Here is a 262,801-nt window from a genome sequence, read left to right as displayed (position 1 = left end):
TCCACTGTACGAGAAAGGAAACAGGTAGGATGTAAAAATTGCTGTACCTGTCAACCTTTTTTCTGTAATGTACACAATATTCGCCAAACTTATTACCGATTACACAGAATAAACAATGGATTTTCATCGAGCAAAGAACCAGAATGGCTTTAGAAGTTGATGTAGGTACATTTGTCCTCGAGCGATCAAACGTGTTTGGCACTGGTAATGTGGAAGTTCTTTGGGGCGGCACAACGCGGCTTCAGTGCGAGCTAGACAATGGGATTGACTAAACACCCTGTACTCTTGCTTGGTTAGTGACTTGGCTTCCACGTATTTCAGGAACCACTGTAGCCACTGACATGACACTTTTACAGGACATTAAACTGTATGTTCTGAGTCTGAACTACAATAATTGCATTTCAGCCACTGATTTCGGAAATACAATTTTTTAATTACACGGTTAAAATTTTGTGTCCTTTTCTGTACGTTATCCTAAATAATTTTAATTATGCATAACATTATGTTCTTCTTTCAATTCAGTAGACTCAGGATATGAATGTTCTTACTGAAAATCTGAATACTCTACTCGAAGTGGTTTCTTAGATTTAGGGAAAAACACCAGAAATTGTAAATTTTCAGGAACGGCTTCTAAAGGTTCAAAAGTCTGAAACTCACTTAATATATGCTATTTTTTTTTAAATTTTAGTCACTCAGAAGCACCCTGCACCATACTGTATATCACCCTTTTGATGTTTAACCAAAGTTTTTCTTCTTCTTCTTTCTAGACTCCTTAGTGGCCAACTGCGCTGCGTACTCTGATTTATCAATGAGAACCTAGTCCATCCTTTCAAGTTCTCTGATGCAGTTTGCTCCAGGATTAATTCCCATATTCTGTAGCACTTCCACCCTACCAATGTTGCCATCATTAAAAGCAAAAACAGCCTCACTGACCTCCCACTTTACTGTCTTCATTCCAACAATAACATTTTTTGGTAAGCGAGTACATACAAGATTAGTGAACGACTCACTGGGCTTTTGAGTCTAACCATGTATACACTTCTTCAGTAATTCAGGATTTGCCAGGTATCTGTAAATAGGTTTTATGATATCCATGACTGCTGCTGGGATGGAATTTTTATGGCTGTATGAACTGTTTGTGTACTGGGCATTGCGGTAATTGCACCATGAATCAGGTCCAGGAGGGCAAAGGTGGTGTACTGGTTTTTCATCAGTTGGCAGTGTGTGGAAGAAGGTAGCCCATGCTGCCTGCTTCATTTTCAACAAATCCTCAGTATTATTTCTAATGGCCATCCCACAATACTGCTGTAGTTCATCAAACATTTTGTTTGTCAGCCTGCCTCTTATGGTTTTACCACCAGAAAGTTTCTTGTTTCTCAAACTTTGTTTCAACTTCCTCAACATGGTGCCCATCCTCACGTAAGAAACACGTAATTTAACCTTTATAACTTAGTAATCTACAACGTTCCATACAAAAAATTACCGATTTTATTAGATCTTGAAGTAACGCGCGTAAAAATTTTAAGATTTTCAACCAGTGTAGATTATATTTAAAAAATAAAATAAAATACTTCTCATCTGAGTTTATAAGTAATGTATATATCATTTTATTCGGAAAATTGCAACTTTTATAATGAGATAAAAATCCGGAAGTGTCAAAAAAAATTTCCGTTGTAACTCCCCTTAATATAGTATTCTAGTTATCTGAGTGTGTCGTCTCTAACGGTGACTTTCTACTATTGTAGTATTCCATTTCCTGCAGACAGTTTGCCAGACACTGACAGAATTATAGGATTGGATAATGAGTATTAATTTCCAATCTGAGAGACATTTTGACAAATCCTTCAACAAAATCTATGTTCACCGTGCCTGGGAAACAGCATATTGGTTTGATTTATTTTAGAATACTGAATTAGTGCTACAGATCGTGTTTCCCTTCTTCAGGATATTGGGAAATTCAAAAATAAAGGAAGAGTCCGAAAAGGACATCCATTATTCCCGGGTGCTACTGAATTTGGTAAAATGGAAATGGAACACGTCTTAATGGAGTACACCGATAAGCCAAAATATTATGACGACCTGCTTAATAGCTTGTCTGCCTGTGTTTGGAACTAAAGATATAAGTGATTCGGTCTATTAGTGATCCGGTAGTTTATTGGTAGGTTCGTGAAGGTACGTGGCATTAGGTGTCTATGTAAAGATCATGTAATTCGCGCAAATAACGAGCCGCTGATTTGTGAACGCAGTGATGGCGCCCGATAACGACACAGATGGGTTCCATAGGATTTATATCAGGAGAATTTTGTCGCCGAGACATCAACGTGAGTTCACTATAATGTTCCTCAATCCACTGTAGCACGGTTCTGGCTACGAGACACAGACAATTACACTCCTGAAAGATGACATCGCCGTCGGAGAGGACATCAAGCATGACGGGATCCAGGTGATTCGCAGCTGTCAGCGTGTTTTCGATTACTACAACAGGTCCCATGCAAGCGTAGGCGAATGTCTCCCATAGCGAGATACTGTTCCCACCAGTTCGCGTCCGTGGCGAGCTGCACGTTTCGAGCCGCCGTTTACTTCGATGACGGCGCTTGTGGAGACGACCATCGATGTAGTGCAAGAAAAATGTGATTCACGCGAAGAGCTGACACGTTTCCATTGATCAACGGTCGAATCCTGATGGTCCCGTGTCCACTCAATCGTAATTGACGATATCTCGGGTCAACATCTGAAGACATAGGGGTGGTCTGCTGCAGAGTTCCATGTTCAACAATACACGATGAACAGTGGTGTGCTCCAAAACACTTGTGCATGCACCAGCGTTGTGCTCTTTCGGCAGAGATGCCACAGATTACCATCTATCCTGTTTTACAGAGCAGACAGGCCTCCGAACCTCCCATTCTGTAAAGAGTCGTGGACGTCCAACCATTGAACGCCTAGTAGTATAGTTTCATGGCCCTTCTGCCTCTTCCTGTGTTTTCGAGATACTCGTACACAGGGTCTGCATAATAAGAATCTGACTTTTGCCAAAGTCGCTTACCTCAGTGGATTTCCCTATTTGCAGCCCATATGTAGGCTAGGGTGATCCTCGGCCCGCGTCTCCTCCCCTTACATACTTTTGTTACCGCGTCACTTCCCCGCAGCGCCACCAGGCAGCATCCAACGCCACGGCAGGCAGTGGTTAAAGTGTTTTGACTGAGCAGTGTATATCAGAGCCACCTTAGTTTTGCTGATGACATTGCCATGTTTGTTTGTAGTGTAGATAACCTTCAACAACTACAATGAGACGAAGGAAAGGCATAATCAATAAATTGTAAAGAAATGAAGTCATAGAGGCAGTTAATGAGTTTGTGTATTGGGGGAGCTGATGTCAAGTTCTGGAGAAAAGGAAAAGACATAAATAGGAGAATATAAATCATCTGGAGTGCTTTTGATAAACTACAAAGAGTTCTCAAAAATAATCTTCTAATGTGTCTGTAAAGGGAAACTTTCAATCAGTTTGTGTTTACTGTTTTGACTTACACAGTGAGACAGAGACCTTAAATGTGAAAAACTTTCATAAATCGATGGTTATACAGCGAACAGTGGATAGATGTATGATGGGAATAACTCCGAAGAATACATAATGAGACAAATCGATAATGGAACAGACTGGATTGGAACACATATTTATGACAGTAATGAAATTTAAGTGGAGGTAGATAGGACACGTAGCCAGAGAAATTGATAGTAGGTTGAACAAGGAAGTTCCTTACTGGTTTCAAGATAAAGAAAAAGAGTAAGGCGACAGTGGAAGGTCAGTGGGCGATATCATGCAGGAGCAAAAAGGATTTGTGTATCTGAAGACCATAATGTATGGAGAAATATGGAGGTGGTTTTTATTCAGTAGTGGATGTCAAATGGCTGATTATAATCTATTAGCATCAGCTATTCTTTCTGTTTCTGGGTTCATACTATCATTAATTCCAAGTATCATTGTGTACTAACCGGATGTACACTTACTGCATATGTGTTGATTACAGCCGCGAAACATTTGTGGGCTAGAAACCTTAATTATAGGCAGTACCAGTTGTTTGTGCTCCTACATTTCAAAATCCCTTTTTCGTAAGGAGTGGTCAAGGATCTATACATTTCATGGATTTTCAAAGATCTGTAAGCTCCCAGTTCCTTATCTCACATTTGCAAGGATTGTACCTGAAGGCATTTAAACAATATGAAGCGCAAAATAACAACTAATATTTATTGTAAACGTATCAACACAACGAGAACAATCTGAAGTGGAAGGCAAACTTAATTGTGTATCTTAAACAACAAACATACAGATACCGGTTCTATGTTTAGTTTTCTATTTGTGTAAACACTAGTGATTTTTAAACGCTTATTTGCGTCTGTATCAGTCTCTGCAGCGAGCAAGTATTGCAAGACAGATAATTTAATTGCTTCCACGTTATATATTATGCTATGAGGTCAAGACGCTGCTCTGTTCGATTATATTGTTTATCACAATAGGCCTATTTCGGCGTGATGGACATCTTCAGGTTACATCAGGTGGCCTTGATATGCGTATGACATCGATGTCTCAATTGCTATCACATTACTCTGACATCATACACCTACTAGAGCTCCGACAACATTAAAGGAGCAAACTTATACAGCAGTGTGACAGCAACTGAGACATCGATGTCATATGGATAACCAGACACCCTGATATATCCTGAAGATGGCAATCACGTCGAAATAGGACTGTTGCAATAAACAATATAATACGAGCTTCCACATTAATTACGTACTTTGTGTACTCTTTCAGACCTGTCAATATGTGGAGAGAGAACTGTATTGATATGAATAGTACTGAGAGTGAACTGGTAAATATAGCCGTGCGTACGCGGTATAACCGCCGTCTGCATAGGTGCACATCGATATCCTACGACTTACGTCACCTCAGTATAAGACTATACTCACAATGTGCCTCTTTGTTATATAATTATGGAACATGTTTGTGGTCACGTGCGAAAACTTTTAGGAAGATCGAACAACTCCTAAATAAGAATTATTACAGGTTTTGTGATAGCAAATTGTGTAAAACACAGTGAAGTGGTACAGTGGAAATACACTGGATTCATTTGCGGGAGGAGAGTGGTTGAAACATTTAGGTTTCCCATACTTTCCCTAAATCGCTCAAAGCAAATGCCGGAACTGTTTGAAAAGGAAAAGATCAATATGGATCTGCATCCATACCCAATCTGAGTCTGTATTCAGTCTCTAATGACGTCTCGTTGACGACGAGAAGTTAAACCTTAATCTTCTTCCCTTCTTTTGTATAAAACACAGTTCTCCATTATTGTATCTCAGAAATCTACAGACAGCATAGACAGCATATTGTGGATAGATATCGTATTATTTGACTCCTAGAAAATCTACGATACACTCCCGTATTGTGTCCTGCTAAACCAAGCAAGTAACAGGAATACTGGAGCACTTAAACGATTGTTAAGGAAGCCTGAAGTGCTATTAGGAGATCATTAGAAGCGTACCTCAAGCGCTATTTCTTGCATACTGGCAATGAAGAAACTCTGTCGGAAATTTTCGACCTGCCAGCATTTTTAGTACAAATGAACGTCAAAGAGTGGCAGTTGAGTAACACTGAAATCGCAAGTACGGCACGTAGAGTAATAAGTAAAAAATATATTAAGCAATCTAGATGCCATTGTTGGCAAAGAATCATGTAAATACGACTATTTGAAACACAATTCACGCTGTTTATGCAGGATCCGTCAGTGCTGGAGGTGTGAATCTGATACACGTAGTCTTCGTATTGTTACGAGTCACGTATGTAGCAGTCGTTTAGATAGGTAACGTCTTGTGAAAATCATTTAATGCTTAATGTATGACTAACTAATTTGAGCTTGTGCTGAATATACACAGCTGAAAAAAAAATGGTTTACCCATTTAGAGGTTTCGAATGCACTCAAGATTTATTGTTGCAACATTGCATATGGAGTACATGAAACAGTTATGTTTACAGATCAATAGCACAAGCGGTTCTGAGGTATCAGACATCGCCACATGCTGTAACACCCATGCTAGTAAATGGTGTAGCCTCCATGGGCGCAACCCAGGGGCTGACTCTGGCATCCTGCCGATCGTACAGATGGCAAGTACTGTCCTGGGATAAGTCATGCCACGCCTGCTCCAACTGTTCACGGAGTTCTGTAAGAGTTGTTAGTTGACGAATCACACGAGTAGTTTCTTGCCTCATCATATCCCCACACATGCTCAATGGAGACAAGTCTGGAGATCATGCTGGCCAGGGAAGTTGCTGTACGTCTTGCAGATCACATTGAGACTCAGGGGCAGCACGTGGGTGGGTATTATCTTGTTGGAACAACACATCACCCAGTGGCAGTAGGTGGGTGGGTATTATCTTGTTGGAACAACACATCACCCACCTGTTGCAAGAATGGCTAAAGAAAGGGGTCTAACAACATTCTGCACGTACTGATCGCTAGTCAGCGTCCCCACCAGAAACACCAAAGGTATACGAGAGTTGTAGCTTATTGCAACCCAGAACATAAGCCTGGGTACGGGCAATTGTGTCTTGGACGAATGTAACCTACGAGACAGCGCTCGCCAGGTCTATATTGCACGCACAAACGACCATCACTTGCGTGCAAGCAGAACCTGCTTTCAACATTGAAGACCACGGCGCGCCATTCCAACTTCCAAGTGATCCCCTGACGGCGCCAGTCGAGCTGTGCACATCGATGCTGTGGTGCTAGTGGAAGACGGGCTAGAAGCTTCTGTGCTGCGTGGACGTCCAGAACCTCGTCGAAGGGCGTGAGAATGTTTACCTGACCACTGACACCAGCATTGCTGCACAACTGACTCAGCACGTCAAACTCCTGTGGTAATTCTCCGAAAGGACCACCCGTCACTCAGAAGGTCACACCTGTACCCCTTTCAAAGTCGCTCAGTTGGTTGTAGGAAATACGAGTGCGTCTCCGTGGCGTGGTTGCCTGCTTGCTTCACACGTTTGCATTACACAGAGCCTTCTGGTTGTGAGCATTCGCAATTAAAGGGTAGCCATAGATAGCCACTATGCTATCTGTTGGCGGACGACGCTGAAACCATTGTCAGTACATCTACTATCCACCAGGTGGCACATGGTGTCATCGGACATCGTCTTTCCAGGTGTACTAATTTTTTTTCCGGCAGTGTATAATGTGTCAGCAATGTAGTGTGTCAAGAAATGAATGCAGCAAAATAGCAGACAGGGTTATTTCTCTAAAGGTTATGTACCAAGTCGAAAATATCAAACCTCACATGTTTTTACCTAAGTGCTCGCATTTAGAATCAAACCAGTCAGAATAAAATTTGATGGAAAATAACTAAATAAATCAAATCTTACATTGCAGGTAAGATGAGGGAGAGTACAATAATCTAGTATCTAATTTAAACTGTTAATACTGAGTGAAATAAAATCCACAGAGACTAATTAGTAGAAGGTGTAAATTTTCTGACATACTACTGAGAATTATCCTTCAGTAAAAGACGCTGCAGCTAATCACAAAATCAGACATATAGATACATTTATGCTTGTAATAACAGGGTCAAAGGAAAATTAGAAGTTACTCTGCAGCAAGCCTGACGACGAACAGCCTCTAGGGTAATCTTATAACGACATGTAACACATTTTTTCATTTAGGAAACAATTTCAACTAAGGCAGTATGCATAATTAGTAAATACTACTGTAGAATTTAAAGTTAAATGAAAGTAATATTTGTAATACTAATATAATGGAGGGTCTGGTGGTTTATACTTCGGTTGGTCTTACACAGACTTATGACAAAGCTACAAGAATACTAATGTAGTCTCCATTTGTAGCTGTAGAAATTACTAATAACAGCTCTACACTAGCAGAAGCGCTAACCACATTGTGTTTTGAGCAATCATCAGGCATCAAATATCAATCAACATCTAATAGGATATCATAGACGGAAATATAGAAAAGAAAGAAGTGAAAATGTGAAAATGTGACTGACATGCTTCGATATTTCATAAATGTCTCACGTGTGAGCTTTATATCTCAGGTCACAAGCATCTGAAAGCGGAGATAGTCGGTTTCTCGTGAGTACAAGTTTACATCGTGAGAACTGTATATTCTGGAGAGTATAGAACTTGATCGTTTGGTAAAGGATTATGAGAGATGTTTCGTGTAAAGATCCACTTTTTTTCTAAAATTCTATGTTGGTTTTCTGCATAGATAAGTGAGCCTGTTAGATTCATATGCGAAAGATGCAACGCTACTGAAGTTCATTTCTCAGTCTGCAATTCATTCAAAATTTTTAACATCGCTGACACGTTTTTAACAATACTAGAAAAGATATTTAAAAGATGCATAAAACACGTACAGGGTGTCCCAGGAAGAATGGTCAATATTAAGGAATATGACAGGAACGATTATTCGAAGTAAAAAAGTCTACTAAACATGGCTTCTAAAATGCATACCTTATGAGCTATCAGCACTTCTTTATCCTCTATAGTGTGAAACAAATTTCATCTACTGCAAGCTCTTTGTGTTCCATATTTGGGGAGGAGGTAATGTGAACCAAAACAAGAAAAAATTGCATAGTACGTCTGGAATCTAAAATGCATATCTTAAGGGTTATAAGAACGTGTTTAGTGGAAGAGGTGTGTTTTGCAGTAGCGAGAGTGAAAAAGTGGTCATAGTCCTTAAGGTATGCCTGTGTTTACTAGACGTTTTTGCTTCGAATGATTGTTCCTGTCATGTTCCTTAATATTGCCCATTCCTTCTGGGACACCCTGTATAGAAGACTAAGATGAAATACAAATCTTATGTTAGGGCGTTGATGACCGCGCTATTTAGCACGCTGACGCACAAATCATCAACATCGAATTCTATGGCATGTATGACTGTTTCTTTGCCGTGTCAAAAAATGCATGACTGTATATGTAGGTGAAAGGAGATTAATTACGCGTTGAGTGATGTACAAACAGTCGAAAGGACCGTCTGTAATTAGCGGTTGTTAAATGACAGCGAACCAAGTGCCATGTAAAAGGAAGCGTCAAAATCGCCACGACTAGCCTGCGCACTCGTATCTCATGTTTGTCTTTATTTATTGTACTGAAAATGAGGTTAGTGTACTCAACCGGTACCAGAATCTGCAAGGAATTAGGCAGAACAAGAAGCTGTGGTGGAAGTTATTGACTGTTAAGGATGCTGAAGGACAACAAATTCGGCGTCACCTGTCTCGCAGAAAATACTACATGTTGTATTCATATTTAGTGGAGTTGTATTAAAGGTTTCGAAAGCCTACCAATGAATGCTTGTTTGTTCCCTGCAGTGTTTCATTACATCACTGTGGTCGGTATTACTGAGAGTGAGGACCTAGGCACCTGTACCCATATGAAAATTTTTCTATATTGCAAATGGTTTGTATTCCTACTCGTAGGAACATGCAAGGAGCCCTCCACGAAGAGCACGTGATTATAGTATTCGGCTGTCCCCTAAAGACGATGGTTACACTGGTTAATCCTTTCGCGTCAGAAGCAGCTGTCAGCATGAAAAATGGTTCAAATGGCTCTGAGCACTATGGGACTTAACAACTATGGTCATCAGTCCCCTAGAACTTAGAACTACTTAAACCTAACTAACCTAAGGACATCACACAACACCCAGTCATCACGAGGCAGAGAACATCCCTGACCCCGCCGGGATCAGCATGCCAAGATGAACAAGAAAACGAAAGTTACATTTCAAAGCCGACTGTAACGCTCATTTTCACAAAAATCGAAAGCATATTTGTCCTCGTAGTCTTACGCGGCTTCATGTCTGAATAAAATCTTCTCTGTTTTCAAGTCGCGTCAATTCGAATAAAATTCTCGAGCTCTCGGTGGTTATCTCCGCCATCGAGGTCAGGAGTAAAACTACTGACTGCCAGGGCTGGAACGATTTTCCCCTTATACACCCACGATTACGGCCGCTAGCATCGAACAGTGAGGGCCGAAGCGACGCGTGGGAGGAAGGTGAGTTGGGCAGCTCATAGCAGCTCCGGCCAACCACGGAATCGAGTGACTGCCGCTCTCGCCTCCCTACAAGCGTTGAAGCATCCGTCGTTGCTTCCTTCCGACGTCCAGAGCCCGTCCCCGCGCCCTGCTCAGTGTGTGCCCCTGGCCTCTGTTAAAACTGTTGCTGTTCATTGTGATGTCAGCCGTCTCTTTTATAACGGAATACTAGTACGTTGGCGCATGAGCCAAGACTCTCGTGTTCTCAAACTATACTTTGTGTCCGTTTTCCAGGCAATGGTTAGCTATGGCCGACTTGTCGAGCTCCCTCTGTTTAATGTCTCTTGCGCTCGGTGCAACGGTCTGCAACTGTGCGAATTGTCTGGCCTGTGAAGATGCTGCTGCAGTCGAAAGGGACACCAAACGCAAGGGGCACACGAAGTGCTATGTCGTCTTCAAAAGGGCGCAACATATCTCTTATCTTGGTGGCGGACCGGAACACTGGTCTAACTTGCTGCTCATTGCCCCACAGTATGGCAGGAAAGCGGCGGCTGAGATTAGAATCAACAGCAACCATTTTAACAGATACTGGAGGTACTCACTGAACAGGGCGTTGGGGCAGGCTTTGGATGTTGAAAGGAAGCAACGACGAAAGCTTAACGGTTTTAGGGAAGCGGGAGCGACAGTTTCAAACGTGGCGCCGGCGCCTCGCGCCACCTGACGTCACCCACTGCGGGCCGGCGCTACTATGAGCTGCCCAATTCACGTTCCTCGCACGCGTCGTTCCGCCCCTCTGCCAGCGGCCGTAATCGTGGGTAAATAAACGGAATATCGTGCCAACCCGGCAGTCAGGAGTTTTACTCCTGGCGACAATAGAGGAGACAGCCATCAAAAGCTCGAGAATTTTATATGAACTGACACAGCTGTAACACAGAGAAGATCTTATTCATTCAAAGCATGTCAGCTACAAAAGAAGAACTGCCGCATAATTTGTGCAAAAGCAAAAAATGAGATTACTGTGCATACAGGGAACACGTCATCAACAACGAGAACAAAAGTGACACGTATTAAGCTAATCAAAGTAAGGCCACATTATCAGAGTGGAAGTGATATTTTTGTGGTGCCAACTATTCATGTGAATAAGATCTGCCGTATAGATGGGAATGACGTTGAGACTGTCTCATATGGGGCCGCGGTTACTCTTAACCACCGATTTCGTCCAAATTTATGATATATGCAGGACTTGGCCAGAAATGAAAGAGACACAAGTGGGTGTTCCATATGGTCAAGCGTTTAGCGAAAAATAGCATTTCTGATGCGGGTCGGACGAGGCATGAGCTACGCACGTAAGCATAATTGCTAAACAGCGGTTGGCGCAGCAGTAAGAATAATTAGAATTTCACGAGTTCGAAATGCTTTTTTATTTTCAATTTTTACATTTGTCTTTATTAATATTTGCATAAATGGCATGAAAAGGAAAGCCAAAGGCAAATCTGAGATTGCAAATAAACTTTCAAGACATGATTAAAAGGATTGTACGTACAGCGTCCACGAGGACTTACAAGTAACTTTCCGAGAAGGGCCTGTAATTAAAGCGTTCGTTTCATTTTGACGTTCGAGCAGCCCTCGGTATTGCACGCGAACAACAGGTTCCCGGTGCAGGTAAGATCGACCCATCGGGAGAGAAAAAGAAATAATAGTCCATCAGCTATCCTCGCCAATATTTGGCGAAATGATGCGTAACGCGTAGTTTGCTGTTCTACATCTACATCTACGTGATTACTCTGCTATTCACAATAAAGTGCCTGGCAGAGGGTTCAATGAACCACCTTCAATCTGTCTCTCTACCGTTCCACTCTCGAACGGCACGGGGGAAAAACGAGCACTTAAATTTTTCTGTGCGAGCCCTGATTTCTCTTATATTCTCGTGATGATCTTTTACCCTATGTAGGTGGGTGCCAACAGAATGTTTTCGCAATCGGAGGAGAAAACTGGTGATTTAAATTTCATGAGAAGATCCCGCCGCAACGAAAAACGCCTTTGTTTTAATGATTGCCACTCCAATTCACGTATCATGCCTGTGGCACTATGTCCCCTATTTCGTGATAATACAAAGCGAGTTGCCTTTCTTTGTACTTTTTCGATGTCATCAGTCAGTCCCACCTGATGCGGATCCCACACCGCACAGTAATACTCCAGAATAGGGCGGACAAGCGTGATGTAAGCAGTCTCTTTAGCAGACCTGTTGCACCTTCTAATTGTTCTGCCAATGAATCGCAGTCTTTGGTTTGCTCTACCCACAATATTGTCTATGTGATCGTTCCAATTTAGGTTATTTGTAATTGTAATTCCTAAGTATTTAGTTGAATTTACAGCCTTCAGATTTGTGTGACTTATCACGTAATCGAAATTTAGCTGATTTCTTTTAGTACTCATGTGAATAGCTTCACACTTTTCCTTATTCAGGTCCAATTGTCACTTTTCGCACCATACAGATATCTTATCTAAACCATTTTGCAAGTAAATGACAGTATCATTTGCAAACAATCTAAGACGGCTACTCAGATTGTCTCTTATGTCGTTAATATAGATCAGGAACAATAGAGGGCCTTTAACACTTCTTTGGGGAACGCCGGATATTACTTCTGTTTTACTCGATGAATTTCCGTCTATTACTACGAACTGTGGCCTTTCTGACAGGAAATCATGAATCCAGTCACACAACTGAGACGATATTCCGTAGGCACGCAGTATGGTTGGAAGACGCTTGTGAGGAACGGTGTCGAAAGCCTTCTGGAAATCTAAAAATATTGAATCAATTTGACATCCCCTGTCGATAGCACTCATTACTTCATGATTATAAAGAGCTAGTTGTGTTTCACAAGAACGATATTCTCTGAAACCGTGCTGACTATGTGTCAATAAATCGTTTTCTTCGAGGTACTTCATAATGTTCGGATACAGTATATGTTCCAAAATCCTACTGCAAATCGACGTTAGTGATATAGGCCTGTAATTCAGCTGATTACTCCTACTTGCCTTTTTGGGTATTGGTGTGACTTGAGCAATTTTCCAGGCTTTAAGTACGGATCTTTCTATGAGCGCGTGTTTGTATATAATTGCTAAATATGGAGCTATTTTTTCAGCATACTCTGAGAGGAACCTGACTGGTATACAATCTGGACCGGAGGCCTTGCCTTTATTAAGTGATTTAAGCTGCTTTACTACTTCTATGTTTTTCATCTCGGCAGTTGTTCTAGATTGGAATTTAGGAATATTTACTTCGTCCTCTTTGGTGAAGGAGTTTCGGAAAACCGTGTTTAATAACTCTGCTTTTGTGGCACTGTCATCAGTGACTTCACCGGTGTTATCGCGTCGTGAAGGTATTGATTGAGTCTTGCCACTGGTGTGCTTTATGTATGACCAGAATCTCTTTGGGTTCTCTGCCTTGTGATCGCTAATCCCTGTATTCGTCACAATACTCACTATTTGGCCAGGATTATTTGTTGCTAAAAGGTCAAGTATGCTTTCGCAACCATTTACGCTTCGAGTGGGCTCATGAAGTAATTGTTCAAAATAATTTTCTGAGAAAGCATTCAGTACAATTTTGGATGACATTTATGCCTGCCGTCGGCTTTAAACGTATAATTTTTCCAGCATATCGAAGGTAGATTAAAGTCACCGCAGACTACAATTGTATGAGCGGGGTACTTATTTGAAACGAGACTCAAGTTTTCTTTGAACTGTTCAGTAACTATATCTTCTTAGTCGGGGGGTCGGTAAAACGATCCAATTAATAGTTTAGTCCGATTGTCAGGTATTACCTCTACCCATACTATTTCACACGAACTATCTACTTCAATTTCGCTACAAGGCAAACTACCTCTGACAGCAATAAATACTCCACCATCAACTGTATTTAATCTATCCTTTCTGAACACTCTTAGATCGTTTGAAAAAATTTCGGCTGAACTTATTTCCGGCTTTAGCCAGCTCTCTGTACCTACAACTATTTGAACTTCAGTGCTTTCTATTAGGGCTTGGAGCTCTGGTTCTTTCCCAACACAGCTACGACAATTTACAACTACAATACCAATCGTGATTCTTGAGTTTCTCCCGGGGTATTTGATAATCAAAATATCCACGGGTGTACTGCCGGTCTACAGTGTCCAACGGGCACAATATTTCGGAGATCATACATGTCGCCATCATCAGGTGAACTGACGAACTGAGCTCCTGTGAACGTGCCGGCACGGAGAACCGTACGCTATGGCTACTCAGCGGGAACTGGGTTCGGTCGCGGCGGCGGCCGATTTAAATACCCTCCGCCCGCGGCGCGCTCCTTCCACCGTCCGCGCCCCGCGCCACGGTCGCGCGGTGGAACAGATTGCGACGGCGTCTGAGATGACGTCGGTGTGATGGCTCTGTCCGCCGTGGTCGTCACAACTATACGTTTGCTCGATTTACTCTTGATTAACCCAATCGCTGGTTCCCAAGCCTTGCTAAGATTATAGCCACAATCACGGTTTATGAGGTCGTCATTGGTGCGAATTTCGATGGACTCTCTAACAACGTTGTCCCAGTATCTCCACGCCTGTACCAGAATCCTTGTGCGTTCATAATCCATAGCGTGATTTTCCGACAAACAATGTTCAGCGACCACCGACTTGCTCGGATACATCAGTCGAGTGTGCCTCTGGTGTTCACGGCATCGATCCTCGACGGTACGCATAGTCTGACCAATATACGACTTGCCCCATTGACACGGAATCTGGTACACGCCGGCCTTCCTCAAACCGAGGTCATCTTTGGCGCTCCCCACCAGTGCACGAGTTTTATTCGGAGGACAAAACACAGTACCGACTCGGTGTTTCTTCAAAATGCGGGCGATTTTCCCCGAGAGTGAGCCTGTATACGAAATAAACGCAGTGCCTACCTCTTCCCTCGTGATTTCATCCATCTCCACAGCACAACCGGTTCGCAGGAGAGCTTCTGCAAAGTTTGGAAGGTAGGAGACGAGATACTGGCAGAAGTAAAGCTGTGAGGACGGGGCGTGAGTCGTGCTTGGGTAGCTCAGATGGTAGAGCACTTGCCCGCGAAAGGCAAAGGTACCGAGTTCGAGTCTCGGTCCGGCACACAGTTTTAATCAACAAAAGTTTACTTATGTAGGGGAAAATCCACAGCTCGCCAAAGCGCATTCATAAGAGAACGTTCAACAAAGTATTGTACGTCGTCCACAAAAGTCTACTCGTCTTGCTAGCTGATCGTTAATCATCCAAAAAATGGTTCAAATGGCTCTGAGCACTATGGGACTTAACTTCTAAGGTCATCAGTCCCCTAGAACTTAGAACTAATTAAACCTAACGAAATCACACACATCCATGCCCGAGGCAGGATTCGAACCTGCGACCGTAGCGGTCGCGCGGTTCCGGACTGTAGTGCCTAGAACCGCTCGGCCACTCCGGCCGGCAAATAATCATCTATCACGTGTCTGTTGGCGTGTTTTGCGGCGATGTGACCCAAAATGTCAAATACCCAATTGTTATAACCGCTTAGTAATGCATCGAAAAACAACATGTAGAATATTGTTAATTGCTTTTGGGCGCTGGGACAGAAGATATCAATTTTCTTTCCCTTTTAGTGTTCAGTGATGAGACTACTTGCCATTCAAACCGAAAAGTGAACAGCTAAAAAGTATGAACGTGGGGAACACAGCAGCCACATACCGTATTCTATCACGAGAGGGACACGCTAAAGATTCATGCGTTTTACGTCATTTCCCGGGAAAAGGTTTACGGCCCGTTCTTTAGTGCGCAATTCATGTAGACGTTGGCGATCTGTTTTCTGCCACGCTTGCGAGAGTATTTGGAAAATTTTATTTGCGAAGAGGGCGGAACACTGCCGCACTGTCAGCTGCGTGCAAGGGCATTTTTTAACAACGAGTTTATTGAAGGATAAAGGGCATACGGATCTCGCATCACAGGACTGACCCGGAACGTCAACTGATTTCACGTTTTTTTTTCTTTTTTGTGGAGGCTTGGGACTCACTATACCCCTCCCCCTTCCAACAACTTTGGGTGAACTGTGTCGGCATGCAGGAACAGCAATGAACTCAGTAAATCCAGACATGCTCGCAAACGTATCGGACGAGTCAGAGTACCGTCTAGATGTTTCCAGTGTGTCCAGGTTTCCAGAGGAGAGCACAATGAACTTTTGTGAAAGATAAATGAAAACTTTGATCTTAAGCGTAATTATAAAGTTATTGATGACAAAAACGTCTCTGACAATAAAATATTTGTCTCTCCCTGTTAGGAAATCACGAAATGTCCGAGTGTAAGGATTGTGGACTACGTGACATGCGGAAGTTTGTATCGGTCCTGGATACGTTGTAGGATAGCCGAAGTGGCTATGGCGACTGCTCGGGATAAACCGGAATCCAGGTTCTTCTTCCGGTCCGGCAAAAATGTTCATGTTCCGCAAACAGCCGACGTCAATCCAGATTCGTAAAATGCGAAACCATTTCGTAGTAATTATAAAAAGTGCACCATGGTTATATATGCACGCGTGTATAAGTCACAGGGTGTTTAAAAAAAAGTGTTACATATGCCTACAGGAGGTAGTATTGGTGAAAACTAGAAGAAAGATCTTATAATCGTGTTTGGGGACCAATGTCAGTTGAAATATGGGCCATTTCACTTGTGACGTGAAATGTGTTAGTAAGATGACGTACTGAAAAGTGACGCCCTCGAATTATTTATATGAAAACTGTTAAAGCTTTTTAAATAAAACGAACTTCAATAACATTCCTCATCTTTACTCTTCATCTTTACATACTTATTTCTCAACATAGGCACCCTGACGACGAAACACACTTCCCCCAACGAGAGACTATTTTGTTGATACCGTCAGGGTAGAACATCTGACTTTGTTGAAGGGTCCACAACCTTATCTCTGTTGGCACCGCTTCATCGTTATCAAAGTGAAGTCTGTGATTTTGGAAGAATCGACATTCCATTTGAGGAAACAGTGATTGATTGATTATAAGATTTTGTTTTTACTTTTGACACACACACTTCACTTATGACACAGTCATAAGTGGTTTCGATCTCCTATGGTAATCTTCAGATGCTACAATAGAGAAAAGAAAAGCTTATATTAACATCTGAAACGAATACAAATATTTTTACTACTGCTATATGCTGTTATTAAGATGCACATGGTTCATACTATGGGCGGCGTTTCGCGAACAAATGTTCGTGCGTTATCAACTAAACAGAAAACCGGCTATCAGGGAATTACATACATACAATTAAGTGTACTTTCCTTTCTTATTCTTTGTGGTAAATACGCAAGCCCTCTATAAGACAACAATCAGTCGTAGAAACCATATAATATGAAAAATATTATAATAAAATTGAATCAACGTGTGAAAGAGGAATACAGGTTGTTAAAACAATAAAAACCTTTTTAAAACAGAGTGAGGTCTTTACAATAAAAGAGACAGAGTAGCAATCCTCATGGCACATTTTTTCCGGTGGCTAGTGGCGATACACTTAGGCTGCTATATGTGTAAGCCACTGCACACAATCTTAGGAGAGGCGACATGAAATGGGTGACAAGATTAGTCCACTGTTGTAGTTCGCTGACACTCTTCTTCCGGCTGCAAGGTGTTTACGTTATCTGGACAATATTAGAAAGTGAATCATGAACACCACAATTTAAAAAATAAAAAAAAAACATAAAGAAGAGAAATAATTTACATTTACAGACGGCAGGTCAAGTTCGCCATCATGAAGTACACAAGCAAAACATCGGATAAAGTTTATAACATATTCCTGAGAAACTGAGTTAAAATAGCGTTCAGAAGGCCTGAAAAAAATCACACATCAAAGAAAGTTTTGCATCACCTCGGTTTCGAGTGTTCCGGAACCTGTACAGAAAATTAGAATACAGATCAACATAATTATTATTTCTGCCCTTTTTATTGCTCATGAAAACCACACATTGCATGTTGCACCACCCTACAACAAGACCTTCAGAGGTGGTGGTCTAGACATCTGTACACACCTGTACCTCTAATACCCAGTAGCATGTCCTCATGCATTGATGCATGCCTATATTCATCGTGGCATACTATCCACCAGTTCATCAAGGCACTGTTGGTCCATATTCTCCCACTACTCTATGGTGATTCGGCGTATATACCTCAGAGTGGTTGGTGGATCACGTCGTGATAAACAGCCCTTTTCAATCTATCCCAGGCATGTTCGATAGGGTTCATGTCTGGAGAACATTGTGACCACTCTAGTCAAGCCATGTTGTTATGCTGAAAGAAGCCATTTATAAGATGTGCACGATGAGGGCGCGAATTGTTGTCTATGAAAGCGAATGCCTCGCCAATATGCTGCCGATATGGTTGCACTATCGGTCGGAGGATGGCAATCACGTATCGTACAGACGTTACGGCGCCTTCCATGACCACCAGCGGCGTACGTGGGTCCCACATAATGCTATCCCAAAACATCAGGGAGCCTCCACCTTGCTGCACTCACTGGACAGTGTGTCTAAGGCGTTCAGCCTGACCGGGTTGCCTCCAAACAAGTATCCGATGATTGCCTAGTTGAAGGCATATGCAACACTCATCGGTGAAGAGAACGTGATGCCAATCCCGAGCGGTCCATATGGCATGTTGTTGGGCCCATCTGTTCCGCGCTGCGCTACATGGTGTCGTGGTTGCAAAGATAGACCTCGCCATGGTGGTCGGGAGTGAAGTTGTGCATCATGCAGCCTATTGCGCACAGTTTGAGTCATAACACGACATCCTGTGACTGCACAAAAAGCATATTCAGCATGGTGGCATTGCTGTTAGGGTTCCTCCAAGTCATAATCCGTAGGTGGCGGTAATCCACTGCAGTAGTAGCCCTTGGGCGGCCTGAGTGAGGCATGTCATAGGCAGTTCCTGTCTCTCTGTATCTCCTCCATGTCCGAACAACATCGCTTTGGTTCACTCCGAGATGTATGGATACTTCCCTTGTTGAGAGCCCTTCCTGAAACAAAGTAACAATTCGAACGCGATCGAACCACGGTATTGACCGTCTAGGCATGGTTGAATTACAGACAACACGAGCCGTGTACCTCCTTCCTGGTGGAATGACTGGAACTGATCGGCTGTCGGGCCTCCTCCGTCTAATAGGCGCTGCTCATGCATGGTTATTTACATCTTTGGGAGGTTTTAGTGACATCTCTGAACAGTCAAAGGGACTGTGTCTGTGATACAATATCCACAGTCAACGTCTGTCTTCAGGATTCTGGCAAAACTTTTTTTGATGTGTGTAGAAAAACACGAGATAGTCGTGACTTGCCACATTGGAATAATAAATATGGGAAATCTGGGGTATATGAAATAGCATACCGTGACTGTGATAGAAGCTATACCGGTCAGAGGGGCAGGCTCTTTGACTTGAGATTTAAAGAACACACCTACTCCAGTAATAAAACAGCATTAGGCTTACATACATAAAAGGGGGGACGTAATATTGGTAGCACTGATGAACAACTACAAAATTTACGTGATGCTGAAAAAGGTAAACGGTTAGACATTTTAGAAGAACTGGAGATTTACGTCACGAAACGCAAGGAATCGGATAAACTCCTCAGTGAGTAGAATGATTCTGCAACTTCTGCATATTTTAATATTTACGGCGATTTACTTAGCTCTGGTAGTCCCTATGGTAGTTCCCTACAACAGGGAACTGCCCTGGTCGTCCATTCCGTGTCGTCATTCCTAATGTTGTGTGCAATGGCAGAAACATTTAGCAAAATGGTTCAAATGGCTCTGAACACTATGGGACTTAACATCTGAGGTCATCAGTCCCCTACACTTAGAACTACTCAAACCTAACTAACCTAAGGACATCACACACATCCATGCCCGAGGCAGGATTCGAACCTGCGACCGTAGCAGTCACACGGTTCCGGACTGAAACGCCTAGAACCGCTCCGTCACAACGGCCGGCAACCATCTAGCAGACCGAAGCGCAGCGCCAATAGGCACCGAAAACTGTACCATGAGGACTGCTAGTCTGTCTTTTTTGTTGTAAATCGTTACTGTGTTTGGAATAGGTTCTACTGTCTGAACGACCTGTATTCTATGTTCACATTTTATGAATAACTGATTGAAAATTTATTATAATATTTGCCAAGTTTTATGGTTTTTTACGTCTTAATATTGTCCCGTAGAGGACGTGCACATCTAGCACAAAGAATAGGGAAGAAAAATTACTCTTAATTGTATGTATATAATTCCTTGCTATCCGATTTATGTTTGTATTGTATTGTATTGTATGGAACTAGGGACCTAGAAACGACGGAGAGGCTTCGTCCTCGCCGTAGCCCGCAGTTGTACACAACCCCACAACAGGCCACAGCAGTCCACTCACCCCACCGCCGCCCCTCACCGAACCCAGGGACCCTTCCCGGGAACGTCTCACACCAGACGAGTGTAACCCCAATGCTTGCGTGGTAGAGTGATTATGGTGTACGCGTACGTGACAAAAGTTTTTGCGCAGGAATCGCCGACATAGTGTAACTGAAGCGGAATAAGGGGAACCAACCCGCAATTTTGGTACAGTACATAAATGATGTAGTAAATGTAGGATTGAAACTTCCTGGCAGATTAAAACTGTGTGCCGAACCGAGACTCGTGCTTGGGTAGCTCAGATGTTACAACACTTGCCCGCGAAAGGCAAAGGTCCCCAGTTCGAGTCTCGGTCCGGCACACAGCTTTAATCTGCCAGGAAGTTGCATAATTATTGTTGTCATTTTAGACTCAATAGAATGTTATTCATCATGATCAAAGGCAATAGTTTCCTGTTATTCTTGGAAAGCATGTAAATTGTTTCCGAATAAGGGAAACACGTTTTATATAAGCTCGACGAGGTACTGAGGCGATGTTTGATATGTTTTCTTTTTTGCGTTTTTTAACTTTTACCCTTCTTTTAGGTAATTGTGCTTCCTAGCGCTATATGATCAATCTGTATTGTTTTCTTTTAGTTTTACCACGAAATCCCTCTATTTAACGTTACAAATCAGTGGTTTTCGAATAAAACCAGAATTAAACATTGAAAATTTCAATTTTGCTATTAATACTGTTTATATTTAAGGATAACAGAAGGATAACTATGTAGAATATAAACGTTCCACGGGTTACGCAGCCCTTTATATATCCTCACTCAGTTTCTAGACGGTTTACCCCTTCCGTTTTCTGGGAGAATGTAGTAAGAGACTGGTCGCATATGCACACAGCGCGATGGAAATGAGATACTGCCCGACAGGTATGCAAAAGTCCTAATGTACAGATGAGGCGGTTACGATCTTAACTGACGAAGGCTACCAGGGAAACTGTCATAGTCTACATTTACTTATGACTATCTACTGTATTTTTACAACTCTGCTCAACAGGTATTGGTTTCTGGACCTATCAATATTGGAACTTTTGTTCTAGATTTGGCCAACACTACCTCCTGAACTAATATGTGACACTTTTTGTTAAACATCTTGTGTATCTTTGTGATACTGAATGTTCATTTGAAAACAAAAACTTTGCAAACCTATGGATAAGTTAAAATAAATTTGATGTTTCTATTTTCATTCATGTAGAAGATATAGTCTTGTGGAATCGACTGAATGTTTTGTGAAAGACCCTGTAGTTTTTCATGAAAACTATTCACAATTGCGAATATGGACAATCATCAGCTGTATAATGGAATAACAATGAAAATTTGTGCTGGACCGGGATTCGAACCCGATTTCCCGCCTATTGCGAGCGGTCGCCTTACCATCCTTTTTTTGTTGTAAATTTGTTCGTTATTGTTCTTTGTATTTTGTAGTAGCGGACGTCAAATGACATCCGTTGAAGTTCGTTGTTGATCCTGTCACTCAGTTTTTTTTATTACAGAGACCAGCCAGCTCTCTGACCGTGCACGCTGAGCTACCGTGCAGGCAACTATTAGGCTATCCGACTCACGGCCAAACCCAAACTTCCCTATTTCGTCAACAATGTGTCTACACCCTGTACTCGTACATCGATTATGTATATTCTCGTACAGGCGAGACATTTTGCGTGAAATTCCGTGCCTGGTGTCAGCGGATAAATGCGATATTGGAGTGCCTTTGTTACTCTGAATTACGATGCAATGCTTCTTTGGACACGTATGTGTCCACAGGAAGAGGCACTGCGGCGATTACAGCCGTTACAAAGTATATAAAATGTATTTGCAATTCAGAATATGGACAACCATCAGCTGTATAATGGAATGACGACAATGATAATTTGTTCCGGACCAAGACTCGGATTCGGATTTCCCGCTTTTCACGAGCGGTCGCCTTACCATTAGGCTGTCCGAGCACGACTCACGGCTAGACCCAATCTTCCACATGTCATAAACCATGCGTCAATAGCCTGTACTCGTACATACACGACGTATAGTCTCGTACAGATGAGATATTTTACGTGAAAGTCGCTTGCCCTGTGTGGGCGGATAAATAAAAAAAATGGTTCAAATGGCTCTGAGCACTATGGGACTCAACTTCTGAGGTCATTAGTCCCCTAGAACTTAGAACTAGATAAACCTAACGAACCTAAGGACACCACACACATCCATGCCTGAGGCAGGATTCGAACCTGCGACCGTAGCGGTCTCGCGGTTCCAGACTGCAGCGCCTAGAACCGCACGGCCACTTCGGCCGGCGGCGGATAAATACTATATTGTAGCGACTGTATTATTCCGAATTACGACGCAGTGTTCCTACGCATAGTTTGGGTCTGGCCGTGAGTCGTGCTCGGGTAGCCTAATGGTAAGGCGACCGCCCGCGATAAGCGGGAAATGTGGGTTCGACTCCCGGTCCGCCCCAAAGTTTCATTGTCGTCATTCCATTATACAGCTGACGGTTGTCCACATTCGAAATTGCGAATATATTTGATGTATTTCGTACCGGCTGTAGTCGCCGTAGTGTCTGTTCCTTTGCCGGCCGCGGTGGCCGAGCGGTTCTAGGCGCTTCAGTCCGGAACCGCGCTGCTGCTACGGTTGCACGTTCAAATCCTGCCTCGGGCATGGATGTGTGTGATGTCCTTAGGTTAGATAGGTTTAAGTAGTTCTAAGTCTAGAGGACTGATGATCTCAGATGTTAAGTCCCATAGTACTTAGAGCCATTTGAACCATTTTCTGTTCCTTTGGACATGCATGCATGTCCAAAAGAACATTGCATTGTAATTCGGAATAACACAGGCACTGCAATATCCTACGCCTGTAGTTTATAGATGCATTTGCATCGTCAGTGTATCGTGTCCAGATTCTCGTTTAAGTGTCGAAGAAGCTGTTGCCTCGGATCCAGGTTGTGCAGCAAGAGCCACCTAGATTTCGTACAATAGCGACTCATGCACAGTACAGAAGTTACCAGCTCGTGCGCTGTATACCTAAAAACTAGCGTTGTGTTTGTGTACGTAAATCTAAGGAAGCGAGCAGAAGTGAAGCACTCGGAAATGGTGCAGGAGATTTCTACTTACACGGTGCTATTGAATAGTGGTATAAAAGTAGTCGGATTGGGCAGAGGCAGCGCGCAGGTACGCACCCGCTGCTCGCAGGGCGGCGACTAGGGGCGTGCCGCGCACGGCCCCCAGCAGCCGCTACGAGGCGTTGGCCGACGCGCTCGACTCGCTCGCCGAGCCGGACTCGCTGTCCGAGTCGTCGCGCCGGCGGCTGCGCGTGCGCCGGCGCGCCTCGGCGGGCGTCTGCGGCGGCGGCGCCTGCGGCTGCGGCAGCGCCAGCGGCGGGAACACGTTCTGCTGGAACAGGCCCGACACGTTGCCCACCGGCCGGTAGTGCGCCACCACCAGCACCTTGCCAGAGCGCGACCGCGCCTTGCCCAGCCCCACGTGCGTCGTCGACGCCCACACCAGCTGCGTGAAGTGCCCTGCAACACGTCAATAAATACACCGATAGCAATCAAAATTTTAACACTGGGAAGGATAGCAGATATACTATCTGATTAAAAGTGTCGGGACACCAGTATACACTGAAGAACCAAAGAAACTCGTACAGGCATGCATATTTAAAACAGAGATATGTGAACAGGCAGTATACGGCGTTGCGCTCGGCAACGCCTATATAAGACAACAAGTGCCTGGCGCAGTTGTTAGATCGGTTACTAGTGCTACAATGGCAGGTAATCAAGATTTAAGAAAGTTTGAACGCGGTGTTACAGTCGGCGCACGAGCGATGGGATACAGCATTTCCGAGGCAGCGATTAAGTGGGGATTTTCCCGTACTACCACTCACGAGTATACTGTGACTATCAGGAATCCGGAAAAACATCAAATCTCCGACATCGCTGCGGCCGGAAAAAGATCCTGCAAGAACGGGACCAACGACAACTGAAGAGAATCGTTCAACGTGACAGAAATGCAACCCTTCCGCAAACTGCTCCAGATTTCACTGCTTGGTCATCAACAAGTGTCAGCGTGCGAACCCTTCAACGAAACGTCATCGATATGGGCTTTCGATGTGAAGGCCCACTCCTATACCCTAGATGACTGCACGACGCAAAGCTTTATGCCTCGCCTGGGCCCGACAACATCTACGTTGGACTGTTGATGACTGGAAACATGTTGCCTGGGCGGACGAGTCTCATTTCAAATTGTATCGAGCGGATGAATGTGTACGGGTATGGAGACAACCTCTTGAATCCATGGACCCTCCATGTCAGCAGGGAACTGTTCAAGCTGGTGGAGGGTCTATAATGGTGTAGGGAGTATACAGTTGCAGTGATATAGGACCCCTGATACGTCTAGATACGACTCTGACAGATGACACGTACGTAAGCATCCTGTCTGATCACCTACATCCATTCATTTTAATCATGCATTCCGACGGACCTGTGCAATTCCAGCAGGACAATGCGACGCCCCACACGTCCACAATTGCTACAGAGTGGCTCCAGGAGCACTCTTCTGAGTTTAAACACTTCCGCTGGTTACCAAGTTCCCCAGACATGAACATTATGGGTTGCATCGCAACATGCTATTCAGAAGAGACCTCCACCCGCTCGTGCTGTTACGGATTTGTGGACAGTCCTGCAGGATTAATGAAGTTAATTCCCTCCAGCACTACTTCAGACATTAGTCGAACCCATGGCCGGCCGGTGTGGCCGAGCTGTTCTAGGCGCTACAGTCTGGAACCACGCGAACGCTACGATCGCATGTTCGATTCCTGCCTCGGCCATGGATGTGTGTGATGTCCTTAGGTTAGTTAGGTTTAAAATGGTTCTAAGTTATAGGGTACTGATGACCTCAGAAGTTAAGTCCCATAGTGCTCAGAGCCATTTGAACTATTTTCGAGACCATGTCACGTCGTGTTGCGGCATTTCTGCTCGTTGGGACTCTATACGATATTAGGCAGGTGTACCAGTTTCAGAAATGTGTGTGATTTCCTAAGGGACCAAACTGCTGAGGTCATCGGCCCGTAGACTTACACACTACTTAAATTAACTTATGCTAAGGACAACACACACACCCATGCCCGAGGCAGGACTCGAACCTCCGGCGGGAGGGGTCGTGCAATCCGTGAATGGCGTCTCAAACCACGCGGCCACTCCGCGCGGCGTACCAGTTTCATTGGCCCTTCAGTGCATAGCACAGAGTTAACCACGAGATGTCAGTAGAAAGCAGTAACAGCAGAACACGAGATGTGCGAGAGAAGTAATGAGACTGACAACATTGCGAACGATCTAGCAGCGCGATGTTGTCCGACGTGTGCAGACTGGTGTATTCATCCCTTCCAGATGCCCAGTCCGAGTATCAGCTCTGTACAGCCATCACGTGACTTTTGAGAGCGCCACAAGTGAAGTTATGTTTTTGTTGTCTGTTACGAATGTAGAACAGCGGAATTTAGAGCAATGTTATGCCATCAGATTTTGTGTTAAACTTGGGAATCCGCAAGTGTGACCTTTGAAGAGTTGATACAGGCCTATGGGGAACATCCCTATCAAGAGTAAAATTTTTCCGCTGGCACAAATCATTTTTGGATGGCAGAGAATAAGTTGAAGACGAATCTCGCTCAGAGAGATCTTAAGTTCAGAAACCGACGAGAATGTCAAAAGTGTGCTTGCTCTTGTGAGATTAGTCCGACGTTAAACAATAATGATGGTGCGTTACCTGTCACACTTAAATACTTTCAGCGTACGTCAAATTTTGACCGAAAATTTGCACATGCGAACGGTTTGTGCCAAAATGCTGCTGAAAAACCTCACAAATGAGCAGAAGGAAAATCGAAAAAATGTGTGCATTGGTCTTCTTCAGAGGACTGCCAATGACCACGAATGGTTCAGTCGTGTGGTTACAGGAGACGAATCCGACATTTCTTAGTGCGGTACTGAGACAAAGCGGCAGAGTGGGGAGTGGCACACAGACATTTCCTGGCCCGAAAAAAGCTCGAATGAGCAAATCAACGATCAAAACAAATCTGATTTACTTTTCTGATAATAGGGGTGTCGTGCATAAAAAAATTGTTTATCCAAGACAAACTGTGAACGAAGTGTTTTACGAAGATGTACGTCATTACAACGCACCATGTCACACACCCACTTCAGTCATGGAATTTTTGACCTCAAAAGGCATTCCTGTTGTTCCACAGCCTCCTACTCACCTGATCTGAGTCCTTGTGACGTTTATCTTTACCCGAAATTGGAAAAGTCTTAATTTGGAAATTTGTGGTACGATCTTATCGGACCAAACTGCTGAGATCATCGGTCCCTAAGCTTACACACTACTTAATCTAACTTACACTAACTTACGCGAAGGACAACACACATACCCATGCCCGAGGGAGGACTCGAAACTCCGACACAGGGAGCCCCGCGAATCGTGGAAAGGCACCTAGACCGTGCAGTTACCCCGCGCGGCGAAAAATGTCTTAAATGGACGTTATTTTGGGACTCTGGAGAACATTCAAAAGAACGTGATCGACGTGTTAAAGGTCTTACCAGTTGGAGCCTTTCAGCGTTGCTACCAACACTGGGAAGGGGACATCATTTTCGTTTAAAAAAGAAACCGTGGTGGATAAAAAAATCAATCTCATTAATTTTCTCACACACCGTAGATCGGTCAGGAGAGCTCAGTGACTTCGAATATGGAATAGTCATTGGATTTCAGCTGAGTAACAAATGCATCAGGGACATTTCAACCCCTCTAGAGCTGCCCACGTCTACACTGCTGGTGATGTGACTGTGAAGTCGAAATGCGGAGGAACCATCGAAGCTAAACTAAGACCAGGCAAACCTCATGCATTGAGGGACAAGGACCATCGAACATTGCGCAGGATGGTTGTAAAAAATCGTATGAAATCAGCAGAAGGAATCACACGTGAATTCCGAAGTGTTACCAGCAGTCTAGATGGCACACTGACTGTGAATATCGAGTTAAAACGAATGGGGTACAATGATCGAGTAGTTCACCATAAGCCAAACATAGTCAACGCTAAGCGACGCTTGAGGTGATGTAAAGAGCGACAGCACTGGACAGTGGATGACTGGAAACGATTGATTTGGAGTAATTAATCACGTTTGCAAATACCTGGAGAACGTTACCTGCCGTCATGTGTGGCAGTGAAGTACGGACGTGTTACAGTATAGGTCTTCGCCCCCCCCCCCCCCCGCCCCCGGTAGCTGAGTGGCCAGCGCGATAGAATGTCAATCTTAAAGGCCCGGGTTCGATTACCGGCTGGGTCGGAGATTTTCTCCGCCCAGGGACTGAGTGTTGTGTAGTCCTAATCATCATCATCATTTTATCCCCATCGACGCGCAAATCGCCGAAGTGGCGTCAGATCGAAAGACTTGCACCCGGCGAACGGTCTACCTGACGGGAGGCCCTGGTCACACGACATTCACATTCATTCAGTATAGTTTGTTTTTCGTGGTTGGGACATGGTCCGTCACGGACTGCGCGGCCCCTCCCGCCGGAGGTTCGAGTCCTCCCTCGGGCATGGATGTCTGTGTTGTTCTTAGCATAAGTTAGTTTAAGTATTATGTAAGTCTAGGGGCCGATGACCTAAGCAGTTTGGTCCCTTGGAGTTCACACACATTTGAACATTTTTGAGGACATGGTCCCCTTACTCCGCTTAAGAAAAAACTAAATGCATAAGGATATGAACTCATGCTACAGCATTGTGTTTTGCGTACAGTAGAGAAACGGTTTGGAGACGATGATTGTATCAGCATGACATGCAGCCTCTGAGGCATCTGCGAGACAATGTTTTGTGGTCCATAAAACTCCTCAAATGGACTAGCCTGCCCAGAGTCCCAACCTGCATCAAGTGGAACACCTTTGGGATGAGTTAAAACGTCGACTTTGCTCCAGATCCCAGCGTCCAACATCACTACCTTTTCTGCTTTCGGCTCTTGACGAAGAATGGACTGTCAGTACTGCACAGACATTCAGATACCTCCTTGAAAGTGTGCATAGCAGCGTTCAGGCCGTCATAAAGACGAAGGTTGGACAAATCCTTTATTATTATCTGCTAATAGGTATCCATCCAACGGCCTTGTCGCAGTGGTAACACCGGTTCCCGTCAATCGCCGAAGTTAAGAACTGTCGGGCTGGGCTAGCAGTTGGATGGGTGACCATCCGGTCTGCCGAGCGCTGTTGGCAAGCGGCGTGCACTCAGCCCTTGTGAGGCAAAATGAGGAGCTACTTGATTGAGAAGTAGCATCTGTGGTCTCGGAACTGACATACGGCCGGGAGAGCGATGTGCTGACCACATGCCCCTCGATATCCATATCCAGTGACGCCTATAAGCTGAGAATGACATGGTGGCCGGTCAGTACCGGTGGACCTTCATGGCCTGTTGGGAGGAGTTTAGTTTAGTTTTAATAGGTGTCCAGATACTTATGATCAGATAAGTCTACAGTGCAACCACACTGCTTTGGACTAATTGGTGCGCATCCCAGTCCAAGTTATTGAAAGACCGAATTATATAAATGTTTTATAAAGTAGTTACCTGAAGCTACAATTAGGAATGAAGTATGCAGTATATGTACTGGTTAAAGAAAAACTAGATCAACTGTAGTATTATGCAACGTACTGTTCAGTATATTTAATTTAAAAATAACGAAGATAATCGTTTCCAAACAATGAAAAATAGGAGTAAACAAATTACAATAGATATGCAAATGTTACATTAAACATGTCTGATGTACAGTGTGTTTGGCTATTATTAGTATAAACGAAAGGAACGAACAGAGGACAATTAAACGAGCAGATAATCCTAATAAAAGAAATGACACAGTTACAAGACTTTACCGCCGTCATACAGATATGGTTTTATGCACTTAGACCGAAGCGGTGAGTGACAATTTTCACTCGCCGCTTCAGTCTATATACTGTGTGGTTATAATTAAACTTTCCCTATTTAATACGTTATAACACGGAAACTAATTGCCATACGAGTAACAACCTTGGTAGCAGTAATGTCCAGAGTATGGGGTGCATGATTTCCATGCGACACAGCGCCACCGTCTAGTTCCAACTATGGCCACCAGGTCCCGTGATCGGTCATCGTGATTCATGGTCTCACACATCTGACCAGTCGCAGTGCACTTGTTGCCTTGTCAGCATGAGCTTGGACGCCATTCCCGCTCACGCTGCGGTGAGGTACGCATAGCAGATTGTCGCTGTTGCTACTGGAGATGCCTGGACGCGGAAGTGGACGCAAAGCTGCTGCCTTGGCGGAGTTGCTGCTCACGATAGCAGGGACTTCCGGCAAGAAGAAGAGGAAGACTGCAGCGCAGTGCTTTCGCTGCCAAAAGCTTGGCCACGTCGCCAAGCACTGCAGTGGAGCAGTTGCGTGCTTGAAGTGTGCGCAAGCACACGACACACGTGACTGCAAGAAGCAGAAGGACGTCCCCTGCACCTGCGCCAACTGCGGTGGCGCACACGCGGCCAACGCCCGTTCCTGCGCCTACAGAAGAAATTGGCGCGGACCGGAGAAGAAGACGCAGCAGCAAGTGGCCACCACACACGAAGAGGTGGTCACTTGCACAAAAGACGTCGTCACCAGGCGCCTTAACGACGCCGTACAAGAAGCCATGTCCGATTTCAAATCCGCCATGGCGGAAGAGAGGGCGGCCATGCTGGCGGAACTGGGCGAGGCACGGCGTCAGATTGCTGAGCTGACGCAGGAGCTTCGCTCAGCCAAAGCAGCTTCCGCCACAACAGTCGACACCGCCACCCAGGTGACTCCTCAACGGAAGGATTCCGCGACGGTGGCCACGCAGACAGACGAGCCTGCTGAAGGGGAGACGACACAGCACAAGAAGGACACCGAAGCAGCAGCGCAAGAAGAAGAGTGGGAAGAAGTCCCATTCCTGCCGCTTCCAGACATGTACAGCGCAAGCGCTGTAACGCAGAAGATCGCTGCATCGCTTCGCGATGGCACGTACCCCCACCACGACAACCCTTACCCTTTTCTTCCACCTAACCGTCCTAAACCTCCACCCCCACACCAACCAATTGGGTATCCAGAAGGCCTTGTCGGCCTTTCTAGGGAGGATTACAATCTGATTAATTCCTACCCTATCTTTACAGAGTGGCAAATGCGCTACATCATCTTCGCTCTGGCCAGCGTAGAATACGAAGAAGCAGGGCACACTGTACCCAGTACCCCAACCGAGGAAGAGCCCTCAGTAACAGCCAAGAAGAAGAAGAAAAATCGTCACACCGACAAGTACAGGAAATAGGCCACCGGCACTCCTTGCCAGTCCAGAAATGCCTACCAGTACAGAAAGAAGATTCGTCAAGATTCCCAGGGGAGTAAAAGCCAACAGGCCACAAACTTCCAACCGAACCTCCTCACAGTGAGGATGTCATAAAAGGAGCAGCAGGCAGGCATGAGCTTGGACAAAAGGAGCAGGACATTATTGGTGAAGCCCTATTATCAAAACAACAGTAATGCTGCAGCTGCACTTCGAGAATATCACCAGCTGAAAGGATTATGGAAGGGTCCTCTTTCTCCACCTGCTGTGAGGAGCATGATGTAGTTCGAATCAACTGGAAAACTAGGCGTCGCTCCGGGAAGAGGCAGACGATCGGTTGCGCCACAGGTGGTTGATGAAACCGCTGTTGCTATGGCAGAAAACGCTGCGCGCAATTCCGGATCGTCAGGCAGTGCAGGTGTTGTGTCACGCCAGTTGAAAATCCTGTGGTCTATTGTACGGAAGGTGCTTCGAAACATTCTCAAATGGTATCCGTACAAGATGCATATCGTACAGTAGCTTGCACTGCAGGACGCACAACGACGTATTGACTTGGCTCTCCACTTTCTCGCAAGGATTGAAGTTGACGAGGGACCATCCTATGGACAGAAGAAGCTCATTTTTCTTTGACGAGTGAGGTGAACACACAGAATTGCCGACTGTAGGGATCTTCGCCTCCAGTCACTGTGCATGACGTTCCTCTGTATGGTGAACGTGTCAACGTACGGTGTGGCTTAACGGCTACGTTCATTATTGGCCCATTCTTTTTTGGACAGGTTGGTGCTCAAGGACCAAAGACGTGCAGTGTGGCAGGCCAGCGTTACTGCGATATGCTTCTCCGGCATGTCATACCAGCCCTACATGAGAGAGACGCATTGAAATCAACAGTTTTCATGCAAGATGAGGCCCCACCGCACATCGATCGTTAAGTTCCCTGCTTCTCCGAAACACATTTGCAAACGATCGAATTATCAGCCGATCGATTCCAAATGCTTGGCCGGTGCGATCACCTGATCTCACTCCCTGTGATTTCTGGTTGTGGGGCACCTGAAGGACGGGGTTTACCAGGGGAACATTCACACATGTGCTGATCTTAAGCACAGGTAGGCAGCATCCCTACGGACATGCTTCGTTCTGCTGTGCAGAATGCAATCCTGCACTTTCAGACTCTTAAGGAGACTGATGAGCGCCATATTGTGCCGATTTTGTAGCAGTAATTGTATATGTAATGGTATGATGCACCGTAGCCTCACGTTGAAAGTGTTTCAATTGAACTGGTTCTACATTATTTATCTTCCCCATGTCCTTGATATTAACGCTATCAAGTTTGGTACACCTACTGTAATTAGTTTCCGTGTTATAACGTGTTAAATAGGGAAAGTTTAACTATAACCACCCGGTACATAAAATCCTAATAAACATAGGACTTATCACCAGTGAGTGCATGAACACCTTATAACAGAGATCCAGAGTATCCAAACTGCAGCTACGACAAACACAACACAAAAAGTGTACCACACGCCCACGATTCATGTGAAGGTAGGCATCAGCACGTCTTCTCACCTCATCGAAGCCCGTACACGTTTAAAAGCCCCAGCCGTGATTCGAATGCATTGACAGTCATCGATAAAGCGTTCCCGGAGTTCATCAACACTATCAACAGTGCTGGAAAACACCAAAGCTTTTAAATGTCGCCACGCAAAAGAATCCGACGTGGGAAGGCATAATACTGGCGACCCATGATTGAGACATTTGTTGAAACGCAGTTTACTAGTACTTAGGTATACGTAATGACTATGAAATGAAACAAGGGCAGTTTATCGCTTTGTCATTTACGTCTCACTTGCGGTGTTTCGAAATAAACCTAGCCTCAGACATTTACAGTGATGTAACACTGACACGACTGCACTTGTATGTTTGCCGTATCGGGAAAAAACCATTTGTTTCCAGACCTATGTTTGTTAGGATTATCTGCTTGTATCATTGTCTTCTACTCATCCGTTTCGTTTATACCCATAATAGTGAAATATCCTGTATACACTACTGCACTATATAGTGCTGTATGTAGTCAAAAATGAATGTGCAACGTTTACTGTGGAATGGTACGTACTTCACGATTTATTTACTGCTGTCTTCTCAGTCTACAGTAATATGGTTCACAGCAGTCAAATGAGCAAAACTACCTGATGTTGGTTCCATAACAATATTTTCAACTCCCATATTTGTTTATAATGGCTCAAAGAAGAAACTTACTTTTAGGTCAGACTCTTTTGTACACTGTTCTTTCATTACTTATTGTCGCGTATCTTTTAATGGAATGCAATACTTTTGGCAATCCGGATTGATGTCAATAAAGCTGATTAACCTGTCGAAATTTTCCCTTACCTTCAGTAGTTGTAACTTTGCTCTGTTACCCTACATTCTCTTATATCACTGACGTCAATTTCTTCTCTGGAAACTTCTCGTGCATGTTCTTTTTTACATCCTCAGTCATCAACTGGTTTCTAGAATCTTCTTCATCTTTATACAGGGTGGTCCACTGATCGTGACCTGGCCAAATATCTCACGAAATAACCGTCAAACGAAAAAACTACAAAGAACGAAACTTGTCTAGCTTGAAGGCGGAAACAATATGGCGCTATGGTTGGCCCGCTAGATGGCGCTGCCATAGGTCAAACGGATATCAACTGCGTATTTTTAAATAGGAACCCCCATTTTCTATTACATATTCGTGTAGTACGTAGAGAAATATGAATGTTTTAGTGGGACCACTTATGGCTCACAATTTTAGACGAACAGTTGGTAACAGGTAGGTTTTTTAAATTAAAATACAGAACGTAGGTACGTTTGAACATTTTATTTCGGTTGTTCCAATGTGATACATGTACCTTTATGAACTTATCATTTCTGAGAACGCATGCTCTTACAGCGTGATTACCTGTAAATACCACATTAATGCAATAAATGCTCAAAATGATGTCCGTCAACCTCAATGCATTTGGCAATACGTGTAACGACATTCCTCTCAACAGCGAGTAGTTCGCCTTCCGTAATGTTCGCACATGCATTGACAATGCACTGTCGCATGTTGTCAGGCGTTGTCGGTGGATCACTGATAGCAAATATCCTTCAATTTTCCCCACAGAAAGAAATCCGGGGACGTCAGATCCGGTGAACGCGCGGGCCATGGTATGGTGCTTCGACGACCAATCCACCTGTCATGAAATATGCTATGCAATACCACTTCAACCGCACGCGAGCTATGTGCCGGACATCCATCATGTTGGAAGTACATCGCCATTCTGTCATGCAGTGAAACATCTTGTAGTAACATCGGTAGAACATTACGTAGGAAATCAGCATACTTTGCACCATTTAGATTGCCATCGATAAAATGGGGGCCAATTATCCTTCCTCCCATAATGCCGCACCATACATTAACCAGCCAAGGCCGCTAATATTCCACTTGTCGCAGCCATCGTGGATTTTCCTTTGCCCAATAGTGCATATTATGCCGGTTTACGTTACCGCTGTTGGTGAATGACGCTTCGTCGCTAAATATAATGCGTGCAAAAAGTCTGTCATGGTCCAGTAACTTCTCTTGTGCCCAGTGGCAGAACTGTGCACGACGTTCAAAGTCGTCGTCATGCAATTCCTCGTGCATAGAAATACGGTACGGGTGCAATCGATGTTGATGTAGCATTCTCAACATCGACGTTTTTGAGATTCCCGATTCTCGCGCAGTTTGTATGCTACTGATGTGCGGATTAGCCGCGATAGCAGCTAAAACACCTACTTGGGCATCATCATTTGTTGCAGGTCGTGGTCGACGTTTCACATGTGGCGGAACTCTTCCTATTTCCTTAAATAACGTAACTATCCGACGAACGGTCCGGACACTTGGATGATGTCGTCCAGGATACCGAGCAGCATACGTAGCACGCGCCCGTTGGGCATTTTGATCACAATAGCTATACATCAACATGATACCGACCTTTCCCGCAATTGGTAAACGGTCCATTTTAACACGGGTAATGTATCACGGAACAAATACCGCCCGCACTGGCGGAATGTTACGTGATACCACGTACTTATACGTTTGTGACTATTACAGCGCCAACTATCACAAAGCGAAAAAAATGATCCAACTAAAGCATTCATATTTCTTTACGTACTACACGAATATGTAATAAAAAATGGGGGTTCCTATTTTTAAAAAAACGCAGTTGATATCCGTTTGACCTATGGCAGCGCCATCTAGGTGGCCACCCATAGCGCCATCTGGTTTCCCCTTTCAAGCTAGACGAGTTTTGTTCTTTGTAGTTTTTTCGTTTGATGCTTATTTCGTGAGATATTTGGCCCGGTCACTGTCAGTGGACCACCCTGTATAGTCAGTAAGACGACATTCCACTTCGCTTTAAAAAACCAATCATAATTATCGCTGATTTCCGAAATACTGAAGCCCGAACTAGTTAGGGTTTACTGTAACGAAATTTTGCTTCTTTACGGTACACAGTATGGTATTAAGTATATAAGATTAAATTTTTAGCTGGTTTTGGGTTATACATGACAGCAACAGGGGATAGAACTTGGCTAGGATGAGAAATGAGAGTACTTTATTCCATGCTGCTTCAACTTCTTGCCAAAGTTCATCAATCGTAATGGCTGGCGATTGGAGTAGCGTACTAGTCTTTCGGCAACAGATGGCCAGATGTTTTCAGTGAGTGCGATATCTAGACAATCTGCTGGCCAGGGCAACAGCCGAACACCCTCTGTATATTGGTATGCAGGGACGGGCAACATGTGGTCTTGCATAATCTTGTTCAAAGATAACATCAAGGAGACCTTGAAGTGGGGCACACCAGCCTTTACACGCTAGAAATGTAACGGCTGCTGTCCAAATAGCCGGATATGCGAACCAGAGGCGATAGTGTTGCGTACACCACGGCATCCTATACCATCATGCTAGGTGCTTGGCCCGTATGACGAGGACGAATGAAGTCGGGCAACGTTCGTTCTCCTCGATGCCTCCACATACAGATACGTCCATCGTGATTCTGTACGTAGAACTGGGGCTTGTTTGAGAAGACGACCTGGGTCCAGTGTTGTCGTTGGACGCATTGCTGCCGGCGCACCTTTGTATGCTGCCACGTCAAGAGAATCCGCAACAGTGGTCGCTTTGCTGCCAGTCCGTGACGCTCAGAACGTCGTCGCACTATGTGGATATGTGTCATACTACCAAGAAGCTCATTTCCTGACTCTGGGTAAGTGAGGTGGATCCTGCACTGCACAGCGAACAATATGTCTGTCCTCTCAAGCGATAATCGCATGGGGTGGTTCAGATCTTGATGGTGTTAAGTATGGCCTTACTGAACCGATCGATTCAATATTCATATGACGGGCATAGGATCTCGACAACGCGAGCAGCAATACCGTGGAACGACATCACGCAGTCAGGTTCCTGCCTTTATCGAATTCCGACACTAGATCTTATCACACACAACCAATGTTAAAATAAGATTTCTGAATCAGAAACCCTCTGCGTAGTGTTACCTTATATACAGAAGATAAATGGCGCTACTTTTAGAAACTATCTAAATCAGGATGACCGCACAGGGATTCGAACCGCCGCCGTCCTACCAGGTGCAAGTCCAAAGCCACCTCGTACACCACACCATCACCGTGCATGTCACCTCTGGTAGCGTGAAAGGATTGACTGGTGAGTTGAGTGGTGGTGGTTTTATTCAGTGAAGACTGAATGCCAGTATCCAGTTAATGATCGTGTTCGTGTAGCACTTTTACACGATGTGCGTCATCTTCATAGTACAATTGCCTATGACATAAAGGCCAGAGCCATGGCAACATCTTCTGGATGGGAATATGAATTACTACTTTTGTTTGCCTTTCGTGTTCACAGCAGAACGAGAAAACAGGAGTCCTTAAGCCATTAACCTGCCGTTTTAGATAGGAAAGCGATTTGCTGTTTCGTCACGGTAAGGGCGACAGCTCAAGGCCCTAAATGGTGTACGACATTTGCTCCGAGCAGGAAGATATCCAGATCTCTCCGCCATTAAACACCTGGTGACGGGTATAACTGATTAGTCCACAACCATTGTGGAAGTTACATCAAAATATGCAATATGTTTCTGAAATTTTATTGCAGGTTACAGTCGATACTACGTGATCGTTAGCATGTAAGAATTCAACCTTATGTTCCCGACAGGGAAGAATGCGAGTGCACTGTCTACTGATGAGACTGTTTCAATGCTCCGTATTATGACAATCTGCTTTATTTGCTCTGGCTTTGTCGTTATATAATGCTATCATGATGTATTACCTGTTACTTTAAGCTGCAGTGAATTACAATGATCCTTAAGTTAACTGGAATATCCTTTTGAGATAGTGAATTACTTTCTGAGTAATTTGTGATTATCGAGCGAGATGGTGCAGTTGTAAGGTACTCGAATCGCATTCGGGAGGACGGCAATTTAAATCCTTTCCGGCAATCCAGCTTTAGGAACGAATGTGAGCGTTTAACGCCATGTCGACATCGAGGTCATTAGGGACGGAGCATAAGATCGGATTGTTTCAATGATGGGGAAGGAAATCAGCCGTGCACTTTCAAAGAATCCATCCCGGCATTTTCCTGGAGCTATTTAGGGAAATCACGGAAAACCTAAATCTGGAAGGCTGGACGCGGATTTGAGCCCTAGTCCAACTTTAGTTTTTCCGTGGTTTCCCTAAACCGTTAAGGCAATTTTCGGGTTCGCCCACGTGGCGCTAAACTCTAATTTTCCTTCCTTCTTTTATGCTAGATCCAAACAGATAGGTAGTATTGCTTAACATAAAAAAACCAAGTAACTTATCTGAGTTACATTACGTGTTCTCCCATCCACAACATCCTGCTAACACGCTGTTAATAAGAAACACATTATGGATTGGTGTGTATGGACGTGACATTTACGAAGATGACTATCCAGTTTTTGTAGGCATCATCTCTCATTATAAATTTCAGGCCTATAATTTAAAGGATCAACATGTGGAGTAGCGATAATGTATACGCTAAAAGATGTTCTGAAAGTATTTTGAAACGTGACTCACTGATACGAGACATTTGTCATGTGTAGTGACCCTCCAGTAGTGTCACACGGACCATGACGCCCAAGTGTGGTGATACAGTTGCCACAACGGCTCGATGTACTACAGATCAGTCTGTTGATTATGATTTGTGGTAACGTCTTCATCTGCTGGAAATGGGGTCAGAACCACTGATGCTGCTGCTGATTACGACTAAACATTTAAGGTCATTAATTTACTATTCACCCTCCAGGACGGAAGCAGTACATCCCATTTATCTGCGTCTACAGTAAATTCTATTTGCAAGTGTGAGAAAGTTTTTAAATGTTTGCTTAGCATGTGTCTGAGGCGGGACGTAGTTATCGGCCCGGTATTCACCTAATGGGATATGGGAAACCGCCTAAAAACCATACCTCGTCAGGCTGGCACATTGGCCCTCTTCATTAATCTCCCTAGCGGATTGGAACCGGGTTCAGTGTACTTCACCGTCCCGAATGCAAGCTCTTTAATGTGCACGGCTATCTGGGTGGTTCAGAGCCACTATACCCAAGACCTCTGTAGTCAAGGATTGTGGCAGACACACTAAGTGCATCCACACTGGCTTACCATGTACCCTGTCAGTCCAAAACTTTCGGGACTGGATTAATAAAAAAAAAATAGAGAAACGTTGAGATGGTGGTTTTAATTCTTCAGGTGTTCTACATAGTCTCCCCCCCCCCCCCCTCCCCACACACACACACTTGAGTACAACGCACAAACGTTCGTATAACCATGTGAATCTGTCAGAAAAGTCCTTCTTTGGGATGTTGTGGCGCGTCACGTTGGCTTCGATGTGTTATGTTGTCAAAGCGTTGACCCCTCAAATGGATTTCTGTACTTTGTCGTTTTCTGATAGCTTCATACTAATAACACCAAGTCTCGTTACCATACACGATTTTTTCCAGAAAAGCATTGACCGCCTCTTGTATTTCAATCAAATCGTGGCAAGCGTATACGCATCGGTGTTTTTGTTCGGAAGTAAGGGTGTGCGGGAGAAACTTTGCAACACAGTTCTCTTCTTCACAAATTCTGGAGAATGTCTTGAACATTCGATTTAGAGATTTTTCCTCATTGCGATTTGCGACACAACAACATTGACTGAAACTGTCAGGAAAGCCCTTCTTTGGGATGTTGTCCAACTCGCGCGTCACGTTGGCTTCAATGTATTATGTCATCAAAACGTTGATCCCTCACATGGATTGGTCGAATACACATCTGTTGTTTACAGTTGTTTGTTCGAGCTGTCGCCGTAGTTACTGTGCCGACATCGCTTATACCCCAGGAATAAAATCTGTCTTGGAACTTTTTGGACGGGCAGTGTACACGGTGATCGGCAGTTCCTGTTACAAACTTCTAGGAATTGTGCAGGGGAGTGAATACATAATATTTTGTATAGGAACCAATGTACGGAAACGTGCCGTTTCCGTTCTACGACGATTTCAATTCAGGTGTTTAACTGATCAGCTTCTTCTTGTGGAATTGAATAGGTGTGACGCAGTACAATTATTAGTCAAGATTCGAAAGGAAACATAACGAAACATTTATCCAGAATGAAATTTTCACTCTTCAGCGGAATGTGCGCTGATGTGAAACTTCCTGGCAGATTAACACTGTGTGCCGGACAGACACTCGTTCGCAACTGGTTGTCTAGCGGCTAGCGTTGCTGTCTCTGTATCACAGGGTCGCAGGTTCGATTCCCGCCCGGGTTGGGGATTATCTCTGCACGGGAACTAGGTGTTTGTATTGTCCTCCTCATTACATCATCATAATCATTCGCGACAGAGGCTGGATTAGAGCGAATAAAAAAAACTTGGACTGTGTAACAACTGGGACTTTGTACGGGCGCTGATGGCCGCGCAGTTGTGCGCCCCACAAACCAAACATCATCAGACCGAGACTTGAACTTGGAGTCTTTGCCTTTCGAGGGCAAATGATCTCCCACGTGCCCGCGAAAGGCAAAGGCTTCGAGTTCCAGTCTCGGTCCGGCACACAGTTTTAATCTGCCAAGAAGTTTCATGTAAGCGCATGCTCCGCTGTAGTCTGAAAATTTCGCTCTGAAAACATCCCTCAAGCTGTGCCTAAGCCGTGTCTCCGCAATATCCTTTCTTCCAGAAGTGCTGCCCAAAAATTTCGCTGTGAAGTTCGGAAAGTAAGAGACTAGATACTGGCGGGAGAGCCATGAGGAAGGGTTGTGAGTCGTGGTTGGGTAGCTCAGTTAGTAGAGCACTTGCACGCAAAAGGCAAAAGTCCCGAGTTCGAGTCTCGGTCCGGTACACAGTTTTAATCAGCTAGGAAGTTCCATTCATTTATCACTCATTTGTTTCTATTCACACTTAAACATTACTTGTTTACATTACTCCAAAATAAAAAAGAACCCAGACTACTGTACGTAAAGAACAGCACTGATGCATTATAACAGCGGCTTGATGTGGCGACCAGCAACGTCGTTACAGACATTGTACCTACGGAGCATGTTCGGGTACGCACCCTCCATCCCATCTCGTTTCTCTTCAGTTTCTAGTGCAGCTGGCACAGCTCGTGCCAGAAGATCTTCCTCTGTCTTTACAGGAGCTTCTTAAATTAAAATTTTCAACTGACCCCACAAGAAGTAGTCCACAGGAGTTAAATCCGGCGACTGCAGCGGCCATGCGGTTACACAACCTTGGCCTATCTATCTATCCCTCAGCAGACGTGGACGTGTTACACATCCGAATTGAAACCGCCGTAGAACGGAAATGGTACGTTTCCGGACATGGGGCCCTATTCAAAATATTATGTACTCACTCTCCTCTACAATTCCTAGAAGCTTGTAACGGTAATTTCCGAACACCCAGAATACCGCACAGACGCATGGTGTTCCACAATAGTTTATTCCTCTCAGTATCGATTAGAGCCAATGCTTTCTCGTAGACCTCGAAAGATCTGCACTTACGCATACGAGGGTGGTTGCTTGTTGAACGTGATAATCTAATTGCCTTCGAATGAAATGAAATGAAATGTCGTGTGACGAGGGCCTCCCGTCGGGTAGACCGTTCGCCTGGTGCAAGTCTTTCGATTTGACGCCACTTCGGCGACTTGCGCGTCGATGGGGATGAAATGATGATGATTAGGACAACACAACACCCAGTCCCGGAGCGGAGAAAATCTCCGACCCAGCCGGGAATCGAACCCGGGCCCTTTGGATTGACAGTCTGTCGCGCTGACCACTTTTTTTTTTTTTTTTTTTTTTGGTATCTCATTTTGTTCGCTCTTGTTCATTGCATCTGCTCGGGGCGGACGTCGTAAGACATCCATTTAAGTTCTCTGTTGATCGATTAACTCAGTTTTTTTTATTACAGAGGGCTGTTAACTCTCTGACCGAACACGCTGAGCTACCGTGCCGGCAAATTAAATATTTCACTTATGTACCACTCAGCTACCGGGGGCGGACTGCCTTCGAATATCTTTCGTTGTCTGAGAGCGTGTCCATTACAATTTAGCGATTTACGAGGGAATTTGATAGCTTGCACTGTGACTGGCCAGGTTTTGTCTTACTAATGGCTCACCAACTACAAGCTTCAGTAAATCTCGCTGTCGAGGCATTGCACGTGCTTTACTCGTAAACACGGGCATCGACATCGAATCCTTTAGCTTCGACGCTTGAGCAAAGCCTCAGTTATTGATTAGATGTCCAGTCGGCATGTCTAAGAGAATCGAAGGGAATTTTCCTTGTTCGCGTAGCAGTACCGCGTAGTTGTACTCCGCAGTGTTTATCAGGGTACTTCGAGCGATTCCTGATTGCTTTGACCAGTGTAGATCAGAAATGAAATGTCTTAGTTCGGATAGGTCCCAGGGCCTGTGTTCGGCAGCTGTTCGAAGGGACTAACTATTGCATCACCTCGATCTGTAATATTATTCTAGTGAAGCAGACGCTCTCGTTAAACTTCCAAAGTTTGTATTCCTACTTTACTGCTTGGGATACGTGGTTGTTCTTATGGACTTACTATGCAAGATAACGATAATATGTAATATACTACAGTCCTGTTTTTCTACTCCAGCTCTATGCTCTGCAAAAGTAGTGAACAACTGAAATACACTCCTACGAGAGAATAAATCTGTAGTGTTAAGCTGGGTGCTTACCTGCATTGACGTTGGCATGCAGGATGTCAGGCTCCTTGAGGTAGTTGTACTGGCGTACCGCACTATACCAATAGGTTACTACTTCCTGACCTGCAAACACAAATCATCATAAACATAGATGTCAGCTGATATCTAAAACAGGTATAGAGAAAGATCTTTTTCTGAAGAACAAATTATTTACTCCAGAAATGGATTAGTTCTTTACCGCACTCAGATTATATTTATGATTGAGAGTCAGAGGCCGTAAGCATATGATTCATGCGAAAACGTGGAAAACCAAAAGCGACAAGTAATCACTAGATAGAAACGAAGTCAGGATGGAGTTCGTTGGTCATTCTGTTTCAGTTTTCATCGAATATATGGAATGGGAAGTGATAAATGTGATGGTCTTTGTTGCTTGTAATAAGAAAGACAAAAGGTAGCTATTAAATGGTATCGACAAGATTCTTAGCAAAGATTTTGACTTAAGGAAATAAAAGGAAAAAGAAGAAAGACGAGAATAATGTGACGCGGGGAAAATAAAAGTCCGCCTCCGTAGCTGAATGGTCAGCGTTGCTGACTGCCATACGGAGGACCCGTGTTTGATTCCCGGTACTCCCACGGGTTCTTCCTTTGTGAGAGGACTGGAATGAGGTGCACTTAGCTTCATGACGCGAACTGAGAAGTTATTTGATAGAGTGGTAGGAAAATTGATTATGGTCGTGAGAGCAGTGTGTTGGTCCATGCGGCTCCATACCGCATCCAATGACGCCACTGTCAGAGGATGAGCATTACGAAGATGCTTCTGGAACTCAAATGGGAATCCCTGGAGGGAAGGTGACGTTCTTTTCGAGGAACGCTGTTGAGGAATTTTAGAGAACCGGTATGTGAAGCTGAGAGCAAAACATTTCTACCGCCGCCAACATACATTTCGCGTAAGGATCACGAATATAAGATAAAAGAAATAAGTGCTCATATGGAGGAATGTAGGCAGTCGTTTTGCGCTTGCTCTATTTGCGAGTAGAAGAGGGAAGGAAATGACTACAAGTGGTACAAGGTACCCTCTACCACGCACCGTACGGTGGTTTGCATTGTACGTATTTAGATGTTGATGATAATGCGGTCGGTCGGTACAGATGTGTCCGCCAGGTCTTGTGGAAGTAGTTTATGCTTACGGAGTAAATAAAGTACCGACATAATAGATATCAAACCCAGAGAAAAACGTTAAAACATGTAAGAATTTCGCTGTTTATGAAACAAAATTACACAACGTGGCGGGAACCAGAAAGGGGGAAAGTCTTAAAGGAAAGCAGCACAGATGAGAAAAGGATGCGTAGAAGAAGTGAACCACAACACACAGCATTCTGGGGAAACGGGGGACACACATGCAAGGTGTCTGGGAAAATTTGAAATGTCGTGTTAATAAGCATGTTACAAATCAAGTCGACAGATCAAATACGAAACTTTAAACAGAATACGTGAGCTGAGAACTTGCTGGAAAAATCTTACTGGAAGAAGATAGGATGGTGGAATTTGTCTTCAAATACCCAACGAGAGTTAATTTAATAATAAAATGAACAGCGGTATGTAAATGTTTTAGGAGGAGCCAAAGAGTTGAATATGAAGTACGGTTTACTAATGGCATTCATAGTATTAAATATTCGGAGAAAAAAGAACGGAACAGGATAGGAAGTACGTACTACACCGTTCGAATGTCTGAGGACAGAATAAGAAATTGAACACTTTTCTGGAGCAAGGTAATCAGTACTGCGAGCATCTGCACAGAGCAGCTGTTTAGTTCGTTCTGGTCTACACTCTTCGTCATATTCCGAAAATAAGTCTAATGCGTAACATATACTTTGCTTCTTCTGTGTCAGTTCTTAGTTAATTAAAATACTTATTTATTTTTTATTCCAATTGTTCCCTGAGGACAGTAATATAAGGTAGACACAAATTACGTATTTCTCACTTGAAGGTATTAATTTGGTTATATAGTCAGCTGAGCTGAATGTTCGATTCTGTGTGAAATCTTATGGGACTTAACTGCTAAGGTCACCAGTCCCTACGCTTACACACTACTTAACCTAAATTATCCTAACGACAAACGCACACACCCATGCCTGAGGGTGGACTCGAACCTCCGCCGAGACCAGCCACACAGTCCATGACTGCAGCGCCTCAGACCGCTCGGCTAATCCCGCGCGGCTAGCTGAGCTGAAGTTTGCTGTGTAAATAGCAAATTATCCCAGATGTATTATCTGAGCGTTGATTTCTTAAGGTTACTTGCTGTAACATAGAAAGAGCAACGTAGCTCAGACCATTACATCTTTCATCTAAATCTTAATACACCCACTTACCTTTCCAATCGTCCGTTCTTAGTTGTGTTCCGATTTTTTGCACTTATTCTATTTTGAAACCAATGTTGCAAAGTTTTTTCAGTACAAAAATAGCTGCTTCTCCAATGGTCTGTTTGAGACTCGTCAACTTAACCTATAGTATAAGTCTGCAGACTGAGCGAAATCTTCTGTATTACAAAAGACGTTGCTCATCTTGATTTAAATGTTTGCAGTCTGGGAGTGTCTCTTTCAAGGTTCTCTCCATTATTCTGGCTATGAAGCCAGAGTTATCTTTAAATAATGAGACCTTTGTTTGTTTTTTATGTGCATAAGGCAGTGGTCCGAGGCATATTTCTCTGCCTATTGGCTGTCTTCTAGCTGGAGACATCATCAGAGGCTCTAACAACTCAGAAATCAGTTATAATCTCAAACAAGCTTAGCAAGTCTAATGTCTATACGTATCCACTACAAGCTGCGATATCGATGGCATCTTCACCGAGCCCAGGCATGCGTAATCAAACACAGGGATATGTAAACAGGCAGAATACGGCGCTGTTGTCGGCAACGCCTATATAAGGCAACAAGTGTCTGGCGCAGTTGTTAGATCCGATACTGCTGCTACAATGGCGGGTTATCAAGATTTAAGAGAGTCTGAATGTGGTGTTATAGTCGGTGTACGAGCGATGGGACTCAGCATCTCCGACGTAGCGATGAAGTGGGGATTTTCCCGTGCGACCATTTCACGAGTCTACCGCGAATATCAGGAATCCGGTAAAACATAAGACATTGCTGCAGCAGGAAAAAGATCCTGCAAGAAATGGACCAATGACATCTGAAGAGAATCGTTCAACGTGACAGAAGTGCAACCCTTCCGCAAATTGCTAAGATTTCACTGCTGGACCATCAACAAGTGTCAGCGTGCGAACCATTCAACGGAACATCATCGATAGGGGTTTTCGAAGCCGAAGGCCCACTCGTGTACCCTTGATGACTGCACAACACAAAGCTTTATGCGTCACGTATGCTCGTCAGTACCGACATTAAACTGTTGATGTCTGGAAACATGTTGCCCGGTCTGACGAGTATCGTTTCAAATTGAATCAAGCGGATGGCCGTGCACGGGTTTGGAGACAACCTCATGAACCCCATGGTCCCTGCATGTAAGCATGGGACTGTTCAAGCTGATAGAGGCTCTGTAATAGTGTGGGGCATGTGCAGTGGAGTGATACGGTACCCCTGACACGTCTAGATACGACTCTGACAGGTGACACGTGCGTAAGCATCCTGTCTGATCACCTGCATCCATTAATGTCCATTGTGCATTCCGACGGACTTGGACAATTCCAGCAGGACAGTACAACAAGACACACATCCAGAATTACTACAGAGTGGCTCAAGGGACACTCTTCTGAGTTTAAACACTTCTGCTTGCCACCAAACTCCCCAGACACGAACATTACTGATCACATCTGGGATGCCTTGCAATGTACTGTTCAGCAGAGACCTCCACCCCCTAGTACTCTTACGGTTTTATGGACAGCCCAGCAGGATTCATGGAGAAAGTTCCCTCCAAGCACTACATCAGACATTAGTAGATTCCATGCCACGTCGTGTTGCGGCATTTCTGTGTGGTCGCGGGGGCCCTACACGATATTAGGCAAGTGTACCAGTTTCTTCGGCTCTTCAGTTTAGAATCATACTGGTGAAACGGGGTGATGAGAACTAATGAAATGCGATGGCATGCAACCGAATGTGAAACAGTCAGTCGTGGGGCTTATCGTGAAACTGGCTATCCTTTAAGGCATAGCTTCAGATAGATGATGTTTGGTTTGTGGGGCGCTCAACTGCGTGGTTATCAGCGCCCGTACAATTTCCCAACCTTTGCTCAGTCCAATTTCGCCACTTTCCTGGATGATGATGAAAGGATGAGGACAACACAAACACCCAGTCATCTCGAGGCAGGTGAAAATCCCTGACCCCGCCGGGAATCGAACCCGGGACCCCGTGCTCGGGAAGCGAGAACGCTACCGCGAGACCACGAGCGGCGGACATAGCTTCAGATAGTGCGATAATATGTTTTATAGGCACTGGAAAACAAAATCCAGAGAGCTGAATTTGTCCAGTGCTGCCAGGTAGTTATTTTCAATGTCACACACTTTTCAGGAGCGATAGTTTGCTCCAAAGCAGTATTTTGTTTTATACGCAGACCAGGAATCAAGCAAAAGCAAATTACTTTGACCAACAATTGGCCAAAAGCAGTGCTCATACCACAGTTGTAGTTCTCTTACGCCCATTTTTCCACTCTTGTTTGCTTTGACGTCACGTACGAGAAAGAATCGTAGGGGAAGAGCACCTCCAGCTCCTCGCAGCACAATAAATATCTTTGCGGCCCATTTACCATCCAGATTAGCAGTCGGCATAATTGTATACGGATGCGTAAGGCACTGATGTTATTTGACGATAGCTCTAATTTGCAGGGTTCGTTTCATACGCATTTGCTCTTCAGATCCCGATAGGTCGGAGCTGAAAACAAATTCCTTACTGAACGATGGGACACGTTTGTTTATCTCATATATAAATTTTCGGGCGGATTCTGCAGTTTCGTGTGCATCGTCAAGTTGACGCTATGTTTGAAATTTCGTTGCCTTACATCTTCCAATTTTGTAGTACTATTTGAAGATATGCAACCATCCACTGCTCCCCTTAAATCACTGAAATATATGTCGCGCGCAATTTGATGTGCATAACTTAGTAGGTCACTATCTTGCACATTCTGTAAACTGTATCGAGCATCCTACAAACGCGCGAACACCAGTTTTTGTAACAAGTACGCCTGGTCCTCCTGGAATATCCTTTGTTTCTCTTAGGCACTACACGGTCGTATTGCTGAGGACTTAATCGAAATCTGTTCATTATTGTTTTTTTACCATGCTGCGGATGATCTTCCACGCAGGTAATTATGTTTGGCACCCGATTCTTAGACAACGATTATCCTTTTCTACGTTTCACTGTATACGGGATTTGTAGCTTCCTGTCCGACAAGAGCCATGAACTACATGGCTCGACACCTGTTTCAATATCAGTCTCGCTTGTTAAGCACGTATCGTCATCATTGTGCTCCTCATGTACATTGTCCGCACAGTCGAGCGTATACGACACCACACATTCCACTGAGCCACTCTGCAGTAATGCTGATACTTCACCTGCCACTTTTTTCTCACTCTGCGAAATTCCTTGGGTTTCTTTGTGACGAGATGTCAACTTCCGAATCTGTTGTTGTAGATATAACGCAAAGTTTGCTTCGTTTATGGTTCCCATTGCCATGCTTTGTTTCGACAACATTAGCACTGTATCACTGTTGTGAGGTACTTCTCGATGAAGCAGTTCAACTACGCTCCGTAGCCTCATGCTGTACTCACCACCTCCAGTCTCGCCCCTGTTGCCAATAGCAGCCAATATTGAGGTTGCATGGTAGACAATACGTGGGGCGTCGAATGCCACAAACGTTCTTGGCCTTTAGCTACCTCGCACTCAAGGGGTTCCTTGTCAGAGCGTCATCACAATGCTCTGTGACTTATCTGATTGTATAAACACGAAACTATTTATTTCTATCAAGAACACTATTCACACTGTGTATAACTCGGCACCACAGAAGGACCGCCGGCCGCTATGACCGAGCAGTTCTAGGCACTTCGGTCCGGAACCGCGCTGCTGCTACGGTCACAGGTTCGAATCCTGCCTCGGGCATGGATGTGTATGATCTCCTTAGGTTAGTTAGGTTTAAGTAGTTCTAAGTCTAGGGGACTGATGACCACAGATGTTAAGTCCCATAGTGCTTACAGCCATTTGAACCATTTGAACCACAGAAGGACCCAACAACACTTCAAAGTTAGGTATATCCCAAATATTAAGTGTACACATTGTAAATAAACTTATTAACGTGTTATTTTATGTAGATGTCTTACTGTCTTTATTGGTCACCTAAAACACTAACACGTCGCAGGCTCCAAAACACACGTCGCTACAAGTCCGCCATCTTAAGCAGTAGTCTGACGACGTCACGAACCAGCCGTTGCGTGAATAAAAATTAATAATTTGGCTTGCTGAGCCTGTTTGAGTTTCTAACTTCTTTCTGAGTTATTATAGCATCTGATGATATCTCGAGTATTGGAAGACGAAACGTTAGACAGAGAAATATACCTTGGACCATGCCCTAATTAATATCGATAGAACAAAACTCACCAAGTACGAAGAGTACTGCTAGCCACATTGAAATACAACTGTAGAAACATTTTTCAGTAGCCCGCTGACGAAACGAACAGTTACTACAGTTGCTTCTTAGGTTTATTATCCCTACAGAGGATCATAATCTGATTAACAAGTTATTATTACAGCAAGTTAATATTCTTCATCTCACACAATAACGTTGCTCAGGATTTACTGCTTCTTACGGACAAAATTTCTTTTTACTGCCAATTTCAAAATCATTTATGTGCTAGTTACATCTACCAGCATCAGTTTTACCTAGACCTAAACAGAGTTTACTAATTACGCACAGGGGCACGTATTAAATAAAAAACAAAATTTGCGTCAAATGTGAAGAGAAATTTTTAGGACAGGGGAACTTACGTTTCTATTTTTAGAGGAAAAAAATAAAGTTTTCACTGTTTGCCTGATAAAAGTATGCACTGAGTCGTATACAGTTTGTGGTTTTGTTGTTGATGTTAGAAATGATAGAACTGGCGAATGAAACCCCGTGACGCCAGAGACCTACATCTCTCCAAATGCACCGAGGCAGTGTCCATGCTGAAACTTTCTCCTGGCACACAGTTTACCAGCGTTATCATCCTCATCTTGAAGAAGGGGAAGCAATGAAAGAGAAGCGGACGGTTGATAACTTAGCGTGAACGTACATTACGCACCTGTGACATCTGCCTGGAGGGTCGTAGTAGGCCGGCAAAACAGGTTTTGGCCGATGTCGCGGTCTGTCCGGTAGTAGAATGTGTTCACGTGTGCCAAGTGGTTTGCCCAGGCCTGGGCGTAACTGCAAAGCTGTGGAAAGAAAAACATCGTTATCGCTTGCAACACAAGTTACAAATAAAACTTATAATTTATATGCAGTCTCGAATAACCGCTCTCAGTCTTCCAACAATATTTAATTGACTTCCATAGGTTGCTGTCATAGTATAGCGTAATATGCACGTCAAATCTATGGTTGACTTAAAGGATGATTGGGCTCACGTCAACATTTCCGTATAAGAAAAAAGAAATGGTTCAAATGGCTCTGAGCACTATGGGACTTAACATCTATGGTCATCAGTCCCTAGAACTTAGAACTACTTAAACCTAACTAACCTAAGGACATCACACAACACCCAGTCATCACGAGGGACGTATAAGAAATCAGTCCTGGATGATAGGAAAGACATAATGTCTCTGCAGTTTCTAACTGCACTTAGAATGGTTGATTTGCTTAGAGAACATTGTCCACCTGTATATCTAAGCTCACCGGACAAAATATCAGTTATGCCCCTGAAAAACCACGGTTTGTAGCGCTGTACATGGTGTAGACCTGATATCAGGTCGTTATGTGACCCTGCACCGCTGATGTAATTCATATGAATGAAGCGGTTTGTGTTTGCCACTCGGTTCTATGGAATCAGCGCAGTAAGATGGATCAACGCGGAGACGCGACAGAATGACAGAAAGGAGTTAATCGTATTTGGACGTGCCCATGACAAAGCCACAAGTTGCCCGACCATCTGATGTGCGTATGAGGAACGGTGTATCACTCACAGCAATGTTATACCGCGTAAGAAGATTAGGGCGAGAAACATCCTAACGGACAGGGACTGGAGACGAGAATCACACCTTGCCAAGAAAGTCGGTTTAAAACACGACAGGAATTTCTGCTGTCAGTGAATGCAGTTCCAACTCAACCAATTTCTGGCCGAATATTGTGAAGAGAACAGCATACAATGGACATTTGGAGTGAGATGCCTCACTAAAGGCCATTACTCACAGAAACTTATAAAGCTGGAATGAGATTTTCACTCTGCAGCGGAGTGTGCGCTGTTATGAAACTTCCTGGCAGATTAAAACTGTGTGACGGGCCGAGACTCGAACTCGGGACCTTTGCCTTTCGCGAGCAAGTGCAGGCACACAGTTTTAATCTGCCAGGAAATTTCATAACTGCGCACACTCCGCTACAGAGTGAAAATCTCGTTCTGAATCCCCAGGCAGTGCCTAAGCCTCTCCGCAATATCCTTTCTTCCAGGAGTTCTAGTTCCGCAAGGTTCGCAGGAGAGTTTCTGTAAAGTTTGGAAGGTAGGAGACGAGGTACTGGCAGGAGTAAAGCTGTGAGGACGGGGCGTGAGTCGTGCTTGGGTAGCTCAGTTGGTAGAGCACTTGCCTGCGAAAGACAAAGATCCCGAGTTCGAGTCTCGGCCGGCACACAGTTTTAATTTGCCAGGAAGTTTCAACTTATAAAGCTACACGTCTTCAGTGCACCAAACGACACAGAAACTGGACAGTAACAGACTGGAGGCTTCTAATGTGGTGCGAACAGTTGTAAATTTGACCTCTTTTCAAACACTTGAAGGCGAAAATTGCACCGACGACCCAATGAAGCATTTTACTCGTAAAATGTGTAATTAGTGTGTATTTATGCTGGTCATTCCATGGACTGTAATGTAAATTGTGCCTCATTCTTCATACTTCTGGGATGTCATCATCAAGGAATCAGTAGAAATACGACACTCTGAGAACTAGATTAGTCGAGGCGATTGATTCCATTTGAATACCGCATAGACTGTTGTCATTGGTAAATTTCTTACTATGCGTAACTGCTATCTTACTAAGACATGAAGATGATCGATGTAATATAGATAAGGCAGCTATCTAGACATTAGAAGTGCCTGGTCTGTCGCACATGGAGTGGTGTCTCTTCTGACGGGACACCACTTGCGATGAAGCAGCTGGGACATATGCATGAATAACTGGGGTGTAAGGAATGGAAAGGAAACGGACAGGAAAGAGATAGGAAGGAAATAATGACTTCCAGCCACAGAGGGCGCCATGGGAATGCAAAGGCGGGAGTTGAAACTGTGTCGGACAGGGTTCAAATGGTTCAAATGGCTCTGAGCACTATGGGACTTAACATCTGTGGTCATCAGTCCCCTAGAACTTAGAACTACTTAAACCTAACTAACCTAAGGACATCAAACACATCCATGCCCGAGGCAGGATTCGAACCTCTGACCGTAGTGGTCACGCGGTTCCAGACTGAAGCGCCTAGAACCGCACGGCCACACAGGCCGGCTGTCGGACAGGGACTCGAACCTGGATGCTGTTTCTCTAAAACGGTTGCCTTAACCGCCTCGGCCACCTGGACACGCTTCTCGCTCGCTGCACCGCAACGGTCCTCGGCCATTAATCCCTACACGCAGATTTCTCATTACAGTAGGAATTCCGACGTCAGTTGTGCATCCGCATCAAACTTTTTCATGAAACAGCTGTCGCGCACATAGAATTATGCACATGAGTGGTGTCTGTTCTTTTGGACATGTCTTCGGTCTGGAATCTCATCCACTGGAGTAGAATTGTCTTCAGTGATGAATCCCGCTTCGAACTGAACTCCACTGACCATTGAAGATGTATCTGGAGACGCCCCGGTCAACAGTGGGACATCAACCTGACTTTCGCCCGCTATACGTCCCAACAACTAGGAGTGATGGTGTGAGGTGCAGTGGTTCGTCGACGATATTCTACGCCATGTTTTGTTGCCCTTCGTGGAAAGCCATCCAAGGGTTACATTTCAGCAAAATAATGCCCGCCCGCCTATGCTGAGAATTTCTACTGCATGTCTTTGTGTTTGCCAAATTCTACCGGAGAGGTCGCCGGATCTCTCACCAATTGAGAACGTGCAGAGCATTATGGGCAGGACCTTCCAACCTGCTCGGGATTTTAACAATCTAACTCGCCAGCTGGACAGAATTTGGTCGGATATCTCTCAGGAGGACAATTATAACTCTATCAATCAGTACCAAGCCGAATAACGGCTTGCATAAGGGTCAGACACGGATCAATGCATTACTGCCTTGCTGAATTGTGAAGCTCTTTCTCTTGAATAAATATTCCAATTTTTCTGAAATTGAAATCATTTGTTTGTTTATACATGTACATCACATATGATTTCTGCCCAATTCGGATAATTCTTTCGTGCTGCGCCGCTATTTTTGTCTTAGAGTGTATGTGCCCAAGCTGCTTCATCGCTAGTGGTGTCTGTTCTGTCGGACATGTGCGACAGGAATCTACGTCAAGGAGGTAAATGGGCGAGAACGCTTCGGTGCGGCGAGCGGGAAACTGAGATTTTGGGTCTGACGGAAAGCGTATCCATGTGGCCGAGGCAGTTAAGGCAACCGTTCTAGAAAAATTGAGCACTAGGGTTAGTGTTCTGGTCCGGCACAAATTTTTAACTCTCGCTGTTTCATTCCCGCTATGCTCTGTGCGGCTGGAAATCATAATTTCCTTCCTACCTCTTTCCCCTCCCGTTTCTGTCCCATTCCTTTCAGCCCAGTTGTTCATGTAGAAGGCAGATTGCACCACAAAGCTTTCGTAGCAACGGACACTTACAGCCGAGCCGCATCCACTGAAGTAACTCTTGCACAGTTTAGAAGTACACCATGCAAGCGCCGGCAGGGTACTTTCGCCAGTGTACGTTTGAGGATAGCCAGAAGACTGCTGAAACGCCGTGGCAAAAAGTAGTCGACATCCTGCAATTCTCCCGAAATTCCATAGAACAACTGTCGCTTTGTCCGGCGAGAGCGCCATGCGACAGAGAGAAGACAAGAGGCTGAAAGTGAGGGACTTAAATTGACGTAGGGCCATCTTCGGGCTGGCCACGGCCGAGCGAGGTAGCTCAATGGCAAGACAAGATTCTGGTCTCGTATTGGGGGGGGAGGGGGGAGGGGGGAGGGGGAGGGGGGAGGGGGAGGGGGGAGGGGGGAGGGGGAGGGGGGAGGGGGGCGGAGGCGGACGTCGATTCAGTTCAAATGGCGATTTCTTAAAGTTTTTCGTGATTTTCTCGAACCGCTTAAGGCGAATGCAGAATTGGTTCTTTTGAAAGTGCACGGCATATTTCATTCCCCAATCCAAAATAGCGCTCCATTCCTAACGACCTCGTTGACGATAGGACGTTAAACTCTGATTTGCTTCTTTTTTCTGTTGACTGCTGTGTACAGTGGCGGTCTGATTGTTGATGGGGGCTCTCAATTATTTATATCTGTCCAGACTGCTGGTAAGTCGTTATGTGAGAATTACATTAATTTTTGTATACTTCTTTGACACTGGTCACTTTATTTTCCGGCATTATGAGCTGAGGACGTGTTTCAGATGGGAAGCATCGTTAGGTAAGTGCAAGAAATTTATTGGAGGGCGAAAACGATGTGCAACTATTACATATTTAGACATTACATAATTAGACTATTTGGTGTAATTTGGCATTGTCTATACTTATTGCACACGTATATAATTTTGGATTTAGTAGTAACGCCAAGAAGGTTTAGTTCTCCAAACGTTAGCGTATCGTATAAGATTTTGTGTATGAGACGTCGAGTCACTTGGGTCACGAAATACCTAAGCGCAGATATGGTTCTTTTTGCCACTGTTCAGGCTATTGACAGAACACGTGCCACGTAATTTATTTTAGATATTATAAGGAACAGTCAAATCAACACGAGAAAGACGTAAAAAAGTAAATAAACTGTTTATTATTTCAAAAGTAATCGCCATATCTGTTGATATATTTATCCCACAATGAGACAAACCGATAAATACCTTCATGGCAAAATGTGTGCTGCTGCTTACGGAAACATGATTTTACCCAGGTTTGCACCTTTTCGTCCGAAGCAAATCAACGGCCACGACTGCCTTTCTTTACCGCTCCAAAAATATGGAAATTGCATGGGGAGAAATCGGGACTGTATGGCGGATGTGTATGGGCTTGCCAGCGAAACTTCAGCAGCGTACTCGAAACAACCTTGGCAGCGTGTGGGCCTGCATGTTGCTCATGAGAGTTCCATATTTTTGGAGCCCTGAGGACAGATATTCGTTACCGTCGATTTGCTTCGCACGAAGAGGTGCATGCCTGGATACAATCATGGTTCCGTCGCAAACGGAGAAATTTTTCCCTGAAGGCGTAAATCATTTTGTCTAGCATTAGGGGTAAATGTGATAACAGTTATGATGATTACTTTTGAAATAATAAACAGTTTACTTACTTTTTCCGTCTGTCTCATTTTCAATTGACTGCCTCTCATATGAAGTGCATAAACAGACAATGTTCTAATAGGAAAAACACAAGTTACAATACCGAAAAAGTTTAAACTTTAAACGCTCTCTAAATACGGCATTCCGTTTCCTGTAACATTAGTGCTCATGAATGCATATTACCTCAATTGTTCCAAGCTGCAGCAACTGCATTTCGAAATAAAGCCTCCACACCAGCACGGCCAAAACAACACATCCGCTTCTACCAACGTTTGACAAGGAGGTACTGGCCAGCGCGGACTTCAAGTGGTTCAGATGGGTCTGAGCACTATGGGACTTAACATCTGAGGTCATCAGTCCCCTAGACTTAGAACTACTTAAACCAAACTAACCTAAGGACATCACACACATCCATGTCCGAGGCAGGATTCGAACCTGCGACCGCAGCAGCAGCGCGGTTCCAGACCGAAGCGCCTAGAACCGCTCGGCCACAGCGGCAGGCTCAGCGTGGACTGACTACGCGACAACAATATTAATGTTGGTGAGTGGATCCGTGCCATGAAACGTGAAAAACACCAAAAACACTACAGAACCAAATCCAGGCTGTCCTACAAATTTCACAAACTGCGCGCTAAACGCCTCATTCGACCATCGGTCCTATCGACACCACACATCGTTTGAAAATGGCAAAACCGTGTCTGCGAGTAATACAGTACCGGTGTTCCTTGTAGAAACGTTTGACAGTTCATGATGATACATAAAAAAGAACAGGCGACTTCATTCACCGTAATCCGCAGCTTGTGGTCTCGCGGTCGCGTTCTCGCTTCCCGAGCACGGGGTCCCGGGTTCGATTCCCGGCGAGGTCAGGGATTTTCACCTGCCTCGAGATGACTGGGTGTTTGTGATGTCATCATTTCATCATCATTCATGAAAGTGGCGAGATTGGTCTGAGAAAAGTTTGGGAATTTGTACGGGCGCTGATAACCGTGCAGTTGAGCTCCCCACAAACCAAACAACAACATCATCATCATCAGCATCATCATTCACAGTGTGATCATGGGCACGTCCAGAGTCGGTAGTTCATTTCTGTTACTTGGTCACTTCTCCTCGTGGGCCCATTTTATTATGCTGATTCCATACAAACGATTAGCAGCTACGCACCATTTTATTTCTACGACCGAGAGAAGTGGCGCAGTGGTTAACACACTGGAATTGGATTCGGGAGGATGACGGTTCAAACCTGTGTCCGGCCTTCCTGATTTAGGTTTCCCGTGATTTCCCTAACTCGCTTTGGGCAAATGCCGGGATGGTTCCTTTGAAAGGGCACGGCCGATTTCCTTCCCCTTCCTTCCCTAATCCGAGCTTGTGATACGTCTCTAATGACCTCGATGTCGACGGGACGTTAGTCACTGATCTCCTCCTCCTTCATTTCTATGTCACGTGATCGTCTGGTATCAGTTCTGCACTACCTACAACGTTCTAAATCGGTGAGTGTGCTCTTTTGAGGACGTGACTAATACTTTGTCCCGTGGGATTATTTTTTTAAATAAATTGACAGAGTATATAAGAAGTATTGGTTTACCTTATTGCACATTTAATTTTACAGCCTTGGGCTGTGGTATTATACAGGGTGATTCTTATTAACTTAAAAACCTCCGAAGTGACATAGATGGTACTGAGACAGGTAATTTAATACAAGACACACGAGGCCTCAAATATCGGGAAATACTCCAAAAATGGATGACAAATGTTTAACATGAGACGCCACCACATGACGCATCTCGCCGCACGAACAGCGGTTGAGATTATCGGTCTATCGCGCCCGATCATCCCAACCCAAGTATTGACGTCGCAGTGGCTATGGGCCCACGTGCGCGATTTAAGCACGTGGAACTCAGGGTTCTAGTCTTGCGTCTGGCAGGCAGTATGTTTTTCATTGCGTCAGACAATCATGTGTTTAGATTCAGATAAGATTTATTATTTTATTTACCGGCCTCACAGTCTCCGCTGGTTTATTGCAAAGTAAGGTACAACAAAACGTACCGTATTGTGCCACATGTAAATGAGTATAAGGTTCCGAACTGCGCCATTACCAGTAAATGACCTATGTTTTCTTTACTAAATAGTGTCTGTAAACAAAACCAGAAGGGACGAAAGGAAAGAAACACAAAATAAGAACAGATTTTACTAGGCTACAGCGTGGATGATACTTTCGTGACTTCTGCATTTACAACAGACCAGATTTACAAATGGTGTTTTAAATTTTCACCGTTTGCTCGAATGTAAGTATTGCATCGCTCAAACATCCCTCCAAGCCCAAGCACTGCACATGCGGCGAGGTGCGTCATCTAGTGGCGTCACATGTTCAACATTCCTCACGCATTTTTCGGGTACTTCCCGACATTTGCGACCCCACGTGTCTCATATTAAATTAGTTGTCTCAGCGTCATCTACATCGCTTCGCCGGACGGGGTGGCCAAGCGGCTAAAGGCGCTACAGTCTGGAAACGCGCGACCGCTACGGTCGCAGGTTCGAATCCTGCCTCGGGCATGGATGTATGTGATGTCCTTAGGTTAGTTTGGTTTAAGTAGTTCTAAGTTCTAGGGGACTGATGACCTTAGAAGTTAAGTCCCATAGTGCTCAGAGCCATTTGAACCATTTTACGTCGCTTCCGGGGTTAAACGTTAGTAAGAATCATCTTGTGTGTGCATATTAGCTTACGTTTTCCATTGCTGAAACTAGTTTAATACTGCCCTATGTCCATTAATATTCTTAGCATTTGTCGAGGGTACGCGCCATTATTTTACAGTAGGTTCAATAAGAAAATCGGTCTTAGGTTCCAATTGCTTTATTTTCTCAGTTTTTGTGAAATATCATTATCTCTTCTAAAAGTTCCTTTGGTAAATTACTATTCACGTCTCTTAATTGATTATACAGGGGGTTTCAGGAGGAATGGTCGATATTCAGGGACATGACAGGAACGTTCGTTTGAGGGAAAAAAACTTCATATAGACATATGTCCGATTCCGAATGGCTTCAGAGACAGAACACATTTAATCTACATTTGTTTTTGGGCTAGTGGTGCGCACGCATGTATCTTACCCACTCATTCTAGCTTAACGTACCTTGTTGCTTTCAACCTCTTTGCTCGGGATATACGTCTGCCATTGAACTAGCCCCTTGAACGAGCAGTGGTCCATGGTGTGTTGTGTGTGAAATAGTGCGAGCGATTGAGAGTGTACCAGGGAAAGAAATCTGTTAACTGTGTTTGTACCAGCGCTAACGTAAAATGCCACACATCTACAAGAATGAAGACTATGCATATATGGTGTATGTTTACGTCTTTTGTGATGGCAGTGGCCCTGCTGATGTCGATGAATACCGTGGGCACTTTCCGACAAGTCGAATTCCTTTTTGTAGAGTGTTTACCAGAGTGTCTTAGCACATTTCTTGTCACTTTCTTCCATCAATACTCTTCACTGGCCAAGGCAAGTTTGCACGGAATGAAGTCAACCCAAGTAATAATCATCGATAGTCGCAGGAAAGCTGACACTCTACAGTGGAGATCAATTTCCTTGATAGGTAATTCATTTTAGAAGAGCAAATGACCGGAATACTTGAATTTTCTGGAAATGACCGAGCTCTTCCACATTTTACCAGACGTGTGAGGAAACAATCAATCGCACTTACCCTAATCGCTGGATTCGACGTGGTAGTACAATTAACTGGCCACCAATATCGCCAGAGCTAGTGTTTTGTTTATGGAGTTGGGCGAAATCTGAGGCGTAAAACCGAAAGGTAAATATGCGAGATAATGCGCTTGGTCGCATCACGGACACTGCTGCTCTCATTAGGGAACTCGCAGAGGCACTCAGACAAGCAACACAGCAGGTTCTCCCTAGAGTGCGCAAATACATTGAAGTTGGCCGTGGGCTATCCGAACATTTACTGCGAGCTGCACAACAGTTGCAACGTGACGTGTACGATAATGCTTAAAGGTGAATGTGTTAAAATACGTGTTTTTTAACTGATACTTTGCAAAAATCATAGTGTAATGTTTACTAACAGTTCTACATGTGTACAAGTGTAAACCTAATAAGATGTTAAATAACAGATAAAATAAATAACTATGTACATTAAATGTGTTCTGTCTCGGAAATCATTCAGAGCAGCGGTATATGTTCATACGAATATCTTTGCTTCAGACGATCGTTCGTGCCATATCTTCGAGTATTGACCATTCCTCCTGAGAACCCCTGCATAAATTTTAGAAGTTTGTTCTTCGTTTATGGGAAGAAAATCTGGTAAAATTGTAAGGGAATTCCGTCCAACCCTGGGGATTCACTGTTGCGGTCTGTTCAATCGTGTCTTCCAGTTCTCCTTCGTCGATGCCTGTTATTAAATTCCCTTTTTGGTCTGTTCTGAGTCTCCCTTGTATGTTTCTTGCTATTCCTCGCTTCGAAATTTTCATAACTAGATAAACTGTTCGATATACAACTGATATACAACGGGACTTCAAAAGCTAAGTTACTCATTATTATGGCAGGTCAAGTAGCTTTAATTTCATACTGCACTACACTTCAAGGCGACACAGATACATGACACGATTTGTCAAAACAGCCACCACGTTTCTGAAAACACCGGTCGGTAATCGTTCAATTCCTAGACGACAGAAATCCGCTCATTTGTCAAAAAAATGGCTCTGAGCACTATGGGACTCAACATCTTAGGTCATAAGTCCCCTAGAACTTAGAACTACTTAAACCTAACTAACCTAAGGACATCACACACACCCATGCCCGAGGCAGGATTCGAACCTGCGACCGTAGCAGTTCCGCGGTTCCGGAGTGCAGCGCCAGAACCGCTAGACCACCGCGGCCGGCCGCTCATTTGTCACAGAGCCGTCTGAAAAGCCCTATGTGACTGTCCTCTTCGTTGGAAAATCTTTCCTCGACATGTCCTTTCATGTTGCAGAAAATATGGCATGATGTGGGCTTCCCGATCAACACGACTCACGTCTGTGCAGCCTTGGTCAAATTTTGGCACCATTTCGCTATGCCTGGGCACCTTATTGCATCTGTCCCATATACCACCAGAGTTTCACGGTGAATCTGTATGCAATTTAGACGTTTTGCCCACAAGGATTGTGCTGTCCTGTACACTTCAAATTTGGAGGATGTTTCCAGTTCCCACGTCATTTAAATAGTACACTGTGATGTACCTATTATCCGTACCACAGCAAAACTGTCTCTGCAGGAAACCCAGGACATGTACCCTCTTCTGATAGTGTGCCTCTCTTGTTTTCACAGTCTTAGCGTGGGACTCTGTGGGTACTTACTTTTTGAAAGCCCTACGTAATTACACATTGATCAGCCAAAACATTGTGACCACCTACCTAATAGCCGGTATGTCCACGTTTGTCACGGATAACAGATGCGACGCTTGGTGCTATGGAAGCAATGAGACCTTTGTAGATCGCTGGAGGGAGTTGGCATTACATCTGGACACACAAGTCACCTAATTCCCGTAAACTACGCGGAGAGGAACGATGAGCTCTGAAGCCACGTTCAATCACATCCCAGATGTGTTCGATCTGGTTCATAACTGGCGAGTTGGGGGGCCAACACATCAACTCGAACTCGCCACTGTGTTCCTCGAACCACTCCATCACACTCCTGACCTTGTGACTTGGCGCATTATCTTGTTAAGAATGCCATTGCTGTTGGCAAACATCATCGTCATGAATGGGTGTATGTGGTCTGCAACCTGTGTACGATACCCCTCGGCCGTCACTGGACCCATGGATGCCCACGTGAATGTTCTCCAGTATTCCATCCCGCAGTACAGGCGTCAAGGAGCTGTTCCACAGGAAGACGACGGATTCGCGCTCACCCATCGCCATGACGAAGAAGGTATCGCGAGTCATCAGATGCTGCAACGGTCTCCCACTGCGCCAACGTCCAGTACCAGTCGTCGAATCCACGCAGGATAATGTGACCGATGCGTACTAACCCTTTTTGCATCCAAAGCTCTGCGAGAGTTCATTCGTTTGTTCGAAAGGGGAGGCCGAAAGTGTTTGCTACCTTTCGGCCGGTCGGCATTGACGGAATCGAGGCGCATGGTGTGCAATCTTTCTCAAACAATTTTACAAGAACTATTCGGTAAAAAATTACGTTTGCATATCAGGTTAATGATGATGTGCCTATCATTTCGTTAATGGTCATACACTACTGGCCATTAAAATTGCTACACCACGAAGATGACGTGCTACAGACGCGAAATTTAACCGACAGGAAGAAGATGCTGTGATATGCAAATGATTAGCATTTCAGAGCATTCACACAAGGTTGGCGCCGGTGGTGACACCTACAACGTGCTGACATGAGGAAAGTTTCCAACCGATTTCTCATACACAAACACCAGTTGACCGGCGTTGCCTGGTGAACCGTTGTTGTGATGCCTCGTGTAAGGAGGAGAAATGTGTACCATCAGGTTTCTGACTTTGATAAAGATCGGATTGTAGCCTATCACGATTGCTGTTTATCGTATCGCCACATTGCTGCTCTCGTTGGTCGAGATCCGATGACTGAATCTGTGGGTTCAGGAGGATAATACGGAACGCCGTGCTGGATCCCAACGACCTCTTATCACTAGCAGTCGAGATGCCAGGCATCTAATCCGCATGGCTCTAACGGACCGTGCAGCCACTCCTCGATCCCTGAGTCAGCAGATGGGGACGTTTTGCAAGACAACAAGCATCTGCACGAACAGTTCGACGACGTTTGCGGCAGCATGGGCTATCAGCTCGGAAACCATGGCTGCGGTTACTCTTGTCGCTGCATCACAGACAGGAGCGCCTGCGAAGGTGTACTCAACGACGAACCTGGGTGCACGAATGGCAAAACGTCATTTTTTCGGTTGAATCCAGGTTCTGTTTACAGCATCATGATGGTCGCATCCGTGTTGGCGACATCGCGGTGAACGCACATTGGAAACGTGTATTTGTCATCGCCATACTGGCGTATCACCCGGCGTGATGGTATGGGGTGCCATTGGTTACACGTCTCGGTCACCTCTTGTTCACATTGACGGCACTTTTAACAGTGGGCGTTACATTTCAGATGTGTTACGACCCGTGGCTCTACCCTTCATTCGATTCCTGCGAAACCCTACATTTCAGCAGGATAATGCACGACCGCATGATGCAGGTCCCGTACGGGCCTTTCTGGATACAGAAATTGTTCGACTGCTGCCCTGACCAGCACATTCTCCAGATCTCTCACCAATTGAAAACGGTTGCTCGATGGTGGCCGAGCAACTGGCTCGTCACAATACGCCAGTCACTACTCTTGATGAACTGTGGTATCGTGTTGAAGCTGCATGGGGAGCTGTACCTGTACACACCATCTAAGCTCTGTTTGACTCAATGCCCAGGCGTATCAAGGCCGTTATTACGGCCAGAGGTGGTTATTCCGGGTACTGATTTCTCGGGATATATGCACCCAAATTGCGTAAAAATTTAATCACATGTCAGTTCTAGTATAATATATTTGCCCAATGAATACCTGTTTATCATCTGCATTTCTTCTTGGTGTAGCAAATTTTAATGGCTAGTAGTGTAATTATTGTGATATTTACATGGAAGTAATACACTGCGCGAAATTCGAAAAAGTTTGCAATGAAGAATAGGGGTCGCTATGATTTTGCATTTGGTTTATATCACATAGTATGTCACATAATATGTTGCAGCATATGAAATTTAGCTAATATATCCAATTTTCTTTTTTACACTTGGGTGGAGGTCTCTGGCACCAACCTCGAAAAAACTGATCTGATGCAGCACACGTATTTGCGATCGTGCCGCGCCAGCGATAAAGCCAGAGTGAAAAATCCACAACATTTCTCATATTTCATAAACGGTTTCAAATATAGAAATGAGATTTTGGCAAATGATAGTACGCAAAGAGGAGAATATTTTGCCGTATGGTTATTATCCAAAACTATATTATCTACTGCGCTATACCACTACCTACAGATTTTTTCGATGAAATAATGTAATTTTTAGAGACCATCGATAGCAGGTGAAATGAGAAATGGTATGGGTTCTGGAAGAACGTAAGTGAAGACATTCCACATTTATTCTGTACAGAGGATGTGCTTTTTTTCACAAGCTACTGACCTTACTTTTCCTTACTTCCTCACTTAATAAACTTAAAAAATCACTGTTTCAGTATTCTCTCGCAATTGCGTCTCCACAACATGTTATTGAGTTGACATTGTGTAAACTTCGCTGTCTTTTGGCAAAAGAAGCACATTTTAACTCAGCATCGAGAGAAATGAGTAGGGATTACTCAAAATTCGCCACTCATGACGTTTCTCGGAAAGTTACAAATCATTAACAAGCAAAGCGAAATAAATCCCTGTATTTTCAGAAGACTTCTTTTTAGGTACTAACCAAAGCAAAGGTGACAGGTTGTTCTAAATAATCACCATGCACATGTGGGCGTGGAGGGGTTCCACGTAATATTTACAAAAAATGTGAGTGTAAGCTTCAGTTTAAAACGGCACTTCCCCTCCAGCGCTCGGCATCTCCCCTACACCGCCTGCCTGTAACCACCACCGCATTCGGGAGGACGACGGTTCAATCCCGTCTCCGGCCATACTGATTTAGGTTTTCCGTGATTTCCCTAAATCGCTTCAGGTAAATGCCGGGATGGTTCCTTTGAAAGGGCACGGCCGATTTCCTTCCCCATCCTTCCCTCACCCGAGCTTGCGCTCCGTCTCTAATGACCTCGTTGTCGACGGGACGTTAAACACTAATCTCCTCCTCCTGTAACCACCACCATTACCGCTCTCCCTACACATGCCCTGCTGACTGCGCATCTACGGCCATGGTATTCTGGGCTAGCTCTAGTTGCCGATGACTTGGTGTTTACCTTGGCACATGATTGCATCATCGACTGCAGAGGCCCATCGTTACGAGTGTTCGGTGCACTGTATGTTCAAACACACTTGTACTCTGCCCAGCATTAAAGTCTGATATTAGTTTTGCAGCAGTTCGCCGCCTGTTCTGTTTTAGATGTCTGCCCAGCCTACGCCGTCCGACATGTGTAATGAGGGGTGGACGAACAACCGCAGGACGTCTGGACGTGATTTCACCTTGGTTTCGCCACGTGCTGAAGACACTCACCGCTGTGCTTCTCGAACACCCGCCTAGTCGTGCATTTCCGATCTGCTGGTGCCGTGCCTCTGGGCCATCACAAACTGTCCTTGGTCGAACTTAAGGCAGACCGCGAGCCTTCTCAATTTTACACAAAGACAGCACACTCACTGATACTACATGCTCCGTGTGTGTGTCTGGGTAGCAGTCATTCCTTGCTGGGTAACGCTGCATTATATCGATAGTAGGTCGGTGGTCGTAATGTTCTGGCTGATCGGTGTATATCGCTTCCTTAATTACTTTTTGTTTTGTTATTGTCGTTCCATGGTCTTTTTCAGGCTCTGTTAAAGTTTTTCTGTTTTCTATTTTGATCACACGTATAGTGTGGTTCTCTGATATTGCATTTCCTTGTATTAAATTATGCGTTTGTGCTCTTACGTTGTATCCTTCTAGTTGTTCCCTCATTAGAAAAATTATTTTGGCTCTATCTCTTTTAATTTTCGCATAATTTTCGATTATTTTTATTTCAGGTAGATTAAGCTTCTTCAGGCATCTGAAACGAAATTCTATTGTGAATGCAAAACACGTGACACTTGCATAATATCCTACAATACAGGGTGTAGTGGGTATAAGAGCGGCTATTTGTAGATGTCGTACCTTAATATGTACACATGAAAGTGTGTTGGTTGTTTTTTCTGTACATCGAACAGCCTCCGCACAAACACTTCATATAATTTACTACCTGATGTGTTCTGCATCGTCGTAGCTGCACCACTAAGTAGACTACACCTGCCAGTATAGACTAACAGTTTTACGTCCACATGTCCACACTTCAACATCTGTCCTACTGACCTACTACCCAGGAGAGTAAAATAAGCACTAATGGCTTGCTCTTGCCACATGTATTTGGAGGTACTACTCAACATGAAAATAGATGACTTGTAATAGCTGTAATTATTAGTCTGAAAGTGACGTAAATGCATCTACATCTACATGGATACTCTGAAAATCACATTTAAGTGCCTGGCAGAGGGTTCATCGAAAGACCTTCACAAATCTCTATTATTCCAATCTCGTATAGTGCGCGGAAAGAATGAATACCTATATATTTCCGTACGAGCTCTGATTTCCCTTATTTTATCGTGGTGATCGTTCCTCCCTATGTAGGTCGGTGTCAACAAAATATTTTCGCGTTCGAAGGAGAAAGTTTGTGATTGGAATTTCGTGAGAAGATTCCGTTATGTTGTTCAGTAGTCCGTCCGCAGTCACCAATACCAATTTCTACACTTATACCTTTTACACCCTGATCTTGTATTCAGTTGTGAAACTTTGAATTTCCAAACTACTTTTGCATGCCATGTCTAGTGTAGTTCCATGTTATATGTCCATATGGTGATTTTTACTTCAAATGGTCGTCCGTGCCATAGGGCTGAATATTGATTATTCCTCCTGGTTCAAAATGGTTCAAATGGCTCTGAGCACTATGAGACTTAACTACTGTGGTCATCAGTCCCCTAGAACTTAGAACTACTTAAACCTACCTAACCTAAGGACATCACACCCATCCATGTCCGAGGCAGGATTCGAACCTGCGACCGTAGCAGTCGCGCGGTTCCGGACTGCGCGCCTAGAACCGCTAGACCACCGCGGCCGGTATTCCTCCTGGAATACCATGTATAAACCTAAATTATTGTTCTTCATTTTTGGGGAGAAAATATGGTAAAATTGTAAAGGAATTTCGTCTGATCCTGAGGGTTTACTGTTGTGGTTTGTTCAATCGTGTCTTCCACTTCTTCTTTGTCGACATCTGTTAACAAACTCTCTTCTTAGTCTTGCTTGTAAGTTTCTATTGTGGCTATATTGCTGATGATTTCCAAATAACAGAACTAGGTATGTTGTCAAGCTTTCCGTCTCTTGTGGCTGTTGCTGTTTCAGGAAGGTTAATAAATAGTAATACCTCAATGTTTCGTTGATGACTATAACAATGCCCTTGCTATACGGGCGACTTTCTGTATGTTTTAGGAATACCCCTTATTTGGTGGTTGTTGCGGTTCCCATTTCTGCTCCTCTTCCAGGACTTAACTATGACATTATCTTTTGATTTGGTTTAGTTGCATGTGTGTGTGTGTGTGTGTGTGTGTGTGTGTGTGTGTGTGAATTCCTAAGGGGTCAAACTGTTGACGTCATCGTTCCCTAGACTTACACACTACTTAAACTAACTTATGCTAAGAACAACACACACAACCATGCCCGAGGGAGGACTCGAATCTCCGGCGCGAGGGACCGCTCAATCCGTGACATGACTCCTCAGAACGCTCGGCCACTCCGCGCAGCAAGTTGTACGTCTGTCGCTTCCTGTCGTATGGCAATATTTGTTAGCACCATATAAAAAGTCTTGCAGGATACTTACTTGGTATAATGAACGTATTCTGTTAACGTTGAGTGTTAGTGTGTAATACAGTTGAGGTCCACCTGTTCAGAGTGATTTAATATTCGTCATCGTAGAAGCTGTCCAAAGTATCGGCTCTTCTTAATATTCCATTTTGGGAGGCTGGGAGGCGCTGCCTGCTCTGCTCCTCTTATCTTCTTGGTAGCTTATTGTTGATAACAAAATTTCACGCAATTCACTCATTTGTTTATCTTTCTCCATTCCTTCTGTTTCGTCCGCCTACAATTTCCTGAGAGTGTTTGTTGATTATTTCTTTGTGTCATCACTCTTACTAACATCTCCTTCCCAGTGCGAAGTTGTGCGTCAGTCTGTCGAGAGATTCTCTGTTTGTTGTCCTCCGACTGAGCACACTTTACACAACTTGATTAACCTTTGTTGTTATTTTCCGTTTCAGAATTTTCAGGTGTTCTTGCACTTCGTTAATCCCATTCGGCTTCTCACGCGTAAGATCCACTATATTTTCTGCATATCTTTCGCTTGTTATTTTTCCTTGGAGAACTGCTGTCTCCTACATTTTTAGAACTTTCTTTGTGGCGTTCAGTTTTTTTGTGTAGTTCTGTATGTTGTACATCTGTCGGACTCCTTTTTTGGTGTTATACGTCCTGTTGAGCAGCCATAGCGGCTTCTATGATATTTGTTCGTGTTTCTTGCTGCCCATGCAGTGTTTCTTCTTTTGGTTCACTAATTTCCATATTTAGTTCCTTATATCAAGTTTGGTCATTGTGGATCAGTTCTGGCGATTTGTTCACAACTTTGTCTTCGTTGGCTACAGCAGCGTAGGTTAAGGGTAATATTCGTCTCATCGGCGCTCGTATCTCATCTCCGGTTGGAATGTAAGTCACATGCCTTTATATGCATTGTGCTCGTACGTTGCTAGATGAACCATATGTTGCACAAGTTGACAGCTGACTGTAGTGTATAACGATTGTCCGCATTCATTCACTGATGAGCCAAATCATTATGACCACCTGTTTAACAGCGCATTGATCCACTTTGGAACGCAATACAGCAGCGATTCTATGATTTACAAACTGGACAAGTTTTGGGCAGGTTTCAGGAGGTATATGACACCACATGTTGTCTACGCACAGGTCACGCCTGTGAATTACCAGCCGGTGGTTTGTAGACGTTGAGCTGACGCCCGATAGCGTCCCAGATGTGTTCAACTGGGTTCAGATCAGGTGAATATGGTGGCCAAGACATCAACGTGAGTTCAGTATCATACTCCTCAAACCACTGTAGCACGATTATGGCCTTGTGACTCAGATAGTTACCTTGCTGGAAGATGACATTGCTATCAGGGAAGACATCATTCGTGAAAGAGTGCTAGTGATCCACAACAGTGGTCACGTAGTCTATCACTGTCATGGCGTCTTCGATTAATGCGTGTCCCATAAAACCCAGGCGAATGTCCTCTATAGCCTAAAACTGCTCCCATCGGCCTGCGTCCGTGGCGCGGTGGATGTTTGGAGCAGTCGTTCGCCTGGATGATGGCATGTATGGACATAACCAACGAGCTGGTGTAACATGAAACGTGATTTATCCAAACAGACGACACATTTACATTGATCCACGGCTTACTCTCGATGATCTCGTGACCATTGAAATCGTAATTGACAATTTCGTTTTGTGAATATGGGATCACGTAAGGATCGTCTACATCGGATTTCCATGTTCAACAATATGTGCTGAATGGTGTACTCTGAAACACTTGCACCTCACCATTATTATACTCTGTCGTCAGATCTGCAACAGATCGCCGCATTTCCCACTTTACAATGCCGGCAAGCCTTCGACCTCCACGTTCTGTGAAGAGGTGCGGACGTCCAATATCTTGTTGCGTGCTCGTTGTTTACCGTCTTTCAACCACTTCCCACAGACGCTCACAACAGTAGCAGGCGAACACGCGACCTGCTCCGCCGTTTCCGAGGATCGTGTTCCCTGACACCGCTACATAACAATCCTCCTTTGGCCAAAGTCGCTTATGTCATTTAGGTACGCCGTTGTGGTCCCTGTCGCCTCTAGAACGGTTCCAGTTTCATCACTACTCTGCTTGTATATTTCCCTTACAGAGTCATGAGCCCGCAGCAGCACCGGGCGACATTCAGTCTCGTGACAGACAGTGATCACAATGTTTTGGATCATCTGTGTTAGGGATGGGAAAAACCGACCAGTTAAAACCGATATCGGTATTTTAATTCTGAATAATCGGTATTTTTCTGTATTTGTTTGGTCTCGGTTACAACAGAGTTTTTAATGTTTTACTAATAACCGAGTAAAAAAAAACGCCACATTCATTTCCACAAGAGAAGTGAGAAACATTTGGTTTTTGAATAAATTTTTTTCTTACAACCGAATAATGTTTATTCGTAAAATTCCCATTGCTATCAAATACTTGATTATTCAAGAAAATGACAAAAAGACAAGTGCTATTTTAATAATAATGCCAGCAATGCAGTATTAGCAACAAGCATATGACGTAAGAATCGGTACAGCGTTGCTGTGACAGTAAGGTATGTGATGCCGTGCGGCATGGCATATCAGACGGTATGCATATGCCTACAGTGTGCAAGACTTGTCCCCCACCCTGTCTATATGCAATTTCTCGCTGTCGTATTTCGACATCATATTTGTAACAGAGTGTCACTATCTGTGGTTTATAAGTACAGTATTTTAAGAAGTGAGGAAGCAATTTGCTTTAAAAGATTACGAACTGGAAGAGGCACAACAAACTTAGCACATTGCATAAGAAGAATGCATCCACATTGCCCCTTGGAAGAGAAGGAAAATTTGAGTGATATACCTATAATTATATTGATGTGGAATAAACTCGAGAAAATAAGTGAACCCTTAATTTTGTGGTTGCTTCAGGGTGAAAAACTGATACCATCCGAAAGTGATCATACAGGAAAGTCATCAACTTATGACCTTTCGTTCTTGCCATTGCCGCCTGTCTCTTTCATCTTCACCATCTTTACTGGAGAGAATGAGACCGATTTCTGCCATAGCCTCAACCTTATATCGATCGAGATCTCGTCGTCCTTTACCTTCATTAGAGTTTTTCAAACTTTGTTCGAAGTGCAATTTTATTGCAGAAAAAAGCCGAAAATATGTTATTTGAGAAACCGGTTATTTTGCGCGGTTTTAACGACCAGGTATAACCCAAAACAGATTGTTTCAGCTATAAGTGTCATCTCTAATCTGTGTATGAAAGTTTGACCCTATTTCAGAATTACTAGTAATTATCTTTCCATAGCAGATCGTTTTGATCGATGTTTTGATGGTTGTTCAGATTTTCTGCTTCTTGGGAGGTCGAAGCTAGTGATTAACAGAGACTACACTAACGTTCCCATCATATTCTTTAAATTTAATTGTTCCACCACTGGATTCAACTATTCCTTCGCACAGTTCTGTGTTCCTTGATTTAACATAAACGATCATGGATGTTAGTGATAAATGAATTCCCATTATATCTTCAAACGTTGCCTTAACAGAATATTCTAACCAAGTTTCAGTATTACGATATTTTGATTGTGCAGTATTTCGGTGTATCTGTCCTGTTCCGGAGTTCAGTTGATGGGGCTATTTAATGCTAGCGCCTGGACCTACCTCACTGAGACGTTGACTGCAGCACAGAGCGGAGCTCCGTGCATCCTTACGCCACCGGTGTCGGTGGCACGTGTAATGTCGTCAGTTCTACCAGTACCTTTCTTCTACTTTTGCAAACTTTAGAGAAGCGTAACATTCGGGGCTACCACTCCTCAAAGGAAGGATATAGTAGTGTAATATCAACAGCATAGGAGTTGTTCCCTGAATGATACTTCTGCAGCGAAGTGTGGGCAGTACTGAAACAGCCTGTGAGACAGAAACACTGTGCCAGACTGGGATTCGAGCCGCAAAACTTGTCTTTCGTGGGGCTGTAAGAGTGGGGTGTGAGAAGTGCCGGGACAGATCTGTCAATAACAGCTCTGTCGGCGAGAATCAAGGGTCTGGGATCGAGCGCGACTAGGAACATAGTCACAGTCTGCAAGAAATTTGAAAACAGCGCATACCCTGCTACAGATTGAAACATCCCTTCTGGAATAATCATATTGTCCATTCATAGCAGTTTACCTTCTGCCAATCACTCAGTAAGACAACTACATCGAAGAACCAAAGAAACTGGTACCCCTGTCTAATCTCGTGTAGAGCCCCCACTAGCACGCAGGAGTACCGCAACATGACGTGGCATCGACTCGACTAGTGTCTGAAATAGTGCTGGAGGGAACTGAAACCATCAATCGTGCAGGGTTGTCCATAAATCTAAGAGTACGAGGGCGTGGAGATCTCTTCTGAACAGCACGTTGCAAGGCATTCCAGATATGCCCAATAATGTTCATGTCTGCTGAGTTTGGTGTCCAGCGGAAGTGTTTAAACTCAGAAGAGTGTTCCTGGAGCCCCTCTGTAGCAGTTCTCGGCGTGTGGGATGTCGTATTATCCTGCTGGAATTGTCCAAGTCCGTCGGAATGCACAATGGACATGAATGGGTGCACGTGATCAGGCAGGACCCTTACGTACGTGTTACCTGTCAGAGTCGTATCTGGACGTACCAGGGGTCCCATATCACTCAAACAGTACACACCCTACATCATTCGGGCGCTGATGACAGCGCAGTTGAGCGCCCCACAAACCAAACATCATCATCAGCCTACAACATTGCAGAGCCTCCACCAGCTCGAAGAGTTCCCTGCTGATATGCAGGGTCCATGGATTCATGAAGTTGTCTCCGTAACCGTACACGTACATCCGCTCGATACAATTTGAAACGAGACTCGTCTGACAAGGCAGCATGTTTCCAGTCATCAACAGTCCAATGTCGGTGTTGATGGGCCCAGGCGAGACGTAAAGATTTGTGTCGTGCAGTCATTAAGGGTACACGAGTGGGCCTTCAGCTCCGAAAGCGCTTATCGATGATGTTTCGTTGAATGGTTCGTAAGCTGACACTTGTTGATGGCCCAGTATTGAAATCTGGAGCAATTTGCGGACGGGCTGCACTTCTGTCACGTTGAACGATTCTCTTGAGTCGTCGTTGGTCCCATTCCTGCAGGATCTTTTTGCGGCCGCAGCGATGTCGGAGATTTGATGTTTTACCTGATTTCTGATATTCACGGTACACTCGTGAAACGGTGGTACGGGAAAATCGCCACTTCATCGCTACGTCGGAGATGCTGTGTCTCATCGTTCGCGCGCCGACTGTAACACCACGTTCAAACTCACTTAAATCTTGATAACGTGCCATTGTAGGAACAGTAACTGATGATCTAACAACTGCACCAGGCGCTTGTCTTACATAGGCGTTGCCGACCGCAGCGCCGTATTTTGCCTGTTTAAATATCTCTGTATTTGGATACGCATGTCTATACCAGTTTCTTTGGAGCTTCAGTGTAGTTTCGAGACTGAACCCACCATCCGGTGCAGTTACCTACAGGAATTACATCATTTAGCGAAAGAAATTTAAAGCTGATAAAAAACAACGAAATTTCAAGTAAATCCTGTTTTTACAAACCTGTGTTTCTTTTAACGCATTACATTGTTCAAAAAACCGAAACGCTTCACCTTATAGGTCTCCGGGCGGATAAACCATGTTTGTTCAGTAGTATGTAGACTGTGTGTCTGGAGACAAGTGTTCCAGTGGCTGCGCTAAGGTGCCGAGCAAGGCTACCTGCAGTACTCCGTGGCCGTCTGCGGGCACTGATGGTGAGATATCAGTCTTCTTGTGCTGTTGAACACTATGGATCTGTGGCATACGGACGGCCCGTGCTACGACCTGCTGTGTTTGACCAGCCTCCGGTCGCCCTAGTATTCTACCCCTCATAACGTCATCAATATGTGTTCTTTGGGCCATTTTCAACACACAGTCACCATTAGCACGTCTGAAAACGTCTACACATTTACTCGCTGCACCGTACTCTGACACGCATCAACAAACCCCTGGGTATGTGGACTGCTGCCAGCGCCACCGTGCGACGACCGCAGGTCAAATGCACGGCATGGTCATAGCACGAGGTGATTTAAGCCCACAAACCACTTACCAGAGTGTTTTTTCACCATGTATCAACATTATCCTTAATTTATGAGCATGAGTGCAGTTAGTTATACCACAGATACCGTATTCGTGATCACTAAAGTCTCGCAAACTCAGTTGTTGGGCGATATAGCGGACATACAGCAAGTGCAGTATATGACGATGCCGTAATCATCTGACACTAAGTGGTGAGCGTGACCGGAAATCCTGCGAAAACATGGTAAATGCTTTCTTTGAAATCTATTTAGCACATATTTTTCGGAAATTCACTCATGATGGAATCTGCTCCACCTAATGGCAAAAATTGGTCTGTCTTCTTTGACGATTTCCTTGTTGAAACTGGTATCAGTCACCTCTAGGCAGTTGTAACAAAAATGATTAACAGAGTACGAAGGTGAACTAAAACAAGAAAAAAAATTCACATATTCAGCAAACTACCATAAAGAGGCAGTAATGTCATATCCCAATGTGGAACTTGAAACATTTAGGTCTGAGCAGGTGTATGTGGAGAAATTGTGACTGAAATTTAGAAGAATCGTTGACCAAGCACTGGATGCTTATGGACCTAATAATACAGTTCATTACGGGAAAGACTGTTGACGGTATACAACCTCAGTAAAGAAACTTCTAATAAAAACAGCCACTACTGCACAACACAGGGATAGTCAAAACTATCGATACACCCTGAGAAGTGGACGCTTGAACATAAATGTAGATTCTAGCCCGGTCTGCAGGCTGTGCTGTTGTATTTGACCACAAACGGCATCTTTGCAATGTCCTCAATACACTGAAAGTGTCAGACGTGATCAAAACAGTATTCTGTCTAGTTGTGTATACATTATGTCGGTGCTAAGCGAATTGGAACGTGGGCAAATTGTTGGTGCCCGTATGGTGGGTGCTTCCGTAACCAAGGGAGCCGAGCCCATAACAGGGTAACGTGGTGCCGAAAACATAAAATCTGGACTGTGGAGCAACGAAAGAAAGTCATTTGGTCGGATAAGTTTTGTTTCACACTGTTCGCAACTTCTGGCCGAATTTACGTCCCAAGAGTGAAACATGGCTGGGATATAGTGATTATTTGGGTAGTCGTATTGGGGTATTCCATGGGCTCCAAAGGTCCTCTCCCAGGTCCATTACTGCCAGGAATCATGTGACCATTTTCGCTGATCAGGTCCATCCCATGGTGCAATGTTTGCTCCCCAACGCGACAGAGCCCCTGTTCACACAGCTCGCATTGCTCAGGACTGGTTTCGTGACCATGAATCTGAATTTTCGCATCTACCATGGCAACAACAGTCACCAGATCCCAGAAATGGTTTCATGACGATGAAGCTGAATTGTCGCATGTACTCTGACCACCACATTCACCAGATCTGAATATTATTGAGCCTTTGTGGTCTACGTTGGAGGGAAGGGTGCACGATCTCTATCCTCCTCTGTCATCATTACCCGAACTTCCCACTAATTTTCAGGAAGAATTGTATAAGGTCCCCTTTAAAACCATACGGAACCTGTATTTATCCATTCCGAGACGACTGAAAGCTCTTTTGCATGCCAACGGTTTTCTTAGATACCTATGTGATCGAAAGTATCCGGACACACCTAAAAACATACGTTTTTGATATTAGGTGCATTGTGCTGCCACCTACTGGCAGGTACTCCACATCAGCAACATCAATAGTCATTAGGTGTCGTGAGCGAGTAGAATGGGGCGCTCCGCAGAACTCACGGACTTCGAACGTGGTCAGGTGATTGGGTGTGACTTGCGTCATACACTGTCCTTTACGCGAGATTTCCACACTCCTAAACATCCCTTGTTCCACTGTTTCCGATGAGATAATGAAGTGGAAACGTGAAGGGACACGTACAGCACAAAAGCGTACAGGCCGAGCTCGTCTGTTGACTGACAAGAGACCGCCGACAGTTGAAGAGTGTCGTAATGTGTAATAGGCAGACATCTATCCAGAACATCACACAGGAATTCCAGACTGCATCAGGATCCACTGCAAGTACTATGGCAGTTAGGCGGAAGGTCAGAAAACTTAGATTTCATAGTCTAGCGGCTGCTCATAAGCCACAATCACGCCGGTAAGTGCCAAACGACGCCTCTCTTGCTGTAAGGAGCGTAAACATTGAACGATTGAACAGTGGAAAAACGCCGTGTGCAATGACGAATCACGGTACACAATGCGGCGATCCGATGGCAGGGTGTGGGTATGGCGAATGCCCGTTGAACGTCATCTACCAGCGTGTGTAGTGCCAACAGTAAAATTTGAAGGTGGTGGTGTTATGGTGTGTCGTTTTTTTTTATGGAGGGGGCTTGCATCCCTCGTTGTTTAGCGTGGCACTATCACAGCGCAGGCCTATATTGATGTTTTAAGCACCTTCTTGCTTCCCACTGTTGAAGATCAATTCGGGGATGGCGACTGCATCTTTCAGCATGATCGAGCACCTGTTCATAATGCACTGCCTGTGGTGGCGTGGTTAGACGACAATAAAAATAAATGTCGCGTGACTAGGGCCTCCCGTCGGGTAGACCGTTCGCCGGGTGCAAGTCTTTCGATTTGACGCCACTTCGGCGAGTAGCTCGTCGATGGGGATGAAACGATGATGATTAGGGCAACACAACACCCAGTCCCAGAGCGGAGAAAATCTCCGACCCAGCCCGTAATCGAGCCCGGGCCCTTGGGATGGACATTCTGTCGCTCTGACCACTCAACTACCGGGGGCGGACCCGCTCCTTTGTTTACTAAACTTAGCTCGAATATGCGAAATGTATGGCAATTTTGTGACTGGATTGATGACGTCCCAGAAAAGAGGATACAGCAAGTCGTTAGCAACAGAGGGAAATCGTCGTCAGCTGTGAAAGTAGTTTCAGGTGTACCGCAGTGGAGTGTTAAGTGACTGTAACTGTTCAGTACGTACCCTGACGAGTCAAAACATTACATAGACAGTCTACCGCTAGACTGAATGCCGGCTAGTGGTGTTGTGGAAATGTGGCGTGCTATGGAATGCGTATAAGCAGAGCAGAGAATCAAGGGGAATCATTCAAGCGACGACATGGGGCGCGAATTGGAAAATCCACTCACATGAGCGACTTTGACAAAGGACAGATTGTTATGGCCTAGCGCCTGGGAACATACTGGAAACGGCGAAACTGATAGACTGTTCGAATGATACTGCCACGAGCATCTATCGAAAGTGCTTGCAGGTATGCGATAATGTCCAAACCTCATCACAGAATGTGAATGTCGGAGACCTTCCTGCCTGTAAATCAGGCAATGGAGATCTGTGGCATATATGCCGAAAGTGTACAATCCTTGTGCAGGTACAAGCGTTTCGGAGCACACAGTTCAGCACGCATTGTTTAATATTGGCTCCGCAGCAGAAAACCCCTATCTTTTGCCATGTTGACTCAACGACGTCATCATTTACGACTGTAATTGACACGGGATCATCGAAATTTGACGGTGGATCAGTGGAAAAATGCCACCAGGTCGAACGAATAACGTTTCTTGTTACATCAGGTCTTGACCGGGTACGCCGTCATCTAGGCGAACAGCTGCTCGAAGCGTAACCTACGCCACGGATTTAGGCTCGTGGGAGCAGTATTATGATATGGAGAACATTCACATGTGCTTCTGTACGAGCTATGGTAGTAATAGAAGGCACCACGACAATTGTGGATTACATGAGCATTATTGAGTATCTCTAGTATCTTTTCATGCTTGATCTGTTCCCTAACGGTGATGGAATCTTCCAGCAGGACAACTGTCAGTACCAGAAGGGTAGAATCGTGATATAGTGGTCTGAGAAGTATGACAGTAAACGCACGTTGGTATCTTAGCCACCACATCCGCCTGGTCTAAACTCAATGAAACACATCTGGGACGCTACTGGGCGCCAGCCCCGAGCTCACAAACCATCGGGTCGTAATGTTCGGGAATTGCGTGACTGTGCGTAGACATCTACTTCACGATACCTCGGAAAACCTACCAAGAAGTTGCTAAACCCATGCCAAGGAGAATCACTGCTGTCGCATATGTAAACCGTTGCACCAAGAACACTTTGACCGAACGTTATGAAAGCAAATTTCCAGTATTTCCACGCCTGTGGGAAAATTTCATCCTTTTGCGAGTTTATTTTCATTACAAAAAATTCAGCTCCTACAGATGAAGAATGGTACGAGCACACGATGGCGATTAGGTTTGTCTAACGTTACTGGAAATTCACGAAATGTATTCGCAGCTGCGAATACGGAAACCATCAGCTGTATAATGGAATGACGAAAATGAAAATGACGGCCAGACGCAAAATTCCCTATGTCGTCAACCATGTGTCTACAACCCGCACTCGTACGTCAATTATGTATATTCCAGTACAGGGTAGACCTTTTAACTGAAGTCGCTTGCTTGGTGTCGGCGGATAAATACGATATTGCAGTATCTGCGTTGTTGACAAGTATGATATAATGTTCATTCAGGCATGCATGCAATATTGTATTTATCCGCCACCCCGGCCAATCGACTTTCAGTTAAGCATACATGTCCGAAGGAACATTGTATCGTACTTCTGAACAACACAGGCACTGCAGTATCGTATTACCGGAAATTTTCAGTAGGAGATAGCAATACAGCATACTAAGTTTACGTGCACGTGTAGCTTATGGTCATCTATTGTGAAAGTGTTTGCTGATTCTAACTACGTAAAGGGAACTGTAAGTCCAATATACGAGGGTTGCCCAGAAAGTAATGCACTGCATTTTTTTTCTCAGCTGAAAACAATGCTACGAATGCGGAACGTTACATATGTATTATCTGAAGTCTCTTGAGTGAGCGTGCCAAGTTTCCGTCACTTCAGACGGATTGCGTAGCTGCAGGACAGTTTCAAAACAGCGTCTGTAGGTGATGTACGTTACAAGCAACGTGCCGTCATTGAATTTCCCACTGCACGGAAAGAAACTGGGGGTCATATTCACAAACGCTTGTGCAAAGTCTATGGAGCATCTGCTGTCGACAGAAGTACTGTTAGTCACTGGGCACGGAGGGTGAGGTCATCAGAAGGCGGTTCGGCGGAGCTCAACGATTTGCAATGCTCGGGGAGACCATTCACGGCTGTCACACCCGACACACCTGATCTAGCCCCCTCGGACTTCCACTTGTTTGGGCCATTTAAGGATGCTATTCGTGGAAGACATTTTGAGGACGATGAAGAGGTGATTCACACAGTGAAGCACTGGCTCCGCCACCGGGACAAAGATTGGTACCAACAGGCCATACACGCCCTTGTTTCGCTCTGGAGGAGATTAAGTTGAAAAAATCGGGTGTGTAGATAAAACAGCATTCTTTCTTGTGTGTAATTCTCATTATGTTTAATAAAGAACTGTTGAAGAAAATAATGAGGTGCATTACCTTCTGGGCAACCAATGTACATTAGATTATTTAATATTTCACATAAGCACAATGACAGCAGTACGGATTCTACAAGTTATTTACATGTCAACTGGACATGTGAACATCAGTCAACACCTTCAAGTAACGTAAGAAACGGACATGATACATTGGTGGTTGGGCCGCAAGGAAAACTACATTACTGTTTGTAAAAAGTGAAACACTCAGAAACAATGGTCTGCAACACGCAACGATAAGAGGAAGAGTAGAGCAGCGGAACCATAATAAGTGATTTACATGACAGAGAGGTGACGTACATGTAGGTCCAACAGCGCCCTCCTTTATGAGACCAGACACGTCAGTGTAATCCAACGCTCAGTCGGGCCGGAGCCGTCATACGAAGTGGAAACATGTAACTAAGTGCCACTATGCCTCCTCGACATCGCAGGATGGAATATCAGCGTGTTAGAGCTTTCGAACGTGGAAGAACGATCGGTCTTCAGGACGCGGGTCTGTCGTTGCGTGACAATACGGCTCGTACAGGGCACGCTGCTTCAACAGTGGGTCGTCTGTGGAACCATTGGCGAGAAGAGGGCCGTACACGGCACTGACAGGGTATTGGACGACACAATGTGACCACAGCGCGAGACGGCCGCCATCTTGACCGTTTCGCCGTAACGGACAGAACAGCTTCGTCCACAGTGTTGGTGCAACGTTGGAGTGCTGCAACGGATGTGAACATGTCTGCGTCGACGGTTCGATGCCGTCTTCTGTGGGCTGGACTGGTGGCACACATGTTATTGCGTCGCCTTCCAATCACCAGAACCCACCAACGCCGCAGACTGCAATGGGCACGTGAACGCCGACCCTGGCGTGCTGAGTGGTCAAATGCGATTTCGGACGAGTCCCACTTCAGTTTGTTCTACAGTGATGGTCGTATACGCTTTTGACGCCGCCGTGGTGAACGCATACAGATAGACTGTATTATTGAGAGGCATAGCGGACAAACATCAGGTTTGGGAAGCCATTGCCTATAACACGCGCTTTCGCCACCTATGTCTCGAGGGAGATCTGAACAGCTACGGCTACATCAGAACGGTTTTACAGCACGATGCACTGCCTCTCCTGCAGGCCGTCTGTCATACCACATTTCAGCAGGACAATGTTCGGCCACATGTGACGCGGATTGTGCAAGCCTTCTTCGAAGAACGACGGGAACCACTAGTTTCCTGGCATGCCCGTACGCCTGATATATCACCCATCGGACATGTTTGGGATACGTTCGGTCGGCAACTTGTTAGTTCATGTCCTGCTGCAGTCATGGTTGAAGCTTTGTGGACTCGCCTACAAACCGCGTGGCGGGGTATTCCCCAGCAGCGCATTCAGGCTTCTTTTGACATCTCTGCTAAACGGCCTCAGGGGGTGGCATAAAGGGTGTCAATGAAAACACGCCGGCCGTGGTGGCCGAGCAGTTTTAGGCACTTCAATCCGGAACCACGCGACCGCTACGGTCGCAGGTTCGAATCCTGCCTCGGGCACGGATGTGTGTGATGTCCTTAGGTTGGTTAGGTTTAAGTAGTTCTAAGTTCTAGGGGACTGATGACCTCAGAAGTTAAGTCCCATAGTACTCAGAGCCATTTGAACCATTTGAATGAAACCACCCCTTTCCCTGCAGCGTTGATTCCCAATTATTTTGCGAAGAATAACGACAAGTCGCAGTGTGATGAGCAACATGAAGTTGCTCTTGACGTGCTTTGACACTCCTGAGACCCTCGGACATTTCAACCTTGCTGTAATGATCTTGTTGTGCTGCATCCCCATTAAACGTGATCACATCCCTTTCGAATCCAGCGCGACCTCAGTTTTTGCTCTCGTGTACAGACTGGAGCCACTACGAACCTTTGAAAACTATTAGAAGAAATTTGAACGTAATCCGAAGCGGTAAAGGGCAACTATGCGTGTTTTCCGCTTCCTGTGGCTTGATCACGTGGGACTACAACATTAACAGGTTAACACGTGCGTCAATACAACGGCAAAGGGTCGCTTTCAGACCCCTCCCAGTTGAGCAACACTCTCGGTGCCACCGACGCAACTTTATTGAGCACGTTACAAATATACCTGTCAGAAACTTCTACACCAATTCAGCCTAGCGGCTGCTCTAACACCTGAGGGTTAAGCAACCCCTTCGACGCCCTTGGGTTGCGATTTGCCAACCTTCAGACGCTTGAGCAGCCGCCAGGTTAAATTAATGTCGAAGTTTCTGACAGGCATACTTGTAACGCGCACAATAAGGTTGAGTGCATGGCACCGAGGCTGTTGTCGAACTGGGTTGGGGGTCTTTGAAGGATCCTTTGCAGTTTAATTCACGCAGATGTTAATGTTGCACTCTCACGTGTTTCGCCGAGCCCGAGGGTGACGTCGCATGGTGTCGCGTCTCTGCGCCATTACAGAGGAAGATTGTCGGCACCTTTGAGCCAAATTTCAGACTTATACGTCGTAACGGTAGGCAATTACAGGGTTTCGAAAACGTGATGCTTTAATTTTGTTGCTCAGGATAGTTTGTGAGCACCGGAAAGCTACCGCCAGCAACGCCTCACAACACAGCTGTTGCATACGGAGGCGTCGCTGGAGCCTGGTCGGCGCCAGAGTGACATTCTGAGGAATGGCAAGGGAATAATAGCTTAAGGCAGAAAAGAAGAGCCTCATTTCCTATTGCTCCGGTTAGCGCTTAACCAAGCAAGCACATCAAACTGGCTGTATTACGAAAACAACTCGTATGTTTGTAACTGACTTGTTCCCAGGCAGACAAAACGGGAAGGCGTGTCTCGCCGTAGCATCTCGTGCCAGTGAGACGCCTCTTCGCCACACATGCCACGAAAGTCGCAGCAATTCTAAAGGGTCAACCCCTTCAGCCTTGGAATCCTAACCATACTTTTGTGAAGAGGTGACAAAATGAAGTCCACGACTGTTTTCGGCTGGACTGAAAAGAAGGAAAGCATTCTCCGCCGTCGGGACGTACTCATACCAAATTTTAACAAGAGAGCAAAAAATATTTACCTTACGAGTGATTACAATTTCTCAACCATTGTTTCACAAAGTGGTATTTAAACTGCACAGAAACTGGTGTGTTGTGAGGCGTTACTCATCGATATTGTGCAATTCCTTATCTCATTTCTGATGACTATTCTCATCCTTTGACTACGCAAGAAAAATAATATGAAACCAGTTGGTCAGCTAATTGACAGACTCTAATTGACTGACTCGTTTCAACCGGACTCTGAGAAACGTCAAATTATTAGAATGAGTAACACGGGCACAGCACACCGACAGAGCCTGCAGACAGTTGCTTGTTGTGCAGAGGACTGAAAACGAGAGGCGACGAGATGGATTCAGGACAACAGTGTGCCAAGAAGTGTAGGCGTGGAATCACGGTGTGGCGAGGTACTGAATATGGCAACACGACTGATTTGGTAATTGTTGAATGGAGGCTAAATAACCACCAATATGTGGCGAGAAAGATAAATCCTAGTTGTCATATTCTTCAGGACCAGAGTAGTAGATGGCCTATTCTGACAGGATAATGCAAGATCTCGCATTTGAGTTGGATGTTAGGCAGGCATGTCTGGTCTCCTAATTTGTCACCCAAAGAGCATGCCTTGGTTAGAATTGGAAGACGTATGTTTTCATACCAGTCTCCAGCCTGCAAGATTCAAGGGCTGACACAACATGTGTTACAGACATGGCAAAAAATTCCTCAAGATCACATTCAGACGCTGTTTGCTTACACACCACAGCGAATACAAGAGTGTTTCCGTACCAATGGATCTCACATGTCATGATGATACTGATGACAGACATCTGTTCCGAATGTAACAAACGTTTGATCGTCGTGTGATGAACATCTCCACAAAATTTGATAAATATCGAAATGGTGCTTAATGATGTCATGATGTCATACTTACTATTTCCGTCAGTGTCAAACACACACACACACACACACACACACACACACACACACACACACACACACACACAGAAGACAATGTCGAATGTGATAGTAACGTGGTACACACGATCGACAAGTATATAAGTGACTAGAGTTGCAATTCTCTATGACTTGTTTAGTGCATTAGCGTTGTTTCGCGTCTAGTTTTGTTATCAAGCTTGGTAGGATATCGAGTCATCACTGTGAAAGACATGGAGATGCGATGTATTCATGTGATAAATTCTTATCAGCAGCTTGCTAATTTTTAAAGAGGCCTCATTGTGGGCTTTCATTTGGTCGAATCATGCAATATCGAGATTTGGGGGGCACTCAGATATTACAGTGCCCAGATGTTTATCTACAGGGGAATGTGACAGCTGCTGCGCTAGTATTAGTCTTAGTCGCAGAGAAGGGAAATGTTGTTAAAATTAAGTAAAGGCGTGGTTGGGCGATGAAGTCTGGGGCCGCTGGCAGTGTGTAGTAATAGTCGGCAGCCAGTAGGCCAGGGAGAGTAAACATGGCGCGGAGCTGCGACAGCGTTATTGCACGCACGATTTGTTTTGAGTGGTGCAACAACAAGGCAGGAAACCGCATTGCGATGTATGAGGCGGGGGCACTAGGCCAAAGCCGGGAGAGCGATGTGTAAATGGCTGATGTAAGGGAATTTACCCCTGCCATAGTTTCTGCCTCTCTCTGACACTATGTCAGAAGTGAGGGGAAAAGCAATATAAATAGATGGGAAATTTTAGTTCTGTAGCAGGTCGCACCTGTGCTCGTCTACGCTTATAGGGGCCAGTCTGGCAGCGATGTTGTAAATATTCTGTGTAACCTGTTCTTTATTTCTATATAATTGTTCAGGCTGTATTTCCCCTCCGGGGACACAACACCGGGGCGGGACGGAACGGCAGCCGGTACTTGGAGATTGCACGGTCTGCCTGAAGGAGGGCAGTGACAGCAGTCAGCAGTGGGTCCAGGATGGGCCACGTTCGCTTCCCACCTGGCGTACCGGGGTCTGGGCGAGGCGTGGGCTACAGGAGGCGCGGCAGCGCCAAAGTCGACGGCGGCTGTTGCCATCCGGCAAGCACCACTAGTGGCAACTTGCGGAACCTCATCCAGGAGGACACGGATTCGAGTCCGGTCCTGTGCTGGGAGCAGCAGCGGCCCGAGGGCCACAGGTGACCAGTACAACCATCTTCGTCCCATGGTCGGACAAAGGAGGCCAAATGGGGCGGAGGGCAGTGGGGACCAGGGACTGTAACAGTCTCCTGAATTGCAGGCAGCTACGCGACGCAAGACGCGACGCAACGGTGGCGGCGACCGAGGCGAGTGTGGATGACTTCCAGCTGAGCGGCCTTGTTGACAACAGCAGCAGCATCGGCATACCAGGAGTTGCTGAGCTGGCTGGACTCGTGGGGCAACGCTGCGGGCGGCACGCCGACACTACACTGCACCCAGCAAAGTACTGTAAACGGTGTGAATAAAGCAACGCTTCCGAATACCGCTGTATAGCTCTGCACTGTCCCTTGACGCTATTGAACTTGCTTGGCCTCCTGACGAAAAGCGGCGTGGTGGGTCCCGGCTTCAGCTCGTCCATCTGGAGTCCCCGGTTCGACCATCGTCGCCTCGCATCACAGCAGACACACTCGTCGTCGAGGTTCCGGCCTACCATGTCTTACCACCACTAACGTCAGCGCCTGCCATTCGAGAACAAGTTCAAATGGCTCTGAGCACTATGGGACTTAACTGCTGAGGTCATCAGTCCCCTAGAACTTAGAACTACTTAAACCTAACTAACCTAAGGACATCACACACACCCATGCCCGAGGCAGGATTCGAACCTGCGACCGTAGCGGTCGCACGGTTCCAGACTGTAGCGCCTAGAACCGCTCGGCCACTGCGACCGGCCGAGAGCAAGTAATGGACTCTATGCAAGATACTGGGCCATCCCACATCATTTGTTGGAGACTAGCAGCAGATGTACTAGCGAAATACACTGTAGAAATAACACCACTGGTCAGAATGACGTCAAATTGCAACGGAATATTGCCCCCAGGAGCTCGGCATTCATTTGCCAGGTACGGACTTGATGACCGCGGGGTTCCTGAGCTGGGGACTGCTAAGCACCGCCAGTCTCCTGTCACTGTAAGCCCTGGGCGTGCTTGAGCGACAACCAAGCGGCGCGGCGGTGGGACATTGTGTGTCTGAGGGAATGGGGATCTCGGCTTGACCGCCCGGATCACGAGAATGAAATAAACCTCTATAAAAAAAACTTCAATCTCAAAGTGTGCTGCGCGCTGATGAGATGCGTGGCTGTTGAGGTGGAAGAGTCGATAGCGGGCAACCTCTAGGGAACCTGCCGCACCTCAGTTGTATAAGGGCTTACCTAGGCACACGGGGCTTTGTCTAGGTGAACTTCTAGTTCCCCAGCTGCTCGTGGGACCGAGATGGATCCTCTGAAATCTTCTTTGCCTCCTCCCAGCGGAAAGGGTGGGCGGCTGATAGGTTCCAACACCCAATCCAACAAGAGGGCACGTGTAGCCAGTCCTCCAGACTCAGGAGCGGAATCTGAGTGTATCATGACTAGTAACAGAACACATGCTGGCGGTCAGAATGTGTTTTTAATCGTTAAAAGGAAAGTTTCGAGAAAGTTTGACCTTTCTACATTCAAAAAGGGCTCGAGGACATTGCTGGCACTTTGAAATCTGTTAAGTGATCGCGTAATGGGGCACTGTTGGTGGAAACCGCTAGTTCCCAGCAAGATAAGAATCTCCAGAATGCACACTTCCTTGGGGTTCAAATGGCTCTGAGCACTATGCGACTCAACATCTTAGGTCATAAGTCCCCTAGGACTTAGAACTACTTAAACCTAACTAACCTAAGAACATCACACACTCCCATGCCCGAGGCAGGATTCGAACCTGCGACCGTAGCAGTCCTGCGGTTCCGGACTGCAGCGCCAGAACCGCTAGACCACCGCGGCCGGCCTTCCTTGGGGAATACGCCATCGAAACTGAGCTGCATACCACCTTGAATTACATCAAAGACGTTGTGACATGCAGGGATCCGGTGGACATTCCCAAGGAGGAACTGAATGATGAATGGACTCCAGCAGGAATAGCTGACGTGCAAAATATCATGAAGAGGGTGGATGGGGTTCTTGTTAAGTCCGACTCCTTTATCCTGACGTGTAATAGCATGAAACTCCCTGAGCATGTTAAGGCAAGTTTCCTTCGCTTAAGTGTGCGGCCTTATGTACGCAACCCAATGCGGTGTTTCAAATGCCAGCGCTTTGGGCATACTACTCTTGGGTGTCATGGAGAAGCTACTTCTAGCAAGTGTGGTCAGGCCGCTCATGAAGGAGTCCATTGTTTGTCTCCATTGAAGTGTGTGAATTGCTCAGGTCCTCACCCCATCTGGAGTCGGGACTTCAGCGTGTATCTGGAAGAACGGAAGATACAGTAGTTTAAAACTATTAAGCACATCCCCTATACTGAGGCAAAAAAGCTCTATAAAGTCATGCTGCCCCGGTTTTTGGTACCTCCTTCACTTCAGTTGTTAAACAGCCCACACGGAAAGTAGACACTGCTACTCTAACGGAGGCTGCTAGTGTCGGCACTAATACCTGCCATGTGTCCATGCACTTGTGCTACTGGCGTGCGTCCATGCACTTGTGTTGCTGCAGTCGTTTCTATGCCTGTCCCTCCCCAGAGACCTTCAGAGAAAGCTGTGGTTGCTGACATCGTAGAGCTCCCTGCCCCGCCAAAGGTCCCGTCTGATACACTGTCTAAAGTTGCCACATCTGCAACCACGATTGTGGATGACAAGTCTGCCCAGGGAAAAAATCCAGGGCGAAACGTCAACCACCGGTGGAATTGAGCAGAAAACAACCTGACGATGTCAACATCGACCTCTCTGACGTCTCTCGTCTCTGTCGTTTCTCCTTTGGAGGCTATGGAGCTTGATGTCGGATTGGGGCAACCATCTCGCTCCAAAACTGAGCTTCCACCCATTGTGGGATCCCCTCCCCATCAGAAAGTGAGGATGGAAGTACTATCCCCCTGACAGATGGCTCCCATTATACATGAATAGATTCAGAACGCACATGGAGGAACTGAAACTCCTAGTGCAGCAACGCTCTCTGTGCTTGTGTTTGCAGGAAACACATTTCAAAGCATCTGATGCCCCTACACTACGGGGCTATACCCTGTATCGTAAGGATGACCTGACTGGGGAAAGAGCCAAAGGAGAAGTTGCTGTGTTTGTCAATAATGGGCACCACTCCTCTGCTCTTCCCCTGGATACCTACCAGCAAGCAGTTGCAGTTGAAACTTCTGAACGTCAGAGGTTTACAGTTTGTTCTCTTTATTTACCTCCACTTTCTCAATGCAGGATCGCGCTCTGCTTGTGAAGCTGTATTACAAGAATGATGAGTGTGCATAGGTCGCTCAGCAGAAGTTCCGGAAACTGAAGTATTTGAAAAAAGGCGTTGGTCCGATGACTGCAGTGGGTCTGGAGAAAATGATTCGGAAATTCGAGAAGGCGGATTCTTTTGGTGTGCAGCCTGGTACAGGGAGGAAACGAATTGATTCGACGTCATTGGAAGCAGTGGCCACAGGAATACAGGAGGAGACGAGAGGTGGTGTGCAAAGGTGTAGTGCACGGAGAATTGCCCGAACAGTGGACACACCCGTGAGCACGTGCATAAAATCCTACGAAACATCCTTCTTTGCTATCCATTCAAAACTACCCATGTGTTCGAGTTGCTTCCTGTTGACCTGTCAAAAAAAAAGTTCAAATGTGTGTGAAATCTTATGGGACTTAACTGATAAGGTCATCAGTCCCTAAGCTTACACACTACTTAACCTAAATTATCCTAAGGACAAACACACACACCCATGCCCGATGGAGGACACGAACATCCGCCGGGATCAGCCTTACAGTCGATGACTGTAGCGCCTCAGACCGCTCGGCTAATCCCGCGCTTGACCTGTCAGCAAGAGAGACCTTTGCTCTAGAATTTCTTTCTCGCAAGGAAGTAGACAATGATTGGTCATGGAAGATTTTGTGGACAGGCGAAACCCACTTCCATCTGACAGGATATATCAATACACAGAATTGTCGAATATGTCCTACGGAAAATGTACATGTAAATCAACCAGTACCTCTTCATCCTGAAAAGGTCACTGTGTGGTGCGTGTTTACGGCATCATTTATCATAGGGCCATATTTTTTTGAAGAGACAGGTGCTTCCGGTCCTGTTACCTGTATCGTCACTGGTAAGCTCTATGAGTGTCTTTTGCGCAACCACGTCATTCCAGCTCTCCAACAACGTGGATGTGTGGATAGGGATGTTGATAGCGCACCTCTGCACATTGTAAATCCAGTTAAGCAACTGCTGAGGAATTTCAGAAATGCCACAATTATCAGCCGCCATTTCCCTACAGCCTGGCCGTCCCGATCGTCTGATCTCAATCCGTGGGACCTCTGGCTGTGGGGCTATCTGAAAGATGTTGTGTTCGGTGTTCCGACTGCAAACTTAGCTGCATTGAAGGCACTCATTGCGCGACACATTCTGAACGTGAACCCGGAAACACTTAGATCAGTTGTGTAACACGCTGTTTCTCGATTTCGACTTGTTCAGAAAACGGTGGACAGCATATTGAACATGATTTGCGCCAGTCATACGGAAATTAATACTCCAATTTGATTTTGGTTGATGCTTTTTATGCGGTTTTTGGCCTCAAGACAATTAAAAGCAGATATGATTGATGCTTTTTATGCGGTTTTTGGCCTCAGGAAATTAAAAACCGATGTGAGTGACGCTTTTTATGCGATTTTTAGTCTCATGGCAATTAAAAACCGATTTTTCCCATCGGATGTGATACGACCTTGCCGTGGTGGATGGACTTACGTAACTAACAGTATCACACCTTTACACCTTTGCACACTGAATAGTACAGTTTGTTTAATGACAAACGTACGCCTCAGTCATTGTTCTATGATTCATTTGTCATTTGTAGTCGACCACTATTAAACTATCATGCTTACAGCGCCACCTATTGCTACATTTTGTAACTATTTATTTTTCTTCTGCCATACGTCTTTCCCCTTCTCCGATTAATATTCCGTTGCAATTTGACCAGTGGTGTTATTTCTACAGCGGTTTGAAAGTTTAACTTTAATTATAATCACCTCATACTGTGGCATGTATAGATTGGAGTGGTGGCGTGACTGGGAAGCATGGCCTGCTGATGAATGCATCACATTGTGTTCAGCGATGAATCACTGTTCGACACTTAACAGATGACCAGAACACTGAGAGCACAACGATACGTCATGGACATCCTGCTGCCTCATGTGTTATATCTAATGTGACAGTATTTTGGTGTCATTTTTACACAGGACAATGGTCTCCCCCACTGGACGTATGTCCCTACGAACTGTCTGCGTGATGTTGAGGTATTCCTGTGGCCAGAAAACCGCAGATCTATCCTCAATAGAACATGCGTGGACCAGCTTGGATGTGAACTGCCTCCCAGTGCCAGTATCCAGTATATGAAGGACCAGCTACAACAGTTGTGAACCATCTTGCCTCAGGAGAGGATACAACTACCCCACGACGCCCTTCCCAACTGAATCAGTGATTGCATCCAAACCAAATGGCGTACAACGACATACTGATAAGTGTGCTCTTACTGCCAAGTGCTTCGTGCAATTTAACTCAAGTCTGTAACCACTGAATTTACATCACATACCATCTCAATTCTTAAAGTTTCGATTCGTTTTCTGCTCTCCTTCTGGGTGCTACACTTTTTTCGTTATGCAGTGGATAACGTCGGAGGCTGTAACACAGGCCCGGCCAAACAGCATTCCGCAAAGTGCTCCTACCTGCTGCTGCCTAGCGCTCCAAGTGTACCGGCGAGTGGGGCTGAGGAATGAGGTGGGAGAGGACAATGACGGCGGCAGCTGATCGCTGCCAGAGCTGGACAGTCGCCTTCTCAGGCACCAAGCAGTTTGCCGACAGTCTTATTTGCATCAGATTAGATTTACGTTCTGTATGAGTAGTACTACGGCATCTACGCAGTTGTCAAAAACAGAAAAAATTGCAGAAGGCACTCATTGAGTGCCGAATGGAACTGCCCTACTTTTCGTATCGTTTAATGGCCAAGCAAGCGGTTTAATATGCCATTTCAGTATTATGAGCTGGAAAAATATTTATTGGAACGTCATTGCAGCAAACACCACGAATGACGATGAATGCTGGCTAAACTGATGGCGGCTATTAGGGAATAAGATGAAGTTAAGTGGAAGTATAGTGATGACGATATCTTTTATTGTTGTTATCACAAATTATATCAATTATTTAAATGTCCTAATGCAAGGGAGAATCATTTGGTAACGGATGGGGCAGACAAGGTTGATGCTGTCAAACAAAAATTAGTCCTGTGGAAAAATCAGCTTTAAGTTCATGACATGAAACACGAAACTTTTCTATAGGTCAAATCAGTCATTTCTGGACCACACGTGACTGAATATGTTTCAGTAATTGAAACATTTCGTCATGAGTTGTCAAAGAAATTGCAACACATTGCCCAACTGAAGATGGATTTCGATTTATGTGTAAGACCATTTTCGCTTTTCGCTTTTCATTACTTCTGATTTGAGGTGATACATGTGCAGTGGAGCACCCAGCTCAACGACCTGCTCGTGCAGTCCAGGAATTTACAAGACCTTTATAAAATTTTATCCCAAGTGCAACACCCCTGACTGCACAGACAAGCCGTAAATATTATTTCAAAGCATGGTTCAACAATGTGTATCAATGTTTTTTCTTCTCTTATGAAACTGACGAGGTGCTGCCAACATTCAGGTTTAACCGATTATTATCTACATAACTCCATGTGTTTGACTTATCACGAACCATAGTTCCAGAATTATTACAGATTCTAAAATCGAAGTATGTATAAGTTTATAAACATCACAAATTAATTTGAAACGCCTGTATGTAATGATTTTTGTAGGTCTGCTCACCGTGTTAGTATTATATAATGTATTTATTTAATCGAGTAATAAAAACAATAGCTTTGGCAGAAAAATAAAATATTGGGAACAGACAACTTCCTTTTCTTTCCTTTATTGAGTTTCGATTTCCCCTGAAGGGGGTGGGCTGGCAGCGGCTTAGTACGCCGCTCTTCAGCCTACAGAATTTTTAAAACATAAGAAGAAGATAATAAACAATAAAAGCATGTGATAAAAACGGTGACGTAAATTGTTAAATGGTGGAAAATTGTGGAAGTTAAAACATAAAACAAAGGGTTGGCGATGCTAATAAAATACACGGGAAGCATACAGGTAAAATAGTAGACAGATAATTAAAAAAAAAACACGGCGTTAATCTGGTTTCTGTTCGCAAGAGATATAAAAATCACACCCAACGACAGTATGATTTCCGTTCGCAACACTGCGGAAAAGACGCAAACACTTAACACTCACTTGAAACACTGCACTAAAAAGTTGGCACGAAGATGACACACTACAGCCAAGGGCAGATGGAGGGGACCTGGACAGATGAGGGGAAAAAAAGGGGAGGAGGAGAGGAAAAACGAAGTGTGGGTGGGGGGAGAGGGGAACCGACGGAGGGAGAGGACTAATAAGGATGGGAGGGGGGGTGGGGTTGCAGGGCAGACGCAAGAGGGAATGGGGAAAGGCTACAGACAACGTGATAAACACCAACTTATAGAAGTATCTGCAGTGTTTATCTCTTAGAAGTAGCTGCATGTGTTGTAGCCGGCCGCTGTGGCCGAGCGGTTCTAGGTGCTTCAGTCCAGAACCGCGCTGCTGCTAGGGTCGCAGGTTCGAATCCTGCCTCGGGCATGGATGTGTGTGATGACCTTAGGTTAGTTAGGTTTAAGTAGTTCTAGGGGACTGATGACCTCAGATGTCCCATAGTGCTCAGAGCCATGTGAACCATTTTATCATACTTTTAGATTCTTAGGAATTGCACAGGGGACGTAAAAGGACGCAACTCCTAACGCGTGCAAACGGAACTTCTGTAAGAATAACAGGAACAGCAGATAATCGTATATATCTCGTACCAGAAAGAACGTTCGAGAAAAGATATTTCAGGACAAGGAATGTAACTGCAGGAAGGAATGTAATGCAAAAATTGAGGCAAGTAAGAGGAATGAAATATTGGAAAGTTTTTGAAAATTAGCGGACTACTCCAGACATAATGTTTATAGCTGGGGACTTGTTCAGTCAAACTCAGTACAAAGGAAACGCTTGAAGGATGGATCTCGCTCTCCAAAAGCAGTCACATGCAAATACTTTCTCAGGATAGGAAATAATAGTATACAGGTGTTCAAAAGATACTCCTTAGGAACACTGCAAATAAATTAAGGGAGGTTATGCACGTATGTAGGAAAGGAGGAGGTGTTAGCTGTGACTGATTCACAAGGAAGGAAAACACTTGGAAATAAAATAGACGACAGTGGTGTTCAAGAACATATCAAGTTGTTTCTGTCTTAGCAGAGGCATTATACCAGAAAGGATAATCCCAATCGACGATATCTCAGCCAAGATCTCACAGCGAGGAAAATGTATGAACTCTATAGTCAACGGTCTAGAACACTGGCAAAGAACTGGTGAAAGCAAAATATTACTATCATGTTTTCAGTTCAAAATTTGATCTACACCTCAAGCCTCCATCCAAAGATACTTGTAAAACGTGCAATGAGCTCAGTTGGAGATTGCAGCTGAGGACGATGTACAAAAGGGACGTATGCTGCAAAACGAGAAGGACGAACAGCTAGCACAGGCTGAAGAAGCAAGAGAGTCGATGAAACAAGATAGAAACGCGGTGTCTAGTGACCACTACGTGTTTACATTTGATTTACAGAAGGCACTGTCCTTTCCAAAACTGCAGACTTCTGTTGTCTACTGTAAGAGAAATTTATATATGTATAAACTGGGATGCCAGTCTTTTAATGAGGGAAACGGATACATGTACATGTGGGATGAAACAAAAGGAGGTCGAGGTTCCCAACATGTTGTTTTCCGTGTTGTGAAACATCTTAAGGAATACACAAAGACGTACAAAGTAATAATGACATATTCTGATTCATGTACAGGGCAGAACCGTAATTGCAATGTGTGTGTTTCATTGATGAAATTAGTGCAAGACCCAGAAATGAAAGTGGAAGTAATAAACCTCAAATTTATGATGCTTGGCAATAGCTAAGTGCCTAATGATGCAAACTTTGGTCTGATTGAATTGATCAGTCGCAAAAAAACAATATATTTACTCAGCTGGCAATTGGATAAATATTATCCAAGGGTGAAAAAGGAAAAGCCTTTCATTGTTCGCATAATGAAGAACGCCGACTTTTTGTCAACGAAGGAGCTACTAGACTGCATAATGATCAGGAAAAGGGCTGCTGATGGGGATCCGTTAAATTGGCTGCAAATCAGATGGATGCAATTTGGACGGGTAGTGCCATTTTCCATGAGGTTTAAATCAAGTTTCCGTCGAGGTGAAAAATTTCATGAGGTGGATTTTTATAAGCACACGTTAGGCAGACCTCTTCAGAGCCTTGCAACAGTGACACAAAGGAGACGTTACAAGACCAGGCGGACTACTGACAAGAAGAAGGATATGCTTGGTCTTCTAAAATTTATTCCTCCTGTGTACCATGCCTACTTCAAGTAATTGCCTACGAAGGCGTGACCTCAGATGTTAAGTACCATAGTTCTCAGAGCCATTTGAACCATTTTTGAACACTTCTTAATGAATGCTCCTCTTACTCAAAACTACCGTAGTTGGAGTTATGTCACTTGTGATCTGAAGGCCTCAATTGTAGTTGGTGTCACGTCGAGTTTAGGCCTGTTCTGCACACTCACGCCACGCATACTCCGACAGCCAATGAGCGTTCAATAGTGTTCTGAGCGCTCTGCTCTGAATGACGCAGCTAATGCGAGCACTAAATGTGATAGCAGCGAGTTGTTTAGTGAATTTCTATTTCATTTGTCGCGAGTTGTCATCGCTGATGGTGGTGGTAAGTGATAAATTCTCCATAAACAAGCGAGAAACATAATTAGCAGGATATACGCTTCCTGCTAGCCGGTGTGGCCGAGCGGTTCTAAGCGCTTCAGTCCACGGTAGGGTAAATCAGCGTGTTCGGTCAGAGGGCTGCTCGCCCTCTGTAATTAAAAAAAAACTGAGTACAGGAATCAGCGGTCAATTTGAACGGATGTCTTATGACGTCCGCCTAGACCAAACGCAACGAACAATACCGAACAAAATGAAAAAAAGAAAAAAAAAGTCAGGAACTGCGGGACCGCAACGGTCGCAGGTTCGAATCCTGCCTCGGGCATGGATGTGTGTGTTGTCCTTAGGTTCGTTAGGTTTAAGTAGTTCTAGGTTCTAGGGGACTGATGACCTCAGGTGTTAAGTCCCATAGTGCTCAGAGCCATTTGACCATTTTTTATACGCTTCCTTCAAGCGGAAAGCACGCGCATGCGCGTACTGCAACTGCAGACATTGAAGTTGTATACTGGTGAATCGCAATGCAGAGAAAATCGTTGCGAATAGTAGAAAGATCTGCAGAGAATCGACGTGTAATATAGCGACTGACAGTTGGTCTTCTCTATGAAGAAAGGTAATGTATTGATCAATCATTGGAAGAAGCAACAACTGTAAAATATCTGGAATTATATGTCCAGATTGACTGTATGTCGGATTACTGCATAAAACTAGATATAGGAAATTTAGATACCAGACTGAGACTGACTGAAAGAATTCAGAGAAAGTGAAATTCCCCAACAGAGGAAGTAGCTTGCATAACCGCTTTCGACCGATCCTTGAGTACCCTTTCTCAGTCTGAAATGCTTACCAGGAAGGATTATTAGAAGAGATAGAGAAATCAGAAGAATCACAGCTTGTTTCGTCGTGGGTCTGTACAATAGACGTGTGATATTTACAAAAATACTCTTCAAAACCCAGTTGCAGATGCCTGAAGACAGACGCTGTACTTCACGGAGATGTTTAGTCATAACATTCGAAGAGCATCTGTTGCAAGATGGGCCAGCAAAAATTTCTTCCTCTGATGTACATCTCGCGAAGTAGCCACGACAGTTTAATAAAGGAAGTTGGAGCTCACACGGATACTTAGTGACAATTGTTCTTCTCTCGCACTCCTCGCAAACGGTAACAGAAATGGGAGAAATAATAGTGGCACACGAGATATAGTATTCTTAAGAAGAATAGATGGAGATGTAGAGTAGGGTGCGTCAACTTCCTTGGCTGGCTCCATCCACAGGCGTCTCACCTACAGCATGCGCTGGATATAACAGAACGGTGTCTGGCCCAGTTTCCAACTACAACGACAAACCTTCTGTACTGTGATGTAGAGCCTTCTAGAAATATTCATACAGTATACAAAATGAAGCAAATGAAAATTCATTTGTTCCGAGATTTAGCTTAAAACTAATTCCTTTTTATTTACCCCCAGTCAGGTTAATGTTGAAATATATGGAGGACAAAAGTAGTCTGATATTACGGCGAGAGCAGAGTAGGGGATGCCGAATAAAGCAAAACTTTACAAATAACCATAGGTCGGAAATGCATCGTTGTCTAGTTACTCATGTAAATACACAGCCAGTCAGTGGTGTACTCGCGGAAGTTGTTCGGTACCGAACATGTTTTAGTTTGTCTAGAAGTGCTGTGTTGTCTGAATCAGCTGCTGCTGTGTTATACTATGGTTACTGTGCTCTGCTGCACTGACTGATATCGTGTTAGAATAAAAATTCATTCATACTTTCTGTACATTAGCAAAAACTAAAACATGTTGTCTTTAGATTTCATTATTAACAAAATTACAGCTAACAGTACCACACGTTGACTATTTGACAGCAGTGGTGTTTCGATGGCACAGCTTATAATCTTGACAAGTTTATGGCATTACGGTACTTATAGTGTAACTGATTTAATACTGAAGCTTTAAACAGCAAACATCACAGAAAATTCGCGTCTAATATAACCAGCCTGTGATAGGAATTTAAAGAAAGCCTAGCTTCAACTGTCCTGCTGAAACTATTAGGGAAATGTCGAATATCATCAGACAAATAAGCTACTTCAAAATTATTGTTTTTTCTGGAGGCTGTATTGGAACATTCTTTACTCTAAATAATACTATGACAAGTTACTTGAAAGAATTATAAAATTCAGTGTCATAAGAAAATACGTTCGTTGATTCTTTTATATTTTTCCACCCCTTACATTTCGTACTGTTAACCTTTTCGAAAGTTAAACTGACATGAAATTTGCATGTGTAAGAAGTAATTTTTCGTTCAAAAGCGTTTTAATTGGAACTTAAAGTGTTATAAACATGAAACTGAAATAAATACAAGTTAAACATCTTAGTAATAAGTTTCGGCGTTGGGAATATATTGACTCAACTAAATAAATGTACACAATAAAGTCATTAAGTTAAAGCCGCGAACAGAATAGCCGTAATAGAAAATCGTGACTAAACTGTCTCAGAAAAAAACTTGTTATTTCTCAAAATAAGTTTCATGGTCAGATTTTTGTTATCCTGTAAATCTCCAAGTCTATCATTTAATGTATTTCATGGAAATAAATAATTTTCACCCCTTTCCTTGACTGTCATTTCAAGAAGACTGACTTTTTCTAATACTTTCTCCTAGTTATTATCATCCTATTCATGTGGTGAATTCTCCATTTTTATTTATTAAAGACAAAAAACAGCAAAATTTAAATTTTTATGTCATCTGTTTTCGACTAACCATGAAGGAATTATCCGAATAGGGCGGAAATCGGTAGATGTTTTGAACATGTACAGATAAAGAAATGAGAACAATTTAACAAAAACTGGGTGATTTATTCAAGAGACAGAGCTTCCAGAGCTTCACAAACTGAGCAAGTCAACAACGCAGTGGTCCAACTCTGGTCCTCATGCAAGCAGTTATTCGGCTCGGCATTGCTTGATAGACTTGTTGGATGTCCTCCTGAGGAATTTCGTGCCAACTTCTGTTCAATTGGCGCGTCAGATCGTCGAAATTCCGAGCTGATTGGAGAGCCCTGCCCATAATGCTCCGAACGTTTTCAATTGGGGAGAAATCCTATGACCTTGCTAGCCAAGGTAAAGCAGTAAAAAGTCTCGCCGTATGCGGGCAGGCATTATCTTGCTGGAATGTAAGTCCAGGATGACTTGCCATGTAGGGCAATGACACGTGGCGTATAATATCGTCGATGATCCTCTGTGATGTAAGGGTGCCGCGGATGACAACCAAAGGAGTCCTGCTATGAAATGAAGTGGCAACCTATATCATCAGTCCTGTCGGGCCGTATGGTGAGTGACGCTCACGTTTGTATCCCACCACTGTCTGGGCCTAAATCTGTCGGCCTTAGTCTTATTGCGCTTGGGAGTGAGGGAGCTTCTGTCGGCTTATCGTGAGTTTTAATCGGACCATTTCATGCGGACACTTTGAAATCATTCATAATGGAATGCGTTTCCCTTAGTCACCATTGTACTTGTTTACTGTAATGTCACCGCGTGTTTATTTTTTAATTAATTTATTTTTACAATTTATTGGCTTTCTTCACTTGTCCATTCAGTCATCTCAATAGTGAAATGTCAATTATGAGGATAGGAACGTAAGGACAACACAACACCCTGTCCCCGAGCCACGAAAATCCCCGTTCCGGTCGGAAATCAACGAGGGTTTACGATAATGGTCTCGGGAGGCCAAGTGCAATAGTGTCGTGGTCGATTAATATTTTAAGCGAAGTATGTTCGTGCACACTGTTTGTGAACACACATGTGAACAGTGTACACGAATAATGATTTCGTGCGATACACGTTAAAGATGATATCAACGTTAAAATACGTTGATACAACGGTGAAGTGTATATATGTCAGAAGATTTTTGGATTCTGACATGCACTGAAGCACCGTTACGCCACTTGTTGACTGTACGACCGAAACTGCAATATTGCAGATAAATACACACATCAAAATGGTTCAAATGGCTCTGAGCACTATGGGACTTAACTTCTAAGGTCATCAGGCCCCTTGAACTTAGAAATAATTAAACCTAACTAACCTAAGGACATCACACACATCCATGCCCGAGGCAGGATTCGAACCTGCGACCGTGGCGGTTCCAGACTGTAGCGCCTAGAACAGCTCGGCCACCCCGGCCGGCAATACACACATCAAAAAAAGTTTTGCATCACCTCGGTTCCGAGAGTTCCGGAACCTGTACAGAAAATAGGAATAGAGATCACCATAAACATCATTTCCGCCCTTTTTATTGCTCATGAAAACCTCACACTGCATGTTGTACCACCATACAGCGAGATCTTCAGAGGTAGTGGTCCAGATTGCTGTACACACCGTTACCTCTATTACCCAGTAGCACGTCCTCTTGCATTGATGCTTGCCTGTATTCGTCGTGGCATACTATCCACAAGTTCATCAAGGCACAGTTGGTCCAGATTGTCCCACTCCTCAACGGCAATTCGGCGTAGATCCCTCAAAGTGCTTGGTGGGTCACGAGGTCAATAATCAGCCCTTTTCAATCTATTCCAGGAATGATCGATATGGTTCATATATGGAGAACATGGTGGTCACTCTAGTCGAGACATTCATTATGCTGAAAGAAGTCATTCACAAGATGTGCACGATGGGGGCGCGATTTGATGTCCATGAAGACGAATGACTCGCCAATATGCTGCCGACATGGTTGCACTATCGGTCGGAGGATGGCATTCACCTATCTTACAGCCGTTACGGAACCTTCCATGACCACCAGCGGCGGACGTCAGCCCCACATAATGCTACCCCAAAACATCAGTGAACCTCCACACTGCTGCACTAGCTGGAAGAGTGTCTAAGGCGTTCAGCCTGAGCGGGTTGCCTCCAAACACGTCTCCGACGATTGTCTGGTTGAAGGCGTATGCGACACTCACCGGTGAACAGAATGTGATGCCAATCCTGCCCGGTCCGTTCGGCATGTTGTTGGGCCCATCTGTACCGCGCTGCGTGGTGTCGTGGTTGCAAAGATTGACCTCGCCATGGACGTCAGGACTGAAGTTGCGCATCATGCAGCCTATTGCGCGCAGTTTGAGTCGTAACACCACGTCCTGCGGCTGTACGAAAAGCATTATTGAGCGTGGTGGTATTGCTGTCAGAGTTCCTCCGAGCCATAATCCGTAGGTAGCGGTCATCCACTGCAGTAGTAGCCCTTGGGCGGCCTGTGCGAGGCATGTCATCGACAGTTCCTGTCTTTCTGTATCTCCTGCATGTCCGAACAACATCGCCTTGGTTCCCTCCGAGACGCTTGGACTCTTCCCTTGTTGAGAGCCCTTCCTGGCACAAAGTAACAATGTGGACGTGGTCGAACCGCAGTACTGACCGTCTAGGCACAGTTGAACTACAGACAACACGAGCCGTGCACCTCCTTCCTGGTGGAGTGACTGGAACTGATCGGCTGTCGGACCTCCTCCGTCTAATAGGCGCTACTAATGCGTGGTTGTTTACATCTTTGGTCGGGTTTAGTGACATCTCTGAACAGTCAAAGGGACTGTGTCTGTGATACAGTATCCACAGTCAACGTCTTTCTTCAGGAGTTCTGGGAACCGGGGTCATGCGAAACTTTTTTTTGAGGTGTGTAGCTTATACACTCAAGAGCCACTATGATGGCTTTTACTATACTTGTGAACCCGAAATACGAGAAATTAAGCTATGATTGTTTGAAAAATTTTGTTCCATTAGATGTTCCCTACGCCGTTCTGGCCATATTGTCAGTTTGTTTTTCTCCACCGTGTATCTGGCTAGCAGATATTATTCACAGGAGCGGTTACGTACTTGCCAGAACTGTAGGAAATTTACGACTGCACGAACTGTCTGAGCTAAGTTAAAGGCGACCAACAAAGGAAATGGTGGTGTGGTTCGATTGCGGCTGCGGCGATGCGGGCAGCGGGCAGCGGGCAGTGGGCGCAGGCGTAGTAGGCCGGCTCACCTGCGGGCAGAGCGCGAGTGGCCGAGCACTGTGGCGCTGGCGGTACACGTTGTGCCACAGCAAGCACTCGTTGATAAATTCGCTGTGCCGCCAGTCCGTCTCCAGCTGCCCATTGTTCTCGTCGTTCACGATGCTCAGCGGCCGGTTGCTCAGGATCTGCAATCACAGTTCCAACATTTCGTTACAATAAGAAATAACATAGTTATCAGTGTCGAACAAATTACACATGCCAACAAAAAAATAGTTTGGAATTACTTTTTGTTAGGTAGTTATACAAACTGGACACCTAATTCGACATAACACTTTCATAAAAGATCTTTAAAGGAAAAATCCAAGGAAAAAATTAAGAGGCAGGCTGAGAACATCCGTATTTATCGTTGAAGTAAAAAAAAAAAAACCTACGGTTCTGTAGTTCTGGCACAATACATAACTGCCTTAGTAAATGGTAGGATTACCGGTGGTATTGGTAGCAATAGCACGGAAAGAAACGTAAGTGAATATGTGGGAGAGAAACTGGGAGCCGACGACTTCTCTTTGTTTTTTGCTTGTTTGATTTGTATAGCACATAAATAAAACCGCGAGTCGTTCAGTGTCAGATTACTCAGTATCTCAATTCTTACAAAACATAAACTGCATTTTATGAGTACTAAGAATTACTTGATCGAGTAACTTCAGCGCTTTTATGTAACCAAAGCAATTTATTTTGATGCAAGTATAACTTACATGCACAAACATAAATGAATCCACATAATTATCATTGCTATTTTGTACTCAACAGAACGTTCTTCACCATGATCAAAGGTAAGAGTTTCCTGTTATTGCTGATAAGTGCGAAAGTTGTTTAGCAATAACAGAAACATGTTTTATATAAACTCGACGAAGTACTGAAGCGATGTTTGATATGCTCTTGTTTTGCGGTTTTTTTTATTTTACATTTTTTAGGAGAAAATACGTTTTATGGCGCTATAACATAAATCTGCATTGCTGCTTCTTCTATTTTCACTGCAACATTCCTCTGTTTCGTGCTACAGATCAACAAATATCGAATAAAATCTGAATTAAAAATTGTTAGTTTCGATTTTACTATAAATGCTGTTTATTTTTAAGTAACAGACAGGAAGACAGCTATGTGGAACAAAAATGTTCCATAGGCTATGTGACCCTTTATATATCCTCACTCAGTTTCTAGACGGTTCACCGCTGCCGTTTCCTAGGCGAACTTAGTAAGAGACTAATCACATACGCAAACAAAGCTAACGAAATGAGGTAACGCTCGATAGGCATGCAACACACTTAACGTACAGGTAATGCTATTACGATCTTAAATGACCAAAAATACGAGAAAATTATCGTAGTCTAAGCTTTTTTATGATAGTCTGCTGTAGCCCACGGTAGTTTTACAACTCTATTCGTATTACAAAGTGTTACCAGTGCAATTAACTACAGAAACTACAACCGTATAATAGAGATGGCGAGGGATGGAGAAAGATGGCAACATCAACACGGCGTTGCCTTTAGTATATGATGGTTATGAGGTACTAGCCTAATCTCATTACTTTTTGTCCACTGAATTTATACACTGTCCATCTAAAAATTTCCGAAACTGATTTGGTTCCTAGTGAATAAGCGATGTCAGCGCAGTAATTACGGCAGCAGCTTGAACCAACAAACCGAGCGAGGTGGCGCAGTGGTTAGACACTGGACTCGCATTCGGGAGGACGACGATTCAATCCCGCGTCCGGCCATCCTGATTTAGGTTTTCCGTGATTTCCCTAAATCACTCCAGGCAAATGCCGGGATGGTTCCTCTGAAAGGGCACGGCCGACTTCCTTCCCCATCCTTCCTTAATCCGACGAGACCGATGACCACGCTGTCTGGTCTCCTTCCCCAAACAACCAACAATTGAACCAACAACTGTAAACAACAGATTTGCTTTTGACCAGTCACTTGTGTGTGTTAAGTTTTCCACGTGGTGTACGACTTAAGCTAATGTATACTCTGCACTGTCAAAACAAGCTGTAGCATACATTCGCAGTGTTGAGATGACATTATGGGCAAGTTCTAAAAGCCAATAAATTAAAAAATAGTACTGGGCGCTCGGCTGTAGTGTGTCAACGTTGTTGTGTCACGAATCGTAGTAGAGCAACATCTCTAAATAATTTGTTCACGACATCCTCCAGAACCTTTTGAAGAAGAGACACTGAGTGTAAAGTTTGACCTGCACTCTCTGATTCCCGAACAAAAACAACGAAGCGTGGACGACTGTTGCGACTTGACTGAACTGCAAAATGCGGGCAGTTCTTTTCTGAAAAAAAAAAGCATCTCGGCCGACGAGACTTGGTGCTATAAATACTAACCTACCATCAAATGACAAAGTGAAGAACGAAGCTCTGATGGTTCGCCAAGACCGAAAAAGGTGAAAATGTCACGTGAAAGTTGAACAACATTTCAAAGAGGGACTTATCCGACATTTTCACATCGTTATATGAACGTCCTGTATCTTGTATTCAAGTGGTGAGGGACTTTGTAGAACACCTAAAAAATAAAACCAATATCTTAACTTTTCTTATGTTTTATTTATCCAGTCTCAAAAGTTTTGGGATTGGAACAGATGTCTCCGCAGAACTATTTAAAAATTCTGAAGCTAAGGCGAAGAACAACTGCACAAATTTATGTAAGTGAGCTATGAAGATGAAAACTAACAACTGTATTGATAAAAAGTAAAAGAATTGCTACACGTAAGAAAATGAAAGACAGTGATTATTCAAATTTTAAAAGTTTGGCATTGCTAAGTCAAGCTTCAAGAATTCTGCTCGGCTTTGTTAAAGAAAGATTAAGAACTAAGATTAACCAACATCAACTTGGATTTACGAACAGAAATAGGGTGGGGGTGGTTCTAACGCTACTACACATTATTTTAGAAAGAAGAATTGAGATGAGTAGAAAAACGTACGCAGCACTCATTGACATAGAGAAGGCTTTTGAGACGGCAGACTCGAAGATTCTGTTTAGAGAACTGTATAAAACCAGAATAGACTCGAGAGATAAAAGATAGATTCCAGATCTATACAAACATCAGAGTACACAAATAGGTGTCAATGATATTAACAAACAGGCTAGATAAGGGGTGTCCGATGAGGCTGATGTCTCTCTCTCTCTCTCTCTCTCTCTCTCTCTCTCTCTGTCTCTGTCTCTCTCTCTCCCCCTCATTCCCTATTTTCTTAATTTATCCACAGACCGCTACGGTCGCAGGTTCGAATCCTGCCTCGGGCATGGATGTGTGTGATGCCCTTAGGTTAGTTAGGTTTAACTAGTTACAAGTTCTAGGGGACTATTGACCTAAGCAGTTGAGTCCCATAGTGCTCAGAGCCATTTGAACCATTTTTGAACTACTAATGTAAATAAATGATTTTCCTACTTCGCAAATAAAATAACAGATAGCAACAGAAGTATAATGCATTTTCAAAGAAGAATTGGAACAACGAAACATATCTTTAGTAATAATAGTAGTTATTAACAAACAACCGCCTTAGTATACACTGAAGCGCCAAAGAAACTGGTATAGGAATGCGTGTTCAAAAAATGGTTCAAATGGCTCTGAGCACTATGGGATTTAACATCTTAGGTCATCAGTCCCCTAGAACTTAGAACTGCTTAAACCTAACTAACCTAAGGACATCACACAACACCCAGCCATCACGAGGCAGAGAAAATCCCTGACCCCGCCGGGAATCGAACCCGGGAACCCGGGCGTGGGAAGCGAGAACGTGCGTGTTCAGATACAGAGATATGTAAACAGGCAGAATTCGGCGCTACGGTCGGCAACGCCTAGGTAAGAAAACAAGTGTCTGGCACAGTTGTTAGATCGGTTAATGCTGCTGCAATGACAGGTTATCAAGATTTAAATGAGTCTGAACGTGGTGTTATAGTTTGGCGCTCGAGCAATGGGACACATCATCGCCGAGGCAGCGATGAAGTGGGGATTTCCCTTTACGACTATTTCACGAGCGTAACGTGAATATTAGGAATCCGGTAAAACATCAAATCTCCGATATCTCTGCGGCCGGGAAAAGATTCTGCAAGAACGGGACTAACAGGACTGAAGAGAATCGTTCAACGTGACAGAAGTGCAACCCTTCAGAAATTGCTGCATATTTCAATGCTGGGTCACCAACAAGTGTCACTATGCGAACCATTCAACAAAACACCATCGATATGGGCTTGGTGACTGCATGACACAAAGCTTTACGTCTCACGTATGCCCGTCAACACCGACATTGGACTGTTGATGACTGGAAGCATGTTGACTGGTAGGACGAGTCTCGTTTCTAATCGTATCGAGAGGATGGAAGTGTACGAGTACTGAAAAAACTCATGAACCCACGGACCCTGCATGTCAGCAGGGGACTGTGATATGGGCCACCTGATACGTCTACATACGACACTGACAGGTGACACGTACGTAAGCGTCCTGCCTGATCACCTGCATCCATTCATGTCCATTGTGCATTCCGACGGACTTGGACAATTCCAGCAGGATAATACGACATCCCACACGCCGAGAACTGCTACAGAGGGGCTCCAGGAACACTCTTCTGAGTTTAAACACTTCCGCTGGACACCAAACTCAGCAGACATGAACATTATTGGGCATATCTGGAATGCCTTGCAACGTGCTGTTCAGAAGAGATCTCCACGCCCTCGTACTCTTACGGATTTATGGACAGCCTTGCATTATTCATGGTGTCAATTCCATCCAGCACTATTTCAGACATTAGTCGAATCCATGCCACGTCGTGTTGCCACACTTCTACGTGCTAGCGGGGCCCACACGATATTAGGCAGGTGTACCAGTTTCTTTGGCTCTTTAGTGTGGTCCAAGAAGGAATTTCACAAGACGTTTAAATGGAGTAATTTAAGCTATGGTTATAAAGGATGGACTCGGGGGAAACATGAAATGATGAAATTGAAAGCAACAGAGATGGGGATATGGGAAAGATCCACAGAAATCTCTGAGACTGGAAGAACATCCAGTGGAAAAAAAAAAAAAAAAAAAAAAAAAAAAAAAAAAAAAAAAAAAAAAAAAAAACATCGATTATCATTACACAGAGAAGAAAAACTAAATTAATGGTACATTTAATTCAGCATAGCAGCTCCATAAAAACATCTACATCTACATTTATACTCCGCAAGCCACCCAACGGTGTGTGGCGGAGGGCACTTTACGTGCCACTGTCATTACCTCCCTTTCTTGTTCCAGTCGCGTATGGTTCGCGGGAAGAACGACTGACTGCCGGAAAGCCTCCGCGCTCGAATCTCTCTAATTTTACATTCGTGATGTCCTCGGGAGGTATAAGTATGGGGAAGCAATATATTCGATACCTAATCCAGAAACGCACCCTCTCGAAACCTGGACAGCAAGCTACACCGCGATGCAGAGCGCCTCTCTTGCAGAGTCTGCCACTTGTGTTTGCTAAACATCTCCATAACGCTATCACGTTTACCAAATAACCCTGTGACGAAACGTGCCGCTATTCTTTGGATATTATCTATCTCCTCTGTCAACCCGACCTGGTACGGATCCCACACTGATGAGCAATACTCAAGTATAGGTCGAACGAGTGTTTTGTAAGCCACCTCCTTTGTTGATGGACTACATTTTCTAAGGACTCTCCCAATGAATCTGAACCTGGCACTCGCCTTACCAAAAATTAATTTTATATGATCATTCCACTTCAAATCGTTCCGCACGCATATTCCCACATATTTTACAGGAGTAATTGCTACCAGTGTTTGTTCCGCTATCATATAATCATACAATAAAGGATCTTAGAAAGAAAAATGTTGGGAAGTTATCAAGAGGCAGCATCCATATTACAAAGTACTATCAGTGCGATGAACTAGAGGAACTAAAACCAAATGATGGATATGGCCTCAGACGTTGCCTCTTGTATTGAGGATGAAGCAGTTTTGGTGGAATGTACCTTAGTTATAAGTTGGATGAACAGCAGAAGAAAATATCTTCTCTGGGAATAAATTTATGAAAAAATAGAGAGAAACAACGCCGTAATATTCAAAGCAGACAAACGGAATATGGTAGTAGTCACGTGCAAGATCTACTACATGAAAAACCTTGGAATCTATCAAGAAAAAGTACTACCTTCTCGTCGAAAAAGACACAGACAATTGATGCCAAGCTCTTATCAAAAAACTGCTAAGTAAAATTGAATCGGAACCTAAATTGCCAACCGAAAGTTCATGAAGAAAGCAATCCTGTCTGGTAGTATAAAATTTTTTATTTACAAAACGAATCGTATACTGTATGAGTAGCCCACATACTGTGTATATAAAAAATTGCGTATTATTTTTACTTTAAACTACATATACGAGATGCCACGTGAGGTATGGCCAATATTCAGGGATATGACAGGAAGTACCATTCAAAGCAAAAGAGTCTAGTAACATGGGCTCAAAAATGCATACCTTAAGAACTAGGAGCATTTGTTCAGTGGAAGAGATGTGTGTTACATTAGCGAAGACAAAAAAGTGCACAAAGTTCTTGAGGTATGCGCTCTAGAGCCTATGTTTACTACACATTTTTTTTTCATTTTGTTCAATACTACCTCTTCCAAAAATATAGAAACCAAAGCGCTTGCAGTAGAAGAAATTTGTTTCACAGTATCGAAGATGAAGAAGTGCTCATAGTTCTTACGGTATCCATTTTCGAACTCGTATTTACTAGACAGCTTTTCTTCGAATGATCATTCCTGTCATATCCTTGAATATTGACCGTTCCTCCCTACTGGGAGACCCTGTATAGTAGTGCATATACGCTTAAGAATACAAGTAACCTGATACAACAAATTAATGATGTCAACAACGCAGATATCGCAAAAGTTATTTCCTTAGAAGTAACCAATATATATACTAATATACCAGTTTGTGTGTGTGTATGTGTGTGTGTGTGTGTGTGTGTGTGTGTGTGTGTGTGTGTGTGTAGGTATAACAAGAGTGGAAATGGAAAATGTTATAAGTAGTATTTTTTCAGAAAACTTCTTTTCCGTGTTATTGTGTTCTCGGGACTTAATTGCAAACAGATGGAACTTGGTCTTTGTGGCCGGGTGTGTGACCGAGCGGTTCTAGGCGCTTCAGTCTGGAACCGCACGACCGCTACGGTCGCAGGTTCGAATCCTGCCTCGGGCATGGATGTGTGTGGTGTCCCTAGGTTAGTTAGGTTTAAGTAGTTTTACGTTATAGGGGACTGAGGACCTCAGATGTTAAGTCCACTAGTGCTCAGAGCCATTTGAACCATTTGGTCTTTGTGTCAAGCCTAGCTTCACTCTGGAGTTCCAAATTTTAAAATATATGATTTTTGTTGAGTAGATCTACAAGTTAAAACCCTAATGGCATATTTCTGTATTTCTACAAATTAAATGTAGTACCTTAGTATTAATGGTACTTGGAACAAAAAACTTTCTTCCCGCTTTTTTGTCGAAAACTGATATTTTTCAAGTTGTTCCTTACAAATAAGTAAACAGCAATGAGCCACGGTTATAACGCTATTTATTTACAGCAATTTTCGCCATTACCAGTTTCGAAGCAACAGGTTCAACTTCAGATAGCTTTACACGTTTATTCTCTGCCTCGTGATGACTGGGTGTTGTGTGATGTCCTTAGGGTAGTAAGGTTTAAGTAGTTCTAAGTTCTACGGGACTGATGACCATAGATGTTAGTCCCATAGTGCTCAGAGCCATTTTACACGTTTATATTACATTTGTTGTTGCTTACAGTAATTGTTCGCTTTTCTCAGCAACGAATGTAGAGAACAACAAATGTGATATGAACGTGAACAGACGTCTGAAGACGAATCTGTCGGTTCGAAACCAATGTAATTATGCTTCATGAATAGATCATTTCCCCCTGAGTTAAATAAATACCACCACGCCAGCTTTTCCTGAATTACTTCACGATTATTAAATATCACATAACTCATTCATTCTGTGGCCATCAGACAGCACATGTCCAGTTGTAAGCTAGCTCACTGTAACTGTGTTTACTGAACACTTCTTCCCCTGTGTTAAATGAATGCCAGCGTGTCAGCATTTTCTGTATTGTTTTGTGGTTACTGAATCTTACGCAGCTGATTGGTTTTATGGGAGTCAGCCTTGTGTGCAGTTGAGAGTAGCTATGCTTTTGAAATCCTGATCGAGCGGCATATCGAGCTCGTTCACACAAGTACGATGGTCACATACATTTCCGCAAACCTTTTGCCAAACAATGAATTTTACATTTTCGTGACTTTGTATATGGTAGTGATTAATTCGCGCGCTAAATCAAAGCGCACCTCCTGGCATTTTTTTATTAATTTATTTTAGTCGTTTATGCCATTTGCATTACTTAAATGCAATCGACTGTCATACAAGAGTAGTCAAGATCAAGCGTTAGAGCGAAACCTGAAGCAGAGCAAAGGAGGTCTGAATAAAAATCAAGAACCAATAAGGTTAATTTACACCTGACAATCGAGCTCAAACCACACGAGTCAGAGCCCTTACCGGTTACGGCGCAATTTGTGTAAATAAAAAAAAATTGTGTAAATTAACAGTAGCTGGTTGCTGCTTTTCTTCTTTGCAAGAATTGACTTGTAAAAACTTTCTTATTGCCGCTTAGAACCGGTCAGTTTCCTAGCATTGCATTTAGAACGATCTCAGCAAAGTATTTATATTTTGACTCATTACTTCTGCAGTGAGCATCATAATTCTGGCGATATCAGTAGACCATCTCAATTTTTGGATACGTATCAATTATGTACAAAGTGGGATACATTTTTCCATTTTTCTAAACAAATGCCAGACTTGGCACTTAGAATGGCGAATGTTTTCCCACTTTTCATATAACCGACGGCTAGTTGTCAGCAGACGGCAGCCTGCGGCGACAGCCCAACGTTATCCCGCACGCAAGTTCATCACATACCCGTAGCTGCCCGCAGCCGATCGAATTTTACATGCTGACATACATTACAGCGTCGATTCTGTGCTGCACAAGAAGAAATTGTTCCTGATGGTACTGACAAAATTCGAATTTGTCACGTCAAACATAGAATCCATCTTTTAATGCGTACTTTACTTTACGAAATTCGACGCGCAGGATGCCGAAGTGGCGTCAGATCGAAAGACTTGCACCCGGCGAACGGTCTACCCGACGGGAGGCCCTAGTCACACGACATACACGTGTATATACTTTACAAAATCAAAGAACTTTGCCACTGCAACTGCGAAAGGCTTCCGTGATCATAATCGTTTGTCGGGGGTGGGACCAGAAGTTTCCACAGAATTTATAAGTCAGACGTTGAAACAACGCAAACAAAATGGTATCGTTTCGACAGAAGTCAGAAAACGTAGAAGATTTACTGCCAGTTCTTGAAAAATGGGAATGGCTCTACAAAATAATTAAGTTTCTCAAATAAATTAAGGAGTTTCCACATGAAAATACTTAACATCATTAAAATGGCGTTAGGTGACATACATACATACAGCAAATCACTGATTTTTTTTCACGTCAAGTTGAACGAGGGCAAATGGGAATGGCTCTTGAATAGCCTATCAGCATACATTACAGTGTCGCTACTGCCTTACGCAATGGTGAAATCAACTACTCTTGATAACTTGAAAGGGATGGAATACATGTTGTTATTTGGTCTTCAGAAAGGGCATAATAGCCTACTAGCGATACAGATATTTGGTTTTGTACAGCAATGCGATGATACTTCGCACAGTAAGTTTTACATTTCTACTATATCTTCGAACTCCCAGAGCAGATGTATTTCTGACAGACAGTAGCACTATCCATCGAATTATCACGTTAATTTATTCTACACACGCGAAACCGCCACAACTTGGAAGCTGAACGTTCCATTCACATTTCTGACGAGCAGTGCAGTTTTTGAATCGGCAGAAATGCTTCGTCTTTCTTGAGAATCAGGCGGATGCACACATGACACGACAATGCTGCTGGCAATTTAACGCCTTGCAGCAGTCCTTAAACGTACATCCAGCTAGAAAGTTCCACACACTACTGTCACAAACTTTAAGGTGTGTTAAATTACTGCCTTGGACTGCCTTGGACACCAAATACAGCATTGATTCTGTCTGACACAACCTATTTGTAGGTTTCCTGACGGTGAATAACAGGAACTATTTACAAAATTTATATCCGATTACAGTCTGGAAATTGTGATATGTTCACATCATCCCCTATAAAATGATCGTCACCGATGGTAAACGTATGTGACGAAACAACGACGTCTTACGAGAGTACTAGTTGTTCATTTCATATCCATCACATTCCAACACGAGTAACGCTCACCAGTGCTAGACTAAATTGCATTCCAACACGAAACAGAGTCACTAGACCACAGCACACCATGTATTTAACACCAACCAGAAGTCAGGAACGCTAACTTTGTATTCCAACAAATACTTGTCAACATAATCCGAAGAGTAGTTTTAAGATATGTCCACTATAGACTGAGTCTCTGCATAGCGATCCATATTGCAGACTACAAGTCCCACAGGTTCACCGCAATTGAACGCTTAAAATTACTTGGCAGAAGCACATATTCGTTCTGCAATTTCTACATACGCAAATGAAATAGCAAAAGGGGTTGCTCAGCTGCGAGAATCCAAGACTTTGAATGCAGGCAACGGCACTGGCTCTATGATGCACAATCCAGCTCAGATCTGTCAGGCTATTTATAGATAGTCTGCCCGTAGCAGTCCATGTTGCAGAACACAAGTTCCATAGGTTCACCACTACTGAACACTTAGAGTTACCTGTCAAGGGCACATATTCGTTCTCCTATTGTTCTATACACAAGTGGAACTGAAAAAGAGACCGAATAGCAGTGATACAAGATATTCTCAACAAAGTGTTGTACGCAGGTTTACTATCCACCAAGAGAGTACTGGAGCAAGACAGCAGCAAAGTCTTCAGCACCACACACAACACTTATCAGAAAAGCGCATCACACCTCTCATTTCTGATGAGTTGCAATGGTGTTTGCACAGGAAAATGTGCCGTTACAGTTCATAGAGATGTGTGGGTCGCTTTGGCTCAGATGGTATGGTACGATACTAGCATGTGTAGTAGTGCATTCAATACATTCAGACAGTAGACCACATGTCGAATTCAGACTGCAGTGGGATCCCAAGAAACTGTAGGATTCTCAGGCAGCTGCACCACAACGACCTACGCACTCTTTTGATGGGTGGCAGTATGACTTTTTAACTAACACCAATTTTTTCTGTAGACGTGCCTTGGTGTGATGGAAAGTTGATATCGATGCAGATGGAAAGTTTACTCCAACCATCCATCCTATACACAGAATCTGATCTAATGTCTGGGCTGGCAACGCATTTTTAAGAGATTCTTCACATAAATTATAAGTGTTTTACTTTTTACATAGCACATCTAGGACTTTCAGCAGATTTCTGTCCACTAATCGCCTGTAGTGTCCAGATTTACTGCCCATCAAGAAAGAAGTCTCTACTACGACTTTGTAACATGTTATTCTCATCTGAAATTCCAATAGTAAACCACTGAACAGGGTAACGATATTTTTATATAACCTGCATGGTTCTAAGGTTAGAATCCACGACGTCTTTGATGACATCGGAATCCAAGTTAGCTGACCTGGGGATATGAATGCAGTTCAAAATACACTCCTGGAAATGGAAAAAAGAACACATTGACACCGGTGTGTCAGACCCACCATACTTGCTCCGGACACTGCGAGAGGGCTGTACAAGCAATGATCACACGCACGGCACAGCGGACACACCAGGAACCGCAGTGTTGGCCGTCGAATGACGCTAGCTGCGCAGCATTTGTGCACCGCCGCCGTCAGTGTCAGCCAGTTTGCCGTGGCATACGGAGCTCCATCGCAGTCTTTAACACTGGTAGCATGCCGCGACAGCGTGGACGTGAACCGTATGTGCAGTTGACGGACTTTGAGCGAGGGCGTATAGTGGGCATACGGGAGGCCGGGTGGACGTACCGCCGAATTGCTCAACACGTGGGGCGTGAGGTCTCCACAGTACATCGATGTTGTCGCCAGTGGTCGGCGGAAGGTGCACGTGCCCGTCGACCTGGGTCCGGACCGCAGCGACGCACGGATGCACGTCAAGACCGTAGGATCCTACGCAGTGCCGTAGGGGACCGCACCGCCACTTCCCAGCAAATTAGGGACACTGTTGCTCCTGGGGTATCGGCGAGGACCATTCGCAACCGTCTCCATGAAGCTGGGCTACGGTCCCGCACACCGTTAGGCAGTCTTCCGCTCACGCCCCAACACCGTGCAGCCCGCCTCCAGTGGTGTCGCGACAGGCGTGAATGGAGGGACGAATGGATACGTGTCGTCTTCAGCGATGAGAGTCGCTTCTGCCTTGGTGCCAATGATGGTCGTATGCGTGTTTGGCGCCGTGCAGGTGAGCGCCACAATCAGGACTGCATACGACCGAGGCACACAGGGCCAACACCCGGCATCATGGTATGGGGAGCGATCTCCTACACTGGCCGTACACCACTGGTGATCGTCGAGGGGACACTGAATAGTGCACGGTACATCCAAACCGTCATCGAACCCATCGTTCTACCATTCCTAGACCGGCAAGGGAACTTGCTGTTCCAACAGGACAATGCACGTCCGCATGCATCCCGTGCCACCCAACGTGCTCTAGAAGGTGTAAGTCAACTACCCTGGCCAGCAAGATCTCCGGATCTGTCCCCCATTGAGCATGTTTGGGACTGGATGAAGCGTCGTCTCACGCGGTCTGCACGTCCAGCACGAACGCTGGTCCAACTGAAGCGCCAGGTGGAAATGGCATGGCAAGCCGTTCCACAGGACTACATCCAGCATCTCTACGATCGTTTCCATGTGAGAATAGCAGCCTGCATTGCTGCGAAAGGTGGATATACACTGTACTAGTGCCGACATTGTGCATGCTCTGTTGCCTGTGTCTATGTGCCTGTGGTTCTGTCAGTGTGATCATGTGATGTATCTGACCCCAGGAATGTGTCAATAAAGTTTCCACTTCCTGGGACAATGAATTCACGGTGTTCTTATTTCAATTTCCGGGAGTGTAGTTGTTCCAGTTCCCATTGCACTGCAATCGTCTATCCCCCCAACCATTCACCCTCAGTGCAAGCTTACTTACCATCAAGCAAACCCACCACTTGTTCTCTGTACTCCTTAGTGAAAGGTTGATCATCATCATCATCATCATCATCATCATCATCATCATCATCATCGTCATCATGCGTCAACAAAGATCTACCACTTCCAGGTAGAAGCAACCGACTCGCTCACTTGCTTGTCAATATTAAACCATTCATTTCTCTCAATGTTTATTATTCGCTATGCTTATGTGTACGTGCATGTATGCGTTTTTCACGGTTTTCTCTTATTTCTTCCTCAGTTTAACAGCTCCATTGTGTAGGTAATGCACTGCCTGATTCATTTGAGCAGCAGTGGCAGATACAACCCAGCACGTAGATACATTCCCTGTTGCAGCTCCCAACCTGCTGGAGTGGGACTCAAGTCAGCGTGGAGAACTGTTTCTGGATTTCGAGTTTCCACTACATCTATCACTGCTACCACTAACTCAGCATGCAGACAGGTTCCATGATGCAACGCCTAATGTATCAGAACGGGACACGGAATAGTTTCCAGTCTTCGACTTTCCGCTATATCCAACAGCTACATCCAACAGCTATATCCTCAGCTAAGTCGCTACAGAGTGCTGTTGTTGAGCACTACTTATCAACTGACTCCCAATGGATCAAAGCATGTTAATGTTGGTTTAGCATCTGACATAAACTTCAAAGTTATAATGGAAATAAAAAACGTCCAGCGGTGTACAAAGGTGCAGTTCAGAGATATGGAGCGGGATCAGCCGTGTAGCAGGCTGAAATACATCGAGGACTGCATGACAACTGAGAATAATCCATTCCCTCGACACATCGATATCTTCGGCAGCAACATTGTATCCATTGTCAATATGTCTGGCGGTGATATGATGAAACTAACATCTACAGACTCGTTGCACTGTGTATATTCAAAGCATCCAAGTGTCAAAGTTCAAGTTTCCATCGATATGAACTTCTAAAAATTTGAAGCATTCTGCCCTATTTACTGACTCCTATTCATGAGTTACATCAATTGTTGGTATGGCTCTATTTGATCTACAGAAATGAATATAGTGCGTTTTCCCAAAATTAAGAGAGAGCCGATTTTCAAACAGCCACTTTGCAGTTCTTTGAAGAACATCATTAACAATCTCTTTTGTGGCTTTCTCTCTAATGGGATTTATTATAACGCTAGTATAGGCTGCGAGAAGTATCAATCCTGCTTCTTGAATGTTAAATGGAAGGTCATTCACATGTATAAGGAATAGGTGTGGACTCAAAATTGAACCCTGTGGGACTGTATTTATGATTTCTCCCCAGTCACTAAAGTTTTCTACCCTTCCATCATTGCTTGAATGATTCAGCACAACATTTTCAACACTGTTTGTTAAGTATGATTCAAACCAGCTGTATGTAAAGCCATCGATTCCACAAAACTTGAGTTTTCCTAAGAGTGTAACATGATCTCCACAATCAAAGGCATTGGAAAGGCCACAAAAAAAATCAGCTTTATATGCTATATTACTTAACGCTTGTAATATTCCTACTCGACCAACTCTTTTGGAATCCTATTGTGGTACGTTAAGTAAATTGTTTCCACTTAAATGTGAGAGTAACCTCACGTATATTATTTTTTTGAATATTCGGGAAAAATATGTCTGTAAGGAAATTGGACGGTAATTATTTAAGTCTTTATTGTCACCTTCCTTGTGAAGAGGTTTAGCAAGTGCTGTTGACGTGCGGTTTCCACAGTATGGACTGGTAGTCAGGGACTCATGTTTTTATTCAATCAACAGACTGCAATAATACACAGAAAATGTATTTTTGGGCAAACATACATTTTTTTTTAATTTAACAATTCCTAGTGACATTAACAAACTAAAAGTAGGGTAAACTGGAGTGTCAGTGGTGTTTGTTGCAGGATTCTAGTGCGAGTCGTTTACTAGCTATCGTATTTTGAAAAGCTTCCACATCGACACTTGCACATTCGTGTGGCAGCACACACTAAAAAACAACGCAAGTGCAGACTCTAGTTATGTTGATTCCGACTAGTAACGAGACAACTGAGCATCACAGGCTGAGTTCCAAATGACCGCCGGCAGCGGCAATACACGTTTCCACTCTGATGTGGAACAACTGCTGCACGCGTGCTAGCATTTCAGCGGAGATGTGGAAGTAGGTTGCAGAAATAAGTCATTGCATATCATCGGGTGTAGTTGCTATGTCCGTATAGACAGCGTCGTTCATCGTTTCCCATAGAAAAAAGTCTACAGGCGCTAACTCCGGGTAAAGGGCCAGCCAAGGTACAGGCCCTATACGACCAGTACAGCGATTTGGAAACAATTCGTGAAGACATGCTGTAATACTTCGTTCACTATGGGCTGGACAGCAATAATGTTGGTACCACAGGTTCCTCCTAGTCTGCAGAGAACGTATTTTAGCATCCGTGGAAGACAGTCTGTTAGCATGCTGCGTAACAATGGAACCTATGACGATGGAGAATGTGTAGGACACTTGCCTGACTCATGCCACTTCCTCTTGGGATTACGCAGGAGCTATCGTGTGAATCAACTGCAACAGAGGCAAGAACATTAATTTCCCCCTCTTCTGTCGTCATTTGTTCCCTTCTGTTACACTGCTACACTACCACTTTCATATAACTGGTTGAAGAGGTTGATAAATAAGTACAAAAGTGGTTGACGTCTATCGGGATATCTTGCCGTATACCCAATACAAGAACGAACTATCCTACACTCTTCATAAGCCATGAGCATGTCGCCTTTTTCTACATTGGTAAATCCCATCGTACACTCACGATCTACTGCATGGACTGTCACAACTAACTGACTACTAAGTCGCAATGCACTCAAGTAACATGCAAATACACTGTACGCAAACATAAAAACATCGTACATGACAAGTACGCGGGTTGGATGTCACAAACAAGTGTCGATGTGGAAACTTTTCAAAATATGACATTTATAAAACGATTCGCACTATAATCCAGCACGAAACGCCACTGGTATCCTAATTTGCCCTACTTTTACTTTGCTAATGTCAGTATAAATTTTCCGACTTACAAAACTATATGTTTTCACAAAGAATATATTTTCTACGTATTATTACAATCTGCTGAGTGGCTAACAATACGAGTCCAGAAATACCAATCTGTTCTGTGAAGCTTGCACTTTCCATTTCCGCGATATTTGCGGTGAAAGTTTTAGGTGATTCACACTGTGTATTCTCTTGCTTCTTCAGCTGAACCATTTAATCCTAATTTTGCTGCTAAATTTAGAAAGTGACTGTTAAAAGTACTCGCAGCTTGTGGATTATAACTCGCAATATTGTTCTTTAGTTTAATTTTTACGGTATCTTGCACGCTGACTGACTGTCGTGTCTCCTCCCACAGACTTTTAACCACATCATTTGAATTATTACTTGGATCAGGATATACATACTTCTTGATATTTTAACGACTTTACTTTATGAACCACGGAACTTGCCGTTGGTGGGGAGGCTTGCGTGTCTCAGCGATGCAGATAGCCGTACCGCAGGTGCAACCACAAAGGAGGGGTATCTGTTGAGAGGCCAGACAAACGTGTGGTTCCTGAAGAGGGGCAACAGCCTTTTCAATAGTTGTAGGACTAACAGTCTAGACGACTGACTGATCTGGCCTTGTAACATCAACAAAAACGGCCTTGCTGTGCTGGTACAGTTAACGGCTGAAAGCGAGAGGAAAGTACAGCCGTAATTTTTCCCGAGGGCATGAAGTTTTACTGTGAAATTCAATGATGATGGCATCCTCTTGGGTAAAATATTCCGGAGGTAAACTAGACCCCATTCGGATCTCTGGGCGGTGACTACTCAGGAGGACGCCGTTACCAGGAGAAACAAAACTGTCGTTTACGGATCGGAGATCCCTTAATCGGGCAGGTAGGTTAGAAAATTTAAAAAGGGAAATGGACACGTTAAAGTTAGATTTAGCGGGAATTATTGAAGTTCGGTGGCAGGAGGAACAAGACTTCTGGTCAGGTGAATACAGTCCTCTAAATATAAAATCAAATATGGGTAAAGGAGTAGTAGGTTTAATAATGAATAAAAAACTAAGAACATGGATAAGCTGCTAAGAGCAGCATAGTGAACGAATGTTGTAGCCAAGACAGACACGAAGCCCACGCCCACCACAGTAGTACAAGTTTATATGCCAACTAGCACCGCAGATGATGAAGAGATTCATGAAATGTATGATGCGATAAAAGAAACTATTTAGATAGTTAAGGTAGACGAAAATTTAATAGTCATGGGGAACTGGAATTCGATAGTAGGAAAATGAAGAGAAGTGAAAGTAGTAGGTGAATATGGACTCGGGTAAGGAATGAAAGAGGAAGCTGCAGGGTAGAATTTTGCACATAGCATAACTTAATCATCGTTAACACTTGATTTAACAATCATGAAAGAAGGTTGTATATGTGTAAGAATCCTGGAGACACTGGAAAGCTTCAGACAGATTATATAATGGTAAGACAGATATTTAAGAACCAGGTTTTAAATTTTAAGACATTTCCAGGGGCAGATGTGGACACTGACCACAATCTATTGATTGTGAACTGTAGATTAAAACTGAAGAAACTGCAAAAAGGTAGGAATTTAAGGAGATGGAAGCTGGATAAACTGAAAGAACCGGGGGTTGTAGAGAGTTTCAGAGGGAGCATAGGGGAACGATTGAGAAGAATAGGGGAAAGACATACAGTAGAAGAAGAATGGGTAGCTTTGAGAGATGAAATAGTGAAGGCAGCTGTGGATCAAGCAGGTAAAAAGTCGAGAGGTAGTGGAAATCCTTGGGTAACACAAGAGATATTGAACTTAATTGATGAAAGGAGAAAATATAAAAATGCAATAAATGAAGTAGGCAAAAAGGAATACAAACGTCTCATAAATGAGATCGACAGGAAGTGCAAAATGGCTAAGCAGGAATGGCAGGAGGACAAATGTAAGGTTCAAATGGCTCTGAGCACTATGGGACTTAACAGCTATGGTCATCAGTCCCCGAGAACTTAGAACTACTTAAACCTAACTAACCTAAGGACATCACACAACACCCAGTCATCACGAGGCAGAGAAAATGTAAGTATGTAGAGGCATATATCACTAGGGGTAAGATAGATACTGCCTACAGGAAAATTCAAGAGACCTTTGGAGAAAAGAGAACCGCTTGTATGAATATCAAGATGTCAGACGGAAAGCTAATTCTAAGCAAAGAATGGAAAGCGGAAAGGTGGAAGAAGTTTATAGAGTGTTTATACAAGGGTGATGTACTTGAGGGCAATATTATGGAAATGGAAGAGAACATAGATGAAGAAGAAACTCAAGATATGATACTGCGTGAAGAATTGACAGAGCACTGAAAGTCCTAATCCGAAACAAGACCCCAGGAGTAGACAACATTCCATTAGAACTATTGATAGCCTTGGGAGAGCCAGCCATGACAAAACTATTCCATCTGGTGAGCAAGATATATGAGACAGGTGAAATACCCTCAGACTTCAAGAAGAATATAATAATTACAATTCCAAAGAAAGCAGGTGTTGACAGGTGTGAAAATTGCCAAACTATCATTTTAAAAAGTCGCGGTTGCAAAATACTTACACGAATTCTTTACAGACGCACGGAAAAACTGGCAGAAGCGAACATGAATTCACACCATCAACAGAACAGGCTGTGCCAGCGGTACACTACGCCTTCCACATCGATGGCAACGGGTTCTACAAAACGCTGGTGACTACTTTGAAGGACAGTAACAGGTGAAAACATGTAACACTTTTGTATAGGTTGTGAGTAAATAGTTGCCACTATTTAAGTTCCAACCCTCGTACTAGGGCAAGGAGATAATTTTTCGACCTGACGCAACGATGGCGTTGATTTCAACGACATTTCATATTTTTTGTATTGGAACACGTTGTACTCAACGTAAGTCGGGTGGCTGCTTGGTTTACGGAGTAGCTTTGTATTCACAACTTTCTAAACGAGTGTTTCGTTGAAATATATAAAATGGAGTACTAGCCTCTCACAAAATTGTTTTGGACGGTTTATCGCCTACGAACGTTCATTCAATGTTTTTGAATGGAATAATGACTTTCCATCTTTTGTTTTAACGATTAAGAAACAGACAGCAAAAGCTAAGTGTACTGTACTTCTCTTGACGATGCTCCACGTGAAATGCGCATACGGACAAAAATGTTGAGGAAGCGCATACACAATGTGGTAACGGGAGATTACTGCATGCTGCATTTTACACGAATAATTATCACAAATATCTTTCAACATTCATACTGCAATTGTTGGACGCTGATTAGTAAAAAGAATAAGTTGGAAATGTTTGAAACGTTTTATAAAGAACAAAACAACTTTGGTGTGCAGATTTGTTACTCTCAATGAGACGTGGTTCCCCAAATAACTACAGGAAATAAGTGGCCGTCACACAAAAAAAGCGATTTTGATTTCAACTGCCGGAAATGTTATGGTCAGTTCAAAAATGGTTCAAATGGCTCTGAGGACTATGGGACTTAACATCTGAGGTCATCAGTCCCCTAGAATTTAGAGCTGCTTAAACCTAACTAACCTAAGGACATCACACACATCCATGCCCGAGGCAGGATTCGAACCTGCGACCGTAGCGGTCTCGCGGTTCCAGACTGAAGCGCTTAGAACCGCTCGGCCACACCGGCTGGCGTTATGGTCATTCTTATTTACTGACTTGAAAAGAATAAAAAAAATCTGGAGAATACTGCGAAAACCCTCCACACGAACCAGGTGAAAAAACTCTAAAGGAAACCTGGATTGCAAAGTAAGGAGAAAAACACATTTCATCAGCATCTGCCCACAAAATTACTTTTTAATGGAAAAAGTGAAGAATTTGAAGTGCAAATCAAAAAATCATCATCATTCACCAGACTCATCAAACAACGTTAGGGACAGCCGTTCAGAAAGATTCTCTAGCTTGAAGTCTTTGCCCTCTCGTTTAGGTGATCGAGTAGTGCGGACGTCCGCCTGTCGCAGCCATCTCTAGTGGCAGAGTCCCGCAACTTCTAAAACCAGTCCGTGGGATTCCTGTTTTCATCACTCCCTGAGGAGACTTTACAAGACGTGCTGTTTTTCTTAGAACTTTCTCGATGTACTCCATTAATCCTATCTGGTAAGGATCCTACACCGCGCAGCAGTATTCCAATAGAGGATGGACTAACGCAGAGTAGACAGCCTCTTTAGTAGATCTGTTACATTTTCCAATAAAACGCATCTTTGGTATGCCTTCCTCACAGCATTTTCTATGTGCTATTTCCAATTGAAGTTATTCGTAATTGTAATTCCAAGGTATTTAGTTGAATTTATGGCCTTTAGATTATACTTATTTATCGTGTAAACGAAGTTTAACGGATTCCTTTTAGCACTCATGTGGATGACCTACACTTTTCATTATTTAGGGTCAACTGACAATTTTCGCTCCATGCACATATCTTTTCTAACTCGTTATGTAATTCGTTTTGACCTTCTGATGACTTTATTAGACGATAAACCACAGCATCATCTGTAAACAACCAAAGACGGCTGCTCACATTGTCTCCTAAATCGTTTATATAAATGAGGAACAGCAAAGGACCTATAGCACTACCCTGGGGAACGCCAGAAATCACTTCTGCATTACTCGATGATCTTCCATCCATTACTACAAACCTCTCTGACAGGAAATCACGAGTCCAGTCACGTAACTGCGACGATATTCTACAAGTGCACAATTTCACTACAAGTGTGGTACAGTGTCAAAAGCCTTCTGAAAATCTAGAGGTACGGAATCAATTTGAAATCCCTTATCAATAGCACTCAACACTTCGCGTGAGTAAGGAGCTAGTTGTGTTTCACAAGAACGATGTTTTCCAAATCTGTGTTGACTGTGTGTCAGTAGACCGTTCTCTTCGAGGTAATTTAGAATGTTCGAACACAAAATCCTGCCTATCGACGTTAATGATGTGGGCCTGTAGTTTACTGGATTACTCCTACTATCTTTCCTGAATATTGGTTGGTTTGTAGGCTGGTTTGGGGTAGGGGACCAAACAGCGAGGTCATCGATCATATCAGGTTAGGGAAGGAATGGGAAGGAAATCGGCCGTGCCCTTTCAAAGGAACCATTACGGTATTTACCTGAAGAGATTTAAGTAAATTACGGAAAACCTAAATCAGGGGCTCCGGACGCGGATTTGAACCGGGGTCCTGCCGGATGCGTGTTCAGTGTGCTAACCACTGCGCCACCTCGCTCGGTTTGAATATTGGTGTGACCTGTGCAACTTTCCAGTCATTAGGACGCGTCTAAGTGAGTACGAGCGCACACGCTCGCTCGCCGCCTGAGAAGTGTGTGTTCGCGATATAATGTGGCCGTCAGACGTTATTATGCAGAGCAGTGAACGTGCAAACTATGCGGTATCCTCAGAGGAATGAAAATAAAGTGAAGATCAGACACATGAGCATCAATTTATAACATTTCAATGCCGGATGCCTAGATACAATTAGTGCTTAAGCCGGCTATTGTGGAAGGGCAGTTCTAGGCGCTTCAGTGCGGAACCGCGCTGCTGCTACGGTCGCAGGTTCGAATCCTGCCTTGGGCATGGATGTGTGTGCTGTCCTGTGGTTAGTTAGATTTAAGTAGTTCTAAGTGTAGGGGACTGTGACCTCAGATGTTAAGTCCCATAGTGCTCAGAACCATTTGAACCAATTAGTGCTTAGAAACGTGCAGTGTGACAGACAATTTAGCGATAAGTTTCACAATAATGTTAGTCTTGTAGATTAATATAAAGACTTTCTTCAACATAATTTTCCAAAACGTCACAAGTTTGCAGCTACAATTATGTCGATGTCTTGGCCTACATATTTGTGCGAGAAACTTTTTTCTGTAATGAAGAGAATGAGATCCACGATAGAAGCTCAGTGACGGACTTCAAGTTGAAAGCTTGTCTTCGAATTAGCAGTGCTTAGAAAATGTAACCAGACGCTGATGCTTTTGTGGAAAGCAAAATAAGTGGTAGTATTCATTGACATATAGTGTTTCTATGCTTAACGTCAGAATACAACAGACACGAAATACATATTGATGTCAGTTTAAACTTTGTCCGAAAACGACATACACCAAAAGTCTGCATTAGTCCTAACAAATATTTTTCTTACTTAGCTGCCGCATGTTAAGTTTCATTTCATTGTCATTTCTCAGTTTTAGGACATAAATTTGGTACGAAATGCGTTAGCTATCCACCATGAAACGATACATCCCCGTAGAACTATTAGCCACCGTAGAATAGAGTTGTTGAAAACTGTTTTTCATGCCAAGTTACCTTGTTCCGATTCCTCCTCCTCCTCTTCCTCTTTCCTTTCCATTACTCGCCGTGAGCCAGCCGCTTGCTCACTGGTGAGGGGTGCGCGCGAGGCAGCTCGCACGAGCAGATCGGTGAACAGGTCTGGTCTACATACCCATCAACCTTCTACCATGACGCTCGAGCTTCACAATCAGTCCCTGCACGTCAAATTCGAATTGATATAGTTAAATCGATAGCTACTGCATAGGGATGCCAGCTTCCACTCAAAGACAGGCTGTAAAAGTCGAAAAAAAATAAGTAACAGGTAAAATAAATCAACAAACAAGCTGACACCCAGACAAAGCGTTTTCCGTAGTTTTAAGGCACCTCAAAAGAGGTTTCCAAAGTAGGTTCACCGGATAAAACTTCACTCGCCCCCTTGAAAGAGCGTAATGTTCGCTCTGGAGCGCTGTAGATAGTGTAGAGCTGGTACCAGGTAGGTCGTGTCACCCCCCACCGCTAACGTACGTCGTGGCAATGAAGTGCAATGTATGTGCCCGTCAGTTATGTGGAACATGGCAGAAAGTTGGATCGCCATGGAGACGTGGCTCGATGGCAGAAAAGAGTTATCTTGTTTGAACGTGCCCGAGACATTCTGTTTATAGGAAGCCTACTCACACTAACTTGTATCTGCGAGTTGATAGTTGTCACCATCCAGCTCAGCGTGAAGGAGTACTTCGTACCTTGGTTCACAGGGCCCACCTTATCTCAGACCCTGAAGGTTTGGCAGCTGAGCTATTACATCTCGAAGTCACCTTTCGTCAGAATGGTTATAGTGAGAGACAGATCAAACGTACGTTACGCTATCAACCTTCTGTGCAACGGGTGAGTGACGATAGCAACGAAGTGGCACCTAAGCCTACGGCCTTTTTGCCTTACACAGGAAGCATTTCCAACAGGATTGGCCGTATTTTGCGGAAATATGATGTGAAATGTGTTTTTCGACCACCTTCCAAGATTAAGGGCTTGTTGGCGTCCGTAAAAGATGATCTTGGTTTGCGTAAGGCTGGTTTCTATCGTATTCCTTGCAGTTGTGGCACGTCATATATTGGTCAGACAATCAGGACTGTGGAAGACCGGTGTATCGAACATAAGCGTCACACACGCTTACAACAGCCGAGAAAATCCGCTGTTGCAGAACATTGCCTTGGCACCGGTCATCCTATGGAATACAACAACACGGAGATTCTGGCTTGGACGTCCGGCTATTGGGATAGTGTTATTAAGGAAGCTGTTGAAATCAAACTATCAAGCAACCTTATAAACAGAGATGGTGGATTTTGTTTAAATGCTGCTTGGAATCCGGCTCTTTCTCTCATCAAAAAACAGAGGGACAGAATTAGTGCTACCTCACCTGTTGATTAATAGTCACTATCGATATTCCTGATGCTAGTTATCTTTGTTTGTGTTGACACTTGTTCTTTGTGTGGTATCTTTCTTGTTTCTCCTCTGTGAACCGATATATTAAATTCCCTTGCTCATTGTTTCCTCTTTGCATTTGTGCCTTGAGAATCGCAGGGTGTGCTACTGTCGAAACATCGGCGGTGGTCGACGACGTCACCCGTCAGCAAACCCGTAAGTTATTTAAATATTCTCAGACTAATTGATTTTACTTATTATAATTTTCTTTCTTATATCTTTTAATTCTTGTACCCAATATGGGGAAACATGTTTACAAAATGATAGCAGTTGTGTGTACTTGATTGTTGAAACCATTTACTAGAGTGGTTTTCTCTTGAATAACTTTCACTAATCTTTATATCTAAGATTCTTCATGGGGATCACGTTTCACAGTTTTCTCCCAATAACAGATGACCAAGAGAGAGGGAAATTTATTCAGGAGCATGTTAATTTCGGAGTTGATGTCACTGACATTATACATTTCACTGCGACTGTTAACATTGGCCTGGCGTGAAATAATAAAAATTCTGTTTTCAATCTGATCGTGATCAAAAAGACAGTTTCTAGTAGCTGTTAACTTCCTTGGTTACGTATTCTCATACAATATTGTTATCCATTGATGCCCCTTCACTATGAAAAATTCTCGAGGTATAATTTAAAACTTCGTTATTAGAGGAAGAGACCCGTGTCCGGTAACGTCATGCAATCATGCAACAGAGCGTCGAAGTTATAGGCACCGGTACTTGTCATTGGACCACCCTTTGGCAGTAAACGTGTCTTTGTGTGCTGACAGACCGTAGGCGGAAAGTCTCGCAGTGTTGTTTGTTATTCAGTATCGCGAATGATTACCCCGATCGCCAGTGGAGAAGATGGAGCTAGCTGGTGTATAGAAAGACCTTGTATCCTACGAATGCGATGCTCTGTTACCTTGGTGGATGGTTTCAGAGACGAGTTGCCATTCGCAGTTTATTTTTCTCCTGAACCGTAGATAATATCCTATGTTTTTCGGTATACAGGAGAAAAATAAACTGCAGATGGAAAACCGTGTCCGAAACCGTCATCAATCAAGGCAACAGAGCATCACGTTCGTAGGATACAAAGCCTGTCTACGCAGCAGCTAGCTCTATCTTCTCCATTGGTGATCGAGGCAATCATTCGCGATCGCTGAATGACAAACACCATTGCGAGACGTTCCGCCTACGGTCTGCGAGCATACAGTCACGTTTGCTGCCGAAGGGGTGGCATAGAGGCAGGCGCCGGCGCCTGTTAACTTCGACGTTCTGTAGCGTCGTTGGATGAAGTTGCCAGACACAGGTTCTTATATTCGGATTGTTCCTCAAGACATTCTCCACAACCCCTTGCAGTTTGTGTCACCATTTCTGGGTCACCCTGTGTAAAGAGTACGAAAGCACTACATATCAACTTTCAGCACAGGTCTCCAGCATAAAATAAAACAAATGACGATAGCTATAGGTGGATATAAAGGTATTTCGTATAGTTTATCACAGAACTCGTGACTGTTATGAAATCTTGCCAAGAACCCTTTTTAGGCACATGAGGGCCATGCTGATACAACATGAGCTACTAGCTTTCATTCAGCACCACTGTTACTAAATGGTGATGAAGATTTGCCTCACCTGTGGAGAATGTCTACACTTCTTCTACGGCCCATTCGGCAGTGATTCAGAGTAGTCCAAATTGTCCCAGGCTGGTGAAATCCTGGGGGCTTCTCCTGGATGCAAGGCAGTTTGAGGCATTGTGGAGTACACTTTTTCTTTGGCAACAGCGTTTTTATTCACCGATGACATTAAATTAATTTTCAGTAAGAGTCCTGGCTATGATAAGGGTGGAATGTCTTGACGTTAATCTTGTTCGCTCCACAGGGAATACACAGTTCAATACAGGAAAGTCGGGGTATCAACAACCTTCTGGCATTCACGTAGCAGGGCACTCTTCTGTCTGATATCAGGATAGGTAACCAGTATATGGGAGGAGATAGTATTGATCGGCTAGCAATGCATATGGATTCGTTAAGTTGCAAATTTGCCATTCTGAGATGTGAACTATTAAGCCAGACAGACAAAAATTAAATGAAGCAAAAATAGCGTAAGGAGCGTTATGCGTGAAATGTTCAACGAATACAAAAATAAAATTCTAGCTACCAGGTTGACAGAAAAACCTAAAAAATTCTGGTCTTACACTAAATCAGCAAACGGATCGAAGCCACAATGATGGCACTGAAACACAGGATAAAACAGAAATGGCAGTACTACTAAACATCTTTTTCTAAAACTGTTTAACAGGAGAAGATTAAACTGTATTTCCTCCTGTAATTCGTTGTACGAACGAGAAAATGACATATATCGAAATAAGTGACCAAGGGATAGAAAAGCAACTGAAATCACCCAACAGAGGAAAGACCACTGGGCCTGACGGGATACCAGTTCGAGTCTACATGGAGTATGCGAAAGAGCTTTCTCCTTTTCTTGGAGCAGTGTACCTTGGGTCTCTTGAGGAGCGAAGCTTTCTTGATCATTGGAAAGAAAGGTCGTCGAACGGATGCACAAAACTATAGGCCTACATATATGTCGTCGGTCTGTTGTAGAATTTTGGAACATGTCTTATGCTCACGTATTATGACATTCCTGGAGACCGAAAATCTTCTCTGTAGGAACCAACGTTAGTTAGAAAGACAAGGATCGTATGAAACCCAGCTCTCTTCTATTCGTCCACAAAACACAAAAAGCAGTTGATACAGACACTCAGGTAGATACCGTGTTCCTTGACTTCAGAAAGGCATACAAAACAATTCCGCACACCACCTAATGAACAAAACACGAGCGTATGAAATATCAGGCCATCTGTGTGACTGGATTGAAGAATTTCTAGCAAACGGAACACGACATGTCCTTCTGAAGCCGGCCGCTGTGGCCGAGCGGTTCTAGGCGCTTCAGTCCGGAACCGCGCTGCTACTACGGTCGCAGGTTCGAATCCTGCCTCGAGCATGGATGTGTGTGATGTCCTTAGGTTAGTTAGGTTTAGATAGTTCTAAGTTAAGAGGATTGATGACCTCAGATTTTAAGTCCCGCCGGCCGGTGTGGCCGAGCGGTTCTAGGTGCTACAGTCTGGAACCACGCGACCGCTACGGTCGCAGGTTCGAATCCTGCCTCGGGCATGGATGTGTTTGATGTCCTTAGGTTAGTTAGGTTTAAATGGTTCTAAGTTCTAGGGTACTGATGACCTCAGATGTTAAGTCCCATAGCGCTCAGAGCCATTTGAATCATTTTGTCATTCTGAACGGAGAGGAGTTTAAGACGTAAAAGTAACATCGAGCGTGCCGCAGGGGAGTGTTATACGACTCTTAATTTTCACTGTGTATATAAATGATGTAGGAGGTAACGTCGTAAGTTTCATGAGTATTTTCGCGGATGATGGTGTTGTATTTAGAGAAGTAGCGAAGCTACAAAATTGTAACGAAATCCAGGAAAACCTGCGGAGGATGGACGGTTGGTGCAGGGAGTGGCAATTTACCCTCAGCATAAACAAATGTAACATATCGCGAATTGATACACAGAAAGAGCCTTTACTGTATAATTGCAAAATTGCAGAACAATCACTAGAAGCATTTACATAAAATATTTAGGAGTGTGCGTATGGAGGCATTTGAAGTGGAATAACTAGATGAAATTAATCGCGATGAGGGCAAATGCCTGACTTAGACTAATCGGGAGAATCCTCAGGAAATGTAGTTCATCAACGAAGGACGTTCCACCAATAAATGAATACTGCTCGTCAGTATGGGATTCGTAGCAGATAGGACTGACAGCGGAAATAGAGTAGATTCAAAGAAGAGCAGCACATTTCGTTACAGGTTTATTTAGTGAGCGGGAAAGTTTCAAGGAGATGCTGAGCCAACTCCAGTGGCAGACGCTACAAGAGAGGCGTTATACGTCACGCTATGGTCTACTATTAATGTTAGGAGAGCGTAAATTCCTAGAAGAGTCAAACGATATATTGCTTCCTCATACACGGAGGCTTACCAGAATGGTTCCTCTCGTGAACCAACGAGACTGCAACAGGAAAAGAGAAAGTGACACTGGTACACAAATATGTGGATGTAGACAGACGCACAGTATCATGCTGTTGAGTATACCAATCCAAGTGCCGATACTCGAAGAGTGTCTGCTGACGATCCGCAACTTGTGCCACAGAGCTTATGTAGAATGTTACTTCTGCTTGTGAGATTAGCAGAAATTCGCGTCAAATGTTCCTTAAAGGAAAGTGTCCTGCCTAAAGTGATCCCAATATATTTCGGATGCATGTTATGAAGAAGGTTGTCTTCCTCAACATAGACATCAAGGGTTCTGTGTGTCAATCTACTGAGAAGATGAAAACATGCAACTTATGTTTTATTTGAGTTAAGCTGTAGCCTCCATTTAGGGAAGTATTGGCTTAAGATGTGTAGATGTCTAGATCAGAAATTAGATTTTATTCAGCTGTTTTGAAAGTTTTGTTTTGGGTAGCCACTGCCCAGCCATCCGTCCGTGAGATTCCTTAAGTCACATGTGTCCTCTGCATGGTGCTAAAGAACAGTCACTTCGAGTCAAATATCTAAAGCCTATATGCAGAGGCAGCCAGATAATCTCAAAGATCTCCTGGCTAAAACTAATTTGTAAACGGGAAAATTTTTAGGAAATCATATAGAATCCCACAAATTTTGTTAGAAAAGTCTTCTGCTATTTGGTATGAGAATAGGAATATCAACTGAGTACAAAAGTCTTACAAAACACATTCCTGTAGTTCGATGCACCTCACCGTTCGAATTATTACAGCCAAATTATTTTTCCACCTTGAACCCACCTGTTAACACTGCTTCAGACGGTTTTAATTGTTTTATTGTCGATAGAAACTGTCACAGTGAGTTGTGATCGAACACTGTCGTCCCTTCTAGAAAAGGAAACGAGTGATGATGAGTAATATTAATAGTGTTTATCCAAGTGACAGGCGTGGAATGCAGTACGAGCAGCAATCCAGAATACGTCTTGCAGCGGTTGGGTTTGCAGACCGGCGCCGGACATGGCAACGAGTGGTTTGGCCCGGCCGGTACAGGGAAATCCACGTTCTCGCTACAGCGCCGGAGCTGCAGCCCAGTCGGACATCGATATCCACTTGAGCGGGTGCGGCCCGAGGCTAGCTGTCCTGCCTGGGGCTCTGCCGCCGCCGTCTGTCCTACACAGATCTCCCCCTATCAAAACAACCACCACTGCCTCTGTTTATGGAGCTCACTGCAAGAGAGCTCTTAAAGCTGCTCTCTTATTTTTACGTTTTTTCTTCTCCCTGGCAATTGTACCATAAATAACGCCGCTATATCGTCGTAATTTTAGGAGAGGAGTGACATTTATGACGTATGACTACGAATCGTATGAACTCTGTTTTCGGTGTCTTCTCAGTTAAATGTTTTGTAACGCTCCCGTTCATTATTTTTCCTTAATTGCTTCAAAACTCATGGAGATATATTCCGTCTTTGCAACTAAAATAAAGACAGTTTGTCTTTTGCCATGCGCGTTTCGATTCTTTTATTTGTAAAGTATATTCAGTGACCTGCAATACATGTTCGTTTAATGAATTTAATAACTGAATTATGTAGTTGTTACAAGTATGTTACTATATCAAGTTTTCTTTTGTTGTTCTCTTGTTTCTCAGATTAGAAACAACTTTTTGCAGTACAAGTTTCGTGAAGTTAAATTATCATTTGGTGTTACTTTCGATTTCCGATGCTTTTAATCCGTGTATGTCGTCCTGGAGATGTATTTACTCGGTCAGCTTCCTCCAGATGTCCGATTTTCGGCGTTTTCTCGGCCACATTTATTTGAACATTTCACTTCCACGTTTCACTGTGTATTTAATGTGTCTGTTTCCAGTGTGTAGTGTTGCCAACTGTCGCTCTTTGTTATCCTTCGTCTTTTCTTTGTTGTACACATAGATACGCAACACAACACAAACAAAAGGCGAAGGATAAACACACAGCAACAGTTTTGTAGTGAATATGGTAGACGATTTATTACCCGAGTCCCAGATTCAAGAGTAACTACTTTGCTGAACGAAGCTGCACAAATATTCAGTTGGACCTTGATAAGATTCCAAAGTGGTGCAAAGAATGGTACCTTGCTTTAAATGTTCAGAAGTGTAAAACTGTGTACTTTCTAAAACGTGAAAACGTAGTTCCCTATTGATATAATATCAGTGAATCACAGTTTGAATCAGTAAACTCGTACAAATACCTGGGTGTAACACTTAGTTGGGACATGAAATGGAACGAAACGCTGCCTGGAGAGCTGGACGACAGTGGCACTAAAACAGAATTACTAAACACGGTTTTCCGAAATTCCTGAACCAAAGTAGGCGATGTAAAAATTCTAGAATTCGAATCAAGAACAATTGCTAATATAAATAACTTAGAAGTAGATCTCGTCGGTGTTGCGAATCGCTTATTAAAGACTGGGCCTCCAGCCCAGATTGTATACCAGTCAGGATTTTTTCAGAGTGCGCTGATACGATAGCTCCATACTTAACAGTCATATACAGCCTCTCGCTCGTCGAAAGGCTGGAAAGTTGCACAAGTCACACCGATACCAAAGAAAGGAAATACAAGCAATCCGCTGAATTACAGACCCATATTACTGACGTCCATTTGTTGTAGGATTCTGGAACATAGACTTTGTTCGAACATTATGAATTATCTCGAAGAAAGCAATTTATTGTCAAATAGCCAACATGGATTCAGGAAATATCGTTATTGTGAAACACAACTAGCTCGCCAGCCGATGTGGCAGAGCGGTTCTAGGCGCTACAGTCTGGAACCGCGCGACCGCATCGGTCGCAGGTTCGAATCCTGCCTCGGGCATGGATGTGTGTGATGTCCTTAGGTTAGTTAGGTTTAAGTAGTTCTGAGTTCTAGGGGACTGATGACCTCAGAAGTTAAGTCCCATAGTGCTCAGAACCATTTCAACCATTTTTGAACAACTAGCTCTTTATTCCCAAGGAGTAATGAGATTTCAGATTGATTGCAGATTTTTGGATTTCCAGAAGGCTTTTGATACCGTTCCTCAAAAGCGACTTCTAGTCAAACTGTCAGAAAGATCACAGTTCGTAGTAACTGACGGAAAGTCATCGAGTAAAATAGAAGTAATATCTGGCGTTCCCAAAGGAAATATTACAGGCCTTTAGCTATTCTTATCTGTATAAACAATTTAGGATACAGTCTGAGCAGCCCTCTTAGATTGTTTGCAGATGACACTATCATTTTCCGTCTTGTAAAGTCATCAGATGATCAAAACGAATTGCTAAATGATTTGGACAAGATATGTGTATTGTGCGAAAAGTGCCAGTTGACTTTAAGTAATGAAAACTGTGAAGCCATCCACATGTGTACTAGAAGGAATCCGCTAAATTTCCGTTATACGATAAATCGCACAAATCTAAAGGCTGTAAATTCAGCTAAATACTTAGAGATTACAGTTACAAATAACGTAAACTGGGACGATCACATAGATAATGTTGTGGGGAAAGCAAAACAAAGCCTGCGATTTATTGGCAGAACACTTAGAAAATGCAACAGGTCAACTAAAGAGACGGGCTACACTAGGTTTGTCCGCCCCCTTCAGAAGTGTTGCTGTGCGACGTGGGATTCGCATCAGGATCAGGATTGACGGAGGACATCGAAAAAATTCAAAAAGGACAGCTCGTTTTGTATTATCGCGAAATAGGGGAGGGAGTGCCACGGGTATGATAGGCAAATTGGATTGGCAATCATTAAAACGAAGGTGTTTTTCGTTAGGGCTGGATCTTCTCATGAAATTTCAATCAAAAAATGGCTCTGAGCACTATGGGACTTAACATCTATGGTCATCAGTCCCCTAGAACTTAGAACTACTTAAACCTAACTAACCTAAGGACAGCACACAACACCCAGCCATCACGAGGCAGAGAAAATCCCTGACCCCGCCGGGAATCGAACCCGGGAACCCGGGCGTGGGAAGCGAGAACGCTACCGCACGACCACGAGATGCGGGCAAATTTCAATCACCAACTTTCTCCTCGGATTCCCAAAATATTTAACTGGCGCCCACCTACATAGGGAGAAATGATCATCATAATAAAATGAATTAAGTGTTCGTTTTTACCGCGCTCCGTTCGAGAGTGGAACTGTAGGGAAATAACTTGGTTCAAATGGCTCTAAGCAATATGGGACTTAACAACTGAGGCTGAGCGGGATTAACCGAGCGGTCTCAGGAGCTGCAGTCATGGATTGTGCGGTTGATCCCGGTGGAGGTTCGAGTCCTCCCTCGGGCATGGGTGTGTGTGTTTGTCCTTAGGATAATTTAGGTTAAGTAGTGTGTAAGCTTAGGGACTGATAACCTTAGCAGTTAAGTCCCATGAGATTTCACACACACTTGAACATTTTTGAACTTAACATCTGAGGACATCAGTCCCCTAGACTTAGAACTACTTAAACTTAACTAACCTAAGGACATCACACACATCTATGCCCGAGGCAGGATTCGAACCTGCGACCGTAGCAGCAGCGCGATTCCGGACTAAAGCGCCTGGAACCGCTCGGCCACACGGCCGGCTGAAATAACTTGAAGGTGGTTCAATGAACCCTCTGTCAGGCATTTAATTGTGAACTGCAGAGCAATCATTTAGATATACACTCCTGGAAATTGAAATAAGAACACCGTGAATTCATTGTCCCAGGAAGGGGAAACTTTATTGACACATTCCTGGGGTCAGATACATCACATGATCACACTGACAGAACCACAGGCACATAGACACAGGGAACAGAGCATGCACAATGTCGGCACTAGTACAGTGTATATCCACCTTTCGCAGCAACGCAGGCTGCTATTCTCCCATGGAGACGATCGTAGAGATGCTGGATGTAGTCCTGTGGAACGGCTTGCCATGCCATTTCCACCTGGCGCCTCAGTTGGACCAGCGTTCGTGCTGGACGTGCAGACCGCGTGAGACGACGCTTCATCCAGTCCCAAACATGCTCAATGGGGGACAGATCCGGAGATCTTGCTGGCCAGGGTAGTTGACTTACACCTTCTAGAGCACGTTGGGTGGCACGGGATACATGCGGACGTGCATTGTCCTGTTGGAACAGCAAGTTCCCTTGCCGGTCTAGGAATGGTAGAACGATGGGTTCGATGACGGTTTGGATGTACCGTGCACTATTCAGTGTCCCCTCGACGATCACCAGTGGTGTACGGCCAGTGTAGGAGATCGCTCCCCACACCATGATGCCGGGTGTTGGCCCTGTGTGCCTCGGTCGTATGCAGTCCTGATTGTGGCGCTCACCTGCACGGCGCCAAACACGCATACGACCATCATTGGCACCAAGGCAGAAGCGACTCTCATCGCTGAAGACGACACGTCTCCATTCGTCCCTCCATTCACGCCTGTCGCGACACCACTGGAGGCGGGCTGCACGATGTTGGGGCGTGAGCGGAAGACGGCCTAACGGTGTGCGGGACCGTAGCCCAGCTTCATGGAGACGGTTGCGAATGGTCCTCGCCGATACCCCAGGAGCAACAGTGTCCCTAATTTGCTGGGAAGTGGCGGTGCGGTCCCCTAAGGCACTGCGTAGGATCCTACGGTCTTGGCGTGCATCCGTGCGTCGCTGCGGTCCGGTCCCAGGTCGACGGGCACGTGCACCTTCCGCCGACCACTGGCGACAACATCGATGTACTGTGGAGACCTCACGCCCCACGTGTTGAGCAATTCGGCGGTACGTCCACCCGGCCTCCCGCATGCCCACTATACGCCCTCGCTCATAGTCCGTCAACTGCACATACGGTTCACGTCCACGCTGTCGCGGCATGCTACCAGTGTTAAAGACTGCGATGGAGCTCCGTATGCCACGGCAAACTGGCTGACACTGACGGCGGCGGTGCACAAATGCTGCGCAGCTAGCGCCATTCGACGGCCAACACCGCGGTTCCTGGTGTGTCCGCTGTGCCGTGCGTGTGATCATTGCTTGTACAGCCCTCTCGCAGTGTCCGGAGCAAGTATGGTGGGTCTGACACACCGGTGTCAATGTGTTCTTTTTTCCATTTCCAGGAGTGTAGATCACTAGGCTCATTTGTGGGTAAAGTAGGTAGCAGACTTCGGTTTATTTGTAGAATATTAGGGAAATGGTATCAGTTTACAAGGGAGATTGCTTACAATGCGACCCATCCTTAAATGTTGCTTAAGTTTGTAGGACCCGTACAAGACAGGACTAACAGGAGGTATTGCACACAGAGAAGGGCAGCACGAATGGTCACAGGTCTGTTTGACCCACGGGAGAGTGTTACCGATACGCTGAAAGAACTGAAGTAGCCGGTTCTTGAAGATAGGCAGAAACTATACTGAGAAAGTCTACTAACAAAGTTTCAAGAAGCTACTTTAAATGATGATTCTGGGAATATACTACACCGGCCGGAGAGGCCGAGCGGTTCTAGGTGCTACAGCATGGAACCACGCTACCGCTACGGTCGCAGGTTCGAATCCTACCTCGTGCATGGATGCGTGTTTTGTCCTTAGGTTAGTTAGGTTTACGCAGTTCTAAGTTCTAGGGGACTGATGACCTCAGAAGTTGAGCCCCATAGTGCTCAGAGCCATTTGAACCAATATGCTACAACCCGCTATAGATCATTCCCATAGGGATCGTGAGGACATGATTAGATTAATTACAGCACTCACAGAGGCTTGTAAGTCCGCAGCTCATGGTCTTGTTACTAGCGTTGCTGCCTCTGGATCACGAGGTCGATTTCCGGCCGGGTTGGGGATTTTCTCTGCCCGGGGACTGGCTGTTTGTGTTGTCCTCATCATTTGATCATCATCATTATCACCATTCGTCACTGGCTATACTGGATTGTGTAAAAATTGGACTGTGTCAAAATTGGGACTTCGTATGGACGCTGATGACCGCGCAGTTGAGCACCCTACAAACCAAACACCATCATCATCAGAGGCATGTGAAGAATCATTCTTAACGTGCCCCGTATGCGAATGGAACGGGTAAAAGCCCTAATAACTAGTACAATGGGACGTACAGATTGCTGCGCACTTCACAGTGTATAGATGTAGACGTAAACGTAGCTGTAGGAGAATGCTGAAGGACAAATTCAGAACAATAAATTTGTGTTATAACCTGACTAAATGAATGGGTCGGTTCATACGACACATACTGAGTCGTCTATGCATGATCAGTTTGGTAATGGAGAGATGTTTGCGGGTAAAAACAGAAGTGGGAGACCAAGGTTTCACTGTAGTAATATGAAGAGATGAAAAGTCTTGCAAAAGAAGGAATAGCGTGGAGAGTTGCATCAAACAAGCATTTCAACTGAAGACCGTAACTACACTATAATACAGATTAAATGATATTCTTAAAAAATTTACAGTAAAATATATGTACATTCGCATTTAATATTTTTGAAGGGAAAGGTTAAGATAAACTCTGGTGTTTATGAAACAGACGTTCTACCGCGAAGAAGGCTTTGAAAACGTTCACACTATTGCCTTATAGCTTTTCAGCAATATATATATATATATATATATATATATATATATATATATATATATATATATATATAGGGCGTTTCAAAAATGACCGGTATATTTGAAACGGCAATAACAACTAAACGAGCAGCGATTAGAAATACACCGTTTGTTGCAATATGCTTGGGACAACAGTACATTTTCAGGAGGACAAACTTTCGAAATTACAGTAGTTACAATTGTCAACAACAGATGGCGCTGCAAGTGATGTGAAAGATATAGAAGACAACGCAGTCTGTGGGTGCGCCATTCTGTACGTCGTCTTTCTGCTGTAAGCGTGTGCTGTTCACAACGTGCAAGTGTGCTGTGGACAACATGGTTTATTCCTTAGAACAGAGGATTTTTCTGGTGTTGGAATTCCACCGCCTAGAACACAGTGTTGTTGCAACAAGACGAAGTTTTCAACGGAGGTTTAATGTAACCAAAGGACCGAAAAGCGATACAATAAAGGATCTGTTTGCAAAATTTCAACGGACTGGGAACGTGACGGATGAACGTGCTGGAAAGGTAGGGCGACCGCGTACGGCAACCACAGAGGGCAACGCGCACCTAGTGCAGCAGGTGATCCAACAGCGGCCTCGGGTTTCCGTTCGCCGTGTTGCAGCTGCGGTCCAAATGACGCCAACGTCCACGTATCGTCTCATGCGCCAGAGTTTACACCTCTATCCATACAAAATTCAAACGCGGCAACCCCTCAGCGCCGCTACCATTGCTAACGATATAGTGCACAGGATTGATGACGGCGATATGCATGTGGGCAGCATTTGGTTTACTGACGAAGCTTATTTTTACCTGGACGGTTTCGTCAATAAACAGAACTGGCGCATATGGGGAACCGAAAAGCCCCATGTTGCAGTCCCATCGTCCCTGCATCCTCAAAAAGTACTGGTCTGGGCCGCCATTTCTTCCAAAGGAATCATTGGCCCATTTTTCAGATCCGAAACGATTACTGCATCACGCTATCTGGACATTCTTCGTGAATTTGTGGCGGTACAAACTGCCTTAGACGACACTGCGAACACCTCGTGGTTTATGCAAGATGGTGCCCGGCCACATCGCACGGCCGACGTCTTTAATTTCCTGAATGAATATTTCGATGATCGTGTGATTGCTTTGGGCTATCCGAAACATACAGGAGGCGGCGTGGATTGGCCTCCCTATTCGCCAGACATGAACCCCTGTGACTTCTTTCTGTGGGGACACTTGAAAGACCAGGTGTACCGCCAGAATCCAGAAACAATTGAACAGCTGAAGCAGTACATCTCATCTGCATGTGAAGCCATTCCGCCAGACATGTTGTCAAAGGTTTCGGGTAATTTCATTCAGAGACTACGCCATATTATTGCTACGCATGGTGGTTATGTGGAAAATGTCGTACTATAGAGTTTCCCAGACCGCAGCGCCATCTGTTGTTGACAATTGTAACTACTGTAATTTCGAAAGTTTGTCTGCCTGAAAATGTACTGTTGTCCCAAGCATATTGCAACAAACGGTGTATTTCTATCGCTGCTCGTTTAGTTTGTATTGCCGTTTCAAATATACCGGTCATTTTTGAAACACCCTGTATATATATATATATATATATATATATATATATATATATATATATATATATATATATATAACTCCGCCATTGCCGGTCCCAAGCCCGGATGAGAAAGGAGGAGGGTTAGAGGATGGGCCAACCCCCCATCCTCTGTAAAAAAAGATTCTGGTTAAAGAAAAAGACAAAAGGAAAAACTGGACGGATCAAAATGGTGACGAAACTGGATACGTAAATGGATTTTCTGGATTTAGAATTGGAACATGGAATGTAAGGTCAATCATGACGGGGGGAATGAAACAACTTGGAGGAGAACTGAGTAAATATCAATGCATAGTGGCAGCAATTCAAGAAACAAGACTTCCTCAGGGTGTTATGAAGATTGGAGATACTCACACGCTCTTTAACAGCAATGAGCTAAGCCCAGCCTGGACTTCTGGAGTTGGTTTTGCTGTACACAATAAAATGATATCGGCTGTCAACAAATGGTCTCCTGTAAACGACCGAATCTGTTGGATGATTTTACACGCTAAACCATATAAGATCTGCCTAGTCAACTGTCATGCCCCATCAGAGGATGCCGATGAAGAAACAAAGAATAACTTCTATCTAGAACTAGAGAATGTAGTAGACAAACTCCCAAGACACTCAATTCAGTTGATAATGGGAGACTTCAATGCCCAAGTGGGAAGAGAAGTGCAGTATCGTCCAACGATAGGGCCTGATAGTATCCATGAAACAAGCAACGAGAATGGTATCAAATTAATTAACCTTGCCGATACAAGGAGAATGATCGTTAGAAGCACATACTTCCCCCGCAAAGCAGTGCATAAAGTAACCTGGATATCCCCAGATGGAAGTACGATGAACCAGATCGATCACGTTCTTGTTGACCGAAGACATCATTGTAGTGTCGAGCATGTAAGATCCTTTCGCGGGGCAGATATGAATTCAGACCATTTCTTAGTGGTAGTCAAACTACGTCTGAAACTTTCAACCATGTGGAGAAGAAATTCTGAAATGATGGTCCGCTTCGACAAGAATAAGTTGAAAGATGTAGAAGTGAGACAGCGCTATCAAGAAAAAATTGCAGAACATCTCACAATAACAGAGAACCCTACCAGTGTGGAGAACGCATGGATGCTGCTGAGGAATGCAGTGTTAGAAAGTGCAAATGAAGAACTAGTTTGCGATGCAAAACGAAGAAGTAAACCTTGGTTCGATGAACAATGTCGAGAATCTGTTGAGATTAGATCAGCGAAGAGGATAAAATGGCTACAGCAACTCTCGGAAGAAGCAAGGGTAGCTTACTACGAAGCGAGGCGTAACACGGACCAACTCATGAGAAAGAAGAAACGGGACCACCACAAAAGTCTGTTGATTGCAGTCGAAGAAGCAAAGTCGTCACGCTCGTTTTTCCAGGCCTCAAGATTCGCCAGAGGCGCATACAGACAACGTACATTGGTCCTAACGAATGAGACGGGTGAAGTTGTACCGCCAGAAGAGCAAGCAACCCTATTTAAAAAACATTTTGAAAACCTATTGAATCCCGACAACCCACCAGTAGGGACAACACAGACGGATGCCCGTTTTGACAGAGTTGAAGTCCCTGAACCATCTGAGGAAGAAATCAGTGTTGCCCTAAAAGCACTCAAGAACAACAAGGCTCCAGGAGGTAGTGGTATCACAGCTGAGATGCTTCGCTTGGGAGGGGAAACACTGGTGGGTGCTTTGAAACGATTAATTTCTACCATCTGGGAAGCAGAAGCTATTCCTGAGGAATGGAAGGGAGCAATCATATGTCCCATATTCAAGAAGGGAGATGCTACTCATGTATCCAACTACCGAGGGATTTCGTTACTTGAAATTGGCTACAAAGTTTTTACAACACTGCTACTAAACCGCATGAAACCACTGGCTGAAGGAATTGTAGGGACCTATCAATGTGGGTTCGTTGCTGGACGATCGACAATTGATCACATATTTACTCTGAGGCAGTTGATAGAAAAATTCTACGAATTCAATAAGGATCTACACCTCATCTTCATCGATTTTCGACAAGCTTATGACAGCATTGACCGCGCCACGTTATGGGAAACGTTAGAGGAACTTGGCATCCCATCAAAATACATCCGCTTAATTGCTGCTTGCTACTCTCAGTCTACGGCCCAAGTGCGGTTTGGTAATCAACTATCACCATCATTCAGTATACAAAATGGATTGAGACAAGGAGATCCATTGGCGCCAATATTATTCAATTTGGCCCTGGAAAAAGTAAGCCGTGACACTTGTCGAACCAGAGAGATGGAGATGGTGGGAGCAGACACAATCTTGGCATTTGCTGATGATGTTGTGATCCTTGGCGACACTCTAGAGCAAGTACGCAGGGATACTTCCCGATTCCTCCACAATGCAGAGAAAATTGGGCTGGTGGTGAACGAGGAAAAAACTAAATATCTTGTTGTATCACGCCGCCGAGATCTCCCTCCTTCCATTGATGTCGACAGGCATACCTTCGAACGAGTTGAAGAGTTCAAGTACCTGGGCTCCATACTAACAAATAGAAGTGAAGTAACGAAAGAAGTACAGCAACGTATAACAAATGCTAATCGCATGTTCTTTAGCCTGAACAATCTTTTCAGATCTCGGCTGATATCGCAGAAGAACAAGATCCACCTATACACGACACTGGTGAGACCAGTACTTTTATACGGCTGTGAAACTTGGGCAACATCAGCAACAGCAGAAGAAGCAATATGTGCATTTGAAAGGAAGGTACTTCGGAAGATATATGGACCCATCTACAATGCCATGGAAGGTAAATGGGAACGAAGAAAAAAAGAAGATTTATACCAGCGGTATGGAAAGCCACACATTGGACGAATATTGGCGCAGAAGAGACTCCAATGGTTTGGCCACATCCTACGGGCAGACGGATCCCTTCCAAACAGAGTCCTCCACTCTCAACCCACAGGAAAACGCCCTAGAGGACGCCCAAGAACTCGATGGAAGGATAGGATAACAACGATCCTGAAAGAAGTGGAACCAGCAGCCGTGGAGGAGGACGCCAACGACCGGATGAGATGGACTGCCATCTGCAACAGCTCCCTCCTCTCGTGTAATTGACAGACACTGCGTGTGTGTTTTTTTTTTTTTTTTTGTTTTTTTGTTTCTGTAATGTATCCCTCTTGCCTTTTAAACCTTTGATTGAATGCCCTGTTTTTTTTTTTCTCGTTTCTTCTTTAAGCTGTAATGTACATATGTAACTTTTACTACTGTATAGAGTACTTTTGTAAGTCCTTTTGTCTTTACTTTTCCTTTTGTTCTTCTTGCTGTAGGCCTTAAAGGCCCGATAAGGCAATAAATGATGATATATATATATATATATATATGGTCAATCACCTAAAACGTGACCGCAAATATTGCAGAAATGGAAAGTGCCGTTGATGTATAGTTTTCATAGAATGGATTGGTAGTCAGGGGTTCGTATAGTTAGCCTATCTGCCGGCCGGGGTGGCCGTGCGGTTCTAGGCGCTACAGTCTGGATCCGCGTGATCGCTACGGTCGCAGGTTAGAATCCTGCCTCGGGAATGGATGTGTGTGATGTCCTTAGGTTAGTTAGGTTTAAGTAGTTCTAAGTTCTAAGGGACTGATGACCTAAGAAGTTAAGTCCCATAGTGCTCAGAGCCATTTCTTTGTTAGCCTATCTACAGATTGTAATAATACTTAGAAAGGGTGTTTCTTGTGCAAACATAAACGTTTTAAATGGAACAACGCCTATTCACACTGACATACTAAAAGTAGGGTAAATTAGAATGTCACTGGTGTTTGTTGCAGGATTCTAGAGCCAGCCGTTTACGAGATACCGTATTTTGAAACGTTCTCACACTGACACTTGTACAATACCTGCGGTAGCACACACTAAAGAACAATAGAAGTGAATACACTAGCCATGTGAAATCCGACCAGCAACGAGACATTTGATCATCACAGGTTGTGTTCAAAATGACCTCCGGCAGCGGCAACATACGCTTCCAATCTGGTATGGACTGACTGCTGCACACGTGCTAGCATTTCAGCGGAGATGTGCAAGCAGGCTGCAGTAATACGTCCTTGCATATCATAGAGTACAGTTGGTATGTCCTTATAGACGGCGTCTTTCGGCTTTCCCTACAGAGAAAAGTCTACTGGCGTTAAATTCGTGCAACGGGCCGGACAAGGTACAGATCCTCTGCGTCCAATCCAATGATTCGGAACAATTCGTGAAGACACACTGTAGTACTTCGTGCGCTATGGGCTGGACAGCCATCATGTTGATACCACAGGTTCCTCTCAGTTTTCAGAAGAACGTCTTCTAGCATCCACAGAAAAGACAGTTATCTTGCTGGAACGTGCCATCGCAGTCGAGAAAGACATCAAGCATGAAGGAACGCAGGTTGCCCGCAATACTGTTCACGTAGTCCACGGCTGTCACGTTTCCTTCGATTACTACTACTGGTGTCCGCCCCCGTTAGCTGAGTGCTCAGCGCGGCGGGATGCCACGCCAAGGGGCCCGGTTCGATTCCCGGCTGATGCAGGAGATTTTCTCCGCTCAGGGACTGCGTGCTGTGTTGTCCTCATCGTCATTTCATCCCCATCTCCCACGTGCAAGTCGCCCAATGTGGCGTCGAATGCAATAAGTACTTGCCCTCGGCGCGCCGAATTTCCCCGAATGGGGACTGCCTAAAAAATGGTTCAAATGGCTCTGAGCACTACGGGACTTAACTTCTGAGGTCAACAGTCCCCTAGAACTTAGAACTACTTAAACCTAACTAACCTAAGAACATCACACACATCCATGTCCGAGGCAGGATTCGAAACTGCGACCGTAGCGGTCGCGCGGTTCCAGACTGAAGCGCCTATAACCGCTCGGCCACGAATTGGGGACTCCCAGCCCATAATACCATTCGCTCATTTCACTACTACTGGTCCCATGGAAGCCCAGGCGAATGCTCCCATAGAATAATACTGCGGTGGATTTCTCGAGCAGTCTTTCACCCTCATGACGGCGTATTCGGAAGTGACCATCGACCTCTTGTGACAAGAAACTTGAGTCATTCGATTTGGCGGCACGTTCCCATTGAAACGGGTCCAATCTCAGTGATCACTTGCCGATTGCAACCGTAACTGCAGGGGCGTCCGTTGTGGAGCCCCATTTTCAACAGTGTGTTCTGAACGGTGTGCTCTGAAACATTTATGCCTGCACCAGCGTTGCATGCCATGAGCAGATATGCCATAGATCCTGGGTTACAGAATGGACATACCTCCAATCTCCACGTTTTGTGAAGCAGTGCAGGTGTCCAACACCGTTTCGCCCATTCGTGGTTTCACCGTCGTTGAATACTTTTCATAGAGGATGACAACAACAGCACTCGTACAGCCGACCAGCTTCGCCGTTCGCGAAATGCTCATTTTCAGGCGAAAGGACATAATTATTTGCCTTTGGTAAAAAACATCGTTTATGTCAGCGGATTTCCCAATTTTCGGCCCGTATCTTCGCTAGAATGATTGCCCATTCGTCTCTACTCAACTTATATACTTTCTTTACAGCGTTACGTGCAAGAAACGCAGCAAGGTGGCATTCGCATAGGAGGTTGGCTCATTAGTGTGTAGTGTCTTATGTCTTTCTAGTACAGCTTCAGTAATAGTTCTGTGGCAATTTGTGTCTAACATTAGCAATTACAAAGTCCAGTAACACTGTCCACCTGTCGAAATCTTGAATAATGACCTTTTGCAGCGAGGACGCGCAGGAAGAGAGTTAGTGACGTTCTGGAAGGTACTGACATGGATGTGGAGCCACGCCGACTCCAGTGACGTCGCCAGCTGCTCTAGGTTTCTTGGGTTAGGATCCCTGGCGCTAACAGGCCGATCGAGCTGGTCCCGCAGATTCTCTATTGGGTTAAAAGCCGGGGGTTTGATGTCCAGGGGAGTACGGTAAACTCATCTTGGTCCTCTTCGAAACACGCACGTACACTGCGAACTGTGTGACATTTTGCTTTATCCTGCTGGTAGATGCCGTAGTGTCGAGGAAAAAACAAGCGGCACGTAGGGGATACATGGTCCTAAGTGTAGAAACATAGTTCTACTGATCCATTATACCTTCTCGATGACGATATCACTCAGGAAATGCCACGAAAACATTTTCCAAACCGTAACGCTCCCACCTCTGGCCTGGACCCTTCCATCAATTGTTGCAGGGTCATGCACACCAACGCCCATCTGCCCGATAGAGCATAAAACGTGATTCTTCTGAAATGGCCACGTTTCGCCACTCAGTGGACGTCCAGTTGCGATACTGGCGTCCAGATTCCAGCCTTCGTCTCTAATGAACAACATTCAGCAGGGGTGCATGAACCAGGTGCCTGTGCGGAGGCCGATATACAGCAATGCTCGCTTAACAGTCGTTGTCGTTGACGAGACACTCGGTTCATCTGGGCGGTCAGTTTCTGAACTGTTGCATGCCTATTCACCTGTACACATCTCCGCAGCCGTTGTTCACCCCTTTCATATACGGCGCTTGGTGCACCACGGTGACCTTGGCGCCGGTTTTGGATAGGGCCATTCTGCCATGCACAGTATACTTTAAACAAGGCGCCACGCGGTCAGTTTATAAACTTAGACGTTTCTGAATTTCATCCACCGTTGGCCCGATAACCAATGATCATGCCCTTTTAGCCGTCAGATAAATCGACGCGTTTCCGCATTACGACAACGATTGTACTGGAATGAGATTTTCACTCTGCAGCGGAGTGTGCGCTGATATGAAACTTCCTGGCAGATTAAGACTTTGTGCCGGTCCGAGACTCGAACTCGGGACCTTTGCCTTTCGCGGGTAAGTGCTTTACGAACTGGGCTACCCAAACAGCCCGCAGGCTGTGTCTAAGCCAAGTCTCCGCAATATCATTTCTTTCAGGAGTGCTAGTTCTGCAAGGTGTGCAGGAGAGCTTCTGTGAAGTTTGGAAGGTAGGAGACGAAGTACTGGCAGAAGTAAAGCTGTAGGACGGGGCGTGAGTCGTTCTTGGGTAGCTCAGTTGGTAGAGTACTTGCCCGCGAAAGGCAAAGGTCCCGAGTTCGAGTCTCGGTCCTGCGCATAGTTTTAATCTGCCAGGAAGTTTCAACGACTGTACTGTTTTTACGCGTCCACCCCGACATGATTAGCATCCTCTCCACTGCTAGTGCCGTCTATGAGTGGGTCTTGGGCATTGATGTCAAATAGAGGTGGTGGTCCCATTACTGTGACTGGATAATGTAGAAGCCATGTGATTTTTGTACTGAAATGTGGCACTCTTTAGATTGTCATTTATCCATTCTCAATTTTTCTGTACAGTTACACCATACAGTTGTGAGGCACTAACTATTGAAATACACTTGATACATAACACGAGTGAAGAGCACTCGATTTGGAATTTTTTGCCTAATGTCGTGGGCAAGAAGTTTGTATGTTTGCATTATCTTTAGTTTTCAAAGTCTGGCTTTTTGCACATTGGTGACTTTTGTGGATGTTACATATTTACCTTATGATTGCCTAATAAGCCGAAAACTCGTTCGTAGCAAACAAATGTTAATAAAAAACGGCCGATTGTTTGCTTTCCGTAAATTTAGAATTATAGTATCGTCAGTTTCATTTTTAAAACACTGTTAGTTGCACATTTTTCACATGGTTCTCACATCTTCGGAAATACCGTTTTGACTGTCATGATGATTTGAAAATGGGTCCCAGCCAGAAACTAGTCATCGAGTAAATAAAAAAAGTAAAATTTGCAAGTTTGGACTGGTTTTTAGTTGTACTGATTAACAGAAGTTGCTGACCCACAGCTATTCCAGCCTGCTGAAGTTTGTAAATTAGCTACTTCGACGAGGGAAAATCATACACGTGTTGGCAGAAAACTACATCTTCTTTTATGCAGAAGTGATCCAGTTTTCTATCTCTGGTATATCTGCGGTGGAATAGCGCAATCTTCATTCGGGAGGTCGACGGTTCAACCCCGCGTCCGCCCATCCTGATTTAGGTTTTCCGTGATTTCCCTAAATCGCTCCAGGCAAATGCCGGTATGGTTCCTTTGAAAGGGCACGGCCGACTTCCTTCCCCGTCCTTCCCTAATCCGATGAGACAGATGTTCAAATGGTTCAAATTGCTCTGAGCACTATGGGACTCAACTTCTGAGGTCATCAGTCCCCTAGAACTTAGAACTACTTAAACCTAACTAACCTAAGGACATCACACACATCCATGCCCTAGGCAGGATTCGAACCTGCAACCGTAGCGGTCGCGTGGCTCCAGACCGTAGCGCCTAGAACCGCTCGGCCACTTCGGCCGGCTGAGACCGATGTCCTCGCTGTCTGATCTCCTCCCCCAAACAACCCCAACCCAATAGGTGATACAAACTGAGAGTGTACTGTAATTCAGAAGCAGAGAAGGGGAACCAGCGCAGTATTTTCATAAACGGCTGGGAAAAACCGGCCAAACACCAATCCTAGTCTGCCTAGCGTATCAGAACTACGATAGTAAATTGTCTATACTCTAGTCCTGTTCTTGTAGTGAATAGACTGAATTCGATGCCTACCACTATTACGAGACAGAACCATTGGAACACGCCCCCCCCCCCCCCCCCTCATGATCGAGCAGCGGCCTGTGTTTCATTGGCGTCTGTACGGCCGCAAAGGGGATACAAACGGTCGCTAGTTGTCTGTTCGAACGGCGGGCCCGAGATGCCCCTCTGGGGAAAAGACTCCAGCGTGCACTCAGTGTGTTTTCCAGCTGTAGCTAACCGCAGGGTAGAAGAGGCCATCCTAGAAACAAATAAAACCATGGGTTGCAGTCAGCTGCAGTTGCCGTAAAATACTCAGAAAGATGAGATGTTTATACCCTCGCTTCGATGGAGAATGCAGAGAATCAATAAAAAAATTAACAGCAACTCGTGTGTCTGTGAGAAAGACCGTGTGTCAATCCTACATTTTCTAAATTCAGATCTTGACAAAAGATATTTTAGAAAGTACTGGGAAGCTCTAGTCCTTTGTGAAATAGTGGTATAACTGAATATTCCGATAAATACATTACCAAAAATTTTTTATTCAGGATATTCTATGTTGCAAATTTTACCTCAGAAGTTAAACGTATGTGTGATATGGGTGTCCTGTTCTTGGTTCGGTTAGTGTTAGCTATGGTTAAGAACAAAAATTAAGCACTTTCTTGATTTGTGGAACAATTTGTTTTCACTCATTAACTCTTTTAGGCCATAGTCAGATGACAGCTGACTTCGCAGCTGAGATAAGATAAGTTGAGAGAAAACGAGATGTTAGGTGATACAGAAGATATGACATTTAAAATTACAAAGTTGATGTTAAACATGGATTTCCTGCAAAAGGAATTATTACATTTTAAAACTGATATTTATGTCACGCTACAGGTCTCTGACATATACATAAATTAAAATTAATTTAACAGAGAGGGAAAGGAAGTTGTACTTCATCATTTTTAAAACTCGGCTAGCAAACTGTGTTAGATACATATATATTTCTAATATTTGCAGTAGTACCCACATGCCGGTCATTGTGGCCGAGCGGTTCTAGGCGCTTCAGTCCGGAACCGCGCTGCTGCTACGGTCGCTGGTTCGAATCCTGCCTCGGGCATGGATGTGCGTGATGTCCTTAGGTTAGTTAGGTCTAAGTAGTTCTACGTTCTAGGGGACTGATGACCTCAGACGTTAAGTCCCATAGTGCTCAGAGCCATTTTTATTACCCACATTCTAACTTACTTCTCTGTATAAAGAAAATTACAGTGTATATCGAATCGATGTTCATAAGGGATGTTGCACCATTTTTATTACTGCTGGCTTGTCCTGTTGACTAGCATGTCTCTTTTAAATTGGAATGTTAACAATGATTTCAGAGGTACAGGCATTGACGAAGGCTATGAGTCTGATCGACCATAATTTTGTTTGAAAGATTGAATCGCGTAATGAAACAGATATGAGGCCAAGGACAATGAAGTGGAAAGCTACATATTTGTAACTTTGTGGACTCTGGGAGGTTGTAGAGATTACAGTATGGGTAGCTGTTGTTTTTCTGTGAATTTTGAGAGGGTGTTTGTATGAGAAAATATGTAAATAAAAGTCCTACAGAATTTTAAAAGTGCATTCCTGCTCCATTTTCATTATAGTTGCATGATGTTTAGGATTGATATGTTCAAGGAAAGGATTTAATTGTCAGGTAATACGAGCCCACAAACACAGCTCCTAGGATATGAAACGAAACTAGTTTTGCACTGTGTAGGACTTGTATATCTTTAATTTTATCCATAAGAGCTATTTAAACGTAATTTCGTTGAAAACTTGAGTTTCAAAAGTACACTGACTGAAAGAAATCGCAACACCAAAAAATAATAAATGTAGAGTAATGAAAATTCGGGAATGCATTTGGCTATGTAACATATTTAAGTGATTGTCTTTGCAAGATCACAGGTTAATGTAATCGCAAGATACGCCATTGCAAATGTGAAATTGCTGGTACATTAATAAGCCGTGTACCCGTCAGAATGTTGAATGCAAGCACGTAAACGTGCATGTATTGTGTTGTACAGGTGCCGGATGTCAGTTTGTGGAGTGGAGTTCCACGCCTGTTGCCCTTGGTCGGTCAGTACAGCGACGGTTAATGCTGTTTGTGGATGACGCTGGAGCTGTTGTTCGATGATATCCCATATGTACTCAATTCAGACAGATCTGGTGATCGAACAGGCCAAGGCAACATGTCGACACCTTGCAGAGCGTGATGGGTTACAACAGCGGTATGTGGGCGAGCGTTATCTTGTTGGAAAACACCCTCTAGAATGATGCTCACGAATGGCAACACAAAAGGCCGAATCACCAGACTGACTTACAAATCTGCAGTCAGGACGCGTGAGATAACCGCGAGAATCTCCTGCTGTCGTACGAAATCGCACCCCTGACATAACTCCGGGAGTATGTCCAGTGTGTCTAGCCAACAAGCGGTCATCATTGTCACCGATGCAGAACCAGCTTTCATCAGAAAACACAACAGACCTTCACCCTCCCCTCCAATCAGCTCTCAGTTGACAGCGCTGAAGTCGAAAGTGGCGTTAGTTTGCGGTCAGTGAAATGCACGCTACAGGACCTCAGACTCGGAGTTGTCCTTGAAGTTACGGATTTTTAAGACTTAGTTGTGACTCTGTGGTGCCAAATTCTGCTAAATTGCTGCTGCAGTTGGGATGTGTTGCGCCAGAGCCATACGCCGAACACGATGGTCTTCCCTCTTGGTAGTGCCACGTGGCCGTCCGGAGCCCGGTCTTCTTGCGGCCGTACATTCTCCTGACCACCGCTGCCCTCAGTCATGTACAGTGACTACATTTCTCCCAAGTCATTCTGCAGTATCGCAAAAAGGAACATCCAGCTTCTCGTGGCCCTTAAACTCAGGGAGGTGTTGATAATCGCGTCTTTGTCGCCTTAAAGGCATTCCTGACAAACATCAACTCACCTCGTCCTGTCTCAAGGGTAACTAACGCTCACGACCGTTACAACATGTATTTAAAGCAGACCTTATTTGAATCCTCATAGTGGCACTACTAGAGTCATTCGTATGCGATCGGCGCGGGATTTCAGTACACATAATCTTTCACCTGTAGAAACATGCTTACCAACTTTCGTTTATCTTGCACAACTCCTTCTTGGTGCTGCGATTTTTTCCCTTCAGTGTATATCTATGTCCCATGATCGCTAATTTAAGTATTTCTTATCCGAACCACGAGGAGACAGTCAGCAATGAAGCAATAAATTTTCCTATATGCTACATGTTTCACAACCTAAATTTCATTGATTGTTGCAATATTTTTAGCGTATGGAAAAAATCTGTCGATTTTAGTTACTATTTGTACCATCAGGTCTCCATGTGTATATAACAAGGCAATGAATTGAATACGTATCTGATGCCAATAATGAGTAACAGCCAGGAACACAAAGCAATGACGAAAACATCAAAATGGAACGCCAATACCAGCTGCTCACAAATATTCCAGCTATGCAAACCGAACTTCGAAGCACTACTTGAATATTGGAACAGCAATACCGCTGTGTTTATGTCCACAGTACGAAGGTACCAGTGTGGATGCGCGTCTGAAAGTGTCCATAGTACTCGGGGACTGACGAGGAATCATGAGCTGACACACGTCTACGGCACTTTGGAAAAGGGAACCTGACGTGTCAAGAATAAGTCATGGTGCTGTATGCACAGCACTCAACGTGTTAATTAACTGCAAGTCAGATACAGTGCTGTAATAAGCCTCATTATACATTATGGACCATAAGTGACTGTAGTTAATTCATTTTACCTGTCAGTTAGCCGTGCGGTCTGGCCGCGCGGTTAGAGGCGCCATGTCAGGAATTGCCCGGCCCCTCCCGCAGGAGGTTCGAGCCCTTCTTCGGGCATGGGTGTATATATATATATATATATATATATATATATATATATATATATATATATGTGTGTGTGTGTGTGTGTGTGTGTGTGTGTGTGTGTTTGTGTGTGTGTGTGTTGTTCTTAGCATAAGCTAGTTTAAGTAGTGTGTAAGTCTAGGGACCGATGACTTCAGCAGTTTGGTCCCTTAGGAATTCACACCCATTTGAACACTTGAACCTGTCAGTTAAATAGAATCAAAGACATGACATGTATCCTAATAAGGCAGCAATTAATATCTTTTGATGTTTGAGTGTGATGGAAAAGGTGCATTTATATTACTCTCAAAACACAACACACAACCACAGAATCGAGGCGCTTACACGCTATCGTTCATCACGCAGGGAGCTCAAGTAAGTCAGAAATTTCTGACGCCAAACTATTGACAAAAACAGTTCACCTGCCTCATGTTCACTACTACTTGGTGCTCCAGGAAAAAATTCAACGAAGTAGGGCAGGCAAAAGTTCATATAAGCATGTGGTCAATTGCGAATGTCCTTTTTTTGTGGCTAGTGGCTTAATTCTTTCCCTCCTCTTCTCTTTGATCTGAACGTTCGCACTTTGAATAGCTTTGCTTACATGAACTTCATGCTGTTTAGTTCGTACTTGACTGTTGTTGGTTGCGGCTGTGTGAATGTGAACGACTGAGAGAGCTTCACAATGAAGCAGCAAGTAACTATTTCATTATACAAGTGGTCACTGAAAATTCCGCACGTTTTCACTAATACACAATATGCAATTTTAGTGTATGGTTAAGTTAGAGAGCATGTTTAGTTTGAGCGAGGAATTATGCAAAATAGGCAAGAACAGAAACACAACAATAACATCGTTCAGCGCAGCCCTGTAACGAGGAAGCGATGTCTTTCTGCACCTCTAGAAGGTCCACGAAAACGTGCATGGCGAACATTAAATGCAGAAACATTGTGTATGTCATTTCACCTAAACTCCGTGCAGTATCTTCACAATGGAGACTGTTGCACGATTTGAATTTTGTCACTAGCTACACATCATCAGTGATGCGCTTCCGCTAATACTAATTGCTAATGAAACTACATTTAGAAGGGCTGGAATCAATAACATATAATACCCATCGATGGTTGCGGGACAACGCACATGATACAGTGGGAACAAAGTTCCATGTTCGTTGCTCTGTCGATGTGTTGCGTAGAAAGATCAGTTAGCTATTCTCAGGTCCTGTTATATAGCAGCAGCTAGTATCAGGGAAGAATTACTTGCATCTTTTTGAAAAATAATAACGCGAGGACGGTTTGTTGACCAGACTGAAAGCAAGTATTTTCCTTCCGTCGTTGCAACTATAAGAAAATGCCTGTTTTCCTCAACAGGCGCGTTTCGTTTTATGGAGATAAAGCGTCATCAGTGGTCTATAATTAAATATATTTACAATTTGATTGTGTTTTTAAGACCGAAAAAGTTCGTTAACAATTTTTGGCTTTTTACTTACGATGATTTCTGCTTGGCTTCTCGCCTATTTCAGGAAATGCTGTCTGCTAGCCCGTCTTTGGTGTATTTCTTCATTAGACTTTGATACCTGAAGTCTAATTTTTCGCTGCTCTGCAGAATTATGAATTTCTTGTTGGGCGGCAGAGGGTGAAGAATGGGGCTCTTTTCTTTTTCATGCGATTTTTTCATTTATTTTACACAGTGTCCGGGTTCCAATATTTATTTGGTCATTGAGCGTTTATTTTGTTTGATGGTGTGTTTATACATCAGAGCAGCTCCCAGGTACCTACTAGTAAAACAAATGCATTAACAGCTCACCCAATACTATAAACTTGAAAATGATTGAAAAATAAGAAATACCTCTCAGCTAGTAGAACACATAACAGACATTAAAATTTCTGCCACCAAAACACTGCTCTCCTTTGAAGTAGAAAGTATGTATATCCCTGTTAACAAAACCATAAAACTAATTGAAAAAAAACCTGAAAGCACACAATCAGCTACCTCACGAACAAGTAGATGAAAAAATAAAATTGTTAAAGTTAATAACACAATGAAAAGGATATTAACAGATGAGGAAAGACAAAGAAGACCAGAACTAATGAAAAGATACTGGGCAGTTAAGAAAGAACGAAACATGCGCTTAATGAAGAAGAGGACCAGGGAATGATTGACTAAAGTGGTTCAGTGAGGCCGTAAAAGCAAGTAATTATATATAATAACACAACTAAATTATTTTGAATCCAATCACAATACTATATACACGAAGAAGGTTTACCCGTGGGTTCACCTATTTCAGGAACTTTAGAAAACATTTTCATGAATCATATAGGAAAACTGATATTTGAAGACCTAATGACAAAGGAAAAAACATCACCTGCTGGTATAGGTACATAGATGGCATAATATGCATGGTAGATGAACCTAAAAATAGAATACGGCAACTACACAAGACAGAAGTACTGTATAAAAAAATAAATTTCACAACAGAAGAACAACAAGAGAACACACTCAACTTTCTAAACATAAACATAAGAAAAGACAATCACAAACATAAATTTGACAGATACAGAAAACCTCCAAAAGTGACACTACCTTAAATGGAGTCTCAAACCACCTGCAGAATCACAAACAGGCTGCAATCAGATACATGTTAAACAGACTGAACAGGAGCCCCCTAAAAATGTCTGATTACCAAAAAGAGTTAGCCTTTATAAAACAAGCATCATTAAAAATGGACACAAAGAAACAATGCTACACAAAAAAAAACGGAAAAATAAAGACACAGATAATGAAAAAACCTAAGCAAACGCACACCAACACATACAATATGCAATACAAAAAAAGGCATGCAGTGACCTACCATGACAAACTAACACAGAAAATACGTAAAACATACAAAAAACAATGCATGAAAATTGCTTAAAAAACAAACAATTCAATACAAAATACATTCCAAAACCGAAATCAGAACCAGTCAGACTTCAAGAGTCTGCTTTCTATCAGCTCAGTTCCAGAGATTGTGAAACCACACTATGTGGTCAAAAGTACCCGGACACCTCTAAAAACATACATTTTTCATATTAGGTGCATTGTGCTGTCACTTACTGCCAGGTTGTCCATATCAGCGACCTCAGTCGTCATTATACATCGTGAGAGAGCAGAATGGGGGGTTCCGTGGAACTCACGGACTTTGATCGTGCTCAGGTGATTGGGTGTCACTTGTGTCATACGTCTGTACGCGAGATTCCCACACTCCTAAACATTCCTAGGTCCACTGTTCCCGATGTGATAATGAAGTGGAAACGTGAAGGGACAAGTACAGCACAAAAACGTACAGAACGACCTCGTCTGTTGACTGACAGAGACCGCCGACAGTTGAAGAAGGTCGTAATATGTAATAGGCAGATATCTATCGAGACCATCACACAGGGATTTCAAATTGCATCAGGATCCACTGCAAGTACTACGACAGTTTCGCGGGAGGTGAGAAAACTTGGCTTTCATGGTCGAGCGGCTGCTCATAAGCCACACATTACGCCGGTAAATGCCAAACGACGTCTAGCTTGACGTAAGGAGAGTAAATAAACATTGGACGATTGAACAGTGGGAATATTTTGTATGGAGTGATGAATCACGGTACACAATGTGGCGATCCGATGGCGGGGTGTGGGTATGGCGAATGTCCAGTGAACGTCATCTGCCAGCTTTCGTAGTGCCAACAGTAAAATTCGGAGGCGGTGGTTTTATGGTGTTGTCGTGTTTTTCATGAAGGGGGCTTGCACCACTTGTTGTTTTGCGTGGCGCTATCACAGCACAGGCCTACATTGATGTTTTAAGCACCTTCTCGCTTCGCACTGTTGAAGAGCAATTCGGGGATGGCGATTGCATCTTTCAACACGATCGAGCACCTGTTCATAATGCAGGGCCTGTGGCGGAGTGGTTACACGACAGTAACATCCTTGTAATGGACTGGCCTGCACAGAGTCCTGACCTGAATCCTACACAACTCCTTTGGGATGTTTTGGAACGCCGATTCGTGCCAGGCCTCACCGACTGACATTGACACCTCTCCTCAGTGCAGCACTCCGTGAAGATTGGGCTGTCGTTCCCCAAGAAAGCTTCCAGCACCTGACTGAACGTATCCCTACGAGAGTGGAAGCTGCCATCAAGGCTAAGGGTGGGCCAACACCATATTGAATTCCAGCACTACCGTTGGAGGACGCCACGAACTTTTAAGTCATTTTCAGCCAGGTGTCCGGATACTTTTGATCACATACTGTATGTACAGTGGAATGACAGGCAGGACATTCGACACAAGATACAAAGAACACATCACAGCAGTGAAATACGGTACAGACTATTCAATATTTGCAGATCATCTAAAATAGGAATACCACAGACCAAGAAATATTGAAAAAGATACGAACATCGTAAGAAGCATTACGATACACACTTCCACCCTTTGCAATAAAATTTCCACATACACAAAACAGTAACGCAAAATAAATTGCTGCTCAATGACCAAATAAATATTCGAAACCAGACACTGTGTAAAATAAACGAAAAAAATCACATGAAAAAGAAACGAGCCTATTCCATTCATTCTTCATCCTCTGCCGCCCATCAGAGGCCCCCCCTCCCTCCCAGTTTAATTTCACTGCATGCTCCTCACCTTTTCTTCCAACTCGCTCTCCAACACACTACTATGTTCTCATGTCTACTCATAAAAAAAAACACTCCATCGCTATAACTTCATTACTCCTACATAGTATATAAATACACAGCAATGTAATTTAATAAAATAACACATAACTAATTAAGTAAAAAAACATAGGTCAAAGACAAACTAGTGACAATGTTATGACGGCAACAATAGAAAACACAATACACACTTAGAAGTACAAAAATAAACAATAAACGATGGTGTACGAAACAGTATGCTGTGTAAAACGCAAGAAATTCATAGTTCTGCAGAGCAGCGAAAAATTAGACTACAAGTATCAATGTCTAATGAAGAAATACACCAAAGACGTGCTAGCCGACAGCATTTTCTGATATAGGCGAGAAGCCAAGCAGAAATCATCGTAAGTAAAATGCAACAAATTGTTAAGGAACCGTTTATCGATCTTAAAAACACAATCAAATTGTAAATATCTTTAATTACAGACCACTGATGACGCTTTAGCTCAATAACGCGAAACGCGTCTGGTGAGAAAAACAAGCATTTTCTTATAGTTGTAACGACTGAACGAAAATTCCCCCAGGAATTGTAAGCAACTACGAACAATAGGGCCACACAAATGAAGAACTGAAAATAATGTACTTCCGTCACCGTAGAGCCTTTCCACATTTTACTATTCGTGTGAGGTACCACCTCAAACACATTTTATGGCTCAAATGGCTCTGAGCGACTTAACTTCTGAGGTCATCAGTCGCCTAGAACTTAGAACTAATTAAACCTAACTAACCTAAGGACATCACACACATACATGCCCGAGGCAGGATTCGAACTTGCGACCGTAGCGGTCACGCGGTTCCAGACTGAAGCGCCTTTAACCGCACGGCCACACCGGCCGGCCACATTTTCTGTAATCGGTGGGTTAGTTCTAGTAATATCACTATATACAAATTCCAAGACCTCAAGGCTTTATTATGTTTTTGTTAGTATGCTATACTGAAGACACAATCGTTCAGGGAAAACTGAGTACACGTGTTGAACTGCTATTTCGCTTCGTGGACCCTGCTGCCCTAATAAAGGAACTAGATAGGCTAAGACAAACAAAGGGGAAAATGCTCTCCAAAGAGTACAAAATTGCACTGATGCTGATGGACTTTTTAAATATGTATTGGAATTATTTACAATTTATAATCAACGGTTGTAAATTTATTGTGGACTATGAAATTTGTATTATGAATTCTTATGAAATCATAACTTGATAAATAAATAGTCATAACTAACATATAAATTAAAGAGCAAAATCCATTTGACAGTGGTATTAATATTTTCAAGCGTTTGTTTTTATGAATAATTCGAGAAAATGGCATTCCCCTGGTTTAGGACAGACTACAACCGTAGATGTCTAGAATACTGTGTAGAAAGTTCCAACAGGAATTACCGCCAGACAAAGGCAGAAGATGAGCAGACTGTCGGGATTTTCCCGTAAGTGCCGCCAGAGAGAAAAAGTGAGCAATAACGGACAGGTGTGCGAGATGTTATGAATTCAGTAGCCTCCAGTCGAGCCACTGCAACAGTAGGAAATAATTTTAATTAATTTGAATCACGTATGACTTACAAGTTAAAAGGCTAAAGGCTCTGAGCACTATGGGACTCAACATCTTAGGTCATAAGTCCCCTAGAACTTAGAACTACTTAAACCTAACTAACCTAAGGACATCACACACACCCATGCCCGAGGCAGGATTCGAACCTGCGACCGTAGCAGTCTCGCGGTTCCGGACTGCAGCGCCAGAACCGCTAGACCACCGCGGCCGGCCACTTACAAGTAGTCAGTATGATAATACACCTATTGGGTGGACAAAAGTAGAAAATGAATTTGACTTACTTGTGATTTACATGTAGTCGGTACGAGAAAACAACTATAGGATGGACAGATTAATATGTTTGTGGTACTAAACTTCCGTTAATTTTCTAAGGAAAAAAAAAACACCTTACGATCGTTCAGATCCTTAATTAGTAGGAGAGCGAAATGGGGCCGTGGTCAGAAAGTCCCTACAGTATGAAATAACACATGGCGTAACCAAAGTGTTACATTTCACGTTCATCGACAGAAAGTTATCAGCTAGTAGCAATACTACAAAGGAAAATTTTTTAGAGTATGCTGATAGCCGAAGACGATCTGCTTTTTGCGCCAAGTCTAACAGTAAGCATTAAAGAGCTATGCATCTTTTCGTTGCACTATGCAAACATAATGGCGACCAGTTGTTCAAATGTGCTGGTCTACACCAGGCTATGCACTCGACGGTATACGTTCAAGCGCATGTTCAAGTGTTAACGTCATCATGAACGCTTTCTCTGCCAGAACAAGCCAACGAAGGAAACCGAATGAATTTGACCGAGCTGCGGGGGTACGTGCACACAAATTCAGGCATTACGTTCGAGAGATTTCACATGAGGTATCCTACGTCGTCATCCAACGAACAGATCCCCATCAACAACATCTCATGCTTGCGCACTGTCAGACACTAGGGGTAGGATTGGAAATTAGCACAGACACTGAGGCAAAGCATGGTCGTGAGAAACTTTACGCCATCACTTCTCCTTTAGTCATATGCGAACGTTGCGCCGCGGTCGCCAAAGGTCGCAGTGCAAGATCCTGATCTACAGCTCAAGAATACTCTACAATATCTACTGAACTGCCTGGCAGAAGGTTCATCGAGCCACTTTGGCACAATTTTTCTTCCGTTCCAATTTTTAACAGCGCACAGAAAAAAATTTAAATCTTTCCTTGCGAGCTCTGATTGCTCTTATTTTATTAGAATGTTCATTTGTTCCTATATAGGTAGGTGTCAACACAATACTGCGTCTTTTGATGTCGAAATGGCATACTGGTACGTTTGCTTCATTTTTACTCTTGGTTTGGTGGATCTGCAGGGATTAAGAATCGCATAGTAGCAACTCTTTTAATTACGCAAGAATGGCATTGCTGGGTCTATCATACTCCATCTCCCTACAATTTTAATTCGTTGTCGTTGGGAAACTGTTATGCAAATTCTCCGAGTTAGAATTCAGTCAGATCTTTCTTTATATTTACTGTAAGTATACTCTTTGTTACTATAGTTACATAGTCTGTGTCATTGGAATGAAGCGCTGTAGGTACTTGGAAACCTTGTTACAGGGTGACAATCATAGAACTATATGAAAAAAAACCACGTAAGTTAGTTACAAACTTACGGCGTGCACACACTTTATTTAACATGCAAACATCACTACAAATATTCGGATTTATATTATGACATGCTCGATATGCCTGCCATCATTGGCATGTGGCGCAGGCGAATAGCAAAATTCTGCATGACTCGCTGAAGCGTTGGAACATGGATGCCGTCGATGGCCTCCTGAATGGCTGTTTTCAGCTCATCAATGGTTTTGGGGTTATTGCTGTACACCTTGTCATTAATATAGCCCCCCCCCCCAAAAAAAAGGAGTCGCATGTGTTCAGATCCGGAGAATATGGTGGCCAATCGAGGCTCATGCCAGTGGCCTCTGGGTACCCCAGAGCCAGAATACGGTCCCCACAGTGCTCCTCCAGGACATCAAACACTCTCCTGCTTCGATGGGGTCGAGCGCCATATTATATGAACCACATCTTGTCGAAATCAGGGTCACTTTGGATAACGGGGATAAAAGCATCTTTCGAAACCTTCACATACCATTCAGTAGTCTGCTTGCCATCAAGGAATATCGCACCGATTGTTCCGTGATTGGACATTGCACGCCACACAGTCACCCGTTGAGGGTGAAGAGAGTTCTCGATCGTGAAATGCGGACTCCTAGTCCCCCAAATGCGCCAGTTTTGCTTATTGACGAATCTATCCAAATGAAAGTGGGCTTCGTCACTAAACCAACATACTAATTCCCATCATACCCCGCGGCTAACCGTATAGTTTGAACGTCCTAACGCAAACCGTTCAGACGTTATTACAATTTTATTTCGTATAGTTCAATAATTATCACCCTGTACATTTAATGTAAGTCTCACATATTTTGTTCACGTACAGTAACAGAAAATTAATCCCGTTGTAATATCAGAAAAAGTGTGTGGAACACTGAACATGTCAGTCTAGTTCTCCTTACTATGGCAAGTACGGTACGAGAAAGGAAAGGTTAAGACATATGCTACAGAACTGCAAATTCTTCATTGGGAAAGGATATTAAACGACTAATTGTACCTACACTGAAAGGATAACAATTTCAATGAATTCTATGATAAAATAGAGTACAAGTTAATTTATGGTTAGAAAAAAAAGTGTCTCATTGTGTATCTAAAATGATTAATCTGCAGCTGTGACAGAAAATATCAGAACGCATTGTTCACAGCAGTAATGGAAAGAAACTGAATGGGAAGTGGAAAAAATGCGTTTGGAGCATTAGGTAGCAGTATGTTGATTGTAGAGAACCGATGGCAGCTCCAGATAACGGCGTGGCAATCGGCAGAATCGAAATTCTAGAGTTCGTTTGGCATGTTTTACAGGTAATAATACGAAATTAAGCTGGTGCAAATGGAGGGTATTGTGGCAGTGATTTCAATAAGCTTATTACTCGAAGTACAGTGCTTTTGGTCCTGTATGCAACATGTTCTCTCGTGCAGTAATCCCCACCGTAAAACAGGGCGCTAGTAATCACATGCACAATGATAAACAAAATAAGTTTTGCCGAATTAGTACATGGTGCAAAGCCAGGATGAAAAACAGTTTGCTACTCATTCACGTATAGATAAATTTATTTTCCACTGGGTAGCATCGTAATTCGTTACACCACAAAGTTTAATAATAACGTTGATAAAAATAGAATCAAATTCAGTAAATGTATTGCAACAGGCAATCATGTGATCGGTTGTTCGTATGTGCTCAGTGTGACCTACATGAAAACGAAACGAATGAAAGAAGTGTATTTCGTTCCACGTTGTGCCGTTACCTTGAAGTTTTTAGATCCGTGACGACATTTTATAAATCGAATCTTCGAAACAAAAACCTCTTAAGTTGTTACATAAAATATTTTGGCATTCATAAGTAAACGAATCCGTAACAAATCCTACACGTCCACTTAAGATCTTATCCGTCTCGTCCATGAACCCAGCATTGCATGGGTACCACACTGAAATGGCTCTGAGCACTATGGGACTCAACTGCTGAGGTCATTAGTCCCCTAGAACTTAGAACTAGTTAAACCTAACTAACCTAAGGACATCACAAACATCCATGCCCGAGGCAGGATTCGAACCTGCGACCGTAGCGGTCTTGCGGTTCCAGACTGCAGCGCCTTTAACCGCACGGCCACTTCGGCCGGCCTGGGTACCACACTGATGATAAATAATCAAGAATATAGATGATGAAAGTTCTGAAAGATACTTCCTGCGTGTGTGATTTCCGCTCCTTTAAAACTCTCTAGTGAATGTCAGCGTGACATTAACTTTAGTCCTAAAATAATTCATTAAGATAATGCAGTTAATTTTTTAAATTACTTTTGAGATGAGACTGACTTGTGGTAGCATGTTTATCCACCGACATTACGTTTTCCGATACTTTAGGACAACAAACCATATTATAAATCGTGCGTTTTGATGAGATCTATAATGCGTCGTATCACTTAAACTGCATATTTTTATAATACGCAAGTATAGCTTTGTAATTCATCAAATGTCACGAACACAACACTGTCAAAGGCATTGATGGATTTGCATCAACACAGAGAAAATAATTCGATCTCTGCATCAAAATAAAATTGTTAATCAAAATTCGTAATGATTTCTTCTATACCAGAACAAAACACACAGGGGGTGCTTATTGTAAGGTGCAAGTATACCATAAATAAAGATCTCTGATTACAGACGAAAACTCGATCTTTGCACCCAAATAAAATTTTCTGTATTAGTTATCAAAATATGTAAAGATATCAAACAAAAAAAAACACGTGGTACTACTGTCGCAAAGTAATTGTTCTGTAACATTAAAAAAGGGAAAAATACATATGGCTCACATACTGGCACTGCTGATATAACATGTTAACCTGCACATGTCGATGAGAATAGTTTTATCTTTCGAGTTATGAGAAACCACACTTGTGTCTCTTAGTTACCAAAATACGTACAGCTGTGTTCTAATACATTACAAACCACACATGGCCACCACTGATGATCTAACTTAGGTTAAAATGCACTTGTTGGTGAGAATACTTCGAACTTTTTATTATACTTTGAAGAAAGAATTTTTTTATTTCTCAACATACGTAAAGATTTCTTCTGTAACTAAATGAACGCACTTAGCACTAGTGATCTAACTTATGGATTAAGGTAAATTTGCTGAGGACTGACTGTGCTGTCACATGGTGGAGACTACAAAAATTTCTTCCATAACTGTACAAAACACATGTAGGTTGCATTTACTGTGTATAAAGTAACTTGTAAGCCTGGCTAGTTCTCTCTCCAAGGGCGAGGTGGGAGGAGAATTAAAAAAAAACAAGCTTTGTTTTAAAAATGTTTTTCTTTGATTTATAGTTATATATTTAATCAGATAAAAGAAGTACATTGTCAATTTTTTACCATTTTTGGTACTTTCTGTTTAGTTCGGCAGAACACGCTGTCGTTATATCAGGCTTTTCATGAAACTGCTTGTTTACTTTTGATGTTACAATATATGACACGTGCTCCCTCCTTGATGTTTTATCAGTAACTCTGCATCTTGATGTAATAATTGTCTCTGGAATTCTTTGCGTAAAGACTGGATGTCTTTGCAAAAAGAAATCTATCCAATTTTTATAAGGTTTCCTATCTTTGAATGGAGTATCTGCCTTCAGCTCTGCAACTATTTTGTGGACACCTTCTAGTAACCTTCTTCTACCAATAGGAAATCCATTTTTTTACTCTCCAAATCCACTTACCTAACCAAGCCGCGCATCCTTCACCCAATATACAGGAAGGGACCAACTTTCTTTGAACTGGATATCTGCCAGAATTTTTATACGTCAGAGTTGTTCTGGTAGCTTTGTACAGTATACTACGACTTGCTATGGGCATGCTATTTTTTGCAACTTCCAAAGCTTGAGGCATGTAATTTCCTTTTCGTACTTGAAGATCTTCTCCTTTTCTTTCCACATGTCAAGTGTCAGTTGCAAAACTGAAAAATTTGAACAAAATAATATGCTAAGCATGCAAGTCAGTGATATCTGACACAAACAACTAGGCGTTCAGAATTGAAATAGTAACCAAACACCAGGTTTCAGCTTCTGGTATTACGATATTATTTGAAATACGGTAGCTGACATCCACTGTCAGGTTATGGCACATACACTGTCAGCTTCTAATGATACAATATAATTTTAGCTCTGAATGTCCATTTTTTTCTGTCAAACACCACTGCCTTGGTTGCTTAGCATACTACTTTGTACAAATTTTTCAGTTTTCCAACTGTAACTTTACATGGGGAAGGAAAAGAAGATCCTCAAGTACAAAGAAAGTTAAATGCTTCAAGCTTTGGAAGCGGAATTGGGATGCCCATAGTAAGTGCTAGTAAACGCTACAAAGTTTCCAAAACAACTCTGATGTATAAAAATTCAGGAAAATATTCAGTTCAAAGACAGATGAGCACTTCTTATATTCTGAGTGAAGAGTGTGAAGCTCGTTTAGATAAGCGGATCTTGGAGAGTCAAAAGGATGAGTTCCGTGGTAGTAGAAGTCAACTAACAGAAGATGTCCACAGACTAGTAGCAGAGCTAAAGCTGAATACAACATTCAAAGTTGGGAAAGCTTGCAAGAAGTGGATGCATTTGTTTTTTCAGAGATACCCAGACATTAAACAAAGCTTCCAGAGACGATGACTCCATCACGATGGAGTGTTCCTGATAAATGACCAAGAAGGGAGCATGTGCCATATGTTGTGAAATCAGAAGCTAACAGGGAATTTCATGAAATGCTGAATATAGTAACATTGTGTGTGGCAAAAGTAATCAGAAGATACCAAAAATGTTAAAGAATAGATAATGTTGTTCTTTTATATGTGTAAATGGAAATATATGAATGAAAAAACGATTTTTAAAACAAAGCTTTTTCTTATTCACTGCCCACCTTCCTCTTGGAAAGAGGACAAGTCAGGCTTACAAATTACTGTAAAAACAGTTAATGGAAACCACTTACGTTTTGTACAGTTATAGAAGAAATCTTATAATTTTCACTGTGAGACAGAGGAGAGGTACGATGACATCATCGAAACGGGGCGTCGTTTATTACTTCATGGGTATGGTACGTATACATATACTTATGAAGTTCATATACAACGTGGTCAGAAACAGTCTGAAAAGCCTGTAAGGGTGTTGCAGGTGTAGCTTGTACTAAGAAATAACTGTTAAGGCAAAACTTCGATATGATGCACCGGTTCCGAGTTAATAAGCATTGAAGTTAGCCATCCAGGTCGATTCGTCCACAAATTCAAGTGGCCAGCCAGAAATGTGCTTCGTTTCTTTTCCTAAAACCGAACAATAGAGCGATACAAAAATTTATTATGGGATGGTAGTAAGGATCGAACCCGAGCCAAAGGCTGCGATGTCTCGTGCGCTATCATCCACGCTATGAGAACAACTAACACATCGTATCTGGTGTGCCACTTGAATTTGCACGCAAAATTGCCTGATTGATTCAATCCTAATTAACTCGGAAAAGGTGCAACGAATAGACTTATTTTCTTAACATTTATTTCTCAGCACAACCTACCCTGTAACACCCTTTTATGCATCCAAGATAAAGATATCCGTTCTGCAAATTAAAACATTTCAGTCTTGTTACAAATCTAGTTGGATGTCCCGTATGAAAGTTGTTTCTTCAATAAGAGTTACTGTTATAGAGAGTCCAAAGGTTTTCAAAAGTTTAGAAGCATGAAATCAATATGGCTACCTTCAAATGTTTCTTGAGTTCGACTCTCAGTCACTTCTGCGGCCGGAATTGACGTATTTTTAGCGGTTTTCAGCGCGCGATACGAATTACGCGCTGTACTGCTTCGATGATTAACAAGGAATCGTTCATCGTCGATCCAGGTCCGTTCTCGGCATTGCTACACTTTAATAAAGAAGGAAAGAAAGGAAGATTTGGGCTTAACATCCTGTTGACGACAACAGCATTAGAAACGGAACACAAACTCTGTTTGGGGACGGAATCGACAATGTCTTTTGAGAGGAACCATTCCAACATTCGCCTTAACCCACTGAGCCCCAGTGGTTTCTTGTCTGAAAAAATAATTTTTTAACTTTTTTAAGTACTAGTGCCTTTCGCGTGAAACCGTCGATGCTATTGCAAGACAGAAACTACAAGGGGTACACTGAGGTACTTCTACGAACCTAGTGCAATGCAGCAGTCGCTTACAGCTTTCAAAGCAACAGTCGACGCGGAGTGTTTGCTACGTCATTGTAGGAGGTTTGTGTCTGTAAATTTTTGTTACATAATTTACCTGACGTGCCGTTTTTGCATGATGATCATTTTGAGGAGATCATTGACAGTGAAAGTAAGTATATATAAAGTTACTGTAACGTAAATTTGAATTTTCGCTACAGCTTTTGTGAGTGTCTTAGACAGGAAATTTCTGGGGCAGTACGTAATTTTATAATTAACTTTGCAATTGGATGTAAATTTATTAAATTTTAGGTCATGGTTTTTCTTCTTATTTATGACCGTAATTTGTTTAAGGCATTATGTGTTTGTGGAAGTTTCGAGCCTTCACCCATGATCTAAACGTCCGTCTTGTAGAAGAAGAAATTCCGAGTGTTTTGGAAAATTACCCTGAGGATGCTTCGGCGAATGTTCTCCATCAGGGAACTGGAAATTTGTGGTAAGGTCTTATGGGACCAAACTGCTGAGATCATCGGTCCCTAGGCTTACACACTACTTAAGCTTACTTAAACTATCTTACTCTAAGGACAACTTACTCTAAGGACAACACACAGCCCCATGCCCAACTCCTTTCCCAGATCCTAACTACTCACTGAAAATTCAGTTCATGACAATGTTGAAGATGGCAGTGAAAATGTGAAAAATAAACTCAGAAATAAGATGGTTTCCATCGTACAAAGTAGCATCTGTGTATGACTTCTGTGAAGATGTCGGACCAAATATAAGCCGTGAATCTCCAATGGAAGTTTATCTGAGCTCGTTTTCACAGGAGATGGTTGGAGGTTGACAACTTTATGTCCCAGTAGTCATGAAGTGAAACAGTCTGTTGTTTACTTTTTGACAATTTCTCGTTGTATTCGTTGCTTACTATGAAAATAAAGGTTAATTTTGTGAGAAGTTTTAAAGTTATATTGTTTATGTTGTTGGGACTCAAGTGTTAAACGATTTACGAAAAGCACTGAAACCAAAATTTAGGCGGCAGAGGCATCGCTACAAGAGGGTGCAGTGAGCGCGGACCTACTCGCTTCCGTAGGATCACGTGTTCAAAAATATGTCACAACAGTATTTTATCACAGCTACGATTAGCGATTTCTCCGCGGACGAGCTCTCTGGGCAATTATGGCGACCGCTACTGCCGTTTCTCAATCAGAAGCATTCCTCGAGTCATCCCGGGACCTATCAACCTACGTCAGCCTACATCCGGCGCGAAGAGGAGCAGCCAGCAGTCGTCCTCGAGCTACGGGGAGTCTTGGCCTATAGCGTGGACCTCCTGGGCCTCAGTATTTGTCCTGACGCAGTGTTCCGTATTTAGACATTCAGTTCCTCGTGAACCAGTAAATTGACTCTAGTAATTGTCGTTCAGTTTTGCTATAGGTAGAGCTTGTGCTTATGCCATGCAACCCAAACTACGAGGGCTATTCGGAAAGTGTGGAACGATCGGTAGCGAAATGGAAACCACTGTGAAAATCTGACGAGGCTTTTTACAGACGTTTTGGGCAGCGTCTGTAATATTCCCATCGATCGCATCAAGACCCTCTGTACAGTTGTGAGCGCACTGTGAGCGAGTAAAGGTGCGTAGAACAACGATGTCTCCCGCCAAGTAGGAGGGCCCGCTGAGAGGCTTCGCCTTAATGAATGCAGCCCACCTAACACAACTGCCACGCACTTCCTTCTTGATGGCAATTCTCAGCTGCACTCTGCAGGGGCAGTGAAGACGCTCCTGCAGCCTTTTCGATGGGAAGTCTTGGATCACCCACAACACAGACCTAATTGACTCGTCCTGAGTATCATCTCTGTTCACATGAAACGCTGGATACGAAGACAACACTTGGGCGCAGGCTACGCGCTATAGAGCAGCGTAGAGAATTATCGGAAAGCACAGGCGGCTGCCTTCTATGACGATGGTGTTGGAAATTTGGTATAACGCTCCGACAAATGTCTAACCCGGAGCGGCGACTATCCAGAGAAGTACCTGGAAGATGTAGCTAAATGGGCAAAGAAAACAGTTTTGATTTTCACTGTGGTTTCCATTTCGCGACCGATCGTTCCTTACTTTCCGAACAACCCTCGTACATCCCAGTTACGCAGGCAGCCTGCATCCTTGCAAAGGATATACGGGAGCTGCGCTGCACACTCGACCACAGACGGTGACCAAAGCGCCAGGTGAGGTCGCTTGCCCCAGTGACGTCTTTCTTACGCCAGTCACGCGGCAGGAAACAAGACTGAATGTTTCCTGGCGCCGAAGTCTATATTTAGCGCGGCTCACGGGCCCTGGCAGCGAATTCCCGCCGAGCGAGCTTCCTGGCCCAGGAGCCGAATGCTTATTGCATTTCCACAATCAGAAGCTCACTCCCAGGTCGTCCCTACGCTGCAATCACCTTCCGAGTCAACCTCCTCGTCGTGCATCCTGCAGCGTGGTCTCTCTACAGAAGACACAGCTTCGACAGGACGACCGATTCTTGATTTCGTAATAATTTCTGTGGGTGCCTCGCCAGACATACAGCGTTCTTCTTTGAAACTTAGACTGTAACTGTTCCCTGCCGGATTGTGTTGTCAGATTTATAATTTCCATCGGAATTCGTCGTTATCCAAAATGTGTTGCGAACTATGGACAGACTTAGTTATTTTTCGAAGTGACTCAAGAACTTTACTCCGACAATGTTTATCTGAAGTGCGTTAAGAACTTATGATCAGAGTTGTCTTCCTATCTTTCAGAGCCAAGGCTTAGTACAGCACTTTTTCTCATTACCAGACGGTTGGGTTATTTTTACGTTTTAATCAGAAGACTTCATATGGGTTTTTCGGCTACTAGGATAGTTCAAAACTATAAAACTTTGTTTCTTCATTCGAAGGGTTGAAAGACTTTGTGCTTAACCACAGGAGTTTATTTCGTTTCACGATTCCCAAGATTTGTCACTATTAAGTTGACTTGAGTTTCTCTCTATTCAAAACAAACTTTGTTCGTTTGTTTATACTGGGTCATTTACTTGTGTGCCGCCTACAGCGACCACTTCAAGTTTTCCGTGACGGACAGTCCACCGTAATTATAATTTTTTCTCTCATTTCGAAGACAGAGACTTAATTTGTGCACTATTACTTGTGTTGTGTAATTAGGCTCCGAAGAAGGAGAGGTGAAGTTTTATGTTCATTAAATTAAACTTACTTTCCATCGTCTACCTAGGCTTTAGTTTATCTGCACCGAAAACAGCGAGGGCCACCTCTGCTACAGAGCGTCCACAACCCGCGTCATTCACCCATGAGCGTTGCCAACAGACTCCCAGATTTCACAAGCTCCAGTCAACTTCCAAAATTGTTTAAATCAGCCGATCAGCCGGTGAGGCCTCAAGAGCAGCTGGTTGGCTTTTGGCTCACATATGGCATTCTCATTGATTACCCTCTTCTTCATTAATAGCACGTCTCTGGAATGTGCTTCTTCCTGGTAGGTCTTCTCGCAGTGTTATTTTCTACTTATCTACCCTGGCAGATTACCTCACGTCAAAAGAACAGTCAAAAAATGGTTCAAATGGCTCTGAGCACTATGGGACTTAACAGCTGAGGTCATCAGTCCCCTAGAACTTAGAAATAGTTAAACCTAACTAACCTAAGGACATCACACACATCCATACCCGAGGGAGGATTCAAACCTGCGACCGTAGCGGTCGTGCAATTCCAGACTGACGCGCCTAGAACCGCTCGGCCACTCCAGCCGGCAAAAGAACAGTCAGCTAAAGTCTTGAACCCATAAACAAACCTATTAGGATTAGGCCAGAAAATTCAGCCTGCACTGTACCTCTCCGCCACAGTACACGAAACAAAGCTAAGGGTAAAACATCCTATCAGTTCCCATTAGCTGTCAAATGTGCACTGCTAACATACGGGAGTTGGAAATGTCTCGTACAAGCTCCGCAGTGGTCACTGGACTCGCATTCGAGAGGACGACGGTTCAAAGCTGCCTCCCGGATGGTTCCTTTGAAAGGGCACGGCCTATTTTCTTCTCCGCCCTTCTTTAATTTGAGCATGTGCTTTGTCTCTAATGACCTCGTTTTCGACGAGACGTAAAACCCTAATCACTTCCTCGTACAACCTCCGATTGGTACCAGTTCTTGCTTCGTTGACAGATGGGATCATATCCTAAGGAAATTACAACCGGGTCAAACTCAAACATGTATAAAATTATTGCCCAGTTAAAATCCGAATCGGATAACTGGTCCTCCAAACACTCGCAACTTCAGACGCGGAAGTGGAATATTGACACCTCTGGCGGATGTCCTTTATATACTGCACGCCATTAAAATTTCAGCTCTAGGAAGGAAAGCAAATAACGAAATTTAACTTATTTTGCGTGTACAGTGTAACAGGAAGAAATTAATTACATTTGTAGGTACACACGCTGCGCAATGTGAAACAAAGAGCTGTCATCTCTTGCAAAGACAATGGCTCTATCCCGGCTGGGCATCGAGTCGAGCTCAATTTGGATGACACATCTGAGTACGTCATTCCATGGTATTTCTACTCTATGCCATAGTTCATTTGTCGCAGTAGATGTGTTAGTGATGGTATGCCAATCTCTCGGCAATCCGTTACCAGATGTTTTCGCTGTGTGAGAAATCTGGAGAAATTGCTGGTCAGGGCAACAGTCAAACACACTTTGTGAGGCAGATCAGGACAGCATGGGCAACGTGCATTCTTGCGTTGTCATGTTCAAAGATAGCGTTATTGAGACCTCAGAGATAGTGAACAGTAACCAATATTAACATGTTAGAAATGTAATAGACGCTGTCCGAATTACCGGCTATGTGAATCAGAGGTGATGATCATGTTGTGTCCCCAATGCCACTTCAGGTCTTTCTATAAACGAGGCCATTTCCTGATGTGGCTGTATGACCTTGCACGGTCGAGTGGACAATATGTCATCCAATCGGGCGCTAGTCGCATGGCATCATTGAAATCCTGTACGGCGTTTAATACGGCCCTCCTGACCCATAGGAACGATAAACTACAGTGACATTCATGTTGCTGACGAATTCTGACACATGCTAGTAGGAATTTTTCCTTCACACACGAAAAACGCTCCTCTCACAAAACGACATTCAGTTGCGGTTTCTGAATGAGAAATATAATGCATAATTGTCTTTATGTACAGAATATGACCTTATTCTTGCCTATATATTTCTGCTGCGCTTAAATGCTAATTGCTTGAATCTTCAAGCATGCCAATTGCTGATGCTGCATGCCACCTTCATTTCAATTGCAATGCCCAGCAGTGATTATCACGTGTGGAGGAACATTTGAAAATGAAAAGCGACATTTTGGTTTTAGTTTCATACCTACTTCAATTCCTCTTCGCTCGACACTTATTTCTGTGACTTTGACAGCTTACCGCGTGACCAAAAAATATTTGGGTTTTGTGGAGACGTTGTAATTTCTTCGTTATTTTTTCAATACTTCATGCTTTTTCCTACGGATAGTGTTTCACTTTACAACTGCCCACCTACGAATTTGTTCTTTGCTTTGTGCTTATTCTTAAGAGAATTTCTAATAATGGTCGTTTTACCAAGGGGAATTTCTAATCATAATAATTCTACAAGATGAATAGTTTTAAAGAGGTTGACCAGCTATTCGCCACCGTCCTCTTCATGTGTTAAATGAGTCAGAGTTAAATGATAGCAGTACAGGTCTGAAATAACTTCCTCCTTATGTATTTTGCTAAATATGTAGACTTTTCTGCTTTTATTTGCCATTTGTACTGTTCATTTTTGGTGCAATGTATTGCGATATTTCATATAGTCACTATGTGAATATCATCCAGGCCACCAAGTTTGTTCATTGTCAATAATTTTAATATCTTATTCACCAAATATAAGCTTCTCAATGACAGATCCTCGGTAAATTTCGAGAGAAAATTTTTAGGAAAGTGAAAGTTTTAATTCTCTTGCCACTTGCGAAATTTTAAGTTTTTCACTCTATTGTGAGTTGTTAAAATCCCCTCCAGCAGTTATAACAACAATAACTACCATAAGTACTAGTGACCTGACATTTTCTTTGAAGTTTATGCTATATCTGGAGACGAGCCTGGTTACCGATAGAACGATCCAGCCACATTTTTTTTTCATTATTGGAAATTATTCTTACTCAAACCGTTTTTCCAAAGTTTCTTAAAATTATTTCGGTACTACCACTTTTCGTCTATAGTTAATTGTCCGCACTGAGTGTTTTGTGGGTTGTGTTAGTCTTCGGAAGTGGCACTGGCACTATTGTGAAGTCTTCTGAGGTTCATTGCCAATACCTCAAAAGTGACATCTGTTGGGAATGTTTCCAGGGCTACGATAGTAATTTTAGGAGTCCTCTGTACCTATTTTTATCTTGTGCTCGGTTAATCTAGAAATAAAAAGATAAACAAACGTTATGTGCATTCCAGATAGATAATGTTCCGCTGCTAGCAGCCTCTGATGTGTAATGTCCTGCAGAACTGTCAGAGGGACCCTACAATTTTCAGTCGTATTGGTAGTCACGACCTAGTTTGTCACAGGACTGGAGAGGTCGCTAGTGCAATTTTTCTACTCGGCTCTAAACCAGAAATCTGCTGTACGTTGTAGGAACGATGCTGCAGACTATGAGCTAATTTTAATCACCACGGGTAAGCTAGTTGATTTAATCTTCTCTACAACATTTCGGAAGCGCTAAGTGTGGTTTCGGAATCCAAATGATAACCGTAGTTTGTTCGTAAGTTTGTCACTATCTGCAACCGGTAGCACCCAGTGCCCTCAGTTACTGCCGACCTTTGCAATACGTTGAATGAACACACTTGGCCTATAAACTGAGTGCACATGGCTTTTCTTTCCATTCACTACCTCTGTTTCCTTTATAGATATCACTTGCTGTCATGTGTTCAAATAAATTTCAATTAATAGCTTCGCTCATTCCGCATTTTGTTTAACTTGGTGCGATATGTCGAAGACTCCCGAACGGGAGAAGTGTGTCGCTTTGGCTCAGCTCTACTGTCAGTTTCGGACAGCACGCTGTACTTCTTGGTGAACATCCTATCATCCCCTCGCGCCTTATAGTCTATTTCCTCTGTACGGAGCAGCTCGTCCTGCCACTGACTCGTTACGGACAATGAAATGAACGGACAGTTTCCAACTAAGCATTTTCTGGAGGAGATGTAGTACCTGAGGTACTTGGGTTATCTCAGGCACGTTTGCTTTGATACCTGTAGTTCGCCCAATAGATCTTATTCGTACAACTTCAAGTTGCTCGACAGCATTAAAGCAGGTTTCAAATGTGCACAAATTTCGGCCACATCATTTCGCAACAGGAACAAACATTTGCAATAGAGTTCCATTCTAATTATAATAAATGAAATTATACCTATCACTAAAGTGACAAAGTCGAACAGAAACACTCACAGACGTACTCAAAAGCTGACAACAGGAGCGGATGAAAGCTAGGATTTGTGTCATATATCGTAGTATCACTCAACAGAGCGACGCGCTTTCGTAAAAGTATCTATTGTCACTAAGAAACATCCGTTACCGAGCAAGGTGGCGCGTTGGTTAGCAAACTGGACTCGCATTAGGGAAGACGACGGTTCAAACCAGTGTCCGGCTATCGTGATTTAGGTTTCCCGTGATTTCCCTTAATCGCTTCAGGCAAATGCCGGGATGATTCCTTTAAAAGAGCACGGCCAACTTCCTCCCCCATCCTTCCCTAATCCGATGGGACCGATGACCTCGCTGTTTGGTTCCTTCCCCCGAAGTAACCAGCCAACAAACCAAAACTTCCATTTGACGGAACAGCCAGATTATTAATACCATCGTCGAGAATTCAGTACACTTTAGACTCACAACTGGACGAAGAGTGATAAAATGTGAAACTTTAGCTAATCAGATAAATGAACTTCGCAACTTTGGCGAAAATATTTTATGGTACAGCTGGCAAAAATTTGTAGAATACACAAATGTTAGTTACTAGTGTCGGTTTCGCATGAATTATGTTATGCGTGACACTCGAAAGCTTTTAAACGTTTTCAGTTGTTAGTTGTGACTATCAAAGTACGTGTGATAGTGACATTCTGAAGCACCAGTTTCTTTTTGACTTTACAAGTGTCCTCCAAAATTTCCGCTAACTTTCACTTATCAAGAATGTGCAACAATGATTCAGCTACTAGTGCTTTGAAATACCATCGATACTTCTTTGCTTGTCTTACTCGAGACTTTTCTATATTTTCGAAGCTTTGAGAGAAATTAATATTTTTTCCTATGTTCATTTTTCATTTAAACGAAGAGTGCAACATAATTATTGACATGATTCTGTACAAACCCAGAAGTATCTTTTAAAGACTATATATCTCTGGAGGTTCCACTAAAACTTTCGTGATGAACTCTATACAGGGTGATTCGTACTAACGTTTAAAAATCTCTGAAACGTCTTTCATAAAATTGGGACACTTAACTTAAAGTAAGACAAATGGGGTAACAAATGTCGGGAAAAACCCCAAAAGTGAATGGTGGATGTTTAACATGTGACGCCACCACATGATGTACCTCGCTGTACGTACAGTGGTTGACCCAGTCGGTTTGTTGCACAAGACCATCCCACTCCAAGTCAAATATTCTCGTCCTTGTGGCTCTGGGCCCACGACTTTGGCGCGTGGGACTCAGGGTTCGAGTCTTGCATCCGGTGGGCAGTAATTTTTTTTTTCTTGTTACATCTTTATACGTTTACTTTGTAGTAAGATTTTTCTGTTTTTCGCCATTCCTTAGTTGCTTCAAGATTCATGGAGGTACGCACCGTCTATGCAACTAACTGAAGGCAGTTTGTTATTGCCATACGCGATTCGCTTCTTTTATTTGTGTAGCATCTTCAGTTTCCTGTATTGCATGTTTCTTTTTATACATATAGTAAATGTATTATGTGGTACTTACAGTATGTTACTATGTTCCATTCTGTCATATTTTTCTCTTGTATTTCGGGTTAGAATCTACTTTTGTAGCACAAATTTCGTGATGTGAAATTATCGTTCGATGTTACTTAAGATTTCCAGCACTGTTAGCCTCTTTCTGTGGACCTGGAGATGTGTTCATTAGTCTCCATGCTACAGTTGGCCCATTTCCGGCGTTTTTCCACCCACATCTATTTCAACACATCACTTACATCACTTGCACTTTACATTTTCTGTTCGACGTATCTGTCTTTACTGTGTGTAGTGTTGCCAATTGTCGCTGCGAGTTTATCTTTCGTCTTTTGTGTGTGTGTGTGTGTCGTTCTTTGTGAGAGCATCTTCAGCGAAGATAGAACGGCTATTTTCGTATTTCCAACTTCTTATATGTTCTTCATATATAGTTTCGAAGTTCCTACATGTCACCACCAGATATACTGATTCACATTATTGGCATTCTAACTGGTATAAACCTGCTCCCTGGTATTTTTGTGGTTTTTCTGTTGTTTGTAAATGTGACTGGAGTGTGCTTCTTGTAATGTAAGCATTGTGTAATCGCTGTTTCTTTAATTTATTTGCTATCTTGTGCGTTGTTTTGTGTATGTATGTTGAAGTGTACCATTTTTTTCTCTTAGTCATTTCATGCGTGGTACTGTTTTGTGTTTCTGTGTGGTGTAGTGTCTGTGGGGTTCTTTGGTGTTTATATTCTCTTCTTGTTTTTATTTATATTTAGTTGTGTTTTAATTTTTTTGTAAATTTTTGTACTATGTGGGTGTTGTATACATTGTTTGTGGCGAACAGTTGTATTGTTTGTTATTCTTTTTCATAGATTTCTTTGCTGAGAGGTATATTATTTAGACTGAGTAGCATATGTCGCAGGGCAGCTAATTTTTTATTTTGTCGATGGTTGGATGAAGCTTTAGGCTCTCTTAAGATGTCAAATGTATGTTTATTGTTGTCTCTCTTTATTGATATTTCCAAGAAATGTATTCGCTTTTGTGTTTTTTTCCGTGGTGAATTGAATATTTTTATGTATATTGTTCATGTCTGTATGAAGTTTATCAATTTTCTCTGTTGGTTCACCTACCATACAGATTATGTCATCCACATGCCTGTACCAATAAACAGTTTTGTATCCTTTCTTTGTGATGCTGTATCAACAATTATGTTTTCTACGCGTTTGATGAATATGTTTGCCAATGTTCCTCATATGGCGATCCCATTGAAAGCCCATCTTCATGTAAGTAAAATTCCTTTTGAAATTGGAAGTAATTTTGGGGTATGATTGCTTTGAGCGGCTTAGTTATTTCGTTAATATTGTCTGGAGACAGTTTGTTGTATGTCAGTAAATTCTCTTCAGTTAGTTTTAACGTGTCTGCAGTGGGTACTGAGGTGAACGTGCTGAAAGAAACGAGTGATGCTGTTTGTGGGATGTGGAAATCTTTTATTTGCGTTATGAGTTCATTTGTGTTTTTTTGTTGTTCTGCTGTTCTTCATTTCATAATATTGCATTACGATTTTGTTCTTGTGTTTTGCCACATGGTATGATGGTGTATGCATGAAATTAATAAGAAGTCTCACGGAATAAGGGGTTTCTTGGGTTGGCTTCTGAGTGTTGGTACTTTCGGGTTCTTCTGTGTGATGTGTTGTTTTTGTTTATCTGAGAGTATGTGTCTGATGTCTCTGAGGTTGTTTTTTATGTATATCTGGTCACATGCTGTTGGCTCAAATTTCAGTTTTGTGATATTGTTAGAGGAGATGAAATCTTAAATTTTTTCTATATGTTGTTTTTTTTGATAAGTACTGAGCTGTTCCCTTTATCAGCTCTTTTCACTATGATGTCAGCTCTCGTGACTTTGATGTTGTTAGACAATAGTTTTTCTCTTAATTTCTTAGTGGTGTTGTTTTCCGTTTGAAGAGCCCTGTTTTGCTCCTTCTTTGACATGGTGATTATGTTGTTTATTTCTTTCTTCACTAGTTCTTGTCCTAGTCCATTAATTATAGTGTTATTATCTTGTTTCTCTTCCTCTGTCAGGATGGTTTCTGTTTCTACAATTAGATTTCTATCTAGTGGTATGGTAGATAAACTAAAAGAGAAAATTTATAAACTTCATACAAACATAAACAATATAAACAAAAATATTCAATTCACCATGGAAAAAGAAACACAAAAGCAAATACGTTTCCTGGCTATAACAATAAAGAGAGACAACAATAAACATGCATTTGACATCTTCAGAAATCGGTCAGCCTCAGACACAATTATATGTGCGTCATCCACTCATCCACAAAATCAAAAATTAGCGGCCCTACTACACATGTTACACAGACTAAATAATATCCCTCTCAGCAAAGAAAACGACGAAAAAAACTACAAACAATACAACTCATAGCCACAAACAATGGCTACAACACTAATATAGTGCAAAACTCAACCAAAAAATTAAAACACAACTGAAGGTAAATGAAAACAAGCAGGGGACATGAACATCAAAGAACCCCACAGATACTACACCACTCACGGAAACACAAAACAGTAAAACTCATGATATGACTAACAGAAAAAATGGTACACTTTAACATAGAAACACATAGCAATACACAAGATAGCAAATATGTTAAAGAAACAGGGATTACACATAAAATGGAAATGCCGTGTGGCTAGGGCCTCCCGTCGGGTAGACCGTTCGCCTGGGGCAAGTCTTTCAGGTTGACGCCACTTCGGCGACTTGCATGTCGATGAGGACAACACAACACCCAGTCCCTGAGCGGAGAAAATCTCCGACCCAGCTAGGAATCGAACCCGGACCGGTAGGTATGACATTCCGTCGCGCTGACCACTCAGCTACCAGGGGCGCACGTATCACATATAGCTTACAGTACAAGAAACACACTCCAGTCACATTTACAAACAACAGAAAAACCACATAAATACCAAGGAGCAGGCTTATGCCAGTTAGAATGCCAAGAATGTGAATCAGTATATCTGGGGATGACAGGTAGGAACTTCAAAACTAGACATAAAGAATACATAAGAAGTTGGAAATACGTAAATAGTCTTCTATCTTCGCTGAAGACCTGATAAAATATGGACATGAACCATCCAACATGGAGAAGGAATAACAGGTATTAGAATGAATAATCACAACAAAAAACTCCTAAAATTGCAAGAAAACTTTCCCATACAAAGAGCCCTTGCAGTGAAAAAGCAGGTACCTAATGACCAAATCCATACAAGCAATAACTCTCTGATCATATTAGCCACTAAAACAATAACAAACAGAGGTCTGAGACATAACCAAAATAAATAATTAACGAATCTTCCCCTCCCTCCCTTCTCTCTCTCTCTCTCTCACGCACACACACTTAAGTATATACCCTCACACAAAGAACAACACACACACACACACACACACACACAACACAAACAAAAGACGAAAGATAAATTCACAGCGACAGTTGGCAACACTACACACCGTTAAGACAGATACGTCGAACACAAAATGTAAAGTGCAAGTGATGTAAGCGATGTATTGAAATATATGTGGGTTGAAGAACGCCGGAAATCGGCCACCTGGAGCTGGAGACTAATGAGCACATCTCCAGGACCACACACAGAGGCTAACAGCGCTGGAAATCGTAAATAACACCGAACAATAATTTCGCATCACGAAATTTGTGCTACAAAAGTGGATTCTAACTAGAAATACAAGAGAAAAACATGACGGAATGTGGCAAAGTTTCATATTGTCAGTACCACATAATACATTTATTATAGAGATAAAAAGAATCATTTATTAAAGGGCACTGAAGATATTTCACAAATAAAAGAAGCGAAACGCAAACGGCAATAAACAAACTGCCTTCACTTAGTTGCACAGACGGAGCATACTTCCATGAATTATTTTATTTACCCGCCCCGCGGTCTCCAACGGTTTATTGCAAAGTGCAGTGCAACAAAAACCTACCATATTGCGCCACAAGTGAATGAGTATAAGTTTCAGAAATGCGTCGTCACGAGTAAATGGCCTACATTTTCTTTGCTACATAATGTCTACAACAAAAAAAGAAGGGAGGAACGTAGAGAAATAGAAAGTAAAAACAGATGTTACTTCGTTACTGCGAGGATAATAACTTTGCAACTTCTACGTTTAGAACTGATCATATTTACGAAAGGTGTCCAAAATTTGGACCGTTGGCTCGAGTGCAAGTACTGCATCGCTCAATCATGTCTCCACACCCAAGCACAACTGCTGCTTGTGCGGCGAGATACGTCATCTGGTGACGTCACATGTCCATGTAACACTTATTTTCGACCTATTTTGTATCCATATCGATAAGTGTATGTCAGTTTGTAGTGTTCCTTATATAGAATGTCGTATCTATGTACCTATCATGGCAATTCTTTGACTACGTATACACATTTCAGTTACGTGAACTTTTGAACGATGTTGTTTAAAATGTGCTTGTCAATTTATATAACTACTGAAATGATTGTTATATAATGTGCTGTAAATGACGTGGTACATAGTTAGAGACCGTAGTGTTGAATGGAAAAGATGTGGGGAGGTCCCGCAGCTACTGAAGTAGCCTCGCAGAGTGGAAAAAGGTGTAGTTGGCGCGCAAGTGGCAACTCGTCCTCTGTGACAGGTAAGGAGTCTGGGCTGAGCAGTGCTGTGGCTAACATCTCGTTAGCAGTAGCGGATAATTGTGGCTCATATTCTGGCGTTTTGAGGCCAGAGGACCTTAAGGGCAGTATTTATGGGCCTCGGACGCTGCATTTGGTGATACCATTATCACGGCATGGTTTTTGGTCCTATACAAATATAATTTCGACGCCAAGAAGATACGCAACAGGGCGAGGCCAACAATATTGCTATGTTACATCACCGCCAGGTTAATGGCCACTGTAAATTGCGCCACCAGTCCCACCGGCCTTCGACTACATTGCTGATATCTGGCACTCTGTAAATGGACAAGGTATTCGTGAAATTTTTTCGATTTTAATAATATTCGTGGTGTCGCTAAAAACTCTAGCTTATTTCCGTGACTATCCCAAAATCACAAAAGTGGACAGGAATCCTATCCTAGTGAATTTAATTCCGAGTGTCCTAATTTATTATGAGAAAGTGGTTGAACTTGAATTTAATGTTGAGTTGTCATTTGCACAGCCAGTTATAATTCTGAGTAGGCCAAAAGACTGCTTGTGAAAGCGCATTTGTTATTGAAAGAGTTATAGTTTCTTGTGCTTTACTTAACTGATAGTTAATGATAAGAATACTTGCCATTTCTCATACATACTGGTGAAGTTTTGTTAATGAGCGTGGTTCTTCTAAACATGAAAATTTAAGGGCCTCATGTACAAGGTTAGTTAGTTAATGAAGCCAAGCAAAGGATCCTTCAATGCTAGTGTAGTTAGATCTGCAATTTGTTTAGTTGCTTCAAACCGAGTTTAAGAAAGAACTATTTATTGTGTTATCTATCCTAATGCACGTACGTTAATGCACAGGCATAGAGACCCTGTACTAAGCAATGACATTATAGATATGATCATTAGCACACCTTCTGATTTAAATTCAGAATCATTTCAAGCTTTCCCCTGTGCAGTATTGCTACTAGTTTCATGTGTGTCTGTAATTGGTTTTATAAACTGTTACACCTAGTTCATTTAAGTTACGTGTTGTTGAGAGGCATATGTCACTGTTCACTATTTCATTGGCCATTTGTTTGTTAGTAGCACATTTATTTGCAAGGTCAGGTTACTGTGCTGTAGTATGAACAGATACAAGGAAAGAGTTTAGTACGTGTGTCAAGGAAGGTTAGGTTAGCTTTAGCACTGCCTTCTGCTTCATCATTTTGCTTGACACAAAAATGCCTAATTAGGCTGGCGACCAGTTTTAATATGTAATGTTACAATTTGAACGTCTACTCCTACCCCACCGTTTACTATTGATTATACTCGGCTGGAGTGATTCGGAAACGAATCCCAGTTCGATCGCACTGTTTACATTAGGTTAACTCACTGTCATAAGTCTCAAAAATTTCTCGCAGAGGTATAACGCTAACATCGATGGTGGTTTATGTGGACAGTAAGATCTCCACACCTGTCACCATTACGTTCTTATTGATCAATTTGGATGAAGCCGAAAGTACAAGAGGAGAAGCACATGCTCAAGATGGGCCACTCGATTGCCTCATGGATACTTACACCCTCGTAAGGGAACGTAAAAATGCAGTCTGAAGGGCGGTATTGCGTGCCGTTCTAAGTACGAGGAAAGATCTCGTGCTAGGAAGTTGTAAAAGAAGAGGCGCGAGCCAAGTACCGTACTGCAGGTCATAAAAGACGTCTCTAGCTAGTAAAAATGTTAGACAGTGTAGCATATTGTCCACGTCTGTAGTTGAGTGGCCAGCGCGTGTCACTGCCATGCGGAGGACACGGATTCAATTCCCGGTACTGCCAGGGAATTTTCCTTCGTGGCAGGATTTGGAACGGTGTCCACTCAGCCTCGAAATACCAATTGAGGAGCTACTTAATGAGAAGTAGCCGCTCCAATGTGTGGAAATCACGAAGGTGGGGAGAGCAGTGTGCTGACACCATGCCCCTTCAGGCTGCATGCGGATGACGCAATATGGCAGAGGGTGACTCGGCGGGCGATCGGCATCGCGTGGTCCTTGAATGTAGTTTTTTAGTGTAGCAAATTATATAAAACTTCAAATTGTCTCTTTGTGAAAGCAGTTGACCTTTAGTGTCAAGCCCGCATCTCGTGGTCGTGCGGTAGCGTTCTCGCTTCCCACGCCCGGGTTCCCGGGTTCGATTCCCGGTGGGGTCAGGGATTTTCTCTGCCTCGTGATGGCTGGGTGTTGTGTGCTGTCCTTAGGTTAGTTAGGTTTAAGTAGTTCTAAGTTCTAGGGGACTTATGACCACAGCAGTTGAGTCCCATAGTGCTCAGAGCCATTTGAACCATTTTTAGTGTCAAACGATGAACCCATGATACTGGCGTTGCAAACTCAACTGTTTATCGAGTCGTAAAAATACATAGGGTGACCCAAAACTGTGTTACCATTAGAAAAGTCAATACTTCACAGAACAATGTAGATAGAGATGTAAAAATTGACACACATACTTGAAATGACATGAGGTTTTATTCACACAAGAAAGTGCTCAAAGTGATCAACATATGTCGCTTCATATGATAAAAAAGCAATAATTAGTATAACAATAGACTTTACTAAAAACGATGTTCCTTATAGCAGATGCTCAACATGTCTGCCGTCATTTATCAACAATACCTGTGGTCGGGGAATAACGTTGTGAGCAGCACTGTACAGCATGTCAGTAGGTATAGTGAGAAGTTGCAGTCTGATGTTGTCTTTTAGCGTCCATAATAAGGTCGGACAATCGTTGTAGACTCGCGACTTCAGGCAATCCGACAATCAATACTCACACGGATTGAGGTCTGCGGACCTGGAAGGCCAAGCATGACACGGGCTTGGCGGCTCAGCTCTAGATTCGCACCAAACGATGTGCACAAGAGAACTTTCACACATGTAGCAATATGGGATGGAGCGCCATCCTGCAAAAAGTTGTACTTTTCAGTGGGTGTTTATCAGCCAGGCTAGTGATCTGACTTCCTCTCTCACTACAGCCCATTTTATACACGATTCGCATGCTGCGCAACTGACGTGTTGCTGTCCAGCGTCATCTGCTGGCCAGTTTTTGCATTCCTTTTTGTTAACAACAAAATGCTATGTCGTTTCAGGCGTGTGTATCAATTTTTGCCTCTCTACCTACATTATTCCACGAATTAGAGAATTTTCAAATGTTAACAGATTTTTGGGTCACCCTGTATTACAGTAGTACGTTTGAGGCACTGTTAAAAATATATTGGCGGTTACCAAGAACTGAAGAGTGACATAAACGATGTGTCAGAACATACGCGACAATTTTGCGGGATCCCTAACCCTAAAGTTCGCAAAATGACAGTTTGTGATGCAGCCAGTAACTTCTGACAGCTCATTTTGAAGTTGCGCAACTGGTAAAGCATTAAAGGGAAAGCCAACGGTGCGTGTTCGCGTCTCGTTACCGCACACAGCTTTAATCCATCAGGAAGTTTTATTACAGTGTTCGCCCCGCTGTAGAGTGGAAACTTCCTTCAGGACACAGCGCTTTGAGTGTGGCTAGCCCGCTCTCCGCTATATGCGTTCTTACATGGGTGCTAGGTCGGCAAAGTATGTCAGGAGAAATCTGAAGTTCTGAAAAGTAGGAAACAGATATCAGCAGAAAGAAGATTTAAGGTGTGCTCTTCTACTCCAAATGATAAAGAGTAATCTACGAACGGTCTGGAACTGAGTTCCGAGTTGCCACACAGAATTAAATTGGAGCTTCATTAAAGTGTACAGTCCGCTACACAGGGAAAGATTCTATTTTATTACTTCTCCCATTAAAAAGTGGATAGTTTAATGCGTCAGATTAAAGATACGTTAAAAGTAAACAGATCTAATACGCTTAGAAAGTTTAGTTACATTTGTATTTATAACGCTGAAACATTTTTGTCACTAACACATAATTTCTCATCTACCAAAACTATATTAATTTGAAATCGTAGCCGTTGAAATCATATTTAATAATTTATGGAAGATCATGGTTTGAACACAGCTTCATTGCTACTTCATTAAACAACCAGTTCAGGTCAGAAACGGACCCTCCTCAGGTATAGTGTGACGTAATTAATGAGATGCATGACAATAAATAATTATTAACAAGCATCTTCAGAACATGCCATTATACATCACATTATATCTGAGGAGGGTTCGTTTCTGACCGAAACTGGTTGTTTAATAATGTGATAGTACAGCTGTGTGCAAACCATGATATTACAAAAATTTCTAGAAGCTGTAAATCTGCACCTCTTCAAAACAAGGTGTTTTACAGTTTACATACAGTGTTTATAGGTTTAAAGACTGTCATTTTATATGCGTATGACCTGAAAAATGAAGTTGGGTCTAGCACTTGAGTTTTTGTAAACATTTGAGTCGGGCATGAAGCTGACGCTCCACTTAGCCACGGTTTTTTTGCAACTGACACTCAAATTTTTTTGACTTCTAAGTTGGGTGATTTTTCATCTTTTCAGTTTTGTCGATTACAAATGTATGCATATCCCCTTTCATTATAACGTTATTTTAATATTAATTACAGCTCTGACGACGCAATAGACGAAAAGTAGTAATTGAAAAAAATATATACAGGGCCATTCCTTACGAACTTTTAGGAACGCTGGAGAATGGCAAATGTATCAATTTGAGATAAGTCGAAAGTTATAAGCAAAAATCGCTCTGATTCTTCTGACAAAGGTGCTCTTCTACTGCAATCTCTTTGTTTTCCATATTTTGGGAGCAGGTAGGATGGACCAAAACAAAAAACAAAGTCGAGTAAACGTAGGCTCAAGAAGGCGTACCTTAAGATCTATGAGCACTTGTTCATCTTCGCTACTGTGTAACACATCTCTTCCACTGAAGAAGTGTTCGTAGTTCTTAAGGTATGCATTTTAGAGCCTATGTTTTTCCTGTTTTGGACCATATTTCCTGCTCCAAAAAGATGGAAAGCAAAGAGCTTGCAGTAGAAGAGATGTGTTTCACAGTACAAAGATGAAGAAGTGCTCATAGCTCTAAGAGAGAGGTATGCATTTCAGAGCCCATATTTGCTAGATATTTTTTTCTTGTTCTGGTCCGTACTACCACCTCTGAAAGATGCCTACCCTGCAATATTAGCAACAACAGTACCGGTACATTTCATCCACTGACAGTGATATCAGAAAGTTATTCGTTTATTTTTTTCGACTCGCTCTTTTCCGGAAGAGGGGCCCTTACCTCAGATCGATAGATTTACCTTTCTCCACCATTACTCAAAGTTCTAAACATCATACGGAATCACCCTATATATTAATTGATCAAGAAGACTTTTATCCACAAAAATTTATATTGATCGTAATGTTAAATGGTTCAAATGGCTCTGAGAACTACGGGACTTAACATCTGAGGTCATCAGTCCCTTAGAACTTAGAACTACTTAAAGCTAACTAACCTAAGGACATCACACACATCCATGCCCGAGGCAGGATTCGAACCTGCGACCGTAGCGGTCGCGCGGTTCCAGACTGAAGCGCCTAGAACCGCTCGGCGAGATCGTAATGTCATTTAGGGAATTTATTTTCTTTATTAATCCGTTACACTTCATTTAGTGTCTCACATCACATCAAAGAGAATCTTTTTCCAGGCCTTTATCCCTTGTATTCATGGGGTCGGAATGTTATTTTTTTTTTGGATTTGGGAGTGTTAGTAGTACAGGGTAGCCGGATACCCTTTCTGTCGCCACCACCGAGCGAGGTGGCACAGTGGTTAGCACACTGGTCTCGCATACGGAAAGATGATGGTTCAAATCTACGTCCGGCATTCCTGATTTAGGTTTTCCGTGATTTCCCTAAATCGCTTCAGGCAAATGCCAGGGATGATTTCTTTGAAACGGCACGGCTGATTTCCTTCCCCGTCCTTCCCTATCCGAGCTTGTGCTCCGTCTCTAGTGACCTAGTTCGCGGCTGGACGTTAAACATTAATCTCCTCTCTCCTCCTCCTGTCGCCACCCTATTTTCTGCAGATCATTAGAAAGTATCTCACCGCAATGTCTGACGGGCGATGGATTAGCCGAAGAGGCCCAGTAGAATGGTCTTCTCATTCATAGGACCTGAATCTGTTGGATTTGTGGTTATGGAGACAATTAATGGCATTAGTGTATGACCAAGCATTCAAAATGTGCATCCGTTCAGGAGCATGTGGCCAGGGCTTGTGACGCAATCCTAATGGAGTCATGATGAGTATTTGAAGGAGGCTGAAGGGCTGTGTAACCATTTGCAGCATTATAATGTCTAATTTTACATAAGAAACAGATGGGAATGAGAGGAGAGACTGACTAGTCATTGGTTTCCCGATGTATCATTACAGGATCTTTTCTTCTAGTTTTGACCAATATTGTCTCCAGAAGGAATATGTGACTTCTTTTAAATATCCTATATACACTGCTGGCCATTAAAAATGCTACACCACGAAGATGACGTACTACAGACGCGAAATTTAGCCGACAGGAAGAAGATGCTGTGATATGCAAATGATTAGCTTTTCAGAGCGTTCACACAAGGTTGGCGCCGGTGGCGACACCTACGACGTGCTGACATGAGGAAAGTTTCCAACCGATTTCTCATACACAAACAGCAGTTGACCGACGTTGCCTGGTGAAACGTTGTTGTGATGCCTCGTGTAAGGAGGAGAAATGCGTACCATCACGTTTCCGACTTTGATAAAGGTCGGATTGTAGCCTATCGCGATTTGATAATGGTCGGATTGTAGCCTATCGCGATTTGATAATGGTCGGATTGTAGCCTATCGCGATTGTGGTTTATCGTATCGCGACATTGCTGCCCGCGTTGATCGAGATCCAATGACTGTTAGCAGAATATGGAATCCTTGGGTTCAGTAGGGTAATATGGAACGTCGTGCTGGATACCAACAGCCTCGTATCACTAGCAGTCGAGATGACAGACATCTTATCCGCATGACTGTAACGGATCGTGCAGCCACGTCTCGATCCCTGAGTCAGCAGATGGGGACGTTTGCAAGACAACAACCATCTGCACGAACAGTACGACGACGTTTGCAGCAGCATGGGCTGTCAGCTCGGAGACCATGGCTGCGGTTACCCTTGACGCTGCATCATAAATAGCAGCGCCTACGATGGTGTGCTCACCAACGAACCTGGGTGCACGAATGACAAAACGTCATTTTTTCGGATGAATCCAGGTTCTTTTTACAGCATCATGATGGTCGCATCAGCCGGCCGAAGTGGCCGTGCGGTTAAAGGCGCTGCAGTCTGGAACCGCAAGACCGCTACGGTCGCAGGTTCGAATCCTGCCTCGGGCATGGATGTTTGTGATGTTCTTAGGTTAGTTAGGTTTAACTAGTTCTAAGTTCTAGGGGACTAATGACCTCAGAAGTTGAGTCCCATAGTGCTCAGAGCCATTTGATGGTCGCATCCGTGTTCGGCGACATCGCGGTGAACGCACATTGGAAGCGTGCATTCGTGATCGTCATACTGGCGTATCACGCGGCGTGATGGTATGGGGTGCCATTGGTTAATCGTCTCGGTCACCTCTTGTTCGCATTGACGGCACTTTGAACAGTGGACGTTACATTTCAGATGTGTTACGACCTGTGGCTCTACCCTTCATTCGATCCCTGCGAAACCCTACATTTCAGCAGGATAATGCACGACCGCATGTTGCAGGTCCCGTACGGGCCTTTCTGGCTACAGAAAACGTTCGACTGCTGCCCTGGCCAGCACATTGTCCAGATCTCTCACCAATTGAAAACGTTTGGTCAATGGTGGCCGAGCAACTGGCTCGTCACAATATGCCGGTCACTACTCTTGATGAACTGTGGTATAGTGTTGAAGCTGCATGAGCAGCTGTACCTGTACACGCCATCCAAGCTCTGTTTGATTCAATGCCCAGGCGTATCAAGGCCGTTATTACGGCCAGACGTGGTTGTTTTGGGTACTGATTTCTCAGGATCTATGCACCCAAATTGCGTGAAAATGTATTCACATGTCAGTTCTAGTATAACATATTTGTCCAATGAATATCCGTTTGTCATCTGCATTTCTTCTTGGTGTAGCAATTTTAGTGGCCAGTAGTGTATTTATTGCTGCTGTTTGAACGGTTCACCATACGGATGTGCATGTTTCTCTCAACACAAATATTTGTCGCCGAGGTAAAATATCGTTGACCAGTCTTTATTGCATTTCAATGTGTTTGATTGAAGTTCAGAGGATTCACTCACTACATAGGTCACTTTCATTTTATGATTTACCGAAATTAATTTACAATATATTCTCCATAGAACGGTTATCTTGCTGGCAACGCGTTCATAGTACTCCAGACGACATTATTAATATCTGTCGTTTAACAATCATTGTTATGTGATAAGGAAACTGTGATATTTACCTCTATGAAGGAGATCGAGCAAATTGACCTGACGGTTATCGTTTTCTTACTGTATTCCTACTAGAGTTGCAAGGACATGTGATTCTGCTGCTACTTTATTTCATATACATTTTTTTCTGAGCCAAACTTCTCGTGAAACCTTTCGGCAATGTTGATGGAGGTGGTACGCATAAATTACATGTACCAAGTAACCGGGATACATAAATTTCTGCTACTCTCGGTACAGTTCACTGACATTCTATGCAAGCTAATTTCATGGCAACCAATTCAGCACTTCCTGTGATTGTTGTACAACTAAAAAAATATTTACGAATTACGATTGCAGAACTTCGTATGCCATAAAAAACTTTAATCTGCTCAGATAGCGGTCCCACTGCTCTTCAGTCAAATCATACGAAAGACAATACACAATTGATTTCTTGTTACAATTTGCCACTATTACATACATTTTCAGTCTGTGACTTCTTGTCAGTTTTACAAATATCTGTGTCAGTGGATTTGTCTCAGCGACATTTACGGGGTGCAACAAAAAGAATCATCCGATTTGGCACGTTTATATTTCTAAAACTAATAGACGTATACAATGAATTTTGTTTTTGGATGAACGGGAAACTCAAAAAGATTTTTTCCATACTGTTTCATAGGCGTTCAATGTGTCCCCCCTTCAGATGCACGGCATATGTCAATGAGATATTAAAATTGCTCCCACGCTGCAACGAGCATGTCTTGAGTTACAGCTTAACAGCTGTTGCTATACGATGTCTCAATTCATTCATTGTTGTTCGTAACGGAGGCACATAAACAGAGTCTTTTATAACCGCCCCCCCCCCCCCACAAGAAATAATCACATACAGTCAGGTCCGTTGATCTTGGAGGCCAGTAATGTCAGGTTGAACTCCACACGTTGTTGTTTGTCACCTTCACGAAGAGCTTTCAGTAGCCGAATTTTGTATGGTGTTCTATGTGTAAACGTCGACCCAACACACGCCAGACGGACATCGAGGCTTGTTGAACTATCGAGCTGCACGGCGAACGGATTTCTGCGGACTCCTTGTTAAACTATGGCGCATGCGTTCGATGTCAGTGTCAGACAGTCGTTTAATGAACAAAGTAAGAGTACATGGACTATGAGACCAATTGTGTGATTGGATTGAAGAATTCCTAGATAACAGAACGCAGCATGTCATTCTCAATGCAGAGAAGTCTTCCGAAGTAACAATGATTTCAGGTGTGCTACAGGGGAGTGTCGTAGGACCGTTGCTATTCACAATATATATATATGAACTTGTGGATAACATTGGAAGTTCACTGAGACTTTTTGCGGATGTAGTATATCGAGAAGCTGTAACAATGGAAAGTTGTACTGAAATGCAGGAGGATCTGCACCGAATTGACGCATGGTGCAGGGAATGGCAATTGAATCTCAATGTAGACAAGTGTAATGTGCTGCGAATACATAGAAAGGAAGATCTTTTATCATTTAGCTACAATATAGCAGGTCAGCAACTGGAAGCAGTTAATTCCATAGATTATCTGGGAATAGGAATTAGGAGTGATTCAAAATGGAATGACCATGTAAAATTAATATTCATTGAAAGAACCCTAAGGAAATGCAGTACGAAAACAAAGGAAGAAGGTTACAGTACACTGCTTGAACAATGCTCACCGGTGTGGGATCCGTACCAGATAGGGTTGATAGAAGAGACAGAGAAGATCCAACGGAGAGCAGCGCGCTTCGTTACACGATCATTTAGTAATCGCGAAAGCGTTACGGTGATGATAGATAAACTCCAGTGGAGGACTCTGCAAGAGAGACGCTCAGTAGCTCGGTACGGGCTTTTGTTGAAGTTTCGAGAACATACCTTCACTGAGGAGTCAAGCAGTATATTGCTCTCTCCTACGTATATCTCGCGAAGAGACCATGAGGATAAAATCAGAGAGATTAGAGCCCACACAGAGGAATACCGACAATCTTTCTCTCCGTGAACAATGCGAGACTGGAATAGAAGGGAGAACCGACAGAGGTTGTCAAGGTACCCTCCGCCACACAACGTCAGGTGGCTTGCGGAGTATGGATGTAGACGTAGACACTGGGTACGGCTCGGCGATTTGCCGTTACACAAACAACCTGTTTCTCGGAATTGTTCATGCCATGGTCTAACGCTCTGTGCTTTAGGAGGATCCACACCATACCTAGTGCGAAAGTCACGCTCAACAGTTATTACTGACCCGCACTGCGCAAATCGAAGAAAACAAAACGCTTTCTGTTGTCCCGACACCACTTTTACTAGAACTGAAGTGGGTAACTACGTAAATCTCGAGAGTTTGCTCTTTCCAACAGTATGTTGTTCACGCACATATCTCAAATAACGTAATAGTAGCGATTTGTTTTAAATCGGATGATTATTTTCGATACACCCTGAATTATTCTGGAAGACAAAAAGTTGTAGTTCAGTTTAAGAAAATGTGTATGTGTTTACCTCAGTACTTGCTTGAGGAAAAACGTTATTAATGATTTTATGAGCTCCTTACCGCTATTCGTCCAAGCGAAAACAGATTATCGATATATCTAATATTTCAATTATACACTGCCTGACAAAGAAGTGAAGCTACCAGAAGGGAACGAGGAAACTGGTTGAGAGGGTATGTGATATTATTTCAGTGATTACAATATCGAGTCAAATTTACACAGAGCCTGGCAGCATGATCCCGCTTATCAGTATGACGATGCACCCTTCTAGCCTGGATGCATGCATTGATTCGGTTGGGAAGGGTGTACCCTTTTCTGAGGCAAGCTGGCGCACAACTGTTGCAATTGGCCATTAACATCTCTGCCGCTGGCACTTGGACGGAATTGACGTCCTAGTTGATCCCACACATGTTCTAACGGGAACAGATATGGGGATCTTGCTACCCGCGGGAGTATATCAGCATGACAAAGTTCATGGACACACGACCCATGTTTGGACTAGCATTGCTGTCTTGAAAAATGGCACCACAACACTGTCGCACCAGAGATAACATTTGAGGACGCAGGGACTCTTTGACGTACCGTTGTGCAGTCAGAGTTCCATCAGTCACTACCAACTGAAACCTGAGGCTATACCTAATGGTTCCCCACACCATGACGCTAGTAATAACACCACTGTACCTCTCCAAATCGTTGGAAGAAAGGGACCTCCCCACCGGACGCCGCCATGCTCGCCGACGATGGTCGTACGGTGTTCATCGCTGAACACAATGCGATGCCATTTCTGAGCAGTCCGTTCTTCCCGGTCACGGAAAACTTTGTGTTGTGGTGTTAACCGCAGCCTAGGCACGTGACGGCAATTTCCTAGTCCAGTTGCTGCTAGTCGCCGACCAATGTTGCGTGATAAAAAGAATGTTGCAGGGAGTCCATTACTGTTGTCGGATGCCAGTCGCAGATGTGAAGGGGCTACGATGTACTTGGTGCACGATACAGCGATTCTCGCTTTGGTGGTCAGAAATAGTGGACCGGAAACTTGACGAGAGGTATGCCTACCCTCACGCTCCCATACTGTCAAACATTGGGCCACTGTCACATCCAAGTGCACCACAAAGATGAACATTGCACGACTCGACCAGCGGGCCAAGTGGAAACGCACGATGAGGCCTCTTTCAAACTCTGTCAGCTCCTAATTACACACAGGACACTGATTACAACTGGGAACGAGGTTCCTCGTGACGACAGCCTGGTATAAAATAGTCTCAACATTCTACTCGAGTCAAACAAGAAAAAAAAAAGTTTTCGATGGTAACCTCGATTGTTTTCGTTAGGCACAGCTTCTGTTGTATAATTCGAGCACTTTGACGTGGCAGACGGCCACGAGGAAAAATAAGGGAGAGGCTTCACTTTATAGGAAGACCAGAAATCAGTTATATGTGGTGATTTCAATATTAATTTTGTATATGATGGTGCAAGAAAAAGGATGCTGGCAGATCTCCTAAATACATACGATCTGATGCAGACTGTGTTTTTTCCAACTAGAGTGCAGGGGAACAGTAGCACAGCCATAGACAATATTTTTATTCATTCTTCATTACCACATGGGAATTCTGTTAGTAAAAGGATGAATGGCCTTTCAGACCATGATGCACAAATTTTAACCCTAAAAGGATTTTGTACTCTAACAAATGTCATACATAATTACAAACTATGCAGGAATGTTAATCCAACAGCAATAGAGAGTTTTTTAAACCTCGTCAAGGAACAAGAGTGGCAGGATGTTTATAGTGCCGATAACATAGATGACAACTATAATGCTTTCCTTAATACGTTTCTCATGCTCTTTGAGTGTTGCTTTCCATTTGAACGTTATAAATGGGGTACTAGTAGTAAAAGGCAGCCTGGGTGGCTGACTAGTGGACTAGTAGAAAAAAGCGGGAATCATATCAAAATGTTAGAAGTAGTCACAATCAAGCTACCTTACAAACAGTACTGTAAGGTGTTTAAAAATGTTATTAGGAAGGCAAAGAGTGGGTGGTACGAAAATAGAATAGCTAAATCACAGGATAAAATTAAAACCATATGGTCAGTTGTGAAGGAAGTATCTGGTCAGCAGTACAAGGTCGACGATATAAAGTCAGTTCGTAGTAAAAAAACACTTCTGTTACTGATAAATCAGATATGTGTACAGTATTTAACAATCATTTTCTGAGCATTTAGTTTCTACAGGGAACCATATAACTCTCTTGGCAAATGCCTTTCCGGGGTCGATGTCTCAACTACTCCTCTGTGATACAGACAAGTGTGAGATTTAGTCAGTCATTAAATCACTGAAAACTAAGGACTCTCATGGACATGATGGAGTGCCTAGCAGGATATTGAAGTACTGTGCTGTACATGTTAGCCCTGTATTTAGCCATATTTGTAATTTTTCCTTAAGGAATGGTCAGTTTCCTGAACGACTGAAGAACTCAGTAGTAAAGCCGCATTATAAAAAGGGAGAAAGGGATGATGCAGAAAATTTTAGATCTATTTTTATGCCATCAGTGTTTGCTAAATTTATTGAAAAGGCTGTGTATGTAAGGATAATTTATCACTTTATATCACACGATTTACTATCAAAGGGACAGTTCGGCTTTAGAATTCGTTTAACAACTGAAAATGCTATAATCTCTTTTCTGTGTGAGGTACTGGATGGGTTAAACAGAAGGTTTCGAACGCTAGGCATGTTTTTTTTTTTTTATTTAACTAAGGCGTTTGATTGTATTCATCACAAAATATTGCTCCAGAAGGTGGACCATTACGGAATATGGGGAGTAGATCATAATTGGTTCACCTCTTACTTTAGCAACAGACAGCAAGGGTCATTATTCACAGTGTTGGGAATGGCTGTGATGTGGGGTCTGAGCGGGACACAGTCAAGTGTGGGGTGCCCCAGGGATCAGTGTTGGGGCCACTTCTGTTCTTTATCTATATAAATGATATGCCCTCTAGTATTACAGGTAACTCTAAAATATTTCTGTTTGCTGATGACGCTAGCTCGGTAGTAAATGATGTTGTGTGCAACGTTGGCTCGGTTTGAAATAGTGCAGTTCATGACATAAGTTCATGGCTTGTAGAAAATAAACTAAAGCTAAATCACAGTAAGTTAGTTTTTACAGGTTCTAACACATCATTCAACAAAACCTGACGTTTCAATTTCACAGGATGGGCATATGATTAGTGAAACTGCACAGTTCAGATTTCTAGGTGTTCAGATAGATAGTAAACTGTCGTGGAAAGTCCACGTTCAGGATCTTGTTCAAAGAGTTAATGCTGCCATTTTTACTATTCGAACGGTATCTGAAGTGAGTGATTGTTCGCCACAAAAATTAGTCTACTTTGTTTATTTTCATTCGCTTATGACGTATGGCATTATATTTTGGGGTAACTCTTCGCATTCTAAAATGATATTTTTGGCTCAGAAACGGGCGGTTCGTGCAATAAGTGGTGTAAGCTCACAAACCTCTTGTAGACACCTGTTCACGTCTGGGTATTTTGACATTGACCTCTCAATATATATTCCTTACTGTCATTTCTTCTTAAAAAAATTAGCTTATTGCCAAGAATAAGCAGCTTTCACTCAGTTAATACTCGGCAGCAATCAAACCTGCATTTGGATAGGACTTCCTTAACTATTGTGCCTAAAGGTGTGCAGTATACTGATGCATCCATTTTCAATAATCTATCACTGGAATTCAAAAACCTTAGCAGTAATCCACGCACTTTCAAATCGAAACTGAAGAGTTTCCTCATGGGTCACTCCTTCTATTCTGTCGAGGAGTTCCTTGAAAAATTAAGCTGATTCTTGCTGTATTGTTGTTTGCGTTTACTTAAACGTATGGCTTGACTTTTTTCTGCTTCATAAACATTTTATTTTTATCTGTTATTACTTTTATGTCGTAATTTCATGTAGTGACACGTTTCATGACCTTGGAGATTTACTCCTCAGTTTAGTCCTACGGAACTTGACGTGTAAATAAAAATAATAATAAAATAGGGTCGCCGCGGGCTGTAGAGAGATGCGGGGGAACAAGTCCCGCCCACATCTCGCGGGGCTGTCTATTTACGCCCGTAATTTGTGCTTTTGTGAAAGCAGAATTGACGCATAGTCGCAGGGATATTCCACCCTTTCTGGCATAGTGGCAGTCCTGCTCCCGCTATAGACCAGGATTAGTCTCTTCACTCATTTTCAAATAAGAAAAGAAAATAACGATCTATGCACAACAAAAAGCAAAGCAGTTTACACAAAGCACTAACTAGGGGCCCTGTAAATTCAAAGGCCCCTGAGGCCACGACTGTCCTTAATTGGGCGCAGCATCTCTTTTATCTTCTTTGGTGATCGTAAAATGGGAAAACCGGGCAGACAAGGCATAAGACCTGTCTTCCTGACATAAAAGATGGAGGCTATCGTCCAAAGCTCGTGTTTGCAGCGTAGTTTGAAGCAGTAAAAATTCCGAGGATATTTTATACGTTAATTGCAACTATTTACAGTTTGTTTCATTCTCCGCGCTTGAAAAGTAATGGGTAAAGGAATTGTAGGCATGCTGCAAACTGGAGGACCGAAATTCATTTCACATTGCGGTTATGCAGACTCTGATTTTATGTGGTTTCCCTAAATCGCTTTAGGGATCCATCACTTGAAAATGGCAGGGCCGACTGTTTTTTCGCTTCCTTCACTCGTCCGAGTGTGTGTTACGTTAATAATGACCATGTCGTCTTCGGCATGTTTAGCCCTAATCTTCATTTTGTACTTCATACTACATGTCCAGTAGTTCCAGAATGACCTGCGGGCACACACTTCGCTTAGCCATGCTATATTTTTGCACCTATTCTTTTGTTATATGTTTCATAGGTATCAGAAGCGCCTTTATGTACAATACAACGTAAGTGGCGCAATAATATCTGTAGATGCTATCACGTTAATGTAATATATCGACGTAAGCAAGAGAATATACGTGATAATTGCAGAACGTTGCCGGAATGGGATGCATTAAATTCGTTTGAAAATCAGCAACTAAAATTGGAACGTATACTCAATTTTTATAACAGTAAGAACGATTAGAGACTTCTCAAAGTTCCGTTCTAATATTAGTTACACGTACGGGGAGGCCTGCTTGCTACGTTCGGTACCTAAAGCGATAAATTAGTGACGACTCGTGCCCTTAGAGCAAAGATAGCTTCGAGTATATCAGGAAATTAGGCGTCAAAGCTTCCTCAAAGGCAATACATCAGCTACCAGTAACATTGTAGACGTATTAGTTCTTGTCACAATAAGTGTATAATATGTTACTAGCGCTGAAAAATTTGGAAAATCAGCGGAGAGTAAATTTGCCAGAAGACGAAGCCTGTATAACAACAAAAATTACATTTCTTTTCCAGTAGTCAATGTTAGAAACAAACGTTCTGCTTGATACTAAAATTTCCGCAGAAAATAGTCGGTAGCACTAAAATTTCAAGTATAAACCCGCCCTATTTATTGATTATGAAGGGAATTATCAAGTGTCAGACAAATATAGTTTTCTGTTTGTGGGCAGACATTCCCCACGGAAAGTTGACTGATGGCGTATTTAATCTCAGTCTTTAAATTACACGAAAGAAAGATAAAAGTGCTGTTAACAGAAGGGGTATACTTTATAATCCATGGAGGACATTTTACGACACTACCAGACCGAGATTAGTGCCCAATAAAGGCAGCCTTGTTAAACAGTTCGTAAACGTTGAAAGACTGGCGTAGCGTACGTTAAAACAACGCCTCTGTAGCCCACCACGTTGAACAAGCTACACATTGAGGAATAACGAAACGTTGCAGCGAGTAGGACGTCCACGAGATTAATTTGGAGTCTGTCGTAACTGTGCCATTATAATTCTGGGTTAAGGGTGAATTTTTGATTACAGCATGCCCAGAGAAGCAACGTAAGAAATAATTTGATTTTTCTATTTTGCTATGAAAAATTATATTTCTACAGTTTCGAAAATCTATATTTGGGACAAAACATTAAGTGTTATTTACCTACAGTCAGAGTGAATTATCCTTAACTACTTTGTGATAATTACCTATAAGTCCTTTTATATCTTCATCACAGTCGTACAGGATTTCGCATACGTTACTCTGAATACACACGCCCATCTTCATTGCGATTAAAAAATATCTACAAAAATTCTGTTGAAAATTGAGACATTATCACAAATTCGAGATAAGCGTTTGCTTACGTTGTAAGATTGTGTAGCGTTATGTTCCACTGATACAATGAATCAAATATCTTACTTATGAAATTAGAATAATTTTTAAAATTATAAGTTTTTAAGCGAGCATTTTAGCAATATGTCTGAAACTCTAATTTTACGAGTTTATCACTTAATAACGCTCTGTCGCACTATTGCTGACAGAACGTATCACAGTTTCAGTAGTAAATAGGTATTTAGTGGTAACGATTACATGATAACTGGGGATGTTGTGGATAAATTAGAACAGATCGTGCCAGCCGCAGTGGCCGAGCGGTTCTAGGCGCTTCAGTCTGGAACCGCGCGACCGCTACGGTCGCAGGTTCGAATCCTGCCTCGGGCATGGATGTGTGTGACGTCCTTAGGTTAGTTAGCTTTAAGTAGTTCTAAGCTATAGGGGACTGATGACCTTCGATGTTAAGTCCCATAGTGCTCAGAGCCATTTGAACCATTTAGAACAGATCGTCATAACAGAAAATAATGGAGGCTCATCATTGATATTGTTGTAAATGACGACAGCTGACGTCAGTAATGGAGAGTTCATACCAACGTCTATATTTTGCGTAACTGAATGAAAAACTCTTGTCCTCGCATAGTGACAAAAAATTTAGGTAGCCTGAGGAATAAGTACCTCTTTACATAAGCGGAAATGTCAGTCAAAATGAAAGAGAAACAGCTGTAGTGCTGCAAATGTACAGACGTACGATGTAATGAAGAAGAAACGAATAAAATTATATCACTGAGACGATTTAGCATAAATTAAACGTAGTGGTTATAACTACACAAAATATATGGGCTCCGAAAAGCAGCATACTTTTAAAGGAATGTCTCATCAAGCTGTTGTTTTTCTTGCTATTCATACCACGCAAGAGCAGCTTGAGTTACATGTCTCAGCGTGCAGTCGTGCGCTGAAGGTGCTGAAGATCGCTGAACACGGGTTAACACTCACCCCACATTCTTCTGCCAGCCTTTAGCTATCTCGCGTGACTGCGCGATATTGGGGAACAGGTGAAAGTTTCCAGGCAAGCAGAGAGCAATTCTCTGCTTACGTGCGTTACGAGACTCACAAATAGCAGGCCGTAAGATTTGTGTGTCAGATGGTACGTGAAACTCTTGTCTCAGTGCCATAATATTAAAGGAAACAGTGTTCGCCAAGTGTTTCGTACAGTGTAAGATTTGTGTGTGAAATGGTACGTGAAACTCTTGTCTCAGTGTCATACCATTAAAGGAAACAGTGTTCGCCAAGTGTTTCGTACAGAGTAATTCATCAAGTCCCACGATAGTAAAGTCAACGTACATGCGGTAGACAGAAATTAAGGAAGTACTGAAAATGTTTAAAATATATCTGTATTGTGATATTCACTTTAGTGATGATGATGATCTTTGGGGTCGGCCAGTGTGGCCGAGCGGTTCTAGGCGCTTCACTCTGGAACCACGTGACCGCTACGGTCGCAGGTTCGAATCCTGCCTCGGGCATGGATGAGTGTGCTGTCCTTAGGTTAGTTAGGTTTAAGTAGTTCTAAGATCTATGGGACTGATGACCTTAGATGTTGAGTCCCAATTTTTACACGGTACAATCTAGCCACTGTCACAATTGATGATGATGAAATGATGAGGACAACCCAAGCACCCAGTCTGCGGGGCAGAGAAAAATCCCCAACCCGGCCGGTAATCGAACCGGGGACCCAGAGGCAGCAACGCGAGCCAGTAGACCACCAGCTGCAGACTTCACTTAAGTCTTTACCTATCTACAGTTGCGTGCAGCCTGACATTCAGTACGGAAAACCTTACAAATACTACTTTTTTGCCTGAGTGAAACACAGGGAAGTGAAGATTATACAGGTATGAAAACATTTCCTCTGAGGAAAAGAGAGAGAGAGAGAGAGAGAGACATACAATAAATTTGATCGTACATGTCAAGAAAACCTATGATACTCTAGGCAAAAATTTTTATTAGAGTAAATGAGCTTTTAGGAGCTATCGACGAAATCAGGCAGATCACTAAAATGTATTCCTATAGATACATTACCTCAAAAGTTATTTTTAATTCTGCCTGCGGATTGCAGGGGGAAGAGCATTAAACGCACTCACGCTAAAATCCATCCACAGATCTGCACGAAAGTCGCTCTGAAGGGGGCAAGGTTATTGTGAGTCACAGCCCACATAATTCGAAATTAGATGTGGATTCACTTCCAGGTTAGATTAATAATGTATTTGTTACTCCTGAAACCGTGGTTTCTGATGGCTTCAGCAGTGATGTTAAACCTTCTGATATCGGAGATCTTCGTTTATGGTCTTACGGTTTGACTACTCCCTGTTAGTTCTTGTACGCATTGCGTCTTACGCCTATTTTCCTGAGAATTTCGAATATCTGCCGACAGCTGAGGGTTTCAATTAATTATAATTTATTCTAGAGAAACTGCACGGTCATCAATGGTATCTGTTCTTTCGGGAACAGTTACTAACTTCACGTGTAGTTGAAAGGCTACCCGGCCATTGACCTTCCTCTGTGCGAATGTGCGGCCGGAACTCTTATGGGAATCGTCAACATGGTGGGCGCGAGTAATGAGTGCATGGGCAAATATCTATTAGGAACATTACGTATGTAGATTGTGGACAGTTGGGAATGTGGGTCTCACGGGAAGCGTGCAAAAGATAAGTCCCTGCAGTTGAGCTATTCATCTGTGTCCTCAATGGCTCAGATGGATAGAGCGTCTGCCATGTAAGCAGGCGATCACGGGTTCGAGTCCCGGGCCGGCCACACATTTTCAGCTGTCCCCATCAAGGTATATCAAGAACACCTGTCGGCAGCCGAGGGTTTCAGTTAATTATCATTTATTCTAGAGAAGCTGCACGGTCATAAATGGTATCTTCATATAAAAATAACATAACTGACAAATACATACGTCCTGTAGTACGCTGTGGAATACTTTGCGTGTTCTTACACTATGTGATCAAAAGTATTCGGACACTACCAAAAACATACGTTTTCCATATTTAGTGCATTGTGCAGCTACCTACTGCCAGGTACTCCATATCAGCGACCTCAGTAGTCATTAGACATCGTGAGAGAGAAGAATGGGGCGCTCCGCGGAACTCACGGACTTCGAACGTGGTCAGATGATTGGGTGTCACTTGTGTCATACGTCTGTACGTGAGATTTCCACACTCCTAAACATCCCTAGGTCCACTGTTTCCGGTGTGATAATGAAGTGGAAACGTGAAAGGACAAGTACAGCACAAAAGCGTACAGAACTACCTCGTCTGATGACTGACAGAGACCGCCGACAGTTGAAGAGGTTCGTAATGTGTGATAGGCAGACATCTATCCAGACCATCACACAGGAATTCCAAATTGCATCAGCATCCACTGCAAGTACTATGACAGTTAGGCGGAAGGCGAGAAAACGTGGATTTCATGGTCAAGCGGCTGCTCATAAGCCACACATCACGCCGGTAAATGCCAAACGACGCCTCGCTTGGTGTAAGAAGTGTAAACATTGGACGATTGAACAATGGAAATACGTTGTGTGGAGTGACGAATCACGGTACACAATGTGGCGATCCGATGGCTGGGTGTGGGTATGGCGAATGTCCGGTGAACGTCGTCTGCCAGCGTGTATAGTGTCAACGGTAAAATTCGGAGGCGGTGGTGTTATGGTGTTGCCGTGTTTTTCATGGAGGGAGCTTGCGCCCCTTGTTGTTTTGCGTGGAACTATCACAGCACAGGCCTATATTGATGTTTTAAGCACCTTCTTGCTTCCCAGTGTTTGAAGCGAAGTTCGGGGATGGCGACTACATCTTTCAACACGATCGAGCATCTGTTTATAATGCACGGCCTGTGGCGGAGTGGTTACACGACAATAACATCCCTGTTACGGACTAGCATGCACACAGTCCTGACCTGAATCCTTTAGAACACCTTTGGGATGTTTTGGATCCCCGATTTCGACTTTGTGCCAGGCCTCACCGACCGACATGGATACCTCTCCTCAGTGCAGCACTCCGTGAAGAATGGGCTGCCAGTCCCCAATAAACCTTCCAGCACCTGACTAAACGTATGCCTGCGAGAGGGGAAGCTGTCATCAAGGCTAAGGATGGGCCAACACCATATTGAATTCCAGCATTACCGATGGACGAACTTGTATGTCATTTTCAGCCATGTGTCCGGGTACTTTTGATCACATAGTGTACGGGAGAGCCAGTCATGAAAAAACTCTACCATCTGGTGAGCACGATGTATGAGACAGGCGAAATACCCTCAGACTTCAAGAAGAATATAATAATTCCAATCCCAAAGAAAGCAGGTGTTGACAGATGTGAAAATTACCGAACTATCAGTTTAATAAGTCACAGCTGCAAAATACTAACGCGAGTTCTTTACAGACGAATGAAAAAACTGGTAGAAGCCGACCTCGGGGAAGATCAGTTTGGATTCCGTAGAAATGTTGGAACACGTGAGGCAATACTGACCTTACGACTTATCTTAGAAGAAAGATTAAGAAAAGGCAAACCTACGTTTCTAGCATTTGTAGACTTAGAGAAAGCTTTTGACAATGTTAACTGGAATACTCTCTTTCAAATTCTGAAGGTGGCAGGGGTAAAATACAGGGAGCGAAAGGCTATTTACAGTTTGTACAGAAACCAGATGGCAGTTATAAGAGTCGAGGGGCATGAAAGGGAAGCAGTGGTTGGGAAAGGAGTAAGACAGGGTTGTAGCCTCTCCCCGATGTTATTCAATCTGTATATTGAGCAAGCAGTAAAGGAAACAAAAGAAAAATTCGGAGTAGGTATTAAAATTCATGGAGAAGAAGTAAAAACTTTGAGGTTCGCCGATGACATTGTAATTCTGTCAGAGACAGCAAAGGACTTGGAAGAGCGGTTGAACGGAATGGACAGTGTCTTGAAAGGAGGATATAAGATGAACATCAACAAAAGCAAAACGAGGATAATGGAATGTAGTCAAATTAAGTCGGGTGATGCTGAAGGAATTAGATTAGGAAATGAGACACTTAAAGTAGTAAAGGAGTTTTGCTATTTAGGGAGTAAAATAACCGATGATGGTCGAAGTAGAGAGGATATAAAATGTAGACTGGCAATGGCAAGGAAAGCGTTTCTCAAGAAGAGGAATTTGTTAACATCGAGTATAGATTTAAGTGTCAGGAAGTCGTTTCTGAAAGTATTTGTATGGAGTGTAGCCATGTATGGAAGTGAAACATGGACGATAACTAGTTTGGACAAGAAGAGAATAGAAGCTTTCGAAATGTGGTGCTACAGAAGAATGCTGAAGATAAGGTGGGTAGATCACGTAACTAATGAGGAGGTATTGAATAGGATTGGGGAGAAGAGAAGTTTGTGGCACAACTTGACTAGAAGAAGGGATCGTTTGGTAGGACATGTTTTGAGGCATCAAGGGATCACAAATTTAGCATTGGAGGGCAGTGTGGAGGGTAAAAATCGTAGAGGGAGACCAAGAGATGAATACACTAAGCAGATTCAGAAGGATGTAGGTTGCAGTAGATACTGGGAGATGAAGAAGCTTGCGCAGGATAGAGTAGCATGGAGAGCTGCATCAAACCAGTCTCAGGACTGAAGACCACAACAACAACAGTGTACGTTGGGTGCGTGGTTGATACCAATACCAAAATGTTGTTCTACATATACGTCTAGTACGTACACTGTTTCCTCATTTGTCTCGTGCCGCCTGGCGGGATTAGCCGAGCGGACGCCGGCACGGTAACTCAGCGTGTCCGGTCAGAGTGTTATCTGCCCTCTGTAATAAAAAAACTGAGTTCATGGATCAACGACTAACCAAAACGGGTGTCTTGCGACGTCCGCCCCGAGCAGATAAAAGGAACAAAATGAGATTAATAAAAAAAAGCGGTCTAAGGCACTGCATTCATGGACTGTGCGGCTGGTTCAGGCGGAGGTTCGAGTCCTCCCTCGGGTATGGGTGTGTGTGTTTGTCTTTAGGATAATTTAGGTTAAGTAGTGTGTAGGCTTAGGGACTGATAACCTTAGCAGTTAATTCCCATAAGATTTCACACACATTTGAACTTTTTTTTTTGTCTCGTGCCAAAGACCTCTGTGTGTAAGATTTGGTCCTCGTACACACGCAGACGAGGTTAATGATCAGGGTTCAGAGGAACTTTTTTTCGTCCCTTGATACATGCTACGTCCTCCCTAAGCATTGGAACATTTTTTCTGGGCACCCTGTATATTAGTGACTGACTTACATTTTATACGATGCGTGATGAATTAGTGTGAGGGGTCATTATTTAAAGCTACATCGCTAGATCATGTATTCAACTATGGTGGACTGCTTTTGAAGAACATGTGATGTATGGTTGGAAGTATGGCAATACTGATTTCATCATTTTTGTTCTGTGCACTCACTGTTCTTCTGGACCGTTACAGTGAATGTTGATGCACACGTCCTAGAATCTGCAGAGGTCTTCTTTGTCCTTTCCTTTTCAGATTAATCTCTCGAAAGAAAGAAAAAATCGTTGACATTTTCTTTGAATACAAACATTAAGAGTCAAACTTTTTCAAATTTCAGTCACCCTATATTCATCCAGTTGATAGGCTGTCTTTGCCCATTTTCTTGTTGTTTATGGAAATAACGAAAGCTATCGTGCTTAAAAAATCATATGTGAGCATTAAAACAACACTGAATTTACCCTCATTCCTCTTTGCTTATTTTATCGTTTTGATGCAAACCTATGGTATGTAAATGTATTGCTCCGTGTTACTAGAATTCGATTATACCGAAGTCAGAAATAGTTGGAAGAAATAAGTGCCCAGTTTCTAGGAGCTTTAAATCTATAGTTTCTTTTTTACATCACGAACTTGAGTTCGTTTCAATAGAGTTAGAGCAGTTTTGATGTTTCGATTTTATCCAGTGCATGACTCGAAAACAGAGCTACGTGCTAGAGTCTCTCTTAAATACTTGTCGATACAAGGTACTGTAGACTTTTTTGTCTTCTGCCATTTCAACAAATTTTTAAAATTGAGATACAAGTTCCTGTGTTTATTTACAAAATATTTAAACTACTCCATGAAGCTCTATGGGTCATGAAGAAGACATATAGCTCTGAAAACAATTGTCTGTCTTCTGAGAGGAGTGGCCGTGCGGTTCTAGGTGCTACAGTCTGGAGTCGAGCTACCGCTACGATCGCTGGTTCGAATACTGCCTCGGGCATGGATGTGTGTGATGTCCTTAGGTTAGTTAGGTTTAATTAGTTGTAAGTTCTAGGCAACTGATGACCTCAGAAGTTAAGTCACATAGTGCTCAGAGCCATTTGTCTTCTGAGAGAAAGAGGTCTAATGCCGTCTGGGAGATGAAAGTCTTGATACGTATTTGGCTCAATACTACGCTGAAAGTATCATGTTTTTATCATCCATTGATAGTCTGTACTGAGAAATAGCCGAAAACAGACTTGGTTCACCTTAATTCTGAACCCTCCATATACACTCCTGGAAATTGAAATAAGAACACCGTGAATTCATTGTCCCAGGAAGGGGAAACTTTATTGACACATTCCTGGGGTCAGATACATCACATGATCACACTGACAGAACCACAGGCACATAGACACAGGCAACAGAGCATGCACAATGTCGGCACTGGTACAGTGTATATCCACCTTTCGCAGCAATGCAGGCTGCTGTTCTCCCATGGAGACGATCGTAGAGATGCTGGATGTAGTCCTGTGGAACGGCTTGCCATGCCATTTCCACCTGGCGCCTCAGTTGGACCAGCGTTCGTGCTGGACGTGCAGACCGCGTGAGACGACGCTTCATCCAGTCCCAAACATGCTCAATGGGGGACAGATCCGGAGATCTTGCTGGCCAGGGTAGTTGACTTACACCTTCTAGAGCACGTTGGGTGGCACGGGATACATGCGGACGTGCATTGTCCTGTTGGAACAGCAAGTTCCCTTGCCGGTCTACGAATGGTAGAACGATGGGTTCGATGACGGTTTGGATGTACCGTGCACTATTCAGTGTCCCCTCGACGATCACCAGTGGTGTACGGCCAGTGTAGGAGATCGCTCCCCACACCATGATGCCGGGTGTTGGCCCTGTGTGCCTCGGTCGTATGCAGTCCTGATTGTGGCGCTCACCTGCACGGCGCCAAACACGCATACGACCATTATTGGCACCAAGGCAGAAGCGACTCTCACCGCTGAAGACGACACGTCTCCATTCGTCCCTCCATTCACGCCTGTCGCGACACCACTGGAGGCGGGCTGCACGATGTTGGGGCGTGAGCGGAAGACGGCCTAACAGTGTGCGGGACCGTAGCCCAGCTTCATGGAGACGGTTGCGAATGGTCCTCGCCGATACCCCAGGAGCAACAGTGTCCCTAATTTGCTGGGAAGTAGCGGTGCGGTCCCCTACGGCACTGCGTAGGATCCTACAGTCTTGGTGTGCATCCGTGCGTCGCTGCGGTCCGGTCCCAGGTCGACGGGCACGTGCACCTTCCGCCGACCACTGGCGACAACATCGATGTACTGTGGAGACCTCACGCCCCACGTGTTGAGCAATTCGGCGGTACGTCCACCCGGCCTCCCGCATGCCCACTATATGCCCTCGCTCAAAGTCCGTCAACTGCACATACGGTTCACGTCCACGCTGTCGCGGCATGCTACCAGTGTTAAAGACTGCGATGGAGCTCCGTATGCCACGGCAAACTGGCTGACACTGACGGCGGCGGTGCACAAATGCTGCGCAGCTAGCGCCATTCGACGGCCAACACCGCGGTTCCTGGTGTGTCCGCTGTGCCGTGCGTGTGATCATTGCTTGTACAGCCCTCTCGCAGTGTCCGGAGCAAGTATGGTGGGTCTGACACACCGGTGTCAATGTGTTCTTTTTTCCATTTCCAGGAGTGTATTTACCAACGAGTCAAGTGATCACATTTGAGACTAGGATATTTCCTCTAAAATTGGAAGTATGAGTATTGGTTACACCGAAGTCCCTTTGCGGGAACTTTGTGAAACCGACTGTTGCCGATTTTGATCAACATAATGTTTTTTTCTCAAAGTTACTGGAGAAAGCAATTTCATGAATAATTCGTGTATCTCACTTACAGTATACCCTGTTGTTACGTGAATATTAATAATAATAACAAAGGCAGGATATGACGTTCCATAGGCAAAGGATTCAATAGAGATGGAGCACAAGCTCTCAATGTCCTGTGCCAGGGTAGCACTGCAGCATTAGATTTAAGCAATGTAAGGAAACCGCTGTGTTGTGAATGTAATAGCAAAATGCTAGTAACATATTAATGCAGTCCAAACATACACGGTAGCAGAAAACTCTTTCCCTATTATGGTTCCTTAATGGTGGCTGATTTACATGCTTGCGAATAAACACTTGGTTGATAGGCTGGCAGACGTGCGGGATAGCCGTGCGACCTGAGGCGCCTTGAAACGATTCGCACGGCTCCCCCCATCGGAGGTTCGAGTCTTCCCTCGCACATGGATGTGTGTGTTGTCCTTAGCGTAAGCTAGTTTAAGTTAGATTAAGTAGTGTGTAAGCCTAACAAGGGAACATCCCCATCGCACCCCCCTCAGATTTAGTTATAAGTTGGCACAATGGATAGGCCTTGAAAAACTAAACACAGATCAATCGAGAAAACAGGAAGAAGTTGTGTGGAACTATGAAAAAATAAGCAAAATATACAAACTGGGTCGTCCATGCGTAAGATAGGCAATATTAAGGGCAATGTGAGTCGCGGAGCGCTGTGGTCCCGTGGTTAGCGTGAACAGCTGCGGAACGAGAGGTCCTTGGTTGAAATCTGCCCTCCCCTGAAAATTTTGCTTTCTTTATTTTCGCAAAGTTATGATCTGTCCGTTCGTTCATTGACGTCTCTGTTCACGGTAATAAGTTTAGTGTCTGTGTTTTGCGACCACACCGCAAAACCGTGTGATTAGTTGACGAAAGGACGTGCCTCTCCAATGGGAACCGAAAACATTTGATCGCAAGGTCATAGTTCAACCGATTCCTCCACAGGAAAACACGTCTGATATTTGGTATACGACACTGGTGACGGCATATGCGTCACATGACAGGAATATGTTGTCGCCCCACCTAACTTGTACACTTGGCGAATGGGTAAAAAGATTCTTCTACCTTGCCCGATTTAGGTTTTCTTGTTGATGTGATAATCACTCCCAAAAAAAGTGATGAAAACATAAGAGTTTTTCACATAAACTGAAAATAAAAAGTTAAAATTTTCGGTCAAGGGAAGATTTGAACCAAGGACCTCTCGTTCTGCAGCTGTTCACTCTAACCACAGGACCATGGAGCTCCTCGCTTTGCATTGCCCTTAATATTGCCTATCTTACGCATGGACGACCCAGTTTGTATATTTTGCTTATTTTTTCATAGTTCTACACAACTTCTTCCTGTTTTCTCGATGGATCTGTGTTCAGTTTTTCAAGGCCTATCCACTGTGCCAACTTATAACTAAATCTGAGGGGGGTGCGATGGGGATGTTCCCTTGTAAGAACCGATGACCTCAGCAGTTTTGTCCCATAGGAACTTACCATAAATTTCCAAATAGGATGGCACTATAACAAACATGTGGCAACACAATAAGAAATAACAAATAAAATTTATTAAGAGTGTGTTATGAAACTGTACCTAAATTAGGTATAGTATTATGCGTGGCAGTCTATGTTCTAAACATGAAAAAATGAAATGTCATGTGGCTAGAGCCTCGTGTCGGATAGACATGTCGTCTGGTGCAAGTATTTTTAGTTGACGTCACTTCGACGACTTGCGTGTCAATGAGAATCATGTGATAACAAAGACAACACAACACCCAGTCCCCGAGTGGAGAAAACCTCCGACCCCGCTGGGAATCGAACCCGTTCCCCTCACATGGCAGTCCACCAAACTGACCACTTTCTTTCATTTTCTTAAGCCCGAGAGGAGGGTCGGGGGCAAAGAGGGCAGCGGTCGCCTTCCAAGGCCTGGCCACAATGTCCCATTTCCGCTCCTCCAGAGCCAAGCAAGGAAACGGGTCCTACAGAATCGAGAGAGCTTTATTTGAGCAAGTTTATTTATTTATAATTAGATATTATGTATTTATTTATTTATTTTAACTGGCCCTACTACCGCCATCGGAAGTTTCTGGGTCGTCTCCGCGCTAATTAATTGAGGCGAGGCTCCCTCTTAACCATTTCCTCGGGGATCAATCATGTGCCATGAGTCGTCTTCGAGTGTGCCTTCTAGTACTCGGAACACCCAAATGGGCAAGAGGATCCTCGAATAATGCACCTAAATGATTCGATACTCGTGTCTGGTACAATGGATGGCAGCGGAACGCCTCGTGAACCGTCATCAGGTGGAACCACAAATCGGGTGAGGCTTTCAAAATACAGCACCATGCCCTTCAGCCAGTTGACGGCGTTCGTTCTGGCGGCAGGGAAAGTAAACCGTATCTGATTGTAGGAGTTCGTCCGGTGTGTTTGACTCTGGCTGTCGTCGCAACAGGAACGCCAGCATGCGTTGTATAAAATCCCAGCAGTTGCCCGTCACTACACATATCAAGCAGTGCGCAGTGTGGGCACAAAGGGTCGTCGGTAAGATGGATGGAACAGCTCTGGTCCTCATCTCCCCCTCCTTTCCTCTGTCCTTTCCCGGAGCTCCCTCTTCGCCCCTTCCATCCTGTTTTTTCCCCGCCTACCCTCTCTCTGCCTCCCTTCCCCCCCCCCCCACACCCGCAAGTCATTTTGCATTCCCCTCTTCGGCCTTTCCCCACTCCCTCTCGCGTCTGCCTTCCCCCCTGTTATGAGTCCTCGTCCCCCGTCGGCTCCTTCCCCCCTCTCTCCACTTCGTTTTTCCTCTCCTTCCCCCCCTTTCTTTCCCATCATCTGTACAGATTCCCCCCCCCCCATCTGCCCTCGGCTGTGGTGTGTCATATTTGTGCCAACTTTTTCGTGCAGTGTTCAAGTGAGTGTTCAGTGTTGTGCATCTTTCCAAAGTGTTGCGAACAGAAATCATGCTGTCGCTGGATGTGATTTTTATATCTCTTGCGAACAGAAATCAGACTGTCGTCGTGTTTTTTAATTGTCTGTCTTATTTTACCTGTCTGCTTCTTGTGCATTTTATTAGCATCACCAACCCTTTGTTGTTCCACAATTTTCCGCCATTTTAGAATTTACATCACCGTTTTATCGCCTGCTTTTATTATTTATTATCTTCATTTTTTTAAAACAAATTCTGTAGGCTGAAGAGTGGCATACTAAGCTGCTGCCAGCCCGCCCGCCCCCTTCTGGAGGAATCGAAACTCAATAAAGGAAAAAAAAGTATGGAATGGAGGTGCTGGCGTGTGGCTAATTTACCATTAACCACCACGTACCACAAGGAACGAGTGTACGTGGACAGGTATGTGGTGTGGACAGCCCGCCACACCTTGGCCCAGTGATTGTCGGATGTTGCAGTTCGACATTGTAGCGGGGTTGGGTGCTTGATAGATGCAACCACTCAGCTATCGAGGTGGACGTCTTAAATCTAATACAGTGCCATTAAACATAACTACTATCTCTTGGCAGTCTGAGACTGTAAGCATCATTAATAGTTGCGTTAGCAGATATCCTGTTAATGTTCGTAGGCCGCCGTAAATAGCAACTGCTAAGCCGGAAGTTAGTCGTCAGAATACTGCACTGAGCGAGCTGCAGACACTGAACTGTATTGTCTAACTGCTGGTTTGTAACTGTCTGATTACTGGTGTGGAACTGTCTGAGTATCCGTGGCGCGTCGTGGTTTGATGCCACTCAGCGAAAGGATTTCCATGTCCGCCAGTACGAGGCGGAATCAAAGCTGTCTGCGGTTGACGGCGTTCCCTATTGCCTGCTGTCCACTCCATCGGCAGACGAGTACGACAGGCTGGAGGAAGAGGCGTGGAAGCGGGAAGAGGTCCGGGTTTGTCGGCGCCATCTGGAGGCTGCTGCTCGGGACTGGATGTGACAGGAAGGTGGTTGTTTCTGTGAGGTCGCAGCCCCTCGCGGGGTTTGTTCCTTTTCTTTTTTATCTTTTGCTTGGTACACAACACACGGGGACCCTAAATCTGAATGTCTGGGTGGGAATTTGAACCCCACTCCTCCAGAATCCCAGCCTACTTTCATAACCACTATGCTACCCCGCTCGATCTGAACTCATTAAGGAAGACGGATCCGTCTCTAACCAAGTGATCTGGCAACGTTGTTTCCACCCGTGTGGTATTGCACACAGACTTGGAATTGCAGTTATTTACATACACTGTTGTATACTTACTGATGGCACAATGGGGCAGGGTATTTAAATGCTGGGATCGAAAGGAAATGCAGCTCAAAACTCAGTGAATGCTTTTCAGTCATTCTGCAAGTGCGGATCCAAGGCGAAAGGGGGATCCCTCCCTAAAAAAATTCTGTTTCACAACAAACTTTAGGAGAATTAAGAAGCATGAGAACTATGAATCTCCAAAATATCAAGGAATTTTAGAACCTACAAGCTACATTTAACAAGGATAATTTTCAGTTGCTTATGTCAGGGCCTGCTCTCGTGTATGGGTCTGCGGCCGGACCGGTAACATTCGAGCCCCGTAAAATCAAATTATCCTAGGACTTTATTGGCCGGGAGATCCCGTATGGCGTTGTTCGGGCACCAGATACAAGTGGTTCCATTAGACGCCACTTCGGCGACTTGCGCTCCTGATGAAGATGAGATGTATGGTGGGGATAGCACACAAATCTAGTCCCGAGAGGGCAATGTCCCCGAGCCGGCCGGGAATGGAATCTTGGGCCTCGAGGTATAGAGGAACCGTTAGACTACGAACTGCTGACTCAATCCAGGTAAAGGTTCATATTCGCATGCTGACCTGTCTGTTGTAAAAGACAAATACGGCACGCTTCGTGAATCCACAGACTTGCAGAACCAGCACACTACAGAACGTAGAGCAAAGAAGACAGAAAGGACAAAACCCTCCATTAAGGAAAAAACCGAGAAAGTGATTTCCCGAACGTAGGTGGAAATCACAAAGAAACAACATTCTACTCATTTACACATTCGTATTTCTATAGTTTGCAGACCAGTGTTCACAATCGTTGTATTTATTGAAATATTAATGACTGTGTGTGCAGAGTTCGATTTTATAATGTGTTAATTAATACGTTATCAAAATTGTGAGAATTTGTTGTTACTGTTGTTATTAAATTGTGTGACACACGTACTTCTCAAATTTTCGGACATACGCCTCTCAAAGGCTATACTTTTCTGAACAGCAATTTCTTGATCGTTACACCAACTATTCACTGACGTAAACAAATAATTAATATTACATTAACATGTTGTACATATTTTATGGCAGATAAATAATTTATTATTGTTATATTTTATCGTATTATTTATTTTGTTATTATTATTAAAATCGTGCCTATATAGGTCATGTAAGTTGTACACTCCTGGAAATTGAAATAAGAACACCGTGAATTCATTGTCCCAGGAAGGGGAAACTTTATTGACACATTCCTGGGGTCAGATACATCACATGATCACACTGACAGAACCACAGGCACATAGACACAGGCAACAGAGCATGCACAATGTCGGCACTAGTACAGTGTATATCCACCTTTCGCAGCAATGCAGGCTGCTATTCTCCCATGGATACGATCGTAGAGATGCTGGATGTAGTCCTGTGGAACGGCTTGCCATGCCATTTCCACCTGGCGCCTCAGTTGGACCAGCGTTCGTGCTGGACGTGCAGACCGCGTGAGACGACGCTTCATCCAGTCCCAAACATGCTCAATGGGGGACAGATCCGGAGATCTTGCTGGCCAGGGTAGTTGACTTACACCTTCTAGAGCACGTTGGGTGGCACGGGATACATGCGGACGTGCATTGTCCTGTTGGAACAGCAAGTTCCCTTGCCGGTCTAGGAATGGTAGAACGATGGGTTCGATGACGGTTTGGATGTACCGTGCACTATTCAGTGTCCCCTCGACGATCACCAGTGGTGTACGGCCAGTGTAGGAGATCGCTCCCCACACCATGATGCCGGGTGTTGGCCCTGTGTGCCTCGGTCGTATGCAGTCCTGATTGTGGCGCTCACCTGCACGGCGCCAAACACGCATACGACCATCATTGGCACCAAGGCAGAAGCGACTCTCATCGCTGAAGACGACACGTCTCCATTCGTCCCTCCATTCACGCCTGTCGCGACACCACTGGAGGCGGGCTGCACGATGTTGGGGCGTGAGCGGAAGACGGCCTAACGGTGTGCGGGACCGTAGCCCAGCTTCATGGAGACGGTTGCGAATGGTCCTCGCCGATACCCCAGGAGCAACAGTGTCCCTAATTTGCTGGGAAGTGGCGGTGCGGTCCCCTACGGCACTGCGTAGGATCCTACGGTCTTGGCGTGCATCCGTGCGTCGCTGCGGTCCGGTCCCAGGTCGACGGGCTCGTGCACCTTCCGCCGACCACTGGCGACAACATCGATGTACTGTGGAGACCTCACGCCCCACGTGTTGAGCAATTCGGCGGTACGTCCACCCGGCCTCCCGCATGCCCACTATACGCCCTCGCTCAAAGTCCGTCAACTGCACATACGGTTCACGTCCACGCTGTCGCGGCATGCTACCAGTGTTAAAGACTGCGATGGAGCTCCGTATGCCACGGCAAACTGGCTGACACTGACGGCGGCGGTGCACAAATGCTGCGCAGCTAGCGCCATTCGACGGCCAACACCGCGGTTCCTGGTGTGTCCGCTGTGCCGTGCGTGTGATCATTGCTTGTACAGCCCTCTCGCAGTGTCCGGAGCAAGTATGGTGGGTCTGACACACCGGTGTCAATGTGTTCTTTTTTCCATTTCCAGGAGTGTATTTAGATGGAGAGGGAGGGGGATGGCGAAGGGAGACAGAACAGTAACAAACTATGATCCTCCCCCCAGAAACGGATCCTGGATTGGAAACTGTAATTCTCCATAGTAATGTGAGCCCTCTCATGGTTTAGAAATTCGTAGTGTGTTAGATCACGATGCAGATAATTTCTCTCTTATGATTGCAGGTGGTACTGTATCGGTTGAAGTGCGGTGGTGGAAAACCACTCCTATTAGTACTTATGTCGCAGCTCAAATGTAGGAGTTGCATATTGTTCCCTAATTTTTATAACCAGACACAAGAAGGATGCTTTTGACCGTAAGCTTCACATTGCTCATAGTTCCAATCTGAAACATATAATGACTCGTATATTAAGTGAGTACTAGTTAAGACGAACCTTTTCTGTTGCAAAGCTTTGTTGCACTGAAGAGAAAAAAAGGAACATTTAGCTGCTGTGTGTGAGTCATCATGCTCAAGGTAACGGAGTTTCACGATTATCATAGCTCCCAGCTGGTGGATGAGGATAATATGTCAGTCACGACATTACAGTTGGCCATCAAACTTTTCCCATTAAACTTAGCGAGAAGTTTGAGATCCCCAGGACTCGATCTGACTGCGCTCTCCACCGGCCTGCGAGCTATTTGGAAGGGGTTAGGTTCAAGACAAATGTTTCTGACCACTTGACATCGAAACACTGACTCTATGTAGAAGCATCTTCCTAGGACGAGTATATAGCTAGACGTATACAAATTATCTTCTGTTAGAAATGACATTATAGTTTTAAACATGGCTGTTACTCAGAAAGCATATACTAGTTTCAACATAGTATTATACAGCCAATCGGTTGCAAATAGCTGTTAGGTACAATGACCTACGTTTCGACACCAACTAAGGGTGTCTTCAACAGAATGAAAGTTTGATAAATCGTAAAATTACATTGCTAAAAATCAATGACCAAATTTAGAGCAGTTTTGACAACGGTTCCAAAATTTATTTAAGTGTTTTTATTGTTTATTTGATGCCTCAGAATCCCAGGTTATTTATTATCAATATTATATCATTCGGAAAATAACGCTGTGTGAGATGCGTAAAACTATTAGAGTTACGAAGGAGAGAGTCGAGAAACGAAAATAGCCGGAAAAAAGATAACACATAACGAACTTGCAAAATTATTCATGGAATTTTTTGAAAGATGACATTTCCTCAAAGCTGGAACAATGCTATAATTATTCGCCTTCGTAAGAAAGGATATACGCAAGAAATATAAAACTACAGGCCTATCAATCTCCCTTCTGTAATGCACAGGGTATTTACTGACATGTTTACCAACCCCACGATGGAAACCGTAGATTTTAATTAAGCAAAGGAAGAAGCTGATTTTAGAAGAAAATATACAGGGTGTTTCAAAAATGACCGGTATATTTGAAACGGCAATAAAAACTAAACGAGCAGCGATAGAAATACACCGTTTGTTGCAATATGCTTGGGACAACAGTACATTTTCAGGCGGACAAACTTTCGAAATTGCAGTAGTTACAATTTTCAACAACAGATGGCGCTGCAAGTGATGTGAAAGATATAGAAGACAACGCAGTCTGTGGGTGCGCCATTCTGTACGTCGTCTTTCTGCTGTAAGCGTGTGCTGTTCACAACGTGCAAGTGTGCTGTAGACAACATGGTTTATTCCTTAGAACAGAGGATTTTTCTGGTGTTGGAATTCCACCGCCTAGAACACAGTGTTGTTGCAACAAGACGAAGTTTTCAAAGGAGGTTTAATGTAACCAAAGGACCGAAAAGGGATACAATAAATGATCTGTTTGAAAAATTTCAACGGACTGGGAACATGACGGATGAACGTGCTGGAAAGGTAGCGCGACCACGTACGGCAACCACAGAGGGCAACGCGCAGCTAGTGCAGCAGGTGATCCAACAGCGGCCTCGGGTTTCCGTTCGCCGTGTTGCAGCTGCAGTCCAAATGACGCCAACGTCCACATATCGTCTCATGCGCCAGAGTTTACACCTATATCCATACAAAATTCAAACGCGGCAACCCCTCAGCGCCGCTACCATTGCTACACGAGAGACATTCGCTAACGATATAGTGCACAGGATTGATGACGGCGATATGCATGTGGGCAGCATTTGGTTTACTGACGAAGCTTATTTTTACCTGGACGGCTTCGTCATAAACAGAACTGGCGCATATGAGGAACCGAAAAGCCCCATGTTGCAGTCCCATCGTCCCTGCATCCTCAAAAAGTACTGGTCTGGGCCGCCATTTCTTCCAAAGGAATCATTGGCCCATTTTTCAGATCCGAAACGATTACTGCATCACGCTATCTGGACATTCTTCGTGAATTTGTGGCGGTACAAACTGCCTTAGACGACACTGCGAACACCTCGTTGTTTATGCAAGATGGCGCCCGGCCACATCGCACGGCCGACGTCTTTAATTTCCTGAATGAATATTTCGATGATCGTGTGATTGCTTTGGGCTATCCGAAACATACAGGAGGCCGGCGTGGATTGGCCTCCCTATTCGCCAGACATGAACCCCTGTGATTTCTTTCTGTGGGGACACTTGAAAGACCAGGTGTGCCGCCAGAATCCAGAAACAATTGAACAGCTGAAGCAGTACATCTCACCTGCATGTGAAGCCATTCCGCCAGACACGTTGTCAAAGGTTTCGGGTAATTTCATTCAGAGACTATGCCATATTATTGCTACGCATGGTGGATATGTGGAAAATATCGTACTATAGAGTGTCCCAGACCGTAGCGCCATCTGTTGTTGAAAATTGTAACTACTGTAATTTCGAAGGTTTGTCTGCCTGAAAATGTACTGTTATCCCAAGCATATTGCAACAAACGGTGTATTTCTATCGCTGCTCGTTTAGTTTTTATTGCCGTTTCAAATATACCGGTCATTTTTGAAACACCTTGTAGTAAAATGGAGTATCTGCAAGTCTCAAACGAATTCAAAGTACAGAGCAGTAAGTTTTAGTTACCATTTACATTGGGATTCATAGATTACAAGAAAGCATTTGGGCCCTTTTCGACAAAATCTGTACTGACAGCTTTTGAGAATCTGGGCGCTGGATCTATCTACGTTATATAAACCGATGCTTCAGTTTCGATTAGACTTTATCAGGATACTGAGGAATCAGAATTGAAAGAAGAGTCAGACGAAGAGATTTTGTATTGTCCAAACTTGTACGCAGAAGTCATAGAAGAAGACCCTTAAGCAAGGAAAGTGATGTAACAATACGTTTTAATGACACATGTTTGAATAACCTTCATTTTCCTTGTGGCACTGTACTGTTTGCCTGTAGTGCATATATGCAACAACAAATGGAAGAACTTGACAGAGCAAGTTTGAAAGCATGCTTTAAAATCTTACAATAAGGCTAAATTAATGTGTAACTCAAATATCTAAAAGAAAACAGAACAAATTAACAATGACGTCATACAGCCAATGGATGAACATTTATAGTAATGAAGGCAGTTACCAGGAGGAGACTAAAATAAATAAACAGAAGACTAGAAATGGTTGCGAGTGCTTTTGGTAAACCAAATAGGATTTTCAAAGTAAAGTTTCCAGTATGTATGTGTAGAAATAAGCTCCCAAACAGCGTTTATTACTGCTTTAAGTTGAGCAGTTTTAATGTCGCCCTACCTCAGTTTGCGTATAAAACACTGCAACGTAAATAGCCCCGATTCGTACTCATGCAGTTCAAACTACGGTTCTCGCTCAAATCAGCCTCTCAGATCTATTCTTACAATGGTCCTTCCAGTAATAAATTCATATTCACTAAGTAACATATATTCCTGAAAATTGCTAAAAATAATTGCGCTGTGGTCGAAACTTACAATTCACGGAAATCATTTTTGCCCGCTGATCACTGTCGCGGCCCGTGCATACGATACATGTCTACCTTCGTCAAGTTCCAGTCGCTGACTCTCCTTTTACGTTGGCTAAAACCGCACGAAGTTCCGAACACATTGCTGAGGACGTCCGCTAATGGTTACAGTTGGCGGGAAGCTCAACCGTCCACAAAGTTCTAGAGAAATAGCGGTATTCACATTCCAGTAGATAAGATACGACGACGATCGCTGGTAGAGGTACGATAACGCTGCTCTTAAACAAAAAGACATGGGCCTCAAATGCAGAAACCATTAAAACACTGATGGCTGATCAGTGCGCAGTCGCAACATACAAATAGAGAATTACTAGGGTAGACCGAAAAACAGATAAATACATTATGGAACAGACTGGAATAGAATGAGTAACTATGAGCGCAGTGAGAATAAAGTGGAAGTAGGTGGGACTTGTAGCCAGACGAATGGATGGTGCACGGACCAAGAAAATTGTTTACTGAATTCCAAGAGATAACAAAACACGGAGACAACAGCCATGTGGAACATGGAAAGATGACATTAGAAAACGTGTAGGAGTGACCTGGAAGCGTGGAGCGAAAAGTTTAGGAGTTTAGGAGAGGCCTTCACCCAACAACGAATTTCAGATGGCTGATGATGATACGAATGGTGGTGATACTAGTGAAAACATGTTATAACATATTTACGTTTAGAATTATACATTTTCGCCACGTAAGTTATTGTCTCTTAAAGTTTCTGGTACGTTGCATCGATCCGGTGATATCATCAAAACAATATTCCTGGCACTGACATTTTTGACAACGCATAACGAATTAAACACGATTTTTGTAGGATAATTAATAATTTTAATAATAATTTTATTTAATAATAATTTTTAATTTTTTAGTTCGAAAACAATTATTCCGCCATACAAAAAACTAAATAATTCCCGTTTAAAAGCATAAAATGTATGGTTTCTAAATCGAAAATAATATTTTTGTTTGGAAATTATTACAAAACAAAATGTGATTCTGGCCATAATGCCTATTCCTACTTTTTGCATCGTTTTTTGTAACGTAACTTTTTGTTTACGAACTACTTTAGAGGCTGCGGACGAGGTTGCGCTTAATTGCAGCAGACTCATTCACGCCTCCAGCACACACTTAGTTTTTGCATTATCGGTGGCACTGAAAGTTAATGATTGGCTACATACCTTGCCAAATGCCTTTTCACGTAATTAATGAGTCGCATGAATAAATTGACGAGATCACCGCTGTCCCTATCCTGACTTGCTGCCAGCCGTTCGTGTCATATCAATACATGTTGTCAGGTATGTCGGCTCCCTTACTTCTTGCTTAAGGAGTGTTGCTGTCTACCACTGGTTGTCTGAAACTATTTTACCTTATAACTTAAGACAGGATCGTTTTCGCACGTTGTTTCCACAGTCTATCATATTTCACTTTGGTTCTCCTTATGGCTAAGAGACTGAATCACCAAAGAGACATAGTACTGTCATGTTACACGCTTTGAGCAATGAAAGAAGGGTGAATAGCGTTTACTGACACCGATGTCATTAGAGGCAGAGTGTTCGCTGGAATTGGTCAAGGATGGTCATGTTGGAAAAATCAATTCCACGTTGGCCTTAGTTAATTTAAAGCTACGGAGAATTCAAATCATAGTGGCCACCCGTAGACTGAACCACATTCCTATCCAGTACGAGTCTAGTGTAGGGAAACTTCGCTACTTTTATACGTTTAAAAATATGTTGGGGTGGAGGAGAGATCAGAAATCATTCCGCAAAATGATAATCCCACGCTCACAGAGCTCGTACAGCACAGCTCTAGTCGCAGATGCTCAAAATACAACGAATGGAACGAGCACCGGACCTCAGTTGAGTACAGATGGAATGTTCTCCCTCCTCTTTCTCCACGAACCCATATGAGTTGCGTATTGTTGTCGGAGAAAATGAGCATTAGTACCCTTCCAAATGAGTTTTATTTGTATTCCTAATCGGATTTATAAATTTCCTCGTAGTGTCATAATTGCTGTTTTTCTGTTTTTTTCCTATCATTGTTGTGATAAAACCGACCCTAGCCACTATATTTCACAATAAGGTAGAATGAGTATTAAGGTTTAACGTCCCGTCGACTGCATATTCATTAGAGACGCTGTGTCTGCTTGTTAGGACGGGAAAGAAGTCGACCACCTCTTTTTCAAACGAAACAACCCGGCATTTGTCTTAATTGCTTTCCAGATCAGGATGGCCGAATGGGGACTTGAACCCCACTCATGGCGAATGAGAGCCCGGTGTTTTAACTACTACAACACTTGGGTCTGATTTTTCGTCATACTTGCTGGCAATACGAATGTTAATTCTAAAATTACGCTTCCAATAATTGTAAGAAGCATTGGAAGGATATTATTCACTTTTAAAATGGGAAACGTCAATTTGTTTTCTGCCCTCAGCTATTACCATTAAAAATATACATTTCATTTTCAGACTGTGTTATTTTACTTTCGGAATAAAACCCAAAGCATTCTGATAGCGACTGCTAATAAATGGAAACCAGTGAATTATTAAAACATGCCATGAACAGTTAGGCTGATTACTATCGGCCATCAGAATTACTTGACATACTTTAAGTGACTAATAAACTGCACAAAGTGCCAAACTGGATTTTACTAATAAAATGAACAGGTGACTTGACTCGAACTAACTAATAAAATGACTAGTAAAACCAGTTTTTTTAATTTAACTAACGTTACGATGCAGACAGCAGAAAATTACAGGAAGAAATACAACGTCCGAAAACTGCATAATAATGAGACTGAGACTGAATTATGATTTTCTTAACTACGATTACTAACGAAAATGAAATATGAATAATAGTAACAATACTCAAAACTAAGATGAAACTATGACAAGACTAGGAACTTGGACATGTAAAGTTTAGGTCAATAACTAATAAATGTTAAGAGCACAAGTAAAAAAAATTGGATGTGTTTCTACGTTGAAAATATATGCTCGTTATTTAACAAGATATTCATTTTCCTAATTAGGGCCTTTAGCTGAATAAATAACAAATGTACAAAACTGTTGAGGCTTTCGTGGACACTTGTTGACATATTGCCTATTAGCTTCGGTTTCGGGATCTTCGGCCTCCCCGAGACAGAAGCCAATAGGCAATACGTCAAATAATAAATGATATTTTATTTTAACACTACAATAGATTATCCTCGGATGAGGACACCACGTACTAGTGATTAGGCAATGTAGACATTGGGTCTTTGAGGAGCAGAAATACGCGAACACCGAGTAAGTAATTGTCTCCAACGTATTCCCAAATACAGGTTGCAATAACACGAACGCTACACAAGCCATCCATCACTACGTCCATCACCACAGCCAGAATAATTACAAGTTTATCGAGACTCACCAGTGTGAGTCGAGAAAGACTGACAATTCATCCGATCCGAGGCTATTTAAATAGTTTTTCTGCTGACAGTTTATCATGTGCTGCCGGTCAGTGACTCTGCTGTGGTGGGATTCTACGGGGAGATCCACCTCAGCGTTTCCGATGTGGTGGTGGCTACGAGCGTGACGTGCGCACGAGTTGTTGAATGCATGCCTTTAGCCCTTACAGTAATAATTTAAATGACTCCTAGTAAAAATAATGACATTACTTCAAACAGCTCCGTGTCAATTTTCTCAACCTGTTGCTATATGAATTGGCATATCTCCTTTATCTGAAAAGGTTTCAAGATTTGATTAAAAACAAAGCAGAGTAAAATTGAAATCGTGGTTTTCATGCTTCAGGTGTTCTACATAGTCTCCTCTCACTTGCGTTCCACCCACAGAACTTTCATACAACCATATGAATTTTCCGCCTTTGGTGTGCCGTCCGACTCTGACGTCACATTGGCTTGAATGTCGATTATTACGGCAGATCCTTGGCCCCTCATGTAAATTTCTGCACTTAGTCGTGTATTGTGGTAGATTCGTGCTGATAACACCAAATCTTGTCACCCGTGATGATTATTTCCAGAAAAGAATTGCTCGCGTTTCGCATTTCAGTCAAATCGCGGCAGGCGTCCACCCATCGTTGTTTCTGCTCCGGAGTCATGGTGACAAACTTTGCACAGACTTTTCTCTTCTTCATAAAATTCGGGAAAATGTATTGAACACTTAATTTACCGATGTTGCGGGGTTACGGTTTGTGAGACAACAACGCTGACACGCTACGGTCACACGCCCACCACTGAACACTGCCTGATCCCAACTGACTGGTCGAATACACATCTTTTATTTACAGTTGTTAGGTCAAGCTGTCACCATAGTTACAACGCTGATGTCGCTTATACGCCAGGAATAAAATCAGTCTCGAAACTTTTTGGACGGGCCATGTAAACCTAGAGATTCCTGCTACCTGTTACCACCACTCCCTGCAGTGGAAAAACAGGTTACTGTCAGATCGCCGAAGTCAAGCGCTGTCGAACTTGGATGGATGACCGACTTGGTCTGCCGAGCGGTTTTGGTGAACGGGATGCACTCAGCCCTTGTGAGCTCAATTGAGGAGCTACTCGACTGAGAAGTAGCAGCTCCGGTCACGAAAACTGTGAGCGGCCGGGAGAGCGATGTGCTGACCACAGGCCACTCCATACTCACATTCAGTGACGCCCATCGGCTGAGAACGACACAGCGGTCCGTCGGTACCGTTGGGCTTTCCGACGCCTGTTAGGGCGGAGTTTACTTATAATCCGATAGAATCTCCCGTAGAAATATTATCCAAGTAATGAAACCTAAAACATAGTTTTACAGTTACTATGGAAGAAGCGGTGGTATGATAATTAAATTCATTTGTGCAAACATTTTCTGGTCATTTTTATTATTTACTCTTATTTCCATGTGCATTTGTATGATAGAGAGTTTTAATATCGAAGCAAAAATTTCAGTTTAGTGAAAACTATACCAGAGTTTTCCAAACATCGCGCTTATTACTTCAGTAAAGGGTCAGTTAAGCAGAAGAAAAGATCGTTATCCAACACCAGAGCCCCCGAACTCTCTCACCAATTCTAATTTGCAGAACGATGATTAATGAGAAAGCCAGCTCTCTCTCAGCTATAATACGGCCGTGCTGTTTTGCAGAGGCAGTACAAGAGAGGAAAGTAATAATATCCATTATTCATGTTCGAAATCGGTATTGAGACAGACTGAATTGCTTTGCCTGGGTTTCTGAATCCTGTTTCAGTTTGTCTGGTCCCTTCTCACAAACTAATAACACCAGCACAAGTTTTCTATTTAAATCTAACACGATAAGTATTAAACGTTGAATTACATTAACATTGTTTACTTCTTTAGGAAATAATACGCTCAGCATACACTATGAAACAGAATTTTAATTAAGATTATAGATAAGAAAATATTATTTTACTCACTAACGCTTCAGGTATAAACAAGAATAACTCGACAACAAATATGCGCTTAGTTATGACGCTCTTTTATAAAAGCTTAGGTTGTATAGAATCATGCTGTCTCAGACAACTGGTTTCAATAACACGTAAAAGAGAATAACAAGTGGTCCTCAGTAATTCAAACAATACTGGAAATGGAAAAACTTATTGGGAGAAATTAAGAATGTAGTCTCACAGGGTACAACTGTGACTCCACACGTGTTCTGTTTATACGTGAATGATTTTTGTGGTGTCACCTCCAGACACCACACTTGCTAGGGTTGGGTTGTTTTGGGGAAGGAGACCAGACAGCGAGGTCATCGGTTTCATCGGATTAAGGAAGGAAGTCGGCCGTGCCCTTTCGGAGGAACCATCCCGGCATTTGCCTGGAGTGATTTAGGGAAATCACGGAAAACCTGAATCAGGATGGCCGAACGCGGGATTGAACCGTCGTCCTCCCGAATGCGAGTCCAGTGTCTAACCACTGCTAGGGTTGGGTTGTTTTGGGGAAGGAGGCCAGACAGCGAGGTCATCGGTCTCATCGGATTAAGGAAGGAAGTCGGCCGTGCCCTTTCGGAGGAACCATCCCGGCATTTGCCTGGAGTGATTTAGGGAAATCACGGAAAACCTAAATCAGGATGGCCGGACGCGGGATTGAACCGTCGTCCTCCCGAATGCGAGTCCAGTGCTAGGGTTGGGTTGTTTTGGGGAAGGAGACCAGACAGCGAGGTCATCGGTCTCATCGGATTAAGGAAGGAAGTCGGCCGTGCCCTTTCGGAGGAACCATCCCGGCATTTGCCTGGAGTGATTTAGGGAAATCACGGAAAACCTAAATCAGGATGGCCGGACGCGGGATCGAACCGTCGTCCTCCCGAATGTGAGTCCAGTGTCTAACCACCGCGCCACCGCCACCACCACCACCACCACACTTGCTAGGTGGTAGCCTTTAAATCGGCCGCGTCGAACCCGCGTGTCGCCACTGTCAGTGATTGCAGACCGAGCGCCGCCACACGGCAGGTCTAGAGAGACGTCCTAGCACTCGCCCCAGTTGTACAGCCGACTTTGCTAGCGAAGCTACACTGACAAATACGCTCTCATTTGCCGAGACAATAGTTAGCATATCCTTCAGCTACGTCATTTGCTACGACCTAGCAAGGCGCCATTACCAATTTATATTGAGATTGTACTTAATGTATCATCAAGAGCGATGTTCTCCAATTATGGATTAAAGTTAAGTATTACATCAACTACGTACTTTATTTGCTACTATAATTCCCTTAACAGTTCCAGACCTCACGCCAGCCTGCGTGAGCTTTAACGCGTGCATTTTGGCCTCCTCTAGCAACCCGGTGTTGGCTCTTCTGTCAACACATCAATTTTCATCAAGCAGAGTTAGTTGTTTTTGCACATGATACATTTGTTATAATTAATCCAGTTAGATATAGCAACCTAAGAAACTACGATGAAATCTTCTCGGGTTGACAGTCGGGTCAATGCGTTGTTCTGGGGCACTGTTTCAGCAAGTTTCTTACTTGTCGTCTTATCATGAAGATATCAAGTAAGAAACTTGCTGAAACGTTGCCGGAGAACAACGCATTGAATCGGCTGTCAATCCGAGAAGATTTAATAATTGAGGTTCGCCGAGAAAGCCTGCATTCTCATATAATCCAATAAACTGTTAAAATGTTTTCCAAAGCATTAGTGAGGGTAAATGGACTTCCATTTAATTTCATTAAAACATCGTATATTCAATTCTGTACAGCAAGTAGTATAATACTAACAAAGAACTTGCGTAGGAGTCAAAGAATAACCGATAATCCCCCAAAAGTCTTACACTAAATGAAGTCTGTCACACAGAGTCCATCACAATTTGAAAATAGTGATGTCCAAACCCACAACATTAGACGAAAAGATGGCGTACAATACTCTTTTCTGAAGCTGCCAGTGGCTCACAAACGAGTTAAAAAATTCTTTTTTTCCCACTTATCTTCTGAACGGCTTGATGCTGCCGGCGATGACCGTTAATAAGTGACATTTCCTGTGGCTACACGTTACTTGTCTTTAATGCGATGGTTCCATTATCTTCTGCATCCTCACGCAGTTGATTACTGCTAATTATCCCAGGATAAGGATGGATTTCCCAACCCAAGGACTAGAGGGTGTCCTCAACCTGTCTCTGCTCCTACGCCCTCTTTGAGAAGGTCGTTGGCAGAATGAGGATGACTCCTTATGCTGGAAGTCTTCGACCGCCATTCCTGAGTACAATATGCACCCACCAAAATCTTTAATCATTTGTTCTGCAACACAAACTATCTGACAGGTAACAAAAGAAAATGATAAATCTAATGAGAAGTAATTTCTTCCGGCCAACCGTCTTTTATTCCACAGACGAAAATTTAACTATACACTCTCAGAACCTCTAGTATCGTATGCATGTATTTTTATTTTCTTGTTACATTTACATTTTACTTGTAACGTGAGTAGTGACAAAGACTAACATGTAAGGGTTTATTGTATTCGAATCATTATGCTTTTTAGTAATTTTTAAATTGCCAGTATGCTATGTAACCACAAAAACCAAGCCATGGGTGCATAACATATAAACTGACTCGTCCCACTTCATTTCGACAGAAATCTAACAGATTATCTACGGAACATGTAATGAACTAAATGTACTATTTACATCAAAGAACACTGATCTGAAATAAGAGACATCAATAAAAATCAACAACATGAAATAGAACGCCAACGGCAATTGCGGATGTGAAATGCATCCAGATGAGAGTCTACGCCACGCGGTCCATATTAAGCTCCCCTTTTATGCATGTTTCCATTAATCCACAGTCATGCAACAAATCCAATTATGATGCCTGCTTGGTTTGTATATGATCGAGTTACAGCCTTATAAGTTTAATTTCACGGTCATTATCTACCGGTTTCAGCTTTCGTGAACACAGTTCAACCGTGATATTTCATACTGACACAACATAACGAACATGGGCTTGAGTGCAGCCTAAGCGCCCAGCAAATAGAGTCCCAGTTCACTGAATTCTGTAAATTCTGTGGTTCGGTCATTCCTGACTAATATAGCTGAAAACATTACCACGCAGAAAACTCGAGCGCAGGTAAGTTAAATTTTAGAAAGTTCGTTTATATATTTAACCAGGGTAGTCGATTTTAATAAGAGTTTCAGACAACTTCTAAATTTTTTTATAGACCTTCCCTTCTTAAATGCATACCAGCGACTACGATTAGGTGACTTAAGGGTTTCTGGGAATGGAGAGGAGACTTTTTGCCGTGGGGCAGCAAACTGGCTAAGCACCGACGCTAGTCTTTCTGTTTGGCGAAAAGTTTTCGTTCCGGAGGTCTCACAAATATACAGTCCGTCTAATTATAATAAGTAAGTTTTTGACGTAAAAGAACTACTCTAATTCTATAGCCCATAAATCAAGAGTAAATTGTCTTTTATGTTGTTAGGCACCCTGCTCATCCTCGAAACATTCTTCTCGAAAAATGACGCATTCGCAGAGGCCGTAGTCTCAAATTTAGGTTGAACAATGTTCAGATAGCCGTCTGGCAATACTGACATAGACTTCTCACCTTTTCAGTAAGTAGCCTCAGGCGAATTCCCGGGTGGTTGATAAGACAAGTCTACCTCGACTTCACCAGGCTCATCCGTTTTTGAGCTTGTGCTCCGTCTCTGATGACCTCGACATCGATGGAAGTTATAGAAACTTTCTTCCTTTCTCACAGAAAAACCTTGGGTTTTGTCCATGTAAACATGCCTACTCTTACGCGCAGAATGTTTTAATTATATGAAGCTAATGTGGACTTAGATCACGTAAGATAAATTATTTGTGATGAACGTCTATTATACGGTTGCCGAAATTTACGCACTTTACAGAAAGTACGGTATTAAACGCTCCAAGCAGTCAGCGCGAATAGATGATCCATGTTAATATATTCTTTGGAGAGTTGTAACAATTGAGGAAGTGAAATTAGCAGCGCTATACATTCTACTGGTCGCCACCATCCTGTATATATACATTGTGCATATGTTGGAAGTGGGAACTTTCTTTTATTAACTAGCTGCCGAGTAGCGAAAAAATCATTCGTCTCGTACATGAGCCAAGAGGTAGAAAATTGAAAATTGTTTTCCGTCTAAGTTGTGTCCACACACACCCAATCACAGCCCCCTTCTCCACCATCCCACACACACACCGTTTTATTTTTGTCTGTTTTCACATTGCTGAAGTATCGTTACTTGTTGTGAAAATCCTGCACAGGACTATGGCATTAGTTATATTCCCTCTAAGTATTCTTTCATCAGGTAGAAAAATATATTTTCTTATCTGTCAGCCGGCCGAAGTGGCCGTGCGGTTCTAGGCGCTGCAGTCTGGAACAGCGAGACCGCTACGGTCGCAGGTTCGAATCCTGCCTCGGGCATGGATGTGTGTGATGTCCTTAGGTTAGTTAGGTTTAAGCAGTTCTAAGTTCTAGGGGACTAATGACCTCAGAAGTTGAGTCCCATAGTGCTCAGAGCCATTTGAACCTTATCTGTCACTTCCTGCATCACAGGACTAGAATGCTAAACTCAGTTTTGGCATCTGAAGGAGTGCTAAGATCTACCACTGTCACGCCTCCTCACTTTCGGACTCTCCCTTGATATAACAGCACAGAGAAGTTGTAAATATAGGGTTTATACCATGTATCACTTTACAAATTCAGTAATACATCTGATTGTCCCAGAAGTAAATTAAAAATGGTTTCCATCCCAATATTTCGACCAAAACTTTCTCGAGGTTTCCGTTGATTCTGAGACGTAGTGGAAGCCCCCTCCAAAACATTCCCCGTCAGGAACCGTCTGCCCCACTCCTAGCTTGTTGTGGTCTACATCTACATTTGTACTCTGCCTTACTATGTGCGGCGGAGGGTACTTATAGTATCATTATCTGATCCCCCTTTCCTGTTCAATTCGCTAACAGTGCGTGGAAAGAAAGATTGTCTGTAAATCGCCTTATTAGCTCTAATGTCTCGGATTTTCACGTTGTGGTCATTTCGCGAGACGTGTGTGGGAGGAAGCAATATGTTTCCCAACTCTTCCCGGAACGTGTTCACTCGGAATTTCAATAGTAAACTTCTCCGTTTTGCACAACGCCTCTCCTGTAGCGTCTTCAACAGGAATTTGTTCAGCACCTCCGTAGCGTCCTCACACCGACTAAACGATCCCGTGACGAAACGTGCCGCTCTTCGTTAGATCTTCCGGTACCGACGGCATCTTCCTCAACCACACCCAGAGAGCCGCGCTTCATTCACACCTACGTGAGACACCAGTTTTAAATATTCCGCCAGGGCGCCGCCGGGCAAGGACACCCTTCCTTCGCCCGCTGTCTCCGATGAGGGGCGCCATGCGTACACGCCAACAGAGGACGTAAATCCACATGACCTCACTTCTCCAGACTCTGATTGACCCGCATATCCTTGTAAGCAGTCGCAATGGGCAGCCCGCCACAAGGTCTAGTGCATCTAAGGACTTACGAACGTTAGTGTGGAAGACTGCAGTGAGGAACATTCCATTAGGGACAAAGAAAGTTACATATATTGTTTGAAAAATACCCTTCGATCATGTTCTGTTTTATAGGACACCGCGCAGTGCTTTTAAAGCTCTGAGAACGAACGGTTACCTGCTGGGATGTTATATGAGTCGTATCCCATATACCCATCGCTACCAAATATCACTAAGTTGTTTAATATTTTCTTGGAGATCCAGCCTTACTAGATGGAGTCGCGCCACTATTATGAAGTTTTGTATTTCTTTCGTAGGGCAACACGAAGGTGGCTAAATAAAGGTGTAACGCATCAATGGGAAATAACAAAAAAAAAATTGATATCGGAACCAGGACTGGTTGTTTCTTCGTATAACGAAACATCCATTTATGACTTAAGCACATTCGTTTATGTTAACACTTAAACATTATATTTTTACATTATTCCAAAACAAACAAGAACCAGCATACTGAACTTACAGAACAGTGGTGATGCATTTCAACAGCGGCTCAATGTGGCGACCACCAGCGTTGTTACATACTTTGTATCTACGAAGCCCGTTCTGGTACACACACTCCACCTTACCTAGTGTTGGTTGGTTGGTTTGGGGAAGGAGACCAGACAGCGTGGTCATCGGTCTCATCGGATTAGGGAAGGATGGGGAAGGAAGTCGGCCGTGCCCTTTCAGAGGAACCATCCCGGCATTGGCCTGGAGTGATTTAGGGAAATCACGGAAAACCTAAATCAGGATGGCCGGACGCGGGATTGAACCGTCGTCCTCCCGAATGCGAGTCCAGTGTCTAACCACTGCGCCACCTCGCTCGGTTTACCTAGTGTCTCCAGTTTCTAGTGCAGTGGCCAGAACTCGTGCCAACAGATCGTCCTCTGTCTCTGTAGGAGTCTCGTAAATTAAACTTTGCACACGACACCACACTAAGTAGTCCATGGGAGTTAAATCCAGAGTTCGCGGGCGCCACGTGGCTGGACTACCTCGGCCTATCGATCTTTCACCATATCGTTTGTCTCCTAACCGCACGTGAGAAATGAGGTGCTGAAATCAGTGCCAGAGGTTCCGAGAACGGGTCGAACACGATTTGTATTCGACTTTTCTCTTTCCCGTATCAGACGTGGACGCGTTACACATTTAAATTGAAACCATCGTATAACGGAAACGGTTCGTTTCTGGACATGGGTTGCTTTTCAGAATATTATTTACTCACTCCCCTCTACAAGTTCTAGAAGTTTGCAACGGAAATTTCCAAACATCCTACATATAACTCAGCACCACAGGAGACTCTACAGCATTCAAAGTTACATATAATCAGTTATTACGTGCATATTGTTTACATAAACGTATTCAAATCTAATGGCTCTAAGCACTATGTGACTTAACATCTGAGGTCATCAGTCCCCTAGACTTAGAACTACTTAAACCTAACTAACCTAAGGACATCACACACATCTATGCCCGAGGCAGGATTCGAACCTGCGACCGTAGCAGCAGCGCGGTTCCGGACTGAAGCGCCTAGAACCGCTCGGCCACAGTGGCCGGCATAAACGAATTAATACGTTATTTTTTTGTAAATGTCTACTTGTATTTATTTGTCACCTTCACTATCGATACAACAGACAACAACTGTCGACAAGTCTGGTGTTATTGTGGCAGTAATCTGCAACTTACCAGTAACATTTTTCATAATTTTGGGTGAAACTTATATATTTCAAGTGGCCTTAATTATCGTATGCAGTGGAAACTTCTAGAGAACAATCCCTCAATGCATTTATTCAATTTCAGAATCAACAAGTTACCTCGCTGCTCACTGGTATTGGGAGATTAATGGATGGACAACAGGCTTTGCAAACGGTAACGACTGATGCACAGAATGTCAACGAACAGATGCCACCTCCTCCACCTTTTCGCTCATTTGGTGCACAACATGAGGATTGGACGAAGCACCGCCTGCAGCCAGAGCAGCATTTTCATGCCTACAACATATCAGGTGAATCACGACGGTCTTTCTTATTTTAATGGGTAGGTATGCATATTTTCAGCTCGTATCGTAAGTTGTTCCCTCAGTGTGAGCCCCAAACGCTATCCAATCCAGACATTATTCGAGCATTAGTCGACTTCTTCGAAACAGAGATTCCTGCAACTACTGTTTGTTTCACATTTTTCATACTCCTCGTCATCATAATCAGTCTTACAAGGACGGATCGCTGAACTCAAGGGCATGACCAGGAACTGTAAATTTAACTTCTCTTGTGGAGCCTCATTTCGAGACGAAATGTTTCACGATACGATTATACAAAATCTTGGTGGTAACAGAATACGGGCTGGGATTGTAAACCATCACAACCTTGATCTCAAGGACGTGCTCAAATTAATCTAAGCTCACAGAGTTAAAGACTTCGCTTAACTTGACTTTAAGGTTCGTGTTGTTGCAACGCTGACAGCGGACAGCTCGCACCGGCTCCAGTTTAGCAGGGCACACGACAACCACTGCCACAGACGGTAGTGTAAATACGACGAGACACGGTCAGCCGATTCTTCGGCTAGTTCAAACCTTCGGAAGTCTTTTGCAAAATATTGTGTAACGCATGACCGCATAACTACTTCCTTCACCACACGGAATGCTGACACTGCCATAAATCAGGACACACACAGCAAGTGTGCACGCGAAAGCAAACCGAAATAAATTCAGTTCAATTCAAATTTCAACGTGAGAAAATGGAAATAAATATGACCTCTGATTCTGAATCTTTATCCAATTATCCTGGCAAGCCACACAAGGACCGCAGACGAAAGTGACAGAATCGCACAGCGAGACGCACAATGAAGAACTTGCCTCGTTCTAACCAGCTCTCTTCTAACGGACGTGCAGCTAAACGCTTCATCAATCACAACGAAGACCAAGACAGTCTTCCGCAAGTCGAAACAGATAGTCACATTCATACGTCATACCGTAAACCGTCCATCTCTCTGCAGGTTTGCAATAAGTCGGTAAGTTTTCAGTTAGATACTGGTGCTTCAGTCAGAATGATTAATCAAAATACTTATGAACAATTTGGACAGCGTCAGCTACTAAATTCACGCCTGCACTCCACGGCCTACAACGGCGAATGTATGTCTCTTCTCTGAACGTGCACTTTGCAAGCAAAGTATAGTCATTCGACTACATCAATGCCTTTAGTAGTATTTCAGAACAAAAACAGACTCGGTTGTGAAATTATTTAATGTCAATGACGCGTTTCGCCCTTTTGGGTCATATCAGATAGCGTAAAAGTAGCTGGATACGTGACACATGACACATCAGTCATAAAACCATATGTAATGTAAAATAGACACCAAGGTAGCCTGATACATAATCCATCCGTCATGAAACATCTAAACCTTGAAGTGGACCTTGAGCACACCAGCCGTCTCCGCCGTGGCAATACAAGATAGGGCCACGCTTATAAAACCGTGGTACAAGCCGCATACGTGACTGTCCGTATTGGCGCGCACACAAACTTTTACACAATCTGATGATGCTCCAAACGGGCGAAACGCGTCATTGATATTAAATTATTTCGCAACGGAGACTGTTTTTGTTGTGAAACACTTTTAAACCGGTTGTTGTAAAAACCTGACACGATGGAATGGCAAAAATTTTACCTTTCATAGTAGTTCAGTCATGTTCTAGCCCCAAAAATTTTTGGCCTGAATGCTTTTGATTTATTTGGCTTTGGACAATGTGCATACTATTGATACTTTCCCATGCTAGTATTCAGCAGATGTGTAAAAAGTATGGACATTTGTTGATTTGCGATGAATTTTTATGCACATATTACAGTCAAGGATAATGTAAAACCAAGATTTACCACGTCCGCCCGCTGCTGCACGCCATTAGCAATGAAGTTGGTTCTGAACTCAGTAGATTAGAAAAAATCGGAGTTTTGAAACTCGTTTCTGCAAATCAGCTGGCACCTCCACTTGTGATCACAAGAAAAGCTAGCGGGAGGATTAGACTTTTGCCGACTTTAAAGTCACAGTTAACATTCAAACAGTAACTGAGTCCTTTCCGCTTCGTCGTATTGACGAGCTTATGGATCGCCTAACAGATGAACATTATTTTTTTTCAAAAATTGATTTGGCCTGTGTTTATCTTCAGCTTTCCCTGAACGAGGAAATAAATAAATTTATGCTAATTAACACGCACATCAGCTTGCATCAATACCAGCGTCTTCCCTTCGGAAGCGCGTCTGCTCCTGTGTTATTTCGACGCTTTCTTGAACAAGTGACATCCTATGTTCCATTCTGTTTAAATTAGTTAAATAACGCCATTGACCTCGGACAAGCACCGGTACAGCATCTCAAAAAATTTGGAGACTCTTTTCAAGTTTTACCTGATGCAAAGCTCTAGTGTACGCCCAATGTGCTTGTCCCTCGACTAAGCATTTAGAGGCCATACAGAGATTACCTTCTCCTACAAATGTACGAGACCTCCAAGCTGTCCTTGGCAGACTAACTTAATACTCCAAATTCAGCGCAAACTACTGCTCCTCTGCATCGCCTATGACTTACAAATGGCCTTGTAAATGGACTGGAGAATGCGAACAATCTTCTCAGAAATTGAAACACGCGTTGCTTAGTCGCCCATGTCTCATGCAGTTCGATCCGCAAAAACCAGTAATACTTGTAGCTGATGTATCATTACACAGAACAGAGGCAATTTTATCTCACAAGGTTGGCAACGCAGAGCGCCTTGTAGCATTCGCTTCTGAGGCGTTTAACGATGCCCAAGCCAACTACACTCAGGTGGAAAATGAAGCTTTAGCCATAATTCACGGCGTCACAAAATTTCATCAGTCTCTGTATGGTAGAACATTTTTTTCTTGTGACTGATCATAATATGCTGACTGCTCTTTTTCATCCGGTGAATGATTTACCTGATCGTACTGTACATAAGGTGCAACGTTGGTCACTACTTCTTTCCAACTATCGATATGAAATTTGCCCTACGCACAGCAAGCAAACGCATCCACTCTGTCTCTCTTACCCATGGGAAATGATCCGGATTTCGATGCATCAGGAGTTTCTTATCTTCATATTGATCACTCTGATTCGCAAGCACTGCAAGCTTTTCCCGTTGATTCTCGGCGGATCGCCCAGGTTAGTGCACACAATTAGTCCCTACGATTGCCCAAGTGCCACATTCAGACTGGTTGACCACATAATCCGAAATCAATCTGAGATCCAGTAGTTCGTAAATACGCTGCAAAACGCAACAAATTTTCTCTTCAGAATGGTCAATTTTATTGCTTCTCCTAAAGCACGAACGCGAGTACTGATTGTACCATCTTTGCAGCAACGTGTGTTAAACTACATTGTACATGGATTGGGCTAGATAAAAAAGAAGAAGATATGACTGTCCGCATGTGCGAATAATCAGGCAGCACGGCGCCAAGAATTTTTCAATTGGCTTCGACCTGACAGTCCTTGACAACGCATTCATACTGATATTGCTGGTCTTTGGTGAACACAAGATGACTCATTATCGTCGGTGCGTACAGCAATTATCCTCTTGTTATTTCCATGCATTCGACTAGAGCGTTAGCACTATAAAGCACTCACTCTGTCTTTGCCGAAAAAATGGAAATCAACATATCCGAACGATACCGTTCTCTCCTCAATGGAACGGTGAAACCAAACGTTTTGTTCCCACTTTCAAGGATCAGACCTCCAAACTCCATGATTCGCATTCGAGGGAAAACGCATCGTTGTTGTTTCTGAGCATCTGTCGCATTATGCTTGCTCACGACGCTTCGCTAGAGAAACTGTTACATGGTCACCGCCTTGGCCTTTTGCTGCATTTCTTTCACCCTCGCCACTCTTTTTCCGATGTTAACTTCGCAACGAAGTTCTGCGCGCAGGACAAAGTTTTTCATCGTGCCTGTAACAAGCCTCATAACTACGAAGCCGGCGTCGTCGCTCAGACGTCTGGCCGTGCTCATTTTTCCATTCACGGTGCATCTGACACCCACTGACAGCGCCAAAACCAGACTCGTTTCCGTGATTAGTGTGACCTTGCCGTAAAGTTTTTGTGTTTGTGGCACGCTGCCTGCAACCGAGTCTACAGCCCCCGAACAGTCCATGCTGGTACACAGCGCCTGGCTGCGTGGGTCTTCCGACGCCTCCGCAGCAGCCGACACGCCCATTGTTCGCTAATACGGCCGTCATGGACGTGGAACCTGCATCAGCAGTAAAGCCTTCTCCCTCTTTAGCAGCACCAATGTTAAATCGTCCTGTGCCATTGGAAGGACATCTTACCTCCTGTTTCCAGGACGCCGTTCCCAGTGTTTCGCTTGACGAATGTTGGGACGCGTGTTGGTTAGCACCATCACATCGCGCCACAGCCAACACAATCAGCAGCACCAAGGCACGGACCTCGCACACTTCGTCGCCCGCAAACTCACTACGCGATGACGGTGCACATTCTTTTTTTTGTGTGTGTGTGTATGTTTTGGTGTGGTGGGGGGGGGGGGAGGGGAGGGGGGGCACCATGTTGGCGGCTTCTTCGTCGACCACACGCGGCAGGCCGACCGCCACTCCAAACACGCAACTGACGGCACATTTCAATCTCTCGCTTGCACACTGCCAGGAATAACCACCATTCCATTGCTCGCTGTCTCCGATGAGGGCCACCACGCATACACGCCTCAGCAGTCGCATGAGAGTGGTAATAGTAGCACCACTACGAGGATCCAAATCAAGTTTGCTTTAAATACACGCTGTAACGTGGTGAGTTGATGTTAATTAGGAATACCCTGAAGGCGACGAAGACGCCATTATCGACACCTCACTAACGTTGAATGAGGTCGTGTAATAGAGCTACGAGAGAGTGGATGTTGTTTCTGCGATACTGCAGAAGGACTTGGGAATAATGTAGCCACTGTACATGACTGCTGGCAGTATTGGTCACGAGAATGTAAGGCCGCAGGAAGACCGGGTCCAGACCACCATCTGGCAATACCGTGAAGAAAGACCATCGTGTTTCGCGTGCTGCGCTGTTGGATCGTACTGCATCTACTGCAGCAATTTGAGCAACAGCTGGCACAACAGTGACGCAACGAACTGTTACGAATCGGTTGCTTCAATGACAGCTCCGAGCCGGACGCCCCATGCGTGCATTCCGCTGACTCCTCCGCCTCGCGTCGCCTTGACGCTTCGAGACATTACGACGCCTCGGCTATATAAAGTCCACCCTGCTGCCGCAGTCATTCAGTGTGGACAGTTTCTTTCTGTGCATGCAGCAGACGTGTTTAGTGTTCCCACTTTAGTGTCTAGTAGACTATTTTATGTGACTATACTATATTCGTTAACTTTAGTGTCTTAGTGTATTGCGAATTAAGTTTGCAATGGATAAATTTGTTACCAAAAGGGCGCGCTTGGAAGTTGATGATACTGTAAGTCAACCTCCAACAATTATTGTGTCGTCAATTGCTTCGTCGTGTTCAGGCGAGAACCTTTTACAGCCAAAACCTGGCCAATCCGGTAAGGGAAGATCATTTCAGAAGTCTTGGTTGATCAAATATACATGGCTAGAATATGAAGCATCTATCGAAAAAGTTTTTACAAAACCTGCAATGACGCACATGCTAAAAATATATTACAATTTTCTTCAAAAAAAGAAGATGCATTTGCTTCCGTAGGGTTTTCTAACTGGAAGAAGGCTTTGGAAAAAATCCGTCTTCATGAAAATACGTTTACGCGTCAAGAAGGTGTTCTGAAACTAAATTCTATCACTAACCGAAGTGTGGCATCCCAATTGAATGAACAATGATATGAAGAAATGCCGTTTAGCTCTTGAGACAAGTTTTACTACCGTGCAATTTCCATGTCAATTAGGGGGCACGAAGATGAAAACTCAAATTTTTTTCAGTTGTTGCCACTCCGAAAGAATGACATACCTGAGTTTAAAGATTGGTTAGGGCGTTCGGGGCATAAGTGGACGTCCCACGACATTCAGAACGAGATCATTGATCTACTGGGAAAGTCTGTGTTGAGAAAGGTATTGGCTTCAATCAAAAAGACTGAACATTTTTCTATTATGGTTGACGAAACAAGTGGTTCTTCGATTCACGAACAAGTGTCATTTTGTATTCGTACTGTCGATGATTCCTTAATCATCAACGAAGACTTTATTGGCTTATACGAGACCCCCAACACTGAATCACAAACTCTGTTTAGTATTTTAAGAGACATTTTTGCTCCTCTTGATTTGTCAATGGGTAACTTAAGAGGACAGTGCCTCGAATATGATAGGTAAGTTCAAAGGACTAAAGAAGTTAGTTTTGGATATATAACCAAAAGCACGTTATGTGCATTGCACTGTTCACAGTTTAAACTTGGCCGTCCGGGGTGGCCGAGTGGTTCTAGGCGCTACACTCTGGCACCGCGCGACCGCTACGGTCGCAGGTTCGAATCCTGCCTCGGGCATGGATGTGTGTGACGTCCTTAGGTTAGTTAGGTTTAAGTAGTTCTACGTTCTAGGGGACTGATGACCTCAGAAGTTAAGTCCAATAGTGCTCAGAGCCATTTGAATCATTTTTAGTTTAAACTTGGCAGTTGCAGACAGTCTCCGCCATCTTACGGCTATGAGTGATGTTATGGCTTTAGCCGAGGACTTAATAAACACCGTAAGGGAATCCAACAAAAGGATGGGACTTTTCAGAAGCATACGTTGTGAGAGCGCCAACGACCAAGTTTTGCCCGACTCAATGGACTATGCGAGCTTCTAGTATCTTGAGAATATTGAAAAACTTTGAAGAACTAGAGTTTTTGAAACATTTTCTGCATAGGTCAAAACAAATGGTTCAAATGGCTCCGAGCACTATGGGACTTAACATCTGAGGTCATTGGACTCCTATAACTTAGAACTACTTAAACCAAACTAACCTAAGGACAACACACACATCCATGCCCGAGGCAAGATTACAACCTGCGACCGTAGTAGTCGCGGGGTTCCGGACTGAAGCGCCTAGAACCGCTCGGTCACCGCGGCCGGCTCAGGACAAAACAGAGGCAGGTTACAAATGTGCAGGTTACCTTGAGTCGATGTTGCAATTCAAGACTTATTTCATTTTACGTCTTTATTGCCATGCAATGAACCCAGTAGAAGATGTCAATGAAAAAATTCAATGCCCTCATCTAAGTATTGCTGACCTGGAAAAAATATAAGACGGCTTGATTTGTATATTGAATGGACGGCGTGATAGTTTTGAACACTTTTGGGAATTGTGTTTAAAAGAAAAACCTTCACAAGCTGATGATCCTTCTCTTCCTTGGAATCGAAGTATATCAAATAAGTATGAGAACAACGAAGCCGGCTTACCGCACACTTTCAAAACCACAAAGGAATACTACAAGGTTATTCACATTGAAGTTTGTGAAACGGTGCAATCTTGCATTACTGAGTGGTCTGCTTCAACTGGACTCACACAGGTCATTGCAGTAGAACTAGTTCTTACTTTCAGTAAACAGAGGTTAAACAAATTTGGAAAAATCAACCGAGTTTTTCAAAAATGAACTAACAATGACAGACTACGTTTACACTTGAATATGTTAGCCGATATCGCTAATAAAAAACAACTGGTCTTAAAAAACATGTGTGATGTAAGAAAGTACATTACACAAGAACCAGCAGTTTGAGAAATGTTATGTGAAGTAGTAAGTGCATTAAGCTTCTCCAAGTAGTTCCAGTCACGACAGCAACAGCAGAACCGTCATTTAGCGCCCTTAGACGTCTGAAGTCGTATCTCCGATCAACAATGGGACAGAAGCCTTTGAACAACGTGGCTGTTCTTCATATCCACCGAGATGTTTTGGATGAATTGGATATTCGTCCAGTCATCAGCTACTTCATATTCAGTAATCCAGTCAGACGGTCGACATTTGCGCCTTTCTAAAGACACTCTAGCCCTAATAATGGCATTTAGAGCAATCTTAAAACTCTTTATAAAATTGAGAATTAAATACGTACATAATGCTAAATTTTCAGTTTCGAAATATTAGTACTAGTTTACTACTGAATTACTATATTACTATAGTACTGTATTAGTTATTTTCAAATACTTAAATATTTTTTGGGTGTAAGACCCAATTAAAACGTGCTATTTACATACTTTTTGACTGAAAGTATTAGGCATACTGTATTAACTTTACTAACTGTATTAAAGCATTAACTTTGAGATATTATTTTTATTTAATGAACCCCGAGCCTTATTCAAAGTATTCTTAAACTGGCTATTTCACTTATTAATCAAAGTGCTATTACTGTGCGACAACGATATTCTATGTTTTATCCTTTTAATGATAGTTTAGGAATTATTTAAATATAATTTCAGTCTTTTCAGAGCTATATATTCACTGCTCTGTAATAGTCTATAGAAGTGATAATTACTGTAAATTAAATTAGCTTTTTACGAAAATACCGTCAGTGTTTGTTTTGTTTCTTTTTTCAAAGCCAACAAGTGTCGGACTTGTCGAGTTTCCCGGAGGGTCGAGTTATCGAGAGTCCATTTTTCGGGGTTCTAATGTTGATCATATGACTCTAAAATGCTTAAAAAGCTTTAAAACTCACTATTTTTCATTTAAAATTTAGAAAATTTCCCAGCGCAAGACCCCCAGTATGCCCGCCCCCCCCCCCCCCCCCACAATATTTTTTATAAGTCGGCGCCCCTGTGTCTGCGAGTATTTATTTGCCACTTTGGTAAACGATAAAACAGATTTTGTCTAGATCTTCTATTAATCCAACCTGGTGAGAGTCCCAGGTTGATGATCAATACTCCACTACCGATCGAACAAGTGTTTTCTAAACTACTCCTTCGGTGAATGAATTTCATTTCCTTGAGATTCTTTCCATGAAGCTTAGCCTGGCATTTACCTTTGCTATTTATTTTAGGTGCCACACCACTTTCGGTAGCTCCTGATTGTTACTCTTACTGGTTTCAGCGCTTTGTCTTCAATAGAGCAACTGTACAGTAGCTGATTTCTTCTCCTATCTATGCAGTACATTCATTTTCGATCAGAGTCAACTAACAATCCCTACACCACCATCGGTTCTCTGCAAGCCTTTCTGTAATTACAAATAACTTAGTTCTGCGGGAGCCTTTTCTGTCCTTGCAGGTTAGTAATGAAAGATTAAAAGAAAAAGGAAACATGTGACCACTCAAAGTTTTGAACAAAAGTTTGAACAATATGTTAATAGCGGAAATAATGTACTCCCAGCGCACTTTGCACCCTTGTAATGACTGAATAGTTTTGTCTGCTATTGTCAACGATTGTTTTATGCGCTTTCCCTAAATCACTTAAAAAGAAAACTAGAATGGTTCCTTTTGGAAGGGCACTACCAATGAATTTCTTTCAGAAATTTGGATGCTCCGTAAGAAGTAAAGTGAATCTTATGATTTTGGTTGGATGCGCACCTGTGTCATTCTTTGTAGAGGTAAGAATAAAGTACAACACGACTGAATTAACCAATTCAGTCGCATGAAAGGACTCTTCGGAAATTACTGGCTGCTCTTCATATCTCGCGTTCTTTACTAAATGTCGGTGTGCAGTGAGAAGAAATGACTATCACAAGATCCTCAAAAGACACGGATGTGTGCATTTTATCCGTAAAATCGAGAAACTTATAGGCAGTTGCAAGTGTTATGGGAGGGAGGGAAACGAGAGCGCAGCTGCACTCTAAGATACCTTGGAGACACCTAGGTTCAGGCTTTTATATACATGAAATGCTGTAGTAACGTCGGAGTGGAAGTGCTAGCCAAAAATAACACCCTATGAAGACGCAGCTCAGTAGAGGATCAGTGGTCATACGAGCCCAAATCGCGGACCGCAGCATCAGCACTCGTGGAATAGATGATCTCATCATCAGCTTCCTCAGAATTGCTAACTTAAGCATCAGAACTCCGGCAGTGATATCATCCCTCTACCTCTCTCCAGTAGCCAATGACGTTATTCCGGGGGTTCCAACAGTGTGCAAGCTCGGTCCACCACACTTCAAGTGATTTTAATTTTTACATTTAGCTTATATGCGCAGTTTCATTTACTGTCTATCCTTTGTACAGTGTTAAATGCCACCATCAGAGGCAATCAGCTGCAGAAAAGAAGTCTGACAGCAAGTACGTGTCAATTCTTTTTGTTATTAACAAAGTCAGTTTTGCGTGAGAGCAGTAGCTAATGTTGTAGTGCTTCCATGCAGTACTTAGGAGCTATTTCAAGTGCATTTTTACAGGTGCGTTTGCCTATTGTAGTAATTAATAACGTTATGTCATTCTCTTAGCCAGCCGCTGTGGTCGAGCGGCTCTAGGCGCTTCAGTTCGGAACCGCACTGCTGATACGGTCGCAGGTTCGAATCCTGCCTCGGGCATGGATGTGTGTGATGTCCTTAGGTTAGTTAGGTTTAAGTAGTTCTACGTCCAGTGGACTGATGACCTCAGATGTTAAGTCCCATAGTGCTTAGAGCCATTTGAACCATTTTCATTCTCTTATTTCATGTGTTCATATTTAGATTTTATTATTATTATTATTGTTGTTACAGTCCCTGATCTGGTACTGAAATTTAGAGGCAATATGAGAGAGATGCACGGTTGCCTGTATCCCATAAGACGCACACTATGTAATCTAGACAGTCGCCACGCCCTGTGTGCCATAAATACATGCGATGTTGGTGGGGAGCCATTTCGTGCGATATTTGGAAGGTAAGGCTTGGCGAGTGACTGTTGTGAGTGTGCATGTCTCTCTCTGTGAAGAGGGAAGAAATAATAGCTACATGGAGGTTATGGTGCCTACAAAGGTTTCTATATTTACGCGCGCGCGAGCAGTTGGCGTAATTATTGCAACGTACACTGAAGCGCCAAAGAAACTGGTACAGGCATGCTCATTAAATTACAGAGACATGTAAACAGACAGAATACGGCGCTGCGGTCGGAAACGCCTATATAAGACAACAAATGTCTGGTGCAGTTGTTAGATCGATTACTGCTGCTACAGTGGCAGGTTATCAAGATTTAAGTGAGTTTGAACGTGGTGTTACAGTCGCGCACGAGCGATGGGACACAGCATCTCCGAGGTAGCGATGAAGTGGGGATTATCTCGTACGACTATTTCACGAGTGTATCGTGAATGCAGGATTCCAGTAAAACATCAAATCTCCGACAGTGCTGCGGCCGGAAAAAGATCCTGCAACAGTGGGACCAACGATGACTGAAGAGAATCGTTCAACGTGACAGAGATGCAACCCTTCCCAAAACTGCTGCAGATTTCAATACTGAGCCATCAACAAGTGTCACAAATCATGACGCCTCGCCTGGGTCCGTCAACACCGAAAAAGTCCCGAGTTCGAGTCTCGGTCCGGCACACAGTTTTAATCTGCCAGGAAGTTTCAACATGCCCCTTCTTTTAGCCACATTTTGACGAAAAGTTCTTTTCTAACCACTTTGATTCAGTACTTTCTCATTAATTATTCGATATACTCATCTAATCCTTAGCCTTCCCCTCTAGCACCACATTGCAAATGTTTCCATTTTCTTCTTGTCTGGACTGTCTGTCATCTTTGTTTCGCCGGCCGCTGTGGCCGAGTGGTTCTAGGCGCTTCAGACCGGAATCGCGCTGCTGCTACGGTCGCAGGTTCGAATCCTGCCTCGGGCATGGATGTGTGTGATGTCCTTAGGTTAGTTAGGTTTAAGTAGTTCTAAGTCTAGGGGACTGATAACCTCAGATGTTAAGTCACATAGTCCTTAGAGCCACTTGAACTTGTCTTTGTTTCACTTCTGTACAAAGTTACACTACAGACAAAGACTTTCAGAAAAGATGTGATGACCATGTACAGACAAACAAATGATAACAATTTCAGAAAAACTGTGTGATTTATTCAGGAGAAAGTGCTTCCCACTCTGAGAAAGTCACCAACGCGTTAGTCCGCCTCTGGCCGTTATGCAAGCAGTTATTCGGCTTCGCACTGATTGATGGAGTTGTTGAATGTCCTCCTGAGGGATATCGTACCAAATTCTGTCCAGTTGTCGCGTTAGATCGTCAAAATTCGAAGCTGGTTGCAGGGCCCTGCACATAATGCTCTAAACGATCTTAACTGGGTAGAAATCCTGCGACCTTAATGCCCAAGGTAGATTTCGGCATGCACGAAGAGAAGAACTATAAATTCTCTCGGCGTGTGGGCAGACACTATCTTGCCGAAATGTAAGCCCAGGATGGCTTGCCATGAAGGGCAACAAAAAGAGGAGTTGAATATCGTTAATATACCACTGTGCTGTAAGGGTTCCGCTGAAGATAACCAAAGGGATCCTGCTATAAAAAGAAATGGCACCTTAGACCATCACTCCTGGTTGCCCGGTCGTATGTCGGCTGGAGGTCGGTTTGGTATACCATCACTGTCCAGGGTGTCTCTAGCCATATCTTCAGCCTGGAATTCAATTGACTGGAGTAAATTGTCTTAAGTGATGAGTCCCGCTTCGAATTGAGCCATGATGACCAGCCAAGAAGTGTCTGGAGACTCTCGGGACAGCGGTGGGATGCCAATCTGACTGACGCCGCCATAAAGCCTGACAACCAGGAGTGATGGTCTGCGGTATCATTTCTCTTCATAGAAGGACCCCCTTTGGTTGTCATCCGCGGTCCACTTACAGCACAGCAGTACATCGTCGATATTCTACGCCTCGTTTTGTTGCCCTTTATGGCAAGCTATCCTGGGCTCACATTTCAGCAAGATAATGCCCGCCCGCATATGGAGACAGTTTCTATGTCGTATATCCCCAATTCAGGGCAGGGCGCTCCAACCATCTTGGGATTTTGACGATCTAACGCGACAAGTGGGGAGAATTTGGTACGATATCCCTCAGAACATCCAACAACTTCATCATTCAATGCCAAGCCGAATAACTGCTTGCATAAGAGCCAGCGGTGGACGTTACTGGATTACTCAACTTGTGAAGCTCTTTTTCATGCATAATTCCCTAATTTTTTTTGAAATTGTTATCACTTTTTTTCTCTACATGTACATCACATCTTCCAGTATCGGTCTCATTTGGATAATTCCTTCCTAATGCATATTCTCTACTTCCACCAATAGCAAAACTCATCCGCTACTTTTCCATCAGCTTCATTTGATTTAATTCGACTACATTCCATTGCTTTTGTTTTACTTTTACTGGTATTAATCCGAAGATCTTTTCTGTCTTTGGCAGAATTACCATGCCATCGGCAAGCCTCGAAGTTTTATAGTAAAATAATTACCTATGTGGTCAGAGCTATAAATACTTCCACCAATAACATTTCACATTTCGACATAACAATTGTTATCAAGTTTTTTCATTCGTTGTAATAAGATAACGAAATGGGATACATACTAATAAACATTTATGTTTTAGGGAATGTGCTTACGGTGGATATCTGGGGCTTCATGAAGCATTACCGTCATTTCGCTATATGAAGTAGGAAGATAAACTGTCTGTGCTGTCATGTGATGCTACAATCAATGTTCTGCTATATTCAGTGTTCCACTACCATCTTTATTGGAGATGTATTTCTTGCACGGTTTGAAAATTGCAATCTCGAAAAATGCATTTAAAATTTTATATCGCCTACGATTCGTTTAGAGAAACGCTACCAGAGTCACCATAAGAAATTCGTAAAGTGAACGAGTTGATAAGGTCTCCATCTAAAACTTCAAGTTGACCATCAAGATGTTAACCACAATTAGCCCTTTCTAAACTTAATCTTCACGGTAAGTCTCGAGAGTTGTTAGGATATACCATTGCTTGGAAACCTTAGATTATGGATGTTTCCATAGAAATTCGTACCATCGAGCTTATAAAGAAGCAGCGAACATCAAAACTCAGTCTTGTGGGACCATCGTTATAATTGACAAAAACCATTTTGGGACATGTTATATTTTTTCCTTAGCCCGCGATTTTTATTTTATTACTACTACTACTACAACAGAGTAGACATTTATACGTAGAAGTAAAGACAATGTTACTGGTTATAAAGAAGGAAAAAGTTTTCAATAAGCCAGCTTCTGTATTATAGAGTTGCGACAGATGATGTTAGGTTGATATTACAAAATACCGGCATGAGATCTGTATTTCTTAAAATGTACTTTAATCTTTCTATCTTTTTCACGTATAAGAAACCAAAGAATCCCAAAGAGTTATCGAAGACATGGCAGCGTATTTCCAGACTGCAGGTGTTTTCGAGAGAAGTGATGCCTGTGGTAAAAGGTGTGCGTGATAGATATATCACTCGATTCAAGAAAGAAGAAAGGGCGCACGCTCCAGACAGTAATAAATTCAACCGTAGCGTGACATCGAGAGAAGTAACTGGCAGAGCGTAGACTTCAGAAACAAATGTGCCCTCTGAGAATGGTCCCATCTCCAGCATGGGACACAAATGATGGATCTGTTTGCTTCACCAAGCAACGACTGCAAGCTATCGGTTGCCTGGCACACAGTTCTTAAAAAACATGGAGAATCTTCAACATGTTAAGTACATATGCTTAGTCCTTATTGTGGCAGTCATCAGAACAAATGTAAATAGCCAAGAGCAAAATACATATTATCATCAGGTCAGAGTCCACTCTACGTCTTAGAATAAGATAAAACTCTGGAAAATCTTTAGAGATTGTTTTAGTGACATAACAGACTAAAGAAATGCCCATGAATAATAAAAGAAGAAAAAATGTTAGAATGCTAAGAGAAAAGTTTTTTCTTTTCGCTTTTTTCTTAACTTCAGAGTGACGTGGAGCCACTACCCACAGAATGACTTAGTCCAACTTGGTGGACAAAATAGATTGCTTTTTATAACTGTTTCCCGTCTTTTGTGAATTAAAACACACACTGAACTGGTGTAATATTTTAAAATATTTTTTATTTATTTTACAAGCCTATCTTCGACTGTTACACCATCGTCAGGTACGAAAATAAATACCGTATGCATGGCTGTGAAATTTTTGTAGGATCAAAGATTTTAACTAGTGCATCAACAGAGTATCTGAGTCTGTTTCCAAAGATGACAATTGTTAATATTTGATACAGTACTAAAACGAGAGGAATTATTTCAATGAGAATGTGATGTAAAACTATTTAACTTAGATAAATTATATGACACATTGAATATTGAACTATATAACAAAATACAACCTTTGTTCTAATAAAAAATGAACTGAACAATATACTTTGGTAATATGTTCCAAGTCAGTGGCTGAACAAGATGATCTTGCCTTTAACTGATCAAGTATTACAAACAGTTAACATATATAAATGAGATTAATCAGTTAAGTGAAGCACTTGTCATTATACAAAGTAATTTTTTAGAGGGCATGTGAAACTACAGTAACTGAAACAAAGGAAACAGCGGGGCGTGTTAGTAGGAGGAGTAATTTACAACGTGATCTGGATGGGAGTATGAGTAATAATCGCAGTTAGATGTGAAAAGTAAGGGAACATGACCATTCAGTGCTAAGCTTGGGCAAATGGGTACATATGTATTACTCGCCATTATTTCAAGGTAGTTCATCTTAACTGATGTGATGCAAGACTTCATTTTGTACCGAGCGAGGTGGCGCAGTGGTTAGCACACTGGACTCGCATTCGGGAGGACGACGGTTCAATCCCGTCTCCGGCCATCCTGATTTAGGTTTTCCATGATTTCCCTAAATCACTTCAGGCAAATGCCGGGATGGTTCCTTTGAAAGGGCACGGCCGGTTTCCTTCCCCATCCTTCCCTCACCCGAGCTTGCGCTCCGTCTCTAATGACTTCGTTGTCGACGGGACGTTAAACACTAATCTCCTCCTCCTTCATTTTGTACCTTGTAACGCGGCCTACTTTAAGCGGGTGGTCTACAAAGTAGAGTCTTATTTTCTTAGTTTCCAACTTCTATGATGTTCCATCAAGTACGTTCTTATTGTCCTGCCAGACTGACTTGTATAGAACTTTCCACAATTACAAGTGATTTTGTATATTCCACTCTTTTCTAAAGCATTCCACTCATTTCCAAAGCTGAAGTACTGCCTTTGGCACTGGGAAAAAGAATGCAGTAGTGTTGTGCACATAAAATGATGTTTTAAAGTTCCTAGATTTGCGCTTTCTGACTACATCAGGGAGACTTTTCCTACATATGGAATGTGCAATATTTATTGTGGTCTTAAGGTGATCGGTCGAGCACAGGATAAAGAAGAGAGGTGATCTTTTGTTTATGTTTTTTATGCATTATGGAGTCCACCAAGGCAGGAGTGTAGCCATTGTTTGATGCTATTTGTTTGATTATACAGATATTTAATTCAATTTGGAAGTTATCATGATTCATTGGATGGATACTAGGTGATGTATCACTGAATGTGAAGAAACATGTTGAGGGATTACTGGATGTTGAAAATTGGGAGGTATTGCAATGTCTGTGGTGCTAGTCTCCCTATAAATACTAAACGTATGTTCGTGACCACTGATATCTATAGTTAGAAATAAATGACTTATGGAGTTTCGGGGCTGACTTTCAAAGTTATTCAGACATGACTCCTCACAACCAAATATTAATTATGCAATCTGTATGAGCTGAAGCGCCCTGAAATAGAAGGGTTGTGAATTGTGCAGAATTTTTTAAGTCTTCCCATGGTAATGCGAGAGCCGACCAAAGTAGATCAGTAGGCAATAACCGGACAGAATGCCAACAAGAAAGGACTGTTGATTTTACAGACTACAGGGCCATAAGATAGAGTTGATTGCAATACACCGTAAGAGATAGCTGCCCAAAGCGCCAAAGGGACAGAATGACATCATAGAGAGAGGAAGATACCGTCATTGGGTGGACCACGCGAGGTGAAGTAAGAAAGTATAAGTTTGACAGAGGAACAATTATTCATAGCACTGACGCTGCAGATTATGTCAACCCCTGCTTCTGAAAGGCGAAGTTGAGGCACCTTTTAGCTACAGCCGGAGTGTCCAGAAAGCCGATCATTAAAGGAAAGCAGGCCAAGTGAAGTCATCATCACCTCACAAATTCTCTAAGCATTGAAGATGGTGTGGACTTGTCCCTGGGGAATCTACCTCAACATGATCTCTAGGCAACATCACTAAGAATCATACTTGGTTCCTAGAGGACGAACAAGTTGGCGACCAACAGATGATATTTCAGACAAATGTGCAGACCTCCAGAGAAGTCTTATACATCACCGGACACAAATAATTAGGCAGCAGGCACTGTCCTGCTAAAATATGACATGCAGAAAGTCCTCGGGAAAGAATCAAGATATCACCTCCTATCCAACATTAGCTCAAACCATTATACTGGGTACTGTCCGCTATGCCGGTCAACAATGCCGACTGTCAGTTTTCTGTCACCACCTGCCCCTTCGAAATTGCTCATGTATTGATATTGCTACATTTGACGGTACATAGTGGTACTTGCTTCATGATTCGACTTCGTCTGTTGGCTATTCAATGTCTAATCTTAGTATAACACTGACTCATCCGGTCACACAAGAGTGAGCTACGCGTACGCCGTCTGTATGCAGTCTTTACCACGTACTAGTGGTACACTGTTTTACATACACTCTGAAAGGTGTTTGCAGTTTCTTTATTCTCACAAAAATTTAAGTTATATGGCCTACGTTAGCTTCCCAGTTCATAGGCTGTAATTATGAAGAATAAATAAATAAATACCCTCTGAAAGAGGGAAGATCATGGTTTCATGTCCAGTCGACGACGAGATCTTTAGTACAATATCGAATTGCGGAAGGGTAGAGGAGGAAATCGGTCGTTTCCGTTCAAAGGAACCATCCTGATATTCGCTTTAAGAGATTTAGGGAAATCACGGAAAACATAAATCTGTGTAGGCAGATTGTGATCCAAACCGCTGTCTTCCCGAATACAACACAAGTGTCTTACCAATACATTATCTGGTTCTGTGCATATGCCTTCGAGATTTAGATTGATTTGAACTATTCTTGTTCGGTATTCAAACTTTCACCACCGTAAGTGTGTAGCACAGCTTGTCCGCAACCCTCTGCACATCAAAACAATGTGATGAAAGGAACGCCTACATATTTAGGAGATGATAATTTCAGTGTCTTTCTCGGTCTAACCGCCAGAAGGATCTTGTGCATGCTAAATTAGGGCGTGGCAAGAGCTCGCCTATCTACAGCTTTTCGTCGCGTGGCTTGTTAAAGAAAGGTTGCATGCATCATGAAATGGCGCCGCTAATAAATAATTTGAATAAACGTGCACCATTTTATATTCTTTCTCAACAACAGTCCTTCGAGACTGGGATAACTGACGTACCGAGTGACGTGGCGTAAAAACAGTCGCCCTTTAATTTTGTTCCTTTCAGTCTAGCTTGGATTTCCTTTCTTCTCCGGCTATAAATTGAGTTAATGGCGACGTGCAGACTGCGACCTCCATAACCTTTTAACTCGGGATACACTTTGCAACTCTATAGACTCCCTAACTAATAGTCTTCCTGACATTTTAATGTCAAAGTGTAACGGATTATTCCAGCAAAAGGTCTCAGAAGGCCTTGCGAGTACTTTTCGGCTGCTAGCTATTAAAATGCTTGTAAATGTCGGACGTTAACGGCAGCAAGCCGTCACCTTACCTTAGCGAGAGACTGCGAGCGATCTCTTTTCAGAAAGGTGTTCTGTCAGGCTCGGTAAAGTACTGGACTGATACGCTCATATGACCCAATGAGCGCTAGAATTTCTTTATTCTTTTAGATTATGCAACATAAAAGTGTCCCACCAAATGTTCTTGCACGCTTCTAATAACTGAGACATCGCACACGCTAATGAACACTGCTTTATCATTTTCTTGTTTTCAGCACATGCTGGTCCAGACGTTTTTCGGTATGCTGACGCAGCGTGAGGTATGCGTGAACTGTCCGTGGGGATCTTCACACAATTGATTGTACCAGGTAGGAAGTACCTCAAATTTGGTTAATTTGTGGTTATTTTTGCGGACTGATTGTTGTTTGTTTTGCGTGAGTGCTGTTTAATGAAATTAATCATTATTTTTAGGATACAAATTTGTGTTCCCCTCTCCTTTCGCATTAGAGTTTACTTTTCGGGTTATTTGCTATGTGCACTAAACAGGCGCGCGCGCGAGCGTGTGTGTGTGTGTGTGTGTGTGTGTGTGTGTGTGTGAAGCTGATGAAGTATTCGGTTTCCATAGCTGATGGTGATTTTAGATAATTAATTAAAAGCAAATCCTAGAGAATATTTTTTTTTTCTGGACGTCAGGCTGCTCAAGCCTGACCTTCTCGAAACACGTATTCACGTAACTGAACTTCAGTCAGTTTCGAACTCACAAGGATCGTCTCTCATCTCAAATAGGAATTTGTGTTTAAGCATTTGAACATAGACCCGTGGTCTATGGGTAGCGTCTTTGATTCATAATCAAAACGTATTCGGTCCCGGGTTTGAATCCCGCCGCTGCTTAAACATTGATTTATAATCAGCATTGGCGACCGAAGACTTCAGGCATAATGACTGGGTGTTGTGTGCTGTCCTTAGGTTAGTTAGGTTTAAGTAGTTCTAAGTTCTAGGGGACTGATGACCATAGATGTGAAGTCCCATACTGCTCAGAGCCATTTTTGAACTTCCGGCATAAGAAGTCACCCCTCATTCTGCAAACGGCCTTGTCAAAGAGAGCGGAGGAGCGGACAGAAGCCGAGCGGTCTAAGGCGCTGCAGTCATGGACTGAGCGGATGATCCCGGCGGAGGTTCGAGTCCTCCCTCGGGCATGGGTGTGTATGTTTGTACTTAGGATAATTTAGGTTAAGTAGTGTGTAAGCTTAGGGACTGATGACATTAGCACTTAAGTCCCATAAGATTTCAATTTGAACATTTTGAACATTTTTGAGCGGACAGACGTCAGGTCACTTTCTTATCCTGGGGGTGGGAAACTGCCCCTAAAGGCGGAAGAATCAGCAGTGGTCAACGGCATGAGGATGCAGAAGGCAATGGAATCCACTGCATTAAAGACATGTGGCCTGTAATTGAAGAAGCTTCATGACGATCTCTCCATTGGCAAAACATTCCGGAATAGTCCCCCATTCGGATCTCCGGGAGGGGACTGCCAAAGTGCCATGAGAAAAATACTGAATAATCAAAGGAAGGATAACGTTCTACGAGTCGGGGTGTGGAATGTCAGAAGCTAGAACGTGGCAGGGAAACTAGAAAATCTGAAAAGGAAAATGCAAAGGCTGAATCTAGATATAGTAGGGGTCAGTGAAGTGAAGTGGAAAGAAGACAAAGATTTCTGGTCAGATGAGTATAGGATAATATCAACGGCAGCAGCAAATGGTATAACGGGAGTAGGATTCGTTATGAATAGGAAGGTAGGGCAGAGAGAGTGTTACTGTGAACAGTTCAGTGATAGGGTTGTTCTTTTCAGAATCGACAGCAAACCAACACCGACAAAGATTGTTCAGGTACACATGCCGAGGTCGCATGCTGAAGATGAAGAGATAGAGAAAGTGTATGAGGATACCGAAAGGGTAATACAGTATGTAAAGGGAGATGAAAATCTAATAATCATGGGAGACTGGAATGCAGTCGTAGGTGAAGGAGTAGAAGAAAAGGTTACAGTAGAATATGGGCTTCGGACCAGGAATGAGAGAGGAGAAAGACTAATTGAGTTCTGTAACAAGTTTCAGCTAGTAATAGCGAATACCCTGTTCAAGAATCACAAGAGGAGGAGGTATACTTGGAAAAGGCCGGGTGATACGGGAAGATTTCAGTTAGATTACATCATGGTCGGACAGAGATTCCGAAATCAGATACTGAATCGTAAGGCGTACCCTGGAGCAGACATAGACTCAGATCACAATATGGCAGTGATGAAGAGTAGGTTGAAGTTTAAGACATTAGTCAGGAAGAATCAATACGCGTGTGGTCAGCACACCGCTCTCCGGGTCGTTATGATGGTTTCCTTGACCGGAGCCGCTGCTATTCGGTCGAGTAGCTCCTCAATTGGCATCACGAGGCTGAGTGCACCCCGAAAAATGGCAACAGGGCATGGCGGTCTGGATGGTCACCTATCCAAATGCCGACCACGCCCGACAGCGCTTAACTTCGGTGATCTCACGGCAACCGGTGTATCCACGGCGGCAAGGCCGTTGCCAAATGCAGGAGAGCTAGGACGAAATGGCTGCAGGAAAAATGTGAAGACACTGAAAAAGAAATAATTGTCGGAGGGACTGACTCAGCGTACAGGAAAGTCAAAACAACCTTTGGTGACATTAAAAGCAACGGTGAGAACATTAAGAGTGCAACGGGAATTACACCGTTAAATGCAGAGGAGAGAGCGGATAGGTGGAAACAACACATTTAAAGCCTCTATGAGGGGGAAGATTTGTCTGATGTGGTAGAAGAAGAAACAGGAGTCGATTTAGAAGAGATAGGGGATCCAGTATTAGAATCAGAATTTAAAACAGCTTTGGAGGACTTAAGATCAAATAAGGCAGAAGGGATAGATAACATTCCATCAGAATTTCTAAAATCATTGAGGGAAGTGGCAACAGAACGACTAATCACGTTGGTGTGTAGAATGTATGAGTCTGGCGACATACCATCTGACTTTCGGAAAAGCATCATCCACACAGTTCCGAAGACAGCAAGAGCTGACAAGTGCGAGAATTACACCACAATAAGCTTCACAGCTCATGTATGCAAGTTGCCTACAAGCATAATATACAGAAGAATGGAAAAGAAAATTGAGGATGCACTAGCTGACGATCAGTTTGGCTTTAGAAAAGGTAAAGGCACCAGAGACGCAATTCTGACGTTGCGGTTAATAACGGAAGCAAGACTAAAGAAAAATCAAGACACGTTCATAGGATTTGTCGACCTTGAAAAGGCGTTCGACAATGTAAAATGGTGCAAGATGTTCGAAATTCTGAGAAAAGAAGGGGTAAGCTATAGGGAGAGACGGGCAATATACAATACGTACAACAGCTAAGAGGGAATAATAAGAGTGGACGACCAAGAACGAAGTGCTCGTATTACAAAGGGTGTAAGACAAGGATGTAGCCTTTCGACCGTACTGTTCAATCTGTACATTGAGGAAGCAATGATGGAAGTAAAATAAAAGTTCAGGAGTGGAATTAAAATTCAAGGTGAAAGGATATCAATGATACGATTCGTTGATGACATTGCTATCCTGAGTGAAAGGGAAGAAGAATTATATGATCTGCTGAACGGAATGAACAGTCTAATGAGTACAGAGTATGGACTGAGAGTAAATCGAAGAAAGACGAAGGTAATGAGAAGTAGTAGAAATGAGAACAGCCAGAAACCAAACATCAGGATTGATGGTCACAAAGTAGATGAAGTTAAGGAGTTCTGCTACCTAAGCAGTAAGATAACCAATGACGGACGGAGTAAGGAGGACATCAAAAGCAGACTAGCAATGGCAAAAAGGGCATTCCTGGCCAAGAGAAGTTTACCATTATCAGACATAGGCCTTAATTTGAGAAATAAATTTCTGAGAATGTACGTCTTGAGTACAGCATTGTATGGTAGTGAAACATGGACTGTGGGAAAACCGGAACAGAAGAGAGTCGAAACATTTGAGATGTGGTGCTACAGACGAATGTTGAATATTAGGTGGACTGATAAGGTAAGGAATGAGAAGGCTCTGCGCAGAATCGGAGGGCAAAGGAATATGTGGAAAACACTGATAAGGAGAAGGGACAGGATGATAGGACATCTGTTAAGACATGAGGGAATGACTTCCAGGATACTAGAGGGAGGGCAAAAACTGTAGAGGAAGACAGAGATTGGAATACATCCAGCAAATAACAGAGAACGTACGTTGCAAGTGCTACTACGAGATGAAGAGGGTAACACAGGAGAGGAATTCGTGAAGGCCCCATCAGACCAGTTAGAAGACTGATGACAAAAAACATAGACCCATCTTACATTTCTAACCTCGTCTGCGGCGGTGTGTGAGTGTGTTGCTCTTGGTTTGTACTCAACAGCGCTTGCAGTCTTGGGGGAGGAGGTATTAACACGCCAGTCAGTCAGTTACCTGAACAAGTTATTGACGTATTTAGTACACGTGTGTCAATACTGTCATATATATAAAGAAAACAAAATGAACGAAACTGTTAGTGTTTGGAACGTTATAAATGTTGTGGCATCAAACTTAAGAAGGCGTTATCCAACGGAGGATGTTATACGACAGGATGGTGCCACTTTCACAATGTTTCTGGCGGGTCTCCTTATTCAGGAATATGATAGTGGATTAAGAAAACGACTTTATAGACGATAAAAAATTAATAGTGTTGAAGACTGTAGTGCTAGTAGCAGTGGCGGAAGCAGTACTCCTCAAAGGGAAGCTAACGTTCGGGTGACTATGAACCTACACCAGAAAAGAAATCCAATACTGTTAGTATTTTAAAAATTTTTCGTTAGGAGGTCTGGAACGTATTTATGATGATTATCATACACCTCTACCTAAAGTTGGTACAGCTCGTTATTTAAGAGACATCTATCTATAAAAAACACATGTAACGTCAAAGTAATATTTGATTATGTGGAGAAAAAAGACGTTATGAACATCCATTTCGAGGAAACAAGGCAATCAAAGATCTGGAGATAAAACAATACATGTTGTCGAAATTAGACATAGCAAGGAATGAAGGAAAATGTGTCCATTACCAGCATCTGAAATTATGGCCATTGCAAAAAACAAGATTAATTTGGCACTAAAAAATTAAAAATGTTCTGTATCTTTCATTGCACGTCTCTAGATAGAATACAGAATGTACCGTAGACGCGTCACTAGTTTCATGACAGCTAGAGATGTGCAGGAAGACCAAGATATTCGCCAGTCTGGGGCCTGTTTTGTCGAAGACGTAAACCATAAAATTTCGTTAATTTTGGTAATTGTAACGTCGCAAATAACCAAAAGTGTATACTACTTTGTGATTATTGGAGTGCTCACAAGTATACAACAGTAGTAAATGATTAATTTGCAGGTAAAGACATTCAGTGCATGATCACTACGCCAAAAACAACAAAATATGTATAGCTTTTGGATGTATATTTCTTCCAGCAGTATAAAATACATGCAAGAATGATAACAGACTCCATAAGGACTCTCTGTAGTGACTTAGACACTAAATTACTCATAGGATATAGAATTTTCATAATGAAACTGCATTCTGTTATTCATAACCAGCCATCTCTGTGCTTCAGTATTCCTGGCAAGAGGCTGGGTAAAAGACTCCCGCACATGCTGCTGAATTCAAGAATGTGATTCAAATGGCATTTGATTCTGCAACTCAGGAATGTGATTCTGGGGATTGTCCACATATTGCTTTCGGCAAATGTGTCTATTGTGATGCTGCATATTATATAATGTTTTTTTCTATTGCCTCACTAAGTTCAAAGGTGCAGATTGCAATTATAGGAAAACAATAAATACGACTATTTTTGTTCTGAGTGGTAAAAAATTAAGCAATTGACGTCCCCATCTGTCCCATTGCTATGGAAGCAACAAAATAAATTTTTTTCTCTCGTTGATTATCAGATGTCATTCGAGCTGTTACACACGCATGAGCAATAGAATTATAGACAGCTTCCGTATTGTAGAGAACGCGCTCCTGTCGCTGCAGCAAATAGACTGTCCTGTGTGTCGAGTGATTGGGACGTCGTAACACCTAACGATGTCCCGCTGTCCACCGGCGCGACAGTCGATGGACAAGAGGCGCTATTGCCGTATTTGACGGCGCCCAGAGAGTGAGTTTCATCCGGAGGCGCTGGGATATTGACGAGCTGCCATGTCGAGATTGCACCGCGAGTACCTTGATTTGGAGAAAAGCTCTGCCACAGATGTCAGCTTGACAGCGGCCACAGCATTCAAACTTTAACGTGGGAGTAAGTAGCATCTTATGTACGACTCCGCTCTTCATACTCTGAAAACGTTCCTCTGAGTATTTTTTTTCTTTATTGTAATTTCATTCCCTCACCCACATATGGACGAGGGAATGTCAGCGGTACAATCATCCCGCTCTTCAGCCAAACGACATATAGCATTTACAAAGACGAAAAACAATAAATTAAAAGCTAAGATATTTACACGTGATATTAAAATTTTTTAAGTGGAATTTAATGAAGGTGTTATGCAAAATAAAGTTGATCTTTGTCGTCGTTAATTTCAATACAGAAATACTAAATGCATAAAAGATAAAAGGATAAGAATACCTTTAAAACCTTTAAAACACAATGAATAAAGCTGTGATCTTACAAATGAAGCACTACACTGTCATTAAAGGTTGAAGGACTTGTTCTGAGAAAAATCGTAGGCTGGAAGGGTGTGGTTATGAATACGGAGTCTCGATGGAGAAAGAGTGAAGGTTGGGGAGACAGGAAACGAACAGCAGTTCGGGGTGTCGGTGAGGCCATAATAAGAAGAGGAAGAAAAGGGGAGGAGAGATGGCGAGGGAAGAGGAAAAGCTGGCCGCTGTGGCCTCGCGGTTTTAGGCGCTTCAGTCCGGAACCGCGCTGCTGCCACGGTCGCAGGTTCGAATCCTGCCTCGGGCATGGATGTGTGTGACGTCCTTAGGTTGGTTGGGTTTAAGTAGTTCTAAGTCTAGGGGACTGATGACCTCAGATGTTAAGTCCTATAGTGCTCAGAGCTATTTGAACCATTTGAATTTGAAGAGGAAAAGTGTGGTGTCACCGCCAGACACCACACTTGCTAGGTGGTAGCTTTAAATCGGCCGCGGTCCATTAGTACATGTCGGACCCGCGTGTCGCCACTGTCAGTGACCGCAGACCGAGCGCCACCACACGGCAGGTCTAGAGAGACGGACTAGCACTCGCCCCAGTTGTACGGACGACTTTGCTAGCGACTACACTGACGAAGCCTTTCTCTCATTTGCCGAGAGATAGTTAGAATAGCCTTCAGCTAAGTCCATGGCTACGACCTAGCAAGGCGCCATTAACCATTTCCAGAGAGAGTCTCACTTGTATCATCAAGAATGCTGTATACAAATGATGGATTAAAGTTAAGTATTCCAGCAGCTACGTACTTTTCTTTATAGCATTCATTACGTATCCTGTTTCAGACCTAACGCCAGCCGGCGTGTGTAAACGCGTGCCTTTCGGTTATCCGTCACTGCGGACTGGCTGTCTTGTCAGTCCACAACAAAAAGGGTTAGAGAAAGATTGGGAGAGAAGGGAAAACGGAGCACTCGTGGGGTGGGATGTGTGGCGTGAAATTATAGTTCATAGCATGCGTAAATGTAGGAACGATTTTCATTACCTAGAAGAGGAAGATGGTTGAAATGTGGAGAGAACGGGGAGAGTGCACAGGTGTAGCGTTGGTATAATGTGTAGGTACAGGTGCGGCAGTGTTATACAGTGTGTTTCACAATGTTTTGACAATGTAAAATTTGAATAGCACACAAACTAATCGCGAAAGAAAGTGGAGCATTTTACAAAAGCTACATGTTTATTCAAGTTTACTTATGAAATACTAAATCGGACAAACGACGACCATTCGCGGCTACACAACACTCGATGAGTTTCACCCAGTTTTTCAACACATCTTTCGTAACTACTGGAGGAATTCTTAAAATTTTATAATGAATTCGATCTTTTAGCTGTTGAAAGCTTCTCGGCCGTTCAGAGTAAACTCTCGCCTTCAAATAGCCCCACAGGTAAAAGTCTGGCTTGGTTAAATCAGGCGAGTGAGACTGTCAGTCCACACAAACACATTTGGAAATTTTGTGGTTACCAAGCGCTTCACGAAGAACTTGCAAGGACTTGTTGGATGTGTAGCATGTTCAGCGTTTGGGCATATTTTCGTAACGAACAACGAGGGCTTGCCTGTAAACTACTAAGCACAAGTTCGATGTTTTCGGGAGTTCGGACGGTTTTTCGAGGTCCGGTTGACTTTTGATTCGTTGCACTGATAGTTGAACAGAAGTTTCTTACCCAGTTCACAGTTGTTCCACGAGCAAGAATTGGATATCGTGGCTGAAACTTGCAATATTTACAAAAGGCATGTTGCCCGCGAGTGACAGATTCACAGTAGCGAAAACTCCGCTCCACCATGAACGCACGATGTTGCTTTGATCAGTACCACATGATTACTGACCTGTATATGGGATGAAACTTGACAATCGGCGCTACTAATAGACGGCATCACCGTTGCCGAACCATGTTTTTAGCACGCATTATTCAAATCTGAAAATGTTAAAACGTAGTGAAATATCCTGCAGGAATTGAAACTAAAGTGGAGCTAATAGTATTATTGGCGTAGAGTCTGCAGATGGTTTGGCTGTTCCAAGGCGTTCAGTGGCATTGAGGAGAGGACTTTAATACAATGGTGAAGGATTCAGATAATGGAAGGTAAATACGTACGGGAAGCAAGACAGAGTATATGATGTTTAAGTATTTGGGGTGACTGGTAGAATTTAGGTGGGGTGGATATCCATGCAACATTTTCGTAGGAGAAGACAGATTGGATCAAGGTTTTGTAGGTGTGAAGGATGGTTGTTTTAGTCTCTTGTGGATGTTCTGTTTGATGGTTAGTAGATGAGGTTTCCAAGTTAGCTGTCGGTCAAGAGTTGATCAATAATTTTTAGTGTATTAGATAATTGTAAATAGATTAATTGCAAATAGTGAGGTAGATGTCATGGAGGTGGTAGCTCAGTGATTCCTCCCATAATTATTGCTTGGGTTTTGGAGGGACTGACCAAGATGATCCATTGATTGCACTGACTAGGTGGTAAAATCATTAAGGTTGATCTTCCTGTGAGATTTCTGAATGTCTGGGGAGAACCAACAGCCATTCTCCTCAAAAGCAAAAACCAGCAAAGGTATTGATGTAGAACACTGGGCGCTGGAATGTATCTAACATTCCAACTCATCCCAAAGGTGTTTCCTTGCATTCAGGTCAGACTGTGCCTAAGCCAGTCCACTTCAGGAATGTTATTGTGCTCATATATGCTACTTAATGACAGGGTGCATTTTCATATTGATACAAACAGTCACCGTCTCCAAACTGTTCCTTTACTGCGTGCTGTACACAATACTGCACAATGTGTTCATATCCTTCAGCATTCAGTGTTTCCTTAAGCACAATAACAGAAGCCAGTCCCAGCCATGGAAAACAGACTACAGTGTAACACCATCTCCTCTGTTCTTCACTGTTGATACTAAATATGATCGTATCTCCGTCGGATTGCCACAGTGTGTAGCACGATTTGTCACTCCAAATCACTTGTTTCCACTTACCCACTGTCCTTTGGCATCACTCTTTACACCATCGCAAGCATCGTTTAGCAACGATGTCACTGAGCTCTCGTGATCAACCCATTCTGCTGTTACTGCTTGTCTACTGACAACACAACACTCCACCCTCCTTTTATACTGGTGGGTCCACCTCTCATGACATTTAGTGGTCAGTTCTGCATTACGTAGGATATGAGGATACTTTTGATTAGATAGTATACATCGCAGTGAAATCGTAACAAATTTTCCTCCATGTTACAATAAACTGCAACAAATTTCCCTGCACGCTACAGTAGAACTGTAACAAATTGCCTCTATGTTACAGCAGAACTGTAACAAATTTCCCACATTACAGGAAAACAGTTGCAAATTACCATCCATGTTATAGCAGAATGTAACGAATTTGTCACTACGTTACCATCACATATTCGTCATTTGCAAGCACAATCACATGATTAATCAAGCTCAGCTGAGGAGTACCTCTTGATATCTTATTTATACACAGAGTTTATCATAATTAATAGTGAAAAAATTGACACAAGTGAAAGTTTTCCTATAAATGATGATTAAAAAGATTGTATCAGATAGTAATAACAAATAGACGGATTTCATATCTGAAAAACGTTTCAGACTGTGATAAATCGCCAGTTTGCTGCATGTCATGGTTACAAATTCATTTTTGAGAGCACTTTCACTTTTACGTACTAGTAAGCCATTTCACAATGTCACCACATAAAAATTTGTTGACATGGGGACTAGGCAATACGATAAAGTGGAGTACAACACACAAAACTCTTGTCTTGTCCTATATCATATAAAATACATTACATTTATTTATTTTCTGGGTTAGCTGCATTTCGGTTCAGATTTCTGGCACTGCTTAGTTGATGTTTCTATATACCATTTTGGAAAGTACTGGATATTTCGTTACATGACTCATAATGCTCACCAATGCATTTATCTCAGCTTGTCATAATATAACATGCATTTCGGTTCTTCGGCAAGCAGGCAGACATCGGCAAGTATGAGATCACTGAGTGAGCATTTCCCATATTCCAGCAAGTCTTCTCTTGCTGGTATTAGCAAGTCTGAGAAGCTACACATGCAATATTTCTCAGGTTGGCAAAATATGACATGCTCTGAAACTGACTCTCTAAGTGAAAGGTTAAGTAATAAAGAGAGGCAATTACTTGTAGCAAATTATTGATGCTGAGCCGTCTTAGCAGAAATTCAATGCTTTCTTCGCACACACAAACAATTAACCAAAAAATTTAAGTCTGTCATGTATTACTATTGCTGGGTACGTAGTCTCCGGTACACAGTGATGTGCATAAAGAAGTCATTACCATCCACGCACTCCAGCTATGACAGCACATTGAGTTTCAATCTATTGGCGCCTAGATGCCGCTCACAATAAGACATCAGTTTCTGCTTATGCTACAAGGCTTTCACAGCTTCGGATTCAGCTGCTGCTAGTGATATTAGCTGCCACATTGTGCGCTGATACCCCGAGCTATTTTCCTTTTCGTAGATGCTATGTAATTCTGCCAATCACGGGATTAATAGTGATATGTAGCCACTATCAACAGTTCTCAGTCAGTTCAGTTATAGTTCACGGCAGTCCACATCGCAGTTTGCATTCATCTCAGTGCGCGCCATGTTCCCGCCCATGTGCCTACAGTTCTACAGTTCCAGTTTAAATCAGCTGTTGCTATCTTCAGTTTTGACCAACTATCAAACAGATACTTATGTTTATTCATCAGACTGTTCAACACTAAGTGTCTAGTATAGTTATATTTCAGAGACAGAACAGAATGTTGTCAAATAAAGCAAACATTTTTAGATTTGATAGTTACCTTAGTGCGTTACGATTCGCAGCGTATTAGACTTCTGTTTTTCACAAAGTTGCGAAGCATGCAGGCTAGCCAGCTTTCACAGCTACCTGTGATGCTGATCATCGCAAAGTTGTGATGAATACAACTATTAACAATCTTATCTGTTTCACCAACTGATTACACTACTGGCCATTAAAATTGCTGCACCACGAAGATGACGTCCTACAGACGCGAAATTTAACCGACAGGAAGAAGATGCTGTGATATGCAAATGATTAGCTTTTCAGAGCATTCACACAAGGTTGGCGCGAGTGGCGACACCTACAACGTGCTGACATGAGGAAAGTTTCCAACCGATTTCTCAAACACAAACAGCAGTTGACCGGCGTTGCCTGGTGAAACGTACTTGTGATGCCTCGTGTAAGTAGGAGAAATGCGTGACATCACGTTTCCGACTTCGATAAAGATCGGATGGTAGCCTATCGCGATTGTGGTTTATCGTATCGCGACATTGCTGCACGCATTGATCGAGATCCACTGACTGTTAGTACAATATGGAATCGGTGGGTTCAGGAGGGTAATACGGAACGCCGTGCTGGATCCCAACGACCTCGTATCACTAGCAGTCGAGATGACAGGCATCTTATCCGCATGGCTGTAACGGATCGTGCAGCCACGTCTCGAGCCCTGAGTCAACAGATAGGAACGTTTGCAAGACAACAACCATCTGCACGAACAGTTCGACGACGTTTGCAGCAGCATGGACTATCAGCTCGAAGACCATGGCTGCGGTTACCCTTGACGCTGCATCACAGATAGGAGCGCCTACGATGGTGTGCTCACCAACGAATCTGGGTGCACGAATGACAAAACGTCATTTTTTCGGATGAATCTAGGTTCTGTTTACAGCATCATGATGGTCGCATCCGTGTTTGGCGACATCGCGCTGAACGCACATTGGAAGCGTGTATTCGTCATCGCCGTACTGGCGTATCACCAGGCGTGATGGTCTGGGGTGCCATTGGTTACACGTCTCGGTCACCTCTTGTTCGCAGTGACGGCACTTTGAACAGTGGACGTTACATTTCAGATATGTTACGACCCGTGTCTCTACCCTTCATTCGATCCCTGCGAAATCCTAAATTTCAGTAGGATAATGCACGACCGCATGTTGCAGGTCCTGTACGGGCCTTTCTGGATACCGAAAATGTTCGACTGCTGCCCTGGCCAGCACATTCTTCAGATCTCTCACCAATTGAAAACGTCTGGTCAATGGTGGCCGAGCAACTGGCTCGTCACAATACGCCAATCCCTACTCTTGATGAACCGTGGTATCGTGTTGAAGCTGCATGGGCAGCTGTACCTGTACACAGCACCCAAGCTCTGTTTGACTCAGTGCCTAGACGTATCAAGGCCATTATTACGGCCAGAGGTGGTTGTTGTGGGTACTGATTTCTCAGGATCTATGCACCCAAATTGCGTGATAATATAATCACATGTCAGTTCTAGTATATTTGTCCAATGAATACCCGTTTATCATCTGCATTTCTTCTTGGTGTAGCAATTTTAATAGCCAGTGGTGTACTTGCTGTAACTCAAAGATGCTCTTTTCTCATTCAGTATTACAGAATCAGAAGCAGCTGGGAGAACAAAACGTGAATAATGGCAGCTTTTTCGAAAAAGTATGCGAGAAAATTTGGAGCAGCAGTCATTATCATCTGGGTAACTGAAAACGTACAAAGACCGAAGACAGGCTTCAATTTTTCGACAAGTCATGTTACCGCTGAACAACACAAACATTGTGGATTTTTGAGATCTAATTCTATAACGTAACCTGTGTCAGAATCAGCTGGTACGTTTTCCACATTACCGCCTGTGACGCCACACTCAACAAACTGGAATTGTTCTATGTCCATAATAAGTTACAATTTTAAATAATTAGTTTCCAACAATGCATCCAGTGCCAGTGGCAGTTCGCGAACAGTAAGATGGCGTAATGTTTTGGATCATAAACAAAATGCGAAAGTTTGTTTTTCTGTGTAAAGAATCAGCTACATGCCGTCCACCGCACTTATAGATGACATGATGTACGCTGAGAAAAACGGCAACAGAAAAAGCACAGAAAATATGCTGCAAACATCGACAACAATCCTTAACAACATGCCATAACATACAATAAATAAGATTTAAAGAATATACAGATAATGGCGATATTTGTGGCCGAAACTAGTTTGGGGGATAAATAAGTAAACAAATAACAAATTGTTTTGCATCCAGGCGGACTCACAATTCCCATATTGTTGACTGCCCATCGTAATTCGTTAGAGTGTGAACTTCGAGAGAAGCCGTAAAATTGGATCTGTAACTTAAAATACATCTATAATGCACAACTGCACAAAATCTGCCTGTATAACACTAATTATCTATGTGTTTCACATTGGTCCGCTTGAACCGTTACTTGCAGATATGACAAATTTCTGACATCTATTCCTCTTTGGGACGAATCATCATTTGTTTGTTTCGCAACAAGGAATTTTTTATGCGCTCTGCAACCAGATACAACTGTTTGCTAAACCATTCCATGCAATCTGCGCCTCGGCACAATTGAAACACTGAATATTCGTCACTGTAACTGCACTGCACATTGAATACAATATTATGTGGTCTGTGCGCATGAATGTCGTTTCTAACACCCAGTTGCAGCTAGCATTCGATGTCTTCATAAATGACAAATGGTGACTTTGTTTGCTATACGAATCGTATTTTATGTACTGTTTCTGTAACAGATATAGCATTCCACTTGTAAATAAAAGGACGGTTTGATTAATGAAAGACGAATTGAGTGGTGAACCCATTACTGAATTTGGCAGTCTACAATCTAAAATGTATGCGCTCGAGACTGAGTCAGGATGCATAATGCAGAGAGCAAATGGTGGGAAACAGTAGCCTGTTAATGGGTTAACCATCGATGATTCCCAGCAATTTATGCTGAACTCTGGTGTTTTGTGCAGCATGTTATTTATTCCCAACGCCATGTACTTTTTACTGTCAAACAACACAAGCTAGGCCTATCAGCACAAGATGATTAAAGTTTAATATTTCCAGGTGAAGTGAATGCCTTAGTTTTGGGTCACTACCAGCTGAAAAATTGATGAGAATGACTGATTTCATTGTATACGTATGAAAATCTAAAATATGAATTGTACTGTAAGAGAAAGATAAATGTGACTTCTGTGTATGTGTGAAGGCGTAAAAAACATTAAAAGTGATTTGTAAGTAATTTATTGTGTGACGAATAAAATGCAGTTCATTTATTTCATCAGAAATTTCCTTCAGATTAATACTGTATATAGTTGGCCATTAATTTCACGCATTTTAATGTTGATCATTCTAAAACACTTGTTAACCTGGGTGACATGATTCTACAAACTTGAACGTCTCATTGAAAGAGTAAAGCATAAAGGCAATGAAATTTACTGATGAAGCTACAATACTTCACATAAACATTTCCCTGTGTGTGTGTGTGTATGTGTGTGTGTGTGTGTGTGTGTGTGTGTATGTGTGCTTACGAAATTTTGGTAAATAATCGAATGCTGTTGAACATGGTGCCCATTTCAGGTGAGGAAATATACTTGAATACTTTTGAAGGTAGTGGGCTGTACATAACGACTGGCCTGTTTCATTTTATGTAAAAAAAAAAACACTGTTGTGTCATTGGCTGTTTGATTTCAATGAATGCCAAATTTTTTCCTGCCACCACTCTCATCTTGAATTTTTTGACCACTGTCATTAGCTGTTTAATTCTTAATAGGAGCGAAAAAACATTTCCCACTGATGCGACCTAGCATTCTTTTTAATTTCTCGCCAACGTCATCTTGAATTTTTAAATTTCCCACCAATGCCATCTTGAAATTTTTAAATTTCCCAACAACACAGTCTTGCAGTTTTTGTATTTTCCCAATCTTGTGACTTTTAAAATTTTCCGCCAGTGCCATTTATAATTTTTTAATATCTCGCAATCCGGCATCTTTAACTTCTAAATTTACCTCCATCCGCCATTTTCATGATGTCACATATTCAAGCTAACTGATGACGTCATCCTCTGTTGATTCATTGTGAACGTCATTGTCCCTGGTGGTAGGTAAAGCGCTCTAACATTGCACTTTTCTAGGTCATTTAGGTGCAAAGTGAGGCATAGGCCCAATAAATATAAATATAATAATAGGCCCAATAAAAAATAAAAATTGTAGTCAGTCTTGGTTCAAATGGTTCAAATGGCTCTAAGCACAATGGGACTTAACATCTGAGGTCATCAGTCCCCTAGACTTAGAACTACGTTAACTTAACCAACCTAAGGACATCACACACATCCATGCCAGAGGCAGGATTCGAACCTGCGACCGCAGCAGCAGCGCGGTTCCGGACTGAAGCGCCTAGAACCGCTCGTCTACAGCGGCCGGCTCAGTCTTGGTCACTGGCAGCATTTACATCGTGAGTGGGTGACCGAATGTACCAGTTGGGTCTGATATCGAGTCCCTGTTACACCAGAATGCAATGCTCAGTGTGCCACTACACACTTAGTTACCCACCCTCGTACAAATGTACTATGTTACGCTCTTGATGCTGAATTTCACGGATGCTAACCCCGTCAAACCACCACGATAGTTTTAACCCCACGTAAAATATCGAGCCCTTCTGTAGTTTCATTAGCAACAAAGATAATTTTAGACGACTCGTTTAACGAGTCTGCTCTGGCCGCGGAAGGCGGCTGCCATCGTGCGCAGCGTTGCGTGCGGGTAGCCGGAGGTGGAGCTCGCCTGCTAGCCTGCAGAGTAATGAGGATATGCCCCGCCTAACAAATTTCTCCGCTCAGCCGCTTTAGCCGGTAGCAGTCAAGGACGAGTTCTCCGACATTGTTCTTACTTGAGAACGAGATTACCTGAGTGTCTCGGGTAGCTCGCTGCGAACGCCCTCCTTCACTTTCATCAAACCATCCAAATTTATGTAAACACCAGGGGAAAAATGCTCCTCTCAGAGCACAAAAAGTGCGAATACGTTCCTGTTTATTTAAAAGATACTGACTCAAAAGTGGGGTACCAGCTGTCTCATTCTACCTTCTTCAGCACCTTTAAAAAAATTTCAATCATTTTCGCATGCAAACATATTCGCAGTCTTTTTGAGACTCAACTCATATCAAACTCCCACAAGCTCCTCTAATTGTAACTCACTGACGCCCACTAGTCCATCGCTGTAAGTTGCTCATACCCATCCACTCCCAATTGCTCTTTCTCACTCACTCATTCAGCTAAAAAAAAAAAAAAAGTCTCTGAGCACTATGGGACTTAACTGCTGAGGTCATCAGTCCCCTAGACTTAGAACTACTTAAACCTAACTAATCTAAGGACATCACACACATCCATGCCCGAGGCAGGATTCGAACCTGCGACCGTAGCGGTCGCGCGGTTCCAGGCTGTAGCGCCTAGAACCGCTCGGCCACTCCGGCCGGCCATTCAGCTTAACTCACTGCCATTCTCTCTTTGTGTCTCTCTGTCATTGTCTTCTGTGCCAGAGCCAATGTTCCTTTCGTTCTGTCCTAATATTACAGTCTCTTTCGTTGTCACTGTCTCCCTCTTGCTCTCTCTTACTGCCTGTATCTTATTCCTTCCTTCCTGCTGCTGTCACTATCTCTCTCTTGCTCGTTGTCATTGTTGTATATTCTGTGTGTCATTATCACTGGCTCCCACTCATTTCCACTTTCTCCTTCTCTTCCCCCCCCCCCCCCCCGGTACTGTCCGCTTCACTCCTTTCCTAGCACTGTTCAGTCACAGTCAACTATGTTTCCACTGTCATTGCGTCCCCGTCTTTCTCTCACACTGACATTATGCAATTGTCTCCTTCGCTCTTTCTATGCCACAACCACTGTCTACTATCTTCCAGTGTTTATTATTTTTTCTTCTCTTTGTCTCTGCCGGATCTTCTTCTCTCTCGGTATAAAAGGGCGAGAATATGTTCGCATGCTAAAAGTCTTGGGAACATTTTTAAGAGTGCTGAGGAAGGTAGCACGAGGCAGCTGGGTCTTTTAAATAAATAGGAACATATTATTTTTGTGCTCCGATAAGAGCATTTTTCCGCTGGTTCCCTTCTTTTCTCTGAGTGGAATCCTCAGCTGGATTTTGATCCGCTGGTGACGGCGAAAATATAGTAAAAAACCCTTTTTTTGGGTTTTCCCGAGGAACCGCGCATGAACTAACGGTGCCTCCGTAAGTCCCATCAAGCGCACCGCGTAGACCACACGCAATGCAAAAGTCATTATAACCTGCTTCGGATTTGAAAACTCGAACTTCAGAGGGCTGCTGTAGGCTTTTTTTCTTACCACGTCGCCTTGTCGTCTTCCAGTGGTGTGGTGTCGTGAGGAGCACATTGTTTATCTTTCTTTTTTTTCATTTAAAATTTACATTATAAGGGAAACCCGTGAAAGGTGACATGTCCTGCTTGAAATGGACTTACATTTCTTATGTAATTTGTTTAGTAAGTCACTTACGCAAAGAATGTTGCGTGGCGTCACAGTTGTCGTGTGTTAGGGATGTAGCTTCTCAGAATGTAATTGGATGGACGTTATTCCCGTAATTTCGTTCCTGAAATATGTACAAGATATAGCACAAATATACTGTTTATACTAAGAGCAGTTGTGACTGCATGGTTAAAGTTCATTGTAGCTGCTGTTAACAGGGCTTAATATAAATCCAAAACAATGAGA

At 43.3% G+C, this 262,801-nt stretch overlaps 1 protein-coding gene across 1 annotated transcript; it reads right to left on the bottom strand.

Annotated features, from left to right (window-relative positions):
* Positions 1-23,714: 23,714 nt before the first annotated feature.
* Positions 23,715-230,110, bottom strand: LOC126184309 (uncharacterized). Its single transcript, XM_049926685.1, has 6 exons — positions 229,775-230,110; positions 98,743-98,898; positions 49,305-49,434; positions 42,068-42,157; positions 23,839-24,001; positions 23,715-23,787 (listed from the first exon to the last, which is right to left on the bottom strand). Exons 1-6 carry the CDS (start codon positions 230,108-230,110, stop codon positions 23,715-23,717), a joined length of 948 nt encoding a protein of 315 aa, XP_049782642.1.
* Between the last annotated feature and the right edge of the window lie 32,691 nt (positions 230,111-262,801).

This window comes from Schistocerca cancellata, chromosome 4 (assembly GCF_023864275.1).
Source record: "Schistocerca cancellata isolate TAMUIC-IGC-003103 chromosome 4, iqSchCanc2.1, whole genome shotgun sequence".
NCBI classification, from domain to species: domain Eukaryota; kingdom Metazoa; phylum Arthropoda; class Insecta; order Orthoptera; family Acrididae; genus Schistocerca; species Schistocerca cancellata.
The sequence above is the reverse complement of the archived record's forward strand: the minus strand, read 5'-3'. Positions and strand labels throughout refer to the sequence as shown.

Excerpts from the sequence above, each read along its gene's own strand:
- LOC126184309 (XM_049926685.1), bottom strand. The coding sequence starts at position 230,110 with ATGGGCGTGTCGGCTGCTGCGGAGGCGTCGGAAGACCCACGCAGCCAG. Across the intron at positions 42,158-49,304 it reads CCTCCAGGCAGATGTCACAG|GTCAGGAAGTAGTAACCTAT; the intron begins GTGCGTAATGTA and ends TTGTGTTTGCAG. Across the intron at positions 23,788-23,838 it reads CCGCTGGCGCTGCCGCAGCC|CCGCCGGCGCGACGACTCGG; the intron begins GCAGGCGCCGCC and ends GCGCACGCGCAG.